At 44.8% G+C, this 288,358-nt stretch overlaps 10 protein-coding genes across 24 annotated transcripts; 4 read left to right on the top strand and 6 right to left on the bottom strand.

The window, feature by feature from the left end:
• Positions 1-7,274: 7,274 nt before the first annotated feature.
• Positions 7,275-35,511, bottom strand: prpf4 (pre-mRNA processing factor 4). Of its 2 annotated transcripts, XM_033048611.1 has the most exons (15): positions 35,324-35,511; positions 33,162-33,317; positions 32,823-33,056; positions 31,261-31,447; positions 29,977-30,061; positions 26,931-27,010; positions 26,306-26,399; positions 23,338-23,432; positions 19,741-19,799; positions 18,811-18,934; positions 16,104-16,193; positions 14,806-14,928; positions 11,082-11,189; positions 10,303-10,421; positions 7,927-8,321 (listed from the first exon to the last, which is right to left on the bottom strand). In XM_033048611.1, the coding sequence occupies exons 3-15, from the start codon at positions 32,983-32,985 to the stop codon at positions 8,128-8,130; spliced, it is 1,521 nt and encodes a 506-aa protein (XP_032904502.1). In that variant the 5' UTR covers positions 32,986-33,056; positions 33,162-33,317; positions 35,324-35,511; the 3' UTR covers positions 7,927-8,127. The 2 variants fall into 2 exon arrangements, with proteins under 2 accessions (XP_032904503.1, XP_032904502.1); XM_033048612.1 differs by lacking the exon at positions 33,162-33,317 and having other exon boundaries at positions 7,275-8,321.
• A 177-nt stretch (positions 35,512-35,688) lies between these two features.
• Positions 35,689-37,913, top strand: cdc26 (cell division cycle 26). 2 transcript variants are annotated; one of them, XM_033048851.1, is made up of 2 exons: positions 35,689-35,837; positions 37,475-37,913. In XM_033048851.1, the coding sequence occupies exons 1-2, from the start codon at positions 35,721-35,723 to the stop codon at positions 37,646-37,648; spliced, it is 291 nt and encodes a 96-aa protein (XP_032904742.1). In that variant the 5' UTR covers positions 35,689-35,720; the 3' UTR covers positions 37,649-37,913. The 2 variants fall into 2 exon arrangements, with proteins under 2 accessions (XP_032904742.1, XP_032904741.1); XM_033048850.1 differs by having other exon boundaries at positions 35,709-35,837; positions 37,472-37,913.
• A 2,494-nt stretch (positions 37,914-40,407) lies between these two features.
• On the top strand, positions 40,408-42,632 carry LOC116990821 (anaphase-promoting complex subunit CDC26-like). Of its 2 annotated transcripts, none has more exons than XM_033048849.1 (2): positions 40,408-40,556; positions 42,194-42,632. In XM_033048849.1, exons 1-2 carry the CDS (start codon positions 40,440-40,442, stop codon positions 42,365-42,367), a joined length of 291 nt encoding a protein of 96 aa, XP_032904740.1. In that variant the 5' UTR covers positions 40,408-40,439; the 3' UTR covers positions 42,368-42,632. The 2 variants fall into 2 exon arrangements, with proteins under 2 accessions (XP_032904740.1, XP_032904738.1); XM_033048847.1 differs by having other exon boundaries at positions 40,425-40,556; positions 42,191-42,632.
• A 7,118-nt stretch (positions 42,633-49,750) lies between these two features.
• slc31a1 (solute carrier family 31 member 1) lies at positions 49,751-83,795 on the bottom strand. 3 transcript variants are annotated; one of them, XM_033049125.1, is made up of 5 exons: positions 83,709-83,795; positions 56,088-56,240; positions 54,421-54,493; positions 52,377-52,545; positions 49,751-50,488 (listed from the first exon to the last, which is right to left on the bottom strand). In XM_033049125.1, exons 2-5 carry the CDS (start codon positions 56,196-56,198, stop codon positions 50,287-50,289), a joined length of 555 nt encoding a protein of 184 aa, XP_032905016.1. In that variant the 5' UTR covers positions 56,199-56,240; positions 83,709-83,795; the 3' UTR covers positions 49,751-50,286. The 3 variants fall into 3 exon arrangements, with proteins under 3 accessions (XP_032905016.1, XP_032905017.1, XP_032905015.1); XM_033049126.1 differs by having other exon boundaries at positions 83,704-83,791; XM_033049124.1 differs by lacking the exon at positions 83,709-83,795 and adding an exon at positions 68,993-69,251.
• Positions 83,796-85,718: 1,923 nt separating this feature from the next.
• fkbp15 (FKBP prolyl isomerase family member 15) lies at positions 85,719-140,581 on the top strand. 5 transcript variants are annotated; one of them, XM_033049438.1, is made up of 30 exons: positions 85,719-85,829; positions 95,606-95,715; positions 98,015-98,093; positions 99,325-99,394; positions 99,865-99,939; positions 101,580-101,678; positions 102,038-102,187; positions 102,780-102,848; positions 103,296-103,439; positions 104,799-104,941; positions 105,630-105,678; positions 109,226-109,342; positions 109,703-109,796; positions 110,568-110,662; positions 111,695-111,797; positions 112,097-112,206; positions 113,716-113,820; positions 115,542-115,636; positions 117,264-117,366; positions 126,513-126,684; positions 127,904-128,040; positions 130,788-130,943; positions 131,196-131,348; positions 132,239-132,331; positions 133,484-133,606; positions 134,853-134,960; positions 136,300-136,656; positions 136,801-137,276; positions 138,073-138,193; positions 139,784-140,581. In XM_033049438.1, the coding sequence occupies exons 1-30, from the start codon at positions 85,774-85,776 to the stop codon at positions 139,859-139,861; spliced, it is 3,840 nt and encodes a 1,279-aa protein (XP_032905329.1). In that variant the 5' UTR covers positions 85,719-85,773; the 3' UTR covers positions 139,862-140,581. The 5 variants fall into 5 exon arrangements, with proteins under 5 accessions (XP_032905329.1, XP_032905330.1, XP_032905326.1 ...); XM_033049439.1 differs by having other exon boundaries at positions 136,825-137,276; XM_033049435.1 differs by having other exon boundaries at positions 136,300-137,276.
• Positions 140,582-144,707: 4,126 nt separating this feature from the next.
• lrsam1 (leucine rich repeat and sterile alpha motif containing 1) lies at positions 144,708-182,868 on the bottom strand. 3 transcript variants are annotated; one of them, XM_033049174.1, is made up of 26 exons: positions 182,629-182,868; positions 178,003-178,059; positions 176,918-176,962; positions 175,129-175,206; positions 171,395-171,463; positions 170,670-170,754; positions 169,050-169,171; positions 166,422-166,512; positions 165,054-165,184; positions 163,415-163,444; positions 162,816-162,938; positions 162,067-162,206; positions 161,451-161,489; positions 160,718-160,762; positions 159,455-159,525; positions 156,984-157,083; positions 155,921-156,008; positions 154,780-154,854; positions 153,120-153,200; positions 152,472-152,567; positions 151,242-151,340; positions 150,383-150,514; positions 149,552-149,621; positions 148,401-148,579; positions 147,236-147,382; positions 144,708-146,005 (listed from the first exon to the last, which is right to left on the bottom strand). In XM_033049174.1, the coding sequence occupies exons 1-25, from the start codon at positions 182,698-182,700 to the stop codon at positions 147,257-147,259; spliced, it is 2,244 nt and encodes a 747-aa protein (XP_032905065.1). In that variant the 5' UTR covers positions 182,701-182,868; the 3' UTR covers positions 144,708-146,005; positions 147,236-147,256. The 3 variants fall into 3 exon arrangements, with proteins under 3 accessions (XP_032905065.1, XP_032905067.1, XP_032905066.1); XM_033049176.1 differs by lacking the exon at positions 161,451-161,489 and having other exon boundaries at positions 160,718-160,759; XM_033049175.1 differs by lacking the exon at positions 161,451-161,489 and having other exon boundaries at positions 144,709-146,005; positions 182,629-182,830.
• A 1,631-nt stretch (positions 182,869-184,499) lies between these two features.
• rpl12 (ribosomal protein L12) lies at positions 184,500-188,220 on the top strand. Its single transcript, XM_033048690.1, has 7 exons — positions 184,500-184,657; positions 185,660-185,733; positions 185,832-185,930; positions 186,560-186,641; positions 187,772-187,858; positions 187,956-188,068; positions 188,151-188,220. Exons 1-7 carry the CDS (start codon positions 184,621-184,623, stop codon positions 188,154-188,156), a joined length of 498 nt encoding a protein of 165 aa, XP_032904581.1. The 5' UTR covers positions 184,500-184,620; the 3' UTR covers positions 188,157-188,220.
• A 1,116-nt stretch (positions 188,221-189,336) lies between these two features.
• pole3 (DNA polymerase epsilon 3, accessory subunit) lies at positions 189,337-197,195 on the bottom strand. The gene is made up of 5 exons (XM_033048731.1): positions 197,143-197,195; positions 195,461-195,535; positions 193,995-194,080; positions 191,524-191,642; positions 189,337-189,760 (listed from the first exon to the last, which is right to left on the bottom strand). The coding sequence occupies exons 2-5, from the start codon at positions 195,524-195,526 to the stop codon at positions 189,582-189,584; spliced, it is 450 nt and encodes a 149-aa protein (XP_032904622.1). The 5' UTR covers positions 195,527-195,535; positions 197,143-197,195; the 3' UTR covers positions 189,337-189,581.
• Positions 197,196-199,442: 2,247 nt separating this feature from the next.
• c32h9orf43 (chromosome 32 C9orf43 homolog) lies at positions 199,443-223,340 on the bottom strand. Of its 4 annotated transcripts, none has more exons than XM_033048784.1 (12): positions 223,285-223,340; positions 219,187-219,350; positions 214,909-215,086; positions 212,007-212,082; positions 210,171-210,292; positions 209,120-209,237; positions 207,735-207,904; positions 206,243-206,459; positions 204,712-204,811; positions 202,860-202,930; positions 201,584-201,713; positions 199,443-200,559 (listed from the first exon to the last, which is right to left on the bottom strand). In XM_033048784.1, exons 2-12 carry the CDS (start codon positions 219,344-219,346, stop codon positions 199,892-199,894), a joined length of 2,010 nt encoding a protein of 669 aa, XP_032904675.1. In that variant the 5' UTR covers positions 219,347-219,350; positions 223,285-223,340; the 3' UTR covers positions 199,443-199,891. The 4 variants fall into 4 exon arrangements, with proteins under 4 accessions (XP_032904675.1, XP_032904672.1, XP_032904676.1 ...); XM_033048781.1 differs by having other exon boundaries at positions 219,181-219,350; XM_033048785.1 differs by lacking the exon at positions 219,187-219,350 and having other exon boundaries at positions 223,285-223,324.
• Positions 223,341-233,969: 10,629 nt separating this feature from the next.
• Positions 233,970-246,600, bottom strand: LOC116991062. The gene is made up of 11 exons (XM_033049398.1): positions 246,440-246,600; positions 246,318-246,399; positions 244,267-244,633; positions 243,853-243,907; positions 242,622-242,729; positions 240,647-240,761; positions 239,766-239,813; positions 237,704-237,751; positions 235,224-235,277; positions 234,705-234,761; positions 233,970-234,077 (listed from the first exon to the last, which is right to left on the bottom strand). The coding sequence occupies exons 1-11, from the start codon at positions 246,598-246,600 to the stop codon at positions 233,970-233,972; spliced, it is 1,203 nt and encodes a 400-aa protein (XP_032905289.1).
• Positions 246,601-288,358: the final 41,758 nt, after the last annotated feature.

The raw sequence follows: 288,358 nt of genomic DNA on the forward strand, positions 1-288,358 counted from the left end.
CATTTTTTAATTAAGCTTGAAACTCCAGAGGCCGCAGATGCCAAAAACCCAAGTAAAAGTCAAACTGCTGGAGGAAGGTCAGGCCGTGGCCCCAACCCAAAGTACAGACACTGCCTGACCCCCTGAGTTCGTCTACCAGTCTAATGCTTTAAGATGAGCTCACCCTGCATGGGCGTTACATGGTGAATGGGTTAGTTTTACTGAGAAGTGCCAGCAATGGAATTTAGATGAATAACTTTGTCCTTTCGTCATTTTGTGAAGGGTGTGACATTTAAGAAAGCTGACAAATATTTTAGATGGGAGAACGGCAGCTGAGCCACCAGCCTGGGGCATGTGGGCTGTGGAATAACTGGTTATTCCTCATTCATTCCTTGCTTTGTTGGAATGTTCTTCCCTTGGCTGTGTGGAGTTTACACAGTTTCCTTTTGACGGGGGTGGTGGGGGGGGGGGTTTGTCACTCCGCTTCCCCCCCACCTCCCGAAGACGTGCAAGTTGGTAGGACAATTGGCTGCGGAAAAAAATGGTGGCAACTGAAGGGCAATTGATGGGTAATTGTGGGGATGAGACAAGATTATCTTTAACGGGACCATTAACGATGCTTCAACGATCCTTCATTGTCACATGTACCTATATATTTTCCCCATTCAGATCAGTAACAATCCCACTATACATAGGCACACTCATAATTAAGTACTATAGACAATAGGTACAGGAGTAGGCCATTCGGCCCTTCGAGCCAGCACCACCATTCAATATGATCATGGCTGATCATCCCCTATCAGTACCCCGTTCCTGCCTTCTCCCCATATCCCGACTCCGCTATTTTTAAGAGCCCTATCCAGCTCTCTCTTGAAAGCATATAGTGTAGGAGTGTATGGTCAGCACGGAATTGGAGGGCTGAAGGGCCTGTTCAGTGCTCGATGGCAAAATCATGCCAACAATCTTTCATTCCCTGGTGGATTTTATGATTTTTATCAATTCTTGGTTGCCATAGCAATGTTGTAATTGGTCAGTGGTTGTTGGGTTTGAGGGGAAATACCTTCGTTCATCTCCATCACATGATCACAATCTGTCTAGACGCAGCAGTAGAGTTACTGTCCCACAGCGCCACAGACCCAGCTTCGACCCTGGCCATGGGTGCTGTCTGTACGGAGTTTGCATGTTCTCCCTGTCACCGTGTGGGTTTTCTCCGGGTGCTCCGGTTTCCTCCAACATCACTAGGACATACAGGTTTGTAGGTGAATTGGCTTCTGTAAACAGTCCCTAGTGTGTAGGATAGTGCTAGTGCACTGGTGATTGTTGGTCAGCACAGGCTCAGTGGGGTGAAGGGCCTGTTTCCACACTATATCTCTAAACTAAACGAAATGGAAAAGACCAGCAATAACTGGATTAAACTTCATTGTAATGCAGAATATCTTTAATATTTATCACCATAAAAAAGGAAACAATTTGTGCTTGTTGTTGGGCTTCAGTGGCATTAGGACCTTAATTAAACACTGACCTGTCAGCACTGTCCAATCTCAAGAAGTAGAACTGTAAACATGAGCAAGTTCCTCAAACAGTAATGTGGTATGGATGAGATCATCTGCTTTGCTAATGCTGACTGTAGTATAAACATTCCCTGAAGTACTCTCAACATTACATTAGACAATCCCACAGTGTCCCCCTCACAATTAATGATTGGCTTCCTTGACTGAAATCTAACAGAGGTGTATAAAATCATGAGAGGAATAGATCGGGTAGATGCACAGAGTCTCTTGCCCAGAGTAGGGGAATCGAGGACCAGAGGACATAGGTTTAAGTTTAAGGTGAAGGGGAAAAGTTTTAATAGGAATCTGTGGGGTAACTTTTACAAGAGGTACAGAAGTGTGAAAACACACACCTCCAGATTCAGGGACAGTTTCTTCCCAGATGTAATCAGGCAACTAAACCATCCTCTAACCAGCTGGAGAGCTGCAGAGGCTGGTGGGTGTGTGGAACGAGCTGCCAGAGGAGGTAGTTGAGGCTCGGACAATCGCAACGTTTAAAAGACATTTGTACATGGATTGGACAGGTGTGGAGGGATATGGGCCAATCACAGGCAGGTTGGACTAGTGTAGCTAGTATGGGCTGAAGGGCTGAAGGGCCTCTTTCCACGCTCTGTGACATTGACTCTATGAGACAGAAACCAAATGTAGAAAATAGGTACAGGATCGGGCAAATTCACGCACCCGTGACTAATCCATTAGTTCCCCTGAAACTGCTCCTTCCACCATCACTGATCTGTTTAGCAGTGGGGGGGGGGGGACTTCTACTCTCTAGGGTTCTGTTAAAACACTATAGATTTCTACAAGAGTTTCATAGGTTTAGTTTTAGACAGCAGTGAGACGTTTTAAATAAAGACAGTATGAATGAAAAAAAAAATTCAGGGACCGTCACGCAAACCAACCTCCTTTCCATCGACTCCATCTACACGACACTTCCTCGGCAAGGCCAGCAGCATAATCAAGGACCAGTCTCACCCCGGTCACTCCCTCTTCTCCCCTCTCCCATCGGGCAAGAGGTACAGAAGTGTGAAAACACACACCTCCAGATTTAGGGACACTTTCTTCCCATATGTAATCAGGCAACTGAACCATCCTCTAACCAGTTGGAGAGAGTTCTTGATTTTCCATCTGCCTCACTGGGGACCTTTCAAATTGTTAAAAATGGCACCATATCTTGCACCAAATGTATCCTTGATCTGTACACTGAACAGATTGATTGTAATCACCTATAGTCTCTTCTTTATGACTAGATAGCATGGAACAAAAACTTCTCACAGTAACAAGGTTCACATGACAACAATAAAGTCAACTAAAGTAAACTAAAATGGAATAAACGCCGGAGGTATTTGATACAAAGGGAATGTTGGTCAAATGCAGAATAGACCAGTTTTGCCTCATATTCAACAAAACATTCCCGCCTTTCTCAGAAATGTGTCTGCATGGAGACGAGTTTTACAATGACACGTTGTTTAGATGTAAAACAAATCGCAAGTAGAATATTTTGGAAGCGATGTTTGAACGAATCCTTTCATTGTATATGAAATGCAGCGAGACGCGTGCATGAATACCATGCAGTTAGCAATAAAAAGTGTAAAGTCAGCAAAACTGTGGCAGCTTCTTCTTCTTGCATATGGCGTGCACAACCCAAGGTTTTAGGATAACTTGTTCTATTTGATCTTATTTGATGGTGCACGCCGGGTTGATTGCATTTGTCAAAACAGGGCGGACCACGGGAAGGTTGCAATCTCCCACCCCTCTGGCAGCAATGGCTCAATATGGGGAAATATTAAATCACCTTCTTTGTTAGAGAGACATATTAGAAAATATTCTTAATAGCAAAAGTTGAAGAACTCAACTGGGCGGCACAGTGGTAGAGCTGCCTCCTCACAGCGCCAAAGACCCGGGTTCTATCCCGACTACGGGTGCTGTCTGTACGGAGTTTGTACGTTCTTCCCGTGACCGCGTGGGTTTTCTCCGGGTGCTCCGGCTTCCTCCCACACTCCAAAGACGTGCGGGTTTGTAGGTTAATTGGCTTGGTAATTTGGAAATCCAAGTAAGCAAATCATTTTAAACCTGCAGGAAAAAGTAATCAAACAGCAATGGTGTGTAAACCTGTAACTATCAGTTACAGCATGAGGGAGTGGCACATCGCAAGCCAATGTTGAAGGAACTGCAGGGCTTCATTAAGGACATGCAACTAATCCAGGCATCTACTGTGTGTAGGTCACCAGTTAGCGCATGTGAACAGTGTAATAATAAGGAACTGCCCCCCCACCCCCCATCAGTCTGAAGAAGGGTCTCGACCCGATAAGTTGCCTATTTCCTTCGCTCCATAGATCCTGCCTCACCCGCTGAGTTTCTCCAGCACTTTTGTCTACCTTCGATTTTCCAGCATCTGCAGTTCCTTCTTGAACAAGGAGCTGCAGATGCTGGTTTCATTACCCAAAGATAGACACAAAGTGCCAGAGTAATCAGAGGGACAGGCAACATCTCTGGAGGAAAATGGATAGATGATGTTTGGGTCGGACTGAAAGACCCCGAAATGTCACCTATCCATGTTGTCCACAGAGCTGCCTGACCCGCTGAGTTACTCCAGCACTCTGTGAACGTCACCTATCCATGTTCTCCACAGATGCTGCCTGACCCCGCTGAGTTACTCCAGCACTCTGTGAAACGTCACTATCCATGTTCTCCACAGATGCTGCCTGACCCGCTGAGTTACTCCCGCACTCTGTGAAAAGTCACCTATCCATGTTCTCCACAGATGCGCCTGACCCACTGAGTTACTCAGAATATATCCCATGTGAACAGTGTCTTGTCTATACAATGCTGATTTGATCTGGACTTTATGCCTCTCTATTTTATTTTCAAAATCAGAGAGCACGGACATGCTGCTATGCAGGCTGTAATAATATCCCTTCATATTGTATCTGTAGAACCTTTACGTAAATTGTAATTAAAGATACTGAAAACAGACGCGTTGTGAAGGTAAATGAAGGAATGATTGGGTTGGAAAGACACTGCAGACCAGGGCATCTTCCCATCCTGACCAGCAACATTTGGCAACATTTGACCCAGGTTTGCACTTTTCAATTCAATTCAATTCAATTCAACTTTAATGTCATTGCACAAATACTGAGTATGGGTACAACGAAATGCAGTTTTGCGTCAGTCCGTAGTAGTGCAAAATAGAAATTAAAAAAAAAAAGAGGATACAGAATAATCAAAAATACAGAATAATTAAACAATGGGGACGGAGGGACCGGAGGAATCTATCGGCGGGACTCCGAGTTCAGCAATGCGACGGTATGATTGTAGAAGCTGTTCCTCATCCTACTGGTACGAGACCTGAGGCTCCTGATGGGAGGAGGGCAAACAGTCCATGGTTGGGGTGGGAGGGGTCTTTGATGATCTTCCCAGCCCGTTTCAGACACCGTTTTCGGTGGAGGGCATCCATGGCAGGGAGCGGGGCACCGATGATGTGCTGCGCGGTTTTCACCACCCGTTGTAGTGCCTTCCTGTCCGCAACAGTGCAGCTGCTGTACCATACCGTGAAGCAGGTGGTCAGGATGCTCTCGATGGTACACCGGTAGAAGTACACGTCTGGCCACAATGGTCAGTGTAAACCAGATCTTCCCCAAAGCAATCTTCACACTCAACATGATAAAACACTGAGTATTATTCATGCTACCCACCTATCACCATGTACAGTACTGATTAGTCACTTATTTTAATACCTAGTTTTTAACATTTTCTTTTTAAATTGTGTCCTGTGTTTTTATGTTTGTATATTATGCACCAATGGAGTGGCGGCAACAACAATGTTGTTGTATGTACTGCTTACAACGACAAATAAAGGCATTTCATTTCATTTCATCTCAAACAACATGGACAGGTAGTGTACTCAATGCCACATTTACGAAGGTGGGGAGTTTGGGGGGTGGGGATCGAGAACAAACAGGGACCCGTGTGGGGGGTGGGGCCACTGTGCATGCAGAGGGACCCGTGTGGGGGGTGGGGCCACTGTGCATGCAGAGGGACCCGTGTGAAGGGGGCCCACTAAGAACAAAGAGGGATTATGGGGGAACTGCACTGAACAGTTTGTAACTGTCGATGCCCTTTACGTGGCCACTCTTTGCATACCCTGTGTACCGTGTACAAAACAAAGAATCTGACATGTCACATGTGATAATAAAGTACCAATCAATCAGTGAGTGTGGCAGAGATCAGAGCCTCTCACTGGGTCTCCAGAGGCTTCCTACAGGAAGAATGAAAGCTTACACTTTCTTACTCTCCCTGCTGACGGGGTTTAAACCTGCACCAGCTTTGTGGGGCAAGGAACTGCAGATGCTGGTTTAAACCGAAGATAGACACAAAAAGCTGCAGTAACTCAGTGGGACAGGCAGCATCTCTGGAGAGAAGGAACGGGTGACGTTTCAGGTCGAGACCCTTCTTCAGACTCTAGTCCCTTCTTCAGACCCGGTGGGCCGAAGGGCCTGCTTCTGCACTGTATCTCGAAACTAGACTGGACAGATGCACTCCAGAAAGTATTGTGACGAAGTAGCATCTCAGACTGGTGTGGTTACTGTTCTGCTCCAGCCCCACAGCCCAGTCCATCAAAGCTCGGCACTTCCCTCCATCATCACAGTACGCTGCATCAGGAAGGCTGGGTGCATCGACAAGGATGCCAGGTACCCTACCCTGGCCGTTCTGGGAGAAGATGCTGGAGCTGGAAAGCTCAGATCCAGACACAAGAGCCTGTCCCACTTGGCGATGTTTTCGGCGACTGCCGGCATCACTGACTGACGTATCAGGTCACCGGAACATTTGCAGCATTATGGCGTATGATGCGCGGTGATTTCTCAAGTGTCACTTTGTTTTGGTCGCCGTTGGATTTTGAAATGTTCAAAATCTTTCGGCGACACCGATATGACACTAGCAGTCGCTAAGTGGGACAGGCCCTTTAAGAACAGGGTGTTCCCCACTGCTGTTAGACTCCTCAAGTAATCACCTCCTTCCCAGAGGTGCATCCACACACTGACCCTTACCTCTCCCTCATTCACTTCTTGTACTTCCATTTTTTTGCTCCTCAATCTTGCACCATTCAGCTACTTTACCCTCAACATTATATTTATTTATTGTTGTATTTACTGTATTGCTGCTCTTTAATCTGAGCTTCACGTGTACAAGGAATATCATTACACCCTGGTGTATATGACAAAGTCAATTAACTTTTTCTGCAAAGTTCTGGTTATAAATTCCTATAATCACCTTTTGGAAGAAAAATCCAGTGGGTTCTTCTGAAGGGTGTTACTACGTGACAACAAAAGTGCCTTTGTAATCTAGGACATTGAAAACATAATAAAAAGTCAAGAGGCACGCACAAACATGTTTAGCAATAGATTCCAATAGGAATATATCAATAGGTGATACTGTGTGACATATGTGTGTGTGTGTGTGTGTGTGTGTGTGTGTGTGTATGTGTGTGTGTGTGTACGCATATATACACACAGATATAGATCTCTCTATACATATACACACACACATTTATTATGCAGAAATGTGTTACAATCAGAAATTTAACCGAAGGTTGGGTTGGGTTGGGGGGGGGGGGGGGGGGGGGTTACAGGTAGAATAATACACTCCAGAACCTAATCCAAGGGTTTGGATAGTTAGTGTGTCTGTTGTGTTCAGTGGATGGAAATCATTCAATCCGATGCACCATCTCATGGAAACAGTTACAGAGAGTTATTTATCAAAATATTTATTATAAAGCACTGCTCAAAAGGAGAGGCTGGTCACTCATATGGTTATTACATTACTCAAAGATTCCAGAGTTACTACTCTGCATTCCTAGACAAGCAGAACACTGCAGTTCTGCTTCACTTCCAGAAATAGCCCGACACTCATCCATGGTGCCTTTAAAGTCAGGTAACCTTGGACATCAACAGCTCACAACCAGGGGTTCAGCTTTGATCACTTTTACACACTCAGCAGAAAATGAGCAGAAGACAAACATTACTTTTGGAAATGGAGACATCATTCAAGGTTTAATTCGGAATTCCTGTTTAATTTAGTTTAATTTAGAGACACAAGGCCCTTTGGCCCGAGTCCGCACCGATCAGTGATCCCTGCACATTAACACTATCCTACACACACACTAGGGACAATTTTTACATTTACTAAGCAAATTAACCTACAAAACTGTACGTCTTTGGAGTGTGAGAGGAAACCAAAAATCTGGGAGAAAACCCACATGGCGATGGGGAGAAGGTACAAATTGTGAACAGGCAGCTCCCGTAGTCAGGATGGAACCCGGGTCTCTGATGCTGTACTGCTACGCCACTGTGCCACCTCGTTCTCCAGGGGCTTGTGGAACAGGACCACGCATTGACATCAATTACAAATGACCACATTTTTTATTAACTGCAAAAGTCCAAAAGCAAAACAAGCCAAAAAAATGAATGATAAAAAGTATGACCAGCAGACCAAGGCAACAAGTTGGCACCTGGTGTCCAGTGGTATGGTCATCTGATGGACAGAGATTATCTGACCCTCTCTCTCTGGGTTGCCTTACAGTCAGTGCTCTGCTCGATATGGTCTACTCAGATGTCCAGAGCTTAAAGGTCCTGTCGTAAGAACACGTGGCAATCAGATGGCCGTTTGGTGAAATGTCCAGTCCCATCACTTTGCCTTCGTGGCCGGCCATGGTTTTGAGCGGTGACCAGCCAGGGTGGCTCCATATCTTTGCTGTGTTGTCGTAGGCACCGGTCAGCAGATAATGCCCATCTGTGGCTGCAGGGAGACACAAACCAACACTTAGTTGTAGAATAGAATAGAATAGAATAGAATCTTTATTTGCCACGTGACCAGGGTTGGTGGTATTTGGGTTCGGTACATGGTGGTACACTGCTTTAGTCACATTAACACTAATAACACAGATCACAGTAATAAAGTGCATCCATACCACATCACAAATCTCACCAACAATGCATAGTGCAAAAGAACAGACAAAGACCATAGACAAGACACTATATACATCAAAAGTCCTTAATATTGACTGTTATTGGAGGGAATTGAGTGTTCTTATTGCTGAGGGGAAGAAACTGTTTTTAAAGCGGGTGGATTTTGTAGCAAGTGACCTGAGGCGCCTCCCTGAAGGGAGAGACTGGAAAAGGTGGTTTGCTGGGTGGGTCCGAGATGATCTTTATTGCCCGTTTTGAGGTACGTTGGAGGTAAATGGAATGGATTGAGGGGAGGGGGGAGTTGATGATCCTGGAGGCTTGGAGACAATGCGCTGTATTCTGTGTAGTGAGTGACTGTCAGTATTTCCGTACCAGACTGTGATTGAGGAGGTGATGATGCTTTCAATGATGGATTGATAGAAACGGACCAGGAGGTGTTTGCGGACTCTGAACTTTTTGAGCTGTCTGAGGAAGTATAGGCGTTGTTGTCCTTTCTTGATGATGTAGTCTGCGTTGATGTGCCATTTTAGACTATTGCAGATATAGGTGCCCAGAAACTTAAATGAGTTTGTGGAGGTTATGGGATGGGAGTTGACATGGACCGGGGGTTTGACAGGGGTATGATGGGACAACTAATGAGCAGCAAAAAGGAAACTCTTCAAAGTGTAACAAATCATTGAATCATACAGCGTAGAAACAGGCCCTTTGGCCCAACCCGTCCCAAATGTTTCTTAAATGTGCGATAATACCAGCCTCAACTACCTTCTCCAGTTGCGTGTTCCATACACCCACCACCCTTGGTGTGATAAAGTTACCCCTCAGGTTCCTATTTTCTCCAGGCAACTGAAGTGGATCTGCAATCACCCATTATCATCGCTCCACTCTTTTAAATCTCTCCCCCTATCTGTACACTGTGGACGGCTTGACTGTAATCATGTATTCTCTCTCCGCTGACTAGTTAGCACGCAACAAAAGCTTTTCATTGTACCTCGGTACACGTGACAATACAATAAACTTAAATCTTTCCCCCTTTACCTTAAACCTATGTCCTCAGGTTCTCTGTTCCCTTACTCCAGGCTAGAGACTCGCCAATCTATTCCTCTCATGATTTTATACATCTCCATTAGATCACCCCCTCATCCTTCTGCTCTCCATGGAGTAGCGTCCCAGCCGGCTCAACCTCTCCCTGTATCCCAGGGCCTTGGGTGTGTTGAGATATTTGTAATATTCAGCATTCCAGAAAATCTCAGAGCCCAGCACTACCAAAATCCCATGGGATTTCAGCACTTCCTCAACTTTGTTTTGAAAGTTCCAATGGAATCTACTCCTACTAAGGTGTGTATCACAATAACTTGCTAAAAAATACTTCTGGCCCTGCTAGTTCATCTAGAAGTAAAAACATCACATTAAAGTTGTGTCATCCCATTACCAACTCTTATGACAGACTTTCCTTATTTTCACCATCAAATACGTTGAACATGCTTATTAAAATCTACCAGTCTCTGAGAAGGGCAGCACGGTGGCGCAGCGGTAGAGTTGCTGCCTCACAGCGCCAGAGACACAGATTAGATCCTGACTACGGATGCTGTCTGTATGGAGTTTGCACGCTCTCCCCGTGACCCACGTTTCCTCCCACACTCCAAAGATGTACAGGTTTGTAGGTTAATTGTTGCCAAGTTGTAAGATAGAATTAGTGTATAGGATAATCGATGGGCTCGGTGGGCTGAAGGGCCTGTTTTCATGCTGTATCACTAAAACTAAAGTCAGCGGTAAAGTTGCGTTAGCGTGGGCCTCCTGCGTCTAATACTCACGCTGAAAGCGGACTGCTGACAGTAGGTTGTGATGCGCTGGGATGGTGTAGATACATTTACGCTGTCGTAAGTCCCAAACCTTGCAGCTGTTGTCTCCACTCCCGGTTGCTGCATGATACCTGAAAACAAAATCAGCTCAGTCACAAAGAGACCCAACAGCAAGGAAATAACCAAAACACCTCCCTGTTGGAGCTGTGGTGACACATCCTTATTCAGGCCTCATTAACGGCGGGCGTCCCTTTTGTTGTAAGGCCATTACCGATAGGGCATCTGATTACTTGCCCGTCTACACAATGGTCTGGACTGGAGTGTCATACACAGCTGCACCACAAAGAGTTGGTGGTTTATCAAAGGGTTACGTCAAGCTTAAAGCTTAGAAAATAGCCCACAGCCTACTGTCTCCACCTCTTCCTTTCTTCTTCCCCCCCCCCCCACCTCCACATCAGTCTGAAGAAGGGTCTCAACCCGAAACGTCACCTATTCCTTCACTCCATAGATGCTGCCTCACCTGCTGAGTTTCTCCAGCATTTTTGTCTACCTTGAGATTTTTCCAGCAACTGCAGTTCTTCCTTAAATAAAATCATTCATGTACACTGACAACAAAAGTCCTTTTTGTAATGAACCCTGAGGAACTCCATTAAGAATTCTGAATAAACTATGCTACACTCCCTCCTTGAAACCCATCCTTCAAGTCTACAATCTTTAATGCTCTTTCGTATTCTTCCAAGTTATATCTTGTCAAATACTTTTCTAAGTAAGTCCATGTTTGGTTGCCTTACCCATTGGGAGAGAAGCAGATTCCGTAAATCTCCTTCAAATGTCCCTCCAGGAACATGATGCACCGACCCGTCCGCAAGTCCCACAATCGTCCAAAGGCATCCAGGCCACTGACCAGGAGAAAAACTCAACCATTAACCATATGAGGAATATTCCCATGTGCACCAAATTGGGCCAATAATAACAACATGCCCAACCCTCCTCAAGTCAGAGAGCTTTGAAAATATTCAGCAAGTCAGACAGCATTTATAGAAGGGGAGATGGAGTTGGAGCAAGGATTCCAATGGGTCCCCATTGTAACCCCACTGTCAACCTCATCAGATATTTACTTTTTCCTCTGCACTCCTCTCCCCAATTTCTCAGCACTTTAACACCCAACTCTGTTTCTCTATCCACAGGTGATGCCCAACTAAATGTTTCCAGCATTTAAAAAAAAATTTTTTTTCCAGCATCTGCCGTTCTTTGATTTTCACATCTGTCCATATGTTCTTCTGCCTCAGGGTCGTGTAGATGACCACCTACGCTCCTCTGTAGCTGAGTGCAGCGGTACTGCATCTTTACAGCTCACACTTTATTCATTCCTACCCGCTCCTTGTTAGGTCATCCTGCCAAAGATAGACACAAAATGCTGGAGTAATTCAGCAGGACAGGCAGCATCTCTGGAGAGAAGGAATGGGTGACTTTTAGTGTCGAGACCCTTTTCAGAAGTCTGAAGAACTCGACCCCGAAACATTACCCATTCCTTCTCTCCAGAGATACTGCCTGTCCCGCTGAGTTACTCCAGCATTTTGAGTCTATCTTTGGTTTAAACCAACATCTGCAGTTCCTTCCTACACCCTAGACACACCCTTCCTTGCTCCGAGCGGTTTGACCTTCATGTGGAAATGGAGATATGCTCTGTAAACAAAGAGCATTCACCACAACAAAGAGAGTGAAAACAGTACCAATGAGTGCAGAAAGGAAGTTTTGAAAAACAGTGAACAGGGTGAACCACATGGACTGATAACTTCCCAACACTGTCCCTCATTCAGCCACCATTTCCAAATGGAGTGTCACTACTTAACACAAAAAAACAGTTGAGAAAACATTAATGCTTGACAAAAATACAATGCCTTCAGTTGTGCACATTACACCAAGTAGGAGGAGATGTAGTCACTTGAATGAGCAGATTAAAAACTGAAGAATTAGTTGAATAATATGTAATAGAAAAGAACCCGGGTCCGATCCTGAATATGTGTGCTGCTTGTACGGAGTTTGAACGTTCTCCCTGTGACTGCGTGGGTTTTCTCTGGGTGCTCCGATTTCCTCCCACACTCCAAAGACGTAGAATCAAGTACACAGGACAAGATGTTAAGAAGTCCCTTGTGCCAATAGGTGGGGAGCATTTCACGACATTCGTTGATTGTTGAGAGTGGTAGACGCTCAACATCGGTGGGGGGCGGGGGGGGGGGATACGTATATCTTGGCCTGGGTAACCTTCAGGACAGTTGGGCACAGGACACATCATCAGTAGTGTACCCTTGCATCACTGGGTGTTTCGGCCTTTTAACACTATACGCCCTCCACAAGGGCGGCCCGCTGCAGGATGATCAGTCCTCAGCGCGTGTCCCATGTCAAACCGTCCCAAAGATTCACCCTGACGTACTTGGGGCCCAGCATGGGTCTTTCCACTTGAGCCAAATCCACCGGCTGCTTCTTTCAGCCGCCTCTGAGAGTGATCTTATGGTCTTCCGCAGAGCCTGACCGTGGATTCCAAGCTCCTTCAGCAGTCTGATGGTAGATGACGCAACAAATCCTCTGCATCTCACTTCAACTGGATAGACTTTGGTGTTCCAGCCACGCTGCGTTGCCTCTGCTGCAAGCTCTGCGTAGCACAGCTTCTTACGCTCATAGGCCTCCTCAACAGAGTTCTCCCATGGAACTGTGAGCTCTATGATGTAAGCAGTCTTCTGTGAAGGGGACCAGAACACCAAGTCTGGCCTGAGGTTGGTGGAAGCAATTTCAGGTGGAAAAATTAGTTGTCGGCCGATGTCCACCAGCATCCTCCAGTCGCGGGCCCTGCATAGGTTTCCTTCTTCTGATCTGGTGGAAGGATGTTTAGATGTTTTCTGTCCTTCTCGGACAAAGGTTGTTGCCCTTGGGGGGGGTTGCTTGCTCTCGGAGGCAAGGAGTTGGTCGCACACCGCCTGTTCTCAAGGGCTGATGCCTGATTATGCCGCCACGTGTATCTCCCTTGCGTGAGGCTGGTCTTGCAGCCTACCATGATGTGTTTGAGGGTCGCAGGAGTTGGGCAGAGGGTACAGGTTGGATGCTCGCCGTACCACTGATGGAGGTTCTTTGGTGATGGAAGCACGTCATAAGTCGCTCTGATGATGAAGCTGATCTTGCTTGCTTCCATTTCCCATAGTTCTTTCCAGCTGATCTTCCTCCGCTCCACACCTTCCCACTGCATCCATTGCCCCTGTTTGGCAAGAGAGACCGCCTTTGCACTTCTTGCGGCCTCCTCTTGTCGCCGCACCTCCTCGACCACCAATGTCCTCCGCTCTGATGTTGTGGCCTTTCGCCAAGTTGGTTTACTTGTCGTAAGGCCAAAGCCTCCTCTTCCCTGCTGGACTTGCCCCACGATGTCTTTGTGTCTCAGGGCTGATGAAGCTTGCTGTACTGCATCAGATGGTGTCCACTTCCGGCCAGTTACTAGGGGCGGCGCAACAGCACTGATGGTCTTGTCTCTAGAGTCCCTCAGTGTCATCTAGAGTCTTACTTTAGAACACTTGTATTCCTCTGTTAGACTAGTGAGAGGTAGTTCCAGGACCCCTTTGCCATATAGGCCGATGTTAGTTAGACATCGTGGGACACAGAGCCATTTCTTCGCGTATGAAGTTATGGTTCGCTCCATCTTCTCCACAGTTGTTATTGGGGCTTCATAAACGGTCAGTGGCCACATTGTCCGAGGAAGGAGTCCAAACTGTAGGCACCAGAGCTTCAGTTTCCCAGGCAATAGGGTCTGATTGATGTTCTCCAGGCCGTTGACAATTTCTTGCCTTAGTTGTTGCACCTGCTCTTTGTCCTTGAGACTTGCGTAGTACCATCTGCCCAGGCTTTTAACTGGTTGCTCAGACACTGTTGGTATTGGGTCGTCACCGATGCAGAACCTTGTGTCTCTAAGCACCCCCTTGACTATGGAGATGCTTCGAGATTTACTTGGTTTGATTTTCATTCGGGCCCACTTGATGTTCTCCTGCAGCTTTCCAAGTAGCCGCTTGGTGCATGCTGCAGTAGTGGTTAGTGTTGTCATGCTCCGGTTTCCTCCCACACTCCAAAGGCGTACAGGTTTGCAGGTTAATTGTCTTTGGTGTAGATTAGATTCTCTAAACTCTAAAATGCTGTTTCATTTCCTATGCACTCGACGTGATTCAATTATATCCGCGAATTGGTAAAAAAGGATAAGGAAACTTAAACATTTGAAAGTTTTCAACCAATTCCATGGACTATTCCAAGACTGAAGATGCAGAAACCAAAGATGTTGGGAAAAGTGTTACGGTGTGGTTCACAACGAACCTCTCACTCACACTGGGGATAACAGTCTGACTAACACACCGTGTCACCAGAGTACAAAGACGGCATGCAAAAAGAAAGCTCCGGGTTTCACAGTTAACATATGTAGCAGGATATTGGGTTGGATTGAGTCCCTGAAGATTGGAAGGATTAATGGTTGACTGTACTCACCCCGTTCCCACCAGAGAGCCATCACGGTGGAAGGCAATGTCATAGACACCCTTGCTGTGCCCTTCCTGGTGCAGGATCTCCTCCTGGGCCTCCAGATCCCATAGTCGCCAGGAGTGGTCATAGCTAAACAGCAGAAACAAAGGTCAGGCACCACCGTGCTACCTGTAACCACTGGAATAACCACGTCTTACTTGCAAATTAAGGAAACAACTGTGTGATAAGTAGAAACAAGCAACTGCAGGTGCTGGTTAAATCACAAAAAGACACAAGTTGCTGGAGTAACTCATAAAGTGATGCAGCGTGGAAACAGGCCCTTCAGCCAACTTGCCCACACCGGCCAACATGTCCCAGCTACACTAGTCCCGCCTGCCATCATTTGGTCTATATCCCTCCAAACCTGTCCTATCCATGTACCTGTCTAACTGTTTCTTAAATGTTAGGATAGTCCCAGCCTCAACTACCTCCTCTGGCAGCTTGTTCCACACACCCACCACCCATTGTGTGAAAATGTCACCCCTCATATCCCAATTAAATCTTTCCCCCTTCACCTTATACCTTTGTCCTCTCGATTCACCTACTCTGGGCAAGAGTCTCTGTGCATCGACCCGACCTATTCCTCTCATGATCTTATACCCCTCTATAAGATCACCCCTCATCCTCCTGCACTCCAAGGAATAAACCCAGGTCAGGCAGCATTGTTAGATAGGTGATGTTTCAGGTCGAGATCTTTCTGCAGACTGTTTGTGGGAGGCGGAGATAGAGAAGAAAGCAGGAAAGGAGAGAGGCAGGATCTGCGTGACAGGTAATAGGTTGACACAGGTTTTAATAGGCAGTTGGTTGGAACATTTCAGGTTGGGACTGAAGAAAGTCTGAAGAAGGAACTTGACCCGAAACGTCACCTATCCATGTTCCCCACAAATGCTGCCTGACCCGCTGAGTTACTCCAGCACTCTGTGTGTTAGGACAGAGTGCAAACACCGTCATAAGTGTCTGAGTGAGAGACAATGTTAGCATGTTAGCACAAGAACATAGCATTTAGCTGACACTCTGTGTACGTGGCACAAATGCGCAACAGCCTGACACACACCGGAGTGTATACACCGTTAGTAAATATATGAAAATGATGGGAACAGCGTGATATTTACAGAACATGAGGTGGTGGAAGGGAAAACAAAGTCAAAGCCAAAGCAAATCCTGGCAACTTTGGCACTTCATGGAACTCAGACAAAATTAAACTTCTGATGCAAGGTTTTCATTGCATGTTAATGTAAGTAATAGATATTATAGACGTTACTTACCAGGTGGTCCCCAAGAACCTGCCTGATGGATGCCAGGCCACGCGAGCCACTCTCACTGTATGCCCCTCGATGTTGGCTACAGGCTCATCACTGCAAAAGATCAAAGCATTGACAAATATCTGGGGAATTTGCAATCAACAGACTCGCGTTTTTACAGAGTTTTTCACAATTGTTGGACGTCCGAAAATGGTTTACAGCCAACAAAGGTTCCTTCAGTCTCTGTTGTAGGAAATATCGTAGCTGATTACAACGCACAATGCTCCCAGAAACAATGAAATAGGAGACAAGATGATCTGTTTTAGTTGCAAATTCAGTGGTCAGGTCACCAGGAATGCAACTTCCAACTGAAACAGTCATACTGAGCGGAAACAGGCCCCTCGGCCCAATTTACCCACTCCGACCAACATGTCCCATCTACTCTAGTGCCTGCCTGAGTTTGGCCCATATCCCTCTAAACCTATAACCTATCCATGTACCTTTCTAAATGTTGTCTTTAACCGTGGTGATTGTACCTACTTCAACTACCTCCTCCGGCAGCTTGTTCCATATTCCTACCAACCACTGTGTAAAAATGTTGCCCGTCAGGGCAGCATCTTTCTACCCTCACCTTGATTCCAGTACTCTGGGTAAAAAGACTCTGTACATGTACCCGATCACACGAGTAATCTGGGAATCTCATGTAGATAGGGTGGTAAAGAAAGCTTTTGGTGTGCTGGCCTTTATAAATCAGAGCATTGAGTTGGGATGTAATGTTAAAATTGTACAAGGCATTGGTGAGGCCAATTTTGGAGTATGGTGTACAATTTTGGTCGCCTAATTATAGGAAGGATGTCAACAAAATAGAGAGAGAACAGAGGAGATTTACTAGAATGTTGCCTGGGTTTCAGCAACTAAGTTACAGAGAAAGGTTGAACAAGTTAGGGCTTTATTCTTTGGAGCGCAGAAGGTTAAGGGGGGACTTGATAGAGGTCTTTAAAATGATGAGAGGGATAGACAGAGTTGACGTGGATAAGCTTTTTCCACTGAGAGTAGGGAAGATTCAAACAAGGGGACATGACTTGAGAATTAAGGGACAGATGTTTAAGGGTAACATGAGGGGGAATTTCTTTACTCAGAGAGTGGTGGCTGTGTGGAATGAGCTTCCAGTGAAGGTGGTGGAGGCAGGTTCGTTTTTATCATTTAAAAATAAATTGGATAGTTATATGGACGGGAAAGGAATGGAGGGTTATGGTCTGAACGCAGGTGTATGGGACTAGGGGAGAATACGTGTTCGGCACGGACTAGAAGGGTCGAGATGGCCTGTTTCCGTGCTGTAATTGTTATATGGTTATATGGTTATATTATTCATGTCCACCATGGGGGGAGATGGGGATGGATCACTGCTTCATGCCTCATCTATAAGCAGCATCTCCAGTAGCGCTACACTTGAATGTTACTGTGGATTATGTGATCAATTCTCTGCAGTGCAGCTTAAAGCTACAACCTGCAGATTCAGCTTAGAGTCACAAGCAGGTTTAGGCCGACAACCAAAGTGGGAATCACATGTTTTGTATAAACACATCAACTCGGTAAAAACAATCAACAAACACGTTCACCCAACCGAAGAGAGACACAAAAAGCTGGAGTAACTCAGCGGGACAGGCAGCATCCCTGGACAGAAGGAATGGGTGATGTTTTGGGTCCAGACCCTTCTTGAGTCACTCCAGCTTTTTGTGTCTATCTTGGGTTTAAACCAGCATCTGCAATTCCTTCTTACACATTCACTCAACCTGCTGGAATCAACAGATATAAATGCGATGTGTAGGAAGGCACTACAGATGCTGGTTTAAACCGAAGGTAGACACAAAATGCTGGAGTAATGTCCAGCTCCAGAAGATGCCTGTGGCCACAAAGTCATGTTCATAAGTTCTAGGAGCAGCATAAGGCCATTCAGTCCATCAAGTCTACTCTGCCATTCAATCCTGGTTGATCTGGCTTTCCCTCTCAAACCTATTTGCCTGCCTTCTCCCCATAACCCCTGACACCCGCGCTAATCAAGAATCTGTTAATCTCTGCCTTAAAAATATGCGTTGACTTGGTCTCCACAGAAGGTCTGTAGCAATGAATTCCACAGATTCACCACCCTCGGTCTAAAGAAATTCCTTCTCTTCTTTCTAAAGGAACATCCTTTTATTCGGTGGCTATGGTCTCTGGTCCTAGTCTCTCCCACTAGTGGAAGGAACTGCAGATGCTGGTTTACACCCGAAGATAGACACAAAATGCTGGAGTAACTCAGCGGGACAGGCAGCATCTCTGGAGAGAAGGAGTGGGTGACGTTTCGGGTTGAGACCCTTCTTCAGACTGAGAGTTAGGGAGGGGGACACGAGAGGTATGGGTAGGTACAGAACAAATCAGAGCCGGCATTGATGACTCAGGAAAGGCGGAGTCCACAATGGTCTATTGTTGGCTGGGGCTGAGCCAGCAATGGATTATGTTAATTGCAGGTTTTGTTTTGTAAAAACTAAATAGGCATAAGATTATTTTAATGCAGCAGGTGAGCTCAGTGAATAGAATATTTAATCAAATAACAAAGCATGAGGAAGTTGTCTGTGGGAAGTGAACACTGCACCTTGAATGGCAGATTCAAAGCACCATTTAAATCCATCAGAATCCCTTTCACCTCGATGTAGCTCAATGTATGGTTAATTTATTTGTGAAGATTACAAACCTTTCCAAATTCCAGAGCTTCACCGAGCCATCAGCTGCACACGATGCCATATTACAGTCCTTTTCGTTAAGTGAGATGGTGGCCTGAGGGTGAAACACAATGGCGCCCACATTCGTGCTGTGACCTGCAAGACAGAACATCCAGCCAGTCATTACCTTCACTCTGCTCAGCTTCAGCATCTTAAACCAACCAACTCTAGCTGAATAGTCATAGAGCTTAGAAACACGGTCTTCAATCTAACGTGTCTGCTCCCACCAACACACCCCATCTACACTCGTCCCACCCCCACCAACATACCCCATCTACACCCGTCCCACCTCCACACCCCATCTACACTCGTCCCACCCCCACCAACACACCCCATCTACACTCGTCCCACCCCCACCAACACACCCCATCTACACTCGTCCCACCCCCACACCCCATCTATACACGTCCCACCCCCACCAACATACCCCATCTACACCCGTCCCACCCCCTCCAACATACCCCATCTACACCCGTCCCACCCCCTCCAACATACCCCATCTACACTCGTCCCGCCCGCCTGTTTTGGGCCCATATCCCTCTGTGGATATGGGTTGGATCTATCGATGTCTAATTGCTTCTTAAACAGCATTTAGGCCATTTATAGTCTAGGCCATTTCAAACTCTACACAGTTCAGATCCAGTTGTCGTCAGCACAGACATAACTTTACTTGGCAACTCTGAGCCAGCCTGGTTTAAGCCATGCAATTGGATGTTGGTATTGCTGATGCTCCTTTCTTTATGCAGAGGAATCATCGTGAGGATTGGACACAAACATTTTGCAATCAACTAGAAACAAAGAGCAAACCTCTAAAGCTGTCTACGAGTGCCAGAAGACCTTCCTCGTCTATAAATTATCTGGAGATTTTGTGGAATGCAAGTTGTGGTTTGCGAGTGTCTTACCTCTCAACGTACGTACAAGGCGACAGTCAGGAATATCCCACAGCTTACATAGTCCGCTCCTGCAGACAAGCAAGAAACAAAAACATTATCAGGACATGTAATTAAATCATTCACAAATCAAAAGGAACCCATTTTCACCCTATGACCATGTGGGCTTCCTCCACATCTTCAAAAATGGGCCCCTAACGATCAGATGAGTGGTAGAATCTGGCGTAGCATTGATAGGAATGTGGGAAGAAAAAATGTTGTGTGTACTGTTCTATGTTCTATCCCAGGGGTATTGCACTAATTACACCCCTCCCCCACCCATTTATTGTAACTCTGTTATCCTTGTGACAGTGAGCTTTCACACACTAACTAAACGGCCCAATACCTTGAGCTCCTAATTTAAGTACCAGTCTCTCACTTTGCCAAATGCCTTTTGGAAGTCTACGTTCACTACTTCTACAGGGTCCTCACGATCAACACGCCTTCACATCCTCAAATAATTCAATACATTTGTCAAACGTGATTTAGTTTTCATAAAAGTATGGTAACTAGGTTTGATTATATTTCCTAAATGTTTCGTTTTTTTCCTCTTTAATGATAGACTCCAGCATCTTGCCAACTAGAGATGTTACATCAGCTGGCACATAGTGTCCTGCCTTTTGTCTTTCTCTCTTTCTCAACCAGAGAGTTGCATTGTCTGTTTTCCAATCTTGGAGTCATAGACTCATACAGTGTGAAAACAGGCCCTTCGTATCACTCCATGACTCTAGATAACCCCAACCGTATTGCAAACAACACATTTGATATGTCATGTTGTTCATTTAAAAATATAATTCCAACATGCACTTAACGTTCAAAATTCAACATATAGAGTCCAGACGTACAAATTAATCACCAGCTCACTTCACAAGGACAAAGAGAATTTTAGGAGGAAAAAGATGAATAAAAATTGTCAATTTTGAGCCAGACACAAGGAGGAACATCCAGGGAACTAGGGGATGGCACTGAGAGAGTTATAGAGTGATACAGTGTGGAAACAGGCCCTTTGGCCCAACTTGCCCACACCAAACAACATGACCCATCTACACTAGTCCCACCCGCCCACGTTTGACCCATATCCCTCCAAACCTGTCCTATCCATGTACCTGTTTAGCTGTTCTTAAACATTGCGATAGTCCCTGCCTCAACTACCCCCTCTGCCAGCTCAATCCATACACCCACCACTCTGTGTAAAAAAAGTGACTCCTCAGGTTCCCATTAAATCTACCCCCCCCCCACTGGGGTCAGATGCTGGGACATGGTGGCCAACAACCAAGGGGTTAAAGGAAGTGGCTGCAGAGATCCCATCGATTGAAGGTTCTCCAAGATTGTATCCCGTGTGATTGGGATTATTACAAGTTCCTCGCAGATATTTGAAATTAGCTCAAGATAGACACAAAAAGCTGGAGTAGCGGTAGAGTTGTTGCCTTACAGCTAATGCATCGCCAGAGACCTGGGTTCGATCCCGACTACGGGTGCTGTCTGTACGGAGTTTGTACGTTGTCCCCGCGGGTTTTCTCGGAGATCTTCGGTTTCCTCCCACATTCCAAAGTCGTACAGGTTTGTAGATTAATTGGCTTGGTATAAATGTAAAAATGGTCCCTAGTGTGTATAGGATAGTGTAAATGTGCGGGGATCGCTGGTCGGGGCGGATCCGGTGGGCCTGTTTCCGCGCTGTATCTCTAAACTCAACTCAACGTGTCAGACAGCATCTCTGGAGAGAATGAGCTTGTCTGTTACCCTGGGGACATTAGCAGTGTCCACCACAGTGAAGAATGATTAAAAAAATAACTTCGGACGGCACAGTGGCGCAAATGGCAAAACTGCAGCCTCACGGCAACAGAGAGCCAGGTTCGATCCTGACCTCGGCTGCTGTCTGTGTGTTTTACACTTCTCCCTGGAATCACATGGATTCCTCTGGGTGCTCCCATTTCCTCCCACATTCCAAAGATGTGCGGGTTTGAAGGTTAACCGGCCCTCTGTAAATTGCTCCTAGCGTGTAGGGCATGGATGAGAAAGTGGGATGACATGGAACTACCATGAAGGGGTGATCGATAGTCGGAGTGGACTTTGACTTGGTGGGCTGATGGGCCTGTGTCCACACTGTACCTCTACAACTAACATACCTGCTATTTCTTTGTTCCTGTTATTAATTCACCAGCTTTGTTCCCCAGAGATCCCATACTGACCTTAGCTGCCTTCTCCCTATTTATATATCAATTGAAACACTGGCTGCTTATTTTGATATTACACACGTTCTCTCTTAAAATCAACTTTCTCCTTTTACGAGCTTATAAAAGTCATCACCTACGTGCACAATTCAGCAAGTGACAGAGACTTGCCTTGTGGCTGACCCCCACCATCCCCAGACGTTACATCTCCCTGCTAGTCTGACTAAAACCAACTAAACCAGCACAACAGCTGGCTCTGAGCCAGTTTCTCTCCTTAATGCTTAACACTACACCAGGCAGCCCAGGACTCAGTGTAACGGAGCTCAAAGGTGCAGGATTAGGCCATTTGGCCCTTCGAGCTAGCATCGCCATTCAATATGATCATGGCTGATGATCCACAATCAGTACCCCGTTCCTGCCTTCTCCGCATATCCCTTGATTCCGCTAGCCCTAAGAGCTCTATCTAACTCTCTTTTGTATGCATCCAGTGAATCGGCCTCCACTGCCTTCTAAGGCAGACAATTCCACAAATGCACAAGTGTGACATTTTTTTCCCTCATCTCATTCTAAATTGCTTATCCCTTATCATTCAACTGTGGCTCCTGGTTCTGAACTCCCCCAACATCGGGAACATATTTCCTGCATCTAACGTATCCAACCACTTAATAATTTTAAATGTTTTTATAAGATTCCCTCTCATCCTTCTAAATTCCAGTGATTACAAGCCCAGCCGCTCCATTCTTTCATCATAGCACAGTCCCGCCATCCCGGGAATTAATCTTGTGAACCTACGCTGCACTCCCTCAATAGCAAGAATGTCCTTCATCAAATTAGGAGACCAAAACTGCACACAATATCCCAGGTATGTTCTCACCAGGGCCCTGTACAACTTATCAAATGCTTTCTGAAAGTCCAGGTATACTACATCCACTGGCTCTCCCTTGACCATTTTCCTAGTTACAGCCTCAAAAAATTCAAGAAGATTTGTCAAGCATGATTTCCCCTTCGTAAATCCATGCTGACTTGGACCGATCCTGTTACTGCTATCCAAATATGCCGCTATTTCATCTTTTATAATTGACTCCAGCATCTTCCCCACCACCAATGTCAGGCTAACTGGTCTATAATTCCCTGCTTTCTCTCTCCCTCCCTCCTTTCTTGAAAAGTGGGATAAGTTCAAGATTCAAGAGAGTTTATTGTCATGTGTCCCTGATAGGACAATGAAATTCTTGCTTTGCTTCAGCACACAGAACATAGTAGGCATTTACTACAAAACAGATCAATGTGTCCAAATACTATAATATAAACATGTACACACATGAATAAATAAAATGATAACATTAGCTACCCTTCAATCCACAGGAAATGTCACCACAAGGTACTATTGCTCATGACTTACCAGGAAGCCGTGGCCAGTAGCTTGGAGTTGGGGCTGAACTGACAGTAGGAAATGGGACGGTCATCACCAATCTGGCTGCAGAAGTTATTCAGGGCCTGCAACAAAATCAAAGTGAAGACTGATGTGAGCAAACGGTGGGCAGGCAGAGGGGGAACGAGAGGCAGGCAGAGAAAGGCTGGAGGAATCAATAACTCCTTGACTACTGTAAGAGCTTTCTTGAAACTGCAAGATGGCAACAACACGGTGTGCTTTAGGAAGGAACTGCAGATGCCGGTTTACACCGAAGATAGACATAAAAAGCTGGAGAAACACAGAGGGACAGGCAGCATCTCTGGAGAGAAGGAATATGTGACATTTTGGGTCGAGACCCTTCTTCAGACTGAGAATCTGGGGAGAGGGAGACAAGAGATATGGAAGGATAAGGCGTGAAAACATAGATCAAAGGGGATGGTGATCAAGGCGTACCCCGAAGATAGACAAAGTGCTGATGTAACTCAGCGTTGCTTTAGGCGAGAGCCATCAACGTAAACTTCTCAAAAATTAGCAACATAATTGAGAAGTGAAGTTTTAAATGGAAGTAATGTAGGCCCTTGTCTTGGGCATTATTTAACCTGCCTTTAGTAAACATAACATTATTTTGCAATGGAACTTGTGGATGTTATTAAACCTTTGCACCATGCAGGGAGATGTTGTTGCTGGCACAACATCACCTAAGTCAGAAGGATGCCCATCATCTGGCATGTCACACATATTAAAAAAATATTGAAAGATTATGCGGTACAATCAGGCCTTCCACTGAGATATTCAAAATGATTTAATTTAAAAACAAAGAGAATTCAGTGCTGAAGGAAGAAGAGGGAGGGGGGACAGAGAGGGAGGGGGGGGGGGCAGAGAGGGAGGGGGGGGCAGAGAGGGAGGGGGGGACAGAGAGGGAGGGGGGGGGCAGAGAGGGAGGGGGGGGGCAGAGAGGGGGGGGGGGGCAGAGAGGGAGGGGGGGACAGAGAGGGAGGGGGGGACAGAGAGGGAGTGGGGGGGCAGAGAGGGAGTGGGGGGGGGCAGAGAGGGAGGGGGGACAGAGAGGGAGGGGGGACAGAGAGGGAGGGGGGACAGAGAGGGAGGGGGGACAGAGAGGGAGGGGGGGGACAGAGAGGGAGGGGGGGACAGAGAGGGGGGGGGGGACAGAGAGGGAGGGGGGGACAGAGAGGGAGGGGGGGACAGAGAGGGAGGGGGGGACAGAGAGGGAGGGGGGGACAGAGGGGGAGGGGGGGACAGAGAGGGAGGGGGGGACAGAGAGGGAGGGGGGGACAGAGAGGGAGGGGGGGACAGAGAGGGAGGGGGGGGACAGAGAGGGAGGGGGGGACAGAGAGGTGAGGGGGGACAGAGAGGGAGGGGGGACAGAGAGGGAGGGGGGACAGAGAGGGAGGGGGGACAGAGAGGGAGGGGGGACAGGGAGGGAGGGGGGACAGAGAGGGAGGGGGGACAGAGAGGGAGGGGGGACAGAGAGGGAGGGGGGGGAACAGAGAGGGAGGGGGGGGGACAGAGGGGGAGGGGGGACAGAGAGGGAGGGGGGACAGAGAGGGAGGGGGGACAGAGAGGGAGGGGGGACAGAGAGGGAGGGAGGGACAGAGAGGGAGGGGGGGACAGAGAGGGAGGGGGGGGACAGAGAGGGAGGGGGGACAGAGAGGGAGGGGGGGGACAGAGAGGGGGGGGGGACAGAGAGGGAGGGGGGGACAGAGAGGGAGGGGGGGGCAGAGAGGGAGGGGGCAGAGAGTGAGGGGGGCAGAGAGTGGGGGGGCAGAGAGGGAGGGGCAGAGAGGGGGGGGCAGAGAGTGAGGGGCAGAGAGGGAGGGGGACAGAGAGTGGGGGGCAGAGAGGGAGGGGCAGAGAGGGAGGGGGCAGAGAGGGAGGGGGACAGAGAGTGAGGGGGGCAGAGAGGGCGGGGGCAGAGAGGGAGGGGGGGCAGAGAGGGAGGGGGGGCAGAGAGGGAGGGGGGGCAGAGAGGGAGGGGGGGCAGAGAGGGAGGGGGTCAGAGAGGGAGGGGGGGCAGAGAGGGAGGGGGGGCAGAGAGGGAGTGGGGGCAGAGAGGGAGTGGGGGGCAGAGAGGGAGGGGGGGCAGAGAGGGAGTGGGGGGCAGAGAGGGAGTGGGGGGGGCAGAGAGGAAGGGGTTATTCCCACTTTCAAAATAATATTGGGGAACATCCTCAGATTAGGTACCTGAGAGCTAATGTGTAGCAAGGAACTACAGATGCTGGTTTAAACCAAAGATAGACACAAAATGCTGGAGTAACTCAATGGGACAGGCAGCATCTCTGGAGAGAAGCTATGGGTGACGTTTCAGGTCAAGACCCTTCTTCAGACTGAAAATGACGGGAAAGGGAAACGAGAGATATAGATATACCCGAGACGTAACACTATTTACGTATATGGAACGAGCTGCCGGAGAAGGTAGTTGAGGCAGGTACTATCATAATGTTTGTAGGGATAGAGGGATTTGAAGGGAATTGGGCCAAAAGCAGGCAGGTGGGACTAGTGAATGTGGCATGTTTGCAAGTTGGGCCGGGCTGTATCACTCCATGACTCTCTAAACTAATCGGCAATTTCCAAGCTGGATACAAGAGGCGCTTAATGGATGCCCCTGTGCCACCCAGTTAGTTATTCCCAATATCATCTATTAGCTTTGAGCAAAGCTGCATCGCCCATGCAACAAGAGATTCATGTAGACTGCTCAGTCCGTAGTTTATCATTGGGCTGCATATCAAATAAAGATGAGACGGAGTACAGAAGGAGAGTGAGAAGCTCGTAACCTGGTGCCAAGACGACAACCTTTCTGGAAGAAGGGTCTCGACCCAAAACGTCACCCATTCCCTCTCTCCAGAGATGCTGCCTGTCCCGCTGAGTCACTCCAGCTTTTTGTGTCTGTCTTCAGTCCAGAATAAGCGCCACATCCCCAATCTGGCCATATACTCACCCTTAAACCCTTGTGAAGTTCTTGCTGTCGAGCCGTTCGGGAAGGGTCTGGGGTCTCTTTATTGGCTCTCGCTCCTTCCAATCGCTTCAAAGCCCTAGGAAACACAGCACATCAGGCATTCAATAAAGAATGGCTATATATATATATATATATTTGTCACCACCTACACAGGGCAATTTATATTCAGGTTTAATGTGGGTGGCACAGTGATAGAATTACTGCCTCACAGCACCAGAGACTCGACTTTGATCCTGACTACGGGTGCTGTATTACGGAGTTTGAACGTACTTGCCATGACCTGCATGGGTTTTCTCTGGGACCTCCTGTTTTCACTCCAAAACGACTTACAGGCTTGCAGGCTGATTGGCTTGGTATAATTGTAAATAGTCCCTAGTGTGAAGGATAGTGTTAGTGTGCGGGGATCGCTGGTTGGCACGGACACGGTGGGCCGAATGGCCTGTTTCCCCGCTGTGTCTCTAAACTATGCGAAAGGTGATTTGAAATTAATTAAAACTGGAGTTCAAGGATTGAATGCCTAAATCTCCCATTTCTGTTCAAAACAAAAAAAAATTACGAAACTTCTGCAAGCATTCATAACCAGACAGATTAGTGTGACTGGACCCACCTTGGCAGAGAAAACCTTGCAATGTAGAGACGAGCAGTCTTCAGGGAACTGGGACCCTCATGATACCAGGTCTGCTGATGCTGTAGAGAAATAAATGGGAAAGGTAAATCAAACCAATGGCTTCTGGTGAGGAGGATAGTGGAGGTCCACAATCCAACATTAACTTTCTGTGCAGGAAGGAACTGCAGATGCTGGTTTACACCGAAGATAGTCACAAAATGCTGGAGTAACTCAGCGGGACAGGCAGCATCTCTGGTTAGAGGAATGGGCGACCCTACTTCAGACCCTTTCTGTGATAGATGTGTTTTATGAGGTTATTGCCAGGACTAGAGGGAGAGATTGAGTAGGCTGGGACTCTATTCCTTGGAGCGCAGGAGGATGAGGGGTGATGTTATAGAGGTGTACAAAATCAGGGGAATAGATCTGGTAGATGCACAGAGTCTCTTGCCCAGAGTAGGTGGATCGAGGACCAGAGGACATAGGTTTAGACATAGAAACATGGAAAATAGGTGCAGGAGTAGGCCATTCGAGCCTGCACCGCCATTCGATATGATCATGGCTGATCATCCAACTCAGTATCCCATCCCTGCCTTCTCTCCATACCCCCTGATCCCTTTAGCCACAAGGGCCACATCTAACTCCCTCTTAAATATAGCCAATGAACTGGCCTCAACTACCTTCTGTGGCAGAGAATTCCACAGATTCACCACTCTCTGTGTAAAAATTGATTTTCTCATCTCGGTCCTAAAAGACTTCCCTCTTATCCTTAAACTGTGACCCCTAGTTCTGGACTTCCCCAACATCGGGAATAATCTTCCTGCATCTAGCCTGTCCAACCCCTTAAGAATTTTGTAAGTTTCTATAAGATCCCCCCTCAATCTTCTGAATTCCAGCGTGTTTAATAGGAATCTGAGGGGTAACTTTTTCATGCAGGGGGTGGTGGGTGTATGGAACGAGCTGCCAGAGGAGGTAGTTGAGGCTGGGATTACCACAATGTTTAAAAAACAGTTAGACAAGTACATGGATAGGACAGGTGTGGAGGGATATGGACCAAGCGCAGGCAGGTGGGACAAGTATAGCTGGGACATGTTGTCTGGTGTGGGCTGAAGGGCCTGTTTCCACACTATCACTCTATGAGATACAATGCCAGGGATACATTGTTAGCTGGTCACAACCAGTTTCACACAGCAAGACATTGAAATCGAAGATAGACACAACGTGCTGGTGTAACTCAGCGGGTCAGGCAACATCTCTGGAGAAAAGGAATGGGTGACATTAAATGTCGAGACCATTCATAAGCCTAAGAAGGGCCTTGACATGAAATGTCACCTATTCCTTTACTCCAGAAATGCTGCCTGACCCACTGAGTTACTCCAGCATGTTGTCTTTTTCATACAAAGGGTGGTGGGTGTATGGAACCCTATCTTCAGTTTAAACCAGCACTTTTTCGGTTTAACCCTATCATACTTAGATTAGATTTACTAGAATGTTGCCTGGGTTTCAACAACTAAGTTACAGAGAAAGGTTGAATAAGTTAGGTCTTTATTCACTGGAGCGCAGAAGGTTAAGGGGGGACTTGATAGAGGTCTTTAAAATGATGAGAGGGATAGACAGAGTTGATGTGGACAAGCTTTTCCCTTTGAGAATAGGGAAGATTCAAACAAGAGGACATGACTTCAGAATTAAGGGACAGAAGTTTAGGGGTAACATGAGGGGGAACTTATTTACTCAGAGAGTGGTAGTGGTGTGGAATGAGCTTACAGTGGAAGTGGTGGAGGCAGGTTCGTTGGTATCATTTAAAAATAAATTGGATAGGCATATTGATGAGAAGGGAATGGAGGGTTATGGTATGAGTGCAGGCAGGTGGGACTAAGGGAAAAAAGTTGTCCGGCACGGACTTGTAGGGCCGAGATGGCCTGTTTCCGTGCTGTAATTGTTATATGGTTATATGTTATATGGTTACTTTATCTTCGGTTGAAAACAGCACCTGCAGTTCCTTCCTACACAAGACATTGAAATTGTTCTTTTACATCTATACAGTGATCACAACTATAACGAGCAAGAACCATTTGCTCAAAATTACCTTAAAAATGCAGCCTTAAGAGCTGGAAATTCCATGCCCCGTTTTTAATAATCGAAAACGAGTGTGATTCACACTGTTTAAGAAAGAACTGCAGATGCTGGAAAAATCGAAGGTGGACAAAAAGCTGGAGAAACTCAGCGGGTGAGGCAGCATCTGTGGAGCGAAGGAATCCCTCCATATATGCTGCCTCCCCCGCTGAGTTTCTCCAGCTTTTGGTCTAACTAAGAGTCACTCTCTAATCAGAAATGTAATCCATGTTTACTGATGTTCTGCAGTGTCAGCCTGTTTGCATGAGTATTTGCCTGTGGATAGGTGAACACACTCATTTTAGGGTTGCCAAGATTAAATGAAATAAATGAATGAGGAAAAAAAAAATAAGGTACTGGCTCTGCCAGTTATGTATTCCTGAAATCTGACCATTAAACCTTGAGGACAATTCTCCAGACCATTCAGAAAAATATATAAAAGCAATGTGTTTTTTCCTCCCCGAAAAAGATAGCATTGTACACTTGCTTTTCAGTGGGCACCCGTTTACACTCCACCAAGCTAGGAAGCCGGACATATTTTCACACGGTTACGGGGCAACTTTATTCATGCAGAGGACAGTGGGTGTAGGGAATGACCTGCTGGAGGAGGTAGTTGACCCAGGTACCACAGCAATATTTAAGAAACATTTAGACAGGTACATGGAAAGGACAGGTTTAGAGGGATATGGATACTTCACGCCGTAAGGTTTTCTCTCAAGTTCACATGTATATACGTGTCTCTAATAAGAGTAAAATCTGTGGTGGGGATAAAATAACAAGTGCGGGTGCGTGTCCCTGTCAGTACCACACTGCAGTCATTCCCTTCGCTTTTAGACCAGAACCGTTCAAACCACAAGCATTTACTAATTTATACATTTTAAACCTACTCGACAATGAATACACTAATGCACATGAAACATTTGTATACACAGCACACCTCCTGTCGGCCTTTCTTTGCATCTTCCAGCTTCTCGGTTTTCTTTAAGGCATCAGCACCCACCACAGACAAGATATTCCGCAACCTGAAGAACAAATTCAACAATTAGCCAGCGGACAGCAGCTTCTCCAACAAAGGACGTTGATGACATTTTCCATAACAGCCAAACCGCTATTCCACCTGAATTCTGAAATTACCCCACAAGGCATTCAGTTGATCCAGTAAAGCTTGGCTTAAACAAAGCAGGAAGTTGCTGCCCCAAAACACTGGGAGAACGTCACCACTTAACAATGTGGATCAAGCGCCTTGAGTATTAGAAAGGCGCTATATAAATCCCATCCATTATTATTATTATTATTATTATCCCCATCTTTCCAAGGACCGGCAATAAATACCGACAGCACCAATAATGCGCAGATCCTGAAAATAAATACCAACAGAACTTTTTAACTCCCACTACAGCTACAATCATACAGCGCGAAAACAGGCCCATCCTGCCCACGCCGACCAACATGTCCCATCTACACTAGTCTCTCCTGCCTGCGTTTGGCCCAAATCCCTGTAAACCTGTCCTATCCATGTACCTGTCTAAATGCTTCTTAAATGCTGCAATAGTCCCTGCCTCAACTACCTCTTCTGGCAGCTAATTCCATACACCCACCACCCTTTGTGTGAAAAAGTTGTCCCTCAGGTTCCTATAGCACATTAGGAGCAGAATTAAGCCATTCGGCCCATCAAGTCTACTCCACTATTCAATTAGGCTGATCTATCTCTCCCTCCTAACTGCATTCTCCTGCCTTCTCCCCATAACCTCTGACACCCATATTAATCTAGAATCTATCTCTGCCTTTAAAATATCCATTGACGGCCTCCAAAGACTTCTGTGGCAATGAATTCCACAGATTCACCACCCTCTGACTAAAGAAATTCCTCATCTCCTTCCTAAAGGAACGTCCTTTAATTCAGAGGCTGTGCCCTCTAGTTCTAGACTCTCCCACTAGTGGAAACATCCTCTCCGCATTCACTCTATCTATGCCTTTCATTATTCTGTAAGTTTCAATGAGGCCCCCCCCTCAACCCCCTAAACTCCAGTGACTAGTGGCCCAGTGCTGTCAAAGGCTCACCAAAAGCTAACCCATTCATTCCTGGAAAAATTATTGGAAACCTTCTCTGGATCCTCTTCAGAGCCAGCACATCCTTCCTCAGATACGGGGCCCAAATGTGCTCACTACTCCAAGTGCAGCCTGCTCCAGGCCTTCCATCGCTAGCTATGTTACACCTCACCTTTCTCGCCGTTCCGCTGGTCCTTCACCGAATAGCGTGATGGGCTCTCCGAGCGCACGCAGACAGGCCTTCACCTCGGCATCGTCCGTAGAAACGTTAATCTGCCGCGCTCGCTTTCTGCGCTCAAACTCCGCCAGCACCTCGGCCTGCCGCTCGCTGATGTGATCTTCAACATCGTAGAATTCACCTTGGCAGGGGATGGACAACGTTAACATGGCACTGAAACACAAGCACTCCACTTTCCCCATAACTCCAGCTTCTCTACATTCTATTGGCAGCCCACAAGACTGCGGGTTAAATCGCGTACCTGGAGCACAAGTCCAAGGAAGGCTTCTGATAATAAGCCTATTTCTCAAGTTAAGGATCCCATGGTTCTTTATTTTTATTTATTTATTTCTTTTATTTATATAGCACATTTTTAGTCAACTTGCATTGACCCCAAAGTGCTTCACATAATTACATCCACACACACAGGCAAAGGTGGGTGAAGTGTCTTGCCCAAGGACACACACAGGCAAAGGTGGGTGAAGTGTCTTGCCCAAGGTCACAACGACAGTATGCACTCCAAGTGGGATTCGAACCAGCTACCTTCCGGTTGCCAGCCGAACACTGGCAACTAGTGTGAATGGGTGTAGATGGGAGTAGATGTTTGATAATCAAAGTTTCTTTTATTTTAGAGACACAACATGGAAACGAGCCTTTCAGCCCACTGAGTCTATGCCAACCAGCGATCACCCATTCACACTAGTTCTGTATTATCCACTTCCTACACACTATGGGCAATTTCACACTAATTTTAGATCAATTAATGTACAAACTTGCCTTTTTGGAACGTGGGAGGAAACCTACGCAGTCACAGGGAGAATGTGCAAACTCCACACACATAGTTTGAGGTCAGGATGAACTGGGGAACCGGGAGCTGAGGTTGTAGCTCTAGTACCAGCTGCGGCACTGTGCTGCTCCAATAACACGGAAAGACTAAAATACCATGGTTTCCACAGGGGTCTGTGACAATGAATGCCAGATTCACCACCCTCTGATTAAAGAAAGTCCTCCTCATCTCCTTCCTAAAGGAATGTTCTTTTATTCTGAGGCATAGAGGATAGAGGACCACTGCAAGCAAATGGGATTCACAGAGACAGGCATCATGGTCAGCATGGGTGAGGTGGGCCATAAGGACTTGTTTCTGTAATGTCATCAGTGCTATTCTTTCATTCTAACACAATAGAAAAGACCAGAAAATACTAATTTCTATCCATCAGCTGCCTTACAGTGCTGTTTGCTGCTCCACCCAAAACCTGAGAATTCTGCCTGCAAAAATGAAATGGTTTGACTGAATGGTATCCAGATATGTTTTCATTCACTTCATAGAAGCTATTACCATTATTGTGCGATGTTAAGAGGCACTAAAGTCTCTTCCATTATACCATAGTGCCCAGAAATTAACATCAGGGAACAAAATCTTTCTAAAAGGCACACAGGCAGTTAAAACGAACCAATCTTTGAGGAACCACATTTTGTGGGTGTTATTGGATGCGACATGCTCAACCACTGCCACTTACCACTGGATATGTTGATGTGCCCAGCTTCCACACCCAATTTCATGGCATCTCTCCCCAGGTATCCTCCTTCTCCTTTGGAGATCCTCTCTCTCTCCTTCTCTTCCAGGCTTCCATAGTAAATCCGAGATTTCTTAGGCAACGGGATATCATCGTCGTCAGACATTTTTCAAACGGTAATGTGGTCGATCGCCAGTGAGGAAAATGTGCGAATCTAACCCACTATCTTGTCCAATGCTGAAAAATAGAAGAAAAAAAATTTGGTGTACCACATCCCATCTGCATAGATTCTCAGATGCAAATCTCAATGTAATGGTCAGTGAGAACAATTATATATTTTACCAATTTGTTTTTCAATCAACCTTAGTTGTAATTCAGGTGCAGCAACGGCAAAGAGGAGGGGTAGGGTAAGCCGAGAACACTGAGGGACCCTCAGGACTCCAATGAGTACTTTCGTAACTTTGTCAGCACCAGATACGTGGCGATTCTTTGCATATTCTATGCAAAAACAAAGAATTTCACTGATACAAATGACAATAAAGTTCAAATGAATTGTTGAAGACAGAGTAATTTCCTTCTGAAATGGCCTTAAACGTAGAACTTCAGTCTGACCATAGGTTAGAAACAGGGCAAAGCTCTGGTTCCTTACATCACAATGTGCCGTAACCCGAGCCCCTGCTATGCTCATTATTGAAAACGAGGGGGATATAATGTTATTACCAGAATAAAGTCTTTCAAGTCAAGTCACATTTATTTATATAGCACATTTAAAAAACAACTCTCGTTGGCCAAATTGCTTTATATTTGTTATAAGAATAGCACAACAAAACAAACTACATACATATATACATGTAGCCCTCACTCAGAGGACGTCAGGAAAGGCTTGGGAGTATAGATAAGTCTTTAGTCTTGACTTAAAAGAGTCGATGGAGGGGCCAGTTCTGATGGGAAAGGGGATGCTGTTCCAGTCTAGGGGCTTTCAGGGACCAAGATTAGTAAGGGTAGGGCTCCCAGTCAGTTTTGCTCTTCTCACCAACAGTAAAGACAAAGTACAACAAGCAAATGGCAATCCCTGTGCCGGTACAGCTCACTCTTCACCCCAGTCACAGAAGAGGAAGTGTTTAGAAGGATGAGGGGGAAATCTCATCAAAACCTACCCAATACTATAACCCCTCCTTCCTATAACCCCTGATGTCTCAACTAATCATGAACTTATCAACCTCGGCTTTGAAACTACCCAATGACTTGGCCTCCACAGTCTAATGGTTTTTTATTACCATGTGTACCAAGGTCCAGTGAATTTTTTTTGCATATAGATCAGGGAGATTATTAGATAGACATCAGTAAGATTATTGCCATACATGAGGACATTCCCCAGTCATCTATGGCAATTTAACCACCCTCTGGCAAAATAAATTCCTCCTCAACATTTTTTTAAAAGTGCATCCCTTTATTTGGAAGATGTTTCTCTCTGGTTGTAGTCTCTCCCACTACAATGACAATAAATTGTATTGTATTGATATTGAAAAGTCTAGATTGAGTGGACGTAGAGAAAATGTGTCCAGTAGTGGGAGAGACTACAACCAGAGAGAAACATCTTCCAAATAAAGGGATGCACATTTAGAAAAATGATGAGGATAAGTTCATGATTAGTTGAGACATCAGGGGTTATAGGAAGGAGGGGTTATAGTACAGGTGTCAGACGTTATAGGGAGAAGGCAGGAGAATGGGGTTAGGAGCGAGAGATAGATCAGCCATGATTGAATGGCAGAGAAGACTTGATAGGCCAAATGGCCTAATTCTACTCCTATTCCTTATGACCTTAAGGCAGAAGAATGGGGTTGAGAGGGAAAGATAGATCAGCCATGAATGAATGTAGATTTGTGTAGGATGGAACTGCGGATGCTGGTTTAAACCGAAGATGGACACAAAAAGTTAGAGTAACTCAGAGGGTCAGCCAGCATCTCCGGGAAAAGGAATAGGTCATAGGTGAATAGATGACATTGCGGGTAGAGACCCTTCTTCAGACTGAGGAACGTGATGGACTGAATGACCCAATTGTGTTCCCATGGCTTATGAACCACAAAGGTAAATGGAATGGGAAGAGGTGAGTGCTTAAGGTACTCCACATAGTGGGAGTTAGGCAACAAGGCAGAATTGGAGGTGTACAGGCGATCTCAGAGCGTACCAGCCCTGGGGGAAATTGGTAGAGTAAGGAGTGAGAACATGGGTGGGATTGAAAAGTCGAATGTAATATAGAGGCTGTGGTTAACAATGAATCATTGTGGAACAGTTCAGAAGCAGGGTGTCAGGTCAGTGTGTGGAAGGCGGCCAGGCTAATGTTTCGGGCTGAACGGCCCAATGCTGCTGCTGTGGCTTGTGGCGGGGCCCCGCTCACCCCCTGTATTACCCGCTGGGGCCTCGCGTCTGCAGACTAGGCCCATCGTTCTCTCCACAGACGCTGCCTGCCCCCGCTGTTACTGCGGCACCTTGTGTCTACCCACCGGAGGTGTCGGCCTTGAGCCCAGCGGGCGGGGATGCGGGGTAGAGCCTGAGCCCCGGGCTCTTATAGCAGCTCCTTCACCCACAAGCTGCGCTCTCCATGCGGGGTGACAACAACTAGTGGCGCCGATCCGTCCGCCTGCGGCCTTCACGCTCGCATCGCCCTCACCCCGCGGGCCGCCGGGACTCGGAGTTTTAAAGTGGACTACATATCCCAGCGTGCATGGCACCGACGCATGCGCGTGGCCGCCCGAGGTTGCGCATGGCGCGGGGGCTGACCGGCGGCAGGGGACTACAGGTCCCGGTGTGCACGGCGCCACCCAGCTGGGCCGACGAGGATGCCGGGAGTTGGAGTTCATTTTTTTGGACTACATATCCCATCGCGCACGGCGTCGGCGCATGCGCACTACCGGCCGGGCCTGGCCTAGCGGCGCGATGCTGCGGCGGAAACCAACCCGGCTCGAGCTGAAGCTGGACGACATCGAGGAGTTCGAGAGCATGAAGAAGGAGCTGGAGGTGGGGGAGAGATCGGAGACCCGGCCCTAACCCGCACCCCCCCGGCCCCCGGCCCCCAACCCCCAGCCACGGCCCCCAACCCCCGGCCCCCAACCCCCAGCTCCCAACCCCCGGCCCCCAACCCCCGGCCCCCGGCCCCCAGCCACCTCCCCGCGCTGGGACCGGCTCTGTCTGCCGGGGCTGGGACAGAGGAGTCTGTATCTGCTCAGGACCACGACCCACCCAGCACCTGGTCTCTGCTGCTGCTGGGGTCCAGGTCTCACCACCCACCCACCCACAGCCCACTACACTCAGCTCTGCCTCGGATCAGACCCAGTCCACCGTGCGCCACCCACCCACACTGTGCTCAGGTCCACACCTCACCACCCTCTACTCCCAACATCTTTTCATCATCACCTCCTCTTAAATCCTCCTGACTAGTTTAAATCCAGAGGACACAAAGAGCTGGAGTAATTCAGCGGGTCAGGCAGCATCTCTGGTGAACGTGGATAGAAACATAGAAAATAGGTGCAGGAGTAGAGGCCATTCGGCCCTTCGAGCCTGCACCGCCATTCAATATGATCATGGCTGATCATCCAACTCAGTATCCTGTACCTGCCTTCTCTCCATACCCCCTGATCCCTTTAGCCACAAGGGCCACATCTAACTCCCTCTTAAATATAGCCAATGAACTGGCCTCATCTACCTTCTGTGGCAGAGAATTACAGAGATCCACCACTCTCTGTGTGAATAGGCGACGTTTCTGGTTGAGACCCTTCTTCAGACCAGGGTGGCTCAGCGGTAGAGTTGCTGCCTCACAGCTCCAGAGACCCTGACTACGGCTGCTGTCTGTATGGAGTTTGTCCGTTCTCCCTGTGGGTTTTCTCCTGATGCTCCGGTTTCCTCCCACTCTAAAGATGTGCAAGTTTGTAGGTTACCTGGCTTCTGTAAATTGTCTCTGTGTCTTTAAACTAAACTCTCAACCTGAAATGTCACCTATCCATGTCCAATCAGAGAAGCTGCCTGATTTGCTGAGTTATTCCAGCACCTGCAGTCCAAGATCCCTGTCTGACGAAGTCTCCCATTCCTTCCATCCAGAGATGTTGCCTGTTACGCTGAGTTAATCCAGCATTTTGTGTCTACCTGTAGTCCTTTGTTTGTACTAGTTCAAATTCATGCCCTTTTTTTAAATCCTCTGTGATATTGAGAAGGCTTAATTTTATTTTCCCCTTGGCCTCATTATATGCCTCTTGGAGTTCTGAATGTGATCTGGTTTTGTGATCAGCCCGACATAAAAACAGCATTTTTTCCACGAGTAGTAGGTCTACTCAATAACCAAAAATCTGTAGCCTCCTTTTGCTCTGGTATTTTATTTAATTCACATGTTTAATTAATAATGTTTTATCCAAGAGTAGTTGCTCTACTCAACAGCCAAAAATCTGTAGCCTCCCTTTGATCTGATATTTTGTTGGTTCACATGCTTGATTAATGGTGTTTTATCATTAATGTTTTATTATTATTAATGTTTAATGTTTTCTGAGTCATTCGTAACTGTCACTGTATGTCATGTTGTTACTTGTGGGCGGAACACCAAGGCAAATTCCTTGTATGTGAATACTTGGCCAATAAACTCATTCATTCATTCATTTTGTCTGCAGAATCAGAAGAAGCAGCAGCAGGAAGAAGGAGAAATGGTGAGCTCCAGTGACGTGGAGAGTGCAAACGGAGCAAGAGACGAGGCGAAGGTGCGAGAGAAGATTAACGAACGAATTGGATACCGACCAAATTCTCACATCAACAAACATTTCTCTTTGTTTGGCAATCTCCACTGACCGATGACAGCCAATATCATCAGAGACATGCATGGAGGACAGAGGTCCAGGATCTGCACCCACTGTGGGATTGTGAGCTCAAGGATGTGCAACTGGCTGTTGGAGTAAATTTGAGGCACTGCTGGGGCTATCAGTGAGGATGGTCTTGTATACAATTAAAACAGAATGAAGGCATTGGGTCAGCAACTGATCTGTAAATATTTCTGTAAAATGTTACATTGATTTGGATCTGATTTTTACTAAATATAGTTTGATTTGAATTTCATTGGCTTGCTAATCAATATTGGAATTTACAAACTAACAGGATTATTTTGCACAAGAACTTCACATCCGGTCAATGCACTGATTGAATTTAAGGCTCTCGAGTGGCCACTGCTGGGATTTCTCAATGGGCTCAGACTTGCACGACCAATTTCAAAATTAGTCAGAAAATTGCGAGGTTGGTTTTGTTCCCTTCACTGAATGTGAGCAATTGCTATTTGTTTAGAAATGGCTCATGTTATCAATTCTGATTGTAGTGGGTCTAGGGACTTTTTATACCAATGGCACTTTCAGGATAACATTTGTCCCCACAAATTAACAAATATGTAAACACCGGGTGAATTTGTTTGATGTTAAGGAATTTATGGTTTTTAAGATAAATCAATGATTTGGATGAGAACATACACGGCAAGATGGCCAAATTGCTTTATATTTGTTATAAGAATAGCACAACAAAACAAACTACATACATATATACATGTAGCCCTCACTCAGAGGACGTCAGGAAAGGCTTGGGAGTATAGATAAGTCTTTAGTCTTGACTTAAAAGAGTCGATGGAGGGGCCAGTTCTGATGGGAAAGGGGATGCTGTTCCAGTCTAGGGGCTTTCAGGGACCAAGATTAGTAAGGGTAGGGCTCCCAGTCAGTTTTGCTCTTCTCACCAACAGTAAAGACAAAGTACAACAAGCAAATGGCAATCCCTGTGCCGGTACAGCTCACTCTTCACCCCAGTCACAGAAGAGGAAGTGTTTAGAAGGATGAGGGGGAAATCTCATCAAAACCTACCCAATACTATAACCCCTCCTTCCTATAACCCCTGATGTCTCAACTAATCATGAACTTATCAACCTCGGCTTTGAAACTACCCAATGACTTGGCCTCCACAGTCTAATGGTTTTTTATTACCATGTGTACCAAGGTCCAGTGAATTTTTTTTGCATATAGATCAGGGAGATTATTAGATAGACATCAGTAAGATTATTGCCATACATGAGGACATTCCCCAGTCATCTATGGCAATTTAACCACCCTCTGGCAAAATAAATTCCTCCTCAACATTTTTTTAAAAGTGCATCCCTTTATTTGGAAGATGTTTCTCTCTGGTTGTAGTCTCTCCCACTACAATGACAATAAATTGTATTGTATTGATATTGAAAAGTCTAGATTGAGTGGACGTAGAGAAAATGTGTCCAGTAGTGGGAGAGACTACAACCAGAGAGAAACATCTTCCAAATAAAGGGATGCACATTTAGAAAAATGATGAGGATAAGTTCATGATTAGTTGAGACATCAGGGGTTATAGGAAGGAGGGGTTATAGTACAGGTGTCAGACGTTATAGGGAGAAGGCAGGAGAATGGGGTTAGGAGCGAGAGATAGATCAGCCATGATTGAATGGCAGAGAAGACTTGATAGGCCAAATGGCCTAATTCTACTCCTATTCCTTATGACCTTAAGGCAGAAGAATGGGGTTGAGAGGGAAAGATAGATCAGCCATGAATGAATGTAGATTTGTGTAGGATGGAACTGCGGATGCTGGTTTAAACCGAAGATGGACACAAAAAGTTAGAGTAACTCAGAGGGTCAGCCAGCATCTCCGGGAAAAGGAATAGGTCATAGGTGAATAGATGACATTGCGGGTAGAGACCCTTCTTCAGACTGAGGAACGTGATGGACTGAATGACCCAATTGTGTTCCCATGGCTTATGAACCACAAAGGTAAATGGAATGGGAAGAGGTGAGTGCTTAAGGTACTCCACATAGTGGGAGTTAGGCAACAAGGCAGAATTGGAGGTGTACAGGCGATCTCAGAGCGTACCAGCCCTGGGGGAAATTGGTAGAGTAAGGAGTGAGAACATGGGTGGGATTGAAAAGTCGAATGTAATATAGAGGCTGTGGTTAACAATGAATCATTGTGGAACAGTTCAGAAGCAGGGTGTCAGGTCAGTGTGTGGAAGGCGGCCAGGCTAATGTTTCGGGCTGAACGGCCCAATGCTGCTGCTGTGGCTTGTGGCGGGGCCCCGCTCACCCCCTGTATTACCCGCTGGGGCCTCGCGTCTGCAGACTAGGCCCATCGTTCTCTCCACAGACGCTGCCTGCCCCCGCTGTTACTGCGGCACCTTGTGTCTACCCACCGGAGGTGTCGGCCTTGAGCCCAGCGGGCGGGGATGCGGGGTAGAGCCTGAGCCCCGGGCTCTTATAGCAGCTCCTTCACCCACAAGCTGCGCTCTCCATGCGGGGTGACAACAACTAGTGGCGCCGATCCGTCCGCCTGCGGCCTTCACGCTCGCATCGCCCTCACCCCGCGGGCCGCCGGGACTCGGAGTTTTAAAGTGGACTACATATCCCAGCGTGCATGGCACCGACGCATGCGCGTGGCCGCCCGAGGTTGCGCATGGCGCGGGGGCTGACCGGCGGCAGGGGACTACAGGTCCCGGTGTGCACGGCGCCACCCAGCTGGGCCGACGAGGATGCCGGGAGTTGGAGTTCATTTTTTTGGACTACATATCCCATCGCGCACGGCGTCGGCGCATGCGCACTACCGGCCGGGCCTGGCCTAGCGGCGCGATGCTGCGGCGGAAACCAACCCGGCTCGAGCTGAAGCTGGACGACATCGAGGAGTTCGAGAGCATGAAGAAGGAGCTGGAGGTGGGGGAGAGATCGGAGACCCGGCCCTAACCCGCACCCCCCCGGCCCCCGGCCCCCAACCCCCAGCCACGGCCCCCAACCCCCGGCCCCCAACCCCCAGCTCCCAACCCCCGGCCCCCAACCCCCGGCCCCCGGCCCCCAGCCACCTCCCCGCGCTGGGACCGGCTCTGTCTGCCGGGGCTGGGACAGAGGAGTCTGTATCTGCTCAGGACCACGACCCACCCAGCACCTGGTCTCTGCTGCTGCTGGGGTCCAGGTCTCACCACCCACCCACCCACAGCCCACTACACTCAGCTCTGCCTCGGATCAGACCCAGTCCACCGTGCGCCACCCACCCACACTGTGCTCAGGTCCACACCTCACCACCCTCTACTCCCAACATCTTTTCATCATCACCTCCTCTTAAATCCTCCTGACTAGTTTAAATCCAGAGGACACAAAGAGCTGGAGTAATTCAGCGGGTCAGGCAGCATCTCTGGTGAACGTGGATAGAAACATAGAAAATAGGTGCAGGAGTAGAGGCCATTCGGCCCTTCGAGCCTGCACCGCCATTCAATATGATCATGGCTGATCATCCAACTCAGTATCCTGTACCTGCCTTCTCTCCATACCCCCTGATCCCTTTAGCCACAAGGGCCACATCTAACTCCCTCTTAAATATAGCCAATGAACTGGCCTCATCTACCTTCTGTGGCAGAGAATTACAGAGATCCACCACTCTCTGTGTGAATAGGCGACGTTTCTGGTTGAGACCCTTCTTCAGACCAGGGTGGCTCAGCGGTAGAGTTGCTGCCTCACAGCTCCAGAGACCCTGACTACGGCTGCTGTCTGTATGGAGTTTGTCCGTTCTCCCTGTGGGTTTTCTCCTGATGCTCCGGTTTCCTCCCACTCTAAAGATGTGCAAGTTTGTAGGTTACCTGGCTTCTGTAAATTGTCTCTGTGTCTTTAAACTAAACTCTCAACCTGAAATGTCACCTATCCATGTCCAATCAGAGAAGCTGCCTGATTTGCTGAGTTATTCCAGCACCTGCAGTCCAAGATCCCTGTCTGACGAAGTCTCCCATTCCTTCCATCCAGAGATGTTGCCTGTTACGCTGAGTTAATCCAGCATTTTGTGTCTACCTGTAGTCCTTTGTTTGTACTAGTTCAAATTCATGCCCTTTTTTTAAATCCTCTGTGATATTGAGAAGGCTTAATTTTATTTTCCCCTTGGCCTCATTATATGCCTCTTGGAGTTCTGAATGTGATCTGGTTTTGTGATCAGCCCGACATAAAAACAGCATTTTTTCCACGAGTAGTAGGTCTACTCAATAACCAAAAATCTGTAGCCTCCTTTTGCTCTGGTATTTTATTTAATTCACATGTTTAATTAATAATGTTTTATCCAAGAGTAGTTGCTCTACTCAACAGCCAAAAATCTGTAGCCTCCCTTTGATCTGATATTTTGTTGGTTCACATGCTTGATTAATGGTGTTTTATCATTAATGTTTTATTATTATTAATGTTTAATGTTTTCTGAGTCATTCGTAACTGTCACTGTATGTCATGTTGTTACTTGTGGGCGGAACACCAAGGCAAATTCCTTGTATGTGAATACTTGGCCAATAAACTCATTCATTCATTCATTTTGTCTGCAGAATCAGAAGAAGCAGCAGCAGGAAGAAGGAGAAATGGTGAGCTCCAGTGACGTGGAGAGTGCAAACGGAGCAAGAGACGAGGCGAAGGTGCGAGAGAAGATTAACGAACGAATTGGATACCGACCAAATTCTCACATCAACAAACATTTCTCTTTGTTTGGCAATCTCCACTGACCGATGACAGCCAATATCATCAGAGACATGCATGGAGGACAGAGGTCCAGGATCTGCACCCACTGTGGGATTGTGAGCTCAAGGATGTGCAACTGGCTGTTGGAGTAAATTTGAGGCACTGCTGGGGCTATCAGTGAGGATGGTCTTGTATACAATTAAAACAGAATGAAGGCATTGGGTCAGCAACTGATCTGTAAATATTTCTGTAAAATGTTACATTGATTTGGATCTGATTTTTACTAAATATAGTTTGATTTGAATTTCATTGGCTTGCTAATCAATATTGGAATTTACAAACTAACAGGATTATTTTGCACAAGAACTTCACATCCGGTCAATGCACTGATTGAATTTAAGGCTCTCGAGTGGCCACTGCTGGGATTTCTCAATGGGCTCAGACTTGCACGACCAATTTCAAAATTAGTCAGAAAATTGCGAGGTTGGTTTTGTTCCCTTCACTGAATGTGAGCAATTGCTATTTGTTTAGAAATGGCTCATGTTATCAATTCTGATTGTAGTGGGTCTAGGGACTTTTTATACCAATGGCACTTTCAGGATAACATTTGTCCCCACAAATTAACAAATATGTAAACACCGGGTGAATTTGTTTGATGTTAAGGAATTTATGGTTTTTAAGATAAATCAATGATTTGGATGAGAACATACACGGCAAGATGAGCAAGTTGGCAGGTGATACAAAAGTGGGTGGTTTTGCAGATAGTGAAGATGATTGTGACAAATTGCAGTAGGATCTGGATCGATTGGCCAGGTGGGATGAGGAATGGTTGATGGAATTTAACAGAGAAATGTGAGGTGTTGCATTTTGAGAAGTCTAGCATGGGCAGGACCTACACGGTGAATGGTAGGGCTCTGGGGAGTGTTGTAGAGCAGAGGGATCTAGGAGTGCAGGTACGTGGTTCCTTTAAGATGGAGTCGCAGGTATAGCCATAGAGTGATACAGTGTGGAGACAGGCCCTTCGGCGTAGGTTTAAAGTGAAGGAGAAAAGATTTAATAGGAATCTGAGGGGTAACTTTTTCACACAAAGGGTGGTGGGTGTATGGAACAAGCTGCCAGAAGAGGTAGTTGAGGCAGGAACAATCCCAACATTTATGAATAAGTTAGACAGGTACATGGATAGGACAGGTGTGGAGGGATCTAGGCCAAATGCAGGCAGATGGGATGAGTGTAGACAGACTGTTTCCACACTGTATGAATATGATAGGATTTTCCTCATTGTTTGTATATGGCAAGGTTAATTGTTCATTTAACTGCCTAAAATAATTGATACTGCATTTTGTGTCTATCGTCGGTGAAAACCAGTATCTGCAGTTCCTTCCTACCCAGTATTCAAATTGGTATACTTGTTAATCAGACGTAAATGTCAAGAGGGTAAAGTGTTGGATGCGGAGGCTGGTGGTGTGAAAGGCGAGGACCGGGGGAACTCTATGCTCTGGGACACAGAAGAGACACAGATGAGGGATCCATCAATGACAGCAAGGGGAAAACCACAATTACTAAAGAATGAAGGACTTCTTGGACATCTGAGAATGGAAAGCCACATCTTGGAAGCAGATGCAGCAGAGACGGTGAAATTGAGAATAGGGAATAGTGTCTTTGCAAGAGGTAGGGAGGAAGTGTAGTCCAGGTAACTGGGAGTGTAGGATTCTAGTAGAAGTAAATTGATAGTCCGTCTGTGATGAAGAGAGATTGAGAGAGAGGTGATAAGTCCACCTGAACCTGTGAGGTCAGGTAGTAATTAAGCGCCCCATGTGTTTGACTCAGAAGTGCCCTCTAGTGGCCTAGCAAGTCACTGCTGCACCATTCCTGCTGCATAGAACCAGCAACACCGCCACCTGCAGGTTCCTCTTCAAGTTGCATAACAGCCCGACTTGGAAACAGCATCAGACCTTCATTAGGGTTTTTATCTTAACTCTCCCAAAAGTATCACGGGAGGCCTTCAGAAGTATTACAAGTTTGAGAAATCTGCTCATTAAGCACCTTCTCAGGGCAAATAGTAATGGCCAATAAATGAGTTTTGGAATCAATCCCCTGATCTCAAATATAAATACTTTATATTTATATATGCATTTATTTATATAAATATTTATATTTATAAAGTACAACAGGATTGCACACCATTAGAGTTGTCGCCTTACAGTGGCAGAGACATGGATTTGATCCTGACTACAGGTGCTGTCTGTATGGAGTTTGTACGTTCTACCTGTGACTGTGGGGTTTTCTCCTGGTGCTCTGGTATCCTCCCACATTCCAAAGACATGCAGGTTTGTAGATTAATCGGCTTCGGTAAAAAATTGTAAATTGACTCCAGTGTGTAGGATAGGGCAAGTGTACGGGGTGATTGTTGGTCAGTGCTGGTTCGGTGGGCGGAAGGGCCTGTTTGCACGCTGTATCTCTGAAGTGTAAATACATTTGCAGGCCTGTTTGGTATAGAGTGTTGGTTTTAGAGTTCCATGTACGCAATATCAAACCAGATGCACAGTATTTAAAAATCACAAACTGGGCAGACCTTTTTAATTACTTAAGTTGCTATTTAATTTGCCCAAGCTCTCATGATGCTAGACCACAGAGTCACAACAAATGGTTATTTTTCAGACTGTAAAAACACAACTAGTGGAGTTCGTCAAGGTTCAGTTCTTGGTCCTCAATGATTTACTATTTACATTAGTGACTTGGAGGGCTAGTATTTCCCCAGAGCCTGATTCCCTGTCCGTCTAGTAGTGTGTGGCCATACCCAAGCACATCCCCAATTAGCAAAGTCTACTGAGCCCATATGCAAGAGCCGCTGGCTTTTTGCCGCCATTTTCACAGTCCAGTCCGCGCTCTAGTTCTTACGAGCGGTGCCAGATCAAGGCGAGTCCCAGGCTGCTGTGGGCCTCCAACCATCGCCTTTCTTGGACACGCAGCTTGACCAGTGAACCTACGTCCCTCTGATCGCCCGTCCGCCCATCTTTTGTGTCCGGGTGCGCCTCCCACAGCTGACCTTGAAGGCACGGTACCCCGATTCCCTCTCCTCTCCTACTGGCCTTGCTCCAGAGATGCTGCCTGACTCGCTGAGTTACTCCAGCACTCTGACTCTCCAATTACCACATGCTTCAGTGGGGGGTGAAATGGGGGGTTTTGGTCTTTTTGTTTCTGAACACTGCTGCACACTGTCGGCCTCATTTATTTGGTAGTTAGAAACACTTTTTTCTTACACTGTACATTTATAATCTAATATGCAGGTTAACTGACAGGCTAAGTGTACACATTAGGTATCGGTTCACACTTTTATACAGTTGCAATGAGGACACCAATTCCCACAGGTGTTTCACCAGTCAATGTTGAAGAATGTTCCACACAGTTATTACTGAATAAAATGCTTTGTCAATAAGAAAACAGAAGATATAGTTAAAGATAATAAAAACGGAAACATTTATTGAAAATAAGCATGATACATTTTTCCAGCAACATTTATCGTCTCGAAAGCACTTGTACGACAAATCGGTGCCAAGGTAACATTGCAACACAAGGACGTTGGAATGGAAGGGGAGTCATCAACGTTTGAGAACTAGCACAGACAGAAGAGAAACATAATGCAGGTGTAAACAGTGAAGATCATCGCTCACAGTTTGAGAAGATACCAAAGGAACTGAACTGCAAATGAACATGGGGGGATATTTGCAGGGGCAAGAGGTGAGGTACAGCACCTTGAAGAAGATTGACAAAGTGATACATTTATAAACACATTTCATACTTTTCAGGCAGATCTTTCACAATTTATTTTCAGTTGGCCGTCCAACATGGAAATAACATGTTTATACATTACCAACAACTTTCCATCAATGTGTAGGAAGGAACTGCAGCTGCTGGTTTGCACCAAAGATAGACACAAAGTGCTGGAGTAACTCAGCGGGTCAGACAGCATCTCTGGAGAGAAGGAATAGGCAACGTTTCTGGTTGAGACCGACCCAGTCAGGTTTGAAGAAGGGTCTTGACCCAAAACATCAGCTATTCCCTCTCTCCAGAGATGTTGCCTGACCCGCTGAGTTACTTTCTAACTATTTGACTGAGCCCAAGTTTCCATCAATGTCGGTTTTCTTTAAGTACCCAGATGTGAGATGCAGCAATATAATGTACATCAATGTCTAATTTTGTAAACAGTTGCACAAAAGCAAGACCAACTTGTCGAGTCATTTCAAAAGTTCCCAACGGGTTCTATACATTTGTGCTTTTGGAAATGATTACATTTTTAACAATTGTTTTAAGAAAGCAGGTTCTTCCTTCAAATCGCTTATGAAAATGCTGGATCAACATGAACTCTGTTCTGTTACTTTTAGTTTTAAAGATGCAGCGTGGAAACTGGCCCTTCGGCCCATCAAGTCCAAGCTGACCAGTGATCAACCGTACACTAGTTCTATCCTACACACTAGGGGCAATTTACAGGAGCCAATTCACCGACATACCTGCTCATCTTTGGGATGTGGGAGGAAACCAGAGCACTCGGAGAAAACCCACATAGTCACAGGGAAAACGTACAAACTGCGTACAGACAGCACCCGTAGTCAGGATTGAACCCGGGTCTCTGGCCTTGTGAGGCAGCAACTCTACCCTTTCATGGACCAGCCAGAAGATCATTAGTGAACAGTGATTCAAAGCTGCAGACTGCAACTTGGTAATCAGCTAGAGTACAGACTAATGTGAACCACTATATCTATTCACACCACTATGGACCAATCAGAGGTACTTTATGTCAAGATTTATAAAACACATTCATGATAAAGGCAGAAATACTTTGAGCGAATTGATATAGAAGATAATTATAGAATACAAATGGATTTCTCCAGTAAGTTGTTGCAGATATAGCACAGCTACACTAGTCAAAGCTTGTACCGAATGACATTTGCTATATAAAATCAATATTTCCATCCCTAATCGACTGGGTATAATTTGGTCAAAACCAAACTAGCTGGGATTTGTAGTGTTTCAACTATACACAGTGAAAACCATCACGATTTCTGCAGAACGAGAAACAGACTTCACTGCATTTCCACACTTTCAAGAAAAGTACCATCAATAACTTGGATAAAGTGTGCAGGGAGGAACTGCAGATGCCGGTTTAAACCAAAGACAGACACAAAAAGCCGGAGTAACTCAGCGGGGCAGGCAGCATCTTTGGAGAAAAGGAATAGGTGACTTTTTGAGTCAAGACCAGCCTGAAGAAGGGTCTCAACGCGAAACATCACCTATTCCTTTTCTCCACAGATGCTGCCTGACCCGCTGAGTTACTCCAGCATTTTGTGTCTGTCTTCTGATTAATAAAGTCTTTCTCACGCAATAACCTCATTCTTCCTTGGAAGTAAGCCTTGAGAGAAAACATGAGTTGGTAGTAGAGAGCTGGATGTATTTTACAAATAACAGCATCGTGGGTGTGGGTTGCAGACTACTTTAACGCTAAGCTCTCCTCATTCCAGCAGCTGTGATCCCTATAACGTGTTACTAGGAAATGCACAAGTACAGTATGTGTAACAAGAGAGACAAGGGACAGTCAAAGCCATTCAAAACTGAAGAGGACTCCTCTCAGTGAGACAATTATTTGCTCCTCTTCCAGCAAAGACTACACTACGCCTCAACAAGTTGGTTGTACACTGAGTATTTGCAGCAGGTTTTGGAATGGTCAGCAGCTCTGTTGGGGAAAGCCAACTCTTATTTCTGCTGATCAACTGGAACTTTACCACTTCTTGAATGATGCCGACCCTGAAGTTCTATCTGGATGATCAGCCATGATCATATCGAATGGCGGTGCAGGCTCGAAGGGCCGAATTGCCTACTCCTGCATCTATTTTCTATGTTTCTATTCTAACTCGGCTGTGATGTCTCCGTGTCGGACGCAACAGCGTGCAAACTCAACTGCTCACGATACCACGGATTATCCAGCACCAACAACGTCACTCCAATTATTTGACATAGACTCATTTTAATTTAGTGAAACCATAGATTTGAGCAAAAGGCATAGCAGCTCCTTCATATGTTTCTAATCCTAATGAATTTGTGAAGAAGGGATTTAAAAAAATGCTTACCCAACCTTGCACAACTGAAACAGAACAAGTAACTTTAATTTTAACAAAAAAAATGTTGCTGGAAATTGAAACAGAGAAAAAAAAAATCTGAGATAGTCAGCAGGCCAGGCATCATCTGAAGAGAGAGAACATTTAGGGTGAATTGTCTTCATTGAATCTGACAATTTCCTTAGCAAATGTTTCTGATATTACAATGGTGGACTTGAAATGATAGTTCGACTTCTCTCTCCATGAAGGTTGCTGGAATATTTCAAATATTTCATCCCACAATGCAGACCAATTATTTAACGTAATATAATCTTGTCAAGTTTATGGTTGTCACTAATTGATTAAAAACAGATACATTTTAAAAGTTAATTGAGAAGGACCGTTCATTTATTCCTATTGGTCCCAGGCATTCTTTATATGTACTGCGCCTAAACCCAGCCACATCCACGAAAATTAAAACAGGTCTTCCAGTTCTCCAAATGACAGCAAATATAAATTCTCCCCATGATAATATGGAAGAAAAATCTGACCATAAATTCCAGGTGGTTCCATACATCGATCTGGAATCAATACAGAAGTTTAAAAAATAATACAATTTCATCAGGACAAGTACAAAACGTTTTGTGAATCAAGGATATCTTCAGAGCCGAAGATCACACAGGAACACAGACTGACATGGAGGCTGGAGCAAGGTGTGTTCCTTGGTTTAGATTAAAAAATGGCAATCAGATACCCATGACTTTACCCAAACAAATAAAAGTTCTTTCAATACATATTTTAAGGTTGAAATGATCCAAGGTGCTACAAAAAATGCTAATTACTAAAGTGACATTCAATAATTGTCAAGTCTTGGTTCTCTTAACATTTGGGGAGAGCACGTGTGTGAGACCGCCAGCACGCGTGAGACCTCCAGCACGTGTGTGAGACTGCCAGCACGTGTGTCAGACCACCAGCACACGCGTGTCAGACCTCCAGCACACCTGTGTCAGACTGCCAGCACACGCGTGTCAGACCTCCAGCACATGCGTGTCAGACCTCCAGCACATGCGTGTCAGACCTCCAGCACATGCGTGTCAGACCTCCAGCACACGTGTGTCAGACCTCCAGCACGCGCGTGTCAGACCTCCAGCACGCGTGTCAGACCTCCAGCACATGTGTCAGAGCACCAGCACGAGTGTCAGACCTCCAGCACACGCGTGTCAGACCTCCAGCACGCGTGTGTCAGACCTCCAGCACACGTGTGAGACCTCCAACACATGTGTGAGACCTCCAGCGAGTGTGAGACCTCCAGAACAAGATTGTTGACCAAGACCTCTCTTTTTTGTTCTAATGCTGAACCTCATAGTAACGAAAGATGCACATGTGAGGTAACTACTTCTGATTTATAATCAATGGGATTAAGGCATTGACATTCAATACCAGAATCTAACAAATGATTTTCTGAGAATCTTACAAAATTCCATCTGAGAGAAGATAATATTGTAACTATTTTACATGTGACTCCAGATAAAGTTACGTCTCGTGGTTTTAATTTGCTCTCACGCTCAGCTCTTTGGGTCAAAAGTGCTGCCTCACCACCAATTCGTCATACGTAAGGCTGCAGGAAGGGCAGAGCGTTCCTGACTATTAAGACATGAAGCAGATCAAAATTAAAGCAGCAATCTTTAAACTGTAGTCTGAACACACACAGAAAGAGAGAGAGCCATGGAAGAAATGATATATTATATTATATATAGTTACACAAACGCAGACACATACACGCGGGTGCGTGCGTGCCTGTGTGCGCGTGTATATCCATTACTTAGATGGTAGATGTGAGGACTGATTCATTCAAATTCCCCACTGAGCCGGCATTAATGGCAGTGTTCTGTAATGTCCACCACCACAGCCTTCTTCCAGCTAAAGAGAAAGTATCCAACACCAGCGCCCAATGCCACAGCGATGCAGAGGTAACCGTTGTAGGTCATGAAGACCAGCATGAGGAAGTAACTGATGACCACCTGGATGACGTGCAGTCCGGTCTGGATGAGGTGGGGAATGCTGAACATCTGCTGCCTGCAAGCACGAGAAGCAGAGTCAGTAAAATGTCACGGCTCTGTGCGGCCCACACTGGGTCAGCAGCAGTCTGCTGGGGCAACAGTCACTGCTTCTAAGTTATAGGCACAAAATGTTGGAGCAACTCAGCAGGACAGGCATTGCTGAAGAGATGTCACCTTCCCCTCAACCATCAAAGAACCATTGTACATTTATTTGATCATAGTCTGCTTTGATTAGCAATGTTACAAAATTTTGAGATTAAAAAAATCAAGTCTGCAATTTATCCCATCAGATAAAGCATAAAAAGAAGTTTAATTTGACACCGAATTCACTTTCATATCTCAAATATTAAAAAAGTTATGGCCATTTTCATAATCGGAAATGAGCATCTTGTTCCCTATTGATTTTCTATGGACATAACAAAAAAGCTGTGATCGTGAACAGTCAAAAGCCCATAACTTTCTTAAAAATTAAGAGAACTGAATGAAATTTTCAGTTATCGTAGATTGAACCATTCTGAAACAAATATAAAATAAACTTACTTGGATGACCTGAAATTAAAGCATATAATTAGTTAGTTACCCAAGTGTAGCTAATTTCAAACTTCAATTACTAGATCTAAACATCTATCAATTTCTTAATAAATGATTAACATTTTTAAATAGCCTAAGTGACCAAATAATATTCATAAATAATTCACAATAAAACATGATTTTTAAATCTCATTTACATTAATTTATAGGCCAAATGGAAGGAATTTAGTGTTCAATTGCTGTAAATTAAAGTCCATTTTAAATCAGCTTTCTAGTGGGTTCCTGTGAACGCGCTGGTTTAGAACGTTCACATTGCGGTAGATTTGTGCCTCAAATGCCCAGAAAAATACTGCGGGATATAATGGGCCCAAAATGAGCTACTCGCAATATTAAACTTTGTATAAAGGGATCTTTAGAAGCCCTTTTTAATGTAAAAATATACAGCCTTCCTTCAATTGTCTGCTTTATGAGACCCTGCGGTTGCTGGTGGTCGCAGGTTTAGAGATTGATTTTTAAACTACTATAACTATTATACGAGGCCTTTAAAACTAATAATAGCTTTTGCGACGGGGTCTTCCAGCGATTTTTCGTTAATAATTAACTAGGCTGAACATCTTCGATTTGAGAAAATCGCGTTTTAAACCCGCCCCCTCTAAACGGTGCCAAAATCGCGCACACCCGCAGCGACAGATTTTCAGCGACGCTTCAGGTAGGCTTTGCAACATACCTACTTTGATCTGTTCTTTTCACACCTTACATTTCCTTTGTACCCTTCTCATATCTAGTTTCCCTCTCCAGTTAAAGAGAAAGCCATGGAAAACCACTCTCGGTCTGAAGAAGGGTCTCGACCTGAAACGTCACCCATTCCTTCTCACCAGAGATGCTGCCTGACCGGCTGAGTTACTCCAGCATTATTAGTTTTTTTTTGGTATAAACAAACATCTGCAGTTCCTTCCTACACAGTCGCTGTTTCTACATGTGCACTGAAAGTTGTTCATTTTCCTACTTCATCCCTGATCAGTTTTCCAGTTGCAGTAAAATGAGAATGGCAGGACAGACAGGAACGTCACACGGATTATACTGTCACAGAGTCATCTCCTCAACATCCCATGCCCACTGACTGTCTCCAACTACATTTTATCTCTGTCCTGCCCTCTCCCGACCCTGTCTGAAGAAGGGTCTCAACCCGAAACATCACCCATTCCTTCTCTCCAGAGATGCTGCCTGTCCCGCTGAGTTACTCCAGCATTTTGTGTCTAGCCCCGAATCTCTCTGCCACTGCAAAAGGCATCAACCCCAATTCATCATCAATATAGTTTGCGATTTACAAATCTCAGCGCGTCTCATCGTGTTCAGCGGTTTCTCTCACTCACCCGACCGTTTTGTGTGTTTCCATCAAGATTGTTCCATTTGGTCCCGGGACAGGCATGGAGTTATAACGGACATTAACCTGCGATTTGCGGAGCAAACATTCCCGACTGATTTTTAGGCCTTCATAAATGACTGCAAACAGGAAGACAATCACGCAGGCTCCAACCATCCCTGTGGAGGACACATAACAAAAGAAAGCAAGATCATACAAATTCTACTGTTTAAAATTATTTAGCAGCCAGCACAGGTAGATGGGTGGATAAGGATGGGAGAGAAATAGGAAAGAGAAGCAAGCACATATCAGTTTTTTATCCAAGGAATTGTCTCGAGATCCTGGAGATTTGAATCCTGGAGATCCATTATACATTTGGCAAAAAGAATATACTGATCACACTGTCTATAATCTAGCACTTCACTTTGCCATGTGCCTCAGTTATCAGGAGGTATCCCAATTCCACCACGGTTCAGCAGCACAGTGTACAACCCTGACTGATTCCACCTTCAACAGCTTAAGATGGACAATTCTTTCCAAGATAAAAAGATAAAATTGCTGGAGTAACTCAACAGGCCAGGCAGCATCTCTGGAGAACATGGCTAGGTGACATTTCGGATAGGGTCCCTTCTTTAGACCAATGGTGACAGAAGAAAAGCAGCAGGTCTGAAGAAGTGTCCCAACCTGAAATGTCACCTATCCATGTTCTCCAGATAAGCTGCCTCACCCGCTGAATTACTCCAGCACACAGTATCGTTTTTTGTAAGCCAGCAGTTCTTTCTATCTCCAATTCCTTCTAAGATATGAACACACACTAAGATATGAACACACACTGCTTACAGCTTCCAAGGTGCTTTAGCATCTCACTCACAAGCAGTAAGCACATGCAAACCATAAGCCTTTGAATCAGGGTCCATCGCTCATGATATAAACAACATCTGACCATTGTGTCCTTGTTCAGATGATAAAGCAGAATCATACGGCACGGAAACAGCCTTTCATCCCACCGAGCCCACAGCTGAGAGCGGCACGGTGGTGCAGCGGTAGAGTTGCTGCCTCACAGCGCCAGGGACCCGGGTTCGATCCTGACTCTGGGTGCTGTCTGTATGGAGTTTGTACGTTCTCCCTGTGACCTACGTGGGTTTTCTCCGGGTGCTATGGTTTCCTCCCACACTCCAAAGATGTACAGGTTTGTAGGTTAATTTGGCTTCAGTAAAAATTATAAATTGTCCCCAGTGTGTAGGATAGTGCTTGTGTACGGGGATCGCTGGTCAGCACGGACTTGGTGGGCCGAAGGGCCCGATTTCCGTGCTGTGTCTCCAAACTAAACTGTTAAGCACCATTTAAATGAATCCTTCAGCAATACTATTTTATTCACTCTACATACCAGATGACACCATTCACCTAGATCGGAGGTGAGAAACAACAAAAACCTTCAGTTACGAGGAACCATGTGGGTGGCCCATGCAGTCACGGGAGAACATCCAAGTTCCACACAGACAGCACTAGACGTCAGGATTGGAGCCAGATCGCTGGTGCTGCGACGCAGTAGCTGAACCACTCTGTTGCCGCTCCCACCCAAGGATGAGTTGCTCAAGGCAGCTCACTACTTAGTCAAAGACAGACACAAAATGCTGGAGTAACTCAGCGGGACAGGCAGCATCTCTGGAGAGAAGGAATGGGTGACGTTTTGGGTGGAGACCCTTCTTCAGACTGACTCCTCTCTCCGACGAGAGTTCCGCCTCCTCTCACTACTTAGTCATATGCGATAGGAGTAGAATTTGGCCATTCGGCCCATCAAGTATACTCCGCCATTCAATCATAGCTGATCTATCTCTCCCTCCCAACCCCATTCTCCTGCCATCTCCCCATAACCTCTGATACCCGTACTAGTCAAGAATCTATCTATTTCTGCCGTAAATATATCCACTGACTTTGTCTCCACAGCCGCCTGGCAAATATACATCCTGGACATCGTTCTACCTTGCAGGCACTACATCAATGGATGTTGGTTGTTGTGTAAACTCCAGGTCATCTCTGAATCCAGCACTCACCTCCACCAGAATTGATCAGCAGCCCCGGGAAGAGCAGTGACACATCTTTGAACCCAAAGTAGAATGCCATTTGCTAGGGGTAAACAATTGGAGAGTGAGACGCAGATTACACCACAAACACAAATACTAGCCAAAACATCTCATTGCTTTAGCTCACAAACACAGTCCCCCAGGGTATAAGGTGAGAGAGAGAGAGAGAGAGAGAGAGAAAGTTTAATGGAGATGTGCGGGGCAAGTTTTTTTTATGTGCACAGTAGCGAGGGTTTGGAATGCGCTGCTAGGGGTGGTGGTGGAAGCAGATACAACAGTGGTGTTTAAGAGGCTTTTAGACAGGCATATGGAAGTATGGGGAATAGAGGGATATGGATCATGTGCAGCCAGATGAGATCAGTTTAAATTAGAATCACGTTTGGCACAAACATTGTGGGCCGAAGGACACATTCCTGTGCTGTACTCTTCTATGTCTATGTTCTAAGCTTGATTGATCACATTTTTAGCCTTAACGCCCATGTCGTATTTTCCACATTTGGGTCAGAGTGGAAGAAAGCAGTAAATTGCTGTTTGTAGTTTAAATCAAGGAGTTAGATGAGAATGTGCATGGCATGTTTAGTACGTTTGCAGATGACATTAAAATGAGTGGTATTAAAATAGCCAAGATGGTTATGAAAAGTTACACCAAGATCCTGAACAGTTGGGCAAGTGAGCTGAGGAATTGATAATGGAGTTTACTGCAGGGAAGTCAAAACAGAACCTTCACAGTGGATGTCAGGGCCCTGGAGAGTGTTGTAGGGCAGAGGGATCTTGGAGTGCAGCTATATTGTTCCTTGAAAGTGGTATCGCAGTAGATTGTGTGGTCAAAAAGGCTTTTGGTACATCAGTCAGGTTACTGAGTGTGGAAGTTGGGATGTTATGATACACTTGTACTAGCTGTTGATGAGGCATTGTGTTTGGGCACCCTGCTATATTTCTAGTACCCTATCACTAAGGCTTTCCATTCATTCAGTCCCAGTTTTCAGATTCCTGATGTAATAACTATTCGTAGAATGAATACACGGTCCCTTGACTCCACATACAGACTCAGAGCCACACAACTAGATAGCAGATTTAAAAATATTTCTTTCACATAGATACCTCACAAGAATGATTAAAAATAGTTATGAGGAGAAGGTGGCTGGGAACTCAGTATCCATAGCAACCTCCTTCAATTAAAAACTATTCCCTTCCCCAAAATGAGCTATTTCAGGCGGAAAAAACCCCCAAGTATCCCTCGCCGTAAGGATAATTCCATATATAATGGCAGATTAATGGCAGTTTTCAAGAGAGTTAGATTTAGCTCTTAGGGCTAAAGGAATCAAGGGATATGGGGAGAAAGCAGGAACGGGGTACTGATTTTAGATGATCAGCCATGATCATATTGAATGGCAGTGTTGGCTCGAAGGGCCGAATGGCCTACTCCTGCACCAGTTTCTCTGTCAACGGAGAAGGTGTCGCAATGCTTCACACTAACTTCAATCCAAATGAAGCTTCCTCATGTGCCCAATCTTTTGTGGAATTACAGATACTGCTGGCTATCTTGTTGTATCAGCTACAGGTGGCAATAACAAACTAACTGAACAGGGCAGATTGACTGCAGAGCCCGAAGTAACAAGGTTGGCGGGAGACCTCACCATCATGCCATGAGTGCCGTGGCTTGGTGCAGCCGTAGAGTGGTGTTCATGGCCACCAGGGTCCATGGACATGCGGCTGTGATCATGATCGTGACCCATCGAGCCGTTCATTTCCAGCGTGGACAAAAGCAGCCCCAAACTCCCCGTGAATACCTGAGAAAGGAAACACACATCACATATCTGCACACTACAAATACAAGAAATGGAAAATACCGCAGGAAATTGTATGGGCAGCATGGTAGCACAGCGCCAGAGACCCAGGTTCCATCCCGACTATGGGTGCTGCCTGTACGGAGTTTGTACGTTCTCCCCATGACATAGAAACATAGAAAATAGGTGCAGCAGTAGGCCACTCGGCCCTTCGAGCCTGCACCGCCATTCAATATGATCATGGCTGATCATCCAACCCAATCCTATCCCTGCCTTCTCTCCATACCCCCTGATCCCTTTAGCCACAAGGGCCACATCTAACTCCCTCTTAAATATAGCCAATGAACTGGCCTCAACTACCTTCTGTGGCAGAGAATTCCACAGATTCACCACTCTCTGTGTAAAAAATGATTTTCTCATCTCGGTCCTAAAAGACTTCCCACTTATCCTTAAACTGTGACCCCCTAGTTCTGGACTTCCCCAACATCGGGAACAATCTTCCTGCATCTAGCCTGTCCAACCCCTTAAGAATTTTGTAAGTTTCTATAAGATCCCCCCTCAATCTTCTAAATTCTAGCATGTACAAGCCGACCTGCGTGGGTTTTCTCCGGGTGCACCGGTTTCCTCCCACGCACCAAAGACTTTCAGGTTTGTAGGTTAATTGGCTTTGGTAAAATTGTAAATCGTCCCTAGTGTGTAGGATAGTGTTAGTGTGCGGGACTCAATGGGCCGAAGGGCTTGTTTCCTTGTTGTAGCTCTAAACTAAGCAAATGAGATGGGGTGGGAGGATAAAAAGTGACAGATCATTCTTGCTCTAATTGATGCTAGTTTATTCCCCACGATATTAAACGTAGTTAACTGATACAGCATGGAAACTGGCCCTTCAAACTCATTCCTAGGACTATTCAAAACTGTGAATCTTTTACCCTGTCTGAAGGCAAGTCCATTTACTGATCCTATTAACCCACATATTAATTCCTTTCATTGAACGCAGGTACCTCAATCTCCCAAACAATGGTTAGCGTTACAAACAATTCTAGTTGTTTTATTGATTTTAGGAAAAATTATGTATTCAAGAGAGTCAGACATAGCTCTTAGGGCTAACGGAACCAAGGGACATGAGGAGAAAACAGGAATGGGGTACTGATTCTGGATGCTCAGCCATGATCAAAGGGCCGCATGGCCCACTGCTCCTATTTTTTAATGTTTCCCATGCACTAATGCTAAGACTAGGATGACCAAGTTACTCTTGCCCCTCTCTTCCTCTCCGCACACCTCTTCCTCCTCCCTCCAGCTTGGAAACTGGGGGACTTTAGAACTTGTAATATATTTTGCTCACCTGGGCAAATATATCAAACCCACTAAGGAGCAAACCCACATTTTAAGTTTTCACCCCAGAATGTGCAAAATATGCTTGAAAATTGTGCTCACAATACAGAAAGTTATTTATGTGTAGGAAGGAACTGCAGGTTCTGGTTTACACCATAGACAAGACACAGAATGCTGGAGTAACTCAGCCGGACAGGCAGCATCTCTGGAGAGAAGGAATGGGTGACGTTTCTGGTTGAGACCATTCCTCAGACCTTTATTATTTTTTGCAAAAACACACGATGGCAAGCAATCTATTTTAACAATTTCTGACAAACGCCACTCCCTAATCCATTTTTGAGACAAGAATCTCGAGCATAAGATAATCTCTTAATCAGGTTCCAACTGGAAGTTCTGTCTTCCTAATGTTATAAACAGACATTGATTCACCTGTTTGACCAAATCACATTGGCTTTTAAGCCTTGGAGCTCTACCTGACATTTGAAATTAAATCAGGTTTCAGGAAATAGCGGAGCACGAATTAGGTTTAGTGCAACATGATGGGAGCAACTGGTTTACAACAGCAACTGATTTGATTACAGCATTGGCCATTCAATGCAGTCAGGCAATAAGCGCTTGTTTACTTAAATTAATTTGAAACAATTGGATTTGGAAATGCAACCATTCTGCCTCTGTTCCACTCCACACAATCCCATCTTTATCATATTGATGGGGCTAATAATAAAAATGCAGCAGAGTTCCGTCCTCACGTTATTGAAATGTAGGTGAAGCAGCTTCATTGTTGGATCTTTGGATCTCTGAAAGTTGGAAACATTTAGGGTATTATAATATAAATTGATGCTTGTCTGCAAGCGCAATAAAAGCACTGCGATTCCCTCTGAAAGCACTGCGACTCTCTCTCTCTGAAAGCACTGCGATTCTCTCACCTCAGACCCTTTTGTCTGAGGTTGTACAAAATCATTCCACACTGGTCTTCTTCTTACGTATGGCGTGCCCAGCCTAAAGTTGTAGGACAACTTGTTCTATTTGATCTTATTTGATTGTGCACGCCAGGTTGATTGCATTCGTCGAAACAGGGCGGACCACGTGAAGGCTGCAATCTCCCACCCCCACACTGGTCTGAAAAGTCAGAAGCTCAGGATTCAAAGCCCAATGCAGGGACTTGAGCGCATGACAGTTTAATACTTCAGTGCAGCACTTCATGCCACAGTGTCGGTGTGCTCTCTTTAAGATAAATAAATGAACGTACTCCATCAGACGGATATAAAAGAAGCTTATTTGAGGTGTTCTTCCTGTGGATAGACACAAAATGCTGGAGTAACTCAGCGGGACAGACAGCATCTCTGGGGAAAAGGAATAGGTGATATTTCGGGTTGAGACCCTTCTTCAGACTGAGAATCGGGGAAAAGGGAAACGAGAGATATAGACAGTGATATAGAGAGAAATAAAACAAATGAATGAAAGATATGCAAAAAAGTAACGATGATAAAAGAAACAGGCCATTGGGCTCGGTTAAAACGAGTTACAGACAATGAGACTCAACAAGATGACTTTGAAGCTAGTACGACTTGGGTGGGGGAGGGATGGAGAGAGAGGGGATGCAAGGGTTCATACTGTCCTGGCCGACATTAATCCACAGAGCTATGCATTCACAACATCGAAGGCCTTTCAAAAGTAAAAAGTAAATTGGCTGAATGTTGCTTTACAATTGCAAGCGTGGTTCCAGCAAGAAGTGAGGACTAATGACTTAGCCTTGCACCTCATACTATTGCTGTCCCGAGCATTGTTAGACCTTCACTCAATCTAATCATTACATCTATTTGTGATACAGCAGGATAACACACACGTACGTACGTTATTGAATCTCAGCACCCTCCCAAAGTCAGACAGATAAGTACGGCACAAACTGGCAGCTTTCCATCAAACAGTTTGATGCCTCTGAGTGTCAGAAACAAAGCATTGTTGGACAATATTAAACAATATCATTTCATTGCTCATCTCAAGGGATATAGGGACAAGAACACAAGCGGAGGAGAACTCAAAGCACAAACGTCAAGGAGTTTTGGTCTGCGTGCTTTGTTCCATTCATATTTTATAGTTTATGTTCATAAGTCATAGGAGCTGAAGTAGGTCATTACTACTCCGCCATTCAATCATGGCTGATCTATCTCTCCCTCTCAACCCCATTCTCCTGCCCTCTCCCCATAACCCCAGACACCCCAGACTAATCAAGAATCTGTCAATCTCCACCTTAAAAATATCCATTTCATTCATTCAAACTTATTCATTCAAAATCATTCAAACGTATTAATTAATTAGTTAGTTAATTCATTACTTCACCTCCACAGCCTTCTGTGGCAATGAATTCCACATGTTCACCACCCTCTGACTAAAGAAATTCTGTATCATCTCCTTTCTAAAGGTACGTTCTTTTATTCTGAGGCTACGGCCTCTGGTCCTAGACTCTCCCACTAGTGGAAACATCCTCTCCACATTGACTCTATCCGAGCTATTCGAAATAGATTTCACTATTCGGTAAGTTTCAATGAGGTTCACCCCTCATCCTTCTAAACTCCAGAGAGTAGAGGCCCAGTGCCGTCAAACGCTCATCATACATTAACCCACTCATTCCTGGGATCATTCTCGTAAACCTCCTCTGAACCCTCCTAAAGGCCAGCACATCCTTCCTCAATTACGGGGCTCATAACTACTCACAATACTCCAAATGTGGTCTGAACAGTGCCTTATAAAGCCTCAGAATTGCATCCCTGTTTTTATACTCTAGTTCTCTCGATATACATGCTAACACTGCATTTGTCTTCCTGACCACCAATTCATCTTGCAGATTAACCTTTTGTGAATCCTGCACTAGTACTCCTAGTGACTGGCAGCCAACCAGAAAGAGCCCCCTTTATTGCCACTCTTGCCTTCTGCCATTCAGCCAACCTTCTATCCAAGTAAGCATCTTCCCTCTAATATCACAGGCTCTCATCTTCTCTAGCAGCCTCGTGTGTGGCAGCTTATCAAAGGCCTTCTGAAAGTCCATTTGACTATCCTGCCATTTAGTTTAGTTTTTAGTTTAGAGATACAGCATGGAAACAGGCCCTACGTTCCACTGCGTCAGCGTTGACCATCGATCTCCACTATCCTACACACTAGGGACAATGTACAATCATTATCAAAGGCAATTGACCTACAAACCTGCACGTCTTTGGAATGTGGGAGGAAACTGGAGCACCCGGAGAAAACCCACGTGGCAATGGGGAGAATGTACAAACCCCGTACAGACAGCACCCGTAGTCAGGATGGAACCTGGGTCTCAGGCGCTGTAGGGCAGCAACTCTACTGCTGCGCCACCCCTTTCTTTTTTTCTTTGGAGAAACAGGAAAACATTTACTTCCTCAAATAATTCTAAGAGATTCGTCAGGCAAGATCTTCCCTTCACAAAACCATGCTGACTTTGGCATATTTTATCACGTGCTTCTAAATACCCAGAATCTCATCCTTTATAATGGACTCTAACATTTTTCCAACCATTGACGTCACGTTAATCAGCCGATACTTTCCCCACTTTTGCTTTGCTTCCTTCTTGAACAGAGAAGTAACAGTTGCATTCCAGAAGCATGAAAATGCAAATCAATCTGCATTTTGTGAAAAGACTTCAAAAGTTTCGGGGCCGTTGGACAACGTTTAAATATCATTTTCTCTACTTCAGCACCCAGTTTTTATTTCAAAATAGTGCTTCATGCAGCTTTTATCACACAATATTTGTCTCAACTTATGTTCTCTGAAACTCTCCAGTCCTTCAAAAACTAATGTCTATACACCTCAGGGCACTGTTCCAGAGAAAGCAGCAGGAAATTAGATTGCAGTGCCAGTTTTTAGCAACTGGAGGTAAAGCAAATGTGCAGACATGGCTTGTTTGTCCTTCCACGTATACAGTTTGGTAGCCCAGTGACCAAAACAGAAACAGATCGCATTCAACTGGAAAGCTAACTGCAATCTTGCCAGGGATATATTTGCTCACAGAAGGCCTGCACGGATCACTTAAAAACAATAGGGAGATAAAGCGCTGATACAGGCTCTTCAGCCCAGTGACAACGTGCCAACCATTTACACTAAACCTACATCAATCCCATTTTAGTTCAGTTTAGAGATACAGCGCGGAAACAGGCCCTTCAGCCCAACGAGTCCGCACCGACTAGCGAACCCCGCACATTAACTACACCCACTAGGGACAATTTTTTAACATTTACACCAAGCCAATAAACCTACAAACCTGTACGTCTTTGGAGTGTGGGGGGAACGGAAGATCTCGAAGAAAACCCACGCAGGTCACGGGGAGAGCGTACAAACTCCGCACAGACAGCACCCATAGTCAGGATCAAACCTGGGTCGCTGGTGCTGTAAGGCAGTAGCTCTACCACTATGCCGCCATGCATATTTTATCTCAATTCCTCTCCATATTCTACCATTCACCAAAACACCAAAGGTCAATTGATCGATCTATCCTCTCATTGGGATGTGGGAGGAAACTGGAGCAACAGGACGAACCCCACGCAGTCACAGGGAGAATGTGTAAACTCCACATGGTCAGCATACAGGGTGAGGAAAGAATCAAGATCTCTAGCGCTATAAGGCAGCATCTCTACAAGCTGTACGTCTGCAACCCAACTGTGAACTGGAGAACTTTCGTGCACTATGCAAGCACACTAAACCAAGCATCTTTTTATTCAACCCACCATTCCCAATCTTTTATAGAAAACCAATTATAGAAATGCTGAATCCATGCAAATAATGAAATTCTGTCTGCTCTCTTGGTGAGAGCACAGTGCCCCACTTAATGCCAAATTATCATCCAAAACCCACAAACTCGCTGGAGTTTAGAAGGATGAGGGGTGGAGGAACCTAATTGAAACATACAGAATAGTGAAAGGCTTGGATAGAGTGGATGTGGAGAGGATGTTTCCACTAATGGCGGAGTCTAGGACTAGAGGTCATAGCCTCAGAATTAAAGAATGTTCCTTTAAGAAAGAGATGATACGGAATTTCTTTAGTCAGAGGGTGGTGAATCTGTGGAATTCATTGCCACAGACGGCTGTGGAGGCCAAGTCAGTGGATATTTTAAAAGCAGAGATAGATAGATTCTTGATTAGTACAGGTGTCAGGGGTTATGGGGAGAAGACAGGAGAATGAGGCTAGGAGGGAGCAATAAATCAGCCATGATTGAATGGCGGAGTAGACTTGATGAGCCAAATGGACAAATTCTGCTCCTATCACCTGTGACCGTAAACCAGCTGCCAATAATTTTCAAACAGTAATCAGCAACTCCCTCTCTCTTCTTCTACACAGCTATTGTTGACAGTCCATCAATTATCAGCAGGCAATCCCACATATTTGCTCCCTGGGTTCTTTGTATTACGTGAAGTGCAACAACAGTTCCTTCTAGTAACAGAATATGTCAACCATTACTGGAAATAGGACAGAATGACAGGATAGGACAACGTGCACAAACCTGTTTGCAGCATTCATTTAATCCTAAACATTAACATCCAGACCCTACACTGTTAATGTCTGAGTGGCTACTCGATTGTAACTGCGGTGTATTGGGTGTTGCAATATTTGAATGGACTTTTCAAAATCAAGCTTGTGACCAAGTCCGACCAGTAATGATTCATTCCCCTCACCACCCACACAGCTCCTCTCCTCAATATCTGCGACCCATCAACCCAAGGCCTTAGCCCCCTCTCCTTCCACTCATAACAATATTAAGAGAGGCTGAACGATGTGTTTTATACAATTCTTCAATTTTGACTTCAACGCATCAAAATGCATCGACTGAATGTACATGTTTTGATCAGAAGGTAATGTGATGATACAGTTCAAATAATGTCGGAGATCAATACCAGTCGTTCAATTTTGGCCTGAAAATTATTTCAAAAATTTTCCAGTGACAAATAGAATGATTTACACAAAAATGGTGACCATGAGATTACATGAAATGCACCAGCAGCTCTTCAGGAAATAGAGTCATAGAGAGTTACAGAAATGTAGTGTGGAAACAGGCTCTTCACCCAACTTGCCCACAGTGGCCAACATGTCCCGTCTACACAAGTCCCACCTGCCTGCGTTTGGCTCATATCCCTCTAAAGCTGTCCTATCCATGTACCTGTCTAAATATTTCTTAAACATACCTCCCCTGGCAGCTTGTTCTATACACCAACCACCCTTTGTGTGGAAAAGTTACCCCTCAGATTCTTATTAAATCTTTCCCCTCTCACCATAAACCTATGACCTCTGGTTCACGATTCCCCTACGCTGGGCAAGCGTCTAGCCAATCTATTCCTCAAATGTTTTTGCTTTTCATCCCCCCCACAATTCTTCCATGTCAAATTATTTCAGCTTTGTAAGTGGGCGTGTGTACTGCTCCCCCTCCTTTGCTGCTCCATTGAACTCACTCCAAGTACTTTCTTCCTGCTGCACCTTCTTCATGATATGTGTCCCACTTTCATCTACAATTTCCTCCTTTATTTTATCTATCCCTGACACAATAATAGCCTCACCCTGGACTTTGAACCCATGTCAGCTTGACATGATAGTTGTCATTTCACCTTGAAAATCTTTGCTTAGGACGTTTATTTCAATTTGTTTTTTAACTATAAGTTCACTTGACAGTTTATTGCAATGGGGAGTGGATGCAGTAGAAACATAGAAATTAGGTGCAGGAGTAGGCCATTCGGCCCTTCGAGCCTGCACCGCCATTCAATATGATCATGGCTGATCATCCAACTCAGTATTCCGTACCTGCCTTCTCTCCATACCCTCTGATCCCCTTAGCCACAAGGGCCACATCTAACTCCCTCTTAAATATAGCCAATGAACTGGCCTCGACTACCCTCTGTGGCAGAGAGTTCCAGAGATTCACCACTCTCTGTGTGAAAAAAGTTCTTCTCATCTCGGTTTTAAAGGATTTCCCCCTTATCCTTAAGCTGTGACCCCTTGTCCTGGACTTCCCCAACATCGGGAGCAATCTTCCTGCATCTAGCCTGTCCAACCCCTTAAGAATTTTGTAAGTTTCTATAAGATCCCCTCTCAATCTCCTAAATTCTAGAGAGTATAAACCAAGTCTATCCAGTCTTTCTTCATAAGACAGTCCTGACATCCCAGGAATCAGTCCGGTGAACCTTCTCTGCACTCCCTCTATGGCAATAATGTCCTTCCTCAGATTTGGGGACTAAAACTGTACGCAATACTCCAGGTGTGGTCTCACCAAGACCCTGTACAACTGCAGTAGAACCTCCCTGCTCCTATACTCAAATCCTTTTGCTATGAAAGCTAACATACCATTCGCTTTCTTCACTGCCTGCTGCACCTGCATGCCTACTTTCAATGACTGGTGTACCATGACACCCAGGTCTCACTGCATCTCCCCTTTTCCTAGTCGGTCACCATTTAGATAATAGTCTGCTTTCCTGTTTTTGCCACCAAAATGGATAACCTCACATTTATCCACATTATACTGCATCTGCCAAACATTTGCCCACTCACCCAGCCTATCCAAGTCACCTTGCAGTCTCCTAGCATCCTCCTCACAGCTAACACTGCCCCCCAGCTTAGTGTCATCCACCAAACTTGGAGATATTGCCTTCAATTCCCTCATCCAGATCATTAATATATATTGTAAATAGCTGGGGTCCCAGCACTGAGCCTTGCGGTACCCCACTAGTCACTGCCTGCCATTGTGAAAAGGACCCATTTACTCCTACTCTTTGCTTCCTGTTTGCCAGCCAGTTCTCTATCCACATCAATACTGAACCCCCAATGCCGTGTGCAGTATTGTCAGTGTTAATATTTTTGAGCAAAATTCAACAACATCCCATTGTCCCATTGTACACACATAGACCAGTACAGCACAGGAACGGGCCTGTCGGCCCACAATGTTTGAACCGAACATGATACTGATCTCATCTGCCTGTAAATGATCCGTAACTCTCCCTCTATCCCTGAACTTCCATGTGTCTATCCAAATGCCTCTTTAAACACCACTATTGTATTTGGCTTCAGCATTGCCCCTGGCCATGTGTCCAGGCCCCCACCACCACAAGAGAAAATGGCACCAAGAAACCTCGCAGAGTTCCAGCCGACAATTAACACACAACCCAAACAACAATGAGTAGAAAGGAACTGTAGATGCTGGTTTACATCGAAGAGAGACACAAAGTGCTGGAGTAACTCCGCGGGTCAGGCAGCATCTCTGGAAAAAGGGATGGGTGACATTTATAGTCTGGATCCTTGTTCTTTATCTTGTCTGCTAATTTGCAGGATGATCTCGCTACCTGCAAATTATCTGACTGTTTACTCTACATAATTAATGATTACAATTCAGCATTAAATTAAATTGGCCTTGCTGAGATGTCCCGAAAATGTAAAAAATGAAATTAATTTCTTTGTTTCTATGTCGGAATGGGGAAGGAGGGGCTGATAAAAGAGAAAATATACCAAAACAGGGAGAGAGGGAATGGAGAAAGTGAAGATAAAAAGCTGACCAATAACGTGAAAGGCGCTAATGTTATATAACATTTATTTTGTTAATGATCTGGAACTTATGATTGGAAATGGTAGAACTGTCAATGCTTCTATAACACCAGAAGCAGTTCCTACATTTAGGCGCAGTTAGGCACTGAAATCCAGTGGGTGTTTCTGTTCAACTGTTGCTGTCTTCACTGATGCAAACAACATTGTGTGCATGTCTCACTTACTACCATAAACCCATTAGCTTGTCCCAATTTTTATTTTTGATTTCAGTAAACTGCTTAGTAATACTATAATAATTATTATCTTTGTATCTGCTGGTTTGCGGTGAGAATTCTTTGGCTGTTTAACCATCTCATTGACATTTGAGTTGCTGGATGCTGGGGAGACTCGGTGCTCCAATGCAACTTACACACCAAATCAGAAAGCCCACTCCATACAGCTCGCTCCTTCCTGCTTAACCTTGGAGCAGCTTTGTCAGCATAAACACATTCCCTTTGCCACCAACACGGACATTTCAGAGCTAAGCCCCAGATTCATCCTTCTATACATTATATGCCATGATCAGAATCCTCATTATTATTTTGCAGATGCAAAATGTCTTTAAATCTTACTGATAATTCAATGCTGTTTACTTTAAGTCTTGCTGCTCGGGTTGTCATATTTTATATTACACTTCCATGTGTTTTACAGTGTAGATAAACACCTTTATGCCCATTGTACACACTGCCTACCATAGTTTTCCCATATCGTACTTCCCCACTTACCCCTCTCTCGCACCACTTTTAACGCGTTCGAAAGGCATATTCAGACACAGAAACATAGACGGTACACAAAAAAGCTGGAGAAACTCAGCGGGTGCAGCAGTATCTATGGAGCGAAGGAAATAGGCAACGTTTCGGGCCTAAACTGTTACCGCTGGTTCTGGACTCCCCCAACATCGGGGAAAATAATTCCTGCATCTAGCCTGTTCCTTAAGAACTTTATATGCTTCAATAAGATTTCCTCTCATCCTTCTAAATTCCAGTGAATATAAACCCAGTTAAGATCTTCAAAATCAGATTCCCGTTAAAAATCTGCCTAAGCTTATTTGAAACAGTCCAACATTCCGGCAAACTCCTGGGATTGTCTGGATTAACTGCTCAGAAGAGACGGGGCATTCATGAAGTCAGTGCAAACCTCAGCCAGCACTGAGTCCTTGCAGAGGCGGAAAGGGAGACAACCACTCAACACACTATCCAAATTGCTCACCCCATCAGCCACCTCCTGCCCCACACATGGATGAGTCTGTAGTTCCCACATTGGGCTCCTCAGCCATCACTGAACTCAGAATGGGAAGGAAAGCAAATCTTCCTTGATCCCCAGGGACTGCCCAGAAAAAAACGCTCAGCTAAACCTTGATAGTAATGTCAAGAATTTAATTTAATAATAGAACAAGATGGGGAAAGATGTAATGAGAATCTGAGGGATAACTTTTTTTTTTTTACCTAAAGGTGTAATGGAGCAAACTGCCAGGTAGTTAAGGCAAGGACTATTGCAACGTTTAAGAAACAATTAGACAGATACATGGATAGGACAGGTTTAATGAGATATGGGCCAAACGCAGAGTGAAATATGTTGGCCGGTGTGGGCAAGTTGGGTTTCCACACTGTATCACTCTATGGCTCACCAATTGGAAGGGGGTATGGGTGAACAACTAGATGCCAAGGAAGAGCATTAAAGCAGTGGTGAAGACTGTGAAGCATTCACCTAACACTGAGCACAAAAGATTTAGAAGTCAATAGAGTAACAATATAGAGATGTGGACCAAGCTCTCCCCCCAAGGGTAATAACAAGCACTTGTAAAACAAGTTGGATTTTTAAAAATCCTACGAAAAACTATGAATAATAACAGATATTAAACTTAAAATAAAACTGCTGGAAATACTCGTCAAGCTGGATTTGTGGAGGACAAACCCGAGTTAACATTGCAGGTTAACGACCTGAAACCTAATTCTGATGAAAGGTTAGTGTGGTTGTTACAGCATTTTATCCTCCCTTGATGTTCTGTCTGAACAAATAAAGATACATTCAGGAAGGACAACATGAATAGTCCAAAGATAGACACAAAATGCTGAAGTAACTCAGCAGAACAGGCAGCACCTCTGGAGGGAAGGAATGGGTGACGTTTCGGGTCGAGACCCTTCATACATGCACGCATGTATTATCCATGTTCCTTATAATGTGGAAATAGGTGAAGGTACAAACCAGGGGAGCAAGATGTTTGTTCAATGCTCTGGAGAGAAGGAATGGGTGATGTTTCAGGTCGAGACCCGTCTTCAGACTATGACTAGTCCATCCTGGAGCTCTTGACACCAACTCTTGTCCTCTCCCCACCCCAACCTCCCTCCTGAACATATGCAGTTTACATCAGGGTTGAAAAATCAGCAGACATGGGAAATAAGTGTGTAGACACAATCACATAATTGCACAAATTAGAGATTTCAGATGTTGAAGAATGATTTTTCTTATACATGTTCAATGCATATTTACCCCACAATGATACATGTCAAGAGTCAAGAGTGTTTTATTGTCATGTGTCCTGAAACAGAACAACAAAATGTTTACTTGCAGCAGCACAAGAGCTGCATAAACATGATGCTCTGCACACACCATTATAAACAGAGAAAAGTCAGGTATATAATATATAAAACAAACTGATCAATCATTCCCAGAGAGAAACTCGATAACTTGCCCTGCTCTCTCCCAGACTAATACATAAAATCTATCTAGAGTAATCGCATACAATCTCCACAGTTTGATTATACTGTTCTCTTTATTCTTATCACAGACTTCATCCTGCACCTCTGGGTCACTGTGGCCCCAGACTAGTGTTTCTTTGGAATTGCACTTACCTCAGTGCTGTTATTCATGCTTGCCTCTCGCTACGCGCCACAGAAATGTCAGCAATGTTGGAGAGTGCCCACATTCACTCTGTCATCTGCTGACTGTCTAATAAAGGTGCTAGTTAATGTTTACTGAAAGCACACAAGTCAGGATCCGTCGTCATCAATAACTCACTAATTTTATTAAAACGCAACTGACGATGCAACCGTGAGCCAATGAGGTTAGCATACTCAAAATGCTTTTATATTTGCAGCATTTTGATTTTCGGTTAAGTATGAAGATTACTTTGAGCAGAACGTTGCTACAAGCCAGGAAAACCCTATAGATAATCCACAGCCTTTCCTTTGCAATGATTGGATTTCTATCTGAAAGTGGACATAGTATGAACAGTTTCTTCAGATGAGCTTTCCCTCCACCCACCCTGTCCCTCAGACTCTGATAGAGAGACAGTTCTCACGGCTGGTCAAGACCAAGTCAATGCCATGGAAACAACAGCAATTTGACAATTCTCTGCCCAAGCAGATTTTTCTTTCTGAATTCAGTATTTCTAATATTATTAAATAAATAAAGGTTCAAAGATCCAAAGCACTTTGAAGAACGTTTATTTTTTCATGAAATGCAACATATGAGCATTGGTTTGGAAGGGTCAAAGTCAGGCGGGTTTCCCAATCAACTGAGGTCTGAAGATTAGGGTCTCGACCTGAAAAGTCACATATTCCTTCTCTCCAGAGATGCAGCCTGACCCGCTGAGTTACTTTACCTTTCTGTGTCTATCAATTGTTACCTAGAGCCTCCCTGCTGTAACGAGTGCATGTGCAGAGAGATGATAGGTGAGGTCTTGGAGGACACAAGGACTAATGTTGATCAATTTAACGACCTTTTCAAGTTTGGATAACGTTATCTAATCATGATCACATTGCTACTTGAGATCCTATTGTCCATAGATCGGCTGTTCTCTGTCCTATCATTTTGCCTACATTTTAAAAGCCTTTCTTGTGTGTAAACTGCTTTGAGAAGTTCCATGGCTGTGAAAATCCTACATAAACCCAAATCACCGTATAACAAGTCAAGTCAAGTTTATTCGTCACATACACATACGAGATGTGCAGTGAAATGAAAAGTGGCAATGCTCGCGGACTTTGTGCAAAAAGACAAACAACCAACCAAACAAACCACAAACAGAATGTAACAGAATCACATATTATTTTCCATATTAAATATTGTGGGCGGAAGGAAAAAGGGGGAAAAAAAACAGCAATTTAAAAAAAAAGCAGTAGAGTAGTACAGTAAAGTTAGTCCCTGGTGAGATAGGAGTTTACAGTCCTAATGGCCTCTGGGAAGAAACTTCTTCTCAACCTCTCCGTTCTCACAGCATGGCAACGGAGGCGTTTGCCTGACCGTAGCAGCTGGAACAGTCCGTTGCAGGGGTGGAAGGGATTTCCCATGATATTGTTGGCTCTGGAGTTGCACCTCCTGATGTATAGTTCCTGCAGGGGGGCGAGTGAAGTTCCCATAGTGCGTTCGGCCGAACGCACTACTCTATGCAGAGCCTTCTTGTCCTGGGCAGAGCAATTCCCAAACCAGATTGTAATATTTCCGGACAAGATGCTTTCCACAGCCGCTGAGTAGAAGCACTACATAATAACACAGGAACAACAAATCTTTGCCTCAGAAGCCCAAGGGTCTTCATCCATGCAATGCATGGAACGTAACTCAACATGGCACTGACACTTCCAACAACACGAGTCTTAAAACTACAGATTATTTATAAACAATGCCAACAAGTTCTCAGAAGATCAGGAATGTTCATGATTTAAGGTTTTTTATGTGACATTGGTTGCCAAATATATCTTTCATCTTTTTTTTTCTGGTTAAATTAGAATCTGGTTGGCACATCATGTTCCCAAGTTGTTCTCATTTATGAACCTAGTTCTAAGCCAACGTGAAAGTATGAAGGTCTCCTTTCTGCTGACGATGGATTGACAGGTAGGTCAGGTCAGATCTACAACTGATAGCAAAGATTAAATAAAAAATAATTGCTGCATAATTGCTACTGGATTGTTGGCCAGGCTCACTCCCGACAGTACATCTTTGCTCCACACACCAAATCTAATTATACAGAAAGACCAAACAGCCAATCATTAACAGAAGATTGCAAAGGTCTCATACATAAAGTCATAAAAATAAACCATAATGACCCCAACACGTTATAGATAATTGTGTTGCAAAGACGTGTCAATGGAGGAAAGGAGGTTAGGGGCTATAGAGTTTGAGACTCACATTAACAAGATTATTGCAATAAATTTATTTTTGTTACTGCAAGCTGAAGTACTAAAGGCTGCAGATTACAGTGTTTAATAGATTGCACAAGTGTCAATCAAAGTGATAGCTTGCCGCTTGCAATGGGCACAGCCGTTAAAGTAACAACCGCTCTTTAGGAGCAAATTATGTCCCATTACTGCACGGAGGTTTCATGGAACAGGACAGCCTTTCTTGAGATTGTCAATCTCTAAAGGAACTTGCAAGTGGTTCTTTGGTTCCTGATCAAATTTTCACTGTCACCAATTTGGCCCTCTTAATGAAATAGTGTTCAATAAACTCTCTTGACTTGACTCTTGTGTTCCCTGATTCACCACCCATGTTATGTCCAATTCATGTTGTGGAAATGTGTAGGAAGGAACTGCAGATGCTGGTTTACACATGGAAGATAGACACAAATAGCTGGAGTAACTCAGCGGGACAGAAAGCATAGAAACATAGAAAATAGGTGCAGGAGGAGGCCATTCAGCCCTTCGAGCCATCACCGCCATTCATTGTGATCATGGCTGATCGTTCCCCATCAATAACCCGTGCCTGCCTTCTCCCCATATCCCTTGACTCCACTATTCCCTAGAGCTCTTTGGAGAGAAGGAATGGGTGATCTTTCTTCACCCATTCTTTCTCTCCAAAGACGCTGCCTGTCCCACTGAGTTACTCCAGCATTTTGTACCAGCATCTGCAGTTCCTTCCTACACCATTCCTTCACGGCTACCACCCTGGAGCTGCCTAGTTAACCCCGTCGTGTATACATTCACAATGCAGCAGTTCAAGGCAGCAGCTCACGATCATCTTCCTGAGGGCAATTAGGGATTGGTGATGGCATGCTGGCTCAGCCTGCAGAGCACATCCTTCAAATGAGTAGAAAAAACAAATAGGTTTGCTAAAATGTTCTGTAGTTCTTCTTTTTGACGTAGTCTCTCGGATTTGATGACTTGCTTTCACTGCAGTGTTGTGGGTTTCGAAGTTAATGGAGGAACCACAGACCCCGTCACAAGTGAGACAGGAGATAATCGAGGGAGCAACTGCGTAGATGGTGTAGGAAACGATGCATCCTCCTAGTGCATCCGCCTTTTACACTAGACACCTGTACAGGGCAGGCGCCTGGCTTTGACGTTGTTGGTTCTAACACGATGCAGACTCAGCGGGCTGAAGGGCCTGTTTCCGCGCTGCATCTCCAAGCTAAACAATCTATGTGGCAGCCTGTCACCAACACCACTCCCAATCCCAGTACTCCAATCACATGCCACTGCTTTATCCCTCCTGATATAATCACCAGCTGATTAGCAGCATGACCACACCACCGGTGGCAATTAAATCAGATCCCAATTTGAATCACTACTTTTAAAATGATAAAGAAAATTAACAACCAAATAGAGTTACTAAATGTCATTTTTGAAAATAGAACAAATCACCCAGAGTGCCTTTATTTTAATTCTGTAAAAATCTCAGGCACTTTCCCATGGCTACAGCCCTGCTGAATACATCACAAGCAAACTGAAGATGTTTACTCATATGAAGCTTTTAATACCTCAGCCTAGAGAGTTCACCCATCATAAATGAGGTTGCAATGAAAAATTCTAGTTACTGTTCACATCATAAGTGTAGTACAATCCCGTCAGCCTCAGCAAAAAGGCTGTATGTGGAAAACAATACCAAACGAACGTGTCCAAAGACAGGCAGCTCGATTTGTTACTAACACCTATGAGAGAGAAGCGAGTGTCACCAAACTTCTGAATTCTCTGGGGTGGAACCCTCTCCAAGACAGACGTGAAGCTCACCGTTTGACCTGTTTTACAAAATGTTAAATGGTCAGCTCGACATAGATTACAAGACTTACACCAAACCCAAACCAATTAGGAGCAGACGAGGGCATTCGATCCAATTTGTGATCCCAGCTACAAAGACAGATGTGTACAGCAATTCGTTCTTCCCACGCACAATTAAAGCATGGAATAATCTCCATCCAACTATAGTTACCCAACCAGATGCAACTAAATTTAAAGTAGCTCTTTCTTCCCAATAACCCTTTCTGGCTTAAGCCCTTCCTTCACCACCTCCAGTTTAAATTCCATTTGGAATATTTTGGAGGACCAAGAAACCAAGAACCAAGAACGGGGCAGTGTGATGTTAGAACAGAAAGCAGATCAGGCAGTGAGTGCCTTTCTGGTTTGGAACACAAGCATAATAGGAATGATACCTGCCATTTTGCAGTAAACCCTTGTTATAATGGACCATGGGAGGGGGAGGGGGGGGGGGGGGGGTGTAGACTGTTATAACTGAGTAAGATATTATCATTGTATAGTAGTAGAAACAAATAACTGCAAATCCTGGTTAATACTGAAAAGGAGATAAAGTTCTGGAGCAACTCAGCAGTTCAGGCAGTATCTCTGGAGCATACGGATAGGTGATGTTTCTGGTCAAGACCCTTCTTCAGGTCCTCGGTCTGGAACAGGGCCTGGAATGCAGGTGAGTTGACAGCCCAGGCATGCTGGTGGCCAGGGGAGAGGCGAGGATCGGCGGAGTCAATGCCCGTGATCCCCTGGCGGTGGGTGTGCAAGAAAGGGTTGATGATGGCAGGCGCGGCTGGGAGGTGGTGCAAACCGGGGGCGGCATGCGGGAAGCCAGGGACGGCAGCCTAGGGCAGGTCAAGTCAAGTCAGATTTATTCGTCACGTGCACATAAAGTGCAAGTGAAAATGAATTTGCCAGCAGCGGTACAATAAAAAAAAGAACACACAATACACAATAAAAATTTAACACAAACATCCACCATAGTATTCATCACTGTGGTGGAAGGCACAAAGTTTGGTCAGTCCGCCTCCATTTTCCACCGTAGTCGGGACCACAACCCTCCGCAGTCACCGCTGTGGGCGGCGAGATGAGCAGACAAGGTAAATCCTGAATCGGTATTTCCCCACCGGAGACCGCGGCTTCAAGATGGTGTAGGCCGCAGGCCGGCAGTCAAAGATTTAAAGTCCCCGCCGCGCCGCAGCCAGAAGCACTGCAGACCGCAGGACAGGCGGTCAGAGCTCCTCTCCATGGATCCCCGGCGAGGGATCCCGCTCCGGTCTGTCCGCCATAACCAAAATCCATTAGAAAGAGGTCCATTAAAACAAGGGTTTATTGTACAATCAAATCAGGGAGTAAAACATACATAGAAAATACAACATACATTATTTCCAAAATTGGGGCATGTACAGGTAATCAGGTGAACAGACAGATTATATTTAAGTGCAAAGTTGTACATTTCCAAATGGGAAAATAGTGTGAAAAGTTTGTTGGAAAGAAAATGGGGTCAACAGAAAAGATTGTGCTAGTAAGCAGATCATTGAAGTTGAGAGAGAAAGTTAAATTAAGGAAGTGGGATTGTGCAATAGTGAACAGTGAAAGCATGCTTCATTTATACACAACTTTGATTTCCCCAGTGCTGGGGTAATGCGAGCAGGTCCAAGCTAATTATATTAGATACAGAAAGCGGCAAATAGAAATTGAATGACACAGGACAATGAAGTACAAAGGTTGTGATAACAAATTAAAGGATTTTCAAGAGATCTTAATCTAAAAATTTAACAATCCAATACTAGATGTTAAAGCTAGATAGATTATAAGAATGCTCTATCACAAATGCCCAATGGTGAATGAATAATTTGTTTGATAAGTTTTTGATAAGGAGGTGTACAAAATATTAAGAGCAGAAAATATGGCATTTAATATGTCACAGAGCTATTGGGAAAAACCTTGATTCTTCCTGAACCTATAAGTACTCTTATTAATAGAAATTATATTGCATCACCAATATTATTATGCCTCGCCAACAGTCTGGCTATCCCTTCCTTCTCTGTTTGTTTTTTTTTAGTATATGTTAAATATATGTTTTTAGTGTTCTTTAGCCTGTTTTATGTGGGGGGGGGTTTGGGGGAAACTTTTTTTAACTTTAACATGGAGCTCGCAGTCTCTGATTAGAGACAGACTTCGGGAGCTCCAGTCCGCAGGAGCTTCCACCGCCCCGACTGTGGATGGTTCGACTGCCCTGACTGTGGGAGAATAAAGAGGAAGAAGATTGCCTTCCATCACAGTGAGGAACGTGGGGAATCCGCTGTGGTGGATGTTTATGTTAACTTTTATGTAGTTGTGTGTCTTGTTGCTTTTTTGTTTAGTTTGGCTGTATGGTAATTCGAGTTTCACTGTACCTTAATTGGTACACGCAACAATGAACTGACCTCTGAACCTTTATATATTTCTATTGCGTGCTAAATTTTAAACTAGTCAAACGTAACAGCATTGAAGTTACATTATTTTAATGCACTTACTTAATAGTGCTGCCCAGTTTCCGCCGCTTGCAACATATCCACTAACCCAACAAAGACACGCTTTATTTTAATAATTATATTCCAGATTAATCAATTACAGAGAACCTCGGGATTTCACTTCAAACTACTGCTGCATTTTAAATAAAAGTCAGCAATAACTCATTAGCAAAATTATGAAAACTCTCAGATCAACTAAAATACAACATTGAGGCTTAATGTGGGAAAGGAATTGTTAGCTTTTATTTCATGGTGTTATGTCATGTTTATGTACTTACTAAATGAGTATTTGGACATAAGCAGACATAGGATGGACAATGGGTGACGGTTCCATCAGGGGTCACAATCGAGGAAGGTAGACCCGTCCCAGAGTCTGATGTCTACATCCCCTCCAACAAGCCTCTGGTTCATTACAGACAATTATTGAATAATTATAATTGGTCAAGTGAGATTGGATGGAGGCGACTGGGCTGGAGGAGAATGAAAATGCTGGAATGGCTTCAGGCTTGCAGAAGAAATAGACAAGAAGGGTCCCAACACAAAACGTCACCTATCCATGTTCTCCAGAGATGCTGCCTGACCCGCTGAGTTACTCCAGCACTCTGTGAAAGGTCACCTATCCATGTTCTCCACAGATGCTGCCTGACCCGCTGAGTTACTCCAGCACTCTGTGAAACGTCACCTATCCATGTTCTCCAGAGATGCTGCCTGACCCGCTGAGTTACTCCAGCACCTTGTGTCTGTCTTAAACAAAAAAGATTGTTTTTTTTTTTTAATAGCACTGATGGACAGAACCAATGCAAGCTAGGGAGTTCAGGGAGGGCAATCAAACAGAACCTGGTTCAGAATGGGACGAGGACCTCAGAATTTTACATCAAGCGGCAAGAAAGTTATGTGTTCAAGAGAGTTCAAGAGAATTTTATTGTCTTGTGGCCCTGATAGGACAATGAAATTCTTGCTTTGCTTTAGCACACCAGAACATAGTAGGCACGAATACTGAACGGATCAATGTGTCCATATACAATTGCATAAATATATACACACATGAATAATTAAACTGATAAAGTGCAAATAAACAGATTATTGGCTCTTAATGTTCAGAGTTTTGTCCGAGCCGAGTTTAATAGCCTGATGGCTGTGGGGAAGTAGCTGTTCCTGAACCTGGTTGTTGCAGTAATTGTCATATAAGTTCATAAGTTGTAGGAGCCATTTGGCCCATCAAGTCTACACCGCCTTTCAATCATGGCTGGTCTATCTTTCCCTCTCAACCGCTCCCTCGTGCCTTCTCCCCATCACCCCTGACACCCGTACCAATCAAGAATCATCTATCTCCACATTAAAAATATCCATTGAAGGCCTCCACAGCCTTCTGTGGCAATGAATTCCACAGATTCACCACCTCCGACTAAATAAATTTCTCCTCATCTTTCTAAAGATACGTCCTATTCTGAGGCTATGGCCTCTGGTCCCAGACTCTCCCACTCATAGAAACATCCCTACATCCTGACAACGAATAATCAAATTCTTAATTGCAGCATCATACCAGGCTTATAAACACAATACACGTAGATAATACATAATAAATAAAAGTTCAATAAATGTATTAGTTAGCCAGCTAGTCCGAGTGGATTCTGGAAGGCAACATTATTTCTCCACAAATCCCTATTCTAGCTACCCTCTTAAATGGCTCATTTAAAACAATCACAATTCTCAATAAAACAGTTGCCCTGTAGTTCCGCTGATTGCAAAGCACAATATTTTATTTACCTTGCCTCAAACTTTTTTCTTGTTGAGTTTGATTCGGGTGGTGCAATGGCATTAGTTGTAGATTTCTTACAAGATGGTTAGTATTTGTGCTACTACACACGGCATTCCTCTCCTCCACCCCCCTTTCTCTGCATCTGCTTAACTTTAACCGTAACTTTTTTTTTCAGATTTAATTGAAGGCCTGAAACGTTTAGCGTTTTTCTAGACCTGCTCCTTGCAGCATTGACAGTTTCACATTGGATTTCCAGCACTTTTTGGCTGTGTTCTGCATTCCATCCATCCGCTTGGCTTCCCCCATCCTCACTAATGAGCACAGAAAAGCTCACACACTGGAAACTTAAAGGAATCTGACCCTTCATACAATGAAGCACTTATGAAAATACACAAAACACCTTATCTGCTTTTTATCTGGTACGAAGATGAATTCATGCTATTACTAAGCAACTATTATTAAGAAACATTAAATTCCTGTTTTTAACTTTTCCATTTTTTCCATGCCCACAGCCTCAATCAGCTGACAACATGCTAATCCACTCTCACAACAGTAATGGGTCACACATTGCAATTACAAATGGCCCAAAGGCTTGTTTATGCTGAAAAAAGTTTGCAGTTCCTTCGACCCTCCCGCGTATGGATATTTGGTCATGCCAAAGTGCACAACATCCCTGGAGTTCACACGACTGCAGGGGTGGAGAAAAGCAGTGTGATATAAGGAATCCATTTCACATAGCACTATCAGCTCTATCTATCCTGACTTTTAAGTCAGAATAAACCGGAAATCACGAGCAGAAACATCTGGTATCATTCTCCGAGTTATACACAAGCTTCCATACTTGAGCACTTCCTTCTATCTGAAATTATATTTCACCATCGCTTGCCAAATGACTCTGCTCCAAATAAATAAATGAAATTATTTATTTTTCACCAGCCCTGCAGCTAGGAGCATCATATTGTGCTGGAAATACTCTGCAGTTGCAAGCAAAGAATTTAATTGTAACTTATCACATGTGACAATAAAGTGACTATAGAATTGAAATAAAGTATTCAATTCAGTCCTGACTGTATCCATGGAACGACTTTGATCATCTTTCATTTTCATGGAGGCTGTCTGACTTGCTGAACATGTCTATTTCTACCCATTTCCAACATCAGCAGTTATTTTTTTTATTGCTCTGCTTATAATGGCAGAGCACCCCACAAAGAACAGTGTAGTTTACCTTGGCAGAGAGGTAGATATTTTACCATCACAACCATAAGCAGTGTGCTATTCACATCCTGTCATACCTTTTAATGAGATTGAATCTAACTCCACGTACCACTGCCTATATCCCTTAATACTTTTAGAAAATAACATTTAGCAATCGCAGAATGACAATTAATTGATCTTGTGTGAAGTGTCACCTCCACATTTCAATATTTCCAAATTTTACTTTTCAAAAAACTGGCACTAATCTTTCTCAGTCTAGTTCGACACCACAACTGCTGCAAATAATTTCTGTAGTCAGTTCACTTCAAATCTGTGATCATATTATCCCCTAAATCTAAATTCCAGGGAATACATACCTAGTTTCCCTCCTTAAAACGTGACCCTTTCTGTTGAGACACTATTCTGATTGGTCTTCCACTATTCTTTCCAAAGTTGGGGTATAGTGACATGGCACCCACATTTCTCATTATTGGTACAGATGCAACACAACATCTACTACTTTAATTATGAGGATTAAATATGAAGGGCAAGATGTAGTAGCATTTTAGTTTATCTTCTGTGCCTGTCCATAGTATTTGAACAAATTTCTTACCTAGATCCATTTGTACTCCCATGTAGCTAGCTTTAAACCACCCAAGATAACCCTGTTCTTTTTCTTTGATGTCTAGAATGGAATATTACATATTTCTCCAAACGTAACTAATTCACTTTATCTACTATAAACCCACTGACTCCCATGGCTATCTGGACTACACTTCTTCCCACCCTGCTTCCTGTAAGGACTCCATCCCCTACTCCCAATTCCTCTGTCTACGCCGCATCTGCACCCAGGATGAGGTGTTCCAAACCAGGGCCTCATGTCCTCATTCTTCAGGAAACGGGGGTTCCCCTCTTCTACTATAGATGAGGCTCACACCAGGGTCTCTTCCATACCCCGTAACTCTGCTCTCACTCCCCATCCCTCCACTCGTAACAAGGTCAGAGTCCCCCGTGTCCTCACCTTCCAGCCGTCACATACAACAAATAATCCTCTGACATTCTCACCACCTCCAACGGGATCCCACCTCTGGCCACATCTTCCCATCTCCTCCCATGTCTGCTTTCCGCAGAGACCGCTCCCTCTGTAACTCCATGGTCAATTCGTCCCTTCCCACCCAAACTACCCCCTCTCCTGGCACTTTCCCTTGCAACCGCAGGAAATGCTACACTTGTCGCTTTACCTCCCCCCTTGACTCCATTCAAGGACCCAAGCAGTTGTTCCAGGTGCAGCAGAGGTTCACCTGCACCTCCTCCAACCTCATCTATTGCATCCGCTGCTCTAGGTGTCAGCTGCTCTACATTGGTGAGACCAAATGTAGGCTTGGCGATCGCTTCACCCAGCACCTCCAGATTCAGATTCAGACTTTATTGTCATTCCGCAGTGCACAGTACAGAGACAACGAAATGCAGTTAGCATCTCCCCAGAAGAGCGAACATAGAATAATGAGCAATAAATATATATACGTACATACAGTCGTAGTAGTGCAATTTTTCTGGGGGAAGGAGTGTCCGGGGGGGGGGGGGGGGGGGGGGGGGGGGTGACTGGCAATCACCGAGGTGCAGAGTTAAGTAATGTAACAGCCGCAGGGAAGAAGCTGTTCCTGGACCTGCTGGTCCGGCAACGGAGAGAACTGTAGCGCCTCCCGGATGGTCGGAGGGTAAACAGACTGTGGCTGGGGTGAGAGCAGTCCTTGACGATGCTGCGCGCCCTTCGCAGACATCGCTTGCTTTGGACAGACTCAATGGAGGGGAGTGAGGAACCGGTGATGCGTTGGGCAGTTTTCACCACCCTCTGCAGTGCTTTCCGGTCGGAGACAGAGCAGTTGCCATACCATACTATGATACGGTAAGGATGCTCTCGATGGTGTAGCGGTAGAAGTTCACCAGAATATGAGGAGACAGATGGATCTTCTTTAATCTCCTCAGGAAGAAGAGACGCTGGTGAGCCTTCTTGACCAGTGTTGAGGTATTATGGGTCCAAGAGAGGTCATCGGAGATGTTGACCCCCAGAAACCTCCGCTCGGTTCGCAATAACCAACCTGATCTCCCAGTGGCTCAGCACTTCAACTCCCCCTCCCATCGAACCAAAACGTTGCCCATTTCCTTCGCTCCATAGATGCTGCCTCACCCGCTGAGTTTCTCCAGCGTTTTTGTTTACCTTTGATTTTCCAGCATCTGCAGTTCCTTCTTAAACAATTCACTTTATCTAGTATTTTTATACTTCCAACTGCATTGCTTAAGACACCAATGAAGTTTTTGTACCTGAAAACATGACAATCCCCATAATCTTGGTTATTAATAAATATGATGAATAGTTAATACCACCAGCTTCTTGTAAGACACACAGCAATTAAAGAACCCACTGATTATCCCTACTGTCTCAGGGCACTAATCAGCTTCTCTGCAAGATCAATAATTTCAGGTTGTACAACAGCTAGTTTGCATCATCTCTCTCAATAGTTTAGCTTTCAAAAATTCAGATGACAGTCTAATAAATCTAAAACAGTACTTGTTCCAAGATACAGGCATATGACAACCAAGGGAATCGTGGACTTCAGAAGTCATGAGATTTAAGTTCCCGACCCAACATTAGTAAGTAGTAGAGTTCAACACCGCTGTAAGTAACAATATTTTCCAGTCTATTTAAATACTAAAGGGATAAGTTACTTTACTAATGTCAATTCTTTCTCTGCAATTTTCACAACGATCCTGACTCAATAATTCGTAAAAACACACAACACAGATGGATAGAGGTGCTAAAGAAATTGTTATATTTCTGGTATGTTGAGATGCTTTTGTTTAAAGATGACAGACTTAAGCTGGTCTTTAGATTTGACTCAGTAAGAAAGTATTCAGTAAACAAAGAATAAATAATGACAGCAGGAAAGTCAAGGTGTTTTATTTACACTGTATCTTGGGAGACCATAATATAACATTGAACAGGTTACCAGGATTCTATTTGTGTGAGCATGATCCATATTAATTACACTAATTGAATGCTACAATCACAAGATTAGCAAGTACACCATTTATCCTGCACCAGCCACAGAGGTTTATATCGTAAGCACAACAATAAGTTTGGAATGTGGAGGTGAAAACCTAGACTTGCTCAATCCAATTGCATCTACAATCGACAAGACCATTCATTATCATACCTCTTGAATATTTTGGTGATATTTCTAAAACACAACAGGCCTACATGAGAAAACATAACGTGTATAGAAATGGAGTCAGTAATTAAATATAGCCTTAAAAACAAAACATTTTTTAAAAAAAATCACAGGCCTGAACTTGGTCTGGAAATAAATATTTTCTCCGAATATTATTGAATTGGGAACAATAGAGCAGCACGGTGGCGCAGCAGTAGAGTTGCTGCCTCACAGCGCCAGAGACCCGGGTTCCATCCTGACTACGGGTGCTGTCTGTACAGAGTTTATACATTCTCCCCGTGGGTTTTCTCAGAGAGCTTCGGTTTCCTCTCACATGCCAAAGACATACAGGTTTGAAGGTTAATTGGCTTGCTATAAATGTAAAATTGTCCTTAGTGTGTGCAGGATAGTGTTTTTGTGCGGGGATTGCTGGTCGTCGCAGAATCGGTGGGCCGAAGGTCCTGTTTCCATGCTGTTTCTCTAAACTAAAAAAAATGTTCCAGAGGGTGATCCTGGGGATGATTGGGTTAACGTATGAGTATTTGATGGCTCTGGAGAATGGGGTTGAGATGGAAAATAGATCAACTACGATTGAATGACTGAGTAGACTCGATGGGCTGAATGGTCTAATTCTGCTCGTATATCTAACAATCAGGGGTTGAGCTGATCCATAACTAAGCGTGAAGCCAAGAGATAGGAACAGGATCCTAAATTGTCATTTCTCACCGGTATTCACTAGGCATGTGGGAGATGGAGTGAGGGGAGAGGAATGCTGCTATTTGGAATGTCTATGTCTGAGAGGAAGCATTGGAAATGTTGACACGCACGTTGACACAAAGGTCCTACATGATCATCCAAAGAGGCAGAATTCTCATGTTCACTGCTCAATATCCCTTAACCAACAAAAATTATGAAAACAGTAAAACTAATACTTTGCTGATTATTGGACTTGCTGCGAGTTTACTGGTGCATATTCTCCACGCTATAAGTGACTACCATCACTTTATCATTAAAAAGCACATTTTTTCGTTTGTGATGAAGAAGGCTCATGTACAGACACTATTCCTATGCAAAAAGATAACACACAAAAAGTCTGATTTCTGTATTTTCTCTGATCTGATGAACAGGTGTTCAATTTGTGCTGTTAACTGTTTTGCCCTCACACTGCTGCCAGCCTTGCTTCGTTTATTCAGCATTTTCTCCTTTTACATTTTAAAAAGTAATGTATCTGCAGTTTGTCCTCCGAAGACATTGCATAATCCAAATGTGTAAGGAGGAACTGCAGAAAGCTGTTTGAACTGTAGATGTAGTTTTTTGTGTCTGTCTTTCACATAACCCAAATCAGGAGAAAGTGTGCAGCTTCCACCAGCGACCTCAGGCCACCTCTAAAGCAACTTTACACCACATTTCCAGACTGAAAGCTGCTGGAGAGGGCAAACTGCCCGTAATGTGGGGACATCAAAGGACATGACACTAGGTGGGCGCTTCGGCCTCCACGTACTCAGCCAAGGTCATGAGTTCCAGGAATTGGACCATTCGGCCCATCGAGGCTGCCCCCCCAACCCGCCATTTAATCATGTACAGACACAAAAAGCTGGAATACCTCAGCGGGACAGGCAGCATCTGTGGAGAGAAGCAATGTCTGGCGTTTCGGGTCGAGACCCTTCTTCACACTCATTTTGTGTCTATCTTCGGTGAATCTGAAGAAGGGTCTCGGCCCAAAACGTCACCTATTGCTTATCTCCACTGTCCCCGCTGAGTTACTCCAGCACTTTGTGTTTATCTTCGGTGTACACCGGCACCTACAGTTCCTTCCTACACATTCAATCGTGGCTCTGATCTGCCTTTCCCTCTCAACCCCATTCTCCTGCCCTCTGTAACCGCGGACAGGCCGGGCCTGGGCCTCAGGGAGGGAGGGTGACCTTACCTTACCTTACCTCGCCCCCGGCCGCTCTCCGCCCGCTCCCTCCCTCCCTCAGCCGGCGCTCGGACCCACACTGACCACGTCCTCCTCACTGCACGTCGGGGGGGGGGGGGGGCGTGATTGCGTCACTACGCGGGCAGCACGCTGCCACAGCTAGGGGGCGGGAGCTACGCGTTGACGTCACTACGCGGGGCAGCACCAAACTTTGGGCAGCACGCTGTCACCCAGGGGGCGGGAGCTACGCGTTGACGTCACTACGCGGGCAGCACGCTGTCACCCAGGGGGCGGGAGCTACGCGTTGACGTCACTACGCGGGCAGCACGCTGCCACGTGGGTCACTCGGGCACCACGTGGGCGGCTACTCCTTGCCTGCCCGAAGGCCCGAACGTCATCGGAGGAAGATGGGAGGGTGGTGAGAGGGAGCGAGAGATGGACAGAGATGGGAGGGAAGGAGGGAGGGAGGGAGAGAGAGGGGGTGAGGAAGGAGGGAGAGGGGAGGAAAGAGGAGAGGGAAGAGGAGGGAGGTGAGAAGGGAGGTTCTTGGTCCTCCAAAATATTCCAAATGGAATTTAAACTGGAGGAAGATGGGAGGACCCGACCTGAAATGCAATCTATCCACCCCCCCCCCCCCCCTGACCAGCATAATTATTCGGTAGACAAAAGTACTGGAGAAACTCAGCGGGTGCGGCAGCATCTATGGAGCGAAGGAAATAGGCAATGTTTCGGGCCGAAACCCTTCCTCTGAAGAAGATTTATCTAACTTCAAGTAACCCTTGCATCCCCTCCCTCTCCATCCCACCCCCTCCCTAGTTCTCCGAGTTTCACTGTCCTGATTAATTTTACTGTTTACATGCCTCGTTGTCACCTTCCCCTCAGTGAACATTGAACCATTCTACATTTCCTTGATCGTCGTGTGCTTTGATATGTCGCGTTCACACCTTACCCTTCCATATCTAGTTTCCCTCTCATAGACTCTCATTCTGAAGAGGGGTCTTGACTAGAAATGTCACCCATTCCTTCTCTCCAGAGATGCTGCCTGTCCCGCTGAGTTACTCCAACTTTTTAATGTCTATCAATGGTGTTATTATACTTGGTTCATTATCTTCTGAAGACGCCTGTGGTTCAGCCAAGGACTCTCGTAGGAATCTTTTGGTTCAAGTTCCATCCCAGACTCATGAACAAAACAGCCATACTAATCATTGAGGCAGTGCTGTAATATTTCAGATGAGTTGGTAAACTGAATACATCTTACAGATGATGATCAAGGAAATGTACAATGGCTCATTGTTGGCAGAAGGGAGAATGACAACGAGGCATATTAAGCGTAAAATTAATGAGAAGGACAGTGAAACTAGTCGGAGAACTAGGTTGGGGAGGGACAGAGAGAGAGGGAAACCAAGGGTTACTTGAAGTTAGAGAAATCAAAATTCATACCGCTGGGTTGGAAGCTGCCCATGCAAAATAAGAGAGGGGGGGGGGGGGGGTGACAGATACAAACTCCACATGGATCACCCGTTGACACTAGTTTAATATGCCCGACCCCCACCCCACTCCCTCATCCACTCCCTGTACTCTAGGGGCAATTTACAGTTATCCAATTAACCTTAAACCCTGTAATGTCTTTGGAGTGTACGGGGGAAACTGGAGCACCAGGAGGAAACCCACGCAGGGTCACAGGGAGAACAATGCTAACTTACAGACACACACACGCAGACAGACACACACAGACACACACTTGCAAACAGATACACAGACACACACACACGCAGACAGACACACAGATACACAGACAGACACACACACACTCACAGACAGACATACAGATACACAGACAGACCGACACAGACACACACTCACAGACACACTGATACACACACAGATGCACAGACACACCACAGACAGACCGATACAGATACACACAGACAGACACGTGCACACACAGACAGGTACACAGACACACACAGGCGGGCGGGCGCCGTCACTGCAGCTTTGCGACAGCACGTGACGGGTGGGCTGACGCTGACGCTGACGCTGACGCTACCGGCGGGCGCGGAGACGCGGACACGGCGCCGTCTGTCATGGCGATGTTCGGCGCCGAGGAGGACGACGTCGATTTCTTCTCATCCAGTGGCGGGTCAGTGACTCCCCTTCCCCCTCCCCCCACCCCGCCCGCTGTAACATGAAGCCCCCAACACCGGGGGCCGCTCGGCCCGCGGCTGCATTCTTGCCCCTGTCACCCTTCACTCATATTTCCCTTCATATCTCTGTCTGTGTCTCTTCTAACAACCTCCTGCCCTTCCTCTAATAACCTCTGAACTACATTGATTATTATTGCACTATTATCGTTTGTTTTTTTATGTGTGCGTATATATGTATATATATATATGATCTATATATATTTGATCTATATATATGTGTATCTGTGAGTATGTGTACACACTCACACAACTTTTTTTTCTCATTTATTATATTATTTACTGTGTGTATATATTTATGTGTGTATATATTTATATCATGGTATATGGACACATTTATCTGTTTTGTAGTAAATGCCTACTATTTTCTGTGTGCTTAAGCAAAGCACGAATTTCATTGTCCTATACAGGGACACATGACAATAAACTCACTTGAACTTGAACTTGTACTATGTTTACATATTGTGTTTTGCTGCTGCAAGTAAGAATTTCATTGTTGTATCTGGGACATATGACAATAAAATACTACTTGGGCACTTGACACTACTTGGGCAGTTTACAACCCAGTGCTGTGAATATCGAAGATAGACACAAAAAGCTGGAGTAACTCAGCGGGACAGGCAGCATCTGTGGAGAGAAGGAATAGGTAACGTTTTTGGTCGAGACCCTTCTTCAGACTGAGAGTCAGGTGTTAAAACTGTGTTAAACGGTGTTAAACAGGAATTACAGACCAGTTAGTCTAACATCGGTAGTGGGGAAACTGCTAGAGTCAGTTATTAAAGATGGGATAGCAGCACATTTGGAAAGTGGTGAAATCATTGGACAAAGTCAGCATGGATTTACAAAAGGTAAATCATGTCTGACGAATCTTATAGAATTTTTCGAGGATGTAACTAGTAGCGTGGATAGGGGAGAACCAGTGGATGTGGTGTATCTGGACTTCCAGAAGGCTTTCGACAAGGTCCCACATAAGAGATTAGTATACAAACTTAAAGCACACGGCATTGGGGGTTCAGTATTGATGTGGATAGAGAACTGGCTGGCAAACAGGAAGCAAAGAGTAGGAGTAAACGGGTCCTTTTCACAATGGCAGGCAGTGACTAGTGGGTTACCGCAAGGCTCAGTGCTGGGACCCCAGCTATTTACAATATATATTAATGATCTGGATGAGGGAATTGAAGGCAATATCTCCAAGTTTGCGGATGACACTAAGCTGGGGGGCAGTGTTAGCTGTGAGGAGGATGCTAGGAGACTGCAAGGTGACTTGGATAGGCTGGGTGAGTGGGCAAATGTTTGGCAGATGCAGTATAATGTGGATAAATGTGAGGTTATCCATTTTGGTGGCAAAAACAGGAAAGCAGACTATTATCTAAATGGTGGCCGACTAGGAAAAGGGGAGATGCAGCGAGACCTGGGTGTCATGGTACACCAGTCATTGAAAGTGGGCATGCAGGTGCAGCAGGCAGTGAAGAAAGCGAATGGTATGTTAGCGTTCATAGCAAAAGGATTTGAGTATAGGAGCAGGGAGGTTCTACTGCAGTTGTACAGGGTCTTGGTGAGACCACACCTGGAGTATTGCGTACAGTTTTGGTCTCCAAATCTGAGGAAGGACATTATTGCCATAGAGGGAGTGCAGAGAAGGTTCACCAGACTGATTCCTGGGATGTCAGGGACTGTCTTATGAAGAAAGACTGGATAGACTTGGTTTATACTCTAGAATTTAGGAGATTGAGAGGGGATCTTATAGAAACTTACAAAATTCTTAAGGGGTTGGACAGGCTAGATGCAGGAAGATTGCTCCCGATGTTGGGGAAGTCCAGGACAAGGGGTCACAGCTTAAGGATAAGGGGGAAATCCTTTAAAACCGAGATGAGAAGAACTTTTTTCACACAGAGAGTGGTGAATCTCTGGAACTCTCTGCCACAGAGGGTAGTCGAGGCCAGTTCATTGGCTATATTTAAGAGGGAGTTAGATGTGGCCCTTGTGGCTAAGGGGATCAGAGGGTATGGAGAGAAGGCAGGTACGGGATACTGAGTTGGATGATCAGCCATGATCATATTGAATGGCGGTGCAGGCTCGAAGGGCCGAATGGCCTACTCCTGCACCTAATTTCTATGTTTCTATGTAAAACAACAGATCAAATGAGATGCAGCTCAAAGAAAACTCAATATTCATGGAAGGTACACAAAAATGCTGGAGAAACTCAGCGGGTGCAGCAGCATCTATGGAGCGAAGGAGATAGGCAACATTTCGGGCCGAAACCCTTCTTCAGACTCAATATTCATGGAGCTGGGGTGTGAGCTGCCCAAGTGAAATATGAGGTGCTGTTCCTCCAATTTGCATTGGGCCTCACTCTAATGGTGGAGGAGGTCAGTATGGCAGGGGGAGTTAAAGTGTTTAGCAACCGAGAGATCAGGTAGGTTTATGGAGACTGAGCGGAGGTGTTCAGCAAAACGATCGCCGAGCCTGCGTGTGGTATTACCGATACATAGGAGTCCAGATCAGGAACAGCGGATTGATTTCTCTAACTTCAAGTAACCCTTGCTTTCCCTCTCTCTCTCTCCATACCCCTCCCCGCCCGTGTGGCCTGATGCCCGGGTCTGAAGAAGGGTCTCGACCCAAAATGTCATCCATTCCTTCTCTCCAGAGATGTTGCCTGTCCCGCTAAGTTACTCCAGCATTTTGTGTCTATCTTCAAGAGTCAGTTCAGAGTGTTCTGTTGTCATGTGTCCCAGATAAAAGAATGACATTCTTATTTGCAGCAGCACAACAGAATATGTAAACTCTTGTCCCTTGAATATGTGTCCCTGGCTTCATGCTCGACAGGCAGCATCTCTGGAGAAAAGGAATTGGTGATGATTTAGGTTGAAACTCTTCTCCAGACTGAAAGATAGAGAAGGCCAAACAAAACAGGGTTGGCAACAGATGACCTCAGGAAGGATGGAATTCATAATCAGCAGAATAAAATACAGATATGAAACAAATACATACCTGTAACTTTGAGGGGTTGTGCTCTTGAAGATAGTTTTAGAGTCATGACTTATCTATGCCTATTTACGTTAAGTCGGCTTTCAGCGTATCACAATGTTTCATACTTCACCTACCTGATTGCATTGCATGAGTTTAGATATTTTCTGCAGTTTAATTAAAGGTTAGGACATTTTCTCATACATGACAGCTATATTGAGATATTATATGTTGAGTCATACAGCATGGAAACAGGCCATTTGGCCCAACATATCCATGCTGGCTAAGATCCCCAGCTTCGCTTTTCCCACCTGCCTGTGTTTGGCCCATATCCCTCTAAACCTTTTCTATCCATGTACCTATCCAAATGTTTTTTAAATGTTGTTATAGTACCTGCCTCGATTATCTCCCCTGGTAGCTCGTTCCATACACCCACCACCCACTGTGTGAAAAAGATTCCCCTCATGTTCCTATTAAATCTTTCCTCTCTCACCTTAAACCTTTGTCCCCTGGTTCTTGATTCTCCTCCCCATGGTAAAAGACTCTGTGCATTCACCCTATCTATTCCCCTCATGATTTGTACACCTCTCTAAGATCCCGCCCCTTATCCTCCTGCGTTCCAACGAATAGAGTACTAGACTGCCCAACCCATCCTTTTAACTCAGGCTCTCATGTCCTGGCAACATCTTTGTAAATCTTCTCTGCACTTTTTTCAGCTGAATGACATCCTTCCTATAGCAGAGTGACCCAAAAGTGAACACAATATTCTCCTCCAACCTCATCTACTACATCCGCTGCTCTAGATGTCAGCTGATTTATATCGGGGAGACTAAGCGGAGGTTGGGCGATCGTTTCGCCGAACACCTCCGCTCAGTCCGCAATAACCTACCTGAACTCCCGGTGGCTCAGCACTTCAACTCCCCCTCCCATTCCCAATCCGACCTCTCTGTCCTGGGTCTCCTCCATTGCCAGAGTGAGCAACAGCGGAAATTGGAGGAACAGCACCTCATATTCCGCCTGGGGACCTTGCGTCCGGATGGCATTAACATTGAATTCTCCCAATTTTGCTAGCCCTTGCTGTCTCCTCCCCTTCCTTAACCCTCTAGCTGTCTCCTCCCACCCTCCCATCCGCCCGCCCTCGGGCTCCTCCTCCTCCTCCCCTTTTCCTTCCTTCTCCCCCCCACCCCCCATCAGTCTGAAGAAGGGTTTCGGCCCGAAACGTCGCCTATTTCCTTCGCTCCATAGATGCTGCTGCACCCGCTGAGTTTCTCCAGCAATTTTGTGTACCTTCGATCTTCCAGCATCTGCAGTTCCTTCTTGAACACAATATTCCAAATGCAGCCTCGCCAACGTCTTGTACAGCTGTAACATAACATCCCAACTTCTATACCCAGTGCCCTGACTGATGAAGGCTAATATACCGAAAGCCTTCTTGACCACCTGATCTACCTGTGATGGCAGTTTCAGGAAACTATGTACCTGCTCTCCCAGACCCCTCCATTCTTCAACACTCCCCAGGGCCCTGCCATTTACTAAAGAGCCTGCCTTGGTTTAACTTCCAAACATGCAACATGTCGTACTTATCTGCATTAAACTCCATTAACCACTCCTAAGCCCACATGCTCCACTGATCATGAATATGCTGCAATGTTTGATAACCATCTTCACTGTCTATGATACTACCCACTTTAGTGTTATAGAAACATCATATGTACATGTACATTTTAGATATTTTCTGGGATAATATTGAAGTGCATGATATACCATAAATGACAACAGTATTGAGATATTGTTTGTAACAGACATTTCTTATCTATTTGAAAAGACAACATGTAAAACAGTTACAGAATGTAGAGCAGATGACATGAGTTTGGGGAGCAATGCAGCTGAAGAAAGGCCCTTCAGCCCACCGAGTCCGTGCTGACCAGCGATTCCCGTACACTATCCTACACACACTAGGAGCAATTTACAATTTTTACCAAAGCCAATTAACCTACGAACCTTACGTCTTTGGAATGTTGGAGGAAACCGGAGCACCCGGAGTAAACCCCATGCGGTCGCAGAGCAAACGTACAAACTCCATACAGACATCACCGGTAGTCAAGATCGAATCCGGGTCTCTGGCGCTGTGAGCAACTTTACCCTTGCGCCACTGTGACTCTGAAATATTCCAGAGTTGGGCAAGGAAATGTCCAGTCCCGCCCTAATTGCATTTAACAATCTTTCTTACAGGCCAGTGAAGGTAGAGTTAATATCCCTGTCAACAAACCCCTACACCCCGCAACATTACTCCACCACTATTGTCTTGAAATGATCTGTGTCGCAGTGGTTCAGCTTCCCAAAGAAAGCTGGGCTGAAAACACATGTTTTAACATAATTAAGAGCAATTAAAATGACAATTGTCCAAAACATATTACTCTGTAGTCATATTGAAGGGGAAATGAAACAGAAAATGGAGAAATGAAATGTAAGAAGTGTTAAATAATTAAATTTTGTTCCATGTATTTTTTTAACTTCTTTCAATTTGCAGTTATTTCGTGTAAACTAGATTATGATTATGATAGATTATGACAGTAAACAACCTTCGTGATGTAGAGACTTTAGTGGTTCAGACTCAGCATTAAGATGGTTGCTCCAAGAGTAGCGTTTTGGTTAGGGCTGTACGATGTGGTTCAAGAAATTGATGTTTGATGGGAAGAAGCTGTTCTTGAATATTTGCAGCCCACTGAGGAAGTAGAGGCATTGGTGAGCTTTCATTGTAGTTGCATCAATGTGCTGAAATCAGACAGATCATCGGTTTTGTGTTTGTCCAGGAACATGCAGCTGTTGACTCTCTCCACCGCCATCCTGTTAGTGAACACTGCACAGTCCTTAGGCTTTCCCATCCTGAGGTCAACAATCATCTCTTTGTTCTTTCCAGTGATGAGAGCAAGATTGTTGTGCTGGCACCACTCAGCCAGCTTATCAACTTCCCTCCTGCACGCTGACTTCCTTGCTAGTTATTCAGCCAATGATGGTGGTATAATTGGTGTTTGAACTGTGTGTGACTGCGCAGTCATGGGTGTAGAGCAGGGGATTGAGCACATAACCCCGATGGTCAGCAAGTAGGAGGAGGAGGTGTTGCCAATCCATACTGATTGAGGTCTGCCGATGAGGAAGTCAAAGATCTAGTTGTACAGGGAGGAGCAGAGAATCAGTTCCCTAAATGCAATGACGTTTGGAAGAGTTGATGGTGTTGAATGCTGAGCTGTAGTCGATGAACAGCCTGACATATCTTTCCTTTTGTCAATTTCCTATTTGGGCGGCACAGTGGTGCAGTGATAGAGTTGCTGCCTTACAGCGCCAGAGACTAGGTTCAATCCTGACTATGGGTACTGTCTGTATGGAGTTTATGCGTTCTCCCCGTGACTGTGTGGGTTTTCTTTAGGTGCTGCAGTTTCCTCCCACAGTCCAAAGATGTACAGGTTTGTAGGTTAATTGGCTTCTGTAAATTGTCCCCAGTGTGTACTGTAGGCTAGTGCTAGTATACGGGGTGACCACTTTAATAAACAGACAGGTACATGGATAGGACAGGTTTGGAGGGATATGGACCAAATGCGGGCAGGTGGGACTAGTGTGGCTGGGACATGTTGGCCGGTGAGGGCAAGTTGGGCCGAAGAGCCTGTTTCCACACTGTATGACTCTATGATTGACTTTTATTCAGAACTGTGTCATTTTGAACTGAACAAATTAAAAATTGCAAGCGAAAAGGATGATGGGTGGAGAGAACAGAAGGGATGGCCTGTGATAGGGTGGAGACCAGGAGATTGAAAGACACTGATGGTGCCAGCTGAAATGGTGCCAAAGAGTTGTCTGGTGAGGTATATACGGACATTAAATTAAACGTGAAATACCAGAAGAGAAAATTGGAGTGCGTGAGTGAGGATGAGGGAAACCAAAAACAAACATTTGGAAAAATCTCATTAGACTGAAAGCACTAATTTTATATTTTCAACTATTTCCACCAAAATGTTTTGACGTAAGTCATTTGAATACCATTAGCGATTTATGAAGACTGATTGAAGTAAATTATCTTCATGTTATAAAGAACTCATGATATGATCCAGGATTACGGTTGTGACAGAATGAAAAATGGGATTAGTATAAATAGGAATTTGATGGTCAGCATGGGCATGGTGGGCTGAATGGCCTGTTGTTCTATAACTGTGCAACGTGGTGCATGACTGAAATGGTAATTATCTGATAGAGGAGTCAGGGGATACGGGGAGAAGGCAGGAATGGGCTACTGATTGGGGATGATCAGCCATGATTACATTGAATGGTGGTGCTGGCTCGAAGGGCCGAGTGACTTACTCCTGCACCTATTGCTTACAGTCTATAACCTGTGCAATTCAATACTGAATCCTGAACGCTGTAATTTACTGAGCTGTTAGATGAGATGGGCAAGCTTGTGTTCAGCTTTGTTGGAACAATGTAGGAAGCAGAAGATAGAATGGGGTGGAAAACTAAGAGTAGGGTAGTAGCGTGTAAGGTGTGTCAGTTTATGTAACTGTTTTGTGCTGGAGTTTGTCATGTCTGCAGTTGTGTTTGGCATCCCATCTTGCGAAAGAGTAAAAAGACCTTGAGTTGGAAAACTCTAAATGTTCATCAGGATTGCATTAAACTGGCTTTATCATCATTTGACACCCTGTCTTAGAAATGTCTATGTCCAGTAAATGTTTCATTGTTTTTTGTATTAGTTAACCAGGGTGATGCATCAAGCCATTTGTCTCAGATTTTACTGATTCCTTAGTTATGGGTTGATACTGAGTAAAGAAATTCCTCCTCATCTTCTTTCTAAAAGTATGTCCTTTGATTCTGAGGCTATGGTCTCTGGTCCTAGACTCTCCCACTTGTGGAAACATCCTCTCCACATTCACTGTACCAGACCTTTCATTTCACAGTAAGTTTCAATGAGGTCCCCCCCTTATCCTTCTAAACTTTGAGGGCTCAGAGCCTTCATACGCTCACCATATGTTAACCCACTCATTCCTGGGATCATTCTCGTAAACCTCCTCTGGACCCTCTCCAAAGCCAGCACCACCATCCTCAGATAGGGGGCCCAAAACTGCTCACAATACTCCAAATTTCTGTTCACAATACTCCAAATTGACTTGGGTTTAAAGAAATGTAGGAAGCTGAAGCTTTGAAACTTAACTTTCCTCCAGTAGTGAGGTTTTGAATGGAGTTGTGGCGGTTCTCAAATCAAAAGTATTTTGTAATACTGGAGTGAATGAAAGCAGTTTAGTCCCACTGTGTTTAAACATGCCTGACCTTGTGTGGAGCATTCTCTAACTCTATTAAGCCACATCTTGTGCTTTCAATTAGTTTGCGTGCAGGCAGCCATGAGGGACTCCTAGCTCGATGGACTCTTGCATTTCTGTCTTGTTTGTTTTACAATGAGGCTGTTGCATTCTGAACGACCGTGTGATATTTTGTATTGTCGAGCTGTGGCTCTGTGCTGATATTCTGTGCGATTGTCCGGCTGAGATGCTGGGGCGTTGGGGCAGTGAGTACATGTGGAACGAAACCCATGGGTCAGTATTGAACCGACCGCTGCATGTCCATGGAAAGTGCAATGTAGACTTTACTGTTACTGGTGGGATGAACGGTTGGCCAGTGGGAGAGCTCTTTCTGCTTGGTCTTTGGTCTTTGCGCGTGAGACTTGTTCCTGAACCATCTTTCCTAGCTACACCCGTCTTCAACAGTATTCTTCTACTGACTGTGAATATGTAAGCAATGGTTCAAAAGTGGGTAAATCGCTTGCAACAGATAAATACAGCTGGTCGAGTGAGGATTGCTAACTGGCGTGCTGTATATAACATTGGATTAGTTTATTTTGGCTCAATGCCCTGTAATTATTCTGTAAATTTTAAGTAATAGTACTTGCATTGGTGTTAGTGGTGCCTATTGTGTGTAGGAGAGGATTATCAGATTTATTTCTCTTTTGTTTCACAATTACTGCTTCCTGTATTAGCCTATAATTCCTTATCAGTGCAGTGATACTGGTAGAGTTGAAACCTCAGACAGATAATAATGCGTGCCAAATGTACCAGTTAATTACTCGGCGAAAGTGATACACAACCAATTTTAGACAACCTGTAAATGGATTCTTTTGCAAGTGAATATTTCAGCTTCAACTGTCCAGTACTGCTGTTACCAAGTCTGAAGGCCTCGACCCGATATGTGTCTGAAGAAGAGTCTCGACCAGAAACGTCGCCCATTCCTTCTCTCCAGAGATGCTGCCTCACCCACTGAGTTACTCCAGCATTTTGTGTCTACCTTCAATTTAAATTTTGTCTATTTTAAGGTTTGTCTTGATTTATTTTTCAGTTAGTTAAGTTTTATAGTCACGTGTACCGAGGTACATTGGAAAGCCTGCTAAACAGTAGCAGAAAGAATATACATGATCACAATCGAGCTATCCACAGGGTACAGATACATGATAAAGGGAATAACGTTTAGTGCCAGATAAAGTCCAGTATTGTCTGGTTAAAGGGTCTCCATTGAGGCAGATAGAAGCTCAGGACCGCTCACTAGTTGTTAGATGGTCCACTTACCTAATAACAGGTGGGAACAGCTTGTCTAGATCTGTACTTCCAAAAGCATAGGCTGTTCATAGTAACACAGGTAAATGATCACCAGGAGCAGATGGTGGTTGTGGTTTGCTTTCAGATGGTTTGCTAATTCTTGCTCTCATTTTCTGCAGGGCCAAACTGGCCTCTCTCTTCGGCATGGACCAGGCTGCCGTGGGTCAGGGAAACGAGTCGTTCCAGTACACGGCCCCCAAACAGCCAAAGAAAGGGGCACAAGCTCCAGGTAGTAAATTGGATTAGAGAAGTGTAAGATTTTAAAATGATTTGTAATGCAAACGAACATGGTAAGAAAAATCTTAAGAATTTTGTTTGAATCGTTATGCCGGTTGTATACGAGGTGCGATGAACAATTCAGATGTACAGTCTCCATTTGTCCAGCTACTACATTGCCAGCTGGCAGTTGTATCTATGCATCTTCTGTGACTTGTTTGTCTCAGTTCTTCCATCAAAATCTGCATTTGGGAAATGTCAGCTATTTAGCAAAAATATGGCCTTAGAGAGAGAGATTACATTCCCAATAAGCCTCAGTTCAGTAGTCCGCAGTTATTTCTGTCTCAGCTATTTGCTTTGAATAGCTGACAACCTCACCCAGCCTCCAGGCTAAGATTTCTCTGAGAAGCTTAAAAACTTGCGGCTTTTCAAGAAAGTTATTTTCCATTTTAACTGTTTCATGATTTTAATTTGCTTTCCATTATTTGAGAGCTATTTATAGTGATATTTCCCCAGCACATTTTTGGGGGAAATTCTCTGAGGAATTTGTTTGTATTCTGTGTTCAGGAAGTGCTGGTGTACCATCATGCGTCGCTTAACATACGTGTGTGTGTGCGTGTGTGCGTGTGCGTGCGTGTGTGTGACACTCTAGGCAGAGAATACTAGGTGTGCTTGGATGTGATTGTGAAGGTTTCCTCGTGACCATCTGCCTCCAACCACCTCACCCTCGCGCTTCCATTTTCACACACGTCTAATCATTTTGCCAGTCAGCAAGAAAACATTGTTGTTAACCTGGATCAATGATTCTTGTGCCAGTCAAGATGCCTTTTATCCCCTATATCTCTACCTATTAAGCAAAATATTTTCAAAGAAAAACAAGGGGGAGAAGACTACATTTGTTTAATATACCCACAATGTTTATGTTTTGTTGCTGAGATCCAGAGATAAAACTCTGATTCCTTGTGGATCTAAGGGATGGTTGCTCACCCCTTTCTCTGGAACTTATTTTCATTACTACAGATGGTTCCATACTCACTGCGCGTATAGCAGTTTCATTCCATGATTGTATTCCTGCAAGAAAGTAGTACCAGTTCTCTCTTTGTGATTCTGTTTCATAGTCCTTGTAAACATCAGCATTAGGAATCTATCTGATCCCATTTGTTATTTTAAACACTGTAATTAAATTAAAGCAATATGGTTTTGTAATGGAAGCCTGCTTTATTTCATTCTATCTCTGGACCTTAAAATGAGTTCAATCTTTCCTGATCCATTTCTAGGGCCACTATTACCCCTAGCCAAAATTGCATATGCTATTTCTGTTTCAGCGTTTGTACACACCATTAATTATCACTTTAAGTTTAATTACCTTGGCGATATGTTTTGATTTTGTTTTTCTACCTAGTTCACAGCAAAGGTGATTGTGTATCTTCACTGAGTCAGTCTTATAAAATCTGGTCAGACATTCTGCATGGGGCAGGCATTCTCAGAATTGTTTCTACCCAAGTGCTCCACAGTTTTGTTTACAATAAAATATAGTAAAATCCATTTATCCTCTTTGTTTTTATCAATAGTTTACTTTGTGCTGGTGCTTTGGTTCATTGCATCATTCTACATTCTTCCCTACAGTGCCATCCATCAGACTGATTTGCCTTTGACTGTGTTGTGAATGAGTTCTGTGTGTCCCAGTGGGTTGCATTTGCTTTCAGGAAATGATGCAAGGACTAGGATGATAATGCAGTTGCTCCGTTTGGAACACTCCAACATCAGAGCTGAGTGCAACAGGACAAGCCTAATACCACCAACACATAGGTAGTTCTTGAGCGGCCTGGATAGAGTGGACGTGGAGAGGATGCTTCCACTAGTGGGAAAGTCTAGGACCAGAGGCCATAACCTCAGAAGAAAAGAACGTACCTTTAGAAAGGAGATGAGGAATTTCTTTAGTCAGAGGGTGGTGAATCTGTTGAATTCATTGCCACAGATGGCTGTGGAGGCCAAGACAATGGGTGTTTTTAAGGCAGGGATAGAGATTCTTGATTAGTACGGGTGTCAGGGGTTATGGGGAGATGGCAGGAGAATGAGGTTGAGAGGGAGAGATAGATCAGCCAAGATTGAATGGCAGGGTAAACGATGGGGCAAATGGCCTAATTCTTCTCCTGTCACTTATGAACTTATGAATTAGTGTTAAGCTTGATCTTTTGCCCTAAGCTCTGATATTAGTTGCTATAATTATTCACTGTAAGATTATAGTTCTACTGAAAGTGTCTAGTTGCAAAGGGATTGTTTATTTTAAATGCAATGTTTTTCCTCTGCAGGCGCGGGTTCACAGAAACCGGCAACTACTGGTGCCTCTCCAGCGGTGTTGTTTGCCACTGCCGTGCACGCGTACCAATAGTAAGTGCTTCTCCGAGGCCAGGGTGACAGAGACCAGGGAAGGGAAAGGGAGGACTGACTGGTTAAAGCTGGCAAAGGCATTGAAGCACAATGTGAATACACTGCAGCACTGGAATGAGCAGCCAGAGGAAGTAGTTGAGGCAGGGACTTTGTCAACGAATAAGAAACAGTTAGTCAGGTACATGGACATGACAGGTTTAGAGAGATATGGGCCAAACGCAGGCAGGTGGGACTAGTGTGTTTGGGACATGTTGGTCGATGTGGGCAAGTTGGGCCGAAGGGCCCATTTCCATGCTGTATGACTCTAACCCAGGGAATCTATTTTAAGGCTGTTATGGATCATGTTTAAGCAGTACTTGGTCTTTCTCCATAAACTTGCTATAAAACAACATTTTATTTCTCGTCACTCTGCTGGTATCTACGTCCTTATGCAAATTAATTGAATCACAGGCTGATCTTGCTTTTGATGAGTTACTATGTCTACCATTTGTTCTTATACTTTTCTGAAAAGTTTTTCTGATCATTTTTAATTCTCCAAATCGTATCAAAGACTTGATAAAAAACCATGGTGAATATACTAAAGGCATAATTGTGCGATGGTAATGAATAACCATCTAACTCTCAGTCAGAAGAAGGGTCTCGACCAGAAACGTCACCTATTCCTTCTCTCCAGAGATGCTGCCTGATCCGCTGAGTTACTCCAGTATTTTGTCTCTCTCTAGGATATTTGAATCTGCCTTGATTATGTACATCCACATGAACCCTGGCTTGCTCCAGGATCATCACCAGTTTTGCATCGCACTATTGATGATGGCTTGTAGGGTTCAAGCACAGATTCCACCCAGGCAACATTTTCTGGTTGTCATTCCTTCAAGCACGTTCAGACTCACTGTTCCACGAGCTCTGGTGTGAATACAGGCACCATTGGATCAAAAGCATCTATTTCCTGCCCAGATATGCCTAACATTTAAATAAAATGATGTCCATGCAGTGGATTGGATGGATCTTTCTCACGTTTGGGATGTGGGAGTCATACATTTACACATTAAACTGTTTCTCTGAAGTGCATTAGGTGAGATAGTTTGTGCCTTTTGAAATGTTGCAATACTTAGATTTCTTGTTACTAGGTTCAGAGAGGGCTAGTTCAGACATGGCATGGGCGAGCAGATGGAAGGACGGTGTGATGGTCACTGTTCCAGGTCTGCTGCTAATTGTGTTTATTGTATTGCAGCCTGAATGGTCAGTATGTGAAACAAGGCAAGCTTGGAGCGGCTATTCTTGGAAACCATGCTTCAGGAGAGGTAGGTTTTGCATAAGTTCATAAGTTATAGGAGCAGAATTAGACCATTCAACCCATCAAGTCGATTTCTCCATTCAATCATTGCTGATCTATCTTTCGCTCTCAACTCCAGTCTCCTGCCTTCTCCCCATAACCTCTGATACCTGTACTCATGAAGAATCTGTCAATCTGCGCTTTAAAAATACCCATTGACTTGGCATCTACAGCCGTCTGTGGCAATGAATTCCACAGATTCACCACCCTCTGACTAGAGAAATTACTCCTCATCTCCTTTCTAAAGATACGTTCTTTTATTCTGAGGCTATGGTCCCACGAGTGGAAACATCCTCTCCACATCCACTCTAAACATAAGACAGGATGAAAAGGTTTTTTTTTCAACTGGTAAAGAAGATGAATGTAGGTTACAATACAATACAATACAAATTTATTGTCATGGAGGTTGATTCATTTTCCTGTTTTCTGACCCTGAAGTTCAAGGTTCTGCTGTACGCTAGTCAACAGAAGCGGATCGCAGCTGCTCGCATCACCTCAACCTTCACTTTTACTGTGAGTAACTTTATCTTTGAAGATTATGGTGTTATGATGTGAATCTGTTCGTGAATGATATGCCGACTCTGGTTGTTCATTATCTTGCTCTACTGGCCATTAATCAAATTTGAACTGAGGCATGTGTCAGACAATTATTGGAGTCCACAAGCATCAGCTATTCCCAAGGATAGACACAGAAAGCTGGAGTAACTCAGTGGGTCAGACAGCATCTGTGGAGAAAAGGAGTAGGTAACGTTTCGGGTCACCTGTTCCTTTTCTCCACAGATACTGCCTGACCCGCTGAGTTACTCCAGCTTTTTGTGCCTAATTTCAGTTTAAACCAGCATCTGCAGTTCCTTCCTACATATTCCCAATTGTCAGCATGAATTAGAGGAGCAGATGTGTAGGGAGCTTTTATAGATAGCTGTATAGTTATTGACTGTGTCCTCTATAGTGTAAATAGTTAGGACGGTGTGGGATTTGTTAAATGTGTCTGAGAAAACTTTCTTAATCAATACACAAAACGACCCTACAAGAGAGAGGTCAACACTGGACTTTAAGTTAGTCTGAAGTCCAGTCTGAAGAAGGATTTTGACCCCAGACTTCACCTATTCCTTTCCTCCAGAGACGTTGCTGACCCGCTGAGTTATTCCAGCATTTTATCTATCTTTGGAAAAGGACAGCATTTGCAGTTCCTTCCTATACACTTTAAGTTAGAAAGGGAGCAGATGAGATTCTCCAGGGTGTCACCTGGGCTAGCGGGCTTGAGTTACAGGGAAAAGCTAGATAAGCTGGAATTTTGTTTCAATGAAGTGCAGGAGTTCTGAGGGGTGACTTTATTGTGGTTTGCTGGTCCTGAGGAGAATGGATGCTTGCAATCGTTTCCCCAGGGCTGAAGATTCTAAAACTAGAGAAGTTAGGCTTAAGATGAGAGGGAAGCGGATTAAGAGGAACCCCGGGAGCAGTTTTTTAATTCAAAGGATAGTCCATATCTGCTAAATGCGGCGTCAGATTTGTGTACCTGTCTGACCTCTGTGGGACCTCCAGAGGCGCCTGATCCCCTCCCTCCTCCCTGGCTGCTGTAGGTCCTCCAGCGACCCACTCCGTTGACACGTCGACTTGCGAACGCACCGTCCTCTCGCCTCCTACAGACACGGCTCAATTTCTGTGCCCTGCGACCCTTTCATCGCTGACCTCGGAACCCCTAGATCGTTGCTGAGGGCGTGGGAGGTGACCCTACAGCCTCCACATGGGCACCGATCTCCTCCGTCTACTGCAGCCGCCATCTTCCCCAACCCTCATGGTTGGCCCAGTGCTGCTGACTGGAATGGGTTCAGTAGTATCTAGACTACTTTTCCCATCGTAACTGTTATTGCTGCAAGGACATTTATCTAGTTTATTGTCCATCTCCGAGAGGCAAGCGTCAATCTGTGGAATATCTACTTGGAAGCAGCTGGCCAGCAATTTAATTGCTTTTCCCATTCAACCTTGAATTTTGTGAAGATGAGACCAATTCCAAAACCTGAGTTTGTGCATTAATTGAAGTTAATAACAAAAGGGCAACGTTGAGTTAGCCGTGCCCATTCTACATGAGATAGTTGATCAAATATGCCATTGCCGTTCTGTTTATCTCAACTCATAATATTTTTTCCTTTCAGGTTCAAGCCAATAACTATTGTATGTTTTACGATGATCAGAAGCAGAACTGGTCCATCATGTTTGATTCTGACAAGGCTGTGATAGACTTCAGCAAACAGGTAAAGTTCACGTGCACATTGAGGGGTTGAAGGTTTTAATTTATGTTTTAAATTTCAATGCATGGATAATTGTAAAATGTAAAAACTAAGCTCACTAGAATAGTTTATTGCCATGTGTACCGAGGGACGGGCAAAAGTTTATGTTTGCGTGCGATCCAAAGCAAAAACTATACATGATTACAATCAAGCCGTCCACAGTGTACAGATAAAGGGTCCAATATTTAGTGCAAGTTAAAGTCTGATTAAAGATAGTTCAAAGATCTCCAAATTAATTACCGGTAGATAGATGGGAGGTCAGGACTGCTCTCTCGCATACCTCTGAGAGTTTCCTCTTTTTGTGTACGTTTGTTCCTGTGCAGGTGTGTTTGGCAAAATGTAACTGTACCTCATCGTTGGAGTCTGTGCTGGTCCAGGATCTCAGCCCAGGTGAAGGACCGGCCGTTGAAACGGGTGACTCTCTGGAAGTGTCGTACACAGGGTGGCTTTACCAGAACAACACCTTTGGACAGGTAAGGTTAAATGAGTTAGTGAAACTAGATTGCTATGGGCTGACTAACATCCGTCTCAACACCCCTGCCTACATTTTGAATGTGCTGCAATGGCTAATGATTACATTTTGCTGACTCCCTATTTTTGGTGAAGTTAAGTGATAAGCCAATCAATTATCTAAAATAAAGCCTGCATGACATAATGGCAGCCTTTGATTGTGGACTGTATGTGTGCCCATGCAAGGCAACCTTGATTCACTTGTTATTCAGTTTAACAATTCATTGTCAAAGGTCGTAGGATGGCTGATGATGAAAATAACTAAATAAATAGTGCCTAAGAAATGGAATGAAACCAAAATCTCTTCATGTGTAGGAAGGAGCTTCTGGTTTAAACTGAAGATAGACACAAAAATGCTGGAGTAACTCAGCGGGACATGCAGCATCTCTGGAGAGAAGGAATGGGTGATGTTTCGGGTCGAGACCCTTCAGTCTGAAGAAGGATCCCCCATCCGAAAGGTCACCCATTCCTTCTCTCCAGAGAAGCTGCCTGTCCCGCTGAGTTACTCTAGCATTTTGTGTCTTATCTTCGAAATCTCTTCATTTTGTTTTGCAGGTGTTTGACACGAATATCAACAAAGACAAATTGCTGCGACTGAAACTCGGATCGGGGAAAGTGATTAAGGTAGCTCACAGGGTTTGCGGCTTATTCGGCTTCTGTGTCATTTGTAATGTGATGAAACTCTCTTCGAGATATTATTTCAGGCGCTCATTAATGTCTAGGTTTGTTTTGCAGCATTACCACCCCACCTACCATGGAGACTGATTGGAAAATTAGTGATTGGCCAACTATCTTGCAATTACTGTCTTTTTCACAAAAACCCCAGCCACTTTTTTTTTCTCCTGCCTTTTCTTGTGACTTGCTTCAGCAAGTCCTCAGCTACTACTGTTGTTTCACACTGACACTAATCACACACTAATTGTGGCCAGACTGGAAAAGGCATTAATAAATTGGCTCTTTATGGCCCCCAAATAGCATTGTGACCTTTGTTACTGTTAGGTTTTTCCTTTTATTTGCACATTGGTTTATTGTGGCGATTTTGTTTAATTTTACTAATATCCTATTTTGCAGGGCTGGGAAGTTGGGATGCTGGGAATGAAGAAAAATTCCAAGAGACTACTGATTATACCCCCGAGTCAGGCATATGGATCGCAAGGAATGCCAAACAGAATTCCGCCTGACGCCACACTTCTCTTCGAAGTGGAGGTTAAAAGGGTGAGCAATTGGATGGACTGACATATAAATGGCTCTTCAATCTCTGAGTTTAAAATGTCATGACTCGAATATGGTGGCACAGCGGTAGTGTTGCTGCCGTACAGCGCCGGGGACACTGGTTCAATCCTGACAACGGCAGCTGTCTGTACAGAGTTTGTACGTTCTCCCTGTGACCTGCCTGGGTTTTCTCCGAGATCTTCGGTTTCTTCCCATACTCCAAAGACGTACAGTTTTGTAGGTGAATTGGCTTGGTGTAATTGTAAATTATCCCCAGTGTGTGTAGGATAGTGTTAATGTGCGGGGATCTCTGGTTGGTGCGGACTTGGTAGGCCGAAGGGCCTGTTTCTGCACTGTATCTCTAAATCTAAACTAGTAGAAACTTCCTCTGTTCCTCCCTTTAACCTTGTTGGATCATCATTAGCAAGGCTGTTGGTACCTTTGAAGTAACCAGATGAGAATGCTTCTGTTTTAATTAATGCGAAATACTGGGATTTGGGAAATAAACATTTATGTAAATGTAGGGATGATGGATTTAGAAGCTTGTATTTCTTTTTGAAGATTAGTATTTTAGATGTAGTGCGACTTGTTGACATAGAACATAGAATATCGGACAGTCCAGGAAACGAACAGGTCCAAGACTACGTGTGTAGGAAAGAACTGCAGATGCTGGTTTCAAATCGAAGATAGACGAAAAATGCTGGAGTTATTCAGCGGGACAGGCAGCATCTCTGAAGAGAAGGAATGGGTGGCACTTCTGGACCCGAAGCATCACCCATTCCTTCTCTTCAGAGATGCTGCCTGTCATGCTGAATTACTCCAACATTTTGTGTCTATCTAGGCCCAAGACCACGACAAACAAGGTATGGTTCATCCAATCTCCCCTGCCTGCATGTGATCTGTATCCCTCCATTCCCTGCATATCCATGTGTCAATCTAAAAGCCCCTTCAATGTCACTGTTGCATCTGCCTTCACCACCCTGGCAGTGCAATCCAGGCACTCACCACCTATTGTATAAATACAAAACTTGCCCCACTCATCTCCTTTAAACTGCCCCACTCACGTTTCAGCCCTGGACATTTCTACCCTGGGAGAAACATGATTCTGACTGTCTACACTATGTATCTCTCTCATAATTTTAAAAACTGCTATCAGGTCTCCTCTCAGCCTTTGATGCTGCAAATTAAAAGTCCAAGCTTGTCAAATTTCTCCTTCTGTTTAAGAATGTTATATATGTTAACATTTTGGGATTAAGTAGAATGCCAATTTTTATTGCATAGATATACAAATGGATAGAGTTGATGGAATTATGTTTAATGTTCGCTTTGCAGGAGTTTGACTTCATTATTTTTATCTTTCAGGTAAAGTTTATCAAGGAACCTGGATTCGACAGGCAGAGTACGGGGTCTCGTGATTCAGTTGCATCGTCACCAGCTCCAAGTGTTGAAAGCTTGGCAATGGAAACTTCAATCCCAGCACCTGTATCCGTACCTCCAAAACCTGGGTAGGAAAGAGCGGAATGTGACCTGCGCCACTCCTAAGTATCCTATTTATAATATGACTGAGACTGTGTTTCTAGTTGAGATTCATACTTTCTATATTGAGTCTGGGGCTTGGTCATAACATAGTTGGTGCGGTCAATTGCACATCCTCTTCGCAGCTCACACGGCCACCCAGCTTTGTGTCATCCGCAAACTTCAATGCCTTTTGGAGTATCGGAAAATTAGTTGTGCTGTCGGATGCCAAGCTTTAGACCTACGCTTAAAGCCACAATATTTATGTCCTATGTCCAGCTGAATTTCTGGTAAATGGTGATTACCACGTTATTGATGGTGGGGATCCTGATAGGAATGCATTGATAGTCACAGCTGGGCAACTAGATACTCTCCTGTTGGAGATGGTCATACCGTGGAACGTGATGGGAGTGTTAATGTCCGCTGGATGGTCAACGTTGCATGTTGTCTGGGCTGGACTCTCGCTACGTCCAATGGCTACTTCATCTTATGAGGAGCTGTGAATGGAATTGAGCATTTAGTGCAAACATGAATGAACACGCTGCTTCTAAGCTTGTGATAGAAGGGAGGTATTATCATTAACTTGGCAGGCAGTGGAAGCAGGGGCTCATCATTTAAATGGCTGTGTATGTTGCCACCAGTAAGCATAATTATATTTCAATTATTCATTCTTTTCAGGGAGCATAATGTACGGGCAAAGTCTAATTCATTAAACGACATGCTTTCTGTAAGTATGGGGGTTGGTTCAGTTATTGAAGTATAATTTATTTTGGCTATTAATATATTATGCCTTCTGTCCTAATAATATTCTATTATTTCTGACGTCCTTTAAGTGATAAATTGATTAGACATCAACTTCCTGTTAATGTTCATCCATAACAATGTGTTCAGTAGCTTGGCTCATCTAATATATTCTGCAAAGTTCATGTAACAATGGCTGAATGTGGCACTTTGGCCTGTTTTATTTCTCTACTCGCTTACAGGAGTTGCTGGCAAGTCGAGGATTTATTTCTGTAGGAAGGAACTGTAGAAGCTAGTTTAAACCGAAGATAGACACAAAATGCTGTAGTAACTCAGCGGGACTGGCAGCATCTCTGGAGAGAAGGAATGGGTTTGCTGTTTCGGGTCTAGTCTAAAGAAGGATCTCGACCCGAAATGTCACCCATTCCTTCTCTCCGGAGATGCTGCCCGTCCCGCTGAGTTACTCCGCATTTTGTGTCTATCTAGAGGATTTATTTCTAATCCATGAATGCTCGTGAGAAGGATGTGTAAAGCTACCTTGTGTGCTTAGCTTCTTTGTTCAAGGGCTACATTGTGGGATAAGTATTTCAGATTTTAGAGGCAGCAGTGATTAAGGCATGGCGATGTACGTGCAAGTTAGAATGATGTAGAGAAACCTGCATGGTTCCATGTGCCTTCTACCCATGTCCTCTTAGATGGTAGTTGTCATGGGTTTAGGTGGTACTGTTGGGAAGACAGTGAAGTTTGTTGGTGGTATATGTTGTTGCCATGGCAAGTTGGTACAATGCATGAATATAAAGATGGTGAATACAGTGACAATCAAGTGGGTTATTTTGTCCATGTTCGGTTGAAGCTTCTGAGGTTTTTTGTTCGACCTGCTTTCAGCTGGATGAGTGCAGAGTATTTTACCTCTTGTTCTCTGTGGAGAAAACTTTGACAGTTGTGCACTTGTTCTAGTTTTTGAGATTTGTCAAAATCAAGCTGGCTTGGTTTATTATTCCTTCAGAAAACTTGATGTTCTAAACCCAGGAGTCTTGTCACCTACCTCTGCTCTGTAGATATGGTGGAATGTCTTTGGGGGGTCAGGAGTTATTTGCTGCAGGATACCCAGTCTCTGAACTGCTCATATGGTCTGAGCCTTCAAGTAGCAGGTCCTGCCAATGGCATTTTTGGTGACCTGTGTCTGGCTGTGGCCCACTTTGTAATGCTGTCAAATGTAATGGACAGGTTGTTGGACTCTGCTGTGGGAGATACTCACTGTCTGACACTCGTGACAAGGCCTTTAGTTGCCCCTGCATCAATACGGTCAAGATGGGTGTCAGAGGTTATGGGGCGAAGGCAGGAGAATGTCATCGAGAAGGAAAGCTAGATCAGCCATGATAGAAACATAGAAACATAGAAATTAGGTGCAGGAGTAGGCCATTCGGCCCTTCGAGCCTGCACCGCCATTCAATATGATCATGGCTGATCATCCAACTCAGTATCCCGAACCTGCCTTCTCTCCATACCCTCTGATCCCCTTAGCCACAAGGGCCACATCTAACTCCCTCTTAAATATAGCCAATGAACTGGCCTCGACTACCCTCTGTGGCAGAGGGTTCCAGAGATTCACCACTCTCTGTGTGAAAAAAGTTCTTCTCATCTCGGTTTTAAAGGATTTCCCCCTTATCCTTAAGCTGTGACCCCTTGTCCTGGACTTCCCCAACATCGGGAGCAATCTTCCTGCATCTAGCCTGTCCAACCCCTTAAGAATTTTGTAAGTTTCTATAAGATCCCCTCTCAATCTCCTAAATTCTAGAGAGTATAAACCAAGCCTATCCAGTCTTTCTTCATAAGACAGTCCTGACATCCCAGGAATCAGTCTGGTGAACCTTCTCTGCACTCCCTCTATGGCAATAATGTCCTTCCTCAGATTTGGAGACCAAAACTGTACGCAATACTCCAGGTGTGGTCTCACCAAGACCCTGTACAACTGCAGTAGAACCTCCCTGCTCCTATACTCAAATCCTTTTGCTATGAAAGCTAACATACCATTCGCTTTCTTCACTGCCTGCTACACCTGCATGCCCACTTTCAATGACTGGTGTACCATGACACCCAGGTCTCGCTGCATCTCCCCTTTTCCTAGTCGGCCACCATTTAGATAATAGTCTGCTTTCCTGTTTTTGCCACCAAAATGGATAACCTCACATTTATCCACATTATACTGCATCTGCCAAACATTTGCCCACTCACCCAGCCTATCCAAGTCACCTTGCAGTCTCCTAGCATCCTCCTCACAACTAACACTGCCCCCCAGCTTAGTGTCATCCGCAAACTTGGAGATATTGCCTTCAATTCCCTCATCCAGATCATTAATATATATTGTAAATAGCTGGGGTCCCAGCACTGAGCCTTGCGGTACCCCACTAGTCACTGCCTGCCATTGTGAAAAGGACCCGTTTACTCCTACTCTTTGCTTCCTGTTTGCCAGCCAGCTCTCTATCCACATCAATACTGAACCCCCAATGCCGTGTGCTTTAAGTTTGTATACTAATCTCTTATGTGGGACCTTGTCGAAAGCCTTCTGGAAGTCCAGATACACCACATCCACTGGTTCTCCCCTATCCACGCTACTAGTTACATCCTCGAAAAATTCTATAAGATTCGTCAGACATGATTTACCTTTTGTAAATCCATGCTGACTTTGTCCAATGATTTCACCACTTTCCAAATGTGCTGCTATCCCATCTTTAATAACTGATTCTAGCAGTTTCCCCACTACCGATGTTAGACTAACTGGTCTGTAATTCCCCGTTTTGATTGAATGGCGGTGTAGACTTGATGGGCCGAATGGCCTTATTCTGCTCTTACAACGCATTAACATATAAGATCTTGGTGCAAGCAGGGATAGGTTGTTTCATTTAAAATAAAAGAAGAAAATTGCTGGAAACATTCTGCAGATTGGGAAGCTTGTGGGAGAAGGAGCAGGCAGCAACATGTTGGGTTGAGGATTGTTTTGTTGGAACTGTGAAAGAAGGAAGACAAGTTTGTTTTAAGTTGCAGAGAGACTGGCAGGAGGATGGATTGGTCAAAGGAATATCTCTGGTTGGGTGAAGCTAGGGACTCTCTGGTGACAAAGTATTGATGATTTAATGAGGGCAGTTGAGAAGAGACAAAGGGAAAGAACACAAAGGAAGGAAGATGCCAACATTTTGTAATGCAGAGCTGCAGGCCATGTCTGGCAGGTTAGACAGTGCAGGAAAGGAGAGAAAGATGGAGCCATTACAGAGGATGGGTGGCCTTCAAAATAATTTCACTGCACCTTGGTTCACATAATAACAAAGGAACCAGTGAAGTGGCTTAATCTTTTACATGTCCATGATTTTATTTCTGAAATTGAAATGTTAAACCTTGAACATTCCCCCTTTCATTAACAAATTGATTCTCCATCCTGCTGCTTTTGATTGTTAGATTCTCTTCTTAAATCATGGGCCAGTTACCATATCCGTGTATTTGGTTCCACTTATTTTTCTTGTTTTTTTTTTCCTTAGAATCCTGGTCCCACTAAAGCCAAGCTGATTTCCCGAATGGCAAAAATGGGACAACCAATGCCATTTCTCGCTGGGGCTCTTTCTGCACAGCCTGACTCCAGCGACTCTGAACTTGAGGTGAGATGTTGGCAAGCCTACCCTGTTCCGTCAGCCAGGTTTAGAAATAATTGAATAAATCCATTCAGTGAATTGTATTCTGTTTGGTTTTGAGAGCAAAATGTTCACACATATAGCACAAACTCCATTCCACGGACGGCTGTGGAGGCCAAGACAGTGGATATTTCTACGGCAGAGATAGATAGATTCTTGATTAGTACGGGTGTCAGAAGTTGTGGGGAGAAGACAGGAGAATGGGGTTAGGAAGGAAAGACAGATCAACCATGATTGAGTGGTAGAGTAGACTAGATGGACTGAATGGCCTAATTCTGGTGCTATCACTTCTGACCTTGTGTGACCTCTGTTCTAATATTCCTGCAGGATCATTCGAGAGGAGTGCCTCTTGCTGCCCCACCAGCAGCCCAGCACACTGCTGCTCCGGTTCACAGTCTACCTCCACAGCATCCTCCATCAGGTCAAGTGTCATTCACTTTGCCCCTCATCGCTAAATCGCTCATCACATTTGTATCATCATTTGATCTGTACAGGCTGCATTTCAATTTGATAATGTGCAAATTCACCCTGATTTATTTGGCATTGCAGCTTATTGTGAGACCACCTGCTCTTCAGCGGCTGGGTTGAAGCATTTTTAAGCATTTACTTTCATTTAAAACTTATTTTTTAAGTTAATTGTTTGTTAATAAAGTTATAAAAAGTTATAAAGTTAATAGAGAAATTGCAGCGAATTGTGGACGCAGCCCAGACCACACAAACCAACCTCCCTTCCATTGACTCCATTTACACCTCACGCTGCCTCGGCAAGGCTAGCAGCATCATCAAGGACCAGTCGCACCCCGGCCACTCCCTCTTCTCCCCTCTCCCATCGGGCAAAAGGTACAGAAGTGTGAAAACACACACCTCCAGATTCAGGAACAGTTTCTTGCCAGCTATTATCAGGCAACTGAACCATCCTACCACAACCAGAGAGCAGTGCTGAACTACTATCTGCCTCATTGGTGACCCTCGGACTATCCTTGATCGGACTTTACAGGCTTTACCTTGCACTAAACGTTATTCCCTATTCGTGTATCTATACACTGTGAATGCCTCGATTGTAATCATGTAATCCTTCCGCTGACTGGATAGCACGCAACAAAAGATTTTCATTGCCCCTCAGTACGCGTGACAATAATCTAAACTGAAATAAAGAGTTTTGTTTCTGACGTAATTTTTTTAATATCAACAGTGCCAGTTTGTATGCTTCCGACGTCATCTGCAGCGTTAGTGCCTGTTGTATTGCCCGCTCAGCAAGGACTGCCTGGTAGTGCCCAATCATTCCAGGTACTTTGCTGTATCTTTCATTCATTTCAAACAGAATATAAGGGGCAAAACTTGTCAACGTATACTTTCACATATTTTAGTATTTGAAGCTTGATTGGGCAATAATTCGTAGTTGTTTTCATTGTCAAAAAAAATGTACTGAAGCAAGATTTGACTTAAAAGCTAGACAGATGTTGGGGCAGGTCAACAATGCTTGGTCAAAGGAATGGGTATTAAGATGCATCTCAAAGATCTTTGATCAGACTTATTGTCTTTATCTTGCACTAAACATTATTCATGTTATTCCCTTTACCATGAGACGAGTAATTTATTTAGTCAGACGGTCAAAGAATCTGTGGAATTCTGTGGAGGCAAAGTCAGTGGATATATTTAAGGCAGAGATAGATAGATTCTTGATTAGTACGGGTGTCAGAGGTTATGGGGACAAGGCAGGAGAATGGGGTTAGGAGGGAGATATAGATCAGCCATGATTGAATGGCAGAGTAGACTTGATGGGCTGAATGGCCTAATTCTGGTCCTATCACATATGATCATGTATCTGATTAACTGTGGATGGCTCGATTGTAATCATGTATTGTCTTTCCGCTGATTGGTTAGCACCCTACAAAAGCTTTTCACTGTACCTCAGTACACGTGACAATAAATAAACTACACTAAGGGAGAGGAGTGAGGTGGAGGAATTTTGAGAGTGAATTCCAGATCTTGGGAGCAAGGACTCTGTTGTTCAGTCAGAGTTCACACCCACAAATAAAGTAAATAAATAAAATAAAGTGACAATAAAGTACCATACCAAATGCCATGGATTAAAATGTCCACATCACAAACCTGTTTTTTATCCACTTTAATGGAATCACCTTTTCTCATGAGTGTTTAGCCTGTGTGCGCTGTCACTGGTTGGTTGGTGTGTCGGTTTGTTTGTCGTGTAGCCAGCAAGGAGGGGTTATTGAATTCCTGACTGGCTGAATGGTGGTGGGAAGCACATGATAAGGTTTTTATGAAGCGTTTTCACAATTGCTAATGATTCTATTTCAGCCGTACACAGGAATGCACTATGGTTACGCACAAGGCCATGGAGCTCAGACACAGATTCAGTCAATCGGACCGATGTACCCAGCTCAAGCACCCCAGTACCAAGGTATGTGTGCAGGCTATTTCATCGAGGTACAGTGTGGATCTAGCACACAAACCAACTCCACCCGAAACGTCACCTATTCCTTCGCTCCATAGATGCTGCCTCACCCGCTGAGTTTCTCCAGCAGTTTAGTCTACCGATATATTCCAGCATATGCAGTTCTTTCTTAAACATTGGAATGTGGACGTGTTTTTTTAGTTACGCAATCTTTCATTTGTCTGTCGAGTATTACATTGAACATTTGGTCTCTTTCCCAGGTGAAGCATTTGAAGGTGATTTTATTTGTTCCCCTTTTTTTGCAGCTGGTGGAGACGTCACATCTTTCATGATGACTGAGGCACGCCAGCACAACACTGAAATTCGATTGGCCATTAGCAAGGCATCAGATAAAATTGACCACCTTGCTCTGAAGGTGAGCTGAATTTGAGGTTCTGCAGGTTTCCGTTTTAAAGAGGGTTTGTCCAAACATTCAATGAACTGAGGACATTTCCTCAAGTGCTGTGGTGATGATCTGCTTGCAGCTACCTGGATACAAACTAGGGACTAATCTTAACTGGATTAATTTTAGGCATGACACAGACATCACGTTACCTGCCCCACCAGAGGGGAGAGAACAGTAAATCAAAAGGCTGTAAGGGAGAGGGGGAGGGGTAGTGGAATTAGACATTGCTAGAAGTATTCACATGGGGATATGTATCTAGTCGATAAACTCTTTGTCAAAGGCAATTATTTAACATAAATAAAGAAACTAGGAGTAGGCCAAAGATAGACAGAAAATGCTGTAGTAACAGCAGGTCAGGCAGCATCTCAGGAGAGAAGGAATGGGTGATGTAGCAGGGTCGAGCCTTTTTCAGACGTGAGGTGCAGGGTTGTGGGGGTGGATGTAAACTTCAGCGAGAGTAAAAGAGGTAAATTCCCTCGGAGAATAAAAGGGTTTGCAATTTATAAAAAAAGATTCCAGATTGGGAGAGCAGAAGTTAGACAGTACGGTGATGTTGCTGCACCAATCCTGTTTAGTATAGAAGCATATTCCACTGCCTCTTGATTTCCCCGCTGCCTCCTCTACGCTCTGTGTAGTTGTAAGCCAACCAGTTGCGCGCATTGTCCGTCCGGGGTCGACTCACACAGCCAGGTCTCAGTGAAGCACAAGGCTGCGGCTCGAGAGAAGTCCTTGTTTGTTTGGCGCAGGAGTTGCAGTTCGTCCACTTTGTTGTTGAGAGAACGTAGATTTGCAAGGAATATGCTCGGGAGCGGTGTTCGCCGGAGTCGGGCGAGTGCTCCAGAGCGCTTCCCACGGGTCCTCCTCCGTCTCAAGACCTCAAACGCAGCCGCAGCCCCGCCGACGAGTATGTCCAAATAATCCAGCGGGTGAGAGAAATCCGGAACAATGTTTGGAAGCACCGAATATCTGAAGTTAATGAGTACGTCTCTCATGAAAGTGATCTCTGTGGGATTTTCACAGATGACACAAACGAACAAACACAGACAAAACTACCTTGTATGCCTCGTTGTCACCTTCCCCAAGCTAACAATATTCTATTCCAAGAAGGAACTTCGATTTTCCAGCATCTGCAGTTCCTTCTTATACAATATTCTATTCTACATTTTTCTTGAGCTTTGTTCCCTTTGATCTCTCGTTTTCATTCATTACCCTTGCATATCTCTCGTTTCCCTCTCCACTGACTCTCCTGAAGAAGGGTCCCGACCCAAAACGTCACCCATTTATTCTATCCAGAGGTGCTGCCTGTCCCGCTGTGTTACTCCGCACTTTGTGCCTCTCAATGGGATTTGGATGCAGATTTAAAGGATGTAAATGATGTGAAGCTGAAAAATGATTGTGCTGGTAAAAGATGATAATAGGACTGTAACTAAGAGTGGATTGATGCATCTTATTGAAGCTGAGATCTGTCCTTTGTCACAGATGGAAGACTTGCAGAAACACACCACGGGGCCGTCAATCCCAGGCATTTCATCGTTCACCATGGAAACAAGCATGATAATGCATAATATCCAAAGAATTATACAGGTTGGTGCAATCCCTGTGTCAGCTACTTTTATTCAGTTAAAAGATATGACAGTCGCTGACAAGGCTGGCATTTAGTGCTCTCCCAAGTTGCTGTAGACGAGGTAATATCTCCATCCATTGTATTGTTGAGGAGGGAGGTGGGTGATTTAGAACCAATATATTGTTGAAACAGGAGTGGGAAACATCCATTTTACCTTTGATGAAGGGTCCTGACTCAAAACTTCATCTACAGTGTCCTCCATAATGTTTGGGACAAAGATCCATCATTTATTTATTTGCCTCTGTATTCCACAATTTGAGATTTGTAATAGAAAAAATCACATGTGGTTAAAGTGCAGATTGTCAGATTTTATTAAAGGCTATTTTTATACATTTTGGTTTCACCATGTAGAAATTTAACTGAATACAAGTATGGAGGAGAGAAGGAACTGTCCAAGATCCAAAGCATACCACCTCACCTGTGAAACACGGTGGTGGGGGTGTTATGGCCTGGGCATGTATGGGTGCTGAAGGTACTGGCTCACTGATGTTCATTGATGATACAACTGCTGATTGTAGTAGCATAATGAATTCTGAAGTGTATAGACATATCCTATCTGCTCAAGTTCAAACAAATGCCCCAAAACTCATTGGCTGGCAGTTCATTCTACAGCAAGACAATGATCCCAAACATACTGCTAAAGCAACAAAGGAGTTTTTCAAAGCTAAAAAATAGTAAATTCTTGAGTGGTCAAATCAATCACCCGATCAGAACCCAATTGAGCCTGCCTTTTATATGCTGAAGAGAAAACTGAAGGGGACTAGCCCCCTAAACAAACATAAGCTAAAGGTGGCTGCAATACAGGCCTGGCAGAGCATCACCAGAGAAGACATCCAGCAACTGGTGATGTCTATGGATCGCAAACCTCAAGCAGTCATTGCATGGAAAGGATATGCAACAAAATACTAAACATTCCTTCTCTCCATAGATGCTGCCTCACCCGCTGAGTTTCTCCAGCATTTTTTGTCTACCTTCAATATTTCCAGCATCTGCAGTTCTTTATCAAACAAAATAATACTAAACATGACTACTTTCATTTACATGACATTGCTGTGTCCCAAACATTATGGTGCCCTGAAATGGGGGGACTATGTATAAACACTGCTGGAATTTCTACATGGTGAAACCAAAATGTATAAAAATGGCCTTTATTAAAATCTGACAATGTGCGCTTTAACCACATGTGATTTTTTCTATTACAAATCTCAAAGTGTGGAGTACAGAGGCAAATAAATAAATGATGGGTCTTTGCCCCAAACATTATGGCGTATGGCATGCTTGTTCTGTTTGATCTTCTGTTTGTGCACGCCAGGTTGATTGCATTCGTTGAAACATGCACTGTATTCCTTTACTCCAGTGATGCTGTCTGGCCTGCTGAGTTACTCCAGCACTTTGTTTCTCTCTTGTAAGTTCATAAGTTATAGGACATTATAAGTTCTAGGAGCAGAATTAGGCTTATCAAGTCTACTCCGCCATTCAATAATGGCTGATCTATCTTTTCCTCTCCTGCCTTCTCCCCATTACACCTGACACCCGTACTAATCGACTGATGGACTAACGGTCTACAGTGTAGCAGCCATGCTTAGGACCCTGCCCAGAGAAACTTGCAGTAAAGTCCTCGATCTAAAGTGGTTGTCTTCAGTTTTTTGTTTCTTTTAATATCCGCTACTTTCCTCTCTAGGAAAATGAGAGACTGAAGCAAGAAGTGTTTGATAAAAGCAGTCGGATTGAAGAGCAGAATGGAAAGATCAGTGAGCTGATCCAGAGAAACCAAAGGTACAGGGGAAGGAATCAAACTACCGTAACTCTGAGACTAAAGGATGCTTTTGCTTTTGTTCAGCTGATTTATTTTTGTAAAGATCATTACAAATTAAAACAATACAGATGCTGGAGATGAAAATACCAAATGCTGTAAACACTTATATTAGGCCACATTCAGGGCCAAATATTTCTTTAGTCAGAGGGTGGTGAATCTGTGGAATTCATTGCCACAGACGGCTGTGGAGGTCAAGTCAGTGGATATTTTCAAGGCAAAGATAGATAAATTCTTGATTAGTACGGGTGTCAGGGGTAATGGGGTGAAGGCAGGAGAATGGGGTTGAGAGAGAAAGATAGATCAGCCATGATTGAACGGCGGAGTAGACTTAATGGGCCAAATAGCCTAATTTTGATCCTATCACTATTGAAAAATGAATTTGCGTTTCAGAGCCATTACTCTTCCTCAGAACTTGGAGAAAGATAAGTGTGTAGGAAGAAATTGCAGATGTTTCAGGCGAAGGGTCTGGACCAGAAACGTCACCCATTCCTTCTATCCAGAAAAGCTGTCTGTCCCTGTTGAGTTACTCCAGCATTTTGTGTTTACTGGGAAAAGAGAAGATTGTTGCCATTTACAGAGAGCATGAGGAAGGGATTGCTGGGATAAAGGCAGCATCTCTGGGTGAGGTCAAGTTTACCGACATAGTTAGGAAATCAATTCCTTCTTCTGAAGAAGGGTCTCGACCCAAAACATGATAGTCACCAATCCTTTTTCTCCGGCTCGCTGAGTTACTCCATTACTTTGTGTCTAACTTATGGGATACTAATTTGCTTTGTCTTGGGGCAAGAGAGTGGGAATGGAACTGACAAGTGAACTTGTTGGTCAACATGTGGCAATTCTACGTCTGATTATTCCTCCATAATGTGATCCATTCTTGCTTGGTCCTGAACATTTCCACTGCTACATTCCTATGACTGAATATCCTGGGACAGATTTTTTAACTTCCCCACCTTTGCCTTTTATCCACCTGAAGATATTATTTTGCTTTCTTATAGATTCATAGAGTCTTACAGCGTAGAAGCAGGCCCTTCGGCCCAACTTGCCCACACCGGCCAACATGCCCCATCTACACTAGTCCCACCTGCCTGCATTTAGCCCATATCCCTCTAAACCTGTCCTATCCATATACCTGTCTAAATGTTACAATAGTACCTGCCTCAATCACCTCCTCTGGCAGCTCGTTTCATATACCTGCCACCCTTTTTGTGAAAAAGTTACTCCTCCGATTCCTATTAAATCTGTTTCCCCCCTCTCCTTAAACCTATGACCTCTGGTTCTTGATTCCCCTACTCTGGGCAAGAGACTCTGTGCATCTACACAATCCTATTCCTCTCATGATTTTGAAATCACCCCTATAAGATATATAAGATCATCCCTCATCTGCCTGCGCTCCAAGGAATAGAGTCCCAGCCTGGCCAACCTCTCATGAAAGTGCTTCTGTATTTGGTATCCTGTTGTCTCAATGCATGATGTCTGTTCAATGTGCCATTCAGTTGTTACATGGAAAGACAGCCCTTATTCTAATTTCCCATGATTCTCACGGCCCATATTTCATTCTCATAATTGCTTGTCTCCTCCTGCTGGCAGATACGTGGAGCAAAGTAATTTGTTGATGGAGCAGAGGAACGACTCTCTGATGTCCTCAACAGAGAATAACCAAGCCCGCGTCCTGCTTGTAGAGCAGGAGAAGGTAAGCCTGGGTTTCTTGTTCATTTGCTGTCCTGACTGTTACAGTCTGAAACTCCTCTGTGCATCCCTGCTTCCGTCTACATTTAGCATTGATTTTGGATTTGACCAACATGGCGCTCAGTCTTACAACATGTTATTATTAAGTTGATACATTTTATATTTGTGTTAATGATCATTTGTAGCGGGAGCAATCGCACAACAGTAAGACCAATCAAGCACTTTTAGATGCAAGCTTTGATATTTCAAACAGTACACTCTTGTGTTAAGTTAATGGTTGTTTTAATTGTGCTACAAACAATTCTTTCCAACCTGTTTATGTCATGGAACATTGGAATGATAGAATGGATAGGACAGGTTTAGAGGGATATATGGGCCAAACGCAGGCAGGTGGGACGTATAGATGGGACATGTTGGTTGGTGTGGGCAAGTTGGGCCGCAGGGCCTGTTTTCACGCTGTATGACTCTATCACATGGTCTTCACATCCTGCTTTGGAGCAGCAGCAGGTAGGCTTGGGTTTCTTGCACCCGTGTACATGAGTCCATGTTATGGTGAAGCTGAGGTGGATCCGTGTGAGGAATGAGGATTGGGACAGAAGCTCTGGGATAATCAATGCAAACACCTCAGGAATATTCGATTAACAATGGGATGTGGCATACAGGAAAAAAGGCAAAAAGATATGAGCAGAGCCCCAAGTCCAGGCATGGCCTTGCTGAGAACTTAGCTGGGTTCTCATCGGGCATTTACTTCACCTCAGGGGAAGCATCTCTGCTGCAGTGCATTTGAATCTCTGTTTCATAGTCTGGAAGAAATTAGTGATAATTCAGGCTTTCACTGTTGATATTCCTCACTGCAAGTGTCAGTGGACTTGACAAAGAATGTGTCTTCAAAAACACAATTGCACATGTAAGCAAGTATTCTTGTGACCCAATATTTGTCATTTTCTGTATTATCAAGGCGATCTTGGTCCACACCAGTTTAAATGTCAGTGTGTTGAATCCCATTTGAACAGCTGATTATTCTGGTTGTTAGTCCTTCTCATACTACAAAGTAGTTTTTGTGTGAAACAGCAGAGAATGAAGATGATGATCACAGAATGCAGAAATATAGAGTAGCAGGTGCTGGTTAATACACAAAAGGACACAAAGCGCTGGAGTATCTCGGCAGATCAGGCACCATCTCTGGAGAACATGGAAAGGTGCCTTTTCGGATCTGAAGAAGGGTCTCGATCAGAAACGTCACGTATCCATGTTCTCCACAGATGCTGCCTGGCCCGCTGAGTTACTCCAGCACTCTGTGAAACGTCACCTATCCATGTTGTCCACAGATGCTGCCTGGCCCGCTGAGTTACTCCAGCACACTGTGAAACGTCACCTATCCATGTTCTCCACAGATGCTGCCTGACCTGCTGAGTTACTCCAGCGCACTGTGAAACGTCACCTATCCATGTTGTCCACAGATGCTGCCTGACCCGCTGAGTTACTCCAGCACCCTGTGAAACGTCACCTATCCATGTTGTCCACAGATGCTGCCTGACCTGCTGAGTTACTCCAGCACCCTGTGTCCTTTTATATCATAAAATGTAGCTTGGTTTACAATGGAGTTGAGTGACTGTAACTGCATTTAACTCCCAAATGTACAGTGTGAATTTTCTATTTGAGCCATAATTTACAGAAAAAATCTGTCAGAAAACAGGGCATATTTTCTACTACTGTTCTGGTAAAAAATATCAATCAGAAGTTAGTGAGAAGTTAACTAAATTCAGGCTACGCAAACTTCTGTCAATTTTAATTATTTGCCGCATTCAAGATTCAATGTAATTTAACTTAAGCAAATTGTTCAAGTTCATGACTACAATAAACCAACCCGGGGGGGCAGATATATTGCTGTCAGTGCTACAGATGTATTAAATAATTTATACGCAGTACAAAAGTAATATTAAACAGGTGGCCGTCACAGTCTGGTCCTCCAGCAGGTGATGGTGGGGCAGTATCCCTCCCTCTGACCATCTTCTGTTGACTGCTGTTTGTGCACAGCCTCTCTCGCTCTCCCTACTTCCTCTTACTCACAGTTCTGAGTCCATCCCTTTTATGCCTTTCCTCTTCGATCTGTTACAGTAACTAATAATCTCCCGAGTTGCCTAACACCTTTTTAATCCTCGACCTTGTGTTTACTTATCCTTTCTGGAACTAAATCATTCCACATTCTGCGTAGGAAGGACCTGCTGGTTTAAACCGAAGATCGACACAAAAAGCTAGTGAGTCTGTGGCGACCAGCGATCCTACACACACTTAACTATCCTACACACACTAGGGACAAATTACAATTACACCAAGCTGATTAACCTAATTCCGTAAAAATTGTAAATTGTCGTGTGTGTAGGATAGTGTTGGTGTGCGGGGATCGCTGGTTGGCGTGGACTCAGTGGGCCGAAGGGACTGTTTCCGTGCTGAAACTCTGTGCTCGTTGATGGTGGGAGGGCTTTGGATGTTGACGGCGATGTTGAGGTTTTCCAGATAACATTAGTGAATAAGTGGCATTGTTTTGTCAGTTGCCTGCAGTGGGTGGCTCAGTGACAGGATGAGCAGCTACTTCAGCTGGGACCAGCTGCCTTGTATTTGATTGCTTATTCAGCAAGACTGATGTTTAAGCACCGTAGTCGCTCCAAACATTTAGGGAAAGCATAATGTTCATGTTGATTCAGATTCAGATTCAGATTCAGATTCAATTTTAATTGTCATTGTCAGTGTACAGTACAGAGACAGCGAAATGCATTTAGCATCTCCCTGGAAGAGCGACATAACAAATGATTTGAATAAATAATAATAAGTGTCCGGGGGGGGGGGGTGGGGGGGTGATTGGCAGTCACCGAGGTACGTTGTTGAGTAGAGTGACAGCCGCCGGGAAGAAGCTGTTCCTGGACTTGCTGGTTTGGCAACGGAGAGACCTGTAGCGCCTCCCGGATGGTAGGAGGGTAAACAGTCCATGGTTGGGGTGAGAGCAGTCCTTGGCGATGCTGAGCGCCCTCCGCAGACAACGCTTGCTTTGGACAGACTCAATGGAGGGGAGCGAGGAACTGGTGATGCGTTGGGCAATTTTCACCACCCTCTGCAATGCCTTCCGGTCGGAGACAGAGCAGTTGCCATACCATACTGTGATGCAGTTGGTAAGGATGCTCTCGATGGTGCAGCGGTAAAAGTTCACCAGGATCTGAGGAGACAGATGGACCTTCTTCAGTCTTCTCAGGAAGAAGAGACGCTGGTGAGCCTTCTTGATCAGAGTTGAGGTATTGTGGGTCCAAGAGAGGTCATCGGAGATGTTGACTCCCAGGAACCTGAAGCTAGAAACACGTTCCACCTCCGTCCCGTTAACGTGGATGGGGGTGTGCGTGCCGCCCCTGGACTTCCTGAAGTCTACAATGAGCTCCTTGGTCTTCTTGGAGTTAAGGGCCAGGTTGTTGTCAGCGCACCATGCTGCTAAGTGCTGGACCTCCTCCCTGTAGGCCGACTCATCGTTGTTGCTGATGAGGCCAATCACCGTTGTATCATCTGCATACTTGATGGTGTTAGTACCATGTACAGGTGTGCAGTCATAGGTGAAGAGGGAGTAGAGGAGGGGGCTCAGCACACAGCCCTGTGGAATGCCGGTGTTCAGGGTGAGGGTTGAAGAGGTGTGCTTCTCTAACCTAACAGACTGGGGTCTGTTGGTTAGAAAGTCCAGTATCCAGTTGCAGAGGGAGGGGTCGATGCCCAGGTTACCGAGTTTGGTGATCAGTTTTGATGGTATAATGGTGTTGAATGCTGAGCTGTAATCGATGAACAGCATTCTTACGTAAGTGTCTCTGTTGTCGAGGTGGGAGAGGGCGGAGTGAAGTGCCGTTGAGATGGCATCCTCCGTACTCCTGTTCTTGCGGTAGGCAAACTGATAGGGATCCAGTGTGGGGGGTAGGCAGCTTTTGAGGTGTGCCAGGACCAGCTTCTCGAAGCACTTGGTGATGATGGGGGTAAGTGCAACTGGGCGGAAGTCGTTGAGGCTTGCCGCAGTGGAGTGTTTTGGAGTGATAGGGGCAGAATTAGGCCATTCGGCCCATCAAGACTATTCCGTCTTCAATACTGGTTGATCTATCTATCTTTCTCTCTTAACCCCATTCTCCTGCCTTCTCCCCGTACCCTGTGACACCCGTACTAATTTCATAGCAAGTCTAACTTGTTGGGATTGAGGAAGGGAGTGTGTGTGTGTAGGTGCAGGGGGTGTATCAGTGCAGGGAGCATGAGTTTCTGCAGTGTATGGTCAACTCATGAAACTGTGTCAATTATGTTTGATGTTTCAAAGTCGCAATGACTGTGTCTGTGTTCTTGCTCTGTACGTATCTTCACTTAGTACGTGCTGCACTTGACTGTCAGTTTACTTTCTTTTCCTAGCTTGCATTGCCAGTGGAGCTGGCAAGAGCACAGGTGAGGGTGTGCATCTTGCTGCTTTAGTCTGTGCTTGGTATCATCTCCTGTCCTCTCTCCTGGGGTTCTCATTGTAATTAAAGCATTAACCCGCTGGCCTTTCTGCTGAATACGAGCAGCAAAATCCACCCGCTACTTCTCTTCATCTCTCTGCAAATCCTCCCCTAACCCTCCCCCTGGGGCATGCATGTCAAAGCCACGGGATATGTGGGAATGTCCCCAAGCTGTGGCGTTGACTCTCAGAGTGCTTATTCACTGCTACCCACCTACCCACCCACAGTAAAGGTCCGAGATTATAGTAGGGCAGCACGGTGGTGCAGCGGTAGAGTTGCTGCCTTACAGAGCCAGAGACCCAGGTTCATTCCTGACTACGGGTGCTGCCTGTACGGAGTTTGTACGTTCTCCCTGTGACCTGCGTGGGTTGTCTCCGGGATCTCCAGTTTCCTCCCACACTCCAAAGACGTACAGGTATGTAGGTTAATTGTCTTGATGTGATTGTAAATTGTCCACAGTGTGTAGGATAGTTTTATTGTACGGGATCGCTGGTTGGTGCGGACTCAGTCGGCCGAAGGGCCTGTTTCCGTGCTGTATCTCTAAACTAAATTAAACTAAAACCTCGGGCAGGAGAGGAGAGCTCCCATCTTGCTCCTTTCCTGAGATTGTGGTCTGCATCACTTGGGATGTTCAATAGCATCGTTTAATGTATCCTATAGAGCCAGGTCTGGTTTATGTTAGAGAGCTTTGTGTGGTTGGTATAGAGCTAGTCAATGGTGTGCTGAGTCATTGAGTTGTGAAGTAAAAGGGTTGTGTAGATGGTGCACTATGATGTTATTTAATGCTTATATGTGGTTAGTAGCGGGGATAGGTTCAGAACTCTTTGTGGTATTTTGTGCATGGAAGTTTTTGTGGGGCAGCTTGGCCAGTCATGTTAAAGTACAGGGCTGTTTTATTGCACTGTTGGCTTCTTCTCTGGCGGGTGCTACACCGAGTGGTGTTTGTGGGATTGTGCAGAGTGCAAGTATCGTGCGGGATTGGTACAAGTCAAAGGATAATGGGGAAAACTGGGGGAAAGATAAACATGTAGCTGTGGTGACAAGGTGGGGAAGAGTGGATAGAATGGCGTATAGAGCTATACCATTCCATGGGGTATTGGTATCAGCATAAGGAGCTGGTGTCAGGGGTTATGGGGAGAAGGCAGGAGAATGGGGTGAGGAGGGAGAGATAGATCAACCATGATGAATGGCAGAGTAGACTTGGTGGGCCGAATGGCCTAATTCTACTCCTATCACATGATCTTATGTCCCGTTCTTGAACTAAACTTGTGAAAATAATCTGTAGATAACCTCGATGTAAAGCGAGTCTCCTACTTTAGTGTGACCGGGTGATCAGTGGTCGGCCTGGACTGTCAGCTGAAGGGCCTCTTCACGCTATATCTCTAAAATGAATAAAATCTAAAAAAAACGACAGTACTGATGATCTAGTGCAGTGGTTTGAAGTAACTTACTATGCATGCGTATTGGCCGAGACTGAGATCTAATTACAAGTTGGGCACAATGGGGAGGTTGGAAAGTAGGATTACCCATAGCAGCAAAGGAGATGGCAGTGCTGTTTACCACCATCCGTAAGGGTGAATAAACAGTGGAGTCTGCGTAGAACTGGGAAACAACAAACTTCTCTCCAAAATCCCTCTTCTTGGTAATAAGGTACTGGAATTTAGAGAAGCTTTTTGCAAAAACCAAGTGAAAATGATTAATTTTCTCACAGACCAGAAGAAAGCAAAGCCGTTTGAGACTCAAGTGTAGTAATTATTGTGGTGGAGATTCCCAGGCACAATACAAGGTTTAATTATGAGTATTACAGCTAAAGTTAGGTTTGTGGGGGAAAGAGTAAGTCACAAACTATGATTTTAAGTTTAGGTAAGCCAAAATTTTGAGTTATGTGACACAAATTAAACTCGATAGAACGGCCAGAACTTTTGACAGTCAAAGCTGCAAATTAATGTTGGGAGATGTTTGAATCAGTGGAGATCTAGAAATGGCCCAGAATGATAAGGGTGTAAGTGAGCAATTGGACATGCTCCAGCCTGGTTTAGATATAGCGCCGAAAAAGGCCCTTTGGTCCACTGAGTCCATGCCAACCAGCGATCCCCACACACTCACACTATCCTACACACTAGGGACAATTTACAATTTTACCAAACCAAGTAACCTACAAACCTGTACGTCTTTGGAGTGTGGGAGGAAACCGAAGCACCCTGGGTAAACCCACGCAGGTCACGGGGAGAATGTACGAACTCCATACAGACAGCACCCGTAGTCAGGGTGGAACCTGGTGCTGTGAGGCAGCAACTCTACCGCTGCACCACCAAAATAGCACTGATTTGTTTACCATTTTAGTTGGCACATTGGTAATGGAACATTGCAATAGGACGTCGTCAGATCAACTGAATTGCACTTTGTTTGTCCAATGTTGATTGTGTGAAGAAATGTGTGGGAAGGAACTGCAGATAATAATAATAATAATACATTTTATTTATGGGCGCCTTTCAAGAGTCTCAAGGACACCTTACAAAAATTTAGCAGGTAGAGGAAAAACATGTAAGGGAAATGAAATAAATAGTAGAGACATGATTAGTACACAAAGTAAAGACAGAATTCAATTCAAAACACAATATGAGGCAATTAATGCACAGATGAAAAGGGAGGGGGACGTGGGGCTAAGGATAGGCAGAGGTGAAGAGATGGGTCTTGAGGCGGGACTGGAAGATGGTGAGGGACACGGAATTGCGGATCAGTTGGGGGAGGGAGTTCCAGAGCCTGGGAGCTGCCCTGGGGAAGGCTCTGTCCCCAAAACTGCGGAGGTTGGATTTGTGGATGGAGAGGAGACCGGCTGATGTGGATCTGAGGGACCGTGAGGGTTGGTAGCAGGAGAGGTGGTCAGTGAGATATGGGGGGGCCAGATGGTGGAGGGCTTTGTAGGTGAGGACCAGGATTTTGTAGGTGATCCGGTGGGAGATGGGAAGCCAGTGAAGTTGTTTGAGGACTGGAGTGATGTGATGCCAGGATTTGGTGTGGGTGATGAGTCGGGCGGCTGCGTTCTGGACCAGTTGGAGTCGGTTGATGTAGGTGGAGCTGATGCCAAGGTTTAGATGCTGGTTTATATCATAGATAGATACAAAGTACTGGAGTAACTCAGCGGGACAGACATCATCTCTGGAGAAAAAGAAGGGGTGACGTTTCAGGTCGGGAACCTTCTTCAGCCTATCACTTCTTCAGATTGTGTGAACTCGTTCCCTTTGAATGCAAGTAATAGTGCGGAGTATGTCCAAAATGACGAGAAGCTATGAATGGTGGAATAGCACAGGTCAGTGAGAGGAACAAAAGGGGCTAGTTGAATATTGGTCTTAATCTTGAGGAAGCTGGAATACAAAGAGGCCCAGGTTTGGACCAGACACCGTTTAGAATGCTGCATTCAATTCTGCTCATCGTAATTTAAATGACCTTGGTGGATCTGCAGCAAAATGATAATGGGGATGAAGGATGTGATGAGTATCAGGTAGTCTGGCCCCTGAATGTGGAAGATAAAGGGCTGGTCTAAGGGGTATAGGAGTAGAATCTAGCAGAGTGTGGTAGATTTATCACATTATACAGGGTGGCTGCAGACTACACTCTCTGGTACTCACACAGTCCAGATCCTCTGCTCAAAACTGCAAGAAATATCAGAGTTGTGAACGCAGCCCAGTCTATCACACAAACCAGCCTCTCCTTCCCCCGACCCAGCAACCAAATCCACCTAGACTTCACAGCCAACATTATCGAGGACCACACTCACTCTCGAGCATGGTCCTCCGGTCAGGCAGAATATACAGGCTTGAAAGTGTGTGCCACCAGATTCAAGAACAGCTTTTTCTCTGCTGTTATAGACTCTTGAGTGGACATCTCGTGTACTAACGATGCATTCCTGATCTCAGGTTCACCTGGCAATAATATACCAATAATAATAGAACCTGCTATAGTACCTTAAAATTAGAGTTGTGTCTAAAGGGATTTAGTTATCAACTACTTTGTCTCTTTAAGAGGTAATTTTATCGTATCTGTACACTGTGGATGGCGTGATTGTACTGTCTTTCCACTGGCTGGTTAGCAAGCAACAAAAGCATTTCACTGTACCTCGGTACACTTGACAATGAACTAAACAAACTCTGAAGTCCTATTTACCGGGAGGCACTTGGTGAAGGGCCAGGTTTGTATTGTGGAGCTGCTTTGGCAGGATTGCACCCATGTACTGTCAACAGGACAAGAAACTCAAAATCAAACGTTTTGTTTTAAAAAGCTACTGAGATTCATGTTCATAAGTGATAGGAGCAGAATTAGGCCATTCGGCCCATCAAGTCTATTCTGCCATTCAATCATGGCTGATCTATCTCTCTCTCTCCTAACCCTATTCTCCCCATAACCCTTGACACCCGTACTAATCTATCTATCTCTGCCTTCAAAATATCAATTGGCTTGGCCTCCGCAACTGTCTGAGGCAATGATTTGCACTGTAGACAATGTTGAATGCCTCCTTTATATCCATTAAAGATAAATTGTTAAGCTGCTGTGTGGAGGGAGAGAAGCTGGGGTAACATGTTTGAAGGCCTCCTAACCCCATGAAGTAAAAGGCTGTGTGTTTCTTTGTCCCCCTGTGACGCAGGTGAAGGTGACGGAGGAGCTTGCGTTGGCCACGGGCCAGATCGCCAGGCTGCAGTTAGAGCTGATGGCCCACCAGAAGCAGGAGATGGAGCTGCGTACTCAACTGGCATCAGCACAGCAGAAAGCAGAGGACCAAGGACTGTGCCTCAGCAGCGTGGAGATGCAGTTTTCAGGTGCACAGCAGTCTCACAACTTCTCCAATTTCACTAACCCTTGCACCCCCTCTCTCTCCACCCCTCCCCCACTCAGCTTCAAAGTTGTCTTGTTGATTCTCATTGTCTGTAACTTGTCTTCACCTAGCACACAGCTAACAATGGCCGGCTTCATTTATCATCGCATGTCTTTCTTTCATTTGTTCTATCTCTCTCTACATCACCATCTATATCTCTTGTTGCCCTCGCCCCTGACTCAGTCAGAACAAGGGTCTCGACCCAAAATTCACCCATCCTTTTTCTCCAGAGATGCTGCCTGACTTGCTGAGTTACTCCAGCACTTTGTGTCTATCTTCTATACCATGGCTATTTAAGTGTCTAACCAAATGCCTCATAAGTGTTTAAGAAGGAACTGCAGATGCTGGAAAATCGAAGGTACACAAAAAAGCTGGAGAAACTCAGCGGGTGCAGCAGCATCTATGGAGGAAATAAAGTTGTAAGAAGGGTTTCGGGACGAAACGTTGCCTATTTCCTTCGCTCCATAGATGCTGCTGCACCCGCTGAGTTTCTCCAGCTTTTTTGTGTACCTGCCTCATAAGTGTAGTGATTTTATCTGATCCATCATCTCTCGGGAAATGTATTTCAGGTATCAAACTAACATCAGTGACCAGAGGATAGAGATTTCAGTGGCAGAGAAGCCATCACCAAAGTCACGATTAAAGGATTCTGACAAATAAAAGGTAGACACAAAATGTTGGTGTAACTCAGCGGGAGAGGCAGCATCTCTGGAGAGAAGGAATGGGTGACGTTTCTGGTCGAGATCCTTCTTCAGACTCATTTTTGATTCTTCAAAATTCTCGAATCTGAAGACGGGTTCCGATCTGAAACGTCACCTATTCCTTCTCTCCAGAGATGCTGCTTGACCCGCTGAGTTACTCCAGCACTTTGTGTCTATCTTCGGTGTAAACCAGTATCTGCAGTTCCTTCCTACATATACTGACAGATAGTGTGTGTCCAGTCAACCCTGTTGCATCTTTGCCCATGTTAATTTGGGTGGGTGCAGTGTGGTCATTCAAAGGTCTGTTTATTGTCACGTGTACCAATTAGGCACAAGTGAAACTTGAATCTCAAACAGACATTGCTGTGAGTCCACGAGGGGCCCGTGTCTGGCTGTCTCAGCCGTGTCTAGCTTTGGTAGACGCAAGGCTGCTGACTTGTTCCGTCTGTCTGTCCACCTCAGAGCTGCAGGAGACATCGGAGCGAGCTCAGACCAAGTGCAAGGCAGAGAAGCAGAGCCGCAAGCAGCTGCAGGTGAAGGTGGCCGGCATGGAAGAGGAACTAGTGGACCTGCGAGCCGAGAAGGACAACCTTGTAAAGGTGAGATTGGCCACAGTTGTTACTCATCCCCAGTGTGTGAAACTGTGTGTGTGACATTGCAGCTTGTTGATGTGCCGTAAGCCAGGACATCTACACATTCCTGGTGATGTCCACTCTACTCAACTTGCAGATAAGGTCAGATAGTAACTCAGCGGGTCAGGCAGCATCTGTGGAGAACATGGATAGGTGACGTTTCACAGAGTGCTGGAGTAACTCAGCGGGTCAGGCAGCATCTGTGGAGAACATGGATAGGTGACGTTTCACAGAGTGCTGGAGTAACTCAGCGGGTCAGGCAGCATCTGTGGATAACATGGATAGGTGACGTTTCACAGAGTGCTGGAGTAACTCAGCGGGTCAGGCAGCATCTGTGGAGAACATGGATAGGTGATGTTTTGAATCGAGGCCCTTCTTCAGACTAGACCCAAAACGTCACCTATCCATGCTCTCCATAGATGCTGCCTGACTGCCTTAGTTACTCCAGCACTTTGTGTCCTTTTGTGTAAACCAGCATCTACAGTTCCTTGTTTCTACTGTTTGAAGATTGTCCTTTTCTCTCAATATGGGGCCAGGGATGAACAGCTTCTGTTGTCAAGCCATGATGCCCAAATGGATGATATTTAGAAAGGTTTTTTTGTTTTTGTTTTGAGCCTGTTGCAACGTGTGGAAATGCTACAGTACTTTACTGTCAGGAGGTGTGCACGACTCAAGCTCAGTCATTGTCCACATTTGCTGCACGAGCTTGAGATCAAGATTCCCTTGCTGTGTTTGTGGAACGGGAACATGTAAAGAGTCAAAAAACGTGGAACAATTTGTGTGATCAAAATGTTTGCTTCATCCTTCCAAAGCAGCTCTGATGAGCGAGCGCGATCTAAGAAATAAAACCAAGAAGTGCTAGAAATATTCATCAGGTCAAATAACATTTGTGGAGGGAGAGAAAGAGAGAGTAAACATTTCATCAGAACTTTTTATCAGAATTGATGATCTTTCTGATAAAAGGCCACTAAAAGGCCGAGCATTCCCCCAATCTGTTGCCTCATCACCCCTTGGTCTCCTGCGCTCCAAGGAATAAACTCTTAGCCTGTCCAGCCTCTCCCTATAGCTCAAGCCCTCTGGACCTGGCAACATCCTCGTAAATCTTCTGTGCATTCTTCCCAGCTTAATGACATTCTTCCCATAGCAAGGTGACCAAAACTGAGCATAGTATTAATTCCAAGTGCAGCCTCTCTAACGACTATAACATAACATCCCAACTTCTGTACTCAGTACGCTGACTGATGAAGGCCAATGTACCAAAAGCCTTCTTGACCACCCTACCTACCAGTAACGCTACTTTTAAGGGAAAATGTAGCTGTACTCCTAGATCCTTCTGTTCTACAACACTCTCCAAGGACCTACTATTCACCAAATGTCCTGTTCTTCCCTGAATAAAAATGTCCTGTACTTCTCCGTATTAAATTCCATTGGCCTTCATCAGCCAGATTATTGAGCATAGAAGTTGGGAGGTCATGTTGCAGTTGTATAAGACGTTGGTGGGGCCACATTTAGAGTTTTGTGTTCAGTTTTGGGCACCGTGTTATAGGAGAGATGTTGTCAAGCTGGAAAGGGTACAGAGAATGTGTCGGAAAGAATTGCAGATGCTGGTACAGAGGGTACAGAGAAGATTTACGAAGATGTTGCCAGGACTAGAGGGTAGGAGCTATAGACAGAGGTTGAGTAGGCTAGGACTCTATTCCTTGGCGCGCAGGAGGATGAGAGGTGATCTTATAGAGGTGTATAAGATCATGAGCGGAATAGATCGGGTAGATGCAGAGTCTCTTGCCCAGAGTAGGGGAATCAACAACTAGAGAACATAGGTTCAAGGTGAAGGAGAAAACATTTAATAGGAATCCGAGGGGTAACTTGTTCACACAAAGGGTGGTGGATGTATGGAAAAAGCTGCCAGAGGAGGTAGTTGAGGCAGGGACTATCCCAACGTTTAAGGAGCAGTTAGACAGGTACATGGATAGGACGGGTCTGGAGGGATATGGACCCAATGTTAGCATATGGGACCAGTGTAGCTGGGACATGTTGGGTGGTGTGGGCAAGTTGGGCTGAAGGGCCTGTTTCCACACTGTATCAGTATGACTCTATCATAGTTCCTCAGCTCACTTGCCCAACTGATCAAGATCCTGCTGCACTTTTTGATAACTATCTTCACTATCTACGATACCTCCTACCTGGGTGTCATCTGCAGACTTGCTAATTGTGCCTTGTACGTCTCACCCAAATCATTGATTTAAATCACAAACAGCAATTGATAAGTTCTAGAAGCAGAAATAGGCCATTTGGCCCATCAAGTCTACTCCGCCATTCAAACGTGGCTGATCTATCTTCCCCTCTTAACCCCATTCTACTAACCTTCTCCCCATAAGCCCTGACACCGTTACTAATCAAGAATCTGTCAATCTCCGCCTTAATAAACATAAGAAAGAAATGGAGCCAGCACCAATCCGTGAGGCACAGCCCTCGTCACAGACGTCTGAAATATACCCTTCCAACACCACCACCTGCTTCCTTCCATGAAGCCAACGTTGTATCCAGTTTGCTCGCTCTCCCTAGATCATTATTTTAAACTCTCGCTAGAACTTCAATACCAGGAGACAATTAACTGCAGGAGGAGAAAGTCTGGAAGGGTGTGCTTTGATGTAAACAAATGTTTTGTTGGTCCGTTGGAAGATGTTGTGGTGACGGAATGTTTTTGTGGTCAGAGTTCAGCAGAGAGGAAGAGGAAAGCAGTAGCGGAGCAGCAGCGAGCTGAGCTGGAGATGGAGGAACTCCGCAAATCATACGAGGAGGAGCTGGGGAATGTCCGCTCACTGTTGCGGAAAGCTCGGACATCTACTGACCAGGCCGCAGCTGAGCAGGTAAAGGACTGAACAGCACAACTTGGAAACTTACCTAGTCCTGCTCTGATCTTTGCCAAGCTGAATGAATGAATGAAAGAATGGAGCAGGCGGACATTTAGTTTACAAAACGCTGGAGTAATCAGCGGGTCAGACAACATCTCTGGAGAAAAGGAATAGGTGTTTCGGGTCAAGATCCTTCATCAGACAGAGGAAGGGTCTCAACCCGAAATGTCTGAGTTTGCTGAGAGATATTCCTTGCTTTTGCTACAGATTTCAGTGATGCAGGCAGAGCTGGAGTCACAGTGGCAAGTCAGGTGTGACCGCATGCTGACGTCAGCCAAGGAGCAACACAGCCTGCAGTATGGAGAGGTCTGTGAACAACGAGAATCACAGCAGCTGAAGATCTCACAGCTGGAGGCAAAGGTGAGCTGGCCAATCTAGCCGCCTTAGATTTGAATCTCTCCTTACCTTCTTCCTACCTCTTTTAGTACATATTTAGCCCTGCTACTCTCCCCTTCCCATACTCTGAGTATTATTAATTATCATTTACATTAGCCTTTAGAGATACAGCATGGAAACAGGCCCTTCAGCCCAATGAGTCTGCACCAATCAGCTGTTTTGCACTCGTTGTTGTATTTAGTATTATTGATCATCACTGTGTGTATATTGTTTACTTTGTGAACATGTGAACGAGGAATTGCTCGCTGCTATAAATGACAATGTTCTGGATTATCATACCGTTCACACAGAGGGTGGTGGGTGTATGGAACAAGCTGACAGAGGAGGTAGTTGTGGCAGCGACTATCCCAACATTTAAGAAGCAGTTAGACAGGTACATGGATACGACAGGTTTGGAGGAATATGGACCAAATACGGGCAGGTGGGACTAGTGTAGTGGGACATGTTGGCCGGTGTGGGCAAGATGGGCCGAAGGGCCTGTTTCCTCCCTGTATCACTGTGTGACTCTGTAACATACTAATCATTAGTTAGGGGTTGAAGGAGCAGGAGGTAGGGTACATGTGAAGTACTGCAGGTTGGTTCATCTGAGGAATTCATTGCCACAGACAGCGGTGGAGGCAAAGTCAATGGGTATTTTTATTTTTTATTTTTTTTAAGGCGGAGATAGACAGATTCTTGATCAGAAAGGATGTCAGGGGTATTGGGGAGAAGGCAGGAGAATGGGGTTGAGTGGGAAAGATAGATCAGCCATGATTGAATGGCAGAGTAGACTTGATGGTCTGAAAGACCTAATTGTGCTCCTATCACTTACCAACTTGTGGATGTGACGTTGTGACTGTGTTGTTGATATCTAGCTGGCTGCATGGAAGGTGTCTCGTGCCACAGAGGAGGAGAAGCTGGTGTCTCTGCAGGAACAGGCGGATGAGCTGCAGACCCTGAGGGAGCAGGTAAAGATGCTTGTACCACCCTGTTCATGCTCTTCAATCTGGGCTTGGTGCAGCCCTGTCGAGGGAAGGTGGCTGCAGGGCCGGCTCGTCTGGCCATCGTGTGGGCGACAAGAAGCAAAAAGATAAAATAATCTGTTAACAACCCTGTGGAGTGTGAGAGCTGTGTAATATTCTTGATTAGTACCGGTGTCCAGACCTATGGGGACAAGGCAGGAGAATGGGGTTGAGAGGGGAAGATAGATCAGCCATGATTGAATGGTGGAGTAGACTTGAAGGGCCGAATGGTTTAATTGTGCTCCTAGAATTTATGAATTTATGAATATGGGAACGCCACATCTAATTTGTTCTGAGCATGGGGTGGAAATCCCCGACACGTCCCCCCCTGTTTTGAGAGGTGGGGGACGATCCCCCCCCATTTTTTGTAATCGAGCTTTAAAAACCCGGTGAAATCTCCGTATTCCGCGAGACAGTGGGGGTGGGACTGCTGATCGAGGGCGCCGATTGGACGAGAGAGACGTCGGTCAGCAGACAATGGGGGCGGGATATGATGATTCAGCGCAATGATTGGAGGAGGGAGGTGTCGGTCAGAGGCGGAAGTAGGGGGCGGGTGGGACTGAGGATAGAGCGCGGTGATTGGAGGAGGGAGGCGTCCTGGTGGGAACGACGACCCTGGTTTACAGCCAGCGCGGAGAAGCAGCGCTAACTCCACGGCTCCGGTCTGGTGTCCTGTCAGTCCAGGCAGGGCTGTAGGTTAACCCGGCGAGACAGGCAGAGTTGAGCTGCATATAGCGCTGCTTCTCTGCGCTGGCCGTAAGCCTGGGCCATCGTTCCCGTAATTACCGTCCACAGGGCCCACGGCTGAAGCCTCGCGTGTGTGTGTGGGAGTGTGCGCATGCGCCCGCGGCTGCCAAGAAATTGTGTGTGTCCCGGTCCCCCCCATGTTTTGATAGCGATTTCCATGCCTGGTTCTGAGCACGATCCCACACACAGGTATGCACCGGGCCAAGTCAATTGGAGTTACGTTGATTCACTCCATATACAGTTGGTGTCAGAGTGACAATGTAATGCTGGGTTTGCTCATCAGCTGAGGGGCAGTTGTATCAGCGATGTCCTTGTACAGATGTCCCTGAGCGTTGTGTCCATACGTTACAGTATTCGTCATTGGAGAGCAGAGCTGTGGCAATGAAGGAGCACTACGAGAGGCGGCTGCAGGAGCTGAGGCAGCAAGCCCCTGTGATGAGTGAGGCACCGAACGTTGGCAATACTGTCGAGGAGGTACGCAGAGTGGAATGTCATTGTATTTATTAGCTCAAACAGTGTGAAAATAGCCCCAACTTGCCCACACCGACCAACATGTCCCACCTACCCACGTTGGCCCATATCCCTCTGAACCTGCCCTATCCATGTACCCGTCCAAATGTTTCTTTAACGTTGGGATAGTCCCTGCCTCAACGACTTCTCCGGCAGCTTGTTCACCCACCACCCTTTGTATGAAAACATTACCTCTCAGGTTCATATTAAGTCTTTCCCCCTTCACCTGAAACCTGTGTCCTCTGGTCCTCTATTCCCCTTTTCTGGGCAACATCTGTGTGAACTTGTACAGTTGCTGCCTTTTGCTTTAAAAAAAAAATGTAATAATATTTCTACAATGAAGAAATGTTAATTTTGGTTGTTGCCTTCCTATGGAAAAATCCCAGCAAAATTCCCAGGACATTATGTTGTAGTCAGCCACTAGGAGCTGCATGAAGAGAGCTGCGTGCGGTGTTGTCGTTTTTATCCCCCAAGAGCAAAATACGTGACGCACAACACGGAACGGTGCAGCAATGGGAACAGGCCCTTCGGTCCACAATGCTCATGCAGAGCAATGTGCCAAACTAAACTCATCTCCAATTCCTGCACAGAATCCATATCCCTCCATTCCCTGCATATCAATGTGCCTCTTGATAGTCACCATTGTATCTGCCTCCACCACCACCCCATTGAGAATTGGACCATCTGGTGACAAAAGACTGTCTGTGGTGGCTGTTGCTCATAGCTCCACCGAGCCAAGGGTGACATCTGGTGGATTCTCCAAGGGACCAGAGGACTATCTAAGGTGGTTCCACGCTGTAACTGTGTGCAGAGTTTGTACGTTCTCCCAGTGACTGCATGGATCTTCTCCGGGTGCTCTGGTTTCCTCCCACTTACAGGTTTGTAGGTGAATTGGCTTTGGTAAAAAAATTGTAAGTAGTTCTTTGTGTGTAGGATAGTGATGGTGTACAGGGTGATCACTGGTCGGCACGGACTCGATGGGTCGAAGGGCCTGTTTCCACGCTGTATCACTAAATTACTTGTGCTGCCCCCTGTGGAGAGGTGCTCCTCTGAGCTTGAGTTCCAGATTTCTCTTTGAGATGTTCCAGTGGAAATTTCACCTGAGAATGCTCGATGGTGATGGTGATACCACCTTCCTATTGAGCCCTTGCTAAACATCTTGCAAAATCAGACTCGAGACCCATGTAATGGATGACAATTCTTCCCGCAGGTGAAGAAAATCATGAATGGCGTGTTTCAGTCGTTGCGAGGAGAGTTTGAACTTGATGACACTTACAGCGGGAGGTCGGTCCTTGGAACTATCCTGAGCACCATCAAGGTACAGTCTGGCAGCAAATCCTCACGCTCGGCTTGTATCCCCGTCACCTGTGTGTAAACCCCGCTATTGACAATGGGCTCGGTGTGCTCCCCATGTATAACAGAACGATCGGCACCAACTCTCATTCACCCAGGGGCAGGGGCAGGGGCACTGGTGTTGATTTGGAGATCAGTACTTTTGCCTTATACAATGGACAGAACTTACACAGCATGGATTTACATTGAGACACAAGATGCAGGAATCGTAACAAGCTGGAGAAACTCTGTGGATCAGGCAGCATCTGCGGAAGCAAATGGTCAGAAGGTGTGAGGCACAAGGGTTGAAGAGTTGCAGATTGTGAAGCTACAGGAAGAGGAAGTCCTCTCTCCCTGTGCCCCACCTGCACTCTCACCTATTTCTCCCCACACATTCCTTCCTCCAGCTTCACAACCCGCAACTCTTCAACCTTCTGTCTTTTCATTTCTGCTCTTTGTCCAACCAACTGCCTATCAGGGCCCCTCCCTCCCCCCCCCCCCCCTCACATGCCCTTCCTCTCTTCCAGCTTTCACCTCACTCCCCCTCCCCCCAACAATCAGTCTGAAGAAGTGTCCTGACCCGAAACGTCAGCCATCCATGTGTCCAGGGATGTGCCTGACCTGCTGAGTTACTCCAGCACTATTTTGTAAACCAGCATCTTAATTTCCTTATTTCTACTATCCTGTACTATTTCCTTAACGCATCCAAACTCATGGTTGTCCTTTAGTCCAGACGTGTGTTGGCAAAGGATTTAACCCAAGATTATTGTGATTGACTCTGATGTCTACAGCCATTGACACATTTATTAATTCAGCACAGATTAAAACCTGATTGATTGATACTTTGTCACACGGTACACTAAGTATACAAGGGGTCGCCAGGTTTAGGGCGCTGACAACTTGTCTGGATCAGTTCTACATCAGACCGGGACGGCACGGTGGTGCCACGGTAGAGTTGCTGCCTTACATCGCTTGCAGCGCCAGAGACCCGGGTTCAATCCCAACTACGGGCGCTGTCTGTACAGAGTTTGTACGTTCTCCCCGTGACCTGTGTGGGTTTTCTCCAAGATCTTCGGTTTCCTCCCACACTCCAAAGACGTGCAGGTTTGTAAGTTAATTGGCTTGGTAAATGTAAATTGTCCCTGGTGTGTGTAGGCTGGTGTTAGTGTGTTGGGATCGCTGGTCGGTGCCGCCTCGGTGGGTCAAAGGGCCTGTTTCTGTGCTGTATCGCTAAACTAAACTAAACGTCTTCACATCCCTCCGGGGACCCGGTACGCCATGGTGCTAGTTTTACAGTTGCCGTTCTTACTTTTCTCCCCAAACAGGCCGTTACACTGCAGCTCTTGGTCCAAAGTGAAGACCAGGCGCTTGCAAGAAGTGGCGATGAGGGTGAGGAATCTGAGGATGAGACTGAAGAGAAGGCAGCTCCTCCAGTTGAGAGTGAGAACACCGAGGTGGTTACCAACCTTGCTGAAGGAGCAGGTAGAGCAACGTGTGAAGAGGATGCCATGGTGTTGGCAGCTGGCCGGCTAAGTCAGGTGACTCTATCACCCAGCCACCCTCCTGTCGAGGTTGAACCCGATGAAGATCGCGCTGAACCCCAGGACCCCAAGCTGCCCACGTTGGAACAACCCCTTGCTCCCAATATTCCCGCTCAGTCCTGGCATCCCACAGCAGGAGAGGCTGTACAAGACACGGCAGGAGAGGGTGTACAAGACACGGCAGGAGAGGCTGTACAAGACATGGCAGGAGAGAGTGTACAGGACACGGCAGGAGAGAGTGTACAAGACACGGCAGGAGAGGGTGTACAAGACACGGCAGGAGAGGCTGTACAAGACACAGCAGGAGAGAGTGTACAAGACACGGCAGGGTTCAGCGAACAATGTGTGGATGAAGAAGGCGAGGAGGATGAGGCAGCACCTCTCCCTGAGAGTGGAAGATCTGATGGAGGGGTGCAAGATTGTGAGAGGGCACCAGAGGAGCAACATAATGCGGTGTGGAGCAGGAAGTTGGACAGTGATTCAGTCACAGAGAGGATGGCAGTCGCTGAACAAGGTGGCCAGCAGTCTCCGCCACAAGGCAGCAGTGTCTCTGGAGGTCAGGACGTGTCTGCTCCTCCAGACAGCTTGATAGCGTCAGCTCTTCATGGAAAGGACGGGAGCCCTGACATCACAAACCATTCTCCACTTCATCAAAGCCAGGCTCCACTGGAGCACAACACACTGCATGTGGCTGAACATGAATCCAATGCTGCACTAACAGCTCCAGAACCCAGACCCGGCTCGTCACCAAACGCCTCCAGGTAGACTATTAGTTTTGGTTTAGTTTATTATCCCGTGTACCAAGGCTTTTGTTGCGTGCTAACCAGTCAGCGGAAAGACATGTTTACAACCGAGCCATCCACACTGTGCAGATACGTGATAAAGGGAATAGCGTGAATATCATTCAGTGAAAGAGGGCCTATGACTACCGTTAGGTTGTGTATGAAGGAACTGCAGATGCTGGTTTACACTGAAAATACTCAAAATGCCAGACTAACTCAGCGAGACAGGCAGCATCTCTGGAGAGAAAGAAGGGGTGACGTTTTGGGTCAGGCTGATGCTACTGGTAGTTTGTTGGTCCAAGTAACTAACAGGTTGAAAAGACAAAATGAGAAGAGGAAGTGAAGAAAGGAATCGAGGGCAAAGAGTTGATAAGTGATGAGATACTGGCAACAAGTGATCCTAGTCTTCCAGACAAACCGGTCACCTTTGTGATGGTGAAGAACAAATGATAATTGTAAAACAATAAAATGAGCTTGAAGGGTAACTGGGCATCTGTGTATCTACCATGGGGGTGGGATTGAGATGTTTTGTGGCCTGTCTATCGGGGGGGGGGGGGTGATTTATGATTATTATAAGAAGAATGAAATAAATGCTTGTGCCTGCTCCAGTAAACAATGCATCAGGGAGATTCTGTACATGAGGAGCAGATGAATCGTTCTTCATTGCTGCCAGCGATCATTATATTTGATGCTCTTAAATAAAGGCTTGACTGCCTTGCACGATCTTTGTGGTGTGTTTCAAGGATTTCTTTAACAGTGACTTTAACCGCTTTAGTTTTTTCAGTGATGATGACGATGACAGCTTGTTCAAATCAGCGATGCCAAAGGCAGGGAAGACAGTGAGGAACTTGGCCAATGAGGAGGAGGAGGAGGAGGAGGAGGAGGATGAGGAAGTGGTAAGTGTTGCACAGAGTACTGGGCAGTATTGCCATGGTGGGGTGAAGGGCCTTTTCATTCATTGGTACATCAACGTGTAAATAACTCCAGAGGTCAGGAGCTCAGCATACATGCATTGAGTGAGGGACAGTATTGAGAAGAGAAAACCATTCACATTTGAGGTTGCGTGGGCCAGTGTTTGTGACCCTTTCTCCCGTCTGCCCTCGATAAGTTCTGCTAGTTGGGTGGACACAAAGTACTGGATTAACTCAGCGGGTCAGGTGGCGGGAGGGGGGAAACTAGAGATATGAAAAGGTTCAGAGCCAGCACCGTTGACCAAGGAAAGGTGGAGCCCACAATGGTCCATTGTTGGCTGTGGAAGAGTTGATAACAAAGGGATACATAGATGCGAACAGGTACAAGTGTAATTATGACTGGGGTGGGGAGGGGGGCAGAGAGAGTGAGGAAATGCAGAGAGAAATCAACATTCATACTGGTGTTATCTACAGTATAAACCAGGGTCTGCAGTTCCTCTTCTAGTTGGGTGTTGGCTTGTCCTGACCCTTAAGGGCCTGTCCCACGAGCATGCGACCTGCATGCGACGAGCGCGACCAAACCGGAAGTGGGGGCCGTGCGGAGGTCGAGTGAGGCGTGAAGTTCGAGCGAAGTCCGCGGGAAGTTTGCGCGTGACATACGGCGTTGAGACGCTGCGTAGGGCATCGAGGCGACTGTGGGCCGGCAGGCTGTTGCTGTGCGGAATTTTTGAACACGGTCAGATTTTCGGAGCACCGCGCGATGTCGGGACCAGCTCCGCACAACTCCATACGGCTCCGGCGATCGAAGTGGGACCGGCCCCGCGAGGCCGTACGGCTCAAGCGACCACGTTAGGTCGCGCTTGCCGCATGCAGTCGCATGCTTGTGGGACAGGCCCATTTACACTGGGGCCAGAGGACAAGCAGCAGGTTGAGTGTCTTGTCTAACGAGGGAGTCTTCTGTTGTGGTCACTTGGCGATCCACACTTTGGTGTAAGTCACAGACCAGCAGAATGAATGCAGCAAGTCATCTCCCCCTTGGCTGCATCGGTTCTGTAGATAATAGTGTTGGCCACCATGAAGAAACAAGCGCCTTCATATTAAAGAGTGGGGGACACTCAGTATAAAGGGGGTGAGGGTAAATATTTGGCATGAGCAGCCAATGTCTGATGCTAGGTGAATCTAATGTCAGGCATCCATTAGCAGTGGCTTGAGTTTGAGTTTAATTAAGTGCGGTTTAGGTAGGTGTGTAAGTGGGTAAACACAAAGTGCTGGAGTAACTCAGCGGGACAGGCAGCATCTCTGGATAGAAGGAATGGGTGATGTTTCGGGTCGAGACCCTTCAGAGGAAGAGTTGATTGTTGGCTGAGGGGAAGGTGACAAGGCCAATGTATGATTCGAGGAGTAAGTTGTATTTTGGATATCCATTAGCTGTAGTTTGAGTTTAGTTAAGTGTGCTTTAGGTAAGTGTGTAAGTGGAACCATTTGCTATTCTCCTGTCCCAGAAGCTTGTATGACGTGCTGGGAATCTGAACATTGTGAGACTTGTCATTGGACTCTTTTTCTTTCCGAACTCAGAGCATGAAGGGTCGGCCTCCACCAACCCCACTGTTTGGAGATGATGATGATGAGGATGACTTTGACTGGCTGGGCTGAGGCTGCTGCTTGTGGTGATGCCGTGCAGTCACTGAGCAGGGAGTTGGCGAGGGACGCACCTATGTGGGACAGGCAGCTTCTGCACAGCTTGACCCCATGGAACTGACATTCCAAGAGTCTGTTTCTATCCTGCTGGTCACAGCCTGGTGTGAAACTCTTCCCCAGGCAACACTGAATGAACCGAGATGAATCTGCACTAACTCTGATCTCCACTGGTATTATTCCTGAACTATTATCTACCTGCGTACTTTAATTTCCTTTTTACTCCCTGCCAGACCTCAGTGGAATGCCACTGCTGTGACAGTCTTGTTACTGGCAGCCTGAATCCACAACAGGCCCTTCATGAGTGCTTAGTAATGCTATTATTGTGCCTGCCACAGTTTGGTTGTGAATATTCCTCCTGTTTCCATCATGTTGAATTGTCAGAGTAGTATTTGTAAGGGGCAGACCCTTGCCCTTGTGCTGTGTGGGGGGTAGAATACAGCCCTGGTTTAGAATAAAGTCCTCCCTGTGCCTTAACCTTGGTGAGCCAACCCACCGCTCCTCTCTGGTGCCACTTGCATGTACGAGGTCCACCTTTGGAAACCTTCATTCACAGTAAGTTCATAAGTGATAGGAGCAGAATTAGGCCATTCGGCCCACCAAGTCTATTCCGTCATTCAGTCATGGCTGATCTATCTCTCCCTCCTAACCCCATTCTCCTGCCTTCTCCCCATAACCTCTGACACCCGTACTAATCAATAATCTATTTATCTCTGCCTTTAAAATATCCATTGACTTGGCCTCCACAGCCTTCTGTGGCAATGAATTCCACAGATTCTCCACCCTCTGACTAAAGAAATCCCTCCTCATCTCCTTTCTAAAGGTACGTCCTTTTATTCTGAGGTTATGGCCACTAGATTCTCCCACTGGTTGAAACATCCTCTCCACATCCACATTTTGTGGGACTGTGGAAAATGAAGTTTGTTAGTGAAGCTTGAATTTCAAACTTGTACTAAGGCACCTAACACGACAAATAAAATGAATAGTTTAGTGGCAGGTTTTCATGAGCTGTGACACGCGCTAAAGGCTATGCCACCAATCTAATGTTTTCTCATTAGACACAAAATGTTGGAGTAACTCAGTGGGACAGGCAGCATCTCTGGAGAGAAGAAATGGGTGACATTTCAGTCGAGACCCGACCCAGAGATGCCGCCAGCCAGAGTTACTCCAGCATTTTGTGTCTATCTTCGGTGTAAACCAGCATCTGCAGTTCCTTCCCACACAATACCCGCATGAGGCAAGTTTCAGTTATCTTTACATTTGTAATTACTTAAAAGTACATAAACAAGAGCACAAATAAGTTAATAGAATGTTTGATTTTTCTTTTGGGTTCACGTGGATAATATGTAATTGCATTTGAACATTTTTGTGTGTTCTAAGCAGCACTTTTATTAGTCACTTTCTGAAAATCTATGTCAGAACAGCCACTGCCTCACTGAAACATTCCTAGAATCACAACAACAAAATGTGTCCCTTCAGCCCATCTAGTGTGCTGATTGTGATGCTTCTCTCCCTTCATTCCACTTGCCTGCATTGGGTCAGTCACACTCTGTCTTTCCCATCTATCCAACTTATCAATTCAATCAAGTCGGCTAAACGCTATTTCCTGGGTTGAGCTTCATTTATTAACGTGATCATTGAGTTTCCTGAAGCTCTGACACTGGGTGGCTAGTCCTGCAGTTGCTGGAACCTATGTCTCCACTACTTTGAACTGAATGATTCCTCTAGGCTCCAGTCCCGTTGTTATCCCATACACACCCTGAAACATCCTCATCTTTCGTGACAAGATGTGTGGTCTATGTCTTCTCAAAACCTTCTAGGTTTCTGACCGGCCGTGTCATTTCTCTGACTGTTTTAGTGAGGTCATAACAGACTTTAAATTTTACGCAAACTTGCTCATGTTTCGCCCACCATTTCTCTCGATCTAACCCCGGGTGCTTGGTATTCTGCTAGGTTCCCTGATAAACCAGGACTTTGCTTAAAGATGCAAAGTGCTGCAATAACTCGGGCGGCATCTCTGGAGAAAAAGGATGGGTGACGTTTCAGATCAGGACCCTTCTTCAGACTGAAAGTAGAGGGGGGGGGGGTGAAGAGGTGCAGGCAAAGAGGTGGGTTGAAAAGACCAGGATCTTCCAGCCCATCACTCCCCCACTACTTGACGAAGGGTCACGACCCAAAACATCACCTATCCATGTTCTCCACAGATGCTGCCTGACCCGCTGAGTTACTGCAGCACTCTGAAACGTCACCTATCTATGTTCTCCACAGATGCTGCCTGACCCGCTGAGTTACTGCAGCACTCTGTGAAACGTCACCTATCCATGTTCTCCAGAGATGCTGCCTGACCCACTGAGTTACTCCAGCACTCTGTGAAACATCACCTATCCATGTTCTCCAGAGATGCTGCCTGACCTGCTGAGTTACTCTAGCACTCCGACCTTTTAAATATTATGTTTGCTTACCCTTGTCTGTTACTCCTTTACAACTGATGTGATCAATATAGGAATGATCTCAGAGTTGAACAAATTAATTGAATCATGATGAATTGAATGGTACTGAGTGTTATGGGGAATCATTGTCTGTGAACAATGTTGTTGATGTGTACTACCTGCTACCGCCCAGGAGGTTGTGTGTGTAATGCCGTAATATTATCAATGCCACCTGCCGTATAAACTGCAGAAGAGACTGATGCACAAGTTAAGAGCTCAAGATATTGGAGGAAGTGTTAGCGTGGATTGAAAGCTGGTGCCAAATGGAAAGAGTTGGATTATACGGGTCATTTTTGGGCTGGAGAGATGTAATCAGTGTAGTAACCCAGAGAGGGTCTTGACCCTCAAGTGCTTACTATTTATATTACCACATGAAGGAGGCAACAAGAGGCAACTTTCCAACCAACACTAAAACAGGTGAAAGTGCATGTTGTGATGATGATGCAGGGATTCTTCAACACGATTATTTGGGTAAATGAGTGACTTCTGTTGAGGTTTAAATAGTAAAGACAAGGGAGTGGAGGCCTGGAAAATGGAAGTCATTGAAGAGACGAAGGGCGTGTGAGGTGAGGTGTCAGAAAAAGGGTCTCGACACAAAACGTCACCCATTCCTTCTCTCCAGAGATGCTGCTTGTCCTGCTGAGTTTTGTATCTACCTTAGATTGAGTGACTGACCAGGCAAAATCCTGCAAATGAAATTTATTGTGTGGAAGTGTAAGGTCATACAGAGAAAGCAAGTCAGATTATTGTTGGAATGGAGAGAGATTCTAAATGAGTGCAGTTGTGAAGAGTCAACATCTTCTAGTGCATGAATTGGTAGGCTAGACAGTATGGGTTTGTATTCCGTGGTTTGAATGAGGTTAGCCTTCATTTTACGAAACATACCAAGATCTTTCCTGAGCTCGAGGCTTGATCTGTTTTCACTGGTTGGATAATCATAAATAAGGAGACAGCTATGAAATAAGAGGCTGGATATTTAAAATGGAGGTGCCATGAAACGTGTTGAGAGGGTAATGAACCTCCGGCATTCTCCGGCCCGAAAGGTGGAGGTCAGATCATTAGATAGTCACGGCAATGATAGATAAGTCTTGTATTTGAAAGATTTGAGGGTGAGGAGAAACTGATGCAGAAGAGGTGAGGGCAACAGTAATCAGCCATGATCATATTGATCGAAGGTACACAAAATTGCTGGGGAAACTCAGCGGGTGCAGCAGCATCTATGGAGCGAAGGAAATAGGCGACGTTTCGGGCCGAAACCCTTCTTCAGACTCCAGCATCTTCAGATTCCAGCATCTGCAGTTCCCTTTTGAACATCATATTGATCGAGGCAGGCGTGAGGGGCCTGATGTTGTGTGATTAGGTGACGCAGACTCATTTTGAGCACAGTTCTGTTTAGACACAAATCTCAACCCTTTAAGTGTCACTGGATTCCTTCAGTTCCACTTCATCTTTACTCCTTCACTTACCTTTTTGCCTTCCTGGACCTCTAGTCCACATGGACCTTGATCATTGAATATTCATACCTTGGTTTCTTTTCCACTTGTCAGCAATTTCCTCAGCGACCTTCATAATATCTCCCCCCTTCATCAGTATCAAGAAAACAGGTGAGAGGCTTTGTATAAATTAGTTGTCATCATTTCTTAATTCCATTTGTGATGAACCTGGACAGCAGTTGCTGCAATCTGTCTGAGAAGTTTACACGAGTCATATGTCCCAGATAGAACAATGACATTCTTACATACAGCAGCAGAACAGAATAAAGACAAGGCTTATCGTGCACTGCTGGAGAGAGATTCATACCATCACTACTGGCCCCTTTCCTTCTGCCAGTAAACTGCATTCTTCTTAAATCATAGTAGAAGTAGACCATTCGGCCCATCATGTCTACTCTGCCATTCAATCACAGCTGATCAATCTTTCCATCGCGACCACATTCTTCTCCCCATAACCCGACACCCACAATCTGTCAATCTCCATCTTAAAAATACCCAATGACTTCCACAGGTTCACCACCATCTAGCTAAAGATACGTCCTTTAATTCTGAGGCTGTGGCCTCTGGTCCTAGACTCTCCCACTAGTGGAAACTCCCTCTTCACATCCACTCTATCCAGGCCTTTCATCATGCAGTAAGTTTCAATGACATCTCATTCATCTATCAGTCGACTGCTCACACCCAGCTGCTGGTCCTCTAACAGATCAGTTTGTTTGAAAATAATACTTGAGGTTGGATTCATTCACTCTGACTATACAGAATCACATCCAGCGCACCACACCCCATTCGAGGAGCAGGGAAAAATCACCAGAACAAACCCCATAAGGGAAAAGTGACCTTTAATGGGGCAATTTCCACAAAGATCACTCAACGTGTATAATTGCAGGATCGGAACCTCTAGTGCACAGCCACACAAGTGCAAATGTTCTGCATAAGACATAATAAATTAAACCTCTAATTTAAAAACATGCTTTACATTCATCTTGTATCTGGTTTTATGTAACATGCAAGTATAAAAGTAAGTCGGACAGTAGCAGCAATGGATTGTAGAACCGTCGAAAGCTCAAGATAGAGGGTGGGAGCAGGAAGGACATTGTGGATGGGAGGTGAGTCTGGGAGCAGAGTTGGACTTAGTGGGGAAATGACCAGAGCATGGAACAAGCAATGCTGACCGTTACATAATGGAGACAATTATTCAAGTGAAGTTACAACACCAAGCATGGAAGATGTTCATGAATAAGTAACCAAAGCTACACTCTGCTATTAAACCAGACTGACAGCAATGGGAACTGGGTTCTGGGGGGGGAGGGGGGAGCACAGCAGGTGGGATGTGACTTGCTGCTTCCACTGTCCACAGCTTCAGCTGCCCCTCCATCTATCCCTACCCCTGGGGCATGGGAGTCCAGGGTGGAGACACACTGTCCCCTGCATGATTCAGGGGTACACAATGAGGAAACCTTTGAGCAGCATGAGATGAAACTTGCTTGTTGGCACGTTGAACAATGATACACTAGAAACAACAGATGAAGGCTAGCATTACACTTATTGCACAACAACATTTAACTAAATTAATAGATTACAAAAAATAATTGACGTAGTTTACTGTCTTAAACCTACACGTTGGAATCATTTAGCCCCAGTCTGACCCCCCCCCCCCCCCCCACGCAGAGCTCCTGTTAAACACACTGGGTGATGGTGCCCACAAGCGCTGTAGAGTATGGGTCAGGTTAGGCGAACAATTTAGCCTAACCTTGCCAGGTATCAGTGTGGATGTAACGCTCCAGACCTGCTGTGATGTTGACGGCCACAGGAGACGAGGGAGGATTTGCTGCACATCCATTGTCCAGCAGCCAGCTTTGTTTCCAAGGGGATTCATCAATGTTCAGCACCAGCCAAAGAGGATTCCTTCTCCCTTCCACGTCTCCGCTTGTGTGAAGAAGCAAATTACTGTGGGAGGCCAACTAACGTTACGGCCGACACAGTTCAGCCTGGAGCTGCTGTCGGCATCTGTCCAGGAAGATCTCCAGGCAGCAGAGTGGAGAACAAGCCACTGTTTCACTGAGAGTAAACGTATATTTGTGGTGGGGGTAGAGAGCAGGTGCAGGAACTTGCAGGCGGATCTGTGTGACAAGGATACACAGTTAATGATTCCTTGAAACTTTATTGTCACGTGTACCGAGGTACAGCAAAATGCTTTGTTGTGCAGTAAAATTGTACAGCTGACTTCACCGAGGCCATGCACAAAGAACTGCCATGTTTCTGGTGCCGGCAGTCACAAAATGTTCATTCAACCTTTGTTATCTTCTGCTCTACAGCGGTGAGCCAGGCCCATCACCGCACGTGGCCACGGGTCAATCTCCCCTCCCCCCCCACTGGAACCCCCCTACACTCTCACCCCCCCCCCCCCCCCCGCTGGGACCCCCCCCGACATTCTCACCCCCCCCCCTGGGACCCCCCTACACTCTCGCCCCCCCCCCCTCCCCTGCTGGGACCCCCCTACACACTAGACCCCCCCTACACTCTCGCCCCCCCCCCCCCCCCCTGGGACCCCCCCCCCGACCCTCCGGCCAGGTAGCTGAAATGTACTGACGCATGCTTGCTTATGGCTGCTTATCTAGGAACGTAAGTTTAATCAACTAAAGACAGACACAGAATGCTGGAGTAACTCAGCGGCACAGGCAATGGCCCTGACATTTCATCTGTTACACCCAATTTTAAAGTAAGTGCTCGTGGTACAGGCTAATGGAGCAGGTTAAATGTATAGAGTCAAGGCAGAATTATTCACTGGAGTAGATGACACGTTGGAACTCATCGCCAACGCCTGTTTTGATGACCACAAATAATTCCAAACTGGTTTACAGCCAATACAGTCCTAAATGTAGTGACTGCTGCGAGCCAAACACAGCGACATCTTCCACAAACCTGGGCGCTGAACCCCTAATCCTGGTCAAAGTGGCACCACAGGATTTATTCACATCATTGACACCTGTGATGGCATTTCACTGTGGTGCAGGGAGTAAAGGAAGGTGCAGAGCCAAGCAGCACGGGAACAGGCTGGAGCCCAACTTTAAGTTGTTGCCATTCTGGGTTGTCCAATTTGCCTGCGTTTGACCCACAGGTGGGTGTATGGAACGAGCTGCCAGAGGAGGTAGTTGAGGCTGGGACTATCCCAACATTTAAGAAGCAGTTAGACAGGTACATGGATAGGACAGGTTTGGAGGGATATGGACCAAATGCTGCCAGGTGGGACATGTTAGTCGGTGTGGGCAAGTTGGGCCGAAGGGCCTGCCTGTTTCCACCACAGTGCATCACTCTATGACTCCACCCCTCCACCCCGAACAATTGCTTACATTGAAGAGGAGCAGAACTCGTCAGGATGTGCGATATATGCGGATCTTCTGCTGGATATCCCTGCGGCAGAGAGGGCAGGTGTGCAGCTCCATCCCACAGGTGTAACAACAGCAAACATGGCCACAGGTCAGGAAGATCATCTGGCTCTGGAATGGACAGAGAAGTTTAGTTTAGAGATACAGCATGGAAACAGGCCCTTCGGCCCACCGAGTCTGCGCCGACCAGTGATCCCCGCACACTAACACTATCCTACACACAATTTACATTTACACCAAGCCAATTAATCTACAGACATGTGCCGGCTGCAGGGGGCAAATTCGATCGGCCGTGGATGTCCCGATGAGGTTAGTGATCGGCCACTTCACCCGCCCCAGTAAAGGTGATGCCAGAACAGCAGTTGCCAGGAGGTGGGTGCTGGACCTGTTTATTCACCACAATTTGCGGTGTGGTCTACCTGATTCATGGTTGGATAGTCAGCGACTAAACCGTCTCCCCCACCTGGTTTGCCAGGGGAGGAGGGGGCTGTGGACCCCCAGCAGGACCAAACGCAAGACCTGTCAAAGGGCGGATGAGCTCCTAGCGAGCCAACGGCCATCCACACTTCAGTAGAAGTTGCGATCACTGTCGTACACAGCATTGTAAGGTAAAGGTTTTAGCTCCATGTTGTACAAGAGGTGGTGACTTAGTGATGACGATGTTACCACTTGTGCAGTAGCGATAGCTGAGTGTGAGAGACCACCTGATATTGTCTTTAAACCCAGAGGTCTGGCACCTGTCTGAGATCTGGGTCCAATTATTCAAACAAGAAAAAGACAAAAAGCTGGAGTAACTCAGTGGGTCAGTCAGCATCGGTGGAGAAAAGGAAGAGACGACAATTTGGGTCGAGACCCTTCTTCACTTAGACAAACAGGACCACTGCCTTCACTGAATCTGATGAAAACGTTCACACCATTCAGGAACACACATCCTCAATTCCTTCACCAAGCACCTTTGGACGGTTTTAAAGAAAGCTAATGTTCACCAAGGCCGAATCCAGCTGAAGAAGCCTTTGAGTCTGAAGAAGGGTCTCGACCCGAAACATCACCCATTGCTTCTCTTCAGAGATGCTGCTGGTCCCGCTGAGTTACTCCAGCTTTTTGTGTCTATCACGGGCTGTTTGCTTACCTCTCGCTCCATACAGACCACACACTCTGCCTGAGCCACCACCTCTTCAGTGACGGGCGCACTGGGCTGTGGTGGAGCAGAGGGCCCGGCCTCATTCTCATCCTCCACAGGTGCACTGGGCTCACGCTTGTCCCAATCTGCAGCAACCTCCTTCGCTGGTACAGCCGGCAATCTCCAGTCTACGGGAAAATCAAATCACACGAGCGATCAGGCCAGGGTTGCGATTTACCAGCGGCAGTGGGTGGTCGCCCTGTCTGTAGTGGGGTCAACTGTGCCAATACAATCCCTGCCCACACCCCCACAAGTCCGTCACTGCCATACCCCCACAAGCACAGATACAACCCCTGCCCACACCCCCACAAGCAGATACAACCCCTGCCCACACCCCCACAAGTCCGTCACTGCCATACCCCCACAAGCACAGATACAACCCCTGCCCATACCCCCACAAGCACAGATACAACCCCTGCCCACACCCCCACAAGTCTGTCACTGCCATACCCCCACAAGCACAGATACAACCCCTGCCCACACCCCCACAAGCACAGATACAACCCCTGCCCACACCCCCACAAGTCCGTCACTGCCACACCCCCACAAGCACAGATACAACCCCTGCCCACACCCCCACAAGTCCGTCACTGCCACACCCCCACAAGCACAGATACAACCCCTGCCCACACCCCCACAAGTCTGCCAGCATGTCACACCAGCTGGGGAAGCAGCTACTGGGAGACCGGTGCTTCACGCACCTCACACTGAACCCAGAGCAGAGAGACGGAGAACAGAATGAACACCCCACCTGTGGCGCCCACAGCCCTCCCTCACTGAGGCAGCTTTGTCCCAGTGTGAGTGCGACGGATCGGTGGGCTTGTGCTTTTCCCAAAGACAGATCCCAAAGATAGCTGGAGTAACTCAGTGGGACAGGCAGCATCTCCGGAGAGAAGGAATGGGTAACGCTTTGGGTCGAGACATGAAACGGGTCTGAGGAAGGGTCTTGACCCAAAACATCACCCATTCTTTTTCACCGGAGATGCTGCCTGTCCCGCTGAGTTACTGCAGCTTTTACTGAGCAGGTCCACAGCATTAGGGAAAGGTTGTGTTTGAGGGAAGTGGGAGGGAGATTGACAAAATGGTCTTGGTGCAGTTACCTCCTTCAGGCAGAAGCTCTTCTACACGGCCCACGATAGCACGCTGCAATCTGCTCTCCTTCACCCCAATCTGTGGACAGAGGTGAACATGGTGGTGACGGCACTTTACCTGCACCAGCTGGAGAAGCATCGCACACCCAACAGCCAATAAAGAGACTTCCTTTCCCAGAGAGTGGGACTGCCTGCACAAGGTGCTTCTGAAACACTAGCTTAGTTTAGAGATACAGTGTGGAAACAGGCCCTTCGGCCCACCGAGTCGGCACCGACCAGCGATCGCCACACACTAACACTATCCAACACACACTAGGGACAATTTATAATTTTACTGAAGCCAAATAACCTACAAACCTGCACGTCTTTGCAGTGTGGGAGGAAACGAGCACCCGGAGAAAACACACGCAGGTCACGGGGAGAACGTACAAACTCCGTACAGACAGCACCCGTGATCAGGATTAAACCTGGGTCTCTGGCGCTGTGAGGCAGCAACTCTCCCACTGTGTCGCCCCTGTTGGAGGTATTCTGGTAAATTGTGACCTAGCTTCCCTGTGGAGGGGCTCAGCGGGACAGGCAGCGTCTCTGGAGAAAAGGAATGGGTGACATTTCGGGTTCAGACCCTTCCTCAGACTGAGAGACAGGGGAGAGGGAAACCAGAGGTATGAAAACAAATCAGGGCCAGCACCGATGACCAAGGGAAGGTGGAGCCCACAAAGGTCTATTGTTGTCTGTGGAAGAGGTGATAAGAACAGTGGAACTCATTTCCTACACCTTTCTCCACGCTGACTCCCACAATATAAACGGCGGAGTGCTCCTGTCCACGAGTGGCCCACCTACCTTCTCCAGATCCTCCATCGTCATGTACCGCAGCATCTTCAGAGTGATTCGCTGTTGGGCAAAGAGCGGCAGGTACTGGTCAGCCGACAGCGCGGACAGCAGGTCCACCAGCCCTTTCTCCACACCCTCCTCCTGCACACAATCACACGGCAAAAGGTTAACCGTCTGACTATAGAACAATCCGGAACAAGCAGGATGCTGAGGGTGGGGACGAGGGACCTGGGATGAGTGTTCTTGCATTATCTTATATTGCACTAAACATTATTCCCTTGATCGTGTATCTACACTGTGAATGGCTCGTTAGTGTGGGTGTGGAGAGGATGTTTCCACTAGTGGGAGAGTCTACGACCAGGGGTCACAGCCTCAGAATAAAAGGACGTTCCTTTAGGAAAGAGATGAGGAGGAATGGCTTTAGCCAGAGGGTGGTGAATCTGTGGAATTCATTGCCACAGACGGCTGTGGAGGCCAAGTCAGTGGATATTTTTAAGGAGCAGATCGACCCATTTTTGATTAGTATGGGTGTCAGGGGTTATGGGTTGAAGACAGGAGAATGGGGTTGAGAGGGAAAGATAGATCAGTCATGAATGAATGGCGGGTTAGACTTGATGGGCCAAATGACCTAATTCTGCTCCTGTCTTATGATCGTTAAAATTTAGTCACAGGTAGTGGAGACTGGGTTAACAGGTCAAGCAACTGTTCGGGGTCAACCTGAAATGTCGCCTATCCATGTTCCTCAGAGATGCTGCCTGACCTGCTGAGTCACTTCAGCACTTTGTGTCCTTGTGTGTATTAACCAGCATCTGCAGTTCCTAGTTTGTACATGTTTGAGCGGTCGGTGCCTTGACCAGTGGATCTATACCTGTGCCCGGAGAGACAGGGGCTTCTTGTCCATCAGCCGCTGGTACTGAATCAGCCAGTAATTCTCCTGACTGGTCTCGTGCTTCTTCTCAATTTCCACCTGAAAGGAAAACAAAACTCAGCGAACCGCAGACCCCCACTCACTCACTCCCCATCCCAAACCATCTCACTACACCTCATAATCCAGCCCCTAACACATCTGGCAGTTCCAACTCAAACCTCCTATGTTGTACCAGACATTGGTGAGATCACATTTGGAGTATAGTGTTCAGTTTTGGTCACCCTGTTGCAGGGCAGCACGGTGGTGCAGCGGTAGAGTTGTTGCCTCACAACCCCAAGGTCCCGGGTTCGATCCCGACTACGGGTGCTGTCTGTACAGAATTCAAACGCTCTCCCTGTGACTGTGTGGGTTTTCTCCAGGAGCTCCGGTTTCCTCCCACACTCCAAAGATGTAATGGTTTGTAGGTTAATTGGCTTTGGTAAAATTGTAAATTGTCCCTAGTGTTTGTAGGATAGTGTTAGTGTGCGGGGATCGCTGGTCGGCGCGGACTCGGTGTTTCTCTAAAGACTGTCTAAAGTTATAAGACAAGAGTATGGCAGCACACGCTGTATCTCTAAAGTTCAGAAGAAGATTCACAAGGATGTTGTTCTCCCTGAGCAGGCTATGACTATTCCGTGGAGCACAGGACTGCCATACACACTCACATACCCCCACACACACACGTACAACATACACACACGTACCACATACACGTACACACACTCACATACCCCCCCACACTCACACATACCCACACAGATACCCCCACACTCACACATACCCCCACACACTCACACATACCGCCACACACACACATACCCCCACACAGATACCCCCACACACACACACACCCCCCACACAGTTACCCCCCCACACACACACGTACCCCCACACACACACTTATCCCCACACACCCCCACACACGTACCCCCCACACACACGTACCCCCCCACACACATTTACCCCCACACACACACGCACCCCCCCCACACACACACACACACGTACCCCCACACACACATACACACTTATCCCCACACACAAGTACCCCACACACATTTACCCCCACACACACACGTATCCCCCCACACACACACACGTAATCCCCCCACACACACACACACTTATCCACACACACACGTATCCCCACACACCCACACACGTAATCCCCCCCCACACACACACACGTACCAGCAGGTCATGGAGCTCTTTCTCCCGCAGATTCCTCTCCTTCAGCAGTTGCTGCAGCAGGTCACCGAGTGCCAGCCGCTCACTCGCCAGCGACTCCTGCAGGGACAGAGGGGTACAACAAGCACAGCCTGGGTGACAGGCAGCATCTCTGGGGAACGTGGATAGGTGACGTTTCAGGTCGAGACCCTTCTTCAGACCAACCCAAATCATCACATATCCATGTTGCCTGACCCGCTGAGTTACTCCAGCACTCTGTGTCTTTGTGTGTACCAACCAGCATCTGCAGTTGTTTGTTTCTACGTTTCAACAGGTTGACACAGCAGCAGTCAGAGGCAAGAAGTCATGAACTGTGCCAACCAAGCCTGGGTGGAGAGGAAGTTGTGAGGAGAGGAGACCCCCGCCCCCAAGTGTGCCGGTGAGCTGTGGTGGCGCGGAGAGCAAGGGTGGAGGTGGCAGCATGAATGGTAAGTGAGAAATAGACGCAGGGCGCTCCTTTAGATGAACAAACACATGCTGCAGGCTGCAGGCACGGAGCAGGCTGGGGGGGAACGGCAGCCCAGAGGGTGGAGAAGGAGCCACTATCCCAGGCCTGACGCTACTTTACCGATCACCCATAAACTGTGCTGCTCAGGAGATTGCCCACCCTACCTGAAGGTTCTCCAAGGCATTCTCTCTTCTGTCTAACTCGAGCTGTGTCAGCTGCATTAACTCATTCTCAATCAATTTGATCTGAATGGTGCAAAACAAAACAAAAAGGTTGATTAGACATGTGGATGGTATGAGGTTGCTTCACTACCCACCAGCAACTGCTGGCTGGCTGGCTAGACAATGGTAAAAATAATAACAGCGTATGCAAGATGGGATGAAGGATGCTGCAGAGAGTGGACTCTGGCTTGCTTGTGGATCCATTCATTTAGTTTAGTAGTTGTGAACACTGCCCAGTCCATCACCGGCTCTGACCTCCCCACCATCAAAGTGATTTACTGGAGTCGCTGCCTCAAAAAGACAGCCAGCATCAACAGAGACCCACACCACCCTGGCCACGCACTCATTTCACCCCTGCCATCGGGAAGAAGTTACAGGAGCCTTCTTCAGACCCTTCGTTTCAACCCGAAAAGTCACCCATTCCTTCTCTCCATAGATGCTGCCTGTCCTGCTGAGTTACTCCAACATTTTGTGTCTATCATCGATTTAAACCAGCATCTGCAGTTCCTTCTGACAGTGAAAAGCCTTTGTTGTGTCCAGTCAGCGGAAAGACAATACATGATTGCAATTGAGCCATTTATAGTGTATAGATACATAAGGGGGACAGGCAGCATCTCTGGAGAGAAGGGATGGGTGACGTTTCAGGTCGAGACCCTTCTTCTGAAGAAACATGAAACGTCACCCATTCCTTCTCTCTAGATGCTGCCTGACCCGCTGAGTTACTCCAGCACTCTGTGAAACATCACCTATCCATCTTCTCCACAGATGCTGCCTGACCCGCTGAGTTACTCCAGCACTCTGTGAAACGTCACCCATTCCTTCTCTCTAGATGCTGCCTGACCCGTTGAGTTACTCCAGCACTCTGTCCTTGCCCAACCTCTCCCCTTTCCCCAGACTATAGTCGTCCTGTCTTTGATATCTTATTTCCTTGCCTTTCTTTGATGTGCCTAGAACATTCGCTTCAATCGGCAACTTATGTTAACACAAATTGTCGTTGATTAAAGGAAAAAGAAAGATAAATAAGAGGAAAGTTTAGAGAGCTACAGCATGGAGACACCGAGTCCACGTTGACCATCGATCACCCGTTCAATATCAGTCGTGTTTACATCCAATCCCTACAGACCAGGCACAATTTAGAGGCCAGTTTAACCCACAAACCTGCACGTCTTTGGAATGTGGAAGCACCCGGAGAAAACCCACGCAGTCAGGGGGAGAACGAACATACTCCGTACAGACAGCTCCCGTAGTCAGCATCGAACCCAGGTCTCTGCGGTTGTGAGGCAGCAACTCTACCGCTGCGCCACTGTGCCGCCCCAGTGGAGAACAAAGTGGTTTATGAAAGAAGTAAAAAGGAACAAAGAGAAAGGAAGACAAGGAAATAGAGAAAGCAGAACTAACAACAAGTGTGTGGGTGTAGTGCAGCCAGTGAGGTGCAGTGGGTGTGGGTGACTGTGCCCCTCTCCCATACACCTGGTGCTGGAACCTGCCCAATCCTCACTGGGTGCAGCGCATGTGACAGCGAGTCACCAGGGAGTGGTGCCTGGGTGAAGCCGGCGTTCCATCCCCCAGCACGGCTCACCTGTGCCAGGTGCAACGAGCTCACCTGGTCTCTGATGCGCGTGTGCCTTCTGTCCTTCTTCACCTGCAGTGCTTCAAATGCAATCTTCTGCATCTCATCCTAAATATAAAAACACAGAATATCTTTAAAGGTATAGCATGAAAATATCCCATTTTCTCATCCATTCCCTACACACTTGCATCCCCCAGCCCACTCTCTACACAGTCTGAAGAAGGATCTTACCCAAAACGTCACCTATCCATGTTCTCCACAGATGCTGCCTGACCCGCTGAGTTATGGTGCAGCAGCATCTATGGAGCTAAGGAAATAGGCAACGTTTCGGGCCGAAACCCTTCTGGAAATAGGCAACGTTTCGGGTCGAAACCCGGAAGGGTTTCGGCCCGAAACGTTGCCTATTTCCTTAGCTCCATAGATGCTGCTGCACCCGCTGAGTTACTCCAGCACTCTGTGAAACGTCACCTATCCCTGTTCTCCACAGATGCTGCCTGACCCGCTGAGTTACTCCAGCACTCTGTGTCCTCTCCTGAACATCTGCCGGACTGTCAGATGTTTAAATGAGGTCCATTCGGCCCTCATTACAAGAGAGCCCGTTTTAAATAACAGGGAAGCTGATTTTTGAACACAAACACATTTGCCCATTTATCCCATTGCTGTTGAGAGAGAAACATAACGGCATCTACTACTGTCTTGCATTTTATATTCAAACAATTATTATATTGAATCCTTTCAAGATGTTTTAGCTGTAATAAGGCATTATGCAAATACAATTCTTGGGTTAGTTTAGTTTAGAGATACAGTACAGAAACAGGCCCTTCAGCCCACTGAGTCCATGCCAACCAGCAATCACCATGCACACTAACACTATCCTACAATCTAGGGACAATTTACAGTCTTGACCAAAGCCAATTAACCTACAAACCTTGGTCTTTGGAGTGTGGGAGCACCCGGTGAAAACCCACGCGGGGAGAACGTACAAACTCCACACAGACAGCACCCGTAGTCAGGATTGAACCCGGGTTTGTGGAGCTGTGAAGCAGCAACTCTACCGCTGGCTGCGCCACCGTGCAGCGCTGCGCATTGTAAAATGACTTCTCTTCGAAGCTTCACTTGCATCTTCAGTCCTATTCAACCCGATCGCAACGAGGATTGTAAACAAGATACACACCTCACTCAGGATTTGCCCAATGGTCTTGTTCTGATCCATTTGTTGCAAGATCTGAATTTGCTGAAGTCTCCCATCCCTTTCCACCATGCTGTAAAACAGAAGGGCCAGCATCGGGGTTAGCATCGTTGGAGCTGTCCATTCAATCACTCACACTTCACGTACGGGCTCTATGGCCGTGGCATCTGTGGAGGGAATGGACAAGCAACGTTTTGTGTTGGCACCCTTCATCGGGGCCTGAAGACTCGAAACACTGGCTATTCCCTGCACGGATTCTGCCTGACCTGCTGAGTCCTTTCAGCATTTGGTGTAAAAAAGAAAAAGATAATCATAGGGTGATAGGGTGCTCAAGAAAGCTTTCAACACACTGGCCTTCATCACTCAGAGTATTATGTATAGAAGTTGGGAGGTTATGTTGCAGCTATATATAACGTTGGTGAGCCCACATTTAGAGTATTGTGTTCAGCTCTGCGTACCATGATATAGGAAAGACGTTGTCAAGCTGAAACGGGTTCAGAGAAGATTTACGAGGATGTTGGCAGGACTCGAGGTTCTGAGCTATAGGGAGAGGTTGAGCAGGCTGGGACTCTATTCCTTGGAGCGCAGGAGGATGAAGGGTCTTACAGAGGTGTACAAAATAATAGAGATTACAGGGACAAGGCAGGAGATTTGGGTTAGGAGGGATAGATAGAATTGAATTGATTTGAATAGATTTTATTAGCCAAGTATGTATACATGCAAGGATTTGCTTTGGTGCTTTGCTCGCAAGGATAACACGATATACATAGAAAATGGCTCTGGCACAATGGTGTTGAATGCAGAGCTAAAATCCTTGCATAGGTCCCCCTGGTGGTGTAGTGCTGGAGGATGAAGTGCTGGCCTAGGTTGACTGCATCATCCACTGATCTATCGACACGATTAATTCATGATCAGCCATGATTGAATGACGGACGGAGTATACTTGATGGCCCGAATGGCCTAATTCTATTCCTATCACTTATGATATGAGCTAATGAAGGAAAGTGAGAGCAGCCATGGCAGTGGGAACTCTGTGCTTACTCTGTACCTTGAGCTGGCTTCATCCACCAACTGCTGGCGCCTTGTCTCGTAGATCATGTGCAGGAGTTTGTTCGTGGAGCTATCAGACAGCATCTCCTGCATAGCAGCTGCAAGAACAAAGAGGAGATTGGGTACTGAACACTCAGGTATTCCGTAAAAAATAGGTGCAGGAGGAGGCCATTCAGCCCTTCGATATGATCATGGATGATCATCCAAAATCAGTACAACGTTCCTGCTTTCTCCCCATATCCCTTGATTCCTTTGGCCCTAAGAGTTAAATCTAACTCCCTCTTGAATACATCCAGTGAATTGGCCTCCACTGCCTTCTGTGCCAGAGAATTCCACAGATTCACAACTCTCTGGGTGAAAAGTTTTTTCCTCATCTCAGTCCTAAATGTCCTACCCCTTATTCATAAACTGTGACCCCTGGTTCTGGACTCCCCCAAAATTGGGAAAATGTTTCCTGCTTTAAGAATGTTATATGTTTCTATGAGATTCCCTCTCATCCTTCTAAATTGCAGATTTAAATCTAAAAAGCTCAACCGCTCCATTCTATTAACATATGACTGTCCCACCATCCCGGGAATCAACCTGGTGAACCTACGCTACACTCCGTCAGTAGCAACAATGTCCTTCCTCAAATTAGGAGACCAAAATTGCACACAATACTCCAGGTGAGGTCTCACCAGGGCCCTGTACAACTGCAGTAGGACCTCCTAAACTCAAATCCTCTCACAATGAAGGCCAACATGCCATTAGCTTTCTTCACTGCCTGCTGTACCTGCATGCTTACTTTCAGTGACTGATGTACAAGGACACCCAGGTCTCGTTGCACCTCACCTTTTCCTAATCTGACACTATTCAGATAATAATTTGCCTTCCTGTTCTTGCCACAAAAGTGGGTAACGTCACATTTATCCACATTATGCTGCAACTGCCATGCATCTGCCCACTCATCCAACTTATCCAAATCACCCTGCATTCCCATAGCATTCTCCTCACAGCTCACACTGCCACTCAGCTTTGTGTCATCCACAAACTTGGAGATGTCATATTTAATTCCCTCCTTTAAATTGTTAATATATATTGTAACTAACTGGGGTCCCAGCACCGAGCCTTGCAGCACCCCACTAGTCAGATGTTGGTTTAAACTGAAGATATGCACAAAAAGCTAGAGTAACTCAGTGGGCCAGACAGCATCTTTGGAGAAAAGGAATAGGTGACATTTCGGGTTGAGATCCTTCTTCAGACTGAGAAAGGGTCTCGACCTGAAACGTCACCCATTCATTCTCTCCAGAGATGTTGTCTGATCCGCTGAGTGACTCCAGCTTTTTGTGTCTATCTTCAGTACACTGCGCTGGGACCTCCGGACTGATACGTGTTGCGTTACATTCTCTCTTCCCCCCTCTCCCATCAGACAAAAGACATAAAAGTTTGAAAGTACTTATCGGCCTTATCGGCAGATTCAAGAACAGCTCCCCCCCCACCCCCCCCCCCTCCACTGTTATCAAACTACTGAATAGTCCTCTCATTAGCTGGGATTGTGGATCTGGAAACCACCCTTGTTGCCACCCTTTCTGCACTTTCTCTGTAGCTGTGTCAGTGAATTATGTTTTACCATCTGGTTATTTTGGGAACTGTTATGGAGGGATAAGTTTATAAGTTTTAGGAAAAGAATGAAAGCATTCGGCACAAATAGTCTTCTCTGCCATTCATTCATGGCTGATCTACCTTTCTCTCTCAACCCCATTCTCCTGCCTTCTCCCCATAACCCCTGATGCCCGCACTAATCAAGTACCTGTCAATCTCCACTTTAAAAATACCAATGACTTGGCCTCCACAGCCGTCTGTGGCAAAATCCCACAGATTCACCATCCTCTGGTTGAAGAGATTCCACCTCATCTCCTTTCTAAGGGAATGTCCTTTTATTCTGATAGTCTGGAATGCCATCCTAGTTTCCATGCTCAGAGGGCTGGAATGGGAACTACAAGCTTGACTAATGATGAACAACGCAGGGTGGCACGGTGGCTCAGTAGTAGAGTTGCTGCTCCAGAGAACCGGGTTCGATCCTGACTACAGGTGCTGCCCGTATGGAGTTTATGTTCTCCCCATGACTGCATTGGTTTTCTCCGGGTACTTCCACGGTTTTCTTCCACACTCCGAAGACCTACAGGTTTACAGGTTAATTGGCTTTGGTAAAAGATTGTAAATTGTCCCTGTAGGAAGGTGCTAGTGTGCGGGGATCGCTGGTCGGCATGGACTCGGTGGGCTGAAGGGCCTGTTCCCGCTCTGTATCTTTAAACTAAACTAAAACTAAGTCCTGCTGAGAACTTGCAGCTCAACTCCCCCTTTCAGACGGTGCTCCATACAGCAACTCAGCAGTACATCCATCTTAGCAAACGGATTGAAAAATATATCGACACACAATGCTCCAATCTCAAATAACAGAGAATACATCTCAGTTTCCCACATGCTTACCTGCCACCTCCTTCTTTCGCAGTCTCTCGTTCTCCTCCTGTGTTATTGTCATCAACTGTTCCATTCTTACCCTGTAGATGGCAGAGAGGAGGCAATGTTTACAACACAAGTTCACAAGTTCTTGGAGTAGATATAGGCCATTCGGCCCATCGATTCTACTCCCCCATTCATTCATGGCTGATCTCTGCCTCCCAATACCATTTTGCTGCCTTCTCCTCTGAGTGTAGATCCTCAATGAGCCACTGAACATTGTGTAGTTCCCTCAGTAATATTTCCCATTTCATTGTTTTATTAACAAAGAACGGGAGAACAGGAGGAACATGCACGGTGGCGCAGTGATAGAGTTGCTGCCTCACAGCGGCAGAAACCCGGGTTTGATCCTGACTACGGGCACTGTCTGTACGGAGTTTGTACATTCTCCTTGTGACCGTGTGGGTTTTCTCTGGTTTCCTCCCACACTCCAAAGGTGTGCAGGTTTGTAGGTTAATTGGCTTCAGAAAAATTGAAAATTGTCCCCAGTATGTGTAGGATAGTGCTAGTGCTGGTCGGCGTGGACTCGGTGGGTCGAAGGGCCTGTTTCCATGCTGTATCTCTAAACTAAACTATTTCTTGGAAGGGTACATGATAAAACAGGCTGGGAAGAAGACAGCATTTCATGCTGGGCTAGACACTTCTTATTGGCCAACACAAAGCCCAAGACCTAGTTACTGGTGCCACGGACACCAGTGAGTCAGATAAACCATCTCAGAAGCACAGGGTGCCAGCTATGAGTACATGGACCAGGCAAACCAAGGAGCTGGATCACTAAATGTGGTGAACACTGCCCAGTCCATCACGGGTACTGACCTCCCCACTATCGAAGGGATCTACAGGAGTTACTGCCTCCAAGAGACAGCCAGCATCATCAGAGACCCACACCACCCTGGCCACACACTCATTTCACTCCTGCTGTAGGGATGATACAGGAGCCTGAAAAATCTAACGTCCAGGTTCAGGAACAGCTTCTTCCCTACAGCCACCAGGCTATTGAACACTACAAACAACAACTAAACTTCGATCTTCAAAATGTCATGGTTGTGTGAGTGATTTTATTATATTTTGCACTAATATAGGGTTTAAAATAAACTTCTCTTTTTGTTTGTTTTACAGTGTGTTGCAGACCTGGTCATGTTGCTGCAGACCTGGTCATGTTGCTGCAAGTGCAAATGTCATTGTTCTGTTTCAGTTCAAATGACAATTAAATCCTCTTGACTAAATTCTCACCTCTCCTTTTCCAGTGATTCTATCAGCATTGAGTTCTGCTTTCTTCTGAAAGGGAAACAGTTAAGATTTTAAAAATCTTAATGATAAACTTTAGCTTAATATTTAATCTCATTTTGTTAGTAAGCAGCGTAGAGAGCAGAAGTCCAGGTACGTCCACACATTTGAGTTGCCCAAGTACAGTGAAAAGCTTTTGCTGCGTGCTAAATACTCAGCAGAAGTACAATACATGATTATAAACCCAGCCGTCCACAGTACAGATACACGATGAAGGGAATTACGTAAAAGGAACAACCTCTTTCCTCTCTCTCCTTCATTGCCTATCAAACTTTTTTTAATCAAGAATACAAATGAGAATGTTAGTACTTCCAATAGACTCAACAGTTGTGATAAATTTAGGCTGGGTCTCTGTTCAAAGGTCTGGTTCAGGTCACTCAACAACATCGAGGCCCGACTACTACCCAAGCACCACTATCCAAGACTACTGTCCAATTTTGATTAGTATGGGGTGAAGGCAGGAGAATGGGGTTGAGAGGGAAAGATAGATCAGCTATGATTGAATGGCGGATTAGACTTGATGGGCCGAATGGTCTAATTCTGCTCCTAGAACATGTGACACAACACAGCTATTTTGAGCCATCAGTCCAGCAAGTGACGATCCAAACACTTGGAGAAGAAGCTCAACGTGAAACCAACCCTTGACCATGTCAGCGTGGTTCACTGGTAGTATCCCCACCTGTGCTTAACTAGTTCAAATCCGTCTCCAGGAACAACTCTGGAGAAAGACAAAGATGAAAGATTACAGAGACATTGATCAATGATAACTTATTTTACAAATGTAGAATTTACAAGTAACCATTGTGATGTGAGAATATAAAATGCTGTAGGTACTGTGAATCTTTGAAACACTTTGGGTTTTCTCAGAGTGTTTGTCAGTGCACACTGCTCAGGCCTACAATAAACCATCTTGTTCCAGATACTCTCCACTGTTCTACAAGACGTATTATGTTGTGTCTGTTCCTATCCCAAGTAAAGCCAGATTCAGGGTACAGGTATAACACAATGTTTCTGTCGACAGTCACCAATCCAATTACCCATCACAGTCCTGGCAGCAAGCACTGGTCAGAGAGTACACTTGGACAGGTACATGGATGGGAAGGGTTCAGATGGATATGGACCAAATGGCAACAAATAGGACCAGCTTAGATGGGGCATCTGCGACCGCATGGACGAGTCGGGACAGAGAGCCTGTTCCACACTGTGTGATTCTACCACTCTACAGTATTGGAAGTGAGAGAGTCGGCATCGTACCAGAAACACATTAGTCACCGTCGCTGCCCCGACCACCTCACCTCTCACTGTCCACCAGCAGGTTATGGATAAGGCTCATGGCTCCATCCTCTCCTTGTTTCAGCTCCTCCAGCAGTCTCTGATGCTCGTCATCCATGTAGCGCTGTTGGTCTCGAAGACCCTGGTCCAGTTTCCCTTGTTCCTGTGGAAGAGAGAGTGCAGACGTGGGTGGATATGGAGCACAGGACGGCAGGGCAACAAGATCCAGCAAGCAGGCAGTAAACTCTGGCCAGGAATGCCAGCAAAGAACAGCTTCATTTATTTATTGGATAGGAAAGAACAGCAGTTGCTGGTTTAAATAGAAGGGAGACACAAAATGCTGGAGTAACTCAGTGGGACAGGTAGCATCTCTGGAGAGAAGGAATGGGTTCCCTCCAGAGATGCTGCCTGTCCCGCTGAGTTACTCCAGCACTTTGTGTCTACCTTCATTTATTTATTCCTGTCTTTCCACAACTTGATCCACCAACATTCATCCAGAGGCAGGTTGCACCAGACCACTCCCTCTTCTCCCCTCTCCCATCAGGCAAAATGTATAGAAGTGTGAAAACACACACCTCCAGATTCAGGAACAGTTTCTTCCCAGCTGTTATCAGGCAACTGAACCATCCTACCACAACCAGAACTACTATCTATCTCTCCCATGACCCTCGGACTGGTTAGCACGCAACAAAAGGCTTTACACTGTACCTCGTGACAATAAACTAAATTGAAACTGAAGCACCATGGTGACCCTGCTTCTTGTCTTGCTTACCTTTTTGACAGCCTGCAGGACCTGCTCCTTGTGGCTGCTGTCCTGCAACATTAGCTGCGTCCTTTCCCGCTGGTCCTCGTCAAGCCTCCTCTCAAAGTCCAGCTTCTCCTGCTGCTTCTGTTCCTGTGGACGAGAGGCAAGATAGACTCAGGTGCCGTCCCCTCTCCCCGACATCTCTCCTTGCTCTGCCTGCGGCCTGGCACCGTCCAGCACCACTGCCGTGTGGCACTCACCGGGAGCTCCCTCCTCCCTACACTTTCCCCTCATACTACAACATTGCCCAGATTAAACTTCACCTGCCATTTCTCTGCCATATTTCAACTCATCTATATCTTGCTGAATCCATTGAAGATTTCAGTACATGCTGAGAGTGAGAATGGATTTTGACCGTGAGGATGCTGTACAAATGGTAATAATGGATTAGCGTGTAGTCTGTGGGAACTCTATCCAACAGTATTAGACACGGGATTGGATAGTCGATGTTCTGTGCAGTGAGGGCAAGTGTGTGTGTCTACAAAACGGGGCCCTATACACAAATCAATTATTAAATATAATCCAATTTATTTATCGTTAAATAATTGTCAAACATGTTTTCTTACCTTCCTCTTTTCATAGTCCATGAACTTGTTCTGCAATGAAACAAAGCTTTTCATAATTCAGGCCACAATAACATATCAGTTTGCATTGATGACATCAGTCACTGAGTACATTCAAGAAGGAATTGGATGATTTTTTAGATAGTCATATGGAAAAGGAGTAGAATTAGGCCATTCGGCCCATCAAGTCTACTCCTCCATTCAATCATGGCTGATCTATCTCTCCCTCTTAACCTCATTCTACTGCCTTTTCCCCCATAACATCTGACATCCAAACTAATCAAGTATTCAAGCGAGTTAGAAATAGCTCTTAGGGCTAATGGAATCAAGGGATATGGGAAAAACATAGAAAATAGGTGCAGGAGGCCATTGGGTTCTTCGAGCCAGCACCGCGATCATTGCGATCATGGCTGAAAAAGTAGGGTACTGATTCTGGATGATCGGTCATGATCATATTGAATGGCGGTGCTGGCTCAAAGGGCCGAATTGCCTACTCCTGCACCTACTTTCTAATCATAAATCTATCTATCTCTGCCTTAAAAATATCCACTGACTTGGCCTCTGCAGCCTTGTGTGGCAAATATTTCCACAGATTCACCACCCTCTGAATGAAGAAAGGGATATCGAACAGTTAATATGCATTCTCCAGGAAATCCTTCCAAAACCAGCCACACTTTGTTGAGGAAGTGATATCACAAGTGGACTGTGGTGAATTTCACAATGTGTTGTAACTGCATATTCAGGGTCCACTGATTGCTTGATTTTAAATCTGAACACATTTAGTCTTAGAGGTACTGAGTGGAAACACCGAGTCCTCGCCGACTAACGATCACCCGTACACCAGTTCCATCCTTCGCACGAGGGACAATTTACAGAAGCCAATGTGGGAGGAAACCGGAGCACCCGGAGAAAACCCACACTGGATGAAGTATGAGTAACACTATGTAATTAGACTTCATTAAAAGTACTTTATTAAGAATACAGAGACCATAACATTGGCTTCTGTAAGGCTCAGCATCGTAGATTAAACTGAGTCTTAGATACTGCGTACCACCAGATGACATGGTGAAGACCCGGTATGGATCATGGATCATAGATCGGGTCAGTAACAACAAGACCAGACATGGATCACAATCAGCAATAATAATAATAATGGATGGGATTTATATAGCGCCTTTCTAATACTCAAGGCGCTTGATTGATCTACACACCCGGTCAAAGCGAGGATGTACAAACTCCGTACATACAGCACCTGTAGTCAGGATGGAACCCGGGTGTTTGGTTTATCAGACCAGAGGCAGCAATTCTACCACTATGCCACATACACTGGACTAACCCAATCAGCTGATGGAGGATATGAGGTTGTACACCACTCTGTTGCAGTGTAGAGTTGTCTTCATTCATCGCTGAGCTTAGATTGTGGGTCGAGACCACACATCTCGCATGCAAGATAGACACAAAAAGCTGGAGAGAGGAATGGGTGACGTTTTGCGTCGAGACTGAAGGGCCTCAACCCGAAACATCACCCATTGCTTCTCTCCAGAAATGCTGCCTGTCCCGTTGCGTTACTCCAGCACTTTGTGTCTATCGTCAGTGTAAACCAGCACCTGCAGTTCCTTCCCACACACGATGCGCCCCATACCTGCCACTTCTCTGCCTCCAGCACCCGTTGTTGGAAGTTGCCCTCGATGTCGTCGCTGCTCGCCACCTTCCCGTCACTCTCCAGCACAGGGAGCAGGCACTGCGACGGAGGCATGTACTCCACCCCCAGCTCTAGGGCACAAGCACAATCAAGAGGCTTACATCCACGTACCACCCACTGCCAGGCACCCAGCCAGGCTACTTCACACCCATGATACACACAAAGTGCTGGAGTAACTAAGTGGGCCAGGCACAAGGAATAGGTGACGTTTCGGGTAGAGACCCTTAATCATAGCCCGACAGACGGACGAGGGGCGGACCACGTGGAAGTGAGGACGCCGCTGCTGTGGGAAGAAACAAAGGAGGACCTGGCGTGGGGGGACTTCCGTGAGGGGAGGGGAGAACTGGCGGGGGGGGGGGGGGGGGATTTGTAACTTGGAAGCGCCCTTTATGTGGCAACTGTTTGCATTCCGTGGCATGGTATGTAAGCAAATGTAACTTGTCACATGTGACAATATAGTATTCAAATCAACTCAATCATTTTTAACGCCTCTTCCTATTCTGATCTGTCTGTATATAATGTTATCAATGCAAATGACACCTTGGAAGTAAGACTTGTAACAAAGGCTCAGGATAAAAAGCAGAGAAACTGCGATAAAAATCAAAACACTGTTCAACATGATGCTACTGACCAACCAAATATTATTCTTCACTGCCTGCTTCCGCTTATGAAATAATCAAAACAGTATGACCAATGCTTTCTCGGTTAGTCAAACAGTCAAAGTTTAGACTCATTCATTTCCTTAGTGAGTTTAAAACAATTGCTTATTCTCATTAGAGTCACCATTATTTTTGGGTTGTTTTAGAAAGGAGATGAGGAGGAATTTCTTTAGTCAGAGGATGGTAAATCGGTGGAATTCATTGCCACAGAAGACTGCGGAGGCCAAGTCAATCGATATTTGTTAATAAGTACATGTTATAGAAACAGAATTAGGCCATTCGGCCCATCATATCTACTCCGCTATTCAACCATGTCTCTGTCCTAACCCCAATCTCCTGCCTTCTCCCCACAACCCCTGGCATCCGTTCTAATCAAGAATTTTTAAGGCGGAGATTGACAGGTTCTTGATTAGTAAGGATGTCAGGAGTTATGGGGAGAAGGCACGAGAATGGGGAAAGATAGATCAGTCATTGACTTGGCCTCCACAGCCTCTGTGGCAATGAATTCCAAAGATTCACCACCCTCTGACTAAATAAATTCCTCCTTGTCTCCTTGCATTAGTTCCTTGCAATATGCGATGCCTTCAGTGAGCCAGGCAGCTTTCAGCCAACTATGCCAATGAAGTTAAGTCATGCCTGCCAGCCTTACCTTTGCACAGGAACTGTTTGATGGCTTCTGTTCCATTACTGCACACATTGGGCGGAGGGTAGGTCATGTCCTCTGCATCTAGACTGAGGGACTATCAGAGGTCCCAGAAAGTAAATGGTGAAGGGGAAGGAGAGCAGGGAAGACCAGTTAACATGGGGTGGAGAAACAGCAAAGCAGAATTCTCAGAATATGTACAGCATAAAGGCAGCATGGTTGTGCAGTGGGTAGAGTTGCTGCCGTACAGTGCCAGAGACCCGGGTTTGATCCTGACTACGTGTGCTGTCTGTACGTTCTCCCCGTGACCGCGTGGGTTTTCTCCGAGATCTCCGGGTTCCACCCACATTCCAAAGACGTGCAAGTTTGTCGGTTAATTGGCTTGGTATAAGTGTAAATTGAACCTTGTGTGTGTAGGGTAGTGTTAGTGTGTGGGGATCGCTGGTCAGTGCGGACTCGGTGGGCTGAAGGGCCTGTTTCCGCGCTGTACCTCTCAACTAAACTAAACGTGACAGGAACTAGATTGTGCCATAGCACAGCATATTTCCGCAGAAACTCAAACCAAGGGCTCAGATAGTTCAACCCATAACTAATGATATCCGGCACGGTTTACAGACTGAGATCTAATACAAGAGCTCAGATCATTTCTATACAGAACAATGAATAAGCAGGAATTAATTAGAAACTGAAATCTAATCGAGGAGGAATGGGTGGTGTGTAAAAGTACAAAGGAGCAGGGAGTCAGTTACAGATTAGATTGAAAGCTTATGCTGGTGCAGCTGCAACATGTTCATTAGTATCAACCCTGAAGCCAGCTGGTCTGGCAGAGATTGGCTTACTCCCACTCTGATATTTCTCAGCTGCAATCCTATATCTATAAACTGCTGACAATGTCGGGTTGGCGAGTGCTGATTACATGTGGACAATCAGGGGGGGGAATTTCCACAGCCTCAGCAGCCAAAACAGTGGCGCAGCGGTAGAGTTGCTGCCGCACTGCGCCAGAGACCCAGCCTGGATCCTGACTACAGGTGCTGTTTGTACGGAGTTTGCACGTTCTCCCCGTGACCTGGGTGGGTTTTCTCCAAGGGGCTCTGGTTTTTCTCCCACACTCCAAAGACATACAGGTTTGTAGGCTAATTAGTTTCTGCAAATTGTCCCTAGTGTGTGTAGGACAGAACTAGTGTATGGGTGATCGCTGGTCGGCACGAACTGTATGGGCCGAAGAGCCTGCTTCCACGCTGTATATCCAAAAAACTAAATCTATTGTAAAAACAAAAACACAGCTCAAAGTGCCAAGAGCAACCAAGGCTGTGGACAGTTTCCACACTGTATCTATAAACTAAACATTGGCACCTAAATGACATTGACTAAATGGGTTTTATTATAATATAAGTGGGTATATAATTGTTTATTTTAAAAAGAGGTAATAGATTGCTTATCAAACCCTGCCCTTGGATCATTGAACCTCCAGTGCCCCACCTTATTCCCTTCGAAAATACAGAACAATTACTTAGCAACTGTTACCATCTAGCCATGCTAGTCCAGGAACACACGATGACTCTAACTATAGTCACAGCACCTCATATTTCACTTGGGCAGCTTACACCCCATCGGTCTGAACATAGACTTCTCTAGCTTCAAGTAACCCTTGCTTTCCCTCTCTCTCCATCCCCTTCCCTTCCCAGTTCTCCTACCAGTCTTACTGTCTCCGACTACATTCTATCTCTGTCCCACCTCCTCCTCTGACATCAGTGTGAAGAATGGTCTTGACCCGAAATGTCACCCATTCCTTCGCTCCAGAGATGCTCCAGCATTTTGTGTCTTGCTACAGCAAGCCTGTTACATTAGACTATCCACATCCCTGCACTAAAGTTTTCTTACAGCCGAGCTATTATGATTAAATGATGGCACATCAGTCGTTATACACACAGTAATCTTCTGTCACAGTGAATCCTGGCAGAATAAACCAGCATTTTAAACTGCTAAGTGACCGAATGAGATTCAGCTTGTTATAGGAAACAACTCAATAAATGGAGACAGCTTAAAGATAACACTTAGCACCGAGGTGATCATTTAGTTTAGTTTAGTTTAGAGATACAGCATGGAAACAGGCTCTTCGGCCCAGCGAGTCGGTGCTGACCCACGATTCCCCGTACCTACACACTACGGACGATTTATAGAAGGAAATTGGCCTACAAACCTGCACATATTTGGAATGTGAGAGGAAACCGGGGCACCTGGAGAAAACCCACGTGGTCACAGGGAGAACGTACAAACTCCGTACAGACAGCACCTGTAGTCGGGACGGAACCCGGGTCTCTGGCGCTGCAAGCGCTGTGAGGCAGCAACTCTACCACTGCGCCACTGTGGTTGCCTTATCTACACCAAATGTGTCAAATAAGGAAGATGCTGCAGATGGATGTCAGGCACAGGAACATGCCCTTTGATCCATAATGTCCCTGCTGAACATGATGCCAAGTTAAACTAATCTCCTCTACCTGCAAGCAATCTATACCCCTCCAGTACCTGTACATCCACGTGCCCATCTAGAAGCCTCGTAGACGCCACTATTGATACCTGTCTCCAGCACTGCCCCAGACAGATGCCTAGATCAAGGACAGGCCACTATTTTACCTCCAGTGTCCTGATGTTGGCCAGGTCTTGAGGCAGATGTCGGATTTGATTCCGACTAATGTCGAGTGTGCGCAGGCTCTTCAATCCGCTCAGAGACTCGGGCAGCTTCCGAATCCGGTTCCCTGGAGCAAACGGGAGGGGGGAAGGTGAATGGGACGACGCTGCAGTGAATCACAACATCCCACCCAAACCGAGGGCAGCCACAAATCACCCACATGCTGAAATGCCAACCCTCTCTGACACCACGTCTGGGATTCTACCGATCAATACACCTCAACCCGAGATGCGGGGACTCCACCCAGAGATTGGGGCAATGTCCCCCCCCCCCCACCCACCCTAACCCCAGCTTCCCACGCACCCAGACATAACATCTTAAGGGAACTTCCTCATACCTCCTCAGTATAGTTGAATTGTATGTGTTACTGAGATGGCGTAGGATATTGGAGATTATTGGAGGGCAGCTGTAGAAATACCTGCAGTGGGTATCTGTAGTTGCGTTTAAAGTTGCCATTAATTAAAGAGAGCTCAAGGTGTCAAAGCACTAACCTGGCAAATCCTGTTAGGTTCTGGATGTGTTTACAGCACTTCCCCAAGGTTTGGAGGCCCTGCTGAAGGCTATCACTGATCAGCTTCCGCCAATTGTATCTCTGCTGTAGAGACCCTTCTAAAGTCTAGTTTATTGTCACGTGTACTGAGGTACAGTGGAAAGCTTTTGTTGCGTGCTAACCAGTCGGCTGAAAGACTATACATGATTACAATCGAGGCATTTATAGTGTACACATGCATGATAAGGGAATAACACTTAGTGCAAGGTAAAGCCAGCAAAGTCCGATCAAAGTCCAATCCAGTCTGACTCTGAAACCACACGACTATTCCCAAGGGCCTCGGCTGCCTGTTCTATAAAATCTTTACTCAACACAGAATTGTTTCCTGTTGCAGTGTCTGTGTGTGTGTGTGTGTGTGTGTGAGTGTGAGTGTGAGTGTGAGTGTGTGTGTGTGTGTGTGTGTGTGTGTGTGTGTGTGTGTGTGTGTGGGTGTGTGCGTGTGTGTGTCTCTGTCTGCGCGTGCGTGTGTGCGCTGTTTGCCTCCACTATCACAGGGTCACATACACTGCTGTAATATGGATGGCTGGACCCTGGGCTTTCCCACTGCAGGGAACTCCATTCACTGACTCGATCTTGCTATCCCAACCCAAATCCTGAATACACTTTACTCCAAAAGATAGACACAAAGTGCTGGAGTGACTCAGCAGGGCAGGCCATCGATTGTCTCCAGAGTTGCTGCCTGATGCACTGAGTTACTCCAGCATGTCGGTATAAACCAACATCTGTAGTTCCTTCCCACTGCTTTACTCCCATTCCCAATAGAATTACCAAAAGGCTTGCAATATTGAAGAACAATGCTGTACAGTGAGTGGGCTTCCAGTTCACCCACTCAGGAGTGTGGCTAGATGAGAGCTTTGAACTGAGCCGTCTCCACAGAACACACAATGTAAAGTCAGGCTGGTACACAAAATTGCTGGGGAAACTCAGCGGGTGCAGCAGCATCTATGGAGCGAAGGAAATAGGCGACGTTTCGGGCCGAAACCCTTCTTCAGACTGTAAAGTCAGGCTCTGTTACCTTTTAGATTTAACGTCTGGAGCTGAGCCAAGGTCGTTAGCGAGCTAGGGACAGATTTCAAGTCATTCTGCTCCACGTTGAGCACCTGGAATATTATAAAAGTTAGTGGATAAAGAACAAGGCAGGCGGGCCCAGCAAACAATCAACAACTCTAGGCAGGGGAAACAAAACCTGGGGAGGTTTGCATGGAGTTATGAGAAAATGTCGTCAAGCTTGAAAGGGTACAGAGAAGATTTACAACCATGTTGCCAGGACTAGAGGGGGTCTGAGCTATAGGGAGAGGTTGAGCAGGCTGAGACTCTACTCCATGGAGCTCAAGAAACGAGTCTAAGATCACGAGAGGAATAGATTGGGTAGATGCACAATGCAATGAGTCTCTTGTCCTGAGTAGGGGAATCAAGGACCAGGATACGTAGGTTTAAGGTTAAGGGGGAAAGTTTTAATAAGTGGTGGGTGTATGGAATGAGCTGCCAGAGGAGGTAGTTGAGGCAGGGACTATCCCAACATTTAAGAAGGAATTAGGACAGGTACATGGATAGGACAGGTTTAGAGGGATATATATGGGCCAAACGCAGGCAGGTGGGACTAGTGTAGATGGGGCATGTTGGCCAGTGTGGGCAGGTTGGGCCGAAAGACCCGCTTCCACATTCTATGACTCTAATGTCTCAGTGTTGTGTGCTGTTGGGTCTTAAACCTTCAAGAAGTTTGAAGAAATTGATTGTTACCTGAAGGGCTGAGAGCTGCCCCATGTCCTCAGGCAGTGAGGAGAGCTGGTTGTCATGGAGATCCAGAATCTGAGAGCAAGAAGAACAGAGCGTAGAAGATGCCACCAAGCCCCGCCATACCAAACACAATCGATACGATAAAACCGCATTAGACAAAAGTGCCGGAGAAACTCGGCGGGTGCAGCAGCATCTATGGAGCGAAGGAAATAGGCAACGTTTTGGGCCGAAACCCTGAAGGAAATAGGCAACGTTTCGGGCCGAAACCCTTTCGGGTTTCGTCCCGAAACGTTGCCTATTTCCTTCGCTCCATAGATGCTGCTGCACCCGCTGAGTTTCTCCAGCACTTTGGTGTACCTTCGATTTTCCAGCATCTGCAGTTCCTTCTTAAACGATAAAACTGTAGTCATCCCCGGAGGGAAATTGTTCTGCCGGCAGTCACAAGACACAAGGTCCACGAAAACTTACAGTTAAAAGTGAAAACAAAAAGAAAAAGGCAAGCGACTGTTGTCTGGCTGTCGTGTGCACAGCGCCTTCACCGGAACGAACAAATGAACAAACGAACGCAGACTTATCTTTTGGACAGAGTGTGTCCCCCACACTGGGCCCCCCCATGCCGGGCCCGCCATTGTTCTTCACGGTTGACCCCCAACACAAGAGCCATGTACAGCACAGAGCCCTGCGGTCACATCAACAGCGACCTCTTGCTCCCCACCTCAGGCAACCCCACTCACACCAACAAAAACAACAATCTTTGATGGGCTCCAAAACAAAAGCACGCAGAATTTCTGAACTGAAAATAACTTAACCAATGTTTGGTTCCTTGGAGGTTTAGGACTCTCTAGCAAGGAGTATACTGCCCAGACCGAGCTCCTGAGATGGATGGCTTCTTTAATCTGTTCACTGCCAAATTTATTTTCACTATTGGCCATGACCAGAGTATACTCAGGGGTGACATTGAACAGGTTAAACTCCGTACGGTGTCAGCAAGTCAACACAATGTTGTTCCAGGGATGTAATCTAATGATAAAGAAGGAATGGTGATACATGCCATTCCCTACAGCCGACAGCCATTAGGCTAATAACCACAAACTCAAATAACAAACCTGATCTACATAGACTATTAATGTTATTGCACTATTATTATTTGCTTGTTTTTTATGTGTACTTATGCGTGTGTGTGTGTGTGCGTGTGTGTGCATGCGTGTGTGTGTGTGCATGCGTGTGTGTGTGTGCATGTGCGCTTGCGTGTGTATGAGTCTATACGTATGCGTGTGTGCGAGCGCGTGCGTACGTATGCGTGTGTGCGTACGTATGCGTGTGTGTGCGTGCGCGCGTGTGCGTACGTGTGTGTGTGTATGTGTGCGTGCGTGCGTACGTACGTATGCGTGTGTGCGTACGTATGCGTGTGTGTATGTGCGTGCGTGCGTATGCGTGTGCGTGCGTACGTATGCATGTGTGCGTACACACACTGAACTTTTTCACTCATCTGCTATACTGTTTAGAGCACTGTGTTTACATATTGTGTTGTGCTGCTACAAGTAAGAATGTGATTGTTCTATCTGTCGACAATAAAGCCCTTGACTCTTGACGTGCCAATGTCACAAGTACATGCATCTTGGGAATGGAAGGAAGAAGTCCCGCTGTTCCCGTGACTCTCGATGGGAAATGCTGCAGTGTAGCAAGGAGCAAAATTCATCAAAATATATAAATCAGAGACAGAGTGACCAATCGTACAAGGCCCTCTCTGTGAATCTCACTTATTGTTTATGCAGTCGAGGGAATCAAGAGTCAATAAAGCATTTTATTGTCATATGTCCCAGATAGAACAATGAAATTCGTACTTGCAGCAGCACAACAGAATTAGACGGGAAGTACAAAATTAGGACCACACCTACGCTGAACAATAATCATCTTCTAATAAAATAATACCATTACAGTCACTGAATTTCCAATATTTACATATCATAAGACCAGAAGACATAGGAGCAGAATTAGGCCATTCAGCCCATCCAGTCTACTCCGCCATTCAATCATAGCTGATCTATTTTTCCCTCTCAACACCATTCTCCTGGCTTTCTCCCCATAACCTTTGACGACCTTCCTAATCATATAACATATAACATATAACATATAACAATTACAGCACGGAAACAGGCCATCTCGACCCCTCTAGTCCGTGCCGAACACATAATCTCCCCTAGTCCCATATACCTGCGCTCAGACCATAACCCTCCATTCCTTTCCCATCCATATAACTATCCAATTTATTTTTAAATGATAAAAACGAACCTGCCTCCACCACCTTCACTGGAAGCTCATTCCACACAGCTACCACTCTCTGAGTAAAGAAGTTCCCCCTCATGTTACCCCTAAACTTCAGTCCCTTAATTCTCAAGTCATGTCCCCTTGTTTGAATCTTCCCTACTCTCAGTGGGAAAAGCTTTTCCACGTCAACTCTGTCTATCCCTCTCATCATTTTAAAAACCTCTATCAAGTCCCCCCTTAACCTTCTGCGCTCCAAAGAATAAAGCCCTAACTTGTTCAACCTTTCTCTGTAACTTAGTTGCTGAAACCCAGGCAACATTCTAGTAAATCTCCTCTGTACTCTCTCTATTTTGTTGACATCCTTCCTATAATTAGGCGACCAAAATTGTACACCATACTCCAGAATTGGCCTCACCAATGCCTTGTACAATTTTAACATTACATCCCAACTTCTATACTCAATGCTCTGATTTATAAAGGCCAGCACACCAAAAGCTTTCCTTACCACCCTATCTACATGAGATTCCACTTTCATGGAACTGTGCACAGTTATTCCCAGATCCCTCTGTTCACCTACATTCTTCAGTTCCTATCATTTCGGGAGGGAGAGGGAGTTAAACGCACACCGTATGTGCAGAGTCAGAGAGAAACATGCAAGTAGTTCTGTGCAGGAAGGATCTGCAGATGCTGGTGTAAACCAAAGATAGAGACAAAAGATGGAGTAACTCAGTGGGTCAGGCAGCATCTCTGGAGAAAGGGAATAGATCATGATGGGCCAAATGGCCTACTTCTGCTCCTATCACTTATGACCTTATGAGACCCTTCTACAGACTGGGAGAGGTTGGGCAGCCCCCATTCCCTCCCTCCTACTCCTCTCGTAGAAACATTTTTTTTCTTTAGACTTTTTTTTTGTAAAAGTTTTTTTTCTTTCAATTTTCAAAGTAACTTTGAAGTAGTTCTCCCCTCCTGATCATCCTAAACAATTAGGCCAGCGTAATATAAATAGTCTTCTCTAATTCATCAATCATGTTATATCCATTCAAGGCAGGGAGACTTTATATAGCAGAACTATGTGCATACATAAAAAGCTGGAGTAACTTAGCGGGACATGCAGCATCTGTGGAGGGAAGGAATGGGTGACGTTTCTGGTCAAGACCCTTCTTCAGACTGAGAATGAAAAGGGGAACAACAGATATAGAAGGTACATACAATCAATGAATGAAAGATATGCAACAAGTAACGAGGTGGAGCCCACAATGTCCAGTGTTGGCTGTGGGAGAGGTGATAACGAGTTATCTGGACAGTGAAACAAAGCAGGACGACTGTGAAACTAGTACGATGACTCGGGTGGGGGAGGGATGGAGAGAGGAGATGCCAGGGTTATGTGAAGTCAGTTTTCTGGTCACCAGTTATTAGCATGAACATAATCCAGGAGCAGCCTAATACCAGACTGTGGCCTTGCAATTTACCTTCAGCATCGACAGGTCCTGGATGTTACACGACCTGGGCTGTAGTGTTGTCAAGTGATTGGAGTGAACGATTAAAACCTGGAAAGCAAACAGAGCTCCTATATGACATGCTTTAGTTTAGTTTATTGTCACGTGTACCGAGGCTGGATAGACTTGGCTTATACTCGCTAGAATTTAGGAGATTGAGAGGGGATCTTATAGAAACGTACAAAATTCTTATGGGGTTGGACAGGCTAGATGCAGGAATATTGTTCCCGATGTTGGGGAAATCCAGGACAAGGGGTCACAGCTTAAGGATAAGGGGGAAATCCTTTAGGACCGAGATGAGAAGAAACTTTTTCACACAGAGAGTGGTGAATCTCTGGAACTCTCTGCCACAGAGGGTAGTTGAGGCCAGTTCATTGGCTATGTTTAAGAGGGAGTTAGATGTGGCCCTTGTGGCTAAAGGGATCAGGGGTATGGAGAGAAGGCAGGTACGGGATACTGAGTTGGATGATCAGCCATGATCATATTGAATGGCGGTGCAGGCTCGAAGGGCCGAATGGCCTACTCCTGCACCTATTTTCTATGTATCTATGTATGTATGTACAGAGAAAAGCTTCTTTTGTTGCCTGCTATCCAGTCAGTGGGAAAACTATATATGATTACAATTGAGCCGTCCACAGTGTACAGATACATGATAAAGGGAATACTGTTAGTGCAAGGTAAAGTCTGATTAAAGATAGTCCGAGGGTCTCCAATGAGGTGGGTGGCAGCTCAGGACCGCTTTCTAGCTGTTGAGAGGACGGTTCAGTTGCTTGATAACAGCTGGGGACTTATATCAACACAAGCTTGATAATTATTCTATAAATGATGCATGAAGGAGACAAACAAGGAGGTGAAATGGAATTAAAACATTAACAGCTCATGCAGTTTTCCATCGCTGCTGAAAGATTGTAAACAGTACGACCATGATTCAAATCGCAGTTTCTCACAAAATAGAAATCCAGCTATTGGTTGGAGAATTGGAAGTCTCTACTTAAGTTCATAAGTGATAGGAGCAAAATTAGGCCATTCAGCCCATCAAGTCTATTCTGCCATTCAATCATGGCTGATCTATCTCTCCCCCCTAACCCCATTCTCCTGCCTTCTCCCCATAACCCCTGACACCCGTACTAATCAAGGATCTATCTATCTATCTCTCTCTGCCTTAAGAATATCCATTGACTTGGACTCCACAGCCCTCTGTGGCAATGAATTCTACAGATTCACCATCCTCTGACTAAAGATATTCCTCCTCATCTCCTTCCTAATGGAAAGTACTTTAATTCTGAGGCTGTGACCTCTGGTCCTAGACTTTTCTACTGCTCGCTGGAAGCTCAAGTACATCATGGCTTCATTCTGCATGTATAGTTGCAGGCCGGGTACAGCAGTGGCCAATCACGGCTGGTCTGCTGATCTATGGTCAACAGCTTCTAGCCCAGTAGTCAACAGTGCGTGTGCGTGCGTGTGTGTCTATGGTGCTGTATGTAGGGAGTTTGTACGTTCTCCCTGTGACCGTGTGGGTTTCCTCCCACACTCCAAAGATGTACAGGTTTGCAGTTAATTGGCTGGGGTAAAATTGTAAATTGTCCCTGCTGTGTAGGATGGTGCTAGCGTAAGGGGTGATTGCTGGTCGGAGTGGACCCGGTGGGCCAAAGAGACTGTTACCGAGCAGAGTGTGGGAGAGCATGGCCACCTGAGCAGGGTCAGAGCAACATCATCAGAGGCAGGGGGTGGGGAACAGCAAGTCCCCACAGTAAACTCTTACCTTCTTCTGCAAGACTCTGCACATGGAAAATACACCGACTGGTATCTGGGGAAAGATTGAAAAATAAAGAGGATCACTGCAGAATCCCACTGAGAACATTCATTCAGATGTAGATCAGGCACATCCACTTGTACACAGTCACAACCTACTGGCAGGCCAGGCCAGGACCAAGGCTGGAGATCTCCTGTGACTGTAGAATCAGATATAGCTGATGCTCCACAAGCAACAGTGTAGATAAACCACATTCACATTCACCTACAGTGCCCTCCATAATGTTTGGGACAAAGACCCATCATTTATTTATTTGCCTCTGTACTCCACAATTTGAGATTTGTAATAGAAAAAAATACATGTGGTTAAACTGCACATTGTCAGATTTTATTAAAGGCCATTTTTATACATTTTGGTTTCATTATGTGGAAATTACAGCTGTGTTTATACACAGCCCCCCCCCACCCCCCCCCCATTTCAGGGCACCATAATGTTTGGGACACATGGCTTCACAGGTGTTTGTAATTGCTCAGGTGTGTTTAATTGCCTCCTTAATGCAGGTATAAGGGAACTCAGCACCCAGTCTTTCCATCACCTTTGGAAACTTTTATTGCTGTTTAACAACACGAGGACCAAAGTTGTGCCAATGAAAGTCACAGAACTAGTAGTTGCATCCATCCACTAGGCCTGTATTCGCTGGCGTTTAGAAGAATGAGGGGGGATCTCATTGAAACATATAGAATAGTGAAAGGCTTGGACAGAGTGGATGTGGAGAGGACAAGGACCAGAGGTCACAGCCTCAAAATGAATGGACGTTCTTTTACGTAGGAAATGAGGAGAAATTTCTTTAGTCAGAGGGTGGTGAATCTGTGGAATTATTTGCCACAGAAGGCTGTGGAGGCCAAGTCAGTAGCTAGTTTTAAGGCATAAATAGATAGATTCTTGATTAGTATGGGTGTCAGAGGTTATGGGGAGAAGGCAGGAGAATTAGGTTAGGAGGGAGAGCCATGGTTGAATGGTGGAGTTGACTTGATGGGCCGAATGGCCTAATTCTATTGCTTATGATGTTCTAAGGGCCTATTATCACAGCTTACCTCAGGCAGTTCACACTTTGAGATGTCCAGGATGTCATCTGCACCAGCTTCACGGGCCTGTCCAAAACGAGAGGAGAGGGTCACATGTTGAGCCTGTTCAACATTTGACTATCAAACACAAGAGCACTCAGCAAAAAAATAGATCCTCAAACTTTGGTTACTTAGCAGCGAGGGAGGGGACTGTGAGAAGGAAGGAATGGATATGGGGGGGGGGGTGGGGAGACAGGGGATGAGGGGGCTAAAAAGGAGGGGTGGAAGAGTGAGACAGAGGGACCAATTTTGTTCCCGTTACCAAGTATACAAAGGGAAATTGAGGGGTCAGGGGAAAAAAGAGCGGAGATACACCAAGGCAGAGGTAGTGGACAGAGGAAAACAAATGCAGACATATCCAGGGCCCAGGATAAGGGAGACAGAGGCTGACAAAGAGAACGGGAGACACTGCAGCAACATGGACAGAGAAAGAAAGAGGATGTGAGCAAAAGAGATAGAAGAGAAGAAAAGAGACTAAGGTGGAGATTGGAAGACGAGGGGGAGGAGGAGTCAGCTGGGTGAAGATAGTAGAGATGCTACGGGTTGAACAGAACGTGTGAAGACAGGGTGGAGCGTTTAAAAAGCAGCTTCTGGTCTGCCCTCCTTGAGGGGGGGGGGGGGGCAAGAAAGCGGGAACACAGCTGGAAGGAAGGAAGAAGGAGTTGGAGCATGGATCAGTGGGGTGGGACAAGAGTGGTAAAAAGGAGAAAGGAGGAAGCATGGACAGTAGGGTGGGAAGGGGAACAAGAACAAACAAGTCATGGTTCTCAAAAGGGTTCTCAAAAGGGAAGGAAGTGAAAGAATAGGAAAATGAGTGGTGCAGTGGTAGAGTTGCTGCCTCACCGCGCCACACAGCTCACACGTTCGATCAGAATCTTTGCTCTGAATCCTCATTTCCTCATTCCGGACACTGATTCCAAGCAGTCCTGTCCAGTCCACCATTCCCGAACCACACATCAGCAGTTCAACTGGCCGAGCTCCAATCTGTACATGTTATTCCCACATACCTTTGTTTTTTTTCCCACACTGCCTTCTACTTACTGAACTGCATCTCCTAAAATTAACCCAGTCCACTTTCACGCCCTCTTTTGCTTTGCTACTGATTGAAATACATAACGATAAGAAATTGAAGTATGCCACTTGACCATTTGACCTTGCTCTGCCTTGAAGCGAGACCATGTTTGATCATCTACCTTAGCACCGTGTTCCTGCCCCATCCCCTTAGTCCTTGATTCCTCTAAAAAACAGGAAATCACAGCCCATTAGGATAGAGAATCCCAAAGATTCCACTCTTTGACCGATAGAAATTCTCAGCTAGGTCTCCATTTTCGCACAGAGAGTTGCGAGTCTGTGGAATTCTCTGCCTCAGAGGGCGGTGGAGGCCGGTTCTCTGGATACTTTCGAGAGCTAGATAGGGCTCTTAAAGATAGCGGAGTCAGGGGATATGGGGAGAAGGCAGGAACGGGTTACTGATTGTGGATGATCAGCCATGATCACATTGAATGGCGGAGCTGGCTCGAAGGGCCGAATGGCCTCCTCCTGCACCTATTGTCTGTTGTATATTGGCATGTCCATTATTTATAGACCATGACTCCTCGTATTGGTTTCCTGTGTCTACTCTGCCCAACCTTCTAAGGGTGAGGTCATCTCTTATTTTTCTAAACTATAAAGAATGAGGGCCAGCCTATTTAATCTGGCTGTTCACCCCTATTGGGGAAGAGTGGATTAGTTAGGGCATTTTTTTAATGAAAGAGAAGGCTAGTATGTTATTCATTGATGTACATTTATGAATGGGTTACAATTTATGATGGGACGGGTTTGGAAGGAATGTTTCTTCAAAGTTAGTTGGATTCCTTGGTCACTTCTCGTACTGTACATTAATGAGTACAGCAGTAGGAATAAATTAACATATGGTTTAAAAGATGTTGCAATTATCTTAGATAATGGGCACATTGGGAAAAGGTGAGGCCTGGTTTAGACAGACAGCTTGCATCCCAAGGGGAACGGGACAAATATTATTGTGGAGATGTTTACTGGTGGTGTTGTAGAGAGTATAAACTAGGTGGGGAGGTGGAAGGGCACTGCACAGGAGAGATCAACAAATGCGGTTTAGTTTAGAGATACAGCGAGGAAACAGGCCCTTCGGCCCACCGAGTCCGTGCTGACCAGCGTTCCCCATACACTAACTCTGTCCTACACACCAGGGACAATTTACAATTTAGCCAATTAGCCTACAAACCAGTTCTGACGAATCTTATAAAATTTTTCGAGGATGTAACTAGTAGAGTGGATAAGGGAGAACCAGTGGATGTGTTATATCTGGACTTTCAGAAGGCTTTCGACAAGGTCCCACATAAGAGATTAGTATACAAACTTAAAGCACACGGTATTGGGGGTTCAGTATTGATGTGGATAGAGAACTGACTGGCAGACAGGAAGCAAAGAGTAGGAGTAAACGGGTCCTTTTCACAATGGCAGGCAGTGACTAGTGGGGTACCGCAAGGCTCAGTTCTGGGACCCCAGCTATTTACGATATATATTAATGATTTGGACGAGGGAATTGAATGCAACATCTCCAAGTTTGCGGATGACACGAAGCTGGGGGGCAGTGTTAGCTGTGAGGAGAATGCTAGGAGGCTACAAGGTGACTTGGATAGGCTGGGTGAGTGGGCAAATGCATGGCAGATGCAGTATAATGTGGATAAATGTGAGGTTATCCACTTTGGTGGCAAAAACAGGAAAGTAGATTATTATCTGAATGGTGGCCGATTAGGAAAGGGGGAGATGCAACGAGACCTGGGTGTCATTGTACACCAGTCATTAAAAGTAGGCATGCAGGTGCAGCAGGCAGTGAAGAAGGCGAATGGTATGTTAGCATTCATTGCAAAAGGATTTGAGTATAGGAGCAGGGAGGTTCTACTGCAGTTGTACAGGGTCTTGGTGAGACCACACTTGGAGTATTGCGTACAGTTTTGGTCTCCTAATCTGAGGAAAGACATTCTTGCCATAGAGGGAGTACAGAGAAGGTTCACCAGACTGATTCTTGGGATGTCAGGACTTTCATATGAAGAAAGACTGGATAGAATCGGTTTGTACTCGCTAGAATTTAGAAGATTGAGGGGGGATCTTATAGAAACTTACAAAATTCTTAAGGGGTTGGACAGGCTAGATGCAGGAAGATTGTTCCCGATGTTGGGGAAGTCCAGAACAAGGGGTCACAGTTTAAGGATAAGGAGGAAATCTTTTAGGACCGAGATGAGGAAAACCTTTTTCACACAGAGAGTGGTGAATCTCTGGAATTCTCTCCCGCAGAAGGTAGTTGAGGCCAGTTCATTGGCTATATTTAAGAGGGAGTTAGATGTGGCCCTTGTGGCTAAAGGGATCAGGGGTATGGAGAGAAGGCAGGTACAGGATACTGAGTTGGATGATCAGCCATGATCATATTGAATGGCGGTGCAGGTTCGAAGGGCTGAATGGCCTACTCCTGCACCTATTTTCTATGTTTCTATGTCTTTGGAATGTGGAGGAAACCGGAGATCCCGGAGAAAGCCCACACAGGTCACAGGGAGAACATGCAAATCCATACAGACAGCACCCATCGTCGGGATCGAACCCGGATCTCTGGCGCTGTAAGGCGGAACACTACCTCTGTGCCAAATGGTTTGGATGGAGGAACAAGAAAGGGCAATCTGGATTTCATGTGACAGGAACAGAATTAGGCCAGTCGGCCCATCAAGTCTACTCCACATTTGTGGGAGTGTGAGAGAGATAGAAGAATGTGAGCCAATGTCTGAGCAAAGTTACCTAGCAATTATAACCAGTGGGAGGCTAACAGGACAAAGGATATAGAGAATCCTTGAAAAGGTTGACTACAGTTAGACCAGGTTAGGTGAGAGCAAATCCTGGAGTATTATGTCCACTTCGTGAGAAAAGGATATACCTAAGGACTGCTTCATCGATCATGGGGTGGGGATCGGTATTGTGAGGTTAACACCAAACCGTTCACCGACTGTTGTCAGGAACGTTCAAGAGATTTGATCATTAAACGTTAGACAGACACAAAAAGCTGTAGTAACTCAGTCGGACAGGCAACATCTCTGGAGAGAAGGAATGGGAGACCCTTCTTCAGACTGAAGAAGTCTGTCCCGCTGAGTTACTCCAGCATTTTGTGTCTGCCTTCGATTTAAACCAGCATCTGTAGATCTTTCCTAAACATGATAAGGGAATAACGTTTAACGTCTGTCTTCGGTTTAAAGCCACATCTGCAGTTCATTTCTACAACATTGATCATTAAACGTTGGCGTCTTGGGGAGGGGAAAGGAGAGTAAACTTGAACAGCAAACTGAAACTGGTCCAATGGAAGGGAATCATTGGAAAGGCAAACTGATGTGGAGAGAGCCGGAGCAGCGGACACCGCCCACCCTCTCCCTCTGCCCCAGCCCGACCCCCCTCACCCTCACCCCGACCCCCCTCACCCCGACCCCCCTTCACCCTGACCCCCTTCACCCCCCTCACCCTCACCCCCTGTCCCGACCCTCCACACCGCCCTGCCTCTCCCGGGTGGGCCGGGGCCGGGGCCGGGTCCGTGTCGCTCACCAGGCACATCTGATATTCCAGGCGTTTCCGCGCCTCTTCCTTCTGCTTCTTCTTCCGGGAGAAGAGCATCATGTCGGGGCCCGGGTGGGCCGTGTGGGCCGTGTGTCGGGGCCCGGGTGGGCCGTGTGTCGGGGTCTGGCGAGGGTGGGTGGGCTGCGGACGGACGGACGGCGCGGCCTCTCCCCTCGTCTCCCTCCCGCCTCCCGCCTCGCTCCTCCAGCGCCAACGAGCCGTCACGCGACGACAAGATGCTGCAGACGCTGCAACACCCGAGACACACAGAGCCCTGGAGCCACCCAGTGGGTGATAGAGTGATACATTGTGGAAACAGCAGGCAGCATCTGTGGAGAAGCGGGATCCAGAGATGCTGTCTGGCCCGCTGAGCTACTCCAGCATTTTTGTATCGAGAGGTTTCTTGTGGTGCTCATGGACACACAATGCTGGAGTAACTCAGAGAGAGTCAGACAGCATCTCTGGAGGAGAGGAATATATATATACACACACTTCACTTTGTTCTCGTTTCTTATATTGTTTATAGAGCACTATGTTCATATATTCTGTTGTGCTGCTGCAAGTAAGAATGTCATTGTTCTATCTGGGACACTAAAACATTTGTAGTTTCGGGTCGAGACTCTTCTTCACTGATGAATGCCGCGACCTTCTCTGCCTCACTCAACATGGCTTTCGCGACCTTCTCTGCCTCACTCAACATGGCTGTCGCGACCTTCTCTGCCTCACTTAACAAGGCTGTCGCGACCTTCTCTGCCTCACTCAACATGGCTGTCGCGACCTTCTCTGCCTCACTCAACATGGCTGTCGCGACCTTCTCTGCCTCACTTAACAAGGCTGTCGCGACCTTCTCTGCCTCACTCAACATGGCTGTCGCGACCTTCTCTGCCTCACTCAACATGGCTATCGCGACCTTCTCTGCCTCACTCAACATGGCTGTCGCGACCTTCTCTGCCTCACTCAACATGGCTGCCACGACATTCTCTGGCTCACTCAACATGGCTGGTGTAAGTAGGAAGGAGCTGCTGATGCTGCATTAAACCGAGGATCGACACATAGTGCTGAAGTAACTCAGCGGGTCAGGCAGCCTCTCTGGAGAAAAGGAATAGGTGATGTTTCGGGTCGAGACCCTTCTTCAAGTGTTTAAGAAGGAACTGCAGATGCTGAAAAATCTGAAGAAGGGTTTCACCCCGAAACGTTGCCTATTTCCTTCGCTCCATAGATGCTGCCTCACCCGCTGAGTTTCTCAGGTATTTTTGTCTACCTTCTTCAGAGTTGTGCCTTCTCTGCCTCACTCAACATGGCTGCCACGACCTTCTCTGCCTCACTCAACATGGCTGTCGCGACCTTCTCTGCCTCACTCAACATGGCTGTCGCGACCTTCTCTGCTTCACTCAACATGGCTGCCACGACCTTCTCTGCCTCACTCAACATGGCTGTCGCGACCTTCTCTGCCTCACTCAACATGGCTGCGGCGACCTTCTCTGCCTCATTCAACATGGCTGCCACGACCTTCTCTGCCTCACTCAACATGGCTGCCACGACCTTCTCTGCCTCACTCAACATGGCTGCCACGACCTTCTCTGCCTCACTCAACATGGCTGCTGCGACCTTCTCTGCCTCACTCAACATGGCTGTCGCGACCTTCTCTGCCTCACTCAACATGGCTGTCGCGATCTTCTCTGCCTCACTCAACATGGCTGCTGCGAACTTCTCTGCCTCACTCAACATGGCTGTCGCGATCTTCTCTGCCTCACTCAACATGGCTGTCGCGACCAAAGATCATAGAGGAGCGACCTTCTCTGCCTCACTCAACATGGCCGCCCGGAAACGTGGTGACGCTAGCCCGGGTATATAAGGCGTGAGCGTGGAGCCGCGTCCCTCTTGGCTGTCGGCGGCGACGGTGCAACTCTTCCTCGGTCGTCCCGAAGCCGGGCTCATCCGACACCGTACCCGCCCAAGCTCGAACTCTAGCTCGTCGCCATGCCTCCCAAATTCGACCCCAACGAGATCAAAGTCGGTGAGTGGAGGATGCGGGGCCGGGTCCGGGGTTAGGCCTCAGGCCTGGGCCTCGGGCCGCGTGTTCCCCGGGCGGGAGGGCTGGCGGGCGGGCAGCCGCTCCGAGTGATGCCCGGGGAGCGGGTTGTCATCCCGGGCCCGCAGGTCAATGTTTATAAACCTATTGTTGTAGGAAGATTGCACCAACCACGTGGGAAGCAACGAGACTACATCTGCATTCTTATTGTGTTGAGTTTAAGGGCCGAGCTCCTGTGATGGAGGACGTGTCATGTTGATGTTATTCACCAGGTTGATGGTCTAATGGTGGCTCGGGACTGAGCTGGGGAATTGGGGCTCCTCAGTTGGGATGTTGGCATCTTGAGCAAAACACTCGGTGCTGGAGAAACTCAGCGGGTCAGGCAGCATGTGTGGAAGTGACAGGAGACTTTTCAGGTTGAAAATGCTGCCTGTCCATTCCCTCCACAGATCTGCCTGCCCTGCTGAGTTCCTCCAGCACTTTGTGTTTTGCTCTGTTAGAATGGAGCTGGCAGGCCAGTGTTGGGGCCAGGCAGCATGAATAGATGGTGCTGGGCAAACAGAATCTGGGTGGTCTGTCAATGCATCAAGTCGGTGCTGGCGGGGGCACGACTGCCCACCTTGGCCCTGCAGTACATCTTGTTGGCTGCTTCAGCCCTGAATGTTAGTTGCTCTATTGCTGTGGAGATAATTTCATTTAAATGACTAAATTGAAGCCTTATCACCGCATGTGTAGGAAGGAACTGCTGATGCTGGTTTATACCGCAGATAGACACAAAAGTCCCAATAACTCAGCGGGTCAGGCAGCTTCTCTGGAGAAAAGGAATAGCTGACATTTCGGGTCGTAACTCTTCTTCAGACTCTGCTTGCTGCATGTAGGGTTGCTTGTTAGAATGAAAGATGTACGATTGCCACCCAGTCTAGGTGCAGCAGAGGAATACCAGGCTGTGATGTGTGGTGTAAAATGTGTCTGTCTTTGTCTCCACAGTGTACCTCAGATGTACTGGAGGTGAAGTGGGTGCCACGTCAGCTCTGGCTCCAAAGATCGGCCCACTGGGTCTGGTGAGTCTCTACACACCTGCCCTTCAAGTACAGCTCTCATGTAATTCTGTGGCTTCTTTCATCAAACTCTTTGTCTTTCTCCTTCTGCTCCTGTGTAGTCTCCCAAGAAAGTGGGTGATGACATTGCCAAGGCTACCGGTGACTGGAAGGGTCTTCGTATCACCATCCAGCTGACTATTCAGAATCGACAGGCCCAGGTAAAGATAGGTACAGCTTTATAAAAAGATTGGAGTTTTTGGTTAACTGCAGGAAAAAATAAATACAATTTATTAGTGGGCGGCACGGTGGTACAGCGGTAGATGCTGCCACACAGCGCCAGAGACCCGGGGTCGATCCTGATTACGGATGTTGTCTGTACAGTTTGTGTGTTCTCCCCGTGACCCACGTGGGTTTCCTCCCACACTCCAAAGACGTACAGGTTTGTAGGTTAATTGGCTTGGTATAAATGTAAATTGTCCCTAGTGTGTGTAGGAAGGTGTTCGTGTGCCGGGATCGCTGGTTGGTGCGGACCCGGTGGGTCGAAGGCCCTGTTTCAACACTGTATCTAAACTAGATCAATGCCCTGGGATCACAGGTGTTATGGATGTTCAGAACAATGGGTTAGCTCGTTCATCATTGATGCATTCCCAACTGGGGGGGACACGGGTCTCGTTTGCTGCTAAACCAGGCTAGTGTCAATCATTGATACATTGGGCACAGCTAATCAGTGGTTTTAAAAGCAGTTCGACAATATGTGCTGTGTTCTATTGTAGCAGGTGATTTTTCAGGGTATGTTTTGTTGTCTTCTCTTGTGTGTCTGGTACTGACAGCTGTCTCTCATTCACAGATTCAGGTTGTCCCATCAGCTTCTGCCCTCATCATCAAAGCCCTGAAGGAACCACCCAGGGACAGAAAGAAGCAAAAAAATAGTAAGTGTTGGTATGAAGTGAGGGAACTTCAGCCACTCTAAACTTTCCAGCTGGAGTGGTGGGTGTTCATTTGATTTTAGGCACAAAGCGCTGGAGTAAGTCAGCAGGTCAGGCAGCATCTCTGGAGCAAAAGCATGGGTGACGTTTTTGGGTTTAGACCCTTCTTCAGACTTCATTTGATTTTATTTCCATTTAGAGAAAAATGGGTTGTGTGAAATTCCTCCTATCCTCAGAGTGATTTACTGTGGATTGGAATGCAAGAGGATTGGACCTACAGCTCGTATGCATGTTATGAATGGAAATGTCATGATTTGCCTGCAATACAACCAAGCCCAAATAGTCTTCATGACCCGAATCATAGAGGATATCTTCCAATCCAGTTATGTGGGTTGTTAGAATGTGGACCTTCCACTGTTGGTGCAGAACTTCTGTATGATCCCAATGCATCAGGGTTTCGTCAGCGTGAGATTCCCAGGGGTTGGTGGGAGCGTGGATTTCATCAGAAGATGACGAATGAAGATGAGTTCTGAGCATGTCTTTGAATCTTTTCTTCTAGAAGTCTTAATTTCTTCCCACGTGGGAGCATGGAATAGAGCCTATTTCAGTGTCTAATGCTGAGTGTGTGAATGATGTTTCTGTCCAATGGAAGTGATTGCGAATAAACGGTCTCCATGTTGGTGCATCTGCAATGTCTTGAGACACATACTGCAGGTAATCCAGATCTCAGCAGCATATGGGAGAGCAGGCTCACATTTTGCCCAGTGGGTGAGTGCAGTGTCTATTCTGAGGCCTTGTTCTTCACATCCTTGGTTGTTGCGGCGTATTGAGGGTGATGCTGAATTTCCCGTCAATGGTCGCCTCCGCTGAAAGTGTGGGAAGTGGTGTGTGTAAGGGGGGCAGTGCATTGCAGCTTGCTTGAAAAAACACTTGCTGGTTAGAGATAGTAGCTCTATAGTAGAGCTGTAGCCATTGATTTTGAATTGGGCATGTGGTTGTGGAATGGATGGCCATGCAGTTCATTTTTCAATTCAATCAGTTAGGCTTCTGGATATATCTGTTGGTGATGCATGTGTCTTAGGTTATGAAGGACAGTCTGTTCAATTTACTGATGCTGCTCCATTTTTCTCCAGTTAAACACACTGGCAGCGTCACCTTCGATGAGGTGCTTAGTATTGCCCGACAGATGAGGCATCGTTCTCTCGCCAGAGAGCTTTCAGGTGGGTAATCCTTGCAGTGCAGCAGCTTGGTGTCTGCTATTTACTTGTGCCAAGTCTCTAAAATTGTATTGAGGACTTTATTCTTGAATTATTGCAGGAACTATAAAGGAAATCCTTGGAACTGCTCAGTCCATTGGCTGCAACATTGACGGCAAACATCCTCACAGTGTCATTGAAGAGATCAATGATGGCCGTGTCGAGTGTCCTACTGTGAGTGTTGCCATTACTGTGTATTGCACTAACCTTCCATGCATTGTCTACAGTCACTCATATTTCACTTTATTTTCAACAGGAATGAAGAGGAAATGCCGGAAACCAAACTTCCAACAACTTGTAATAAAATAACAACATGTTGATATAAAGTCTGATTTCTGTCGTTTTTCTTCCTTGGGTGTCTACGCTGTTAAACACTTCCCATATCTGATGTTGGGCTAATAGCTGGAGTGTTTCTCCTCAAATAATTTAGAGGGAACAGGGTTCCTCAGAAACCAAAACAGTGTCTGATTGCAGAGCCACAGAAGTTGGGCAGATCCTCAATGAGTATTTCTCCTCTCTTTACTGTGGGGAAAGGCGTGAAGACTGGGGAACTTAATGAACATCCCTCAAGGACGTTGGTATTATGGTCAAGGAACTGCTGGACATTGTAAGGCGTGTGAAGGTAGACAAATCTCCAGGGCTTGATGTATCCAAGAACATTAGGAAGCTAGAGAAGAAATGACAGGATCCATGGCTGAGATATGAACACTCATTAGATGCAGGTGGTGTTGGAACACACAAGGGTGATGTTTTGCCTATATTTAAGAATGGCTGCAGGGAAAGGCCTGGGAACTAGACCAGTGAGCCTAACATCTGTGGTGGGCAAGAGCAGTTTTGGAGGGATTTGGGCCAAATGCAGGCAAGACTGTATGAGGTGCTGCATGAGATTGCCATCATTTATAACGTCACAAGTTTCACCATTCCCTTAGTTTGGGAACAGATCCATCCAAGACCTGCAATAAGTTGCAGTGATATAGCCTCCCTAGACCATGCAAACCAACCTCGCTCTGCAGTTCACACTGCCTCGGCAAGGCCACCAGTGTAATCGAGGATCAGCCTCATCCTGGCCCCTGCCTCTCCTCCCTCTCCCAACAGGCAAGAGGTACAGGAAAAATTAAGGGCCTGTCCCACTCGGCGATTTTTTTCGGCGACTGCCGGCGTCATTGACTGACGTATCCGGGTCGCTGAAAGATTTTGAACATTTCAAAATCCAGTGGCGACAAAAAAAATATTACGACACTCGAGACTCCGCGCGTCAAAACGTCATCACGCCGCGACTTTTTCGGTGACCTGATACGTCAGTCAATGATGCCGGCACAAACCTATACCCCGGGGGTCCCTCGGTACACATGACAATAGTAAACTAACCACAACCCAGTAGTGACAACAGGCACCTCCTGTACTGATATTGACAATTTCCTAGAACCATTTTGATAACAATGTAAGTGCAAAAAAAAATTGCCCTTTTTAATGCGTTATTAAAACATTGTTTTACAAATGAACACAAATGGTAACAAAATAAAAAAGGTTTCAATTTCATCGAAATGTACAAAAACAGAAGGCTGATCCACGAATGCTTCTTGAATGGTCTTAACACCCGTAACCAGAGCATGGAGGTGGACAGCAATAATCCTGGTGATCAAGGCCAGTTTCCAGACACCATTCCTATTGTAGTTGCATGAAAGCTTCAGTTCTCCACGTCCTCTTCCTCGTTTTCAACCTCCTTCTGCTCCTCATCTTCCACCATCTTCACCTCTTCTGCATCTTCCTCGTTTTCCTTGCTCTTGTGTTCCTCGTTCTCGGGTTTCTTATCCTTCTTCTTTAGTTCCGAAGCTTCTTTCTTTCCTCTTTGCTCTCGCTTGTAAGCTGAGGGGAAAGATCATCTTTGATTAGACTGGGCGATTGTTTCACGGAACACCTTCGCTCAGCCCACTTGAACCAACCTGATCTCCCGGTTGCTGGACACTTCTTCCCATTCCCACACTGATCTTTCCATCCTAGACCTCCATTGTCAGAGTGAGGCTAAACGCAAATTGGAGGAACAGCATCTCATATTTTGCCTGGGCATTCCCTCTCTCTCTATCCGTCCCCCACCCAAGTTGCACCAGCTTCTCGTTTTCACCCGACAAACAGCCAACAATGGCCTGTTTCCTTTATCATTGTTACTTTTTTGCATGTATTTCATTCATTGTTCTTTATCTCTCCACATCACTGTCTATATCTCTCGTTTCCCTTATCCTTAACCAGTCTGAAGAAGGGTCTCGACCCGAAACGTCACCCATTCCTTCTCTACGGAGATGCTGCCTGTCCCGCTGAATTACTCCAGCTATTTGTCTATCTTTGATTTCAAGGGATTGGCAATTGCCAGGACTAGGATTACTGCAAGCCTTCAGTAGGGAAGATGAAACAACAACTAAACAGAGCACAAATTAAAAGCTGTATCAGCAACAGAACAGCGGTGGACAGCAATAATCCTTGTGACCACTGGCAATTTCCAAATACATCCTTCCTATTTGAGTCTCATGAAGGTATTTGTGAGGGCCTGGATAGACTGGATGTTTCCAGTAGCGGGAGAGTCTCGGACCAGAGGTCACAGCTTCAGAATAAAAGGATGTACCTTGAGAATGGAGATGAGGAATTTCTTTAGCCTGAGGATGGTGAACCTGTGGAATTCATTGCCACAGACGTCTGTGGAGTCCATGTTATTGGGTATTTTTAAAGCAGAGATTGATAAGTTCTTGATTAGTAAAGGTGTCAAAGATCATGGGGTTGGGAGGGAAAGGTAGATCAGCCGTGATCAAATGGCACAGCAGACTTGATGGGCCAAATGGCCTAATTCTGCTCCTATGTCTTGTAATCTTATTGCATAGTTTAAGTAAAAACAAAGTCACTGGAGAGCACAGAAATTATTCAGAATGTTTTCAGCGATTGGAGTAGTTACTCAAGAACATTTAATAACAGACTGGTTACAGCTTTACATTAACGCAACAGCTAAACAGATAATAAACTAATCCACAGATTATCAGTGATTGGCTGTAGCCAGACTGTAGAGCAAGATGAAGTAGGTAGTGCAGCGTATAAAATGTCCATGGTAGCTTCTTGCTGATGTAGGTTTGTGGTTAAGGCTGTGCAGTGAGGTTCAAAAGCCTGATAACGGTTACAGAGGCACCAGAACGGCAGATACTGGAATCTTGCGTAGAATGCAGAGCGCTGGAGGGACTCAGCTGGTTGGGCAGCATCTCAGGAGGACATGGATGGGCAATGTTTCAGGTGGAGGCCCTTCTTCTGGCTGGTGATAGTTGGTGTATGAAGCTGGAGGTAATGGTGGGGTGGAAGATGGGGTGCACGCCACACGAAAGAAGAAGAAGAGGTAGTGGTTTGCAAGCTGCTGTACCTTATTCCCGTTGCTAGCAGTGAGAGGGGAGCGCCACAGGGGATCGCGATTAGTATCTGTACCACCCATGTCATTTGGACTTTGCTATGTAGTTCTCAACTAACCTTTAGTTAGGGAGCCACTAACATGGTATTCATTATGCAATCTTTGCTGTAACTGTATAGAATTACTAACTGTTCATTTCATGCAGTTTCTAAAGTTGAAGAGTGTGAAGACCACGTAATAACTTCCTCACCTTCCAAAGCATCCTTCAGTGGAGTGATGAATCGATCAAACTCCATCTCCTCCATTGCAGCCAGGACATCCGCCGCACTCAGTGTTTTCCTCTTGCTCTTCATTGCAAAGTTATTTGCACTGTCAGAGAGTCATTGAGAGTCACACAGTGTGGAAACAGGCCCTTCGGCTCAACAAGTCCTATCTACACTAGTCCCACCTGCCTGCGTTTGGTCCATATCCATCCTAACCTGTCCTAATCCATCCTAATCTCATCCTTTCTTACATGTTGGGGGCCTTGGTATTTCTTTACATTAGCTCTGACCGAGACAGCTTAATTCCCTGCTGCAACAGACCATGTCCGATACAAGGTACTGATGAGAAGCAAGGATGAGAATGGTGTTCCTTGCCCTGGTCGTCCAGCTAGATTTACAAGGCGTGGTCATATTGATCATGGTTCAATCCAAATTTGATGGTTGTTGCCTCAACCTAATCTGCAGCAAATACTCACAAATTAATGAAGCTCTTGATAAGGGATGTGAGAAAAGACTGAATGAAAATATGCAGAACACTGAGCTCTTTGGAACTTTTCTCCCTCTCTCCGTGCTGTTTTGGCTAAACTTTTCCCTCCCACTTGTACGTTATGTCGAATAGTGAAAGGCTTGGATTGAGTGGATGTGGAGAGGATGTTTCCACTAGTGGGAGAGTCTCAGACTAGAGGTCTCAGCCTCATAATTAGAGGAAGTTCCTTTAGGAAGGCGATGAGGACGAATGTCTTTAGTCAGAGGGTGGTGAATCCGTGGAATTCATTGCTACAGATGTCTGTGGAGCAAGTCATTGGATATTTTTAAGGTGGAGATTGATAGATTCTTGATTAGTACGGGTGTCAGGGGTTATGGGGAGAAGGCAGGAGAATGGGGTTGTAAGGGAGAGATAGATCAGTCATGATTGAATGGCGGAGTAGACTTGATGGGCCGAATGGCCAGACTCTGCTCCTAGAACATGAGCTTTCTTCCTATTTCTACTTCCCACAAATTTTATTTTTGTTGAAACTCTCATGAGCAGAACAAAACATTGCATATACAGGTGATTTGTGTTAATCATAGGACATTCAAAATGATCTGAAGGTCCGGCAGCACCAGTTCAAAACCACAAGCTCGTCAATTACAGTTTTAAGAGATCACGAGTGTTTAATTGTCACATGTATCAAAAACAGAACAATGAAATTCTCACTTCCAGCAGCATAACAGGTCTGTAAACACAGTCCTCATAGTTGACCCAATAAACAAAAGAAAGTTCAATAAATCCAAATAATATTAGTGCAAAAGACAAGCCCAAAGTCCCTAATGCAAGCAAGATATGTTGTGGTGTAGATATGCAAAATAGGTTGTAGTTCGGTGTAGATAAGCAAGATAGGTTGTAGACACAAAATGCTGGAGTAACTCAGCGGGACAGGCAGCATCCCTGGAGAGAAGGAATGGGTGATGTTTCGGGTCGACACAGATAGATTGCAGGTACACAAAATTGCTGGAGGAACTCAGCGGGTGCAGCAGCATCTATGGAGCGAAGGAAATAGGCGACGTTTCGGCCCGAAACGTCGCCTATTTCCTTCGCTCCATAGATGCTGCTGCACCCGCTGAGTTCCTCCAGCAATTTTGTGTACCTTCGATATTCCAGCATCTGCAGTTCCCTTTTGAACACAGATAGATTGCAGTTGAGTATAGATAAGCAAGTAACTATCAGCACAGCTATTCACATAGAAAACAAAGAACTAGTTAAATGCAGATGATTAGCATCTGATAAGTGATAAGCATAGAAGAGAAACTAATACAAATCAATGAAATATAATACATTCATATCAAAGAATTAACAAAGAGGGATGAATAAGTTTGAAGCATTAAAACCTGTTGGAGTTTATGTGAAATAAGTTCAAGTAATCTCCATACAATTCCCATAAAGTCTAAGTCCACCATGACCAACCTGATGCAGCACAGAATGCCACAGGAGATCCTTCTTCCCTGTGGCGATCAAACTGTACAACTCCTCCCCCTTCTGTCTTGGGGTAGACTGAGACTGACTCCCCCCCCCTCCCCGCCCCCCCACCCCAATCTTTGCACATCCCCAATCCTTTCCACTCGACACTTTAATTTCATGTTTCATGTGTTTTCATGATTGTTGGCAGATCAATTTCCCTCCTGGGATAAATAAGGTTCTATCGTATCGAATCGTAAACTGGAAAATTCCCACAAATATCAATTATAATGAGGCAAAACGCAGACGGGTTTGTTCGTCTGTAACCATGCACTTCCTCAACATTGTGTTTTGATCCAATGGGTTCCCCGAGATCATCACATCAAGTTCTCTTTCAATTCCATGAGCACAAATTTCAATAGGACTTTGCCACTTTGGTAACTCTTCAATCACAGCCTCTAAAGGTGATCCGGTGGACAACTTCAAGGCAACAGGCTTTACTGCTTAACTGTAGTTTCTTACCAGGAAGTTGCATAAAGAACAAAAACACTGGCCGCTCGGGATATTGCGCTGCGGGCTTCCTTTGATACATTCACTCCATCTGGCAGCTGGAGAGAAGAGGTAAATTCATGCAACGACACGCTCTCGGATGCAGAGAGAAATGATAGAACCAACACTATAGTAGAGAATGGCATATCTCCATCTTTGCGTGCCTTTCACCAGTATTGACACAAAATGCTGCAGCAACTCAGCGGGACAGGCAGCATCTCTGGAGAGAGGGAATGGGTGACATTTCGGGTCGAGTGGAAGTAATGTCACCTTGGCCATTCCTTTTGTCTCTTCTACTTCCAGAAGATACAGGCTCCTCAGATTAGTTTATTGTCACGTGTGCCATGGTACAGTGAAAAGCTTTTATTGTGTGCGAACTAATCAGCAGGTAGATAAAACGTGCTTACAATTGAGCCATTAGTGTAATACTTGAGCCTAAAGGCTCTGATGTCCTGGCATAAGAACGGTTTCTTTGCCACTGCCATCTGACTCATGAACCGATTAAAATGAACTCATCATCTCTTCTACACCCCATTCCTGGGTGTGCCCATATTTGTAACTGTACCTATTTTCTATGTTTCATTCTTTTATTGCCTTTTATACTTTCATATTCTTTTGTTCAACGTATTCCACACTACGATCATACACTGGTCATTTTATTTATCATTACAATGTGTATTGCTTACTCGGTGAGATTCATGTGAGCAAGGAATTTCACTGCACCATGGTGTATATGACAATAAACTAATCTGATCTGAATTGCATTGGCAGCAAATTACACACAAGTTTTTTGTGGCACCGTGCAGCAATGCGTGGACTCTGCAATTTGTAAAAACACCCAACAATCACAATTTCACAGTTTCATGACTCAGCCAATCAACGTCAGAAGTCCTTTGTTGTGTTACGACCCAGTCTTATTATCAACTCAATTTTATGTGTAGGAAGGAACTGCAGATGCTGATTTACACTGAAGATGGACGCAAAATGCTGGAGTAACTCAGCAGGACAGGCAGCATCTCCGGAAGCAATGGTGATGTTTCGGGTCGAGTCTGAAGAAGGGTCCCGACCTGAAACGTCACCCATTCTTTTTCTCCAGAGATGCTGCCTGTCCCGCTGAGTTACTCCAGCATTTTGTGTCTGTCTTCAGTGTAAACCAGCATCTGCAGTTCCTTCCTACACATTTATACACTGTTTGATGGCCTGTTATCACGCTGTCAAACTGTACTAACCCATTTTCACATTAAAAAAATAATTAATGACAAAAACACATTTAAAAATATTTTTTCCCAAACAGTGCACACTAAAAATTCTCACCCACTTAATAGGAAAACAATTTATGAAACTTCTATTAGGTGTTTGTTGCACATGTTCCCTGGTTCTACCAAAGCTAAATCATCACAAGTCCTTCTCTGAACAGTGACAAAGAATATTCTGCTCACCGCCTCTTTTATAATCCTGGTGATAACAGCATTCGGCAGATTCAAGTCCTCTGGTCTCTCAGCCATTGTTTATCCCTAAACCACAAGTACAGAAATAAGTACAGTTCAACGTAAACTTGATATCTCATAAGTGATAGGAGCAGAATTAGGCCATTTGCCCCGTCAAGTCTTCTCCGCCATTCAATCATGGCTGATCTATCTCTCCATCCTAACCCCATTCTCCTGTCCTCTCCCCATAACCCCTGACACCCTTACTAATCAAAAATCTATCCATCTCTGCCATAAAAATATCCATTGACTTGACCAGCACAGCCTTCTGTGTCAATGAATTCCACCGATTCACCACCCTCTGACTAAAGAAATTCCCCCTCATCTCCTTCTTAAAGGAACGTCCTTTAATTCTTAGGCTGTGACCTCTGGTCCTAGACTCTCCCAACAGTGGAAACATCCTCTCCACATCCACTCTATCCAGGCCTTTCACTATTCGGTAAGTTTCAACGAGGTCACCCCCCATCATTCTAAACTCCAGTGAGTACAGGCCCAGTGCCGACAAATGCTCATCATATGTTAATCCATCTCTTCATTCAATAAAACGAAGATAGACACAAAAAGCTGGAGTAACTCAGCAGGACTGGCAGCATCTCTGGAGAGATGGAATGGGTGACGTTTCGGGTCGAGACCTTCTTTAAAGGCATCTTACGGCTTTCTGCACTCGATGTTGGTTCAACAATTTCAACTCACATCAACTGAGCCCTTGTTTTGTTAATACTGGAAAGTAAAATCTCAGTAGCCAGAATTACGAAGATAATTATGTTGGTGTTGCTATATTTATTTGCTCCTAGTCTAGACCCTTTTAAAACTTTCTTTACATGGTGGTGCAGCAGTAGAGCTACTGCCTTACAGCGCCAGACATCCAGGATGTCTGTACAGAGTTTGTATATTCTCCCTGCGTGGGATTTCTCCAGGATCTCCGGTTTCCTCACACACTTCCCATTAATGTAAATTGTCCCTAGTGTGTGCAGGATAGAACAGTCTCTGCAGAGGGCAGGCAGGGTTGGGAAGAAGCGATTAGTGGTGGGATCACGTTGATGGTGATGGAACTATCCAGAGCATGATGTGTTGGATGCAGAGGCTGGTGGGGAGAAAGATGAGGACCAGGGAATCTTCATCCTTGTCACAGTCATCCTGCAACTAGTGTGAACAGGTGATGGATGGGCAGTGTCAGTGTGGACCCAATAACCCTTTCTAGCTGAAGTCCTCCCTCCACCACCTCCAGTTTAAATTCCATTTGGAATATTTTGGAGGAACAAGAAACCAAGAACCATGAACCATCCCTCCCACACCCACCACCTCTGCTCCTCTCCCTCCCTCTCCCCTCCCCCTCCATCACCCTAAACACGTCTCCCTCATTCATAACTACCCTCATCCCCCCTCCCTCTCTCCCCCTCTCCCTCATTCACCCTCACACTGTCCTCTCTCTCTCCCTCGTTCACCCTCACACACTCCCTCTCTCCTCACCACCTCTCCCTCCTACTTCTATCTTCGCTCCTCACTCTCTCTCTCCCTCACTCCCCCCCTCCTCCTCACTATCTCTCTCTCCCTCACTCCCCCCCCCCCCCCCCCCCACACACACACACACACACAGAGGCCACTCTCCCCCTCTCCCTCTCCCTCTCACTCACCGCGCGTTCCCGCCGTTTGACCTGTGACCCCTCTCCCCGCCATTGCTGGCCCCGCCCCCGCTGTCTCTGTGTTTCACTGACGGCGCGGCCCGGACAGCGGCGCGGGCGGGCACTGCCTGCACCAACGATTACTGGCCTGCACTATGGATACACTGCATGTGTTCTGACAGATACTACAACATATGTGTTCCTTCAGATACTACACGTGTTCCTCCCTACAGATACTACATGTGTTCCTCCCTACAGATACTACACGTGTTCTCACAAATACTACATGTGTGTAGCTGCCTAGATACATGTTTTCTTACAGATACTACATATGTGTTCCTTCTTAGATACCACATGTGTTACTCCCTACATATACTACATGTGTTACTTCATAGCTACTACATATGTTCCTACAGATATTACATATATGTTCCTTCTTAGATACTGTATGTACTCCTACAGATACCACATGTGTTACTCCCTACATATACTACATGTGTTCCTTCCTAGCTACCACATTGGTCCTACAGATACTACATATGTGTTCCTCCCTACAGATACTACATATGCGTTTAATTTCCTTACTCCCCCAGTATCATTGTCCCTGTTGCAGCTTCTATTTATTTAGTGAATTTAACCCAACACAAACACTTTAGTGGAATGTAATCAAATAAAGAAAATATGGTGGCCAAACCTGTAGGGCTGATAAATAAAGACACAGAATGCTGGAGTAACTCAGCAGGCCGGGCAGCATCTCTGGAGAGAACGTTTTGGATCAGGACCCTTCATCTCTCAACCCAAATCGTCACCCATTCCTTTTCTCCTGAGATGCTGCCGGCCCTGCAGAGTTACTCCAGCATTTTGTGTCTATCTTCATTGTGAACCAGCATCTGCAGTTCCTTCCGATACATTTTGTTGTCTCTCAGATATAGATTGTTGAAAGTTAACGTAGCTTCAGCATGCAAATGGGTGTGAAATTTGCTTTTAATGCAAGATAATTTGAATATTCAACTTGCTGTAATTGTGAAGATCCTGTGGAAATCTGCTCCCCCCCCCCAACACATCCCCAAGATATGATATATGTAGAAAAAGGGAGTGCAGCAAAGTTTCACCAGATTCGTGGTGAAGTGGTGGGTAATTGAGAATATAAACAATAGAAGCTGGAATAGGCAGCCAGCCTCTGGACTCTGCTCCAATGTGTTCATTTGGATCATGGCCAAGGGTGAAGTGAAATGATTCAGACTGGGCTTGTACTCTCTTCACTTCTGAAGAATGAGAGTTTAATTTAGAGAAATGTACAAAATTCTTATGCGGCCCGACAGAGTAGATGCGGGGTGATTTTTCTCCTGGCTGGAGGACTAGAGCCACAGTCATTGTCTCAAGATATGGAAGACAGACACAAAAAGCTGGAATAACTCAGCGGGTCAGACAGCATCTCTGGAGATAAGGAATGGGTGTCATTTCGGGTCGAGACCCTTCTTCAGACTGAGAGTCAGGGGAAAGAGAAACATGAGATATAGATGGTGATGTCGAGAGATATAGAACAAATGAATGAAAGATATGCAAACAAAGTAACAATGATAAAAGAAACAGGCCATTGGTAGCTGTGTGTTGGGTGAGAACCTAGTTACAGTGAGATTAGATTGAGGCACAGGCAAGCACCCAATAAACACCTGTGGCTGTGGTAGAGTCTGGGTTAAAATGTGGTCGTAGAACCGGAGAGCTTGAGGAATCACAGAGAGGGAGCAGCGAGAGAGGATGTGGCAGAACTCTTGGTGCATTCATGCTAAATGCTGCAATGGTTGTACAATCAGGACTGAGCAGTAATCACTTGATCCAGAGGGTAGTGATTCGAGGAAACATTTTTTCTCACAGAGAGTTGTGTGTCTGTGGAATTCTCTGCCTCAGATGGTGGTGGAGGCCGGTTCTCTGGATACTTTCAAGAGAGAGCTAGATAGGGCTCTTAAAGATAGCGGAGTCAGGGGATATGGGGAGAAGGCAGGAACGGGGTACTGATAGGGGATGATCAGCCATGATCACATTGAATGGCGGTGCTGGCTCGAAGGGCCGAATGGCCTACTCCTGTACCTATTGTCTATTGTTGCAATTCCCCACCCAAGAGGCTTTGTTGCCTAGACATTCAGGACAGAGATCAAGATTCTTTTGTAACTATAAAGGGATCAAGGGATGTGGGGTTGTTGAGGAAAGTACAGGAGATGTAGAACATCAGCCCTCATTGTAATCAACTCAAACTAAGCAGGGACCAAATGACCTTGTTTCAATTTTTTATGTCATTAAATAAATAGAACTAATTGAGGATTTGTTTAATGGATTTACCGCGCACAATGAAGGGATAAAAATGTTATGCACATTTTAGAAAACAGATAGCAAGTACAGAAAGCAGTGGTGTTCTTAATACAAAACGTTTCTGATCCAGTATGAATGGTGATCTGGAGTTGACTTCAAGTTGCCGTGTCAGAGTGTGGACTGGACTTTGTCCATTGTTTGACTGATCTGCCTCTGGTCATCGAGGGCCAGCATACAATGAAATGTAAGAATGTTTAGGTTCTCTCGCATCACCAGCTTGAGGGTTGATCACCATAATTCCCTGCAAAGCTCGCTGTTCCTGAATCCTGGTGACTCATTTGAAAAAGTCAATACCTTTGATGTAACATTTTAAGTGTAAAAGTAAAGAACCAACTTGTGAGGATAATTCTCCTCTCTATTCATAATGTTAATCCATTTAATATTCATAACCCATTTAAACGGCAGCTTCTGAATCTTGCCCTTCAACACTTTTAGCAATTGTAAAGTCATCCTGCAGATCATCATGGCTCTCACCGTTCCCTGGTTCCCTGATCAAAGGTATGCTTTTGATGGCAGCTCCCAAATCTTTCTGTTCATTTCTTTCTGCAGTTTGAAGAGCTCTCTGGTCCTCTTCACCCTGGTCCACTCTTGGAGATTCCGTTTCACCAATGACACCGAGGTCTTCCCGTTCATCCATCCCTGTGCCTGCCAATTCCTGGTCTGGCAGTTCATCCCTTTCAACGGTTGGAACGTTGCTTTGCTCCTCGGAGTCTCCCCGCTCCGTCGTTAGAGATGCTGCCTCAGTAGCAGCGCTGAGATCTTGCTCATCATCAGGTTTGGCGATTGGAAGTCCACCCTCGTCCTCAGACCTCGCTTGTTCTAAAGGAGGTCCTATTTCAGTGGCAGCGCTGAGTTGATCTTGTCCTCCAACAGGAACGCTGCTCTGGTCCACGGAGCCTGCCTGTTCCAATGTTGGAGCTACCACTTCAATAGCAGAGCTGAGGTCTTGCTGTGTGTCACCAGAAATGTCGCTCTGGCCCTCGGGGGCTGTCAGTTCAATTGCTGAAAATCCCGTGAGAGTGATATCACTGGCCATTAGATCTTTAATACTTTGTACTTTGGCTGTAGATTGAAAATGAAACAGCATTAAACATTACAACCTAGTAGCAATGAAGATGGAAAGTAACTTAAAATTGCTATTCCTGGAACCTTGCTACTAATTTGCTCCTTTATATGTGGTTATCATATACACAAAACATTGATTAACATATGAAGTATAATGGTAAGAACTGTAGCTATTTCTTCAAAATGTTAGTCCTAGCTCTTTGGTCTGTGGTGACAGTCCCCCCCCACACACCCCAACCCCCTACATCGGATAATGGATAGGTGAGGTTTTGGGTCAAGACCCTTCCTCAGACTGATTGTGGAGTAGAAAACTGGTAAAGGGGTGAAGCATGGTGACAGCTAATAGGTTGACATAGGTGAAGGAGGGTATTGATAGGCAGGTAGTTGGAACAGAAGCCAGAGATAAGAACAGAAGGTACGCATCAGGTTTGAAGTGTTGTGGATTGTGAAGTCCAGGGTGGGGTGGGGCACAGAGGAGAGAAAGGGGTGGGGGGTTTGCTCGTGACTACGGGTGCTGTCTGTACGGAGGCAGAAGCAGATATATAGTGCTCATATGCACATATAGAACCAAAACACATGGACATAAATGGAAGCAATATGTGGTGCTAACAGTTCCCTTCAGCTGTCCTAATTGGAGGGCCACCTACCGCCCATTTACAAGTGGAGATTACTACATGGAAAAACATTTATTTTTTGACACTTTACGAGAATGATCCCAGAAATTAGTGGGTTAACATATGATGATCGTTTGACGGCACTGAGCCTCTACTCGCTGGAGTTTGCTCGTTCTCCGCGTAACCTGCGTGGGTTTTCTCCGAGATCTTCGGTTTCCTCCCACACTCCAAAGACGTACAGGTTTGTTGGTTAATTGGCTTGGTATAAATGTAAAATTGTCCCTAGTGTGCGTATCTCTGAACTGAACTAAACGCAGAATTTTGCTTCATGCAGTTAAGACTTAAATTGATGAAGTCCAGTGAACATTTACTAGAATCCATTCCAGTAATGAGACATACTACTTCACCTGTAGACACTGTCAAGTAATCACTCTTCTGTGCATACACGGAGGTTCCAGGTAGGCTCATCAATAGGTTCATCTGCAGGCTAGTGAACTGCCTGCCGTCCACATTATGGACTGAAATACTTTTCATACCCTAAAATCAAACAAGCGCATGAATTACTGTGTGTAGGGAGGAACTACAGATGATGTTTTAAGCCGAAGAGAGACACAAAAAGCTGGAGTAACTCAGCGGGACAGACAGCATCCCTGGAGGGAAGGAATGGGTGATGTTTAGGGTCGAGACTCTTCTTCTGAGGGTCTCGACCCGAAACATCACCCATTCCTTCTCTCCAGGGAAGCTGCCTGTCCCGCTGAGTTACTCCAACTTTTTGTGTCGATTTTAAGCTCAGGAATTAGACAGGTAATAATGCAGTTAGGATGCAATGCTTTTATCTAAACACTTGACTGATGAATTCCTTAGATTGTCGTCAAGGTTAATTGGTTCATTGCAGTATTTTTAAAGATAAAGCTCGCAGACATAAGCAGATATATAGTGCTAATATGCACATATAGAAATAGTTTTGTAGATCCCAAACACAGACATAAATGGATGCATTATGTGGAGGTGCTATCAGTTTTCTATTCCCTTCAGCTGTCCTAATTATACTGTCCATTTACAAGTGGAGACTACTACATTTAAATAAATGTCTTTGATGACACTTAACGAGAAGGATCCCATGAATGAGTGGGTCAACATATGATGAACATTTGACGGCGCTGGGCCTGTACTCGCTGGAGTTTAGAAGGATGAGGGAGGGCCTCATTGAAACTTACTGAATAGTGAAAGGCCTGGATAGAGTGGATGCGGAGATGTTTCCACCAGTGGGAGAGTCTAGGACCAGAGGGCACAGCCTCAGAATTAAAGGACATTCCTCTAGCAAAGAGATGGGGGGGGGAATATCTTGATTCAGAGAATGTGGAATTCTTTGCCACAGAAGGCAGATAGATTCTTGATTAGTAGGGGGGGTGGGGCAGGGGTTATGGGGAGAAGGCAGGAGAATGAGGTTGAGAGGGAAAGAAAGATCAGCCATGATGGAATGGCAGACTAGACGTGATGGGCCGAATGGCATAATTCGGCTCCTATCAGCACTTTTGAGCATTAAGATGAGAACGCTTCTATTCCCGGTCTCTAGAATCAGCACTAAGCACATCCATGCCTCTTGCCATCACAGCCTCTTGCCATCACAGACCAGGAGTGGACCAAAGATGCGCTCTATGATCTTTGGAGTAGACAACTTACCAGTAAATCAGAGCATCGTTGGACACATTCATCATTTATGGAAGAGGCGGGAGAAGGTGGGTGCACAGAACCTGCAAATAAATGCATAATATAAAGCCATTATCACTTCACCTGACACCTGGTCAGTCACAGTGGCGCAGCAGTAGAGTTGCTGCCTTACAGTGAATGCAGCGCTGGAGACCCTGGTTCCTGCGCTGTATTCCTCATCCCTCATCCTTCTAAACTGCGACTACAGGTGCTGTCTGTACGGAGTTTGTACGTTCTCCCCGTGACCTGCGTGGATTTTCTTCGAGATCTTCGGTCTCCCCCCACAATCCAAAGACAGGTTTGTAGGTTAATTGGCTTGGTAAATGTAAAAATTGTCCCTAGTGGGTGTAGGATAGTGTTAATGTGCGGGGATCGCTGGTTGTCACGGACTCTATGGGTCGAAGGGTCTGTTTCCGCGCTGTATCTCTAAACTAAACTAAGCTTCCTTTCCTATGAAGAAATTGCAGCAAATTGTGGACGCTGCCCTGACCATCACACAAACCAACCTCCCTTCCATTGACTCCATCTACACCTCACCCTGCCTCAGCAAGGCCAGCAGCATAATCAATGACGAATCGCACCCCGGCCACTCCCTCTTCTCCCCTCTCCCGTCAGGCAAAAGGTATAAAAGTGTGAAAATTTTATCACTTCACCTTACACCTCCAGATTCAGGGAAAGTTTCTTCCCAGCTGTTATCAGGAAACTGAACCATCCTGCCACAACCAGAGAGCAGTCCTGAACTATTATCTACCTCATTGGAGACCCTCGGACTATCTTTGATCGGACTTTGCTGGCTTTACCTTGCACTAAACTTTATTCCCTTATCATGTATCTGTACAATGTAAACGGCTTGATTGTATTCATGTATTGTCTTTCCGCTGACTGGTTAGCACGCAACAGAAGCTTTTCACTGTACCTCAGTACACGTGACAATAAACTAAACTGAAACTAAAAATATACTTAGGATGGATTATGACTGTTCTCAAATAATAAAGCCATGCAGCACAGAATGGCCATCAGGCCCTTCAGCCTTTCAAGTCCATGTTGACCAGTAAATACTGATTTATACAAATTTTTCATGAATCCCTTTTAATTCTCCTTCACGTTCCTTTAGACTTTAGAAACACAGAGCAGAAACAGACACTTTGGTCCACCCAGTCTGCGCCGGCAAGCAATCACCCCGTTCACAAACACTATCCTACACACACTAGGGACAGTTTTTAACCAAAGCCTATTATCTCACAAACCTGCACATCTTTAGAATGTGGGAGAAAACCGGGGGGCACCTGGAGAAAACCCACGGGGTCTCACCTACCTTTCACCTTCATTCTACGGGCAACTTGCATTGATAATTAGCCTGCCATTCTGCACATCTTGAGGATGTGGGAGGAAACACAGCAGTTGGAGGGAGCTTGGTGGCGCAGCGCTAGAGTTGCTTCCTCACAGCGTCAGAGACCCGGGTTCCATCCTGACTACGGGCGCTGTCTGTACGGAGTTTGTACTTTCTCCCCGTGACCTGCGTGGGTTTTCTCCGGGATCTCCGGCTTCCTCCCACACTCCAAAGACGTGCAGGTTTGTAGGTTAATTGGCTTCGGTAGGAATTGTAAATTGCCCCTAGTGTGTGTAGGTTAGCATTAGTGTTTGGGGATCGCTGGTGGGCCTGCTTCCGTGCTGTATCTCTAAACTAAACTAAACTAAACCTGAAGAAACATTACAGGGCTGGGCACGAAGGTCAACCAGGACTCCTACTAAACCATGCTGAGGGGGCACACATTTCTCTTCCCACCAGGAAATGTCAAATAAATGAATGAAGGTAAATAGTAACCTTGATCCGTCTGTATGTTATCTTGGAAGCCAGAAAGATTGTTGTCAATACACTTTTGCAGCTTCAGATGATTGATGCCAAAATATTTGCACTGCAAATGCTGGAAGAAAGAAATAATAGGTCTGTTAAGTCACCAAGACAATAACAAGACAACACCCCATACTGGCTGCCTGTCCCGCTGAGTTGCTCCAGCTTTTTGTGTCTATCTTCGGTTTAAACCAGCATCTGTAGTTCCTTCCTACACAACACACCAAACAACCATCTACGAGCAAAATACAGCAGATGCTGGTAGTCTGAAATGAAAAACATTGTTGGAAATACTCAGGCTTGGATAGAATGAATGTGGAGAGGATGTTTCCACTAGTGGGGGAGTCCAGGACTAGAGGCCATATCCTCAGAATTAAAGGACGTTTCTTAAGGAAGGAGATGAGGAGGAATTTCTTTGTCAGAAGGTGGTGAATCTGTGGAATTCTTTGCTACAGAAGGCAGTGGAGGCCAAGACAATGGATATTTTTAAGGCAGAGATAGATTCTTGATTAGTACGGGTGTCAGGGATTATGGGGAGAAGGCAGGAGAATGGGGTTGAGAGGGAAAGATTGATCAGCTAAGATGGAATGGAGGAGTAGACTTAATGGGTTGAATGGCCTAATTCTGCTTCTATCACATGACCTTATGAGGTGGTAACTGTGTCACTGTTATTGTTTTGGCTGAAGATAGACACAAAATGTTGGAGTAACTCAGTGGGGAGAGGAACACCCCTGACCTCTGTCTCCATCAATGGTGTGGATGTGCAGTTTACCAGGGAGTACAAGTACCTGGGAGTGTACCTGGACAGTAAACTGGGATGGTCCAGGAACACTGACGCCCTGTACAAGCAGGGACAGAGCCGGCTGTACTTTCTGAGGAGGCTCCACTCCTTCAACATCTGCAGTAAGATGCTGCAGATGTTCTACCAATCGGTGGTAGCCAGTGCCATCATCTCCGCTGCCGTGTGCTGGGGCAGCAGGGCGAAGGCTGCGGACGGCAACAGAATTAACAAACTCATCAGGAAGGCTGGCTCTGTCCTGGGGGGACAGTTGTATTCATGGGAGGTTGGTCTTGGAGGGGAGGATGCTCCTCAAACTGCAGAACATCTTGGACAATACAGCCCACCCCCTCCATGACACACTGGTCAACCTGAGGAGCACCTTCAGCAACAGGCTGGTTCCACTAAGATGCAGCACAGAACGCCACAGGAGATCCTTCTTCCCTGTGCTATCAAACTGTACAACTCCTCCCCCTTCTGTCGTGGAGTAGACCGACTCCCCTTCCACCCTGCTTCCCCCCCCTCACGTTCAAAAATCCTTGCACATCCCCAAACCTGGGCATTCCACTCGTCACTTTAAATTCATGTCTCATGGATCTTGTTGTGTTTTATGACTGTCGGCAGATCAATTTCCCTCCTGGGATAAATAAAGTTCTATCATCTCATATGGCATTTGTTAGCAATAAGTTCCACATCACTATTTCACTATTTTATCTTTGTTTTTACCTGTTCTTCCATTCTGGATAAACCTCTTGAATTCCGAGGTGACCGAGTTTGTTTCTGCTTCTCGGTGAATTGATGCAGGATAACTTTCTTACTGACTGGAATCGGCATAATGTTAGCTGGAATTTTTCTCGCATCTTGATACCCATTGCGATTATATGCAGGTTGGCTCTTGGCTGCCGAATATTGGTGTATTAGACCTTGCTCTGTCACAAAGTCACTGTAGGCGGTAGAAACAGAAACATATCTTGTTACAAAGATAGTTAAAAGCAAGAAAATAAATCACCATCAAGCTACAAGTCATAGAATCATACAATCATACAGAGGTGTTGCATAGCTGGGACGTCTAACATGGGCAGAACCTACACAGTGAATGGTAGGGCTCTGGGGAGTGTTGTAGAGCAGAGGAATCTAAGAGTGCAGGTGCATGGTTCCTTGAAGGTGGAGTCGCAGGTAGATAAGGTGGTCAAAAAGGCTTTTGGCACATTGACCTTCATCAGTCAGAGTATTGAGTATAGAAGTTGGGAGGCCATGTTGCAGTTGTAAAAGTCGTTGGTGAGACCGCATTTAGAATATTTGTTCAGTTCTGGGCACCATGTTACAGGAAATAAATTGTCAAGCTGGAAATGGTTCAGAGAGGATTTACGAGGATATTGCCAGAACTAGAGGGTGTGAGCTATAGGGGGAGGTTGAGTCGGCTGGGTCTCTATTCCTTGGAGTGCAGGAGGATGAGGGGTGATCTTATTGAGGTGTGTAATATCATGAGAGGAATAAATTGGGTAGGTGCACAGAAATTCTTGCCCAGAGTAGGGGAATCTAGGACCAGAGGACATAGGTTTAAGGTGAAGAGGAGAAGATTTAATAAGAATCTGAGGGGTAACTTTGGGTGGAGGGTGTATGGGACAAGCTGCCAGAGGAGGTAGTTGAGGCTGGGACTATCCCAACGTTTAAGAAACAGTTAGACAGGTACATGGATAGGACATGTTTGGAGGGATATGGGCCAAACACAGGCAGGTGGGACTAGTGTAGCCGGGACAAGTTGGCTGGTGTGGGCAAGTTGGGCCGAAGGGCCTGTTTCTACACTGTATCACCCTATGGCTCTATGAGCAAGGAAACAGGCTCTTCAGCCCAACTCAACCAAGATGCCCATCCAAGATAGTCCCATTTGCCTGCATTTGGCCCACATACTTCTAAAACGTTTCTATCCATTATCTGTCCAAATATCTTTTAAACATTGTGATTGTATTCACCTCTATCACTTCCTTTCGCAGCTGGTTCCATACGCCCACCACCCTCAAGTGTGAAAAAGTTGCTCCTCAGCTCCCTTTCCCTTCTCACCCTCTAGTCCTAGACTCTCCCACTAGTGGAAACATTCTCTCCACACCCACTCCACCCAGGCCTTCTTTATTTAATTAGTTTCAATGAGGTCCCCCCTCACTGAAGATTTCATTCCTTCAGTGTGAAGCATGATGTAGAATTAGTTTACCCTCATTACCTGTGGTCTGCTTGCTGCACAATCCCCTTTGCCACTTCCGATAATTTGTTGCTGTGCTCTTTATACAATTGCTTCTGTGTGTCTTTCCATCTCTTCAGGCTCTGCTGTTTTCTGGCAAGGAAGGTGTACGGCTGTCCTCCTGTTGGTGCCTTAGTTTTAGCTTTTTTTCTCTGAGGAGAAGAAAAATGGTCTATTCTACAACCCTTGCTAAGGAGACTTGTCTGGGCAATTTTGGAGAATGGCAGCCTACTAAATGTACCATTCAAGTTTTGGCTGGATGGGTGATACAGAGTTTCTTGCCCAGAGTAGGGGAATTGAGAACCAGAGGTCATAGGTCTAAGGTAAAGAGGGAAAGATGTTACAGGAATCTTAAGGGTAACCTTTTCACACGGATGGGATGGTGGGTGCATGGAACAAGTCACTGGACGCGATAGTTGAGTCAGGTGAAACGTAGGAAGGAACTACAGATGCTGGTTTAAACTGAAGATAGAAACAATGTGCTGGAGTTACTCAGCGGGACAGGCAGCATCTCCGGAGAGATGGAATGGGTGACGTTTCGGATCGAGACCCGAAGTCTGAAGAAGGATCTCGACCTGAAACGTCACCTATTCCTTCGTTCCATAGATGCTGCCTCACACGCTGAGTTTCTCCAGCATTTTTGTCTACCTTCGATTTTTCCAGCAACTGCAGTTCTTTTTTAAACATTACACTTTTGATGTTGAGTTAGCAGGATGAAAATCTATGATTCGCTCTTATGCAGGGCTACATATCCAGATTGCAGTTCTGATCGATAGCCACACTAACAATGTGACATCTATTTGGTGAGATGCTAGACCAAGCTGACCCAGGCTCAATCTTCTGCTTCATCATTATCCCACAATTTACATCACTGAAAGAGGACGTCTGGTCTTTATGGGAATCTGCAGTGTGAAAATTAGCTACATGTTTCTTTACATGTTAACAGTTTAAAAAAAAACCATTATTGATTGCAAAGCATTGCAACATGTCTAGGACCAGAGGCCACAGCCTCAGATCAAAAGGATGGATCTTCGGAAAGTAGTTGAGTAGGAATTTTAGTCAGAGGGTAGTGGAGGCCAAGTGATATTTTTAAGGCAGAGATTGAAAGATTCTTGATTAGTATGAGTGTCAGGGGTTATGGGGAGAAGGCAGAAGAATGGGGTTGAGAGGGAGAGCTAGATCAGCCATGATTAAATGGCGGAGTAGACATGATGGGCCGAATGGCCAGATTCTACTCCTATGAACATTTTGGATTTGAACGGAGCAATACCAATGTGAGTGTTGGTTATAAGCAGCAGCAGGTGTGCCGTTGCAAATATACTAGTGGTGTTGACAGTAACAGTAAGTCCACGTTTGGTGACACTCACCATCTTCTGACTTTGTTTCTGTTCCACTGACAGTCCATCAAGTTGATCAAATGGCTGACCCTGGAAGCTGATTTCTTTGAAGGAGACAGACTTTGGAGTTATGCTGCTATGTGAAAAACTGGAAGAAAACCTAAATAAACATCTATACCTTTCGTTCTATTTACTGACTTTCTTTGTTACAGCACAGTTTCCGTAATGGAGTAGAGCATGACATGGTTTTATTTATTCAGATTTCATATTTGGAAACTCAGTTCTGGTCACTAGTCCTGTGAGACTGCAGCTTCACCAGCACCATTACGCTTCTTTTGTTTTGGCATATTGAGAGATTGAGCCATGACTGAATGGATTTCCAGGTCAAAGGCCCAGAAGACCCATTCAGCCCCTTGAATGTGTCCCCTTCAATTGGATAATGACAAACCTGTATCTTATCTCCGATATCTCTCTTCATTCCATACATTAATGTACTTTAATGTAATGCGCCATTTTTCTGAATTGGCCCATTCGCAATAAATAATTTATCTCCATACAAAATGCTTTAATACCTCACTTGTCCCGCAGTAATATTCCATAGGAAAGGGAATACAAGGCACCCTTCCATAATTTGACCATTGCAGCTCAGAAATATTCCTCTTCTACACTGATTGATGGTTGCTATGGGCAGCGAGATTTAGTTTAGTTTAATTTAGAGATACAGCGCGGAAACAGGACCTTCTGCCCACCGAGTCCACGCTGACCAGCGATGCCCGCACATTAACACCATCCTGCACTAGGGACAATTTACACACACACCAAGCCAATTAACCTACAAACCTGTACGTCTTTGGAGTGTGGGAGGAAACCAAAGATCTCGGAGAAAAACCACGCAGGTCACGGGGAGAACGTACAAACTCCGTACAGACAGCACCCATAGTCGGGATGGAACCCGGGTCTTTGGCGCTGTGAGGCAGCAACTCTACCGCTGCACCACTGTGCCACCCTAGATTGCTCTGATCATTTCTGATAATATCTGAGCAATCTAATGTCTGAGCAATCATCTGCTGTTCTTCCTTACGATTTTGCGTGCTTCTTCGGCCACTTCCTCTTGTTCCTAGGGTTTGGAACCCAGATATAGGTGGTCCTCCCCATGTACTGGTCACAGGTGGAAGGCTGTTGATGCAAATCTATCACCTCAACCTACAGACAGAGGGAACATTGTGAATGGGATCTGCTGGTACTTTTACACGTCAATATACAGTTCTGTACTAAAATGCCACAATACAAATATTTATTTTCTTGTCTCATTTTAATTGTCAACCTAACTAAGAGTAAATGACCATTGCAAGGAGACAGTACATCAAGCCTCCTGGGTCCCATCATGTGGCACGTGGATGGATCGGCATTATTCTGTCTTTCTCACTCAGAACAATAACTCTATCTATAAAAATACATAGTAATCAACACCAATAAAATAGATCATTTTGTCACAATATGTAGTTTAGTTTAGAGATACAGCGCGGAAACGGGCCCCTCGACCCAGCAAGTCCACATCAACCATCGATCACACAAACACTAGTTTTATGTTATCCCGGTATCGCATCCTATACATTAAGGGCAAAGCTGATGGCAGGTTTCAAGCCTTAAAATGGTTCATCTTCTCTCCATAATGAGTTATCGAGCCAGTCAAATGCAGCCTGTATGTAGGAAAGAACTGCAGATGCTAGTTTAAATCGAAGGTAGACACAAAACGAAGGAGTAACTCAGCAGGACAGGCAGCATCTCTGGAGAGAAGGAAAGGGTGACGTTTCGGGTCGAGACCTTCCTTCCGAAACGTCACCAACTCCTTCTCTCCAAAAATGCTGCCTGACCCGCTGAGTTACTCCAGCATTCTGTGTCTATCAATGACAATAACATAACAATGTGGAAATGCCGGAGAGAAAAAATGAAAGGGCAATAAAAATACTGTGTTCTTAAAAATCTCTTCTGAACATTTTAATTTATCAGTTATAAAAATATTGCATCTGGGACACAATAATAAATAACTGATGGTTATATGGTAGATGGTAACAACCTATTCAGTCGCCAATTGTTTTTGGGAGGGCATGAAGATGTCAGGTAAAGCATGTATGCAATAGCAATATATCTAACCGGAATTAGCAGCTGCATATTACATAGAAAATAGGTGCAGGAGTAGGCCATTCAGCCCTTCGAGCCAGCCGCGCCATTCAATATGATCATTGCTGATCATCCAGAATCAATACCCCGCTCCTGCTTTCTCCCCATATCTCTTGATATAGTTAGTCCTAAGAGCAAAATCTAACTCCCTCTTGATATTGACCCAGGGCTCACTAATGCATGATAATTCCAACCTCCAATTTCAACAAGGGACACCGTCACCATGATTATAGAAGTTGGGAGGTCATGTTGCAGTTGTATAAGACGTTGGTGAGGCTGCATTTAGAGTATTGTGTTCATAGTGGGCACCATGTTACAGGAAAGATGTTGTCAAGCTGGAAAGGGTTCAGAGAAATGTTGTTCATCGTAGATTTACGAGGATGTTGCCAGGACTTGAGGGTCTGAGCTATAGAGAGTGGTTGAGCAAGATAGGACTCTCTTTCTTGGATCGCAGGTGGATGAAGGGTGATTTTATCGATGTGTATAAAATCATGAGAGGAATAGATCGGGTAGACGCAGAGAATCTCTTGCCCACAGTAGGTGAATCGAGGACCAGAGGACATTGGTTCAAGATGAAGAGGAAAAGATTTAATAGGAATCTGAGGGGTATCTTTTTCACACAAATGGTGAAAATGGGGCTGTTGTGGACAAGTTGGGCTGAAGCACCTGTTTCCAGGCTATAAGACTCAATGACTCTATGTATAAACCTACAATAGTCCAGCCCCTTCACACCAACCTTTCTGACACTGACAGGTCTGTCCCTGCTTGGAGGAGAACAAGAACGACTTCCGGTATAGCGCACAAATTCCATACTGTAATAGCAGAAATCAGGCGTTAACATCAAAGAGACAATGTACATGCCAAACTAACAACATAGGTAAATATTATACACACCCAAAATAAAATCTGCTCATTGCAAAGTTCCAGGTTACTGTTTTCTGTTACTGGGATAGATATTAATGATTCCAGGACTCCTAAATTTATTACTCTGCTCCTATAATACCCTGTAGCTGTGATTGCCAATGATAATCCCCAATATCTGTATCTTGATGGATCATTTCTTGATCATGTATTAGTTAAGTAGTCTTGAGTATTAGTTAAGTAGTCTTGAGTATTAGTTAAGTAATCTTGAGTATTAGTTAAGTAGCAGCAATTCTGCGATCTAAATGCACTTCTATTATTGTGTAATAGTGATCTTCTGCTATTATAGTTATACATACAGTGTGGAAACAGGCCCTTCGGCCCAACTTGCCCATGCTGACCAACATTAGTTCCACCTGCCTGTGATGGCCCATATCATGTTCATAAGTCATAGCTGCAGTTAGGTCATTTGGCCCAGAAAGTCTACTTGATTTTCCTATTTTTCTATCCATGTACCTGTCCAAATGTTTCTTAAATGTTGTGATAGTACTTGCCTCAACTACCTCTTCCGGTAGCCATTACCATATGCCTACCACCCTTTGTGTAAAAAATGTATTAAGAAAAGTAAATATCTGTCACTGTTAATCAACTCTGCATGCGGAAGATTATATGTAAACATGTGGCGGCATGTACACATGCAACTAAGACTGTCAGTATTGAAGACTATAGAATTCACCTGAGCTACGTAACTCTTTGCATGCTGATCCCAGAAGAGGATCTGCTATCAAACATTATAATCGCCCCAAAGTTAGACACACAATGCTGGAGTAACTCAGCGGGTCAGGCAGCATCTCTGGAGAACATGAATAGGTGATATTTCACAGAGTGCTGGAGTAACTCAGCGGGTCAGACAGCATCTCTGCAGAACATGGATAGGTGACGTTTTGGGTTGGGACCATTCTTCAAACAGTATTGAAGACTGTTTAATTGTGTGAGATAGTTTACGTGAGAAGCCACTTTTGTTTTAAACTGCTACACTCAGGTAGGTACTCTTGTGGCACTTTTGGGGAGTGTTGAAGTATTTAGATTCAGTAAAGGAACAGTTATCTGTATTTTTATGGGTGGTGCATGTTTTGGAGAGGTGTTTCTGTGTGAGCATGTGACTGTGCTCTCCTGTGAGGCGTATCAAAAGTGTGGTATTTCATATATGAGAGAATATGGCATATGTGAGACAAAAAAATGTGCTACACAGATGTAAAGGTGAATGCCACTGCAGTGACGTAGGCAGAAGAATACAGTCGCTAATCACAAGGGATATGAGTAGTAGTAGGCCATTCGGCCATCAAGTCTACTCCGCCATTCAATCATGACTGATCTATTTCTCTCTCCTAACCCCATTCTCCTGTCTTCTCCCCATAACATCTGGGACCCGTACTAATCAAGAATCTATCTATCTCTGCCTTAAAAATATCCACTGACATGGCCTCCACAGCCTTCCGTGCCAAAGAATTCCACAGATTCACCACCCTCTGATTAAATAAATTTCTTCTCATCTCCTTCTTAAAAGAACGTCCTTTAATTCTGAGGCTATGGCCGCTAGTCCTACACTCTCCCACCAGTGGAAACATCCTCTCCACATCCACTCTAATCATTTCTGTGAGTGGATAGGATAAAGACATTCACTACCACTAGGTCAGCACTGTGGCGCAGCGGTAGAGTTGCTGCCTTACAGCGCCAGAGACCCGGGATCAATCCTGACTACGGCTGCTCTCTGTACGGTGTTTTGTATGTTTTCCCCGTGTCCTGCGTGGGTTTTCTCCGAGATCTTCGGTTTCCTCCCACACACCAAAGACGTACAGGTTTGTAGGTTAATTGCCTTGGTATAAATGCAGCGTGTGTAGGGTAATGTAAATGTTGTGGGGATCGCTGGTCAGTGTGGATTCGGTGGGCCGAAGAGCCTGTTTCCATAATGTATCTCTAAACTAAACTAAACTAAACTAAGATTTGAAAAAGATTTAGAATCTCTGTTCTGATCTCTGATCAAATTTAGACCCAGCCTCATGGTTGATGATCCAACCCAGTATCCTGTACCTGCCTTCTCTCCATACCCCCTCATCCCTTTAGCCACAAGGGCCACATCTAACTCCCTCTTAAATATAGCCAATGAACTGTGTGGCCTCAACTACCTTCTGTGGAAGAGAGTTCCAGAGATTCACCACTCTCTGTGTGAAAAATGTTTTTCTCATCTCGGTCCTAAAGGATTTCCCCTTTATCCTTAAACTGTCACCCCTTGTCCTGGACTTCCCCAACATCGGGAACAATCTTCCTGCATCTAGCCTGTCCAACCCCTTAAGAATTTTGTAAGTTTCTATAAGATCCCCCCTCAATCTTCTAAATTCTAGCGAGTACAAGCTGAGAGTCAAGTCAAGAGTCATAGAGTGATACAGTGTGGAAACGGGCACCTCGACCCAACATTCCCACACCGGCCAACATGTCCCAGCTACACTAGTCCCACCTGCCTGCGTTTGGTCCATATCCCTCCAAACCTGTCCTATCCATGTACCTGTCTAACTGTTTCTTAAACATTGGGATAGTCCCAGCCTCAACTACCTCCTCTGGCAGCTTGTTCCATACACCCACCAACTTTTGTGTGAAAAAGTTCCCCCCTCAGACTCCTATTAAATCTTTCCCCCTTCACCTTGAACCTATGTCCTCTGGTCCTTGATTCCCCTACTCTGGACAAGAGATATTTTGTTGGGTTCTCTCTCAGTCCTCACCTGCTTCCAAGGCTGGTCCCCAACACACTGGTAGACTGCAAGATATCTGGATGGGCTGATTTATAGGACTGCACACTAATAGCTGTTTTCCTTGAAATTATAGGCGCAGAAGATACATCAATAGCTTTATCTGCACTCCACTGAGGGAGATCCAGTATATTCAGAGGTGGAAGATCATCTGCAAATGAAAGCAGACAATCACTGATATGCATGTCTTCAGAAGCCAAGCCCTCCTCCAAATATCATTTGTAACAAACTATACATCAAAGGAAGATCAGGTAGAGTGGCAGTATTTATACAAAGTACTCCAAAAATTTAATATGGGACATAATTTTATCAGATGGGTAAAATTACTATATGATAAACCGATGGCAAGAATATTAACTAATAATATGTTATCTCCAAAATTCCAATTATCGAGGGGCAATAGGCAGGGATGTGTTTTATCACCCCTGCTATTTGCCCTTATGATAGAGCCTCTGGCTGAAAAGATAAGAATGCATCCGAATATTCAGGGTTATAACACTAATGACTCAAATAACAAAATGTCATTATATGCAGATGATATGCATTTATATATTACAAATTCACAAACGACCATCCTGACTTTATTAAATTTAATAGACGAATTCGGTTCTTTTTCAGGATATAGAATACATTGGAATAAAAGTAAAATTATGTCATTAAAGCCGCAGAAAGCGAATCACCTATTAAAATTTCCATTTAAAATTGCAACGGTAAAATTTAAGTATTTGGGTATTCAAATTACTAAAAGATATAAATCATTATTTAACGCTAATTTTACACCACTATTAAATAAATTGAATGCCTTGATTAAATTCTGGAAAACACTTCCGTTATCATTAATTGGCAGAATAAACGCTATAAAAATATTTCTACCACAAATAATATATTTATTTCAATCCATACCAATATATATACCAAAACATTAAAAAAAAATTAGACTCTAATATTACCAACTTTATTTGGGACTATAAAGTACATAGAATTAAAAGAAACCATTTGTGTAAACCCAAAGAGGTTGGGGGACTTGCACTTCCTAATTTGTTGTATTACTATTGGGCAGTGCATATTAAGAATATCATTTACTGGTTGGACTGTTCTTCTCAACAGATGGAATGGATAAGAATGGAGAAAGAGGATTGTTCTCCGTACGATATAGGAGCGATCCTCTTCTCCCCGATAAAATTGAACAACACATTATATAAGAAGAATCCAATTATACATAATACAATATGAATCTGGAAACAAATAAAATTAACTCTAAAATTAAGAAACCTATCAGTGCTAACACCAATAGTGAATAATCTGGTATTCAAACCATCTCTTATGGATAAAACATACAGACAATGGGAAAGATTGGGAATTAAAAAGGTAGGCGACAGGTATGAAATGGGAAATCTATTATCATTTCAACAATTAAAATTAAAATTTAAACTGAATAACAACCAATATTTTAAATATTTACAGATATGTGATTTAATGAAGAAATATATACAAAGATTTCAAAGTATAATTTTAGATCCACTGGAAGAAGCAATGAATATTAAGGCGGACTCACAAAAAGTAATATTATACCTATATAATAGTATTTTAAATAGAGAATTACCATCAACAGAGGCAATTAGAGAAGAATGGGAAAAAGAACTAACGATAAAAATTTCGAAAGAAACATGGGAAAAGTATTTGATATATATACATAAAAGTTCGATTAATGCTAGACACAATTTAATTCAATTTAAAATACTACATAGATTATATTATTCCAAAACTAGACTGAATAAATTCTACCCAAATATTTCTCCCATCTGTGATAAATGTCTTTCTCAAAATGCCAATATTACACATTCTTTTGTTTCTTGCACAAAACTTTATAAATTTTGGTGTGATATTTTTGATATATTTACAAATCTATTTAAGATAAAAATGGAACCAAATACTGAAAAGATTATATTTGGAGTAATGGGAGACGGGAACAAATTAAACATAGCACAAAATTCATTCTTTAATTATGGGTTAATAACAGCAAAAAAACTCATACTTACATTTTGGAAAAAGTTGGAACAGAGAATGTATTATGTTAACATAATTTTGGGAACCTGTAAAAAGGTATCACTGTATTGTACTCACTTCTAATAAAATAAAAAATAAAAATAAAAAATAAAAAATAAAAAAAGGAAGACATTTTGTTCATCATTGATTTACGAAGATGTTGCCAGGACTCGACAGGCTGAGCTTTGGGGAGAGGTCTGGGGCTGGGACTATTCCTTGGAGTGCAGGAGGATGAGAGGTGATCTTATGATGAGAGGAATATATAGGGTAGACACACCTATAGACACCCCACACCAGAGTCTCTTGCCCAGAGTAGGGGAATCGAGAACCAGAGGACGTAGGTTTAAGGTGAGGGGGGGGAGATTTAATAAGCTGAGGGGTAACATTTTCACACAAAGGGTGTTAGGCGTAAGGTGTAAGGAACGAGTTGCCCGAGGAGGTAGTTCAGGCAGGTACCATCGCAACGTTTAAGAAACATTTAAGGTACATGGATAGGACAGGTTTAGAGGGATATGGGCCAAATGCAGGTAGGTGGGACCAGTGTAGCTACATGTTGGCCAGTGTTAGCAAGTGTGAGCAGTGTGAGCCTGTTTCCATGCTGTAAGACTCTATAACTCTATTAGGGTAATTGTAAATGGGAATTAGCAGTCACTCTGTGAAATAAGACATCCAAATAACCTCACTCCTTCGCTTACCCACAACCTTGCAATTTATTTCTCTTTTCAAGTATTTATCCACTTCCACTGTAGGTTATGACAGAATCCTCTTCCGCTACCCCTTCAGACGGTGTATTCCATATCATAACCAATTATTACAGAAGAGGGGGAAGAGACTGCAGCCCTAAGATTTTTGCCTCCACCACAGTGAGGTGCTTAGAGGACTCACTGTGGTGGTGTTAATTTGTGTTTATTGTTGTTATTATTGTATGATTGTATGTATGACTGCAGGCACGAAATTTCGTTCAGACCGTAAGGTCTGAATGACAATAAAGGCATTCAATTCAATTCAAAAAAGAAAACGTCACGCTGGCGGACTTCTCACCATTAACTCACATGGAGTGTCCCGGAGAAAACCCACACAGGTCATGGGGAGAACGTGCAAACTCCATATAGACAGCACCCGTAGTTCGGATCAAACACGGGTCTCTGGCGCTGTGAGGCATCGACTCCTCTGCTGCGCCACTGTGCCATCCTACAGATATTAATCCAACTTACTCACACTGGTACACTGTAAACCTTGTGTGACTGACTGTATCTTTGATCTAAATTCAGCTGAAATATTGTTGTGTATTAACCAATCTGTGGTGGTAGTGAATTCCTGGACCATCAATGGAATCACTTCACTTACGCTCAACCTCACCAACTACAAACTTGAGTTTAGTTTATTGTCACGTGTACCGAGGTACAGTGAAAACCTGTTGTTGCGTGCTAACCAGTCTGCGGAAAGACAATACATGATTACAATCGAGCCGTCCACAGTGTATAGATACATGATAAAGTGAATAACGTTTAATGCAAGGTAAAGCCAGTAAAGTCCGATCAAAGATAGACCGAGGGTCACCAATGAGGTAGATAGTAGTTCTGGTCTATTCTCTAGTTGCGGTAGGATGGTTCAGTTTCCTGATAACAGCCGGGAAGAAACTGTCCCTGAATCTGGAGTGTGCGTTTTCACACCTATACCTTTTGCCTGATGGGAGACAGGAGAAGAGAGAGTGGCCAGGGGTGCGACTCGTCCTTGAATATGCTGCTGGCCTTGCCGAGGCAGCATGAGGTGTAAATGGAGTCAATGGAAGGGAGGTTGGTTTGTGTGATGGTCTGGGCTGTGTCCATAATTCTCTGCAATTTCTTGTGGTTTTGGATGGGAGATGCTCCCAAACCAAACTACACCTTTATGGATGATACGGTGGCGTAGCGGTAGAGTTGCTTGCACTACAGCGGTACAGCACTTGCAGCGCCAGAGACCCGGGTTCGATCCCGACTACGGGTGCTGTCTGTGTCGGGTTTGTACGACTCCCCGTTGCCGCAAGAGTTTTCTCCGAGATCTTCGGTTTCCTCCCAGGCTTGAAGGTTAATTGGCTTGGTGTATTTGTAAATTATGTGTAGGATAGTGTTAATGTGCGGGGATCGCTGGTCAGTACGGACTCTGTGTGCCGAAGGGCCTGTTTCCGCACTGCATCTCTAAACTAAAACCAAACTACACCTTTATCTTGCTTTTCTGGAAGGAACTTGTGGACAGGCTGTAATCTGATGCGTGGAAGGCCGCGCTCCAGACGTCTGAAGGTCGCCCAGCACAGTGGGTGTTGACAGACGACATTATCACACAGGGTCTCATCCACAATGTTATAGAATCGCTGCCACTCTGCCATGGCTCTAGGGGAAGAGTCAAGAGTGTTTTATTGTCATATGTCCCAGATAGAACAATTATTTCTTTACTTGCTGCAGCACAGCAGAATATGTAGACATAGTACACTGTAATCAATATGATAAACAAGACAAGAAAAATCAGTGTGTATATATATACATACTCACAAGTACACAAACACACACACACACAAATATATATATATATACACACACACATATTCAAAAAACAAACAAGTAGTGCAATAATAATAATAATAATAATAATAATAATAATAATCTATTGTAGTTCAGAGCTTATTTGAGGTTGTAGCGTTTAATAGCCTGATGGCTGAAAGAAGAGGTTGTACTGCGTGTCATCTGACTGTGAAGGAAGGAACTGCAGATGTTCAGTTTAGTCTATTGTCACGTGTACCGAGGTACAGTGAAAAGCTTTTGTTGCGTGCTAACCAGTCAGCAGAAAGACAATACATGGTTACAATCGAGCCATTTACAGTGTACAGATACAAGATACATAGTTAAAGTAAGAAATGTTACTGTCGGAGTAGAGATTTAAGAATGCGGAGCGATTGTAATGTGTGTTGTAGATCTGCTTCTGTGGCTAGTAGGCAAATAGTTGCCTCGGTTGGGCCCCATCTTGGAAGATGCTGGTTTCCACCGAAGATGGACTCCTATATATCAGCAAGACCAAGCGCAGACTGGGCGATCGTTTCGCTGAACACCTACGCTCAGTTCCCCTTGGCCTATGCAAACTCGCAATTACCAAACATTTCAACTCTCCTTCCCACACTGACCTTTCTGTCCTGGGCCTCCTCCATTGTCAGAGTGAGGCCCAGCACAAATTGGAGGAATAGCACATCATATTTCGCTTAGGCAGCTTACACTCCAGCAGTATGAATTTGATTTCTCTAACAAGTAACAGAGTTTAAGTTACAGAGAAAGGTTGAACAAGTTAGGGCTTTATTCTTTGGAGCGCAGAAGGTTAAGGAGGGACTTGATAGAGGTTTTTAAAATGATGAGAGGGATAGACAGAGTTGACGTGGAAAAGCTTTTCCCACTGAGAGTAGGGAAGATTCAAACAAGGGGACATGACTTGAGAATTAAGGGACTGAAGTTTAGGGGTAACATGAGGGGGAACTTCTTTACTCAGAGAGTGGTAGCTGTGTGGAATGAGCTTCCAGTGAAGGTGGTGGAGGCAGGTTCGTTTTTATCATTTAAAAATAAATTGGATAGTTATATGGATGGGAAAGGAATGGAGGGTTATGGTCTGAGCGCAGGTATATGGGACTAGGGGAGATTATGTGTTCGGCACGGACTAGAGGGGTCGAGATGGCCTGTTTCCGTGCTGTAATTGTTATATGGTTATATGGTTATAAGTAACCCTTGCATTCCCTCTCTCTCCATCCCTCCCCCATCCTAATCGTCCTGCTAGTTTCACTGTTTGTATCCCTACATTATCACCTCGTCCAAAGCCAACAATGGACTTTGTCCCTTTGTCTCGTTTTCACGCCTTACACTTCCTTATCTCTGTATCTCCCTCTCCCTTGACTGTCTGAAGGGTCTTGACCCGAAACGTCACCCATTCCTTCTCTCCAGTGGTGCTGCCTGCATCGCTGAGCTACTCCAACCTTTTGTGTCTATTCTCTGTACCTTTTCAAACTATGTTCAATCTTTGTTTAAATTTGGATAATTGAATGGATGAATTGAGTCAGCGAAGAGTTAACCAATTTTGGAGTTTGCCAATATTTTCAGGGGCTCCCAGAATATACCGATAATTGTGGGCTTTTCCCTCAGATTGTGTTATTAAATGCAGGGGTTCCATTGGAGTGCACACACGCTGTGTATCTTGATGAATATATGCAGTGTTTTTACTGTGTATTGCAAATGTCAGGTTGCCTAATGGAATCATTTAATGTGCATAATTACTCATAATGACTAACTTACTGGCAGTGGTGACTTGCTTTAGCAACTGGGCTATCGTGGGCTCAATGCCAATGTGAGTAATTAAGACTGAGCCAACTCTTGGCGCTTGTCAGAATTTGCAGGACCCCTGTAGAGTGCAGGAATATATCCAGGAGGTTTTATTGGATTGTTTCAATAATTGCACGGATTCCAGAATCTGCCAGTATTTGCAGGGATTTCCTTTGAGTTTAGCAGTACTTGCAGGAGGCCCTTGAAGTCTGGGAACATTGGCCATGGTTCTGGAGAGCACCAGTATTGTTAAAAGCCCTTGATAGGTGCTAGTAGTTTCAGAGCTCCCTTGTGGGACTGCGTCATTATTTGCAGCGGTGCTTGCTAGTCAGCTGGGAAATGGTATGGACCTGATGAGCTGAATGGCATCTGTACCATAATAAATCAATAAATGATAGGGATGAAATAAACTGTTAATGGGCTGGTTATTTGGCAGAAAAGTGACAAAAGAGATTCAATGCAGAAGTATGCCATAAATGATTGGAAATACTGACAAGCATTTTGGGCGGCTCGGTGATGCAGCGGTAGAGTCGCTGCCTCACAGTACCAGAGAAACGGGTTCGATGCGGACTACGGGTGCTGTCTGTACGGAGTTTGTACGTTCTCCCTGTGACCCACGTGGGTTTACTCTGGGTGTTCAGGTTTCCTCCCACACTGCAGAGACGTGCAGGTTTTTAGGTTAATTGACTTTGGTAAAATTGTCCCAAGTTTATAGGAATCTGCATAGGTACATGGTGATCACTGGTCGTCACGAACTTGGATGGCCAAAGGGCCTGTTTCCACACTGTGTCTCTAAAGTAACGCACCATTGTGTAAAGTATAGACATACAATTGGTAAATTTGCCCAAATGTATGGGGTGATCGCTGTTCGGTGATGACTCGGTGGGCCAAAACCTTTAGACTTTAGACACTGTATCTCTAAATTCTAAAGATATATGGCCTAGGTATTTGTGGAAACATGTCGAACAATCACTGAGCAAACTCCCACAACTGTTTTAGTAATGGATCAGATGTATGGAACCATGTATGTATGAACCATGACCTGGACCAGAGCACCCAGAGGAAAGATCCCATAGCTGTAGTCCATTTAGATCAATATCAGAGAAGGTGAAAATAGAAGGACAGACAATACTGTTGAATGATCAGTAAGGAAGCTCTCCCAGGGATTCTATCCAAAAGTTACCATCAACCAACAACACTAAGACTGATTGTGTAAGAAGGAACTGCAGATGCTGGTTTAAACCGAAGATAGACACAAAATGCTGGAGTAACTCAGCGGGACAGGCAGCATCACTGGAGAGAAGGAATGGGTGATGTTTCGACCTGAAATGTCACCCATTCCTTCTCTCTAGAGATGCTGCCTGTCCCGCCGAGTTACACTAAGACTGATTACTTGGTCATCATTGTGTTCTTTCCAGGAGTTGTACCCAAAGTTGTATGCTTCACATCAGTGACTACACCTCAGGGCATGGGGACGCACTGAGGTTGTGCGGGAAGACTACAGCTTTGGACGTTCATAAGTGATAGGAGCAAAACTAGGCCATTTGGCCCATCAAGACCACTACACCATTCAATCATGGCTGATCTATCTTTCCCTCTCAACTCCATTCATCCCATAACCCCTGACACCCGCACTAATCAAGAATCAATCTCTGCCTGAAAAATATCCACTGACTTGGCCTCCACATCCCTCTGTGGCAATGAGTTCCACAGATTCACCAATCTCTGACTGAAGAAATTCCTCCTCATCTCCTTCCTAAAGGAACGTCCTTTAATTCTGAGGCTGTGCCCTCTGATCCTAGACTCTCCCCACAGACGTTCTTCCTCTCTTCTGGTTCTACAGCAGGTGAGGCAGTTGCTTGTCGTCGAGGGTTAAAGGAAATAGAAAACCCACTTCGCGAAAGAATCCACTGAAGCAGCAGCGGAGGCGGAGTCGGCCCGAGTGTCCGGCGGCTGGAGTTGCTGCACTTACCGGGAGCGGGCGGTCACCGCGCTCTGGGCCTGGGCCTGGGCCGTCGCCTAGCAACGGGCCTGGGCCGTCGCCTAGCAACGGGCCTGGGCTGTCGCCTAGCAACGGGCCTGGGCCGTCGCCCGCCCCCGAGCATGCGCGCTCCGATGCCTTGTCAGGGAACTCCCCTCCTCTTTCCACTAGAGGGACACAGGCGACGGGGAATCCCTCACTGTGACAGGGTCTGAAGAAGGGTTTCGGCCCGAAACGTCACCTATTTCCTTCGGTCCATAGATGCTGCTGCGCCCGCTGAGTTTCTCCAGCATTTTTGTGTACCTCCCTCGCTGTGATATGTGTGTGTAGGCGGCAAGGGAATCCCTCACCGTGACATGTGTGTGTAAGCGGCAAGGATATCCCTCACTGACACGCGTGTAGGCAGCAGGGAATTCCTCACCGTGACACGTGTGTATAGGCGGCAGGGAATCCCTCACCGTGACACGCTCGCGTGTAAACAGCAGGGAATACCAACACTAAAGGGATATAGGCGGCAGGGAATCCCTCACTGACACACCCGTGTAGGCGGCAGGGAATCCCTCACTGACACACCCGTGTAGGCGGCAGGGAATCTCTCGCTGATACACGCGTGTGGGCGGCAGGGAATCCCACTGGCACCCGCGTAAGCAGCAGGGAATCCCTCACTGTGACACGAGTGTGAGCAGCAGGTAATTCTTCATTATGACTTGAGAGTAGGGGCAAGAGGGAATCCCTCACTATGACAGGAGTGTAGGGGCAAGAGGGAATCCCTCACTGTGACATGCCCGTGTGCAAGAGGGATCCCTCCACTAAATGGATACAAGCAAGACGGAATCTCTCACTGTGACACAGGTGTGGGCAACTGGAACCCAATGCTGTAGCATGCCTGTAGACAACAGGGAATCCCTCATTGTAACGTGTGCAATGGTGCAATGTTTAAGTGCAAACACTATTAGGTATGACACTAATCTGTGAGTCTGTGGAATTCTCTGCCTCAGAAGGCGGTGGAGGCAGGTTCTCTGGATGCTTTCAAGAGAGAGCTAGATAGGGCTCTTAAAAATAGCAGAGTCAGGAGATATGGGGAGAAGGCAGGAACGGGGTACTGATTGGGGATGATCAGCCATGATCACATTGAATGGTGGTACTGGCTCAAAGGGCCAAATGGCCTACTCCTGCACCTATTGTCTAATGAATGTATGGATGCTTCGACTATTGGGAGTTCTTCAGTTTCTGTTTTGTATATATATTTTTATTCTGAATAAAAGTTCATTTTTGGAAAAAAAAATTTAACAAGAGGAATTGGGCAACCTTTCATCAGTGTATATACATCTTTTCAGGAGACTCAAAAATTTATCCATGTTCTCCAACGGTGCTGTGAGCCGCTGAGTTATTCCAGCACTTTGTATCTCATTTCTGTAAACCAGCACCTGCAGATCCTTGTTTCTCCTAAAACATTAGCTTTGTTTCTCTCTCCACATATACAGCCTGGCCTACTGCATATCCACAGCATATTATTTTTTATTTCAGCATATGCAGTTTTCTTTTGTTTTCCGTTTATTTCCTCTGGGAATATCTCCATCCAATATAGTACAGGTGTAACATAAAAACACAAGAAATAAAAGCAGAAATTTGGTGCTTTGTGTTACACGCAAGATTCCAGCATCTACACTTCCTGTGGCGCTGGGTAAAAGATAATGTTAAATTGAAATGTAAGCTATACCAAGTGCTAAGTTTAGTGGTAGACCATAGGACTGGGAAAATGTTAGGATTTAGTGGCAAATGCCTATAAAGCTCATACGGTGGTAGAGAATGAATTGTGAGAAAATTTACACTGTGGACAACAATAATCAATAAATGTTTGGATATAGAGGAAAAAGACAGCTAAGATAAGCATAGGGTCTCTAAAGAATGAGGCTAGTAAATTAGTAACAGCAAACAAAGAAATGGCAAATATGTTGAATACATTTTTGCATGTGTTCATCGTGGCAAACATTGAATATCACTAAGATATCTGATAGGCTCATTTTTTAATTCATGGTAGAATGTACAAATTTACCAAAAGGCCTATTTCCATGCTGTATCTCTAAACTATATTTGCTCTAATTATTTGAGGGTGTAACATAGAAAATAGGTGCAGGAGTAGGCCATTCGGTCCTTCGAGCCTGCACCGCCATTCAATATGATCATGGCTGATCATCCAACTCAGTATCCTGTACCTGCCTTCTCTCCATACCCCCTGATCCCTTTAGCCACAAGGGCCACATCTAACTCCCTCTTAAATATAGCCAACGAACTGGCCTCAACTACCTTCTGTGGCAGAGAATTCCAGAGATTCACCACTCTTTGTGTGAAAAATGTTTTCCTCATCTCGGTCCTAAAAGATTTCCCCCTTATCCTTAAACTGTGACCCCTTGTTCTGGACTTTCCCAACATCGGGAACAGTCTTCCTGCATCTAGCCTGTCCAACCCCTTAAGAATGTTGTAAGTTTCTATAAGAACCCCCCTCAATCTTCTAAATTATAGCGAGTACAAACCGAATCTATCCAGTCTTTCTTCATATGAAAGTCCTGACATCCCAGGAATCAGTCTGGTGAACCTTCTCTGTACTCCCTCTATGGTAAGAATGTCTTTCCTCAGATTAGGAGACCAAAACTGTACGCAATACTCCAGGTGTGGTCTCACCAAGACCCTGTACAACTGCAGTAGAACCTCCCTGCTCCTATACTCAAATCCTTTTGCTATGAATGTTAACCTACCATTCGCCTTCTTCACTGCCTGCTGCACCTGCATGCCTACTTTTAATGACGTGTACCATGACACCCAGGTCTCGTTGCATCTCCCCCTTTCCTAATTGGCCACCATTCAGATAATAGTCTACTTTCCTGTTTTTGCCACCAAAGTGGATAACCTCACATTTATCCACATTATACTGCATCTGCCATGCATTTGCCCACTCACCCAGCCTATCCAAGTCACCTTGCAGCCTCCTAGCATCCTCCACACAGCTAACACTGCCCCCCAGCTTCGTGTCATCCGTAAGCTTGGAGATGTTGCATTCAATTCCCTCGTCCAAATCATTAATATATATCGTAAATAGCTGGGGTCCCAGCACTGAGCCTTGCGGTACCCCACTAGTCACTGCCTGCCATTGTGAAAAGGACCCGTTTACTCCTACTCTTTGCTTCCTGTCTGCCAGCCAGTTCTCTATCCACATCAATACTGAACCCCCAATACCGTGTGCTTTAAGTTTGTATACTAATCTTATGTGGGACCTTGTCGAAAGCCTTCTGAAAGTCCAGATATAACACATCCACTGGTTCTCCCTTATCCACTCTACTAGTTACATCCTCGAAAAATTCTACAAGATTCGTCAGACATGATTTACCTTTCATAAATCCATGCTGACTTTGTCCAATGATTTCACCACTTTCCAAATGTGCTGCTATCCCATCTTTAATAACTGATTCTAGCAGTTTCCCAACTACCAAAGTTAGACTAACTGGTCTGTAAATCCCCGTTTTCTCGCTCCCTCCCTTTTTAAAAAGTGGGGTTACATTAGCTACCCTCCAATCCTCAGGAACTACTCCAGAATCTAAAGAGTTTTCAAAAATTATCACTAATGCATCCACTATTTCTGGGGCTACTTCCTTAAGTACTCTGGGATGCAGCCTATCTGGCCCTGGGGATTTATCGGCCTTTAATCCATTCAATTTACCTAACACCACTTCCCGGCTAACCTGGATTTCACTCACATGAAAAGTTAGAGAATAGTACAGTGCAGGAACAGTCCCAGTGTCCATCGGTTCATCTGATGTGGTATCAACATGAGGTTTATCACATGTGTTGGAAAGAACAGCAGATGCTGGTTTAAATCGAAGGTAGACACAAAATGCTGGAGTAACTCAGCAGGACAGGCAGCATCTCTGGAGAGAAGGAATGGGTGAAGTTTCGGGTCGAGACCCTTCCTCAGTCTGAAGAAGGGTCTCGACCCGAATTGTCACCCATTCCTTCTCTCCAGAGATGCTGCCTGTCCCGCTGAGTTACTCCAGCATTTTGTGTCGACCTAAGGTTTATCACATTTTGTTCATAGTCCCCATGCGTTTTCAACCAGTAACTGTTCCACTGAAAACTAGCCAGTCACCAGCATAGCCTGAGACAAGATAAAAAATGCTGTGACAGGTACTATGGAAATAATGTTTTTATTAAAGTTAGCTTAAAAGTTATAACACAGCAGTTAAACGTATCAACAAGCAAAACAATTTACAACTTTTTTTGTGGAACTCCACTTATTATAAAACAGGTCAATCGCTCCATTTTAACAATTCTCTACAGGCACAAAGTTATCTTTCAAAGAAGTTGGGACCCTGTTGAAAAACAAAAAGGTTCTGTTAAAGGTGAAATTGGATATCATCTTACTAATCACGTTACATACTAATATAGTAAACCTCGGAAAATCTGACAAGGTTGAGACTTTGATGGCATTGGTTAGCAGATTTTCTGGGCTATTGGATTAATTTTCTGGACCAGGCTACTAATACTTGAACATGCTTTTACTTCACTTTTTTTTTAAATCAGATGTTACCCAGTAGAATAATGATGTTTTCAGTAAGCCTGGTAAGGTTAAAAGGAACACGAAAACAGGATCCCAATAAAGTTTCAAGGAAGTATGTCGGAAGGAACTCCAGAAGCTGGTTAAATCGAAGATAGACAATAAAAGCGTGAGTAACTCAGCGCGTCTGACAGCATCTCAGGAGAAAAGGAATAAATGACTGTTCTGGCCGAGTTTGAAGAAGGGTCTCGACCCGAAACTTCACCAATTCCTTTTCTCCAGAGATGCTGTCTGACTCGCTGTGTTACTCCAGCTTTGTGTGTCTATCTTAAAATTCAAGTTAGTGTGGGGAGCAAAACCAGGTAAATTTCAAGGAAATTAAACAAAAAGGAGGTGCAGAAACTGGGGCCCTGGTGAGTGAAAGGTAGTGGGGAAATCAAAGAGCCAGCGTGTTTAACGAGAGCATGGAAAATAGCCCCCCCCAAGTGAAAGTGAGCAGCAAAACCTGTACTCCATGAACCAGATGCTAAATCATCAGGATTTCTGAATAATCATATACTGATTCTACTAGATTTATTGCATTGTTGCACACGATGATATATTAGCTGGAAATTTCAAACCCTTACTCAAACAGGAATAAATACTTAACTTAAAGTAAAGAAATAAAGGTAATTTTACAAAAACAAATGTTTGCCTGTAACTCACCTTCTGCTCCTTCTCATGCTTATTTCTCCTTCTCCAACATAAGAATGGTAGGCACAACATTGTTCTTGTCTCCCTAAAAATACACAAAAATGTGCAAAAAACGTACACGACTAAATACAGTCAGTACACAGGACTTTCCTCAGACTTACAAGATGATCCCCAAAAGCTTTAAATGTAAAAATTCCCAATGCATTTAGATGAAAGAGGCTGTATACAAAAGATGGAACAACCTAGAAGCTGCCGTTTGGTTATTTAACTAATATTTAAAGACATTCTATTTTAATTATCATAATAATAACTTAACTAATAGGAACAGGAAAGGCCAAATGGCCCTTTCAGCCTGCTCTGTCTTCGTTGAGATCTTCATTCAGACTATTTTTCTGCATTGTCACCATAATCTCTTGAGGCTCTTATGTCCAAGAACCTCTCAATCTCAGGTTTGAATGAATGCAACAGCAGTACCCAGGGCAGAGGATTCCAGGTTCACAGCCCTCAGTGAAGAAATGTTTCATTTTATTCAGCCTATTCCTTATTCTGAAACTATGTCCCAGGTCCAATATCCCTCAGTCAAGTGAAACATCCTCCCTGCATCCAACCTTTTAAACCCTTCAAGACTTTTATAAGTTCTGATGAGATCTCCTTTCACTTTTCTAAACTCTAGAAGGTACAGTCCCAGTCTATTTAAACTGTCCTCATGCAGCAAATCCACCATCCCTGAAACTAGTCCATTGAATCTTTGGTAAGGAAACCAAAGCAGGCCTCAATAATCCAGATAAAGTCTCTCCAAACGTAATACTTCCTTATTTCTGGAATCAAACACTCTTGTCATCAAGACTAAAACGCCATTTGCCCTCCTATTACATGTTGCCTTCAGTGACTTGTGTACAAGCTGATCTAGGTCCCTTGAAACATCAACATGACCCAATTTCTCACCATTTAATAAATACTCTGCTTATGTGTTATATGGATGATCCCATTTTTAAATATATAATTCATCAGGCAGGTTCCCACTCTCTCCTTCAGCTGGTTCACCTTCTGCCCAGTCTATACCCTTACATCACATAATCCTACCTTGTTTGGTGTTGTCAGCAAACATGGAACTGACATTTTCCCCCCAACAATATTATTGATATAGATTGCTAACAACTGGGTCTCAAGCACCAAACTCTTCAGTGCCCTGTTACACCGAGAAGATATTCTCACTTATTGATTTCCATCTGATTACCAACTTCTCAACCGACATCAGCGTACTCTCTCCAATTCCATATACGCCCACCTTGGTCATCAACCTCCTGTACGGGGACCACATAGAAAACCTTCCAAAAATATACCGCACCCATTGCATCTTCCTTATATATTCTATGTCACTTATTCAAAGACTCCAAAGGATTAGTCTAACACAAATTTCCTGAGGTACAAAAATAATAATTTCACATTATTCTTCTTGCAATGTTGTTATTTCACCTTTCAATATAAATCCCTGCATTTTTCTTACCAATTACTTAGGCTAACAGGTACATAGTTCCCTCTTTTCTCTCTCCCTCCTCGATTAAACACTTATAATCTACCAGAGGGTTGTGAATCTGTGGAATTCTCTGCCACAGAAGGCAGTGGAGGCCAATTCATTGGATGTTTTCAAGAGTTAGATTTAGCTCTTAGGGAAAAAGCAGGAGTGGCGTAATGATTTTAGATGATCAGCCATGATCATATTGAATGTTGATGCTAGCTCGAAGGGCCGAATGGCCTACTCCTGCACCTATTTTACTATCTCAAATACAATTGTTCTTCTCACCATTTTGCACTAACAATCATGCTGTTATGTAGATGGTTGGCCACAGTTCTTCAAAGGTTCCGATGGACAGCATTGTCCTAGTATCACTCAGTAGCACGATATGTTCTGGCGTGGTGTGCAGTCAAGATTGCTTTCGAACTTTGCTCACTTATTTATACATCTTAAATGACATTATGGTACTTACAGGTTAGTACTGTCATCATCATCATCATCATCATTGATTTCGTCAAACAGCTCCTCAGAATATTTAATGTCCTCGTCCAATCCCTAATTAAATAAAATTCAGAATTTCATTAAATTGACTCTTATTTCCCCACATCATTGTGAATATACTTCACTGTCCTTAGCTTTGAAGGCTTATGGAGAATGGATTGAAAAATGTTTCTAAAAGAGAAACCAGTGTGGAAACAACTGCAACAGTGGGATACATGATGTAGATTGCTTCAATGCATATGTATAACAATAATTCTAGTCTGGACACAAAGCAGTCTGATGGCACTCCAAATGGAAAATTCAATTTTTTTATATGTTGAGTTGATTCCAACTACTGTTCGATGCAACCATATTCTAGATAATGGCTGTCCTATCTTGATTTCACTCATCTCTGATTTCCTTTAAAAACCATGTCATTCATTAACTTCTCAAAGCAACAGCTTCAGCCTTTCAACTAAGGGACATCTTTGGTGATTTCTGAGCTCCAGCGTCCTCCGTGGTTGAGTCACACTGTTGCAAGATACTGTCCTGAAAAGCTTACCTGATAGTGCTCTCGAGAAAATTTAGTTTGTTGGCTCTTGCACTCGATCTGCATTAAAATAAAAGTGTTCATGTTTGCTTAATGGAACTGTAACCTACATCAGATAAAAGTTTAAAATCAAGATGCCTGTCAGAAAAGATAAGTTAAAAAATTGTGGGAAATTTATAAGAATCATGTAAATCTAGAAGACATTAAATTACATTAGCCATTTTAGATAAGCAATGGCAAGTTTTTCTTCTGACAAAATATTATGGAGAAATAATTAAAATAATGAAAAATATAGCAAAAATACAAATTTAGAGATTTACACAATTGATTTATTTTGATTGCAAATATATTAGAGGCTCCTGATTATGTTTTTATCATGCTTAAAATATTTGTAATGTTACCTCAGCCTTATCCTTCACCACAAGTTTCATTTCTTCCTCTGCATAATACGACTATATAAAAACAAAAAAAAACGAGTTACAAATTTGCTATCATTTTTTTTAAAATTATGTACTAATGGTGTTTGCAATTTAAACCCAAAAGAGTGACAGAGGCCAGGGTTAGATTTGTGTGGGAGTGAGCAAGCACTGTACACAACTTTTATTTCAAGCTTTAAGGCATATTACAATTTATAGGCATTAGGATAAATAGAACTCAGCTAATTTCCTGGCACTCCTATGATGTCTTGTGCTAATACTTGTCTCTACTATTTATTTCATTCCCCTTACATGTTTTTCCTCTACATGCTCAATTTTTGTAAGGTGGCCTTGAGACTCTTGAAAGGCGCCCATAAATAAAATTTATTATTATTATTATTAATACCCTTATCCACATTGAAAACAACCATTCAGTTCATTTTAAAACATATTTCAGGGATCCCAAATTTTGTTTAGTGTAACATTGTTTAATTTGAAGTAAACAGGTGAACACAAGAATAATAGAGCAGAGCTCGTTATTGGACCAGAAGTGAGGGATCTGGAACATTGATTGCCATATTTCTCTTGCCATTGCTCAATGCTCCTTTGCTGCCATGCTGAGAGCAATCCCATTCCATTTCTTTTTTCCCCTGTAATCTATTATCACACACGTTTATTAACACTTCCTCGATTTTCCTGCCATCCAACTACACTGAGTGTGATTTATAGTGGCCAATTAACGTACCAATCAGCACATCTTTAGGAGGTAGGAGAAATGGGAACACCCAGGGGAAACCCACAGCTCACAGGGAGAATGTGCAAATTCCACAGGAATAGTACAGGAGATCAGAATCAATAAGTAGCCAAAACTGTAAGATAGGACTATAACTTCCACTGTACCAATCCAGGGTGTGAGCTTGAATCCTATTATGCCATGCGTAGAATTTAAATTCAAGTAATTAAATTAATCTGGAATCTTTAAAAATGGCTAGCCTCAGCACAATATAGTTAAAGCCAGTCTGGTTCCGACATCTTTCAGAAGAGAAAATCTGCCATACTTATTCAGTCAAGGCGATATATGAATTGAGACAACCAACTAATACTTAACCCCAGATAGACACAGAGTGCTGGAGTAACTCCAACTTCAGTATACTCCAGCACTTCAATATAAACCAGCATCTGCAGTTCCTTTCTACACAACTCTTAACTCCATCCCAGTTCAGGGGCAAGCAGGGAAGGAACAAAAAGCTGGCTCCACATTCCATGAACAAATACATTAAAAAGGTGAAAAGTCTTCTGAAAGACAAAAAGAATGAAAATATAAATGAGCAGTACTTAAATGTCAGCAAGCACGGATAGTTACCTTTCTTTTAGATTTAGTGAAAGAATATTCAAATGACTCCATGCTTTCAATCTGAAATAGAGAAGTAATGTAACTCCTCTTTTTTAGAGTCAATTTTTCTTTAAAATGAAACTTCACTTGTTAAAATCTTTTAAAGTCTTTAAAACATTTTAAATTTGTTCACAGGTCAAGCTTTGGCCAATTTAAAAAAAATCACTACAGTCCACTAATCAGACTGATGCTAAACTGTAATGTTTGCAACTTTAACACAATTAATTCACATTGCTGCATGCTAGGTTTGGTAATCATTACAATCCTTATGAAACTAATTCCCAAGTAGTGGGGGAAACTAATGGAAAAGAGGGAGTGCACCCACTCTTCCCAAATTCAGAGCTCAACTTTATGGCCGAAAAGTGGTCAGGATTTATGCTCTCTTTATCAGCAGCTTAAACGTCATTCCCTTTTCATGTTCGTGTACACTATAAATAGATCGATTCTAATCATGTATTGTCTTTTTGCTTACTGGTTAGCATGCAACAAAAAAGCTTTCCACTGTACCTCGGTACACGTGACAATAAACTAGACTTTAGAAGGGTCTCTACAGCAGAGATACAATTGGCGGAAGCTGATCAGTGATAGCCTTCAGCAGGGCCTCCAAACCTTGGGGAAGTGCTGTAAACACATCCAGAACCTAACAAGATTTGCCAGGTTAGTGCTTTGACACCTTGAGCTCTCTTTAATTAATGGCAACTTTAAACGCAACTACAGATACCCACTGCAGCTGCCCGCCAATAATCTCCAATATCCTATGTCTTCTCAGTAACACATACAATTCTCGATCAAACATACAGACACAAATTTCCCTTTATTTTCCGGGTTAAAGTTGCCCACAACAGGTACCTGAAGCAACAAACAGAAACTGGCACTTCCACTTAAACTGGAGGAAGGTCCTCCTCCTACTAACACATGATAATGTAACAAAGGCCACAACCCTCGATCTAAACCAGGTGGGAAAGGCTGGATCATAACTGTACCTTTTTTCTCCATGAATGTTCTATCCATATCTAACTGCATGTATGCTGGACAATTAATTGAATCAAGAATACAAATGTTCTTTGCTTTCTCTGTTGTTACAGAATCTCAGGAAACATTAACCCATCTAGCAAATCCAGCAGTAACTCTTCAGAGGTGATCCTGACAGCATGAAGCTGGTTGAGTATAAGGTTCAATGAAGAAAACTGGAAAGATAAGTCAACTGATGTCAGTGCACATTCCCCGGCCAAATACACTTGGCATGAGTGAGAAATGTATCTGCTGTGCCAGCCACCTAGATTGCAGATATGTACGTTGGCTGTTGGAATTATATGTCAATCTACATCACATTATTCCACCTGTTTGTCAGAATACAAAGGATGTCAAGGTGCAAGGCAGTGCTATCTCCAATAGCTTCCCTACCACTGATTATGAGGCTCACTGATCTATATTTTCCTGGATTATCTCTACTTAAACAAAGGAACAACATTGACAATTCTTCAGTCCGTTGGGACTTTGCCTGTGACTAAAGAAAATACAAAGACCTTTGTCAAGGCCCTGCAATCTCCACAAATGTACACATAAAAAAACATTAGATTTTCTTTACTCCAATTCACTTGGTTAAAATCCTGGAATAACCTGAGGTGAAGGGAATTATCCCAAATATTGTTTTAATTTAAAACAACCTGCATCTTGCCTTCTGTGGAAGATTGTAGTGTTTCCCTAAATTGTAATCTGCTGGATGAGTACATACATTAAAAGAAAATCAAACATTCAAATGCAGAATGAAGAAAAACTGATACAAAAGCTTTTTATCTTTGCATCGTATTTACCTGTGCAAGATGTTCAGATTCTGCAGCTGGTTCCATCTTTTGGAACGCTTGATCCATCTGTAAAACATGTTTTGGTCTGATATACTTAATATTAACGCAAAGAAACATTTGATCTTCATGCTGGACTAGGATAAAGTCATACAGATCAGCAGGTCTGCTCTTAACTTGGAATCCATTGTTGCTATAATCATCTCCCATGAAGCTCAGCAATTGAGCTTAGAATAACTAAATTCAGACGCTAATCTCAAAGTATCTGATGTGATGAATATTATGTTCAATTAACTTGAATCTTTACATTTATAAAACATATATAACTTTAATCTACGAGTTTGCTAATCCAGTCATGAAACTAATTAACTACTTTCCATTATCTTAATATTTCATATGAATTAAAAATGAAAAAAGCAAACTAGTAGACAGGCCGTTAAACGAACAGAAGTCGTGATTTTTAGCAAGGATGAGTATTTTTTTAGATGAAAAGCAGCTAACAATCTATAAAGTATTTTAACTGGCATTTACCTCAACATTATCACACTTTGTATTAACTCCAGGCACCATCTCTTTATATTCAGGCTGTGAAGCACAAAATAACTCTAAATTAAAATAAAATATACCGCAAGCTTAAAGTGTTCATGTTGACAAATTTAGTTATGTACGAGGAAGCAGGGCAACAGCAACAGCTGCTAACTTTTGTTCTATTCCACTAATTGCCTTTTTTAGAATAATAAATTAAAAAAGACTTTATATGGCAGCATTCAAGATGGATCCAACAAACTGGTTCAAAATGAAGTAATAATACATACTAGATTTTGGGACATGTTTTCCTGCATTCTGCCCATTAACTGTTGCACAGATTTAGTTAAAAAGTGATAGCAGCTCATCATTCAGAATCTATTTATTTAATGGATAAATGACCAGACCAGATTTGAAGTTATACCAAGAACAAAATATGAAGGAATTAGTCTTTGTGCAGTCTGCCACCCTAAGTGGAATTTTTCAATCTAGGTTAGGTAATGACTGATGATGTTCAATATTACATCAAATTGAATTCTGTATCCCAGGAGTATTCCTGTATTCTTTATTTAACTTTCTGAACTAACTACCTTCTGTGGCAGAGAATTCCACAGATTCACCACTCTCTGTGTGAAAAATGTTTTTCTCATCTCGGTCCTAAAAGATTTCCCCCTTATCCTTAAACTGTGACCCCTTGTTCTGGACTTCCCCAACATCGGGAACAATCTTCCTGCATCTAGCCTGTCCAAGCCCTTAAGAATTTTGTAAGTTTCTATAAGATCCCCGCTCAATCTTCTAAATTCTAGCGAGTACAAGCCGAGTCTAGTACTCAGACCAACTTGCCCACACCAGCCAACATGTTCCAGCCACACTAGTCCCACCTGCCTGCGTTTGGTCCATATCCCTCCAAAATTGTCCTATCCATGTACCTGTCTAACATTGGGATAGTCCCAGCCTCAACTACCTCCTATGGCAGCTTGTTCCATACACCCACCAACCAAAGTTAATCCTCAGATTCCTATTAAATCTTTTCCCCTTCACCTTGAATCTGTGTCCTCTGGTCCTCGATTCCCCCACTCTGGGCAAGAGATTCTGTGCATCTACCTGATCTATTCTTCTCATGATCTTCTACATTTCTATAAGATCACCCCTCACCCTCCTGCACTCCAAGGAATAGAGTCCCAGCCTACTCAACGTCTGCCTATAGCTCAGACTCTCTAGTCCTGGCAACATCCTCGTAAATCTTCTCTGAACCCTTTCATGCTTGAAAATATCTTTCCTATAACATGGTGCCCAGAACTGAACCCAATACTTTAAATGCGGTCACTCCAATGTCTTATACAACTGCAACATGACCTCCCAACTTCTATACTCAATACTGACTGATGAAGGCCAATGTGCCAAAAGCCTTTTTGACTACCTTATCTACGTGCGACTCCACCTTCAAGGAACCATGCACCTGCAGATTTATACAGCAAGGAAACAGCTCCGTCAGCCCAACACCCTTGCCAACCAAGATGCTCCATCTATACGAGTCTCACCTGTCCAACTTATAAATGTAGTCATCGTACATGCCTCAACTACCTCCTCTAGCAGCTCATTCCACATAACCACCACCCACTGTGCGGAAAATGTTGCCCCTCAGATTCCCATTAAATCCTAACCCTCTCACCTTAAACCCATGGCCTCTGGTTCTTGATTGCCCTACTCTGGGTAAAAGTGTGGAAACACCCTATCTACTCCTCTCGTGATCTTATACATTGCACTAAGATCGCATCTTGCACTTATCTGCATTAAATTCCATTAATCATTGCACAGCTCACTTGCCTAACTGATCAAGATTCTGCTGTAATTTTTGATAACCATCTTCACTATCTACGATACCACCCACTTTAGTTTTACATATACTGCAGAACATAAAAGAGCAGAAAAGTGCTCCAGAACCTGCCTTTAAAGAGTATCTTGACAATAAATTGGGAGCCATTTACCAGATTCCATTGAGGAAATCAATGGAATGAAAATTGAATAACTTGTACAATGGCTGGGAAGATGGTTGATGTGGATGAAACAAAAAGATTTCTATTCTTGAAACTCTGTCATCTACCAAATTACCAATTAGGCACTGAAGTTGAAAATTGCATCCTCTCTCCTACAATGAATTGGTTTATTTTGGACTTTTCTAGTCAACATTGGAAGATGATCATATTTAAAGAGATCAAAAGATTCTTAGCTATCAAACGGATCAAGATATTATGGAGATGATATAGAAAATGGATTACGAAATAAAAGATCAGCCATCATCTCATTGAAAGGCAGAATAGGTAGCGTGCTGCTTCAGTTTCACATTCTTGCTCAAGCTTTCTAAATGTCAGGCCTTAAACCCCGAGAAGCAAATCATTGGATTTTAACAGTGACAAACTGTAAATAATACTTGTAGAATTTGTAGAATTCAGTCATAACAATCTGTAAAATAAATCATGACCAACCTCCTTCATCGTAGCAAAATATTCTGAATGGAAGTCATTAATTCCTGTCTGTAAATGAAATATGTGTATAAAAAGCACATTCCCATTTGAAAACATATTCTGAAAATAAGTAGAGTAAACCAGAAATTACTCAATTTTTAATTGAGCAAGTTGCAGGTTGTGTGATTAGCAACAGGTCTGATGGCTTTTCTCTCATCATAATTTTCCAATGTTCTATAGACTCAGGATCAGTTCCTGTGGATTGGAGGGTAGCTAATGTTATCCCACTTTTTTAAGAAAGGCGGGAGAGAGAAAACAGGGAATTATAGACCAGTTAGCCTGACATCGGTGGTGGGGCAGATGCTGGAGTCAATTATAAAAGATGAAATAGCCGCTCATTTGGATAGCAGTAACAGGATCGGTCCAAGTCAGCATGGATATACGAAGGGGAAATCATGCTTGACTGATCTTCTGGATTTTTTTGAGGATGTAACTAGGAAAATGGACAAGGGAGAGCCATTGGATGTAGTGTACCTGGACTTTCAGAAAGCATTTGATAAGGTCCCACATGGGAGATTAGTGGGCAAAATGAGGGCACATGGTATTGGGGGTAGAGTGCTGACATGGATAGAGAAGTGGTTGGCAGACAGGAAACAAAGAGTAGGGATTAACGGGTCCCTTTCAGAATGGCAGGCAGTAACTAGTGAGGCACTGCAAGGCTCGGTGCTGGGACCGCAGCTATTTACAATATACATCAATGATTTGGATGAAGGGATTCAAAGTAACATTAGCAAATTTGCAGATGACCCAAAGCTGGGTGGCAGTGTGAACTATGAGGAGGATGCTATGAGAATGCAGGGTGACTTGGACAAGTTGGGGGAGTGGGCAGATTAAGTTTAGTGTGGATAAATGTGAGGTTATCCACTTTGGTATAAAAAACAGGAAGGCAGATTACTATCTAAATGGCGTCAAGTTGGGAAAAGGGGAAGTACAGCGGGATCTGGGGGTCCTTGTTCATCAGTCTATGAAAGTAAGCATGCAGGTACAGCAGGCAGTGAAGAAAGCGAATGGCATGTTGGCCTTTATAACAAGAGGAGTCGAGTATAGGAGCAAAGAGGTCCTTCTACAGTTGCACAGGGCCCTAGTGAGACCACACCTGGAGTATTGTGTGCAATTTTGGTCCCCTAATTTAAGGACATTCTTGCTATTGAGGGAGTGCAGCGTAGGTTTACAAGGTTAATTCCCGGGATGGCGGGACTGTCATATGCTGAGAGAATGGAGCGGCTGGGCTTGTACACTCTGGAATTTAGAAGGATGAGAGGATATCTTATTGAGACATATAAGATTGTTAAGGGTTTGGACACGCTAGAAGCAGGAAACATGTTCCTGATGTCGGGGGAGTCCAGAACCAGGGGCCACAGTTTAAGAATAAGGGGTAAGGTATTTAGAACGGAGACGAGGAAACACTTTCTCACAGAATTGTGAGTCTGGAATTCTCTGCCTCAGGGTGGAGGCCGGTTCTCTGGATACATTCAAGAGAGAGCTAGATAGGGCTCTTAAAGATAGGGGATATGGGGAGAAAGCAGGAACGGGGTACTGATTGGGGATGATCAGCCATGATCACATTGAATGGCGGTGCTGGCTCGGAGGGCCGAATGACCTACTCCTGCACCTATTGTCTATTATCATTAATTTGCACATCTATCCATTTAGATTAAATTTGCACATTATACAACAAAGTACTTTTATATGATTAATTTTATTTTGATCTGGATGATAATCTTTTTTATGAAAAAAATCATTTCAGATTGTATTAATTCTTTGATTGTAACCGACTTAGATTTCCGAAATGAGAACATACATCTTCTTTAATTTCAGAATATATTGAAACAAATTTTCCTAGTTTCAATATGAAATTTCGGTGAAATGTGAAATTTCCTGAAATTCTTTGCTTAGGTTAAAAGAAAAACAAATTCCAAGGGTGAATTCTACCCAGTTTAAACTCCAAAGTGCTCAGGGTGTTTTTTCATTTTAAACATTTGATCAGACACTGAACAAAGTTGCAGGTTATGCAAGCACTTACTGGAGTCTCCTCCATGGCTGCGGGCCCAGCATTTGTTCTTTGAGTTACCTGAATAATAAAAGATAATCACTCAATCTTTTCACTGTGACAATAAACTAAACTGAAATATAATAACATGCATATAAAAAACCTTAAGATAATAAAAATGTCATGCTAACATTTGTCTCCAAACCCCAGATGACATAAAGGTTATATAATTATATCACATTTCATTCACAGTTCTGTTACTGGTAAATTTTCCATCAAAACCTCTCATTAAATTATGCGCTATGAAAAAGAAGTGGTCATGGTTAGTTCTTGAGATGCTTTCTTGCCTCTTGGAAATTCTACAAAATGAGCAAATTAGGAGGAATGCAAAATGCAAATATAGTTTATGAGCTTGTACAACAAATGCACAAATTAGGGTGCAACTCTGGACCTGCTAATATCTTGACATTGTTAACTTGTAACTATTCATGTGGCTAATAAGTTTCTGATCAATGATGTCGAAGTTGTGGGATTCTTCAAAACGTGATGTCAATGAAAGTAAAGAGTACGTAGTTAAGTTCTTTCTTGCTGGAAATAGTAATTACTTGTTGTGGTATCACTTAGCTCTACATAGCGTGTTATTTTGCTGTTATCATGCATGCAGTCCTGTGCTGTAACGTTGGCAAGTTTGTGCCTCATTTTAGGTACATCTGGTGCCCTTCCTGTCATGTCCTTATTTAACCAAGATTGGTCCGCATGCTTGATTGCATTGATAAATAGAGGAAAATACCCAGCACATTTGTTTCTGGTGAAAGTTGGGGTATGGCACAGAATAGGGGTTAACACAGCCCATTTAGGTAAAGTGAAAGGGAAAAACTGTGGGGTCAGATGTGAGAAGAGATAAAAAGTCTTACCAGTTTACCAACAGGCACCGTTGGGCTAAGGTAGTCATTTTCCAAAATCAATCCTTCCTTTTCTTCCACCACAAATTCTTCAAAAGCTCGGTCTTTAATATTTGCCTTTTCAGCTCTAGAAATAGAACTATGTCCATTATATGTAAATCACAATTATTTTTCATACAGTATGATTGTGTGCGTAAATATAAATATATATATATATATAAAGCTCAGCCAATAATGTAGCAACATTTTTTCCTTCAGTACAGCTACAGTAGCAACACTATTGTCTTTCCGTTGACTGAATAGCACGCAACAAAAAGCTTTACATTGTACCTCGGTGCATGTGAATAAACTAAACTGATAAACTCAGCTCAATTAATACAAATCCATCTGGTGTGTTCCATTTACTTTTGAAACTCTTACTCAACTTTTAACATCAAAGGCAAAGAGGATTTTACTGTTCCTACAGAGTACCATCCAGAATTTGGTGAACGGGAGAATTGAGTACAGTGAAGGAAAAGAGATATTCTGGAATTTTATTAATCAAGAAAAGAGAGAAGACAGTGGTACATGCAAACCAAAGTCCAGGTATTAATTAAAATGACATCGTAATGATGTAGAAACGTGATTTTAAAAAGGGAATAGAGACTTTCTTTAATTATTGGTGAGCAGTTGAGAAATGCTCAGAAGGACACAAAGCGCAGAAGTAACTCAGAGGGTCAGGCAGTATCTCTGGTATCTAGGTGGCATTTTGGGCCAGGACCCGTCTGCAAACTGATTGGGGGCGGGGGAGGGGTAAGAAAGCCAGTAATTTCCACTGAAAATTAGACTAGCAGTTGAAATAAACTTGAAGGACCATGAGGATAGTGGAAGAATAGCAACACGTTGAAGGAGTGCAATTCATTATAAAGCAAGCGACGGCAGACAGCAGAACAGTAAAGCACAAGACTGCAGTTGTTATATTAGATTCTACATATAAAGGACTAGCAGACACTTTTTTAATTATCACATCTGTGATTCTTGACCAATATATGTTCTTCGTCTATCTAGGAAATAGACATTTTGGAACTGCTGCTTGGTAATGAAGTGGCAAGGACGTAGTAGGACAACACATCGTCTTTGAGGTATTTGCGCAGTAATCAACCAGAACCAGAATCAGTAACTGAGATCAACGCTTCATAAGCTTTTGATTTAGTAATTTAATGAAATCTAATTAAAGTAGATTTTTAAACCGGGAAAGACCGAATTTCAATTGGACAAGACAGGACCCACGGAGGTAAAATGGACGAAAAGCAACAAGAATAAATTAAATGGAACAATGGGGCATCTTCAAGGACCTTGAGCCCTCTGTTGACAGGACGATCTTGACCCCCCCGTAGCCGGCAGCGTTTGGGCCCTTCGCATCGGGGCGATCAGCTCTTGCATCGGGGCGGATGTCAGCTCCTCCGCACCGGCGATCGGACCCCGCGTCAGGGCTGGTCGAGCCTCTGCGCCGTTGGAGCTTCCGACTCAGCCTCTCCGGAGACTGCGAGCTCCCGATGTCGCGGTTGGAGCGATCCCAGGCAAGGGATCGGAGCCGATGTTAATTCCACACCCCGCGGTGGGGCCCAAAGTCAGTCCGAGGAGGTTTCCAGCTCCATCGATGATAGGCTGCAGATCAGCCGGACATGCGACCCGGAAAATAATTGCATCTCCGGCAAGGTAAGAAACTGAAATAAAGTCTCCCCGCACATAAAACAAACCGGAGAACATTTACACAGACTTTTAACACACATTAAAAATTAAAAAAAGACAAAAGAAACTGTTGATGAAACAAGGATTAGGGAAAACAGAATTAAAGTTTCGGCCAAGATATTATAGGGAGGGATACGAACAACAGATTTTATTTATCTGCCGTGTGGTGCACAGTTCCTCAGTCATTATAGTCAACGCCATTCTACATGGAAGTTTTCTTAACAGTGAGAAAAGCCAGACATGAAGACAACTTTACCTCTCCAATGCCCAAGAGAAAAACTCGTCATTCTGATCTGGCATTTTACTGTCATCATCTGTACATTGTACTGATTCCATAGTAAAGGCATCCAGGTCTATAGCTAACCTGGAGACAGATAACTTTTGTTAACAAAGTATGACAAGCTGACCTTTTAAGATCGTAGAAATACAGATAACAAGCAATGCTGGTTCCTGTCTTTCTTAATTTGCAATGTTAACAAAAACATTTAATACTAACTCCTGAATAAGAGTACTCTGATATGTGGAATGTGAATAACATATCTCATTCTTGAATAACAGGCTGCTATGACAAGTGAAACATACCTTTGAGGCAGGTTTATGCAGATATTCAGTAATTTCCACTGGAAATTAGGTTGGCAGTTGAAATAAACATGGACTATGAAGATAGAATGGAAGAATAGGACTGATTGCATCAGTCTAGAGACTAGTATGGAGTTAATGTGGTGATATTAGTCACAACGTACATCTTTTATCAACTATTTATTTTTCTGTTTTCTCTACCCATCTAAAACATACCACTCCCTGCATCTTCTCCTCTCAATTTTAAAGAGTTTGGATAGGTTACTTCATAGACTTTTCTCAAAAGAGATCCAGTTAGTTCATTCTTTCCTGATATTTATACTCTTATTTCTTGTATCATCCTTAAAGATATTATTTGCAACCATTTGCATTGTCTCCATGTCCAAAATGAAGAATCTTATCCGCTGACTAATTGTTGCCAATTCTTCAAGTTTATTATGCCCTCTAGGAACCTGTTGCACTCCTCATTATTGAGTCATTCCCCAATCTGTATCATTTGCAATTGAATGAGCAAAGGCTAATACCCTTGCAAACTTGAAAGGGTGGTTTAGTGTGTGTGTGTGTGTGTGGGGAGGGTGGTTAGTGTGCGTGTGTGTGCAGGCGCGGCCGACGGCCCCCCCCCCCCCCCCACGCGTTGAGGGGACGGGACCCCTTGGTCTAGTCGATATTAATACTGAATTCTTATATATTGAGGATCAAATTGTCATCTATTTTAGCACCAATTCTGCAAAGGAGTGAAAGTGATACAATTATGCACAGAGAAAATAAAATAAAGGCCACATATTTACCGTGTCCAGATAGAAATCTGTTTTTCGTCCCATAGATTAATGTAATTATAACATAGCATTTTTTCCATCTGATAATGACCAACACTGTACACATGTCCCCGAATTAAAGTTTCAACTTACCGATTCGTTTCCTCACATGAAACAGCTTCAGGTTGATTGGTAACACTTGGAATTTCTGTGAAATACAAGCAATAGGTGAAACTGCACCAGTGTCATGCCAATTCAGATATCTATTGACTTGTAGATATCCATGTTTTTATTTATTTCAATGTAATTATTTTGAATCAACACAGAATTATCTGCATTAATGAGTGCATAAAGGGTAAGTCAGATCAGTCGCTTGAGAGGACCGACTTATTGTCAGGCAAAGAACACACACAAATAGGGCGAAAATAACAATTATCAAGCTCCAATCTATAATGGACATAATCCTGTGTAATGCAAGAAACCATTTTGTCCCATGAGCTTGTGCCTAATTGTTACTAACAGGTGGGGTAATTTCTAACTACAATTAAGGCTAAATCTTCATCTAACCTTCAGAACGAGATTGAACGACACTATGTACTTCACAAACAGATGCTTCCAGCCTGTACACAAGCGATGGACAGCTGCTGCTAGTTGTCAATTTCCTTCTTGATTCCAAAAAATGGTCTTCTCCGTGCTGATGGAGCAGAACCTCCCATTTTGTAAGTGGCGCCATTGGTAGAGATGAAGGGAGTAAAGTTTCAACTGTATCATAATCTGGAATATCTTTTAGTATCCAGTTGGTGGATTGCAGTAGTGTATCCATACTTTTACTTTTTCTCAATAATTTCACAACCCTACTTGCTGATTCGCTATGAAATCTTGCCCACATCATACTGTGGCTTTTATCCGCAGATGTTGCCATACTGACACTTTCCTGTTCAAGAAAGAAATTAAACAATTTATACAGAACAGAAAATAATACATTTATTTTTAAAAAGCACATCTGATATGTACTAGCTTGAAATTAGGTTAGGATTTGCACTATGATAAGATTTGCCTGAATAGAGTGGATGTGAAGAGGATGTTTCCATTAGTGGGAGAGTCTAGGACCAGAGGACATATCTCAGAATTAAAGGACATTTCTTTAGGAAGGAGATGAGGAGGATCATGAAACCACTGGATTTTGGTGAGGACCCTTCTGGTTCACTAATGCCCGTTTGACAAGTAAATATGCCATTATATTATGCTAGATTATTATACAGGTTGATTATTAATTGTCATCTCAGTTCAGGAGAAATAGTCAACAAGTTCAATGGTTTCTTTATTTTGTGTAGCACAGTAGAGCAAAATACCTTTTTGCATACAGCTGAGCAAAACTATCACCATACATAAGTACAACTACAGTTAGTACAGATCAGCCCACTGAGCCTATGTGCAAGGGGGACCATTTTAATAATAATAATAATAATAATAATAAATTTTATTTAATGGGCGCCTTTCATACATCTCAAGGACACCTTACATAGTAATCGAAATAAAACATATAATCGGAATAAAACAAGTAATTAAAGACATCACAGTGACACAAATTAAAAACAGAATTCAATCCAAAAACAGAAAATCAAAAACACAGTGTGAAAAGAGAGCAGCGGCAGCCAAAGCGCGCCAGCGTCCACTCTCTCTTCACGGCAGCCATCTTGGACACAGACCTACAGGACTACAATTAGACAAAAAAATCATCCCCCCACAGTGGATAGCACTGTGGAGGAAGGCACAATGTCCAGTCCCCACCCCATGATCACCCCAAAGTCAGGCCTATTGAGGCCACCGCAATTGCCTCTACGGAGGCCCGATGTCCCTGGCCGTTCTCACCGGGTGGTCTTGCCCCGGCGTCGGGAGAGTCCTTTCGGCGGCTGGGCCACTTGGAACGGCCGCTTCCTGGTTGGAGACCGCGGCTGCCGAAGCCGACAAGGCCGCGCCGGTTTGGAGCTCCCAGGCTCCCGATGACAAAGTCGGCGCCCGCTCTCCTCACTGCCGCCTTGCCGCCTCTACGCACGCCGTCTCTCCGCTCCGCAAACCCGCAGCCCGGAGATGTTGCTCTCGGCGGTCCAGCTCGCCAGAGCTCCAGCGCGGCGACCCAGGCAAGGCATTGCCCGCTCCGCTCCGCTCCAGCGCTCCAATGCTGTGCCGCCACCCAGGCCGAGGTGCTGGGTGGTTCCCGCCAAGAAACGGCGCTCCAAGCCCGCTGGTAGGCCACGAGGACGGGTCGACGGGCAGCCCGGAAAAAAGGCTGCCACACCGACCAGGTAGGGACCTATAAATAAAGTAACACCTACCCCCCCACATTAAAAGACCATATCCCCTACAAACAAAAAAACAGGACTCACTAAAAACTAAAAAAAAAAACGAATTTAAGACGGACGGCTGCTGGCTAGCAGCCGTTCACCAAGATGGCTCCTCCTCCAGTTTGAAGTTCAATGGTTTCTTTATTTTGTGTAGCACAGTAGAGCAAAATACCTTTTTGCATACAGCTGAGCAAAACTATCACCATACATAAGTACAACTACAGTTAGTACAGATCAGCCCACTGAGCCTATGTGCAAGGGGGACCATTTTACAGTCCCAGCTGCAGCTGTTGCTCCATTCCAGTCGAGCTCCTCTTCAACCCTTGTTCCCCAGGGGGCACTTAAAGCAGACGACCTTGAGGGCAGAGAAGGTAAGACCCCCAGGTTTTTCTTACCATGGGGCCTTTTGTCCAGTGCCCACCGCTCTGTCCAGTCCATCCATCCTCTCCCCCATTGCTTCCCTCTCCGGGCGAGTTCTCAGTTTCACGGTGGATGAGCCAGGCCTGCCGTTGGGATAAGGCCACAGCTCGTCGGGCTTCCCACGTATTTTTGTCATGTGTATCAAGATACAGTGAAAAACTTTGTTTGCAATACTAGTCAGTCAAATCATACTGTACGTAAGTACAATCAAGCCACATACAAGTACAGCAGGTAGTGCGAAGTGAAAAATACCAAGGTGCAGAATATGATGTTAGAGCATTAGTGTTACAGTTACAAAGAAAGTGCAGATTAAAAAAGTGCAAGTTCCCCAATGTGGTAGATTGGAAGACTGGGATTACTGATTTTATTAGAGGACCATTCTGTAGTCTGATAACAGCAGGAAAGCATGTGCATTTCAGTTTTTGTATCTTCTATCCAACGAGAGAGGGAAGAAGAGGAAGATTTTGTGACAAAACGTTACCCATTCCTTCTCTCCAGAGATGCTGCCTCAAGAACCTTGTTGGTATGAAGCTGAACCTTGAGATCAGAGTTTATTTTCAACAATTGAAAACATAACCACTTAAGTTTAGTTTCAGAATTCCAACTACTTTCGTCTTATTCCCGAGCCTGACCCGCTACTCCCACCTCACAGTTTAATAACACGCGGAGCGACGGCGGCCTGCGAGCGCGGGAAGGAGAGAGCACGAGGGTCCGCTCCTCCCCCCCCGAAACTCACCTCAGGCGGTGAATAAAACTCCCCCTTCACCAAAACACGACGGAATTATTGAAATACAATCCTCGACTCCGTGTATAAAGCCTAGTAGTGGAGAGTCGCCGCGGGGCCTTCCCGGGGACAGGCCCTCCACCTCCTCCTCCCGCTACAACTCACCTCAGGGAATGGCCGAGTCAACGACGGAGCGGGGCGGAGCGGCCCGTGGGGATTGTTTAGACGATGTTACCCTACCGTCAGCAGGTCGGTCAATCCTCGTCCGCAACCACCGACACCGACACCGCCGCGCCTCGAGTAGCCTCACCCGCCTGCCGGCAATGGCGCCGCCATGCAGCCGCTGACGTCACAGGGGTTGGCACCCCGTGCGTTCTCACCCTTTGGTTCTCACCTCCCAGCGAGCCCCCCCGCGGCACGTGACCAGGCCTCGCCGTCCCCCCCCGCCCGCGGCACGTGACCAGTCCACGCCCGCGGCACGTGACCAGGCATCACCGACCCCCCGCCCGTAGCACTGACAGGGCAACTCCGACCCCCCCCACCCCCCCCGGGCCCCGCCCCGCCCCGCCCGTGGCACGTGACCGTGCCGTCGACCCAGCAGTGGCGTCGTGTAAGTAAACTGCAGTTGCTGATTTACACAAAAACACCTATTGCTGGCCCTTTATCTCCTTTGTTTTCAAAAGAGAGTTAGATTTAGCTCTTAGGGCTAAAGGAATCAAGGGATATGGGGAGAAAGCAGGAACGGGGTACTGATTTTAGATGATCAGCCATGATCACATTGAATGGCGGTGTTGGCTCGAAGGGCCGAATGGCCTACTCCTGCACCTATTTTTCTGTGTTTCTATGTTTGTACAGCAAAATGCTGATCGTTTACCTCTGATATAACCACGGATTGTGCTTCTTGGCGACTTTTAGGCGGGTCTATAAATACATTTGGACAGCAATGGTTTAGAGGGATTTGGGCCAAATGCAGGCAGGCAGGCAGGCGGGCTGGACTGGTGTACATGGTGCATCTTGGTTGGCGTGGGCAAGTTGGGTCAAAAGGCCTGCTCACAAGTTATAGGAGCTGAATTAGGCCATTCAGCCCAGCACACGAAAACATCCCGTTGTTGGGGTGATCTTGGCTCCCGTCCAGCCCTCCACATCGGGGCGATCAAACTCCCGCCTTGGGGGAATCTCAGCTCCCCGCGCTCATATTTTAAATTTGGGATTGAATATCATAACATGGTTTATAAATAATTCTCTCAATTTTTTTCAGTTATTAAATTTATGTGCTTCTGTTAGCAACTCTCATTCCAGTGGAAACAATTTGTTCTTATTTATCATCGGACTTTATTATTTTGACACTTTTATTATGCCTTACTTAAAACTTCTCCAAGAACAATCCCAGCTTCTCTTTGCATCACTGAAATCTCTTTTCCCAGATGTAATTCATTTTTCTCTCCAAAGCTTTGACTTCCTGCCTGAAGCAGAGTCCCCAGAGATGGCCACATTACTCATGCTGAAGCCAAACTAATACTTTATAAAGATTTGCAAAAGTATTATTTATTTTGCACTCCGCAGTAAAAATCTGTCCTCAGTTGTGCACAACCGAGCAATGTAACACATGATGATATTTAGACAGTAGCATAATAGATATAAATTATTTCCTCTGGTGGGTGGTGTCCAACAACAGTGAACAATCCAAAACCTTTCTTTTACCTTAAATGTAACTCAATCGAATTCAGTGGAATAATGTTATAAAGCACAGATCAATGGACATCATTGCAAGTTTAATTCAGGCAACAGAGGATTACATTTTACACTATGACTCTATTTGTAAAGCTAAAGATACCAATTTGGTTTATTAACTGTCCATTTATCCAAAGAACATTTAAAACGTCCTCAGCATTTCTTTCAAAATATATTCTTCCAAATCCAGATTCTTAACCAACATCTACAGTTCTTGTTTCTACATTTTGATTGCTCAATCTCCTCAAGGTATGCCTACTTTGGAGACGTTCCCCTCCTCTCTGAGATGAGAGTTCTGCGAGACCCTCTTTCACAGCTCCCTCTCTGAGTATCTACTGCCATGTTTTGTCCTGCCTCTCTCCTCTTCTAGTTTTCTTCTCCCCCTGCAATCAGTCTGAAAAAGGGTCTCAACCTGAAACGCCACCTCTCCTGACCTGCTGAGTACAACAAAAGCGTTTCACTATACCCTGGTACACGTGACAATAAACTAAACTGAAACTCCAGCACTTTGTGTTTTTTTGTGCATTAACCAGCATCTGCTGTTCCTTATTTCTACTTCTCCAGATCAGTCAGCTGCATGATAATTCTGAAATTAAGTGGACTAATTCGTTCCACATTTAATAAATCAGCAGGAAATAAGATTGGGAGAAATTTATCCCCAGTCAGTCGGGCAAAACATGCCAAATTGGCAACACCTTGTCGTTTGCTTCACAATTTGATTTTGTTGACTTCAGCAAAATGGATTCCAGCGGCAGAGTGCAACATGATGATATGACGATCAAGCTGTTCAACCATGATTTTTTTAGGCAAGAGTTTCTGGCAGTACTCCCGCTGCCAGATAGTATTTTAAGTGGCATCTGAACAAAATATGATCTAATATCTCCATTTTTCTTTTCCGTGCTCATTGTCAACTGTCCATGCACCAGGCAATAAACATTGCTGTCAAGATTCAATTATACGACAAACTTTTTGTGCTAACTATAGTATCAAAAGCCAATTGGACTCTTTCTCCTTTGAGTGCCGTGACTTAGAGCTGACAGGTCTATGGATAGGAAGGAGGGCATTGGCATTAGTTTTTACTTTTGCATTGAAAATCTGGTGCCCATGTGTTGATAGGTATTATTAAATGATCTAGACTTCACTAATCCTTATTGAAATTTTTTGCCGTCTTAGTTCTTCTATGTTACATGTATATTTTTGTCAGCAGCAGAATAATCATTTCCTCGGGAGGGAGGTGTCCAACAAAAGGGAATAGTTCAAAACCTTTCTTAAGCCTGATGTCAGGATCTTCAGTCGTTAGAACATTCACCAGAAACATTAACTTTGTAACTTCCCTTAGTAAATCTGGAGCAGAATTGAACCGGAGATATTGGAAGATGTGAAACAATGACAACACCTGATGTGTGTATGCAGCGGGCACAGATATAAATTATCTTTGTATTAGCTGGTCTCATGGGAAAAGGTTCTTCGGCCCAACTGGTCCATGCTGAGCATAAATGTCCATCCATGTTGGTTCCATTTTTCATACACCTCTTTCAATATTTTCCTAACCATATATCTATCAAAGTGTCTTTTACATATTGTTATGGCACATACATCAACCACTTCCTCTGGCAGTTCTTTCTGCACCATCCTCTGTGTGAAAAAGCTGAAAACCTTTCCTCTCGTACTTTAATCCAAAGCTGCCAGAGGAGGTAGTTGAGGCAGGGACTATCCCAACATTTAAGAAACAGTTAGACAGGTACATGGATAGGGCAGGTTTGGAGGGATATGGGCCAAAACGGCCTGGTGGGACTAGTGTAGCTGGGACATGTTGGTGGGTGTGGGCAAGTTGAGCCGAAGGGCCTGTTTCCACACTTTAGTATTTGATTTCCCAATCGTGTGGAACAATTTATTACCTGCAGGACTGAGTCTTCACAGTTTCAGTTCACTTTCTACATTGGAAAAGTTGGATGATATTGCAGGAATATTAACAGAATTTTCACATGAATTTTCAATGAATTCCAGCCCAGACCTTCTATACTAAATTTAATTTGTTTTAACTGGGAGATAATAGGTTAATTTTCAAATCTCTGGGAAGCTGAAGGCCTGTTTTTAGTGAGACAGGTACTGAATATTGCCCAGCAAAATGTATTTTATCCACACCAGATAAGGCTGCTTTTGCACACTGATAACGACATGCACATTAAACGTGACTTTATCAGCAAATTTTTCACATCTCAGTCAGAGTAACGTAAAATTAGTTAATTGATTAAAATCAGTCTGAAGAAGGGCCTCGACCCGAAATGTTACCCATTCTTTCTCCCCAAAGATGCTGCCTGTCCCGCTGAGTTACTCCAGTATTTTGTGTCTAGCTAACTTAAAATTAGTTCATAATTATAAAAAAGAATAACTTTGTAACTTTTAATAAGGAAAGTAAAACAAATCCATTGGTCAGTCAGGTCAGTAAATAAAATTACTTCTGTTGTTCAAAACTTGAATGTTGATTTATCTAACTTCAAGTAACCCTTGTTTTCCCTCTCTCATCTTCCCACCCCCACCCTAGTTCTCCGACTAGTTTCACTGTCCTCCTGATTAATTTTACTGTTTGTATGCCTCGTTGTCAACTTCCCCTCAGCAAACAATGAACTATTCTACATTTCCTTGATCACCGTCTGCTTTGATCTGTCCTTTTCACACCTTACCCTTCCATTTCTCTAGACTCCTTCTCCCCCGACTCTGAGTCTGAAGAAGGGTCTCGACCCGATACATTCCTTCTCTCCAGAGATGCTGCCACCAGCGAGTTACTCCAGAATTTTGTTCCTATCTTTTGTTAATTATTTTTGCCTGTTAGGTATTGGTTAACATTCCACAGAGTTAGTGAAATCTATTCAGCCACTTTCTGCTCATCATACTTCTCTCACTCAAGATGATGGATGCTTTCATACAAGGAATCTGTTGTGGCTTAGCGTACGGATGAATCATTTGCACAGATATAAAAAGCATGATCTCATAAGTCTGACTTTGTATTATGAAAATTTGATGAGGCTTTATTTAATTTAAGTATGCCCAAGGACATGGATAATTTGATTAACTTCATAAGTGATAGGTGCTGAATTAGGCCATTCGGCCCATCAAGTCTATTCCAAGTCTAGTACGGGTGTCAAGGGTTATGGGAAGAAGGCAGAAGAATCGGGTTGAGGGGGAGAGTTAAATCAGCCATGTTTGAATGGCAGAGTAGACTTGATGGGCCAAATGGCCTAATTCTTCTCTTATCACTTATGAACATGAATTTCACTGAAAAAGAAGGTTGTGATAAAAGAAACAACTTTTAACACAGATTATATATTTTTGGTACCCAGCCTCAATACTACAGCCGAACCAGTTCAACAGGTTCCAGGAGCTCAGGTTGTTGAGTTTCAGAAGTAGAACAACCTTCCAAGTGGTCACGGCTGACACTTGAGCTGTGCAAGGGAAAAGAGAATCACACTGGGTACATTATGAAATTCTTGTGCAATTATATTGAAGAACTCAGCATGAATTTTGCATTCTTTACTTCATGGAATGTGCTTAGCATGCCAACACAAGTCAGTATCTTCTATTATAAGCTTTTAATCTCCATTAGGCGCTAAGTGAATCTCTTAATTGCACTTTTTGAAAGGTTTAGTTCCAGTTTCAACACAAGATGTCCATCCTCACTTGACAAGAATGTGGTCAATTTCAGGTATGAGTTGAGAACTGAAGAAGCAGAAAATGCAGTGTCTTGTGTGGATTAAAAAGTGAAGAGAGCATTGCTATTCAAGCTGAGCTGACTCAAAGAATGAATGTAAGCTCATTGCTTTCTTCATTCCACCAAGACCACAAGTCAGCATGGCTCAACCAGCCGTCTCCAGGAACAGTGTGAGATGTGCATGGGTCAAACTGATAAATGATAAAGTGCCCTGCCTGTACATTAGTGGATATAGCTAACTGAATTAACGATGGAAACTTTAACATATTTTTCCTCCATCATATATAAATGACTACACTTGGCATCTGATGATAAATGGCAATGATTTAACGTAGCTATCTAACAATGCATAAAATCTTTGATTGAGATTTGCTGAAGATGTGCCCAATGAAATATCAGATCTGATATAGATACTGACAATAAACGTGTGGAAGTTGCTTTATAGCAGTGTGCTTATGTCAATGTGTCATTCATCATTTAGCAGAATATCTCAGTAAATTAAGGGATTAACCAACCTATGTTTCAGGATTCAAATTGGCAGACAACTTTGGTTGTCAAAACTTGCAGCAGGATCCTGATCGTTTGGATAGGTGGACTGAGGAATGGTTGGTGGAATTTTATACAGTGAAATGTGAGGTGCTGCATTTTGGGAAGCCCAACATGGGCAAGGCCTACACAGTGACTGGTAGGGATCTGGGGAGGGTTGTAGAGCATAGGGATCGAGGAGTGCACGGTTCCTTGAAGGTGAAGTCGCAGGTAGATAAGGCGGTCAAACAGGCTATCGGCTCATTGGCCTTCATCAGTCACAGTATTGAGCATAGACGTTGGGAGGTCATCTTGCAGTTGTGTAAGATGTTGGTGAGGGTGCATTTAGAGTATTGCGTTCAGTTATGGGCACCATGTTATAGGAAAGATGCTGTGAAGCTGGAAAGAGTGCAGAGAAGAATTATGAGTATGTTGTCAGGACTCGAGGGGCTAAGCTTTAGCGAGAGGTTGAGTAAGCTAGGACTGCTGGGAGCGCAGGAGCATGAAGGGTGATCTAATAGACGTGTACAAAATCGTGAGAGTAATAGATCGGGTAGATGCACAGGGTCTTGCCCAGAGTAGGGGAACCGAGAACCAGATGACCTAGGTTTAAGGTGAAGGGGTAAAGAATTAATAAGAACCTGAGGGGTAACTTTTTCACGGTGTATGGAAAAGCTGCTGGAGGAGGTAGTCGAGGTATTATTGCAACGTTCAGGAAGCATATAGATAGGACAGGTTTAGAAGGATATGGGCCAAACGGCGGCAGGTGGGACTAGTGTAGATAGAACATGTTGGTCAGTGTGGGCAAGTTGGGCCAAAGAGCCTGTTTCAATGCTGGAGTCAATGACAATGTTCTGAGTTGGGTCCACTGCCCAGCATGCCACTTATGTTTCTCATTGTTCCCAACATATCGTGGTTGGAACCTGAACGTTGAACTAGGTGGCCTAGAGGATCAGTGAGATCCTGCAACGTGCCAGGATTATGTGAGTGGGCCAAGATAAACTCCGCTACTGCTGAGAAAAGCTTAGAAGTTAACAGAGAACAGTGCAGCATGGGAACAGGCCCTTCAATCCACGGTGAACTTGATGCCAAGTTAATTTCTGTTGTATATATGTGAACCCATCAATCAAATCTGCTGAGATTTTTCCTCCTCACCTCCAAATTTTTAGAAAGGACAGAAACTCGCATGGAGGCGGTGTCTTCATCGGAGTTAACAATACCATTCCTTGTTTTGACAGAACTGATTTAGACAGCGACTCTGAGCAAATCTGGTATCAAGCTACACTCCAGGGTCAGTCGCGACCACCTGACATGAAAACTGAGCTTCTTTTAGATCTTGGATCAAACATCTCCAAAATTAACGCCTCGTCACGCTCTCCACTTATCATCCTGTGGGGCGATTTCAATGTCCCAGGTGTAGATTGGTCCTGACGCCACACAAAGTGAACCGAAAGGGGCTCTCTAGGAAGCCCAAACTGACCTTACTCTGGAAAATTACCTGTCCCAAAAAGTCACTTTCCCTACCAGGCGTGATGAGACAAGTGGCACCGAAAATACTTTAGATTTATCGTTCACTTCGCATCCAGATTTAATTTCGGAACTTTTATCGTGTGCTGGAATCAGCGATCATTATATTATCCAAGCAAAACTGCACACAAAGCTTAAAGTTCCTTCAAAACCACAGCGTAAAATTTCCCTCTGGAAAAAAGTGAACAGCGAGGAATTCAAAGACTTAGCAAAAAAACTGGGAAAAGATTTCTTCAACCTGCAACCAGATAAAAGATCCATAAAAGACAACTGGGTGTGGCTGAGAGACTCTTTAAATAATATTGTTACAAATCATGTTCCTCAAAAACTCATTAAGGGCCGTATGCATCCTCCTTGGTTTTCGGCAAAACTGAAACGTCTCTGCAGTAAGAAAGAGAAGTTTTATATCTGTGCCACAAAAAGGGGTACAAAACTGGACTGGGACAATTTTACTAGAGTGCGAAAGCAAGTCGGTCGTGCAATTAGGAGTGCTCATAGACAACATGTTTCTTCTATTCTTGGGGGAGAGCAAGACGAGGGCATTCGATCCAATTTGTCATACCAGCTACCAGGACAGATGTGTACAGCAATTCATTCTTCCCCCGCACAATTAAAGCATGGAATAGTCTTCACCCTACCATAGTTCCCCAACCAGATGCAACTAAATTTAAGGTAGCTCTTTCTTCCCAAAAACCCTTTCTGGCTTAAGTCCTCCCTTCACCACCTCCAGTTTAAATCCCATTTGGAATATTTTGGAGGAACAAGAAACCAAGAACCAAGACCCCCATCAGTCTGAAGAAGGGTTTCGGCCCGAAACGTCGCCTATTTCCTTCGCTCCATAGATGCTGCTGCACCCGCTGAGTTTCTCCAGCAATTTTGTGTACCTTCGTTTTTCCAGCATCTGCAGTTCCTTTTTGAAAACCAAGACCCATATCCTTTCATTCCCTGCATATCCATGTGCCTATCTAAAAGCCTCTGAAACACCACTATTGCATCTGCCTCTACCACCACCCCTGGCAGCACTTTCCAGGCACCCACCACTCTATGTAATTAAAACCTGTTCACTCTCCTTTAAACTGTATTGTCTGACTTAGGGAGGGGGAGGAGGTCGTTCTGTGGCTTGCTCCTCTTTTGTTATAAGGTAGCACTCTATACAAATGTATTTTCAGCTACTGCAGCTATACCTGCTTCATGACCAGTTCTTTAAGGACTTTACTTGCTATTCCCCCTTCACACCATTTTCTTCATTGCCAAAATAATTTGTCCAATCAATCCCCAATATCTTGTCCCATCTCCAAATCTCATTGTCCCTTCCACAAATCCCAATCACTGACGTTGTTTCCTGTGATTTCCCAATCCTTGGTTTCTTGGTTTCTTGGTCCTCCAAAATATTCCAAATGGAATTTAAACTGGAGGTGGTACCCCATCTCCCCCCTCCCCCACACCTCTCTCCCCCTCCCCTCTCTCCTCCCCTCCCCCACCCCTCTCTCCTCCCCCTCTCCATCTCCCTCTCCTTACCCCTCTCCCTCTCTTCCCCCTCCTCCTCCCACCCCCATCCCTCTCTCCCCCACCCCTCTTCCCTCTCTACCCCACCCCCTTCCCTCTCTCCCTCCGCCCCCTTCCCCTACCCCTCTGTCCCTCTTCCACCACTCCCCCTACCCCTCCCTCCCCACTCTTCCACTTCTCTCCCACTTACCGCACCCCTCTCCCTCCCCCACCCCTCTCTCTCCCCCTCCCTCCCCTCTCACCCCCCACCCCTTCCCCTACCCCTCTGTCCCTCTTCCACCACTCCCCCTACCCCTCCCTCCCCCCCTCCCCCTCCCCCTCCCCACTCTCTTCCCTCTCTCCCCCCAACCCTCTCCCCCTCCCTCCACACTCTTCCCCTCCCTCAACCACCCCATCTCCCTCCTCCCCTCCCTCCCCGATCCCTCCCCCCCTCCCCCACACCTCTCTCCCCCATCCCTCTCTCCTCCCGTACCCCACCCCTCTCTCCTCCCCCTCTCCATCTCCCTCTCCTCACCCCTCTCCCTCTCCCTGCCTGCAGTCATACACAATAATAATAAATAACAAAACATACAATAAACACAAATTAACATCCACCACAATGAGTTCACCAAGCACCTCCTCACTGTGATGGAGGCAAAAGTCTTAGTCTCTGTCTCTTCCCTCCTTGTTCTCCCTCTGTGCTGAGGCGATCCAGGCCGAAGATGTCGTGACTCCCCAATGAGTCACTTACCACAATGTCCCCAACCTATTTAAGGTCACCACCACCAATGAAAACTCCATTTGTCTTTCCACATATAATGCACGATTTATTGAGTATCTCTCATGCTTTTTGTGTTATTTCAAATTTCCAACATGTTCAATTTTTTTGCTCTTTGGATTAACTCGCTCAGCTCTAATGATGAAAATGACAGGTGACTATTTTAGATCTCTACGATGCAAATTATAAAAGGGTTAAAAAGCATGTTACCTTTCAAGGACAAAAGAAGGCAAAGGCCAGGGAACATTAACATAGAAAATAGGTGCAGGAGTAGGCCATTCGACCCTTGGAGCCAGCACCGCCATTCAATAAGGTCATGGCTGATCATCCAAAATCAGTACTACCCGGTTTCTGCTTTCTCCCCATATCCTTTGATTCCTTTAGCCCCAAGAGCTAAATCTAACTCTCTCTTGAAAACATTCAGTGAATTGGCTTCCACTGCCTTCAGTGGCAGAGAATGCCACAGATTCACAACTCTCTGGGTGAAAACGTTTTTTCTCATCTCAGTCCTAAATGACCTACCTCTTACTCTTAAACTGTGATCCCTGATTCTGGACTCCCCAAATATCGGGAACATTTTTCCTGCATCTAGCCTGTCCAATCCCTTAACAATTTTATATGTTTTTATAAGATCCCCTCTCATTCTAAATTTGAGTGAATACAAGTCCAGTTGACCCATTCTTTCATCATATGTCAGTCCAGCCATCCTGGGAATTAACCTGGTGAACCTACGCTGCACTCCTTCAATAGCAAGAATGTCCTTCCTCAAATTAGGAGAGCAAAATTAATACGTCAGCGAGTCTTGAGTCATGAGATGTGCATTGCTCTGCAGTATCAGCTGTAACACTTCAACCTTAAATGATCACACCGTTCAAACAGAATCAGGATCAAGATCAAGTCTGAAGAAGGGACTCGACCCAAAACGTCACCCATTATTTATCTCCATTTCTGTCCTGCTGAATTACTCCAGCATTTTGTGCCTACCTTTGATTTAAACCAGCATCTGCAGTTCTTTCCTACTCAAGATCATTATCAGTTGATACACAGGCTTTTGATTACAGCCTGTTTGTCAATTGTTTTGACATCTATTTCAAATAGCCAGTATTTAAAACCTTAATAGTTATTTTTGTCTTGCGAATGCTATATGACATTAAAAGATTATAATATTCTGTCAAAAATATCATAGCAATTAATTTTCAAAATCTGTTTAAAAAAAAAAAAACAGGATAAAACAGTGAAGATTAATAATATGTTGAATGGAACTTTGGAGCTCTTTATTGGAAAGCAACAATTTTAGTGACTGACTAATTTTGTGGCAGGTCCACAAATGTTTTGTTCTTGACTTGCTACTGGGAGATTTAGTAGCACACAAATCCGAAGGATTGAGTGTGCCATATTCAACAAAAGACCTTTGTGTCTCACATTCCTGCCATAGAAGGGAGTACAAAGTCATCTGGAGAGTTTGCATTAGTTTAGTTTAGAGATACAGCGTGCAAAGTGGACCTTCGGCCCACCGAGCCCTCACTGACCAGCGATTGCCTGTACACTAATTCCTACACATTTGGGGGCAATTTACAGAAGCCAATTTAACCTACAAACCTTTAAAAAAGAACTGCAGATGCTGGAAAAATCGAAGGTAGACAAAATTGCTGGAGAAACTCAGAGGGTGAGGCAGCATCTATGGAGTGAAGGAATGGGCGACGTTTTGGGTCGAGACCCTTCTTCTGACTGATGTGGGGGGGGAACCACAACCAGAGAGCAGTGCTGAACTACTATCTACCTCATTGGTGACCCTCGGACTATCCTTGATCGGACTTTGCTGGCTTTACCTTGCACTAAACTTTATTCCCTTATGTATCTGTACAATGTAAATGGCTTGATTGTATTCACGTATTGTCTTTCTGCTGACTGGTTAGCACGCATCAAAAGCTTTTCACTATAGCCCAGAACAGGTGACAAAAACTAAACTGAACTGAAAACCATTTTTCCTGGACAGTTCCTCACATATATAAATCCAACCACCACTAGATGGCATTCGTACATCAGTGTTTGTGCGAGGAAAGACATGTGGTCTCCCTATTTTATTGTAAATCTGTCCCAAAGCAGTCTGTCTGTACCGCAGTACCATGCCTGCACGGTTAAAGTGATTGAATGGAATGGCACCACCATCGTGGTTCATTCTTGCCCCTTTTCAGTACAGAATTCCTCTTGACCAGAGGAATTTGGTGGGGAGACCTGATTAGTTCCAGGTTCGTGGACCACGAGTCATCAGCTTACCCGTTTTCTATTCAAGTGCTAGCACTAAGATTCATGGCGGGAAGACGTCATAGTACTACTGCACTCAGTCTGCAAATAGAATTAGGGTGTTAGCATTTATTCTTATTCACAAAGAAATTAAGTTCACAGGAATCAAGTGTTTTATACTGAATTGCCTCCCAGTGTCCTGAATTGTTAGAGTGATACAGAGTAGAAACAGGCCCTTCGGCCAACTTGTCCACACTGGCCAAAATGTCCCAACTACACCAATCCTACCTGCCATCATTTGGTCCATATCCCTCCATGCCTGTCCTATCCATATACCTGTCTTAACTGTTTCTTAAATGTTGGGAAAGACCCTGCCTCAACTACCTTCTCTGGCAGCTCGTTCCATACACTCACCACCCTTTGTGTGAAAAAGATACCCCTCAGATTCCTATTAAATCTTTTCTCCTTCACCGTAAACATAAGTTGTACCCTTGGCACTTGCTGTTGCATCGTTGTTATAAATCATTAGAAGGAAAAGAACAAGATTAGATCCTTCACCTTCAGTCTCGTTGTTCAGTTCACACTCATATATACGTTCATAAGTTCTAGGAGCAGAATCAGCCTAACTCAGCGGTAGTGATTCAGAAGAAGAAGGGTCTCGACCCAAAATGTCACCCATTCCTTCTCCCCAGAGATGCTGCCTGCTCTCTGAATTACTTCTCTCCTGGGATGCCCGCTGCCCGCTCCAGCACTTTGTGTCTAACTTTGGTATAAACCAGCATCTGCAGTTCCTTTCTACACTTAATATTGTGGAAACCTGTTCATAGGAGCTGGATTGTATTGTTCAGAAAATAAAGAAATAGACAGTCACGTGTATAAACAGAGCTGGAAAATGAGTTGTAGGTGGGATGGATTAATAGCTGTGAGATCCTTTACTTTCTCCATAGATGCTGAGACGCTTCAGTTTAGTGTTCCCCCCCACAGATGGCAGCACTCCCTCAGTTCGGCATTCGACAGCCATCTGAAGAAGGGTCTCGACCCGAAACGTCACCCATTCCTTCTTTCCAGAGATGCTGCCTGTCCCGCTGAGTTACTCCAGCTTTTTGTGTCTATCTTCGGTTTAAACCAGCATCTGCAGTTCCTTCCTACACATCCTAGATTATGTTCCAGGTTCTGATACCATCAGACAGACACAAAATGATGGAGTAACTCAGTGGGTCAGGCAGTATCTCTGGAGAAAAGGAAAAGGTGACATTCTGGGTTGAGACCATCAGCATCACCAGAGGCTATTAGATAAAGAACCTGGAAACTAGCCAGCACCGATATCTCGTGAGATAAGATAAAGTCAAGATATTTGGTCCTAAGGGGCACCACTTTTTAGACTTTAGAGATACTGGAATCAGGCCCTTCAGCCCACTGAGTCCGTGCTGACCAGCGATCATCCCATATACTAGCACTATCCTACACACTAGTGTCAATTAACAATTTACAGAAGCCAATTAACCTACAAACCTGTACGTCTTTGGAGTGTGGGAGGAAACTAGAGATCCCGGAGAAAACCCACACGGATCATGTGGAGAACCAAAAACCGTACAGACAGCATCTGTAGTCAGGATCGAACCTGGGTCTCCTAGCGCTGTAGGGCAGCAACATTACTGCTGCGCCACTGCACTGCCCTATTAATTAGGTCCTCACAAAGTGTTTCAGACAACTATCACTGAGTAATAAGGTCTCTATATACAGTGAATGCCTGCTACCTTTCTGATTCCCCATCACGGGGCATTTCTGGCTTCCTGCCATTAAAAACATCATAATAGGATCTGCTTAATGTTTTAGAATGATGGACCAGTATCATAAGATATTATTGAACATGATATCCTATATAATTGCATTTAATTATAAACGTATGATTTCCACCAGTGAGGTGGAAACATATAACAGGTGCATGGGCACTTCATTGGCTTCAAGCCCCTCCATACAGCTGTTCAAGCCGGACGTCTACACCCCTCTCTCTCTCCCTTCTCAACTAGGGACTGCCAGTGACACATGCATTTTAGAAAATTATACAGAGTTATGGGCCCATTCAGGGAGATGGCCATACCTCAATTTTGGGCACCATATCTGAGGAAGGATGTGCTGGCTCTGAAGAGGGTCCAGAAGAGTTTACATGAATGATCCCAGGAATGAGTAGGTTAATCTATGATGAGCGTTTGTCGGTACTTGGCCTGTACTCGCTGGAGTTTAGAAGAATGAGGGGGGACCTTATTGAAATGTACAGAATAGTGAAAGGCTTGGATAGAGTGGATGTGGAGAGGATGTTTCCACTAGTGGGAGAGTCTAGGACTAGAGGTCATAGCCTCAGAATTAAAGGACTTCTTTTAGGAAGGAGATGAGGAGACATTTCTTTAGTCCGAGGGAAGTGAATCTGTGTAATTATTTTCCACAAACAACTGTGGAGGCCAAGTCAGTGGATATTTTAAAGGCAGATATACCTGTAGATAGATTCTTGATTAGTATTCGTGTCAGAGGTTATGGGGAGAAGGCAGGAGAAAGGGTTTATGAGGGAGAGATAGATCAGCCATGCTTGAATGGCATAGACTTGATGGGCCGAATGGCCTAATTCTACTATCACTTAGGACCTTATGACCAACACCCAAACAATGGCATCAAAATAAAATCTGCACGCGACAAGTGAGTTAAAGTATAAAAGTAAGACAGCACCACATCACTATTGTCCTCAGCCAGGAAAATAAATCTAAATTGGATGTAAATTGTTGCACTAGAGTCATATAGCGTGGAAAGAGGCTCTTCAGCCTAATGCAGGAAAAATGTTCCCGATGTTTGGGGAGTCCAGAACCAGGGGTCAGAGGTTAACAATAAGGGTTAGGCCATTTAGGACTGAGTTGAGGAAAAACCTTTTCACCCAAAGAGTTGTGAATCTGTGGAATACTCTGCCACAGAAGGCAGTGGAGGCCAATTCACTGGATGTTTTCAAGAGAGAGTTAGATTTAGTTCTTAGGGCTAACGGAATCAAGGGATATGGGGAGAAAGCAGGAACGGGGTATTTGTTTACTGCATTAAATTGGGTCTTGAGAGGAGCAACATCTTTGTTTCTTTGTGTTGGAAGGAAGTGCAGTTGCTGGTTTACACCGAAGATAGACACACAAAGCTGGAGTAACTCAGTGGGACAGGCAGCATTTCTGAAGAGAAGTAATGGGTGATGTTTCAGGCCGGGACCATTCTTCAGACTGATTTGATGATTTGCTTATTTTACAGCAACATGCTCAAAGTATTAGTGGAAGACTGGCTTGCAATCAATGTTGAAGACTCAAATTTCCTTGAAACGATCTGTTTTCTTCTGAAAATCTGTTGAGCTGACAATTTGTCAAGGAGAGAGAGGAAATGGACTAAAAAAGGACCAAACGCAAAGAGAAAGAAACAATAACTTGCAAACATCAAGTCTGAAGAAGGGTCTCGACCTGAAACGTCACCCATTCCTTCTCTCCAGAGATGCTGCCTGTCCCGCTCAGTTACTCCAGCTCTTTGTGTCGGTCCTCGGTTTAAACCAGCATCTGCAGTTCCTTCCTTCACAAACTTGAAAACATTATCACATAACCTTGGATTAAATAACTCTGTTAGATAAACAAGTGGGAACAGACAACAAATCAGCTTGGAAACTGCTTCATTGTTTCCATACTTATTAAAGCACTTGCTGCAAGCTTATATACAGGAAATATACAGGAAAATTAGTCAGCAAGAGGAACAAAAAGAAAGGAAAAGAGTGTTGTTCAGGAAAAGCCTTGTGTTGATGTTGGAGCACTTGTTACTCTGTTGATTTAAACACCACTTGAGGTTTTTAAACCCTCTGGTTGAAAACCACAGGATTGCCCTCGACATGGAAATGGACCTGAATGTTAGCACAGGCAGTGAGGCAGACCTGCTGTCGTTTACTGCACTGGAGAGAGAAACCCATGTCATCCAGGCAGGGGTCACAGTGGTGATGTGACAGCCCGATATTTGCCTTGTACTAGAGAGGCATGCAGCGTGGCGCAGCGGTAGAGTTGCTGCCTCACCGTGCCAGACACTGCGGATCAATCCTCACTACACGGGCTGTCTGTATGGAGTTTGCACGCTCTCCTTGTGACCACGTGGATCAAGGTGCTCCGGTTTCCTTCCACATTCCAAAGACGTGCAGGTTTGTAGGTTAATTGGCTTCTGTAAATTGCCCCTAGTGTGTAGGATGCGAAAGTGGGATAACATAGCATGAAGGGCCTGCTTCCACGCTGTATCTCTAAAACTCTAAACTAAAGACTGGGATCAGCATTGCAGGTCAGCTATGACCGGGTTATCAATCTCAGAACTTTAGGAGCTGGGTTATTAATTTCTAACCCCACTGTCCAAATCATCAAAATGTTATTCAGCTATTTTTCTTGTCAGTTGACTGCTTAAGGTAGGCAGGGGAGGAGGTAGGGAGAAATGGGTGCGAGATTAGAGACACAGTAGTATCACACATGGCACATTGCAACAAATGACTGGATCATTAAAGAATGCCAGCATACATTAGCCACATGCAAATGATAGACTGACTGCTCATTAAAGGATGTTGACCACATTCTTTCATTTTTAAAATATTTACCTACTTACTTTTCAACAGCCATTATGGATTCTACATCAACAACTATTTCTGGCAAGGAATGTTGAGTCCCGGCAGTCCATTGTTTAAAAAATAATTCTTCATTCTTTAGTGATGACGTTCAATTGATACTCCATTTTCTCAATGATCATTAGAAATATATTCCACTTCTTCATGATTTTGAGCACCTTTACCACATCTTTACAATTCTGATCTCATGGAGGGCTCCAGTTTCTCGTCCCAGCCGCTGCCAACCGCTTTATATTTTGTACCATTCTAAAGAATCTCTTCTCTGCTCTCTTTGTTAACTGTGACATTTACACAGTGTCTGAAGCTGTGCTATTGATAATCAGTTTAACCAGGAGTAGAGCAACTTTGCATGGAAGCAAGGAATCCACCTGCTCATTTATTGCCGGTATGCTTGTCCTCTTGTGCATGAAGGAACTGCAGATGCTAGTTTAAAGTGAAGATAGACACAAAATGCTGGAGTAACTCAGCGGGGCAGGCAGCGTCTCTGGAGAGAAGGAATGGGTGACGTTTCGGGTCGAGACCCTTCAGACTGAGACACAGGGGGAAGGAAAACGAGAGATATAGACGGTGACATAGACAGATACAGATGAATGAAAGATATGTCAAAAAGTTACGATGATAAAGGAAACGCCATTGTTAGCATTTTTTCTCCAGCAAAAAATTCTCCCAAACGAAACATGCAAATTTAATCTGCAGTGAGGTCTTCAACCTTACTGATCTGATACTTGGAGATACTGCAACAAGGAACTGCAGATGCTGGTTTACAATTTCTCCTGGGCCAAGTCTCAAACTACATTCCTTGTCCTGACCAAGATTTGAGGCCTCTTGTGACCTCCAGCACACAATGGTGGCCGACTAGGAAAAGGGGAGATGCAGCGAGACCTGGGTGTCATGGTACACCAGTCATTGAAAGTAGGCATGCAGGTGCAGCAGGCAGTGAAGAAAGCGAATGGTATGTTAGCTTTCATAGCAAAAGGATTTGAGTATAGGAGCAGGGAGGTTCTACTGCAGTTGTACAGGGTCTTGGTGAGACCACACCTGGAGTATTGCGTACAGTTTTGGTCTCCAAATCTAAGGAAGGACATTATTGCCATAGAGGGAGTGCAGAGAAGGTTCACCAGACTGATTCCTGGGATGTCAGGACTGTCTTATGAAGAAAGACTGGATAGACTTGGTTTATACTCTCTAGAATTTAGGAGATTGAGAGGGGATTTTATAGAAACTTACAAAATTCTTAAGGGGTTGGACAGGCTAGATGCAGGAAGATTGCTCCCGATGTTGGGGAAGTCCAGGACAAGGGGTCACAGCTTAAGGATAAGGGGGAAATCCTTTAAAACTGAGATGAGAAGAACTTTTTTCACACAGAGAGTGGTGAATCTCTGGAACTCTCTGCCACAGAGGGTAGTCGAGGCCAGTTCATTGGCTATATTTAAGAGGGAGTTAGATGTGGCCCTTGTGGCTAAGGGGATCAGAGGGTATGGAGGGAAGGCAGGTATGGGATACTGAGTTGGATGATCAGCCATGATCAAATTGAATGGCGGTGCAGGCTCGAAGGGCCGAATGGCCTACTCCTGCACCTAATTTCTATGTTTTGCACATCTGTCGAGAATGCTTGTTCTGAGATACCAGCGTCAGGGTCACTCTCAGCTTTGTGGCCTCTGAACCATGCCAGTCGCCGCTGCTGATCTCTGCCTCATGCCAGAGATTGCTGTGTGCTGGAAGGAACTGCAGATGCTAGTTTAAACCATAGATAGACACAAAGTGCTGGAGTAACGCTATAAATTATGGAGAACAGAGATTTTGGGGTCTCAACTGTTTTTAAAAATCACCCAAAGCGTGACAATATGTCCCACAAGTGATGACTGATTTGCCAATGAAATGTTGTCTACAATCTCAAGAGATCTGGGATATAAAGTGATGGTAGTTACAATATAATAACCTCAAACACTGTCTAGGTGACATTATTTCTGAGTGACATTAACTCATCACTTTGTGTCTTTCCTTGGCAAACCAGTATCTGCAGTTCCTTGTTTCTATATTCTATACTCTTGTTTTATTTTTCCTTTGCACTACCTGAAATTTTGAGTTTAGTTTATTGTCACGTGTACCGAGGTACAGTGAAAAGCTTTTGTTGCGTGCTAACCAGTCAGCGGAAAGACAATACATGATTACAACCGAGCCGTCCACGGTGCAGAGATACATGATAAAGGGGATAACATGAATGACGTTTAGTGCAAGATAAAGCCAATAAAGTCTGATTAAATAGTCAGAGGGTCTCCCTTGAGGTAGATAGTAGTTCAGGACCGCTCTCTGGTTGTGGTAGGATGGTTCAGTTGCCTGATAACAGTTGGGAAGAAACTGTCCCTGAATCTGGAGGTGTGTGTTTTCACACTTCTATATCTCCTGCCTCATACAGTATAATCTGCATGGATGGTAATGCAAAACAAAGTGCACTGTATCTTGGTGCACGCTACAACGCAACAATTAAGGGCAGCACGGTGGCGCAGCGGTAGAGTTCCTGCCTTGCAGTGCCAGAGACCCGGGTTCGATCCTGACTATGGGTGCTGTCTATATGGAGTTTGTACGTTCTCTCCATGATCGCCTACGTTTTCTCCGAGATCTTCGGTATCCTCCCACACTCCAAAGACATACAGGTCTGTAGGTTAATTGACTTGGTATAAATGTAGAAAATATTGTCCTTAGTGTGGGATAGTGTTAATGTGCGGGGAACGCTGGTCAGTGCGGACTCGGTGGGCCGAAGGGCCTGTTTCCGCGCTGTATCGCTAAAACTAGTAAAAACTAAAATAATAAACCAATACCATTGTACTTCCTAGTCTCTGGAGTGGGATTTGAACCCGAACTGTATGACTCATGAGGCAGCGATCTGTGAAAGCCATTGCATGCATTACAGTGAAGTCAGTCAGTGAACATCACTTATCTGACTTCACTGCTGTAATATGGGAGGCACGGTTGCAATTTAGAAGGATGAGAAGGGATCTTATAGAAACATACAAAATTCTTAAAGGATTAGACACGCTAGATGCAGGAAAAATGTTCCCCGTGTTGGGAGAGTCCAGAATCAGGGGTCACAGTTTAAGAATAAGAAGTAGGCCATCTCCACTGAGATGAGGAAAAACCTTTTTCACCCAGAGGGTTGTGAATCTGTGGAATTCTCTGCCACAGAAGGCAGTGGAGGCCAATTCACTGGATGTTTTGAAGAGAGAGTTAGATTTAGCTCTTAGGGCTAACGGAATCAAGGGATATTGAGAGAAAGCAGGAACGGGCTACTGATTTTGGATGATGAGCTATGATCATATTGAATGGCGGTGCTGGCTCCAAGGGCCGAATGGCCTACTCCTGCACCTGTTTTCTTTGTTTCTGTGGAAGGATGGAAACATAGTTAATAAAACCGTACATTTGGACCGGAGAAAGAAGCTGAAACGGGCGAACAAAGGATTGTTCAAATTTCAAATGGAATTGCTTGGAAGAAACTCTTGGAGGAACAGCAGCAGATCCCTTGCACAGTGCAGTTACAGCACCAGTTTCAATGTGCTTTACAATTTCATTTTTCCATGAAACCCCTTGGAAAAAGTGAATTAGAGGTTAATTTTATTGCTTGCTCAGCACCTATTGAAGTCATTTTGTGACAAACTTTTTGAACAGTGTTCCAAAACTCCTCAGATAATTTGAAATGTGAGTATTTTGTTCCTTGGTATCAGTGACTTTAATGAATGCGAAGAACTTGAAGCGATGCCATGGCAATTAAAAAGAATGACTCATGCGAGGGAGATTTCCTCATTATTTTCACAGCAGTTAGCAGCTTAATTACAGTGAAGTCGTTAGAACTGGATGGAGTGGGCTGCAGAGAGGCGAGGACACCTGTGTCTAACACAGTCACTGAGTTTGACAGATCCAGATGTCTTTTTACTGTAGAGGAGGGAGCTTGGACTTGCTAGAGAAGATTTGTACTTACGTAGTTCCTTTTATGGTTCCAAGATGACTCAAAGCTCTTTACAGCCTATGATGCACTTTACAAGCTCAAAAAATGGTAATGCAGGAAGCATTGCAGCAAATTTGTGTGTATTGAGATCCGAGAAAACAACTATGATGAGATGCTGATGAAATTATTTGGTTTACACACAAAATGCTGGAGTAACTCAGTGGGACAGGCAGCATCTCTGGAGAGAAGGAATGGGTGACCCTTCTTCAGACTCGCTCCGAAATATCACCCATTCCTTCTGTCCAGAGATGCTGCCTGACCCTACCTATACAATGGTAATCCCTTACTTGGTTACAGCGGACACTCGACAATAGTGGACACCAGTCCCCTCCCTATAGTCCGCTGTTATGAGGGTTTGCTGTCGTGCTGACAACAAGACAAGAGACATTTATTGTCACATGTACCAATTGGTACAGTAAAATGTGTGGTCACCATACAGCCATACGAATAAAAAAAGATCACAGAACACGATAGTCTTTAACACAAACATCCCCACACAGCAGAATCAAAGTTTCCCACTGTGAGGGAAGGCACCAAAGTTCAGTCATCCTCCTCTGTTGTTCACCCGTGGTCGGGGGCTCCCGAACCCCTCGCTGTCGCCGCTACGGGCGGCCCGATGTTCAGGCCCGCTCGCCGGATGATGGAACTCCGACATCAGAACGGGAGAACATCCTCAGCGGCTTGGACTTCCAAATCGGCCACTTCCTACCGGAGACCGCGGCTCCCGAAGTCCACAGGCCTTGAGTGTTCCCATTTGCACCGTGAGCGCTCAAGTGAAGATTGTGGGTGGAACTGCTGAGGTCTAATTGATGCCAGTAGAGCAGGCACTGATGGTGTATGCCTGGTGATGGTACCAGATGTGCCGCTGAAGCAGGGGAAACGTTAGATGTGTGCGATGACGTACATTGAAGTGCCTGATTGAATTCTTTAATGTGCTGCTATAGAAACATAGAAAATAGGTGCAGGAGTAGGCCATTTGGCCCTTCAAGCCAGCACGGCCATCAATATGATCATGGCTGATCATCCAAAATCAGTACCCTGTTCCTGCTTTCTCCCCATATCACTTGATTCCGTTAGCCCGAAGAGCTAAATTTCTCTTGAAATCAGCCAGGTAACTTTTTCACACAATAGGTGCTGGGTGTGTGGAATGAGCTGCTAGAGGAGGTAGTTGAGGCTGGGACTATCCCAAAGTTTAAGAAGCATTTAGACAGGTACATGGATAGGACAGGTTCAGAGGGATATGGGCCAAACACAGGCAGTTGGGACTAGTGTAGATGGGACATGTTGGCCGGTGTGTGCAAGTTGGACAAAAGGACCTGTTTCCACGCTGTATCACTCTATGACTGACTCTATATAGCTTTTTTCAGATTTGGAGATCATCTAAAATTATGATTATAAAAGACAGCAGTGGCACAGCAGTAGAGTTGCTGCCTTACAGCGCCAGAGACCCAGGTTCAATCCTGACCTCAGGTACTGTCTGTATGGAATTTGTTCGTTCTCCCCATAACCACGTAGATTTTCTATGGGCCGTGCTCCGGATTCCTGCCACATCCCAAAATGTACAGGTTTGTAGGTTAATTGGCTTCAGTAAAGATTGTAAATTGTCCCTAGTGTGTAGGATAGTGCTAGTGTACAGAGATCGCTGGTGGTCGTGAACTTGCTGGGCCAAAGGGCCTGTTGCCACACTGTATGTCTAAACTCTAATACCTTAAATATTAGTACTGCTCATGTTCTTTGGATCAGTGAAGACTGAGTTACTATGTCAGATACGTTGCACAGGTGTTGTTATTTGCCTGCCTGACACTAAATTCTAGAAAATACACTAAATTCTGCGTTTATCAGGCAAACAAGAGGAAAAGATTCATTGCCGCAGATGGCTGTGGAGACAAAACATGATAGGATCTTGATCAGGAAGGGTGTTAAAAGTTACGGGGAAATGGGGTTGAGAGGGAAAAATAGATCGGCCATGATTGAATGGCAGAAAAGACTCGTTAGGCAAAATGACCTAATTCTGCTCATGTGTCTTGTGGTCTTATTCAAGCATGTACTGAACACCTCCTCGAAGAAATGCCACATCCACATTGAGTTCTGGGAATCTCTAGCCTATGACCTCTCACAGTGGAGATGAGACATTCAGGATGGTTTTTATAAAATCTCAAGACCTCACGTCAGGAGCATAAGTAGAAGAAGGATCACACCACCTCACCAACTACCCACACTCTGGGCAATCTCCTGTCCTTCCAGTGGAAGAGTCAACATGGGTTCATTAGCCACCAAAACGGGCTCCCATTGCTGGACGGGTTTATCCTTAGTTTAGTTTAGTTTATTATTGTCACATGTACCAAGGAACAGTCAAAAGCTTTTTGTTGCGTGCCATTCAGTCAAAGAAAAGATTCTACATGATTACAATCAAGCCATCCACAGTATACATATAAAGGATAAAGGGTACAGTGTTTAGTGCATGAACAAGATCGATAGTCCAATTAAAGGTAGTTCTATAGTCTCCAATGAGACAGATGTGAGTTCAGCCGGCACTCCAGCTGACGAGAGCATGGTTCAGTTGCCTGATAATAGCTGGGAAGAAACTGTCCCTGATTCTGGAGTATTTAGTGTATTTTCCGTAGGTAAAATGTGGCAATTCAGCTGGTGATACTTTTCCTGGATTCATGAGAATTGTGAGTGTAAACAGGCCCATTAAAGTAGCAGCCAAGGCAGGCAGCAATGAGCCAGCTGACCTTCTAAAGGAGGCAGTGGCAGCATGACAATTGGTTTCAGTGAGCTCCATGACATCTGGCTTTCTTCACACTGTCAGCTGCACATACAGTGTTTCTACACTCCCGCACGCACGCTCTTAGATTCCTGTATATAAAGCATATTAATTGCTGTGTAGGAAGGCACTGTAGATGCTGGTTTACACAGAAGATAGAAGACAAGGTGCTGGAGTAACTCAGCGGGCCAGGCAACATCTCTGGAGAGAATGAATGGATAACGTTTCAGTTCAAGACCCTACATCAGACTCCGTTTTACTATTTATTACTGTTTAAAACACTGATCAATACACTGGCAGCACATAAAAAGTCAATATATTAAACAGGATGTTCTTCCTGGATGGTAATGAAGCATTTTGTGCATTTCAGATAGTGTTTGCAATGAGATGATAGGGACTACTTATTTTACCCCACAGAGTTGAAGGTAGAAACAAAGAACTGGAGATAGACACCAAATGCTGGAGTAACTTAGCAGGTCAGACAGCATCCGTGGAGAGAAGGAATAGGTGACGTTTCGGGTCGTGACCCTGAAGAAGGGTCACCTATTCCTTTTCTCCACTGATGCTGTCTGACCTGCTGAGTTACTCCAGCTTTTTGTGTCTATCTTCAGTTTTAACCAGCATCTGCAGTTCCTTCCAACTAAGAACTGCAGATGTTGATTAATACACAAAAGGACACAAAGTGCTGGAGTAACTCAGCAGGTCAGGCAGCACCTCTGGAGAACATGGATAGGTGATGTTTTGGGTCTTTAGACTTTAGAGATACAGCACGGAAATATGCCCTTTGGCCCACCGAGTCCACGCCAAGCAGCGATCACCCCGCACACTAACACTATCCTACACACAAGGGACAATTTACAATTTTACCAAAGCCAATGAACCTACAAGCCTGTACATCTTTGAAGTGTGAGAAGAAACTGGAGCACCCAGAGAAAACTCACACTGACACAGGGAGAACATACAAACTCCATACAGACAGCACCGTAGTCAGGCTAGGATAGACTGGCAACTTATACTTAAAGGGTTGACGGTGGAGAAGCAATTGCAAAGATTTAAAGACCGCATGGATGAACTCCAAAAATTGTTCATCCCTGTCTGGCGAAAAGATAAAACGGGGAAGGCAGCTCAACCGTGACTAATGCGGGAAATCAAAGATAGTGTTAAATCCAAGGAAAAGGCATATCAAGGTGGTCAGAGGAAGCAGCAAACCGGAGAAGTGGGAGAACTTTAGAACTCAACAGAGGAGGACAAAGGGGAAAAAAGAGCATAAAAGACAGCTTTCTGAGAATATGAAAACTGACTCTAAAAGCTTCTTTAGATTTGTAAAAGGGAAAAGATTAGTGAAGGTCGCTTACAGTCAGTGACAGCGCCAGAGACCTGGTTCGATTCTGTAATATATTTTTTTATTAAAGGTAATCAATTACAATGCTTCAAACAACTTTATATCAAATTAATTCAATTTGCATTAAGTAAAACACTAATAATATTTATCTACTATTTTTTTTTAGAAATAATGATAGAAAAAGAATAGAACAGTTATAAATCATTAAGAAAGTGATTAAATAATAATTTGATTATATATAAGAAAGAAAAGAGAAACGAAAAAAGAAAAAAAAATGAAAAACCACAATATGTATTGTTAATAACACTACTACAAGTGATAGTATCAATAAAGACATATATGTTAATTCCAATATAAAAATGAATTATTCTCACCAAATCCCGCAGGGTGCACGCCGAGCTGTGTTGCCAAGAACAGCTACTTCTCTAAATACTGTATATATGGAGACCATATCTGTTCAAAAGAATTATACTTGTCCAATAGGACAAATCTAATTCTTTCCAGATGTAACGTCTCCATCATCTCTGCTGCCCACATTTTGGTTGTGGGGGATAATGTTCCCTTCCAAAATTTCAATATGATTTTTTTCCCAATTATCAAACAGTAATCAAAGAAATTTCTTTGATTTACTGTAAGTGATAGATGTAAATCCGGAATTCCAAATATTATTAGCTTTGGGTTAGGGTCCAATTTAACTTTGATGACTTCAGAAATAACTTTAAAAATTTCTGTCCAGTAATAATTCAATTTAGGACATGTAACGAAACTATGTATTAAATTTGCCTCTGCTTTCTTGCACTTATCACAAATAGCGGAGAGATTCGGAAAAATACTATTTAATTTAGTTTTCGAATAATGTAACCTATATAATACTTTAAATTGTATCAATATATGTCTGGCGTTTAATGAACACCGGTGTATTCGTTGTAGACTTTCTTCCCAGTTTTCTTTTGTTATAGCCAATCCCATTTCATTTTCCCATGCTTGACGATATATTTCCGTTATTGGATTCTCCTTATCCAAAATGATGTTATATATATAGGCTATTAATTTTTCTGTATTTGGATATAAATTAAACAGTTCGTCTAACAGTCCTGCTTCTTTATTTTTATAATCTTGTGTATTGGATTTAATATAATCTCTAATTTGTAAATACCTAAACAAATGTTGTGGAGACAATCCATAAATATCTTGTAACTCCTGGAATAAAAGAAATTTTCCTTTTCTATAAAGGTGTTCTATCCTTGTAATTCCTAAATCATCCCATTGTTCAAACCCCCCATCTAATATAGCAGGTTTAAACAATGGGTTATTCATAATTGGTAATCTAAATGAGAGATTATCCAAATGTAGAGTCTTAACTATTTGTTTCCAAATACGTCTATTATTATATATTATTAGGTTGTCTTTATAATTTTTTTTTTGTACTTCCGTTGGTGCAAAAATTATCGAACCTACATTGAAAGGTAGACAGTCTTCCTTTTCTATATTTAACCATGTCGGTTCATGATCCATATTTACCCACCAGAACTCAACAGAGGAGGACAAAGGGGAAAAAAGAGCATAAAAGACAGCTTTCTGAGAATATGAAAACTGACTCTAAAAGCTTCTTTAGATTTGTAAAAGGGAAAAGATTAGTGAAGGTCGCTTACAGTCAGTGACAGCGCCAGAGACCTGGTTCGATTCTGATCACAGGTGCTGTCTGCATGTAGTTTGTACGTTCTCCCCGTGACCTGCGTGGATTTTCTCCGGGGTGCTCCAGTTTCCTCCCACATCAAAGACATGCAGGTTTGTAGGTAAATTGGCTTGCTATAATTGTAAATTGTCCCTAGTGTGTGTAGGTTATTGCAAGTGTACGGGGATCGCTGGACGGCACGGACTCGGTGGGCTGAAGGGCCTGTTTCTGCGCTGTATCTCTAAACTGAAGTAGTTGCCACGACAAGTCTCTGAAGAGGGATTTCACCCCCAGTGTACAGACTCACCGATGAGAGTCCAGCTGAACAAAGGGAATCATGTTATTAGGAGAGCTTTTCCTGTAACTATCCCTATTAAAATGTTAACATGTAGTTTTTATGTACATCTGTGAAAACATTGAAACCAAATGGACCTTCCAGGAGCAAACATTGCCCGTGTCAAGCATGTCTTCATCGTAACACATGAAGAGTAATGGCCATCTTCAAGCTCATGGAAAGACACGTCACCTTGGTTGGGATCTGACCCTGGAGTCCTACAAGACAAACTCCAGGAAGATATAAACTTTCAATGATTAACTGCTGGAGGAGCAAGATGATTATAGAACCCTGAACGCCAGCCCTGAATCGTCCGAGATCATCAAAATAAGGGAAAAAACCATCAGGCTGTTGAACTACGAACTCCAACTAAACTCCGAACTACGAACTACCCTTGGTTGCACTGGAGACTTTGGGCCTTGTTTGGTTCTTGCAAAATATTGCTTTTATTCATTTATTTAATTGTAAGAAGTAAGAATTTTACTGTTCCATTTCGGTACTTATGACAACAAAACACACTAGACTCTGGCATTATGTTCAGCACAGACATGGTGGGCCGAAGGGCCTGTTCCTGTACTGTTCTATGTAACATTGCCTGCTTGCTTGCCCGCAATCAGAAAATGATTTATGTGTATGTTACTGGGTCTGAAGGATTGGATCTGGGTCTGAATTGGAAGGGTCTGAAGAAGGGTTTCGGCCCGAAACGTTGCCCATTTCCTTCGCTCCATAGATGCTGCTGCACCCGCTGAGTTTCTCCAGCACTTTTGTCTACCTTCTGAAGGATTGGAGTTGTATGGAACGGGTGTACAGGCTGTCCGTCCATTCCATAACATTCCATCCTCAACTCCTGTCAAAGCAGTTCACCGCCACCATCACTTTCTTGAGGGCAATTAAAGGTTAGTTTAGTTTATTATTGTCACTTGTACCGAGGAACAGTGAAAAGCTTTTGTTTGTGTGCTATTCAGTCAAGTAAAGACTATTCATGATTACAATCAAGCCATGCACAGGGCACAGATGAAGGACAAAGGGTACAACATTTAGTGCAAGGTAAAGTCCAAAAGATAGTTCAAAAGTCTCCAATGAGGATGGGACCGCTCACTAGTTGATGAGAGGATGGTTCAGTTGCCTGTTAATAGCTGGGAAGAAACTGTTCCTGATCCTGGAGGCGTGAGTTTTCACACTTATACCTCGTGTGTGGGCCCTAAGTGCTGGCCTTGCATCCAATGCCTACAGGTTATGAGTGAATTTAATTACAGAATGAATCCTAGACTTACGTTGATTACAATGCCAAACAAAATTGGGCTAGGATCACCCTACAATGGAGCTGAGTAGTTGCCAATTGGGATATCAGTTCAATTAAATTGTAGCACCTTCTCAGGTATAGTTTAGTTTAGTTCAGAGATACAGCACGGAAACAGGCCCTTCAGCCCACCAAGTCCACACCGACCAGTGATCCCCGCACACTAACACTATCCTACACGTCTAGGGACAATTTACAAACATACCAATTAGTCTACAAACCTGCACGTCTTTGGTGTGTGGGATGAAACCGGAGCACCCGGAGAAAACCCACGTGAGTCACGGGGAGAAAGTACAACCTCCGTACAGCAGCACCCGTCGTCAGGATCGAACCCAGGTCTCTGGCGCTGTGAGGCAGCAACTCTACATCTGCGCTACCGTGTCACCATTTGGTGAAACGCTAACCGAGAATCTTTGGTACCTCAACAGCAGCAGCAAAATCATATCCAAGTGATGCCTAAGGGGAGATGCATTTCACAACAATTCCCAAGTGTAATGTTTCCAATCATCATTAATCACTGACGACATTTTGGAGCAGTGCGTGTCAATTGAGGAGACACACATGATCCTACTTTGGGCAGGACAAGATCATGTACAAACGCATCTACAGTTATTCTGGCGACGTCCTAATGTTCTATCCGACAACAACATGCTCATTATCGTTTTGTCAATATAATGCTCAATTTGACACAGCTGTGGATTGCTATTAATAATACCTTCCTATAGCTCAGGTCCACAAGCCCTGGCAAGATCCTTGTAAATCTTTTCTGCACTTGTTCCAGCTTAGTGCATTCCTTGCTATAGTAGACTGACCAAAACTGAAAACCAGATTCCAAATGCGGTCGGCCTCATCGACATCTTGTACATTTTTGACTCTGGTTTAGTTTAGAGACACAGTGTGGAAACAGGCCCTTCAGCCCACAGATTTGCGCTGACCAGCGATCACCCATACACTGGTACTATCCTACACCCCAGGGGCAATTTACAACAGCCAATTAAAGTACAAACCTGCACATCTTTGGTCTGCACATCAGGCAACTGAACCACCCTACTAACAACTAGAGAGCGGTCCTGAACTACTAATAAAACCTTATTGGAGACCCTTGGACTATCTTTGATTGGACTTTACTGGCTTTACCTTGCACTGAGTGTTATTCCCTTATCATGTATCTGTACTGTGAATGGCTCGATTGTAATCATGTATTGTCTTTCCGCTGACTGGTTAGCACGCAACAAAAGCTTTTCACTGTACCTCGGTACACGTGACAATAAACTAAAACTGAAACTGAATCTACACTCAACACCCTGACTGATGAAAGTTAACGTAGCAAAAACCTTCTTCACCGCCCTCATGCATAGAGAGATGTTGCATTTCAGAAGGTGGCTGTCCCCCCTGTTTAGTTTAGTTCAGTTTGGAGATACAGCGCGGAAACAGGCCCTTCGGCCCACTGAGTCTGCGCCGACCAGCGATCCCCGCACATTAACACTATCCTACACACATTAGGGACAATTTACAATTTTATCAAAGCCAATTAATCTATAAACTTGTACGCCTTTGGAGTGTGGGAGGAAACTGGAGATCCTGGAGAAAACCCACACAGGTCACGGGGAGAACGTACAAACTCCGTACAGGCAGCATTGGTTATCAGGATCGAACCTGGGTCTCTGGCGCCAAGGCAGCTACTCTACCGCTGTGCCACCGTGCCGCCCCATGTGCAGGGAGGTAGCATGGGGGAGGTGGAGGAGAGAACATCAATTGCAGGAGCAGAAACAAGACCCCTCCTCTCCGGAAACTCACAGCCCTCTTCATCAAGAGCAGCCCGGCGCCTGCACCAGCCATTTGGTTGTTGTCAGGGCATCAAACATCAAGCAATAAATACCGCCCGTTCCCAGTGACTGCTCCATCCCAGGAATAAATGGTCATTAAGGTGGCAATGCAATAATGTGTAACTCCACCGCTTGACCTTGTGCACGCTCTCACTGTATGTATTAGCACAGTGTTAACTTGCTTGTGTATATGCTAATATCAGCAGCTCCAATTTATCCCCTGGGAATTCAGAGCTATTTATATTCAATTACTGGTTACAGACGGGACAAGGAGAAGTAGACTTTCACAAGCATGCACTGTTCCCGATAGAACAGTATTACCCTCTTGTACAGCTTATAATTTGACCTCAAGATGTACTCTATTCTTTTGTATATGTATCCCAAAGGATTTAAAGTATTAAAAAAATTTGGCCCAGAGAAGCTTGGTCCTTTCAGTATTCTATCCCCCAGAGATCTGTATATAAAGTTTATCCTGAACTGTTACAGCAGCAAGACAGTGAGCCAATATTGCAGACTGAATTCAAGGATTGTATTAAAATATGTCAGTTATACCGTACAGCTTTGATTAACGTTCATTTTAGTTCAGAAGCATGCTCTGGACAGAGCCGCTTGCTAATTCTGGCGGGATACTTTCATGGAGGTTGCAAAGTAGAGTTTCCGATATCCAACCACCCGGCACACTCAAGCAGTCTCCTCAACACATCTCCGACAGTCACAGGGTGGTGAATCTGTGCAATGCTTTGCCACAGAAGGCTGTGGAGGACAGGTCAGTAGATATGTTTAAGGCAGAGATAGATAGATTCTTGATTGTAGTACGTGGGAGACACAAGAGACTGCAGATGCTGGGATCTTGAACAAAAAAAGCAAAGTCCTGTGTACTTCTTGCTGCCGGATGGTGGTGGTGGCACAGTCGAGAAGAGGGAGGTTGCTTCAAAATGATGGAGTCTGCATCAGTCACATAGTCAGAGTGTGATTCTTGTATTCTAAACCAAGGAAGAGTTCAGGGCAAACATTAACAACTTGCAGAAGCATGTTTAGTGTAGTTTAGAGGTACAGCAGCCCTTCAGCCCACTGAGTCCTCACCGACCAACTATCCCCGCATATTAACTCTATCCTACACACATTAAGGACAATTTTAATTTTTTTACATTTAGATCATGACGCACAAACCTGTACATCTTTGGGTGGAAACCGAAGATCTTGGAGAAAACCCACGCAGGTCACGGGGAGAAGGTACAAACTCCGTACAGACAGCATCCGTAGTCGGGATGGAACCCGGGTTTGTGCTGCTGTAAGTGCTGTAAGGCAGCAACTCTACCACTGTGCCACCCATGTGTACCCATCCACACTTGGGAATGCATTTCTTCAGATGATTGGCAGAGTGAGTTACGTTCAAAATCATCTACAGTTAAAGAGTAAAGAATGTCTAACGTTAAAGAATAGCTTGACAGGGAACTGCAGACAGAGATGATGGTCTGTACTGATGGGTGAGGGTCCCATTGAGCAACTGCTGAAGTAAGTTGCCAGTGGATTAGTAATACAGGAGCCACTAATCCAGACTATCGCAATTCACATTCTATCAGAGCAGATTAAGGATTTAGAATCAGTTTAAGAACTTGGAAAGTACAGTCTTGACCTGAAACATCACCCATTCCTTCTCTCCAGAGATGCTGCCTGTCTCGCTGAGTAACTCCAGCATTTTGTGTCTACCTTGGGTAGGGGAGGGGTGGAGAGAGGGGGAATGCAGGGGTTACTTGAAGTTAGAGAAATCAATATTCATACCCATGGTATGTGAAATATGTTTGCTCTACCATATCAGTCTTGACAGGCAGGCTGGGATAATGTCAGATATATGTGCCAATTCCAAACATAATCATGGTATCGCATCAACTGTATCAAATTGTATTTATAACAGTTATCAAATTCTACTTCTCAATTAGATGAAAGCTATCTGGCCCAAGACAAAATAACTTATAATATGTTGATAAACGCCAATCTCACTCACCCTTTGAATACTGACAAACCTGAGCAGATTCAGTTACAATGGAGAGTTTTCTGTCATATATAATCTGGTAACCAAAGACCTTATGAGAATTACAGAGCAGTAATTGTAGGATTTGCATGTGACGGAGACTGGCTATCGGCTTCTGTGCATGCGATTGGATTACTAGTTTAAATTCCCTTGCATGTTTCGATTATCTTTTAGATGCACTGGACAATTTTAAAGCTGCTTTTGTTGCCAATACAAGTCTAGATCAGAAAAAATATAATTAGATCCCATGATAACCTCTGTACTGTTGCTAGTTTGTTCTCTAAACTTCGACTAAGTGCTTCTGACCTGTTGAAATCTTCACGTCTCCGGAACTCTGAATTGAGTTTAGTTTAGGGACTTTAGAGATACAGCGTGGAAACAGGCTCCTCGACCCACTGAGTCCGCACCAGTAATTCAAACTAGTAATCCAATCTCATGGCACAGAAGTAAATTCCAATAATTAATAATAAACCTGGATTAAAGATGTTCTTATCACCATTGCAACCACCAGGATGAATGAAGAAGAATCTCAACCCAAAGCATCACCTATACATTTTCTCCAGAGATGCTGCCTGACCCGCTGAGTTACTCCAGCACTTTGTGCCTATCTGGTTCTTGCAGGGAATGGTACCTAGGTACAATGAAATGCTTTGTTTTGCATAACAACCCAGTAAAATCATACAGCAGACCTCACCTCAGCAGTACACAAGTGTCGCCACGTTTCTGGCTACCGAACAGGCAACATCCAGATCCTGCGAATGAATGAAAGAAAGGTCTGTGAAAATAATGACATTTGAAGTAAATGTTCATAAATAATTAAAATGTATAACTTAAAAACAAATTGAAGATACATAAAGTAATTTAATGGAAGGTGGAGGAGGGCAGTCACAGATTCAGTCCCTAATCCATTAGTAGACCTCTGCTTTTGATAGCACATGTGCACCTCCCCAGAGCTTGTAGCTACTTTTCCTTTCTGAGCCACTTGCATTGGCCAGGGTTCTCCACCCACTGTTTTATACCACATCCAATCCATCTATTTGCAGGTGCAGCTAGAAATGTCTAGGCAACTGAGTGGGGTTGACATTCTCAGATGCACCCATTTGGTAGTTTGCTTTCTACTTACGCCAATGGCAATGTGAAGAACAATGGGGACACGGTGTGGAGAGACCACTGTGAGGGACGTGAGAACAAAGGGGGGCCCGGTGTGGGGGAGGGGAGGGGAGCACTGTAGTTTAGAATCCTCTGTCCAGGGGATAAGCTTGCGTTCGTTTGTTTGTTCGTTCGTTCCGGTGAAGGCGCTGTGCACACGGCTGCCGGCCAATAGTCGCTTGTCTTTTTCTTTTTGTTTTCACTTTTAGTTTCAAGTTTTCATGTACCTTGTGTGTTGTGACTGTCGGCAGACTCATTTCACTCTGGGGATGAATAAAGATTTATCGTATAGTAATTCTGCAATGACAAAGCAGAGGAAGTCATAACAACAGTGTAATGAAGATTGGAGACCCTCGGACTATCTTCAATCGGTGTTTACAACAGACAATAGGTGCAGGAGTAGGCCATTCGGCCCTTCGAGCCAGCACCGCCATTCAATGTAACCATGGCTGATCATCCACAATCAGTACCCCGTTCCTGCCTTCTCCCCATATCCCCTGACTCCGCTATCTTCAAGAGCCCTATCTAGCTCTTGAAAGTATCCAGAGAACCGGCCTCCACCACCCTCTGAGGCAGAGAATTCCACAGACTCACAACTCTGTGTGAAAAAGTGTTTCCTCATCTCCGTTCTAAATAACTTACCCTTTATTCTTAAACCGAAGATAGGTTTACTGGACTTTATCTTGCAATAAACGTTAATCCCTTTATCCTTTATCTTTACACTGTGGACAGCTCGATTGTAATCATGTATCGTCTACTGACTGGATAAAACACAACAAAAAGTTTTTCACTGTACCTCAGTACACTTGACAATAAATTAAACTCAACTAAATTAAAATGATTGTGCGGATCAGTGCCTAGTAGTTAGTGTCAAAGCCCACCAATAATCGTGTAGAAACAAGGAACTGCAGATCCTGGCAAATACATAAAAAGACACAAAGTGGTGTAACTCGGCGGGCTAGGCAACAACTCTGGAGAACATGGATTGGTGATGTTTCAGATCGAGGCCCTTCTTCATACTGCAAACCTGAGGAAAGGTCTTGACCCGATATGCCACCTATCCATGTTCTTCAGAGATGCTGCCTGACCCGTTGAGTTGCTCCAGCATTTTGTGTCTGTCTTTGGTGTAAACCAGCATGTGCAGTTCCTTCCAACACACCATGATTAGTGAGGCCTATCCTGGGCAAAGGAAACAACAGCAGTGAATCACTTTGAGATAATGGAAAGGCTGCACGTGTAAAATAATCTTCTAACGTCATTTATAATAATTAGCCTTACAAACAGTAGTCGTAAAGGAACCAAAAGCAGAATGCAAATGATCTAATTGCATATCCACTTCCAGTGTCTGGCTTATCATATGTCCAACATAATCACTCTCAAAATATGACTAACCCTTTTGTAGTGCACTCTGGCATCAGCTAGCCTTTGATTAAGTCATATTTTCCAATCTGGTTGGCTGAGCTTGGACAAGTCACATTCTGGTGATAGGTCCCATTCAAGAGGATGGATTCCATTCCAACAATAAGATACATTCAAGTGGGATGAGTCAGGTTTTGTGAGGTGGCGGGATCTAAACAGGGAAAGGATTTTCATTCCATTTTGGGTGATTGAAGGTATAACTCTGCCAGTGACATGGTCCAAGAGAGACATGCTGCATTCTTAAAGTTAGAAAGAGTTATGTTCTCATTGGGTTTTAGAGACTGAGGATGATGTCATGGTTTAAATAATAATTTAATTTATTAAACAAAGGATTGAGATGGCAAAAGTCACACGTTGTCTTAGTCTCTCCCCAACTGATCTCAAAATTCAATTTGCTCATGTGGACTCACCAAAAATGTACAATCCTTCCCTTGTGGCTTTGCTGAAATCTGTATTTTCAAAGTGAAACAGATAAATGTGTGCCCCAACATTCCTTAATCACCTGAATCTTCTGCCCTATTATTCTCTTGTCCATCACAATTCCAGCATTTGGTGAATCTTGTTGCATATTGCTCCCAATGTGGACATTACTATGTTAGTGGACCGGATGGTCAGCTTCCCATTCCTTCCCTCCAGAGACGCTGCCTGTCCTGCTGAGTTACTCCAGCATTTGGTGTCTATATTCGGTGTAAACCAGCATCTGCAGTTCCTTCCTACACATTTGGTCAGTGTGCGTGTTCATACAGTGACTCTGTGGCCTCATGACCAGCATTGCTTGGACTACTGTCAGTGTAGCGTGTCCTTTTTCAGGATATCATCCTTGACACTTCTTCAGCTGATCAAAGCATGCGTAATTGAGATGTTATGTGCAAGTGAAGTCATGTCTCACACTTCTGAAATATTGGAAATGGTAGCATCATAACAATATCACTTGGACCACAGATCTGGTCTAATACTTTAGAAAACGTGAAGTCCAAGTGTCTAAATGTGAATACCGTTTCATCAAATCTGGAAATAAGTTGCTGTGAATAATAATGAAACTGAAGCTGTAACACAGCTCGGGGATTACAACAGGTTTACTGAGATCATTTGGGGGCAAGACTCCTTCACACAATGATGTGGTTGACTTTTAAGCCCATTATTAATTCTGCAGTTGTTGCAAACAGCTGCCAATGTTTAAAGAACACTCTCTTTGGAACCACCCCAGTGACACCCTCATTTTGATAAAATCTGACCAAGTGCTTCCATGCTGTGGATAGACTCTGACGGACAAGTTATTGAGCGGTTAAATCATCTCCTACCAGTATCCCTCTGCATCTCAGACAGAATGTCAGTCGGGAAGGTCGCCTTGCATGCGTAAAATTCCCATTTTCCTTAGGCTGAAAATTATCTTAGTTCCAAAATTTCCCTTAAATCCAAAGATTATGGTCATCCCTGTTTTAGTTCAAGGTTTCAAGGTCAGTTTAAAGTCACATGCACCAATTAAGGTACAGTGAAATTCAAATTACCATCAAGCCATACTAAAACAAAAGCAACAAGACACGCAACTACATAAAAGTTTTCCATAAACATCCACCACAGCAGATTCCCCACGTTCCTCACTGTGATGGAAAGCAATAAAGTCCGATCTTCTTCCTCTTTTATTCACCAGCGGTCGAACCATCCGAAGCTCCCGCAGCCAGTGGTCGAAGCCCCTGCGTCGGGGCGTTCGAAGCTCCCACCCCCCTCTCATTCCCTCCTTCCCCTTCAGAAAACGCATTCCAATGTCTGCTTGAAATGACCTCGAAATCCCTAAAAGATTATTCCTTTTCCGAAGCAAACTGATTGTGGGGAATGTTGAAGAAACATGCTTTGGACATTAGTTTTTACTTTTAGTTCAGTTTAGAGATACAGCGCGGAAACAGGCCCTTCGGCCCGTGGCGACCAGGCAAGCACACCATACAACTTCATCCACACCCTGTCTTGATGTGTCGCCACTTTGAGGGAACCATGTAATTGTACCCCAAGATAGACACAAAAAGCTGGAGTAACTCAGCAGGACAGGCAGCATCTCTGGAGAGAAGGAATGGGTGACGTTTCGGGTCGAGACCCTTCTTCAGACCCCCCCCAATATCTCTGTTCAAAAACACTCAATGCCATTTACTGTGTATGTCCTGGCCTGGTTTAACTTCCCAATAATGCAGCATTTTTCACTTGTTAAATTCCACCGCCATTTCTTTGCCCATTTTCCCAGTTGATCAATGTAGTCATACAGCACGGAAACAGGCCCTTTGGCCCATTCTGACCCGGGTTCGATCCTGACTACGGGTACTGTCTGTACGGAGTTTGCACGTTCTCCCTGTGACCGTACGGATTTTCTCCAGGTGCTCTGGTTTCCTCCCACATTAACCTGCAGGTTTGTAGATTAATTGGTTTCAGTAAATTGTCCCCAGTGTGTAGAACTAGAACTAGTGTATGGATGATTGTTGGTCAGTGCGGTCTTGGTGGGCTGAAGGGCTGTTCCCACCCAGTATCTCCAAACTAACCTAAACTAGAGTCAAGTTACATTGGCCAACTAACTTATCAACCTGCACGCCTTTGACACGAGGGAGGAAACTGGAGCACCCATGAGAAGTCTATGCAGTCACAGGCAATAGGTGCAGGAGTAGGCCATTCAGCCCTTTCGAGCCAGCACTGCCATTCAATGTGATCATGGCTGATCATCCACAATCAGTACCCCGTTCTTGCTATTTCCCCATATCCCCTGATCCCGTTAGCCCGAAGAGCTAAATCTAACTCTCTCTTGAAAACATCCAGCGAATTGGCTTCCACTGCCTTCTGTGGCAGAGAATTCCACAGATTCACAACTCTCTGGGTGAAGATGCTTTTCCTCATTTCAGTCCTAAATGACCTGCCTCTTATTCTTAAACATGTGAACTTCACACGGACAGCACCCAAAGTAAAGACTGAAGCCAGATCACTGGAGCGGTGAGGCACAAACTCTGCTATGCCACAACTAAGTGAGGTACAGACCAAAGTAAGATTGCAGGCCGTGTTTCAGCACTCCCACTTGACCAAGTAAGCTTTGTTTCACTGTCCTTTTGTTACTAATAGTAACACAAGAGCAAGCCACTGCTCAATGGAGCCTTTGCTGCACTGCGCTATGTGTGGATGATCTGGTATTTCTGGCCCGCTGTAATATCAATGATGTTTGAGAACTACTTGCAGTGTCAGCACTCCACCTCCCTTCCTTTCCTTGCTCACCAGCTGCTGGCTTCTTGACCTCAGCTGGCCAGTACGTAGGAAATTAATGAAGTCTTTCCCATGCAGCAGGAAAACTCATGTGGGACACGGATTTCCCAAGTAGCTTCAAAGAATCGCTGGCTGTGTTTTGGAAATAAAACGTCTTAATGTGTCAGTCAGACTGCGTAGGACAGGGGTTCCCAACCTTTTTCGTCCCGTTTACCGCTGGCAACTTTAATAACACATAACAACGTAATTTCACTTATTTATGAACAACTAATGTTGAACAGATACTGGTATACCAGAACCAAACACAGTCAGTCAATGAGAAAAAATATATACAAATCCAGAATCATTAAATGTACCCCCTAGGTACCCCCTGTGGGTAAATGTACCCCCTAGGTAGGCAACATTTACCCCCTTTGGGTAAATTTACCCCAGGTTGGGAACCCTAGGCTGAATCAAACCAGGTGGAAGTTGGAGAGAGAAGGTCTTTGGCCTATTAGGTGGTCTTTGCACGTCAAATGAAATCAAACCAGAATCGAAGGGAAAGGTTAACATTAGAGCATGTCATTTTCTTTTGTATACTGAGAGTGAACATTCCTGGTGAATGTGTTTGCATTAATTGTAGTCGTGAAGCAGGGAGATTTACACCTCTGTTTGGGCTGAGAGACTACAGCACGGTTTTGTATTAATAACATTTATATATTCAAAGTCAGGATGTTTGGACCACGTTTCATTATTCTTGAATTTATCTTATTAAAGGGCGCTCTGTCATGAATAGTCCTACGTACAGAAGGACAACGTTGGAACCTCTGCCTGTTGCCCCCTCTATTTACCTCTCTGACCTTTCTCAATGCCTATCTATTACTCATAGAGTCATGCAGTCATAGAATGATACAGCGTGGAAACAGGTCCTTCAGCCCAACTTACCCACACCAGCCAACATGTCCCAGTTACTCTAGTCCCACCTATCCGCGTTTGGTCCACATCCCTCCACACCTGTCCTGTCCATGTACCTGTTTAACTGTTTCTTAAACGTTGGGATAGTCCCAGCCTCAACTACCTCCTCTGGCAGCTCGTTCCATACACCTACCACCCTTTGTGTGAAAATGTTACACCCTCGGATTCCTATTAAATCTGTTCCCCTTCACCTCATGCCTATGACCTAAACCTTACTGTTAAATACTTCAGATATATATTAGGATAGAGAGAAGGAATGGGTGACGTCATGGGTCGAGACCCTTCTTCAGACTTCAGACTGAAGAAGGGTCTCGACCCGAAACGTCACCCATTCCTTCTCTCCAGTCCCGCTGCCTGTCCCGCTGAGTTACTCCAGCACTTTGAGTCTATCTTCGGTGTAAACCAGCACCTGCAGTTCCTTCCTACACAGATATGTCGTAGGAGTTATATAAATGCACGATCTCGCTTCTTTGAGATAAAGTAGAGAGTGGAGCAGACCAGTCCATCTCAAAAGTTTAATTAAAAAATACTTTTGTGTTAAGTGCAATAAATAGTGAAGGTGTTAGTGGGCTATTAAAGTTGAATTACTTGTTTCTCTCCATTCTCCATGTTTTATTGGGTTTATTTCAGTGTTAGCTTATCCTGAGAGAATCTTAAAAAATCATTTGTTTCTCCCAAAAGACTTTGAAAAAATCCAGAGACTGAGTTATTAATGATTTTAGTTATGGCAAGGCTGATATTTATTTCAGTTTATTAACAGTAAGCAGTCCATGTGAATGTGAGCACATATTTTGGAAACACTATTTACAAAAAATGGATTAATGTTAAAAACATTTCAGTCTTTAGCATCTGATTCAGTTTCTTGAACCATTGAGATCACATCTGGGGCAGAGGTGACCTGGGTGGCATCCGCATTGGGAGGAACATCTTGGTGGGAGGATTTAATCGAGTTATTCAGGAGTATAATAAAGTTAATCTATTCCTGAAGGGGAATGGTACCCAAAGTAGTCGTGTAACAGCTGGGAATTCGGAAGCATGCAGTCCTGGTCGCCCCCATTGCAGGAAAGATGTGGAGGCTTTGGAGAGGGTGCAGAGGAGATTTACCAGAATGTTGCCTGAATTAGAGGGTTTCAGCTACAGGGCGAGGATGGACAGACTGGGATTGTTTTCTGTGGGATGCCAGAGGTTGAGTAAAGACTTGAGAAAAGTATTTAAAATTATGAGTGGCTTCTATAGGGTCGTCAGTCAGAACCTTTCTCCCAGGGTGGAAGTGTCCAACACTAGAGGGCGTAGCAATAAGGTTAGAGGAGGAAGTTTAATGGAGATGTGTGGGGCAAAGAGTGGTGTGGGCTTGGAACACATTGCCAGGAGTGGTGGTGGAGGCAGATACAATGGTGGCATTCAAGAGGCTTTTGGATAGGCACATGGAAGTGCAGGGAATAGAAGGATAAGGTTCACGTAAAGGCAGATGAGATCAGTTTAACAGCATCCTGTTCAGCACAGTGGCTCAGCGGTAGAGTTGCTGCCTTACAGCTCCAGAGACCCAGGTTCAATCCTGACTGTGGGTGCTATCTGTACAGAGTTTGTACATTCTCCTCCAGGTACTCCGGTTTCCTCCCACACTCCAAAGATGTGCAGGTTTGTAGGTTAATTGGCTTTGGTGAATTGTCCCTAGTGTGTAGTATAGAACTAGTCTATGGGTGATCGCTGGTCGGCAAGGACTTGGTGGACCGAAGGGCCTGTTTTCACGCTGTATCTCTAAACTGACCGAAACTAAAAAACAGCGTGGGCCGAAGGGCACGTTCCTGTGCTGTACTGTTCTATGTTCGTTAAATAGAGAGGTCAAACTAAGCAAGATCAATAGGCAAGCCAGCCAGGGCAGGACATGGAGCAAGGAAAGGCTGATACACTTTCCTGCACTCGCTTTAATGGAAGAAGATATAAGTGAAGCAGTTGAACTAAGGGCAGGCATTGGCACATGGGGTTGTGATATTATAGCTGTTATGGAAACATGATTGAGTCCTAAAATGAGAAAGGTTTATAAAGTTATGAGGGACAGAGATAGGGTAGGTGAAGAAAGGTCACGCCCCGAAACGTCACCCATTCCTTCTCTCCAGAGATGCTGCCTGTCCCACTGAGTTACTCCAGCTTTTTGTGCCTATCTTAGGTGAATCTAAAACAGGTCATTGGTTTAAGGTGAGAGTGGAAAGATTTAAAGACGTTAACAACATTTAAAGATCTAAAGACTCCAAAGACGTAGGCTCATTGTAAATGATCCCCAGTGTGTAGGGTAGTGTCAGTGTACGGGGCTCACTGGTCAGCACGGACTCGCTGGGCCGAAGGGCCTTTTTCCACACTGTATCTCAACTAAACCAACCTAAACTCAATGACCTGAAAGGTCATTTTTTCACACAGAGGGTGATGGGTATATGGAACGAGGTGCCAGAGAAAGTAGTAGAGGCAGGAGCAATTACAGCAT

Source organism: Amblyraja radiata, chromosome 32 (genome assembly GCF_010909765.2).
Source record: "Amblyraja radiata isolate CabotCenter1 chromosome 32, sAmbRad1.1.pri, whole genome shotgun sequence".
NCBI classification, from domain to species: Eukaryota; Metazoa; Chordata; class Chondrichthyes; order Rajiformes; family Rajidae; genus Amblyraja; species Amblyraja radiata.

Excerpts from the sequence above, each read along its gene's own strand:
- prpf4 (XM_033048612.1), bottom strand. The coding sequence starts at position 32,985 with ATGTCTGACGACGATGATATCCCGTTGCCTAAGAAATCTCGGATTTAC. Across the intron at positions 31,448-32,822 it reads GCACATCAACATATCCAGTG|GTGAATTCTACGATGTTGAA; the intron begins GTAAGTGGCAGT and ends TCCCCTGCCAAG. Across the intron at positions 16,194-18,810 it reads AAGCTCTGGAATTTGGAAAG|TGATGAGCCTGTAGCCAACA; the intron begins GTTTGTAATCTT and ends GATCTTTTGCAG.
- cdc26 (XM_033048850.1), top strand. The coding sequence starts at position 35,721 with ATGCGCACTACCGGCCGGGCCTGGCCTAGCGGCGCGATGCTGCGGCGG. Across the intron at positions 35,838-37,471 it reads GCATGAAGAAGGAGCTGGAG|CAGAATCAGAAGAAGCAGCA; the intron begins GTGGGGGAGAGA and ends TCATTTTGTCTG.
- LOC116990821 (XM_033048847.1), top strand. The coding sequence starts at position 40,440 with ATGCGCACTACCGGCCGGGCCTGGCCTAGCGGCGCGATGCTGCGGCGG. Across the intron at positions 40,557-42,190 it reads GCATGAAGAAGGAGCTGGAG|CAGAATCAGAAGAAGCAGCA; the intron begins GTGGGGGAGAGA and ends TCATTTTGTCTG.
- slc31a1 (XM_033049124.1), bottom strand. Across the intron at positions 52,546-54,420 it reads GCTGATCAATTCTGGTGGAG|GGATGGTTGGAGCCTGCGTG; the intron begins GTGAGTGCTGGA and ends TGTCCTCCACAG. Across the intron at positions 50,489-52,376 it reads GAAACACACAAAACGGTCGG|GCAGCAGATGTTCAGCATTC; the intron begins GTGAGTGAGAGA and ends TCGTGCTTGCAG.
- fkbp15 (XM_033049435.1), top strand. The coding sequence starts at position 85,774 with ATGGCGATGTTCGGCGCCGAGGAGGACGACGTCGATTTCTTCTCATCC. Across the intron at positions 113,821-115,541 it reads ATATCCAAAGAATTATACAG|GAAAATGAGAGACTGAAGCA; the intron begins GTTGGTGCAATC and ends TTTCCTCTCTAG. Across the intron at positions 131,349-132,238 it reads TCTCACAGCTGGAGGCAAAG|CTGGCTGCATGGAAGGTGTC; the intron begins GTGAGCTGGCCA and ends GTTGATATCTAG.
- lrsam1 (XM_033049174.1), bottom strand. The coding sequence starts at position 182,700 with ATGATGCTCTTCTCCCGGAAGAAGAAGCAGAAGGAAGAGGCGCGGAAA. Across the intron at positions 178,060-182,628 it reads TGGAATATCAGATGTGCCTG|GCCCGTGAAGCTGGTGCAGA; the intron begins GTGAGCGACACG and ends CGTTTTGGACAG. Across the intron at positions 154,855-155,920 it reads TTGGGCAAATCCTGAGTGAG|GATGAGATGCAGAAGATTGC; the intron begins GTGTGTATCTTG and ends TTTTATATTTAG.
- rpl12 (XM_033048690.1), top strand. The coding sequence starts at position 184,621 with ATGCCTCCCAAATTCGACCCCAACGAGATCAAAGTCG. Across the intron at positions 184,658-185,659 it reads CCCCAACGAGATCAAAGTCG|TGTACCTCAGATGTACTGGA; the intron begins GTGAGTGGAGGA and ends TTGTCTCCACAG. Across the intron at positions 187,859-187,955 it reads TCTCGCCAGAGAGCTTTCAG|GAACTATAAAGGAAATCCTT; the intron begins GTGGGTAATCCT and ends GAATTATTGCAG.
- pole3 (XM_033048731.1), bottom strand. The coding sequence starts at position 195,526 with ATGGCTGAGAGACCAGAGGACTTGAATCTGCCGAATGCTGTTATCACC. Across the intron at positions 194,081-195,460 it reads CCAGGATTATAAAAGAGGCG|CTGCCAGATGGAGTGAATGT; the intron begins GTGAGCAGAATA and ends TCTTCTCTCCAG. Across the intron at positions 189,761-191,523 it reads ACTGAAGGATGCTTTGGAAG|CTTACAAGCGAGAGCAAAGA; the intron begins GTGAGGAAGTTA and ends CTTTCCCCTCAG.
- c32h9orf43 (XM_033048781.1), bottom strand. The coding sequence starts at position 219,346 with ATGGCAGAGTGGCAGCGATTCTATAACATTGTGGATGAGACCCTGTGT. Across the intron at positions 212,083-214,908 it reads GGGACCAGCCTTGGAAGCAG|TATGGAATTTGTGCGCTATA; the intron begins GTGAGGACTGAG and ends CTGCTATTACAG. Across the intron at positions 201,714-202,859 it reads AACGATGCTCTGATTTACTG|GGTATGAAAAGTATTTCAGT; the intron begins GTAAGTTGTCTA and ends GTTTGATTTTAG.
- LOC116991062 (XM_033049398.1), bottom strand. The coding sequence starts at position 246,600 with ATGACAAAAATACGTGGGAAGCCCGACGAGCTGTGGCCTTATCCCAAC. Across the intron at positions 243,908-244,266 it reads CGTTCAATCTCGTTCTGAAG|AAATTCCAAGTGTTACCAAT; the intron begins GTTAGATGAAGA and ends TGTATTTCACAG. Across the intron at positions 237,752-239,765 it reads CAGCCATGGAGGAGACTCCA|ACAGGAATTAATGACTTCCA; the intron begins GTAAGTGCTTGC and ends TTTCATTTACAG.